We start from the raw sequence: 243,345 nt of genomic DNA on the forward strand, positions 1-243,345 counted from the left end.
TTACTATAGTCATCTTAATAGGCAATTACTAGAGTTCTTTTTTTCTCTTAAGATGGGAAACCAAGTTTTTTATTAAGTTGAACATGTGCTCTTTATGACAGAATGTAACATTTTTGTGAAATAAAAATGTCAACAAGTTACACTCCTCAAAAGGCACCTAATTGGTGGAACGACACAGCTGTGATGTATTCTGTGGACATGCTCTACTGTGTCAGTCTGAGCAGATGAGACGGAGGCTTTTCTACTCTAATTCAATCTCAGTGCTTCAAGTACAATAATCTCACTATATTCCCTGGCTTTCTCTTCCTAAATCTCTAGTTTGGTGCCTGAGTAAATGAGCTTTAAATTGCAAATCATCTTTGTTTTCAACAAAGCTTATTGTTTAATTGTATTGTTATCATGTACAGTGTTGAGGAGAATTTGTTGTTGCTGTCATGGTGAGCCAAAGAGTTTATTTTTGTGTTTTGCTTTTTGTTTTTCTACACAGGCTGTAGGTAACATACTGTACCCCATCCTCACTCTGAAATACTGTATACAGTATAAGGAGATGTTTAATTGGATCGGTCATCTTTTAAATACATCTATTATAAATAAATATATCGTCTCAGTATGAGGTCTCAGTGAATCCGGGCCTACTGGTATCTCTATCATGCAGTATTTTACTTCACGAGGTAATGAAAATATCTAAAAAGTTTGTTGTAGAGTTATGGCAGGACTCCCTATTTTACCATACGTTTTTACTGCTCACTGATTAGGTTTGGTCTGCCTGCTAAACTGGGAATAAATAATGCATGTAAATAGTTTAATTCTCTTCTTGTCTTAGTATTCCAACAGCACCGGGTAGCCTGCAGTCCTAGAGGGATTTGCTGCACGTAGGCGATTACATGTTTGGGTGGAGATGTCCTCGATTCTCTAGAGGCATAGTTTTAGAGGAATTGTGGAGTTGGAGGATGGCCCAGGATCGTTTTTCCGCTTCATTTCCACCATGTCTCTCCTCTCAGGCTGCGCCCTGCTCTGCTCTGCTATGAGGCTGAGTCGCATGGTAGTGCAGGGAGCAGGGACAGTACTGGAGTCGCCCTGCTCGGTAACCACACGGAACCCCCTCTTCTCCCTCTCAAACAAACACAAAAAACCTGGGTATAAATAAAAGATGCAGGCATAGAAACAGACCAGAAACAGATATAAAAGCAGGGTTATGCCCAAAGCCTAGGGACATTGTATCTCACATTCATGCTGTTGTGTTTATTCTCATTTTCAGAATGAGCTGTGACTCAACAACGAAATAATCATGTTTAAATGATATTATACCGGTACTTATTTTGGCCTGCATGGTTAATATTAGCAGAAAGAGGCCAGCATTTTTATTAGTTGCTGGAAGAGCACTTTCCCCATTATACTGTAGAGCAGAATGTAGTATACGTAGAGAACAGGATGTGCTCTAGATATATGCTCATGGTGGATTTGACCTACTGTATAGTGTCAGGGCTTCCATCTTATACAACATCAGCAGCAGTGCTGCTGCCCACTGAGCATCTTTGTGAAGGTAGCTTCCTTTCAACCCTTTGACTCAGCCACAGTATTGTTTTCCCTCTGCATGCTAATGTGCTGGAGAAGATGTTATTGATCACTTTAAAATCTTTAAAAACCTCCTTTTCCTCAGCAAATCGTGTTAGCGGACCATTTGTGCAAGCACTGAGCAGCACAGACTCATTCTTATACTGTAGCTCCAAACCCCTTGCAAGAAATATGCCTTTTTCTTAACATGCCACATACAGTAGAGTAAAGCAGGATCAATGGACCTCCAACAACCCACTGCCTTCACATGACTCCACAATACCTACCCGAATCAGCACTGCCTACCTTAACCTCACAGAGCACTGCAACCCACTACAATTCAATCAACTGCTATTACACTTAAAATATCTATGATGGACCATGACTCTGAGCTGACTTACCATGACCGTTATGCGAACTATGAACTCTTGCCCTACGCTTTATATTCTATCTATATTTATTTTTATGATCTTTATACTTTAAGAGTCTGGGTGGGCACATCGCCCTCATAGCCCTTGAGTTTTATAGTGAATATCATGCTCATGTGTGCATTCCAGGGGGGTGCAGTAAGAGGAGATAGATTTACCCCTTTCACGGCTTGTTCCCTCTAGAAAGGTTTGTTCCCCCTAATGCCCAGCCATCCTCATAATGGCCTCTCTGTTTAATACAATTAATAGCCATTAGTGTTTTTCCAGTTTTGTTTTCAGTTGAGAAACTTTGTACAAATAAAATTGGTCAGGAGTAACTAACAGCCCTGAGTGGATTTTGTTTTATGTTCCTAGCGATGGGAATAGTACCTCAGCAGACAATTATATACCAGGCAATAGCACTGAAATTAAGTACCTGTTTGATGATCTGGCACAGTGTAACTTTGTGAAGAGAAAAAGAAGACATCAGATATGTGGAAGACATCAAGACATGACCACAAAACAAAGCCTATTAGCATATGTATTTGTGGTTGAGATACTGTATGCAGTGTGGATTGCAGATTTGCAGCATGCACAGCTTTTTAGTTTACACTATAACTGGGTGTGTGGTGTATAATGATGTAAAAAATAAAGTATGATATAGCCACAGTTCTATGGCATTATGAAAACAATAGCTATGATACACATTAAAGACACAGCCTTAAGTATGGGTGCCCTAGAGCACCATGGAAACAGACCATGCCCCCAAACATGCAATTTTTGAGAGAGAGATAGATGCGGCAAGAGAAAATTGAAATTGTAAACACAATGTGTCCCCCCAGTATGTACACAATGCCTTTCCCCCTGACAGTGTTTACTACTGTGACACAGATTCATTGTTCTCATCAAACATTGTTGTGTGCCATCTTCTTAGAATCAGTAATGTTTCCTACCCATCACCAGGAAAGCATTCTGTCTCCACTCTGAATGCCATTAATGCAAGGTGCAAGAGGAAGAGGCAAGGGAGGACAATGTGGTGTGGGAAAAGGCTCCAGTTTTCCATCCCATCCAGCTGCCTTTCCATACCCCTGGGGAGAGAGAAGCATGTATTTAAGCAGGATACGACCCTAGCCTGGGGAAAACGCATGGTGTCACAGTGGGAGAGAGAGAGTCAAGTTAATATGACACAGACTGCAGCACATACAATTGAGACAATGACCTCACTCCGAAGCAGGGTAAGACTAGCGCCAGTAGTAGTGTGAATGCTATAAAAAAAAAATCTGTGACATTTTATTATTTTAGCAGACACTCTTATCCAGAGCAACTTACAGTTAGTGCATTAATTTTAAGATAGCTAGGTGAGACAACAACATGTCACAATCGTATCAAGTACATTTTCCCTCAACAAAGTATTTATCAGCTAAGTCATTAATAGTAGGAAATGACAAGTGCCATTTTTTTTTTAATCACTGAGGCAGCGCAAGTCTACAGTGCATTCGGAAAGTATTCAATATTTTGTTATGTTGCAGCCGTATTCTAACATGGATTAAATGAATACAAAATTATCGTTAATCTACAAACAATACTCCATAATGATCAAGCAAAAAAGGTTTTAGAAATACCTTATTTACATAAGTATTCAGACCCTTTGCTATGAGACTTGAAATTGAGCTCAGGTGCATCCTGTTTCCATTCATCATCCTTGAGATGTTTCTACAACTTGATACCTGTGGTCAATTCAATTGATTGGACATGATTTGGAAAGGCACACACCTGTCAATATAAGGTCCCACAGTTGACAGTGCATGTCAGAGAAAAAACCAAGCCATGAGGTTGAAGGAATTGTCCGTAGAGCTCCCAGACAAGATTGTGTCAAGGCACAGATCTGGGGAAGGGTACCCAAACAAAAACACAATGGCCTCTGTCATTCTTAAATGGACGAAGTTTGAAACCACCAAGACTCTTCCTAGAGCTGGCCACCCGGCCAAACTGAGCAATTGGGGAGAAGGGCCGTGGTCAGGGAGGTGACCAAGAACCCGATGGTCAACCTGACAGAGCTCCAGAGTTCCTCTGTGGAGATGGGAGAACCTTCCAGAAGGACAACCATCTCTGCAGCACTCTACCAATCAGGCCTTTATGGTAGAGTGGCCAGACGGAAGCCACTCCTCAGTAAAAGGGAGTGGCTTCCATCTGGAGTATGACAAAGGCACCTAAAGACTCTCAGACCATGAGAAACAAGATGCTCTGATCTGATGAAACAAAGATTGAACTTTTTGGCCTGAATGCCAAGCGTCACGTCTGGAGGAAATCTTGCACCATCCCTACGGTGAAGCATGGTGGTGGCAGCATCATGCTGTGGGGATGTTTTTCAGCGGCAGAGACTGCAAGACCAGTCAGGATCAAGGGAAAGATAAACAGACCAAAGTACAGAAAGATCCTTGATGAAAACCTGCTCCAGAGCGCTCAGGACCTCAGACTGGGGCAAAGGATCACCTTCCAACAGTACAACGACCCTAAGCACACAGCCAAGACAACGCAGGAGTGGCTTCGGGACAAGTCTCTGTATGTCCTTGAGTGGCCCAGCCAGAGCCCAGACCTGAACCCGATCGAACATCTCTGGAGAAACGTGAAAATAGCTGTGCAGCAATGCTCCCCATCCAACCTAACAAAGAGGATCTGCAGAGAAGAATGGGAGAAACTCACCAAATACAGATGTGCCAACCTTGTAGTGTCATACACAAGAAGACTCAAGGCTGTAACCGCTGCCAAAGGTGCTACAACAAGATACTGATTAGAGGGTCTGAATACTTATGTAAATGTAATATTTCAGCTGTTAATTTTTTATAAATTAGCCAACACTTCTAAAAACCTGTATTTGCTTTGTCATTATGGGTTATTGTGTGTAGATTGATAAGGGAAAAAAGCTATTTAACGTAACAAATCTGAATACTTTCCCAATGCCCTGTGTGGGCCTACATTTACATTTACATTTAAGTCATTTAGCAGACGCTCTTATCCAGAGCGACTTACAAATTGGAAAGTTCATACATATTCATCCTGGTCCCCCCGTGGGGAATGAACCCACAACCCTGGCGTTGCAAGCGCCATGCTCTACCAACTGAGCCACACGGGACCTCTAGTGATGCTGTATGAATCATATCACTCTGAGGCACTGTACCACTAATACCACTAGTAATACTATAAATACAGTACTATCACATTTATTTAGTGTGAGGAGGCATGTACAACTTTTGTCTCTTCATGTTCATGCCAACTTGCCAAGTAGTCCTTATCTGCCATTTCTTCATCTAGTTGACAGACAGTCATAGTGCTATACCAGCATATATAATGTAAAAAAAGCCAAGTTAACCAATTGCTTAATCAAATCAAAATCAATTCACACAAAAATGCGCCAAATACAACAGGTGTAGACCTTACAGTGAAATGCTTACTTACAAGCCCTTAACCAACAATGCAGTTTTAAGAAAATACATTTAAAAAAGCAAAGTAAAAGATAAGAATAACAAATGATTAAAGAGCAGCAATAAATAACAATAGCGGGGCTATATTCAGGGGGTGCCGGTACAGAGTCAATTTGCGGGGGCACCGGTGTCGAGGTAATTGAGGTAATATGTACATGTAGGTAGAGTTATTAAAGTGACTATGGGGCAATGCAAATAGTCTGGGTAGCCATTTGATTAGCTGTTAGGAGTCTTATGGCTTGGGGGTAGAAGCTATTTAGGAGCCTCTTGGACCTAGACTTGGCGCTCCGGTACCGCTTGCCGTGCGGTAGTAGAGAGAACAGTCTATGACTAAGGTGACTGGAGTCTTTGACAATTTTTAGGGCCTTGCTCTGACACCGCCTGGTATAGAGGTCCTGGATGTCAGGAAGCTTGGTCCCGGTGATGTACTGGGCCGTACGCACTACCCTCTGTAGTGCCTTGCAGTCGGAGGCAGAGCAATTGCCATACCAGGCAGTGATGCAACCTGTCAGGATGCTCTCGATGGTGCAGCTGTAAAACCTTTTGAGGATCTCAGGACCCATGCCAAATGTTTTCAGTCTCCTAGGGGGGAAAAGGTTTTGTCGTGCCATCTCCACGACTGTCTTGGTGTGCTTGGACCATTCTAGTTTGTTGGTGATATGGACGCCAAGGAACTTGAAGCTCTCAACCTGCTCCACTACAGCCCCGTCAATGAAAATGGGGGCGTGCTCGGTCCTCCTGTAGTCCACAATCATCTCCTTTGTCTTGATCACGTTGAGGGAGAGGTTGTTGTCCTTGCACCACACTGTCAGGTCTCTGACCTCCTCCGTATAGGCTGTCTCATCGTTGTCGGTGATCAGGCCTACCACTGTTGTGTCATCGGCAAACTTAATGATGGTGTTGGAGTCGTGCCTGGCCGTGCAGTTATGAGTAAACAGGGAGTAAAGGAGGGGACTGAGCACGCACCCCTGAGGGGCCCCCATGTTGAGGATCAGCATGGCGGATGTGTTGCTATCTACCCTTACCACCTGTGGGCGGACCGTCAGGAAGTCCAGGATCCAGTTTCAGAAGGAGGTGTTTAGTCACAGGGTCCTTAGCTTAGTGATGAGCTTTGAGGCCACTATGGTGTTGAACGCTGAGCTGTAGTCAATGAATAGCATTCTCATATAGGTGTTCCTTTTGTCCAGGTGTGAAAGGGCGGTGTGGAGTGCAATAGAGATTGCATCATCTGTGGATCTGTTGGTGCGGTATGCAAATTGGAGTGGGTCTAGGGTTTCTGGGATAATGGTGTTGATGTGAGCCATGACCAGCCTTTCAAAGCATTTCATGGCTACAGACGTGAGTGCTACGGGTCTGTAGCCATTTAGACAGGTTACCTTAGTGTTCTTGGGCACAGGGGCTATGGTGGTCTGCTTGAAACATGTTGGTATTTCAGACTCAGACAGGGAAAGGTTGAAAATATCAGTGAAGACGCTTGCCAGTTGGTCAGCGCATGCTCGGAGTACACGTCCTGGTAATCCGTCTGGCCCTGCAGCCTTATGAATGTTGACCTGTTTAAAGGCCTTACTCACATTGGCTGCGGAGAACGTGATCTCTGTCATCAGGAACAGCTGTTGCTCTCATGCATGCTTCAGTGTTACTTGCCCCGAAGCGAGCATAGAAGTTATTTAGCTCGTCTGGTAAGCTCGTGTCACTGGGCAGCTCTTGGCTGTGCTTCCCTTTGTAGTCTGTGATAGTTTGCAGGCCCTGCCACATCCGACAAGAATCGGAACCGGTGTAGTACAATTCGATCTTAGACCTGTATTGACGCTTTGCCTGTTTGATGGTTCGTCGGAGGGCATAGCGGGATTTCTTATAAGCTTCCGGGTTAGAGTCCCGCTCCTTGAAAGCTGCCGCTCTACCTTTAGCTCAGTGCGAATGTTGCCTGTAATCCATGGCTTCTGGTTGGGGTATGTACGTACAGTCACTGTGGGGACGACGTCCTCGATGCACTTATTGATAAAGCCAGTGACTGATATGGTGTACTCCTCAACGCCATCGGAAGAATCCCGGAACATATTTTAGTCTGTGCTAGCAAAACAGTCCTGTAGTTTAGCATCTGCTTCATCTGACCACTTTTTTATAGAGCGAGTCACTGGTGCTTCCTGCTTAAATCTTTGCTTGTAAGCAGGAATCAGGAGGGTAGAATTATGGTCAGATTTGCCAAATGGAGGGCGAGGGAGAGCTTTGTACGCGTCTATGTGTGTGCAATAAAGGTGGTCTAGAATTTGTTTCCCTCTGGTTGCACATTTAACATGCTGATAGAAATGAGGTAAAACTGATTTAAGTTTCCCTACATTAAATCCCCGGGTGCTAGGAGCGCCGCCTCTGGATGAGCGTTTTCCTGTCTGCGTATGGAGGTATACAGCTCATTGAGTGCGGTTTCAGTGCCAGCATCGGTCTGTGGTGGTATTTAGACTGCTACGAAAAATACAGATGAAAACTCTCTAGGTAGATAATGTGGTCTACAGCTTATCATGAGATAATCTACCTCAGGCGAGCAAAACCTTGAGACTTCCTTAGAAATGGTGCACCAGCTGTTGTTTACGTTAATGCATAGGCCCCCGCCCCGTGTCTTATCAGCGGCTGCTGTTCTGTCCTGCCGATAGAGTGTATAACCCACCAGCTGTATGTTCGCAATGTCGTCGTTCAGCCACGACTCGGTGAAACATAAGATATTACAGTTTTCAATGTCCCGTTGGTAGGATATACGTGCTTTCAGTTCGTCCCATTTATTTTCCAGCAATTGAACGTTAGCTAGCAGGACGGAGGGCTAGGGCAGGTTAGCCACTCGTTGCCTGATCCTCACAAGTCACCATGATCTTTTACCTCGAAATCTCTGTTACCTTCTTCAGCGAATCACAGGGATCTGGGCCCGGTTGGGTGTCTGTAGTATATCCCTCCCGTCCGACTCATTGAAGAAGAACTCTATGTCCAGTTTGAAGTCAGCAATCTCAGTTCTGATGTCCAGAAGCTCTTTTCGGTCATAAGAGACGGAAGCAGCAACATTATGTACAAAACAAGTTACGAACAATGCGAAAAAAAGCATGGTTGGTTAAGAGCCGATAAGACGGCAGCCCTCCCCTCCGGCGCCATCACTATTATTATGTGAGTTATGTGAGTGTGTGAGTTCAGTGAACTTCAAAAGGACACACATTTTAGCTAATGTGTTAATGTTTGTTTACTCAACAAGTTCTGCTCGAAGTGATCTGAATTTGCACAAGCTTGTTGAGTAAAATTACAAATTCATGTTTGCTCAGAACCACTCAAAATCAAAATCATAATCAAAATCATCATTATATTTCCCAGCATGCTCTATTGCAGATTGATTTTGTGCAATTGTTTGTTTCAATACCTGTGTTTTTGTATATGCATCGGTTGGATGGATGTTCCTAGTTTATATGCTTTAGGTACTCTAAATAATCAATCTTCCCTACCACAGCAGTCATTCTCAATCCAGGTTGTGGGTTATTAAAAGTTCCAATTGTTGGATATCCTCAATCTGGCTAGATTCCAATAGGAATTACACATCACTTTGCAAGTCACATTTAAGGCTACAGGAATGACAGCTATTAAATACAACAACCATGTCTCTGTCGATAACAAATACAGTTATGGGTGGTAACTACAATTCACTCAAAAGGCAAGGCACAGTGGTAAATATGCAATATTTTAGAATAAATTCTCAACTTGAATTGTACTAGTTGAATTGTAGTATTCACTCAGCCAAAAGTTGAATGAACATATAATTACATTTGAGAATGTATGTTGGTTCAGCTACTGTGTATGTCTGAATGTTGAGTAAACTCACAATCCTATTGCAGCTGGTTGCCTTACAATTGTACATTGAATCAACTTTTTTTTTATATACAGTGTACTGATGTTTAGACTTTGCAGTCAAATAAGACCAATGTCCATAAGAGGCCATTATTAACAGCATTTTATCACTTAAATCCTACATTTGATCTTGATCTTACAGCAGCTGACATGTGACCTATATTTTCAACCAATAAATATAAATACATTAGATGCTGTAAAACGCTTTGGTGCTGTATTCCATATGTATAGCTATGCATAAAGGGATCATTACATTACTGTATGTGCATGCAGACAGGTGAGAGCTTGATGCTATCATGTGGCCTTACGCTCTTAGTTCCCACATGGATCAGAGCATGTCATAAGGATGAGATAGATTCCCTTTGACGCAGTTCATTATAAAAACTTCACTTAGCTTAGAGTTTTTCATCAGATCACCAGGGATGGCACCTATACCTCTTGTAACACAGTTACATATTGCAGCCACACACTGTATATTACCCTGCCGCTTCCAGCCAGTATTGTTGGCTTGATTTACAACGGGTGTAGACTGTTAATTACCGGGTGACATTGAAAAGCACAGAGGATTTATGATATTCAGCGACCCCCCTTGTGGCAGCTACAGGAGATGAGCATCACAATGGTGAACATCAATGTGTGAGAGGAAGAAAAAAGCATTTCCCAGTTTCTCACAGCAAGGCTTTAAAAGCCACAGGCCTAAACATATTAAGCCTTGTTCCAGGAAGCAAAAAGGCAAAAACCATTCCTCCCTCATAGACATAATAGCCCCACAGACCAATAATTATTGTTTGTCCCTCTTAACCATGGTTTTACCCTTGCACACCATACTGAATACCCACAGATAATTTAGACCCAATAAATCACATATTTACATTGATGTGATATTAATGCATTTTCTCATTTGGGGGCTGGCTAGTGGCTCCTCGTCACAATCCTGTCAATGGAATAATACAGGATGCAATCCAAGGACATATTCCCCTCGCTTGCTATTGGGGGTGTATTTCTACATCATGTTTCTGTGGTCATTGCAGCTGAAATACATATGAACATTATGTAGGCTGAAGTTTCTTTTTATCAGGAGTTGCCATAATGAAAATGTTACTTAATAATGTCGTCACTCGATTTGTAGTTTCTCTGTGACTCCTCCGGTATTCACAATGGCTGCCAGTTCCATTGGCATGGTGGGTCTGTATTTTCCTTCCCAAGATGGCAGGCTTTCACAATGATACTAATTTGTCGGAAGCTATTAAGCATGCTTTTAGCTTTATTGCCTCTCATTATAACACATAATAACAAGATGTCCAGACATGACTGCCTAATTGCTTTGGAGCATATTCATTATTCACTTATCCATTCAAATGAGTGCTTCTGTAGGGCACTATGAAATCCTCTTTGACAATACTTAAATGCTACAGCACGGGTGGATGATATAGAACCGAATCACATGATTCAGACATGCTATGACAGGATTAATAATGTAAAGTAAGGGAGCACAACAGTATTTTTTTTTTAACAATGTGTCTATAAGAGGTATTAGCTGTCTCAGAAATAGCTGCTTAAGGGCAACAAAGGGTGAGATCTGCGTGGATACAAAGTCATGTAGCTGAAAGAAGAGCACTGTTGTCAGTTATGATATGTTTATGTTTGCTGTTCACCAAAGCAATTGTTAAGGAAGCATAAAACATCAGTCTAAGTATTTTAAACAAATATCATCATATCTGTTGTATCGGGCCTGTGCCATAACTCAAGGATTTGGTACTATAATGAAAGGGTTAATAATCAGATATCAGATTGTTATTTCTTTCTTTCTATTGGAAGTATTTGAAAGTATATTTGAAAATATAGACCTGGGTTCAAATGCATGGGTGTGTATTTCAGTATTTTCAAATAATGTATATACCAATACTTTCCAAGCATATTTCCAAATACATTCCAAGATTCAAATACTTGTATTTTTCAATTAAAAAATATCAAAATACTTACTTCCAAATGTCTTTAAAAGTAATTAAAATACCCTAAAAATTATTTGAACAGAGGTCTGTAATTCATGTACCACATTCAGTTACCTGACATTGCATGTTCCTGTAGATGGGGAAGGATGGCATCAGAGATGAAACTTCTCAGCCAATGACAGATGGTGTGGTTGGCATTGAGTCCTGATTTAAAATCGGGTACCTTCTGTATTTTCTACCATACTGCTCACTGTTTACAGACCTCCAACAACAATGGACGTATTCCTCCATTCTTTCGAAATTCAATGAAATGTGTTTTCATGAAAGGAGCCAGGGCTGCAAAAGGAGAACAAGACGAGAGAGCAGTGAGAGTAAACAATGATGAGCCATGAAAGGGTCAGAGTTGGGATGCCTACACAGCGTAGATGACATTTAAGACTTTATCTGCAGTTTCTGCATGGGCAAAAAAGGGACAGGGACGTGGAATATAAACCCTTTCATCTGAAGTTTGATCTTTCCCTGAATACAGTCATCTTACAAGTAGAAAGGCTGGCCAAAAGGTTTTCTTGATAGCTGAGAAAGTCACATACTACAAACAAGGAAGTAAATTATACTTCCGAACATAAAGGAGAAGGGGACAGGGGAAAAAACTATTTTATTTTCTACCAAGCTGTTATAGGCTTTGATCAGAGGATGAACCCTCTCTTTGAAGCACAAATACATTCTTACAAAACCGTATCTATCAGTTACACAAGCAACTGCTAGTCCTAATTTTAGTTTTTATCAAAACCAACAAATGTCCAACGTGTCCCAGTAGTTCCCTTTGTAGATCGATACTTATTGTGCCACTGGAAATGCAAAGGCAGACTAAAAACTACAAAAGTACTCAGGCACACCAAGGGATGAGACAAATAAACCAACCCTGCACTATAGATGTAAAAAATAAAGCAGTATAACTGCTATCTTTACATGGGGTTTGAGTTGTTTGGTGGATGTCGTAGTAAAAAGAGTATATGGCCCCACAATGTCTTATAAAAATGAAAAATGTGTAACTGTCCCTATGTCCTTTTGATCTAATCTATGTCTATAAAGCATTACTACATAAATGATAAGGCTCCCTGTGATAAAGATAACAGAAAGATGAGATAATCATATTAAGAAGACAGAGGTCACTTTCCAAGGACACTGGAAAGTGTAGACGCTGGTTGAATGTACGGGGAACTCACTGTCACAGTTAGATTAAAGACAAATACAGATCAGTATCAAGGGACATGTTGGAAAATTACCTTGCCAACTTTCAGAACAGTTGTAATTTGAATATAGCCATTTTATATGCAGGAACAATAAGCAATTCAAAACAAACACCATCTCCAACAATTAACCTACCGTCCTTTGGGACTCATAGCTGGCGGGAATATGTTGATTTTAATGATGAAAAACCTCTCTGTGGCCCTCTGTCATAGTCCCATTGTATAAATTGTGCATTTTATTAGTAAATTGTGCATTAAATTGATGGTCAAAGAATTTTGACTGCTTCTATGTGAGAATATTGTTCTGTACCCGTTTGCTAGTAGGACCTCGATGCTCGTTAAGTAACTCAGACTCTCCTTGTCATAAACTTTCATTTTAATCATAGGCTTCAATGATTTAGAAAATGTCCCCCCCCTCCTTTTACCATAGCAATGGAGCAATGTATAATTTGTGCCTTAACAAAGGAGCTGAGAATTATCTACACTATGCCGGAATTAACTCCATTTCAACACCAATCGCTTTACCTGAAAATACCATGTACTCTAGAGAATGTCACTGTGCCTGCTAGATACCGCATCCAACAAAGAATTAAGCAGATATGGTTAGATATGTACAGTGCCTTCAGAAAGTATTCACACCCCTTGAATTTTTCCACATTTTGATGTGTTATAGCCTGAATTTAAAATGGATTACATTTAGATTTTGTCTCACATTTTTACGAATTAATTAAAAATGAAAAGGTCAAATGTCTTGAGTCAATAAGTATTCAACCCCTTTGTTATGGCAAGCCTAAATAACTTCAGGAGTAAAAATGTGTTTAACAAGTCACATGATAAGTTGCATGGACTCATTATGTGTGCAATAATAGTGTTTAATATGATTTTTGACTGACTACCTCATCTCTGTACCCCACCGATACAATTATCTGTAAGGTCCCTCAGTCGAACAGTGAATTTCAAACACAGATTCAATCGCAAAGACCAGGGTGGTTTTCCAATGTCTCGTTATGGGTGAAAATAAAAACAAGCAGACATTGAATATCCCTTTGAGCATTGTTAATTACACTTTGGATGGTGTATCAATACACCCAGTCAAAACAAAGATACAGGCATCCTTCCTAACTCAGTTGCCGGAGAGAAAGCAAACTGCTCATGGATTTCACCATCAGGCCAATGGTGACTTTAAAACAGTTCCAGGGTTTAATGGCTGTGATAGGAGAAAACTGAGGATGGATTAACAACATTGCAGTTACTCCACAAAACTAACTTAAATGACAGAAGCCTGTACAGAATACAAATATTTCAAAACATTTAGCCCTTTTTAAATATTTGTTAATTTTCTTCATTTTTTCCCCCACACCAGAAGTAAACATATACATACAAACAACAGTTTAGAGACGCACATAAACAACGACTACATCTCATGCCTAGACCAACAGGCTCACACTCCCCATCTCTTGTGCCTACATTATTGTTTAACACATGGCCTTAAATTGTACCAATTTGTTATTCTTGGTCACCCATGCTATTTCAATTTTTTTTAAATAAATCATTCGATTTTTCCATTGTGTTAATGATGGCGGATTAATTGATTTCCAAGTTTTTAGTATACGTTTTTTCAAGATGAGAGATGAGAAGAGAATCGTCCAGCCCATTGGGTATCTCACTACACCCCCATATGCCATGTCTTCAAATATGCAGACAGACGGATTAAAAGTAAGTTTACATTGTAATACCTCTGACCAGTGGCGATTTTAACATTCAAATCTTGGTGGGGCAAACTCCCCATAACATTTTTAGATGCATGCCAGCAGAGCCACTACACAACACTAAACAATACATTAATTGTACTATAACGGTGACAAACAGCGCCGACAAACTGTTAGGGCCTACATAAAGCTGTCCCAACATCAGAGTCCCAACAGCAAAACAGTTCATTCAGCCTCATTTACTGCCTTTAATAAAAACATAACTGATATGGCTGACTTGCTTAAACAAATGTGTTTTCGATTGACAATTGAGATGTACAAACTATGGCATAAGGGGACGACGAGCAGATAAGAGGCAATCCCGTAATTTCGATTAAGACATTGATGAGTGAGTTAGGATGGATGTAGTCAATATAACTATTTGTTCAGCACTTTTGAAAAGTACAGCGACAGAATAATACAGAACACGGGCCGTTCTTACAGTATTCTCCCTGTACACCAAGTCAGAACCGTAGGATAAATAAAGGGGGCATATAAGCGGACAATGAAAGCTTTTACAATATTTGATGATGACATTTCTCTAAAACAGGCTCTAGGCTAAATGTGCGCCACCAAGTCAGAACAGTAGGCTAAGTTATGAGGTAAAAAGGGAGCAAATTATTAGGGTGAGACACATGGGCTAATAACAGCTTACTACACAACATACACTTAGTATTACTGTCTTAGCTACTGTATACATATCTCCCTGACATATTCCATCATTTATGCAGCAGCATACAAGACATTGGACTCACCTTGTTGTGCTGTGCTCACCTGAACAGGAAGGTGGCGCAGCATACCTTCTTGTGGGCTCTAGAAAGAGGCCTGAAATCCCGACTTGGAATTCAGAGTTGGATTTTCTGTATATTCCCAGTCGGGGCTAGTTTTATCCAAGTTCCTAGTTGTCTTGAACTCACTGAAGCCTGAGATTTCCCAAATCCAAATTTGCAGTTGTTTTGAATGCGGCAGAAGTCATGCTGGATTGACAGCATAGCTAATGTATTCAAACTTTTTTGGCCCATGGCGTTACACTATTTTTCGTGATATCCAAATGGTTGTTACGATCTTGTCTCATCGCTGCAATTCGCCTAGGGACTCGGCGAAGCTGCACTGCTTTTTGACACACTGCTCACTTAACCCGGATGCCAGCCGCACCAATGTGTCGGAGGAAACACTGTTGAACTGACGACCGAAGTCGATCGACTGGCCCGCCACAAGGAGTCATCAGAGCACGATGAGACAAGGACATCTCAGCCGGCCAAACCCTCCCCTAACCCGGACGACGCTGGGCCAATTATGCGCCATCTCATGGGTCTCCCGGTCACGGTCGGCTGGGACACAGCCCGGGATCGAATGCGGGGCTGCAGTGGCGCCTTAGCAATCATTGTTGAATTTGCGATTTCCAACTTGTTTTGTAATGTTTATGTCAAATGGCCGATGAGCACCAATATATTTTATCTATAATTTCTCTTCATATGACAAGGATTGAAAAAGATTTGCCAGTAGATTGCTGACTTGGTGCATGATGATGACTGCTTGTCTAGCTTCCTAGCTAAGATTTTGAAAGTATGATGTTGACATGATCAGTCCAATCAAAGCTAAGGTAGATATAACGAGATTTGACGTTGTTTTATCTGTGGCCAATGACTTTGAGCCTTCTTGGATGGGCACTTCTAATGTAACTCTATGGCACCACCCAGGGGGCTTGAATTTTTGAGTGACAGAACACTGAGCCAGTCACAGCACAACTAGAGAACATTACCAACCCCTGCGCTTCGTATTTTTCGCTAGCTGCCCCACCACCACAGAAACCACTTAGCAAGTGCAAGTCCTGTTAATAAATTTTTTATTATTCTTTTTTATCTAAATATCTGAGGAGGTGAGGAGGAGGATTATTTAAGATACTGTTTGAAGAGGTAGGGTTTCAGATGTTTTTGGAAGATGGGTAGGGACTCTGCTGTCCTAGCTTCAGGGGAAGCTGGTTCCACCATTGGGGTGCCAGGACAGAGAAGAGCTTGGACTGGACTGAGCGTGAGCTGCCCTACTGTAGGGGTGGGAGGGCCTAGAGACCTGAAGTGGAAGAACGGAGTGCTCGTGTTGGGGTGTAGTGTTTGAGCATAGCCTGAAGGTAGAGAGGGGCAGTTCCTCTTGCTGTTCCGTAGGTAAGCACCATGGTCTTGTGGTGGATGCGAGCTTCGAATGGAAGCCAGTGGAGTGTGCGGAGGAGCGGGTTTACATGAGAAAACTTGGGAAGGTTGAAAACCAGGCGGGCTGCTGTGTTCTGGATAAATTGCAGGGGTTTGATGGCACAAGCGGGGAGCCCAGCCAACAGCGAGTTGCAGTAGTCTAGACGAGAGAGGACAAGTGCCTGAATTAGGACCTGTGCCGCTTCCTGTGTGAGATAGGGTCGTACTCTATGGATGTTGTAGAGCATGAACCTGCAGGAGCAGGTCACTGCTTTGATGTTTGCAGAGAACGACAGGGTGTTGTCCAGGGTCACGGCAAGTTTCTTTGCACTCTGGGAGGGCGACACTGTGGAGTTGGCAACCGTGATGGAGAGGTCTTTGAGCGGGCAGGCCTTCCCCGGGAGGAAGAGCAGTTCCATCCAGGTTGAGCTTGAGGTGGTGAGTTGACATCCAAGTTGAGATATCTGCCAGGCACGCAGATATGCGTGTCGCCACCTAGGTGTCAGAAGTTGGTAGGAGAAAAGTAGATGAGTATCATCCTCATAGCAATGATAGTAGAGATCATGTGAGGATATGACGGAGCCGAGTGACTTGGTGTATAGCGAGAAGAGTAGAGGGCCTAGAACCAAGCCTTGAGGGACACCAGTAGTTCAAGTACATGGTGCAGACACAGATCCTCTCCACGTCACCTGGTAGGAGCAGCCTGCCAGGTAGGATGCAATCCAAGAGATGCCCAGCCCTGAGGAGGATCTGATGGTTCACGGTGTCAAAGGCAGTGGATAGATCTAGTAGGATGAGAACAGAGGAGAGAGCGTCAGCTTTGGCAGTGCGGAGAGCCTTTGTGTCACAGAGAAGAAAGGGAAAAGGAAAGAGGGATACCTAGTCTGTTGTACAACAGAACGCCTTCAACTGAAATGTGTCTTCCGCATTTAACCCAACCCCTCTGAATAAGAGAGATGTGGGGGGCTTCCTTAATTGACATCCACGTCTTCGGTGCCCGGGGAACAGTGGGTTAACTGCCTTGCTAAGGGGCAGAACGACAGATTTTTACCTTATCAGTTTGGGGATTCGAGCCAGCAACATTTCGGTTAATGGCCCAACACTCTAACCACTAGGCTACCTGCCGCCCCGAAGAGCAGTCTCAGATAAGTGACCCGTCTTGAAGCTTGACTGGTTAGGGTCAAGAAGATCGTTCTGAGAGAGATAATGACAAAGTTGATCAGAGAAAAAGTGTTTTGGAAAGAAAGGAAACAAGGGATACAAGTCTATCATTTTTGACGTCAGATAAGTCGAGTGTTGGTTTCTTGAGGAGGGGGTCGAGCAGGCAGAATGTCGGGTGGCCAGACCTCACTAGTCGCAGGATGTCATCTGGAGAGAGAGTGGAGAAAGAGGTCAAGGCGTAGGGTACTTCTGTGTGAGTGAGACCAGTGGACCCAATAGTCTGAGTGAATGAGTAGCGAATGTCGTTAACATTTTTTTCAAAGTGATTGACAAAGTCATCCGCAGAGACGGAGGAGGGAGGGGGAGGGGTTGCGGGATTAAAGACAGAGGAGAAGGTGGAAAAGAGTTTCCTAGGGTTAGAGGCTTGAAATTTAGAGTGGTAGAAAGTGGCTTTAGCAGCGGATACAGAGGAAGAGAAGGTAGAGAGGAGGCAGTGAAAGGATGATAAGTCCTCCGGAAGTTCAGTTCTCCTCCATTTTCGCTCAGCTGCCCGCAGCCCTGTTCTGCAAGCTCCCAATGAGTCACTCAGCCACGGAGCAGGAGCGGCGAGCCGAGCCGGCTGAGAGGAAAGTGCACATCGCAAGTCATAGGATGCAGAAAGGGAGGAGAGTAGGGTCAAAGAGGCAGAATCAGGAGACAGAAGGGAAAAGGATTCAGCAGAAGGGAGAGATGTTACGATAGAAGTGGAGAGAGTAGTGGGAAAGCGAGAGTGAAGATTGCGACGGCGCATGACCATAGGTAGGGAGTGAGTGGTTAGGGTTGGAGGAAAGGGTTCCTCAATTAAAAGTTTCAAGCATATGCCGTTTGTGGTAGATGGTGGCAGATTGTGATAAATTGTGTAATTCTGTCATTGCACTACACTATCACAAGGGGGAGTTAGAACGCTGATCTATTGGTAGTCTAAACCGTGGCACAAATTGTCTATCTTTTCGTAAATTAATGGAGGTGTGAATGTTTCAGTCCGAGAGTCTCTCTTCTCTGGCACTAGAGTCCTGCATCAGGCAAAACATTTGTATGCTGGCTGGTGATCCTGGAGTTGAGAGAGAACTTAGGTAAATACAATGGCGCAATTACACTTGACAGGTGGACTGACGATTTTCCAAAAATAGGCACGGTGAGCTTTTGGTTTCTCAGTCTAAAAAACAGAAAGAAATAATTGTAATTAACAAACTGTCTTTATTTACCAGTTTCTGAAACAGTTTCTGAGTTTCTGAAACACTGAGTCCTTCTTTGCTGATGTGAAGAATAAAATGAATGAAAGAGAGTCCAGCGAGGATAGGGAGGGGAAAAGGGTTGCCCATATTTTCAAACCTGTGCTACTTCATTTATTTATGGCAATTTAATATATTTGTTTAAGCTTGGCCTATTTAGTAGGCTATTTCGCAGCATAAAGCTATATTTGTCAGCATAAAGCTGCGTGACTTACTCATTCATGGCTTTGGATCAAAAATAAAATAAATAAGCACCAACATGATTTCTGATAGTCTTTCATAAAGAAATGTTTTGACTAAGTTGAGGGGGTGCTGTTTACACTTTGAAGATTTTTCGTTCCCAGATTAAACTGCCTCGTACTCAATTCTTGCTCGTACAATATGCATATTATTATTACTATTGGATAGAAAACACTCTCTAGTTTCTAAAACCGTTTGAATTATTTCTCTGAGTGAAACAGAACTCATTCTACAGCACACTTCCTGTCAAGAAGTGAGATTTCTGAAATTGAGGTCTCTGTTCCAGGGTCGGTTTATAAATTCCCTTATAAGCTATGGGGCTACATGCACTGCATACGCCTTCCCCTAGATGTCAGTAAGCGGTGAGACTTTGAATGGAGCGGATAGCACCATCTGGGGGAGTATAAAACCTCTTGGAACGGAAGTACCGACCTTTTCGAGGAGGCGCCTGACGCATGAGGGAGACCGGCATGGCGTCTTCAAAAGCTTTCGGTTTAGCAGTTCTATATCTCCGGCTCTGATTTAATTTGTTTTTTGTCTTAAAAACTTCATAAGGTAGTTAATTTAAACCGACTTATAGCAGTTTATTGCGATTTTCTGGAGTTTCTTTGTCAGGCGTTATCACGAGTTGGGCACCTCTCCGGTACATCGGCGTTAGCAGCTAATTTCTACAGGAGTAGAGGACATCTTTCAACCAAAAGACGATTGTTCTGGACAAAGGACCACTTGCCCAAGATTCTGATGGAAGATCATCCAAAAGTAAGAGCTATTTATGATGTTAATTCGTATATCTGTGGAAAGATGTAAAATTATTAGTCCGCCATTGATTTAGGCATGGTCTCGCTGTAACGCACGCTGAATGTCGAGTAACGTTAATTTTAAAAATCTAACCCAGCGGTTGCATTAAGAACTAATGTGTCTTTCATTTGCTGTCCAACCTGTATTTTTTAGTCAAGTTTACGATTAGTTATTGATTAGATTAGGTGCCTCTCCAAGATGCCGCCGGCCAGATTGCCTGAAATGTTGCTACTAATCACATTGTATAACCACGATTTGTGCTGCTAAATATGCACATTTTCGAACAAAACCTATATGCATTGTGTAATATGATGTTACAGGACTGTCATCTGATGAAGTATATCAAGGTTAGTCCAATTATATATCTTTTGCTGGATTGTTACGATCGCTAACCTTTGCTGCTGGTAAATGCGGTTGTGTTTCTGGCTATTGTGGTAAGCTAATATAATGCTATATTGTGTTTTCGCTGTAAAACACTTAAAAAATCTGACATATTGGTTGGATTCACAAGATGTTGGGCTTTCATTTGCTGTACGCTGTGTATTTTTCAGAAATGTTTTATGATGAGTATTTCGGTATTTGACGTTGGTCTCTGTAATTATTCTGGCTGCTTCGGCACTATTTCAGATTGCAGCTGCAATGTAGAACTGTGATTTATACCTGAAATATGCAAATTTTTCTAAAAAAACATATGCTATACAATAAATATGTTATCAGACTGTCATCTGATGAAGTTGTTTCTTGGTTAGTGGCTATATATATCTTTATTTGGTCGAAATTGTGATAGCTACCTATGCAGGAAAAAAATGGTGGGAAAAAAAAGTTGTGTCTTTTGCTATCGTGGTTAGCTAATAGATTTACATATTGTGTCTTCCCTGTAAAACATTTTAAAAATCAGAAATGATGGCTGGATTCACAAGATGTGTATCTTTCATCTGGTGTCTTGGACTTGTGATTTAATGATATTTAGATGCTAGTATTTACTTGTGACGCTATGCTAGGCTATGCTAGTCAGCTTTTTTACTGTGGGGGGTGCTCCCGGATCCGGGATTGGGACCAATTAGAAGTTAATCTGTTCATGTTGTGTGTTTTCAATTATTTGTGACATTGTGGTTACAATGAAGAATGTAAATAAATCAAATAAATCCTATTCATAATTAATAATCAAATGCGTGTTGTAAGATTTTATTTTATATATTTAGACAATACAAAACATACACATACAAACGACAACTACGTCACACCTGCCGCGGCACCCACCTGCTCACACCCAGATCTCCAGCGCACGCAACACTATCCAACAAATTGCCTCAAACTGCACCATTTTGTTTCTCTCCGTCGCCCACACAAACTTTCAACATTTGGATAATAAATAATTTAAAGGCTGACCTTGGTTGATTTTCAGTTTTTAAGTATACGTTTTTCAAGATGATTGATGACAAAAAGACCAACCCATAGGGTATCTCACTGCAACCTTATATGCCATGTCTTGAAATATGCAGACAGATGGATTAAAAGTTCATTTCCATTGTAATACTTCTGACAGCAAAATTTCTAACTCCACCCATAACTTTTGGACTTTATAACATTCCCAGAAGGCATGGATTATTCATGAAAAATGTAAATGTAATTTAATTTACTGCGGCCCTAAGACCTGTGGGTCTATTGAAGATAGAAGCCGCCTCTTAATGTGTTCCGAGAGCCAACCCGTTACCCTACAAAATAATATCAATTTATTTAGCCTCATTTTTTTTATGACTACAGACAGTAGACTATTATTACTATTTTCTTGCATTAATTAATTTGTGTGCATGTCTATACAACATTTGGCTAAAAATAAACCATGCCATGAATTAAGAACATATTATTTTTTGCACAATCCTTAGCGGCACATTGACAACTCAAATCGCTTTAAAGAGCCTTCTAATATTAGACAACAAATATATATACTAAAACAACTCCGGGACCACCCGCAAACTGATTTATTTTCCTGGCGCAGGACTCTAGTGCAATAGGAGAGAGCCTGACTGAAACATTCACACCTCCATTAATTTACAAAAGGATAGTATAATAGCTTGGCTAGATGTGAAAAATCCCCCAATTTGTTCCACAGTTTAGACTACCTATAGATGATGCGATCAGTCAGAGTTGAGTCCTATTGTAAAGTGTAGCCTAATGGCCAAAAAAGGGCAAACTTACAATGTATTCAATGCTTAAGTACTCTAGACTGCATGCTAAAGACAATCAGAAAGAATGTGTCTTTAACGCTGCATTATAATATAACTTATCTTGAACGAAAGCCAAGAATGAGTGAGTCACTCAGTTCCTGCTTCCATACCCTATTTGAGTGTTTGTTTAATATCCTAGTGATTCTGTGATCACCAAGCCTCATGCTACCGCAAAATGTCGGATAAAGCAATTTCATAAATCTGTCTGTTTTTAAGCTTTCATATGCTGTATTAAAGGCTTTACAATTTTGTTTTCATTAGAACAGACTCCCTGGTATTACTTATACTTTATTTGGTATTGTTTACACTGTTCCAAACTGGCAGATAAATTATATTGTAACCTAAGAGCACCTGTTTGTCATGCAACAGTATCTCTTGACAATGATTTTACATGAAGCCTAATTCACATGACATTCCTAAAATACTTATGTCCACTTGGCTAATAAATAATCACATTTTTCCTTTGGATTACTTAATTAACCTATATCATGTTATTTCATGTTATCCTTTGGAGCACATGCAAAAGCTATTTGGAGTTGTTGAACGGGAGTGACAAAATGTACTACAATTTAATTTGAATTAACTGGATGATAAGGATGAAGAAGAAGAGTGATTGAATTTAAAACAATAGTGTAAGAATTACTCTTCCTCTGTCCTGCGTGCACACAAAAAAACATTGTTTCTACTTTTCAGAAGAGGCTCTAACTGGACCGTAGCTTATTACTTACTAAAACTGTTGTTACACTGTAAGGTTTTTATTCTAAGAGAAATAAAAATGGTCTGTTATATTCCATTATATTCTTAAAATATATGTATTGACTGAATATATGCAAGTGATGTCTGCTAAATTAACAAGTTGATGGCATAGACATAAAGCCTCCGCTACAAAGCACAGATCCCCCCCCCCCCAAAAAAAAAAAAATATTGACCCCCCACCCCCCAAATATCTCATATTTTCAAGACCTGCGCTATTAATGTAGGTGTTTTATTTATTACATTTACTTGTGGAATGTTCTTTTTTATTTATTTAACTAGGCTAGTCAGTTAAGAACAAATTCTTCTTTTCAATGACAGCCTAGGAACAGTGGGTTAACTGCCTTGTTCAGGGTCAGAACAACAGATTTTTACTTTGTCATCTCAGGAATTTGATCTTGCAACCTATCAATTACTAGTCCAACGCTCAAACCACTAGACTACCTGCTGCCCTGCCGTCACCGAAAAGATAACAATAGAAAGAATAATCTGGTGACATTGGTAGTGAGTCAGGCGGAGAATGGAGTGAAAGTGCACTGTACTGGAAGTACGCAACAATGCTGTGGGCCAGGGGTTCAGCAGCCTTTCCAATAAATTGGAATACAAAAGAAGCCATCCACCCTTGATGGGCTATCAGCAGGACAATAGACTATTGCCGAGTTTAGGGACTTTAAATGTATTAATGGATGTTTGCTAGGCATGTCACTTCACCCATCTCTTTGCATAGCCCACCACATGCACTGTTTTCTAACCACATCTGGATGGATCCATAATGAATAGCTATGGGAATAAATATCACTGAATGACAGAAATATTGGAATAAAGTAGGCTAACGCAATTGAAAGCAACAAATTGTTGCTTACTGAAACACCTAAAGTCATCCAATTGTTATAATAGGATTTGAAGCAATAACCTACCCGCATGTTTTAAACTATTTCAGCACCGTGCTGCTTAGAGACAAGTGCTGCTTTGAGACAAGCATGGGGAATGGTCTTGATGAATCAATTATATTTTTATTTTCACTGAATCTCCGTTTGGGTATTGGTTCGGCTAAAATTAGGATGTGTAAATGTTAAGATTATTTTGTTCTTCACTCGCAGTCGCTTAGTAGCCTAGACCTACAGTACTCCCGACCGGTCACGTTGTACAGCGCCATATTTTCCAGGAAACCCTGAGGCTTACATAGGCTACTGTAAAATGCATTTTTGTTTTTCTTGAAATAACATTTTAGGCTTGAACAAATCTTGTGTTGCAATTCTAACGTATAATAATACCTTTCAGAGTTTTGTCAGTTTCATCTCACCAACAAAACTTACACCAAACGGCCTGTGAGGAGTGCTACACGAACAAGCATAACACAGAATAAAAAACCCAGGAGTTAGGAGAACCGGAAAGAGGTATCCTGCACATTTTAAAGTTAAAAGTCTCCATTCACTGTTACTCCTCAGTTGAGTTTACTTCACATTTAGGTAGCTAATGTAATGGATTTGTTTGCCAGCTTAAGTCTAGATAACATGAGCTTTATTATGCCTACAACAGGGAAGTTTCAATCCCCTAGGTGTATCTCTACAGCATGGGCATATCTCTGGGTGACGTGGACATCCCCATGCATGCACCTTATCAAAATATGACAAATTCAATATTGTACCATCCCATTCTCTGGACTATGTCTGTAATCATAACCAGTAGTATCTACCAGGAATAATGAATCATAGAATTATAATAGATGTTTGGTGAATATATGAATTATATATAACCACTGAAGTATTTTCAAATGTATTTAATCACTGAAAATCTTGCCAAAGCATATTCTGTAGGAGGGGTTAATAAGAATGTACAATAATTTGACATGATTTATATTAACATATGGACTTTGAAATGAACAAGGGAGAAGTTAAACATAGGCTAAATCTGGCATAAGCTTATTCCCACACTTTACAATAACTCTGTTGCGGTGTTCTTAGGTAGTCTCTATATAGGCTATTCCCTCCATCACAACACTGCTGCCCAGTTGAAGAGCTTGGGATCTCCATGCAGCACCACAGCACCATGCGCCTTCGGAAAAGCACCCCTCAGCCTCAGAAGATACCCTGCTGGTAGCATGCAGCCATAGTCATACCCTAATGTATCCCTATTTGCCTACTAGCCAAATAAATTGCAGAGCATGCATGATGCGTGCAACTCATCATTCCAACATATTTGAACATCTATTCTGTCATTTGTCTGAGTTGTAATAGGAACTAAATTGAGAATAGAAGAGTCTAATCCATTTGTTTATTGAAATCCATGTGTGTTTTCAAAATGATCTACTTTCTCCAAAGTTCTTTAGCCTATCTCTTTAATAATTCAATGTTTAATTTGGGGCTTTCCAAATAAAAAAAATAGACCTTCAAATTGTAGGCATTACAATTTAGGCTAACATTTTGGGTACTGGTGTCTTGCAGAAAAAATCTATAACTCTGTTTGTGTTTTATAACTGTTTTGATTATAGGACTCCCCTTAAAGAGATACCCTAGCTTACAGGCCTCTAAATATAGCCTCTAAATCCATTTTAAACAAGTTGAAGAAGCACATGCAGTGGCTGATAGGGAAAACAGATCTGGCAATAAGAATAGGCTATAGATAGTTATAGCCAAGACTTAATCAATATTTAGTTTTGTCACATTTATTGATATGGGTAAAGCCTCTGTGTGATGGGGTTGTGCAACGCAAATGGCAATAACAAGTCTACATACAGAGTGGAATTCACCAAAACAACAGTCAAAATGCTTAATATAAGACCTACAGTCCGTGCTCCCAAATACTGGAAAAAGTGTGATTCATTAGGTTACATGATCACCACAGTAGCCCCACACAGCTATAAAAATAAATTATGCAATTATATGGTCATTAAATAACACAACAGCATGGCATATTTAGATAGTGGAATAGGCCTAACCTAAATCATATTTACTTTCTATTTTGCAGCTCAGGCGGTTATACTTGGCTCTTCTGTGTCTTTATATTATCATTCTCACACAAGTCATTTGCTGAAGGCCCAAGCCTATACTATGCCATCTACTGCTATAACGTCATTATCGAATGCCGTTCTAAAACAAGCTCTAGACTTTTATTTTGGAAATGAAACCAGAAGCTCTAGCCTAGACTCTAATGTCTGGGCTAGAGTTGGGTGATTGACTAGCTACGTTCGGTTCATGTCCATTGAGCACTACAACAATGCTCCTATTTCCACTCAGCGCTACAACAAGCACTGCAGCAGTAATGAATGAGTAGGAAAATGTATCTATAGGCTTGCGTTGTTGTTATTATTAGAGGCTTGGGTATTTTTTGATATTGAGGAATATTTCACTTTCTCTGTTCATAGGAGTAACAACATTAATTTGTGCATGAGTTAGAAATAATGCGATGAGACTCAAGTTTCGCCATCGGCTGGAAGACGGTCTCCCCTTTGGTCAGTGTCAGTGTAGGAAAGGGAGAGCGGAGTGATGTTGAGAGACGGACCCTCAGTCTGCTGCTCTCTCCCTCATCTTACCCTGACCAACAGATGCAGGCACCATCAGCCCAGTAAAATATATATATTTTTTTAATGTATGGTCAATCAGCTGTGCTTCACAAAAAAAAAAAAAGATCTATTACCGGTGTGATCATATAGCCTACCTCAAATGTTTAAATATATATTTTTGAAATGGCTGAAAAACAATGCATTGGCAGGGCAATTCAAGCAAAGCCAATATGCGCTGATAATATATTGGGCCTATAGCTTAAAGCACAAACCTCATTGCTACAGTACTGTTTTTAATTGGTTAATGTTGCATAGGCTTACATTTTTTAAGCGGTAGATCTCGGTTTGCTTTTTGATTCAAAGTGATCGTGACTCAGAAAAGGTTGGTGACCACTGTTCTAGAGTTTTCCCTGTTAACACTATCAACGTTTCCCTTTACTGTGGCAATTGTGATCGAAACAGCACAATATTAGCCACTTTCAATGCAACATACCGAAACAAAACAAAATACTCTATGCAAGAGATTTTGATGTAGGCAGAACGCATCGGAGTAGGATTCTACTGCATTTACACACACTACTCAGCCCGTGAAACAAATATGAAATGTCAGAATAATAGTAGAGAGAATGATTTATTTCAGCTTTTGTTCCTTTCATCACATTCCCAGTGGGTCAGAAGTTTACATACACTCAATTAATATTTGGTAGCATTGCCTTTAAATTGTTTAACTTGGGTCAAACGTTTCGGGTAGCCTTCCACAAGCTTTCCACAATAAGTTGGATGAATTTTGGCCCATTCCTCCTGACAGAGCTGGTGTAACTGAGTCAGGTTTGTAGGCCTACTTACTCGCACATGCTTTTTCAGTTCTGCCCACAAATGTTCTATGGGATTGAGGTCAGGGCTTTGTGATAGCCACTCCAATACCTTGACTTTGTTGTCCTTAAGCCATTTTGCCACAACTTTGGAAGTATGCTTGTGGTCATTGTCCATTTGGAAGACCCATTTGCGACCAAGCTTTAACTTCCTGACTGATGTCTTGAGATGTTGCTTCAATATATCTACATAATTTTCCTTCTTCATGAGGCCATCCATTTTGTGAAGTGCATCTGTCCCTCCTGCAGCAAAGCAAAGCACCCCCACAACATGATGCTGCCACCCCTGTGCTTCACGGTTGGGATGGTGTTCTTCGGCTTGCAAGCCTCCCCCTTTTTCCTCCAAACATAATGATGGTCATTATGGCCAAACAGTTCTATTTTTGTTTCATCAGACCAGAGGACATTTCTCAAAAAGGTACGATCTTTGTCCCCATGTGCAGTTGTAAACCGTAGTCTGGCTTTTTTATGGGGCTTCTTCCTTGCTGAGTGGCCTTTCAGGTTCTGTCGATATAGGACTCGTTTTACTGTGGATATAGATACTTTTGTACCTGTTTCCTCTAGCATCTTCACAAGGTCCTTTGCTGTTGTTCTAGGATTGATTTGCACTTTTCGCACCAAAGTACGTTCATCTCTAGGAGACAGAATGCGTCTCCTTCCTGAGCGGTATGATGGCTGCGTGGTCCCATGGTGTTTATACGTGCATACTATTGTTTGTACAGATGAACGTGGCACCTTCAGGAGTTTGGAAATTACTCCCAAGGATGAACCAGACTTGTGGAGGTCTACAATTTTGGACTGATTTGGCTGATTTCTGTTGATTTTCCCATGATGTCAAGCAAAGAGGCACTGAGTTTGAAGGTAGGCCTTGAAATACAACCACAGGTACACCTCCAATTTACTCAAATTATGTCAATCAGCCTATCAGAAGCTTCTAAAGCCATGCCATCATTTTCTGGAATTTTCCAAGCTGTTTAAAGGCACAGTCAACTTAGTGTATGTAAACTTCTGACATACTGGAATTGTGATACAGGGAATTATAAGTGAAATAATCTGTCTGTAAACAATTGTTGGAAAAATGACTTGTGTCATGCACAAAGTAGATGTCCTAACCGACTTGCCAAAACTATAGTTTGTTCACAAGAAATTTGTGGAGTGGTTGAAAAACGAGTTTTAATGACTCCAACCGACTTCAAATGTAAGTAGCCAATAGGCAGAGAGTAGCATAATTTGTCTGATTCTCTGTTATAATGGTATGGGAATAATACTTTATTTTAGATGGCTAAGTGGATTCTTGCATCAAACAACATTTTCAGTCACCTTTTTGTCTGAATAACAAGTGGATAAACAGGTTAATGTCAAACCTGCATGTTTTTTCCAAAGTCTCTTGGAATGTACATTGAACACCACACATTGGCTGCTACTGTAGACTGAATGATAGAACAGCTAGTTCCATGTTAAAATGTTATGAGATGGGTCTCCCGAGTGGCGCAGAGGTCTAAGGCACTGCATTGCAGTGCTAGACGTGTTACTACAGACCTGGGTTCATTCCCATAGGACTGCACATAATTGGCCCAGTGTCGTCCGGGTTAGGCAGGGGGGCTTTATTTGGCTCAATGCGCTCTAGCAACTCCTTGTGGTGGGCTGGGTGCCTGCAGGCTGACCCCGGTCGCCAGTTGAACAGTGTTTCCTCCGACATATTGGTGCGGCTGGCTTCCGGGTCAAGCTGGCGGGTGTTAAGGAGCACGGTTAGGCGGGTCATGATTTGGAGGACGCATGACTCCACCTTTGCCTTTCCCAAGCCGGTTGGGATCACCCAGAAAAAATGTTGCATTCCTTCACAAAAAAGTCCATAATCAATACCTTAAACTGCCTGAACAGCACCAGAACATCAAGATGAAATGCATGTTGCATTTTGTTGCAGCAATACGGTGCATTAAAACTAAAAGCAGATTTACCTTACTCAGTGGAACCTCGAATTAACCAATCCTGTAAATGGGTTCGGCAACTCAGGTGTCTATACTTCAACATCAAAGTTACAGTAGACGGAAGTTTATGACGTAGGGCCTTGTAAACAAAAAGGGAGTAATGTAGAGATCACGGGTCTTTAGCGAAGTCCAGCCTTTAGATACAGGATGCAGTGATGAGTGTCAAAACTGACACCTGTAACTAAACGAAGGGCACTATGGTAGATGGCATCCAAAGATTTAAGAGTAGTAGCAGCTGCACTTTGATAAATAATATAGTAATAATCAAGAACAGATAAAAAGGTTGACTGAATAATCTACTTCCTACCGCTTAGAGAAAGGCACAATCTATTTCTGTAGAAAAAGCCAACTTAAAGTGTTAGCTTCTTAACCAGCTCATCTACATGTTTTTTTTAAAGTAAAATCCATATACATGTAAATCCAAATCCATATAAATCCAGTATTTATATGCGGGAACATGGTCGATTGGAGAACCATCTAATGAGTGAACATATAATTAATCTCAAACATTCTTACAAGAGAATGTATTTTGTTTTGCCCCTATTTAGCACAAGTTTTAATCACCAAGGGATTCCTGCAAGCTATAAAATCTGACTGTAGTTCTGAGACAACAGTCAGGGCAATAGCATACATAATAGTATCATCTGCATGTAGATGATCTGCATTTTTAACAGACTAACCAATGGTATTTATATACAGTTGAAGTTGGAAGTTTATATACACTTAGGTTGGAGTCATTAAAACTCGTTTTTCAACCACTCCACAAATTTCTTGTTAACAATCTATAATTATGGCAAATGGGTTAGGACATTACTTTGTGCATGACACAAGTCATTTTTCCAACAATTGTTTACAGACAGATTATTTAACTTATAATTCACTGTGTCACAATTCCAGTGGGTCAGAAGTTACATATACTAAGTTGACTGTGCCTTTAAACAGGCTTTAGAAGCTTCTGATAGGCTAATTGACATAATTTGAGTCAATTGGAGGTGTATCTGTTAATGTATTTCAAGGCCTACCTTTAAACTCAGTGGCTATTTGCTTGACATCATGGGAAAATCAAAAGATGGCAGCGTCATGTTGTGGGGGTGCTTTGCTGCAGGAGGGACTGGTGCACTTCACAAAATAGATGGTATCATGAGGGAGGATAATATTGTGGATATATTGAAGCAACATCTCAAGACATCAGTCAGGAAGTTAAGGCTTGGTCGCAAATGGGTCTTCCAAATGGACAATGACCCCAAGCATACTTCCAAAGTTGTGGCAAAATGGCTTAACATGCTGACCAGACTGGACACGTCGCGTGCGCGAGCGTCGCAAAATAAATTTAGAAATCCATGTTATTCAATTATTGCACCCACACTGCTCGCGCGCGCCAACAAGCGTCTGCGATGCCAAGGGCTAAAATAGAAGTCATTCCTATTTATGACGCAGATCGCGGTGCAAGTCCTGCCTCTCCCATCTCCACGTTGGTTTATAGAAGCAGGTACCCACGTGCCTTCTCCTCATTGGTTATACCCACGTGGGTGATTGAAAGATGAAATGATTTGCCGGTTGTTGTGGTAAAAGTGTAGATGCCAATCACCATATAAGTTCAAAGATGAAAAAACCTGGAAGGAGGAGAGATGACTAGAAATGATTCATTGGCTGTTTTATGTGTGGATTTTATGTGTGGATTAATTGTCGGAGTAGAAGACCTTGTGCATTTCAGGTAAAATAACAACTCAATGTTTATATCCCAGGACAAATTAGCTAGCAACAGCAAGCTAGCTAAATAGGACAAACTAGCTAGCAAGTGCAAGCTAACTAGCTAAATTGCCATACATGTTTAATGCTTTTCGACCTGTCTCCAAATTAATGTAATTGGTTCAGAGTTTGTTTTGATATTTTAACCTGCGTGTCGTGATCGCGTTTGGTGTAGGGGGACAAAATACATTTATGCACGATAGCGCACGCGCGCAGCCGGTTTGGGTTCCGTGTAAGGACAAGAAAGTCAAGGTATTGGAGTGGCCATCACAAAGCCCTGACCTCAATCCTATAGAAAATGTGTGGGCAGAACTGAAAAAGCGTGTGCGAGCAGGGAGGCCTACAAACCTGACTCAGTTACACCAGCTCTGTCAGGAGGAATGGGCCAAAATTTACCCAACTTATTGTGGGAAGCTTGTGGAAGGCTACCCGAAACATTTGACCCAAGTTAAACAATTTAAAGGCAATGCTACCAAATACTAATTGAGTGTATGTGAACTTCTGACCCACTGGGAATGTGATGAAAGAAACAAAAGCTGAAATAAATCATTGTCTTTCCTATTATTCTGACATTTCACATTCTTAAAATAAAGTGGTGATCCTAACTGACCTAAGACAGGGAATTTTTACAAGAATTAAATGTCAGGAATTGTGAAAAACTGAGTTTAAATGTATTTGGCTAAGGTGTACGTAAACTTCCAACTTCAACTGTAAATAGTGAAGAGAATACAGTATGTCCCAAAATCAACCCCTGTGGTACACCTTTATGTACTTCAAGAAATTCAGACTTAACCCCATGAATCACGATGGCCTAAATTCTGTCACTAAGATAATCATGAACAGGGGTCAGAGCTCAGGCACATCGAGGACAACTTATTTTTTTTTAAATAGCATGATCAATTGTATCAAAAGCTTTTGACAGGTCCACAAACAAAGCAGCACATTTCACTTTAGTGTCTAAAGTGTTGACAAGAGCATTAACAACTAAAATGGATGCTTTAATAGTGTTATGCCCAGGCCTAAACCCTGATTGGTTTACATTCAAAATTCATTTATCAGATAAAAAAGAGCAAGGTTGTACATTTATCTAAGATTCAAGAATTTTATCTAGATAAGAAAGCCTTTAAATTGGGCGATAATTGTTAAGATCACTACTATCCACACCCTTATTGAGTGGCAGCACAAAAGCTGATTCCCATACTTTTGGAATATTTCCAGATAACAATGTTAAATAAAAATGGGGGTTATTGAGCCAACAATGATGGGCGCTGCATACTTAAGCAGACCGGGATCCAATTGGTCGGCCCCTGTGGATTTCTTGTTGTCTATTGCTAGAAAAGCATCCAGGACTTATTTTTCAGTAAATAGCCTAAAAGAAAAACTTTTTGTGTTTTGTTTTGTAAACATGCATGCTTACAGTAGCCTAGTTTGCCCTTGAGCGAAGCATTGTGTGATCCCCTCAGTACTAGCATGAATGTCCCATACTGACCAGTGCAAGATGTGGGCAGTTGTAATTTGAACTATGAGATATAGGCCCATCATTTGGCCCGTGTTTCTATTTTCTAGATGAGTGAGCTAAAGGCTGTCTGAGCACCCTCTGATTGATCTCACAGTGTCCAGTCTGATCCATTGAAATTGAATTACTTTCTGTAATGTAGTACACCGCCCTTAGATAGCTGTATCTCTTTAACTAAAGAGATCTTTGTGTGTTTCCACATGTAATGCTAGTGTTATGAGATGAACATTATCAATGTACTATTTGATTTGACATCAGTCTTTCATTTTGGCATGGAGACATGGGCTGTAGTTAAAATGCCATCTAGTGCTTTCAGTGTGACCAGTACTGTGTTTGTAGAATGATAGATAGGCTGATCCATTCCTCTGTGAGATAAATGAACAAGCTGCTATGCATTGGGATTAGTAGTCCTTCCACAGACTCCCAGATCAAAGCCTGCGTAAGCTCACTCTCTTGGCTGGAACTGCAACAAAAGTGTTGAAAGCTGTCTGAGAAAGAGAGATGCAGCAAAATATTACATGTCTCCCTTGGCTTAAATAAGTATGTAAAGATTTCAGTCTCAGTGGCTGGCTGCTGGTTTCTCTTTAAGCTACCCAGCCACTATGTGTCGGATGCAATTGTGATATGTCCTCTGACACAAGGACAAATAAAATGTCATCTAAAAGTACTTCTTTGTCTGTGTGTTCCATAGAAAGGCCTTGGCATTTATAACCCCAGACTAAGCCTACTCCCTACTGGGCAATGACGTCAGATCAACATCCAATTTTGATTGGATTGTCAACAAACATGGATTTGGTTTTAAATTGACCAAACCCTTGAAACGCTGTTGTTGATTTTTGTTTGAAGATGTGGTTCAGTTGAGAATGAATAAATTGATGACTTTGTAAATTGATGTTAATTGTTAAAAAAACGACTTTTATACATTGATATGGTATGGTGAAAGTTTAAACAACATTTCACATTTATTTTTGATTGATGGGTTGATAGCTACAATATTTGAATGAGCCTTCGGTCAACCTTCCTGGCCAGACCAACGAAATCCTGCTTATTTTCCTGTTTCCATTAGTCTATTTTTGTGTTGAAGCACTAACTGTGAGTGTCTAGTATTGAAAAGGAGCTGCACAAAATTAGATTTCCCATCAAAACAGTGTTAAAAATGCACTCACCGAGAGATTATTTCTCATGTTCCCTGGGGACGGTCGTATGAAAGCTATAATTTATTTTTCTCACTCTGATCGTCTAGATCTTGCCTGTTATCCTGCAAGATGATAATAAGACAAGATTAAAAATGTAAAAAAAAAAAATGAAAACAAAAGATTATCATTACATGGGACCCTCACAATGTGAAAGCTTTGAACAGCGTTTTATGTTAAGAAAGGTTTAGTTTTCATTTATATTTCACAGATGTTTTAATAGGTTGCACCATTTCCTTACAAAAGTCACGATCCTCACAGAGAGGAAATCCTTGAATGATTCTGAAACCTACTGTGTCATCTGTACACCACTGTGCAGCTCATTAGGCTGCACTAGATTAATCAGAATAGACACTGACTGCAAGTTCAGCCTGCTACATGACATCATCTCACCCCTCTGCCAAAACATAGTGAAAGTAATCTATCATCTATCACTATACTGTGGCTTGACTGGTCAATCACCTCTACTGTACTGGGCCCTCATAGTGGTCTGACTCATGAATAGAGCCCACTCATTTCCAGGGGCTAATGGCAAACTATGGTGTTAAGGAGATGTTCAGTGAATGTACAGCAACTATACATTACATACAATATAATTTGCTTGAACAGCATTCAATTTAAAGGGGCCACATGCCCTCAGTTGTAATGGGTGTACGCCTCTGCTGATGAGCATGTGCTTTGTCTGTACGTTTGCTTTAGCCTATATTTATTGTTTTAATGTCATAACACAGGAACTCTTTCCTACACCATTGAAATTAGTCCTTGATAAAGCCCAATGATTGGGTGAGGTGGTAGGTATTTTAAATCTTCTGTATTGATTAACCTTGTTGCCTTGGTGCACAGCAGAGGCAGAGCTGTGGCCTCCCAGAGTTTATAAGACTCAGTCCTTGGTTCCCTCTGGCAGCAGCCTCGCGCAAACAGATTGCAATTCAAATTAGCCATGATAAGCTAGCAACCTTGAATACTAATGGAAGAAAACAGACAGTTCACAGGCAGGGATTGCACTCAACTCACCTCCCTATTTGGATCTGTCTACATCCATTATTGTCCCTGTTGCATGTTGTCTACCATAACATATCTGTTGAAGAAAATGGCTTGTGAAAAATAAAGCACCACCAACTGAAGTGAAGTGCCGGTTCAGATAAGGGATGGTTGCGCTGGGTACCCGGTTAAAGGTACAATGACGAACAGGACACAAACTCAATTTGAACATTTTATTATGCTTCAGACACACACAGTTTTATGGTGAATTAATTATTTTTTCTTCACAACACACCAGGGAGTTCAGATTTTGTAATCCAGTTCGTGTAGAAATGAGTCCATGGAAAAAGTCAAGCTCTTTGTGATGTAATCCTTTCTCTGGAAAAGTGAGACTGACCTGACCCCGGCTTGGGTCGGCTGACCCCTTATATATCCGTCCCGGCCTAATGTTCTGATATGCCCAGGCCAGGGGTGATGATTGGCGGGTCAAAGGTCCCATGAGAGATCAGAGGTGTGTCATGTAAACAGATACTTCACACCTCTGAGGAGGGGTTGGAGCACTCCCCCCCTGCAGCAGACCTGCATCCAAAACAAGACAGAATCTGGAGGGAGTGAGGTCTTCTACAGCTTGAGCTCAGAGTTGAGAAATACACAAACAGAGGGACACATTATTTTAATTGTAGTATGTTGCCATACAACACAATAATAACATTTAAGTAAACACTCTTATCCAGTGAGTGCATACAACTTCATACTGGTTCTCCATGGGAATCAAACCCACAACCCTAGTGTTGCAAGCACCATGTTCTACCAACTGAGATACACGGGATCAACAATAACAATAGTAATACTACATTATTAAAGCCCATGTTTCACCCCAAAAAATATATTTGAAAAATGCATTACTAAATAAATAATAATAATTAAATAATAAATACAAAAATATTATATATAAAATGAGTAGTACATATATGTATGAATCTGATATGTCACTTTGTTTTTCAATCGGACATTGTAAATTGGAGATACACTCTATATACAAAAGTATGTGGACACCCCTTCAAATTAGTGGATTCGGCTATTCATGCAATCGCCATAGACAAACATTGGCAGTATAATAGCCTTACTGAAGACCTCAGTGACTTTCAATATTTAAAAGGTCTAAAATAAAGTCTCATGTCCAGAGTGAATACATTTTCATTAGTGTATGTCATACAGGTATCTCAACTAAAACATACACTGAGTATATAAAACATTAAGAACACCTGCTCTTTCCACATAGACTAACCAGGTGAATCCAGCTGAAAGCTATGATTCCTTATTGATGTCACTTGTTAAATCCACTTCAATCAGTGTAGATGAAGGGGAGGAGACCGATTAAAGAAGGATTTTTATGCCTTGAGACAATTGAGACATGGATTGTGCCATTCAGAGGGTGAATAAGCAAGACAAAAGATTGAAGTGTCTTTGAACGGGGTATGGTAGTAGGTGCCAGGCTCACCGGTTTGTGCTAAGAACGGACACGCTGCTGGGTTGTTTCCCGTGTGTATCAGTTTCTCGTGTGTATCAAGAATGGTCCACCCCCCAAATGACATCCAGCCAACTTGACAGAACTGTGGGATCCTTTGGAGTCAACATGAGCCAGCATCCCCGTGGAATGCTTTCGACACTTTGTAGAGTCCATACCCCGATGAATTGAGTCTGTTCTTAGGGCAAAATGGGGGGGATGCAACTCAATATTTGGAAGGAGTTGCTAATGTTTGTTATACTCGGTGTGTATCCCAGACAAGATTAAAGAATCGGACAAAGTGAATATAAGTCAGTGCTCACATCCGTAGAGGTTTGCATGAACTTGAGTGGTTACATACAATACATGTTGACAGAATGGCTGTGAGACAGAAAGAGACTGTAGCTGTACTCCAAGGTAAGGGCTTTGCTTCTGGAACCACTGAAGACCCCAGTATTCAATCAGGAAGTTTGAAGAAGATGTGTCACCATCCAGTCCATATCACAGCATGCAGTGGCCTGATAGGGAGATGACAATAAATGCATTATGTCTCTTTCATCACCAAAGCCATGTTCACTGCACATGTTGCGGAACATTTCAACCCTTTTGTTAGTGTCATTGATAATGTGCATTCGGAAAGTATTCAGACCCCTTTACACTTTCCACATTTTGTTACGTTACAGCCTTATTCTAAAACGTATTAAATAAAAAAAATAAAAAATCCATCTACACACAATACCACATAACGACAAAGCGAAAACAGGTTTCTAGACATTTTGCAAATGTATAAAAATGAAAACAGAAATACCTTATTTACATAAGTATTTAGAGCCTTTGCTATGAGACTCGGAATTGAGCTCAGGTGCATCCTGTTTCCATTGATCATCCTTGAGATGTTTCTACAACTTGATTGGAGTCCACCTGTGTTAAATTCAAATGATTGGACATGATTTGGAAAGGCACACACCTGTCTATATAAGGTCCCACAGATGACAGTGCATGACAGAGCAAAAACCAAGCCACGAGGTCGAAAGAATATTACGTAGATCTCCGAGACAGGATTATGTCGAGGCCCAGATCTGTGGATGGGTGCTCAAAACTTTCTGCAGCATTGCAGGTCCCCAAGAACACAGTGGCCTCCATCATTCTTAAATGGAAGAAGTTTGGAAACACCAAGACTCTTCCTAGAGCTGGCCGCCCGGCCAAACTGAGCAATCGGGGGAGAAGGGCCTTGGTCAGGGATGTGACCAAGAACTTGATGGTCACTCTGACGGAGCTCCAGAGTTACTCTGTGGAGATGGGAGAACCTTCCAGAAGGACAAGCATCTCTGCAGCACTCCACCAATCAGGCCTGCAGAGCGGCCAGGGAAGCCACTCCTCAGTAAAAGGCACATAACAGCCCACTTGGAGTTTGCCAAAAGGCACCTAAAGGACTCTCAGACCATGAGAAACAAGATTCTCTGATCTAATGAAACCAAGATTGAACTCTTTGGCCTGAATGCCAAGCGTCATGTCTGGAGGTAACCTGGAACCATCCCTACAGTGAAGCATGGTGGTGGCAGCATCATGCAGTGGGGATGTTTTTCAGCGGCAGGGACTGGGAGACTAGTCAGGATCGAGGGAAAGATGAACAGAGCAAAGTACAGAGAGATCCTTGATGAAAACCTGCTCCAGAGCGCTCAGGACTGAGCACGAAGGTTCACCTTCCAACAGGACAACAACCCTAAGCACACAGCCAAGACAACACAGGAGTGGCTTCGGTACAGGTCTCTGAATGTCCTTGAGTGGCCCAGCCAGAGGCCGGACCTGAACCCGATCGAACATCTCTGGAAAGACCTGAAAATAGCTGTGTAACAACGCTCCCCATCCAACCTGACAGAGCTTGAGAGAATCTGCAGAGAAGAATGGGAGAAACTCCCCAAATATAAGTATGCCAAGCTAGTAGTGTCATACCCAAGAAGAATCAAGGCTGTAATCACTGCCAAAGGTGCTTCAACAAAGTACTGAGTTAAGGGTCTGAATACGTATGTAAATGTGATATTTCTGTTTTTATTTTTAACACATTTGCAAAAATTTCTTCAAATTTGTTTTTGCTTTGTCATTATGGGGTATTGTGTGTAGATTTATGAGGTACAAAAACAATACAATCCATCTTAGAGTAAGGCTTTAACGTAACCAAGTCAAGGTGTCTGAATACTTTCCGAATGACCTGTATATGGAAATTCACATACAAATATTAGGATCATAAGCATTGACTGTAATACCTCTAGTGTCCTGTGGTGAAAGACTGCTGTGCAAGGTATTGGGCAACAGCTTTCTTCCCCGGCCCGTATTCACAAAGCGTCTTCAGAGTAGAAATACTGATCTAGGACTAGCGCCCCCTTGTCAATGTAATCATTAATTGTGATATAAAAGTCAAAACTGATCCTAAATCAGTACTCCTTCTCTGAGATGCTTTGTGAATGGTCTGTCTGGATGCTGCTTTTCTAGTGAGCTAACTCCCTCTTTGTCCGAAATTAAATATCACCAAAAACATGAATAAGAATTAGCCTAGTCAGTCAGTAACTTTGTTAACTAATGAAACACCAATTTAAACTTACACAAGCCTATTGAGCCTAATTATACCAAAACAACACAGCCATTTGCTGTGAAATCAAGAGGGTATTTTTCTTGCCAACTTTTTCAGTCACCAGTGCATCAATAAAAAAGCAGGGTAACGAAAAAGTGTTCACAATAGTCAGTATTATAGCTAGCAAATAAATAGTTCTTAATTTCTACAAATATAGCTACAGGCCACTTAGTGAACTCAGACTGGTGGTGGGAGTTCGGTAACGTTAACTCTTCTCCAGCAGTTTCAGTCTAGCTAGCTAGCTAATGGTATTTTTATCAACTGTATCAATCAGATGGATAGCTTAGCAAATATAGCTATTAATTTTCCCCTCGCATGTAAATTTGCCTGATACAGCCTGCCAGTTGCTATTAAGTAGCATGAATAAATCATAAGCCAGCTAGCAAAGCCAAGCTCATGCCTTTTACCCAGGATTGAAAGTAGATTTAATTTCTTACTGGTATGGGAAACCCAAGTGCTCTCATGCATTTTTTTTAATACTACCAAAATTACAGGGTAGCCTACTCTGCTGACACTGATCCATATAGCCGGCCTACAAATAGGGGAGACACAAATACAATACGACGTCGATCTAACCTGGAGGAGAAAATGATTGTCCAAAAACAAACAAAAGTGTCACTGACCCAATGATCAAGACAATGAATATGCACACTCACCGGGGATATGGCCGATGTTCTTCACTGGTGCCAATAAGATAGGCTACTGTTCACTCAATTAAGGTAAACATTTTGATAACTAACGACAGATTGGAGTCTTTTTATTTTCATCTCTTTACAGCAATAGCCATTTGCTTTCCAAACAGTTTTCCGCGATTCTGACTGTAGGCTATGCAATTTAAAACAATCCACAGCTTAAAAAAAAAAGAAGCTAATGATGCTCTGTGGTCAAATCGTACTTTCTGGGGTAGTAGCCTATTTTGAAGGATTTTATTTATTTGTGTATAGACAGGAGTAAGCTAATTAGGCTATATACTTTTGTAAATGTAATTACATTTACTTTAGGGAAAGCTTCCTCTAGCCTTATGGACAGGCCGCCTATGCCTTTTAATGTGGCATAAACACAACCGGTCATGATGTTTTCATCTGATTGTCAAACAATCACTTAACAAAGTTGCTCATGTAGGCTACCAGCACATATTCGTCCACTCACAAAATAATTTCAGCATCCAAACCCCAACAGTGCACTGTGCACCCGGAATTTGATGAATGGAAAGAGACATCTGTTACTAAACACCTACATGTATTGTAATGACATTCTGCAATTGTCATTAGGCCTACAAATGTAGCCTGAATTGATGCATCCACTGTTGTCCGCACACACCCGGCGGTGGAAAAAGTACCCAATTGTCATACTTGAGTAGAAGAAAAGATACCTTAAAAGAAAATGACTCAAGTAAAAGTCACCCAGTAAAATATTACTTGAGTAAAAGTCTAAAAGTATTTGGTTTTAAATATACTTAAATATCAAAAGTAAAAAGTATAAATATTTTCAAATTCTCTTGATAAGTGCGTGAATTTCTGTCCTGCTACGCATTGAAAATGTAATGAGTACTTTTGGGTGCCAGGGAAGATGTAAGGAGTAAAAAGTACATTATTTTCTTTAGGAATGGAGTAAAGTAAAACTAAAAGTTGTAAAAAATATGAATAGGAAAGTAAAGTACAGATACCCCCCAAAAACTACTGAAGTAGTACTTTTAAGTATTTTTACTTTACACCACCGCATGCCTCGGTCTTGGCCAAATGTAAGTGTTCTGCTCAAACCACAATGCAATTTGGAACATATACCACCTGGTTTCTAGTCAATTCACACATTTTTCATGCGGCTGACATGTAGTAATGTTAAATAATGGTGTAAAAGGCTATAGTCTTTTGCGCATGTTGTATTAATTGTGATTGACTTACGTTTTACAAGTATGGCGTACCCCCGCTATTTATTTTGCCGGGTACCACCTTACTTTCACCCCTGCTTTTACCAACAAAAATCATGTACACTTATAAAAGAGACAATTACTTTCAAGCAGATCATTTTTATTTTATTCAAGGACTTCCGGCCGAGGAGTAATAGCTACTTGTTTGTAGAACTGGCATCTTCACTTGAACAAATGTCACAGGCTAAATTACAGGCTGCGTTCTCCACTCGAGGGGGCGTTGCTTACCAACGCACGTGCTTTACCATTTTTTTTCTTTAGAAGCCCCCAAAAAAGAAACTTGCCAATAAGTGCCAATAAACCAACATTCCATTCAAACAATACAGTCAATCCACAGACATACAGTATACTTACTGAAATCAGTAGACCAGAGGACTAAAACGAGTTGTAAATGCAACAAGTACTGAAATTAGCTTTAAAACAGCAACATTTTCTCTCAGCCTCATGGCAAAATGTGTAGAATTGTAGGATTGTAGGATGCGTAGCATTGTTTCCCCCCAGAAAAGAGGGCTCTTGCTCAGACCTTGCGGACGCCCCGCGGAACTGCGGTACGCCACTGACCTTACCTCGTCAGGCTGGCTGTGTTGGATGGTGAAATTATTGCTCACCGGTGCCACACCCCCTTCTTCTCTGTAGTGTATGGTATATTCCAGTGATGCTGAGTTGGTGATTGTGTCCACCAGGGAAGATTTTTTTTAAAGATGAACAGTTGAATCATAACCATTAGAAAAAAGCAAATCACACGCGTTCCGCTCTACATATCAAACGCTGTCTTGCCATTCTCTTCGACACATTCACCGGAGCATCATAGCCTATTCAGCTGAAGCGAGCGTAGCTCAACCGTCATCATTGCGTTATTTGCCAAGGATACACGAGGATACAGCAGATAATAATGTGAACAGTCTTCTTATTTCTAATGAAGTGAAACTATGGCATGGGAATAAGCCTCCGGTATGGTCACATCACGAAAAGGTGAGCCATTTGTCTACTAGCTACTGCTTTCAGCTTGTGTTTATCGCATAATTGCTACGTGGCGCGCTATATCCTACTGTATCGCTCCTGAATGGTGGTATCCTCAGGTGCAAAAACATTCGAGAAAGGGATTGTAGGCTATAGCGAGTGCAGTGATAGCCCCGTATCAATACACAAGGTGCCGGCTAGGCTATGGGATATTCCCATTCGGCGGGCCCGTGGTGCTAATGGACATTATCTTTATGTTCCTAGCTGGTGATACCAACTCTGAGGAAAGGACATTCTGTGGTAGCCTACCTTAACATGACAATTTTGCTAAAGGCTACAGACTATACCTGTCCCGTAAACTTTACAGACAGCAAGGTAATTGGAGTTGCCATGTTGGTCAGCAATGAACCAGTGCATTACAATATATTTATTAGGCTTACATTGTGTACATTAAGGTTAGGCAATAATGTAGCTTAACGTGTGTATCGAATTGTTAGTAGTATGTAGGCTAGTATTAGTAGTAGTATTATACATTCAGTAATGTCGGCAGTTCTGCGAATATAGCCTATAGACTATCAGGATCAGTCGATCAGCTTTCTCGGGTAAAGATGCAGACAAGTAGCCAATGTAAAATGTTATACTAATGCACTTGGCTTGATGACATGACCAGAAACAAAATATATTTGACAACTTCCAAAGATGAAACAAACATAAAATAAAATCATTTTTATAATAATATCTCAATTGTATCTATGACAGGTTGTAAAATTGATGCTATCTGTTGACAACCTTGTACAATGTGCAAGACAGACCGTCTGAAACTGGCAACTGACATATTTCTTACTCAGGGGTGTCCAGTAATAGCTTTAATAACATGTGTTTAATTGAAAACAACTATTACATATTATTACATATATGTTACCTGCAATTATGATTTTTTTTTATATGATAACGCCACTGAGTATGATGGCATTTATTGGCATTGATTTGCTCTCAGGAGCCACCTGAAACACACAGGCTCTGGGCTATTATAGTCAGAGGCAATGCTGAGCTTCCATTACTGCATTTTTGGAAAATGTTAATTATATTAATCTGCATTGAGTAGGCTAGATGAAACTACTGCAGACTGCAGATGTGCTATGCGAAAGCCATATTCATGTACCGTTATGTAAGCCTACCTCATGTAGTGTAATGGATGATATTCTTGATATTCTTATCAAATGCTATGAACCTCTTGAATAGATCAATTCGAATATCATCCAAATAAAACACAGCACTAAAATCTAAATATCAGAAGGCCTATCAGATTGATAAACAGTGTGACAGCAGTTAATTTTCTCGATAAAACTACACAGTCATTTTTTTTGTTGAGTTATTGAGTTTAAAATCTATACAAGCAAGTCTCAGTGTGTTTTGAGAAGTCATGTACTGTACCCTGAATTCAATGTGGTTTACATTGTACATCATCAAGCAGCCAATCCCCTTGCCATATTTCTCACTCATTTCAATTTAATCACTGGGTTTAGCTGTAGAAAACAATATTGGGGAAAAAATAGATACGGTTACATATCGCAATATTGTTTTGGATGATATTATATCAATACTTGGACTTTTTGTTGTTGTTGATAGGTAGCGTTAGCTAACGCTAGTCGGCTGTACCAGTGCCAAAACGACAGTCTTTTTCATCCTATAGCATGTTATCCATCTTCTTTTGAAATAGTGAGCCAATATGTTTTCAGCACTTTTATTTCCAAGACTGATCAAAGCACATTTTCTCGTGCTATCTCCTGTCTCTCTGCTGCAGACATAAAGTGAGCAATATGTTTGGAACATCAAATCACAATAAAATCGCAGTAACAAATCGCAATACATATAGAATCGTGAGAATTGGGAGAATTGAAATACATATCGTACCGGCACCTGCTTCATTCCGCCAATTAGGTTCCTTTTAAGTAGTGTAACTTGGTGCAAAAAAACATTCTGTCATAAAGGGCACATGTTCAACTTCATCAAAAACATGTTTTCCCATCTCAAGAGGTTAAATTAAAAAAACACTATAGTAAGTGCCTATTAAGTGTCAAATAAAGTAACAGGGTTGATGTCTTCATCTCAAATCAGCCATAAATCCCCTTTTGACAGGGGGAATGGAAGCTTGTTGTGTGAAACAGGGAGGGGCAATTGATTGCAAGCTTGAAAACATTTCTAGACTGTCTATCTATGTGCCATCAAACCCCTGCAGCATGTCTAGAATGCTGCAGCCTACCTGGTGTTTAACCTTCCCAAGTTCTCCCATGTCACCCCGCTCCTCCGCACACTCCACTGGCTTCCAGTCGAAGCTCGCATCCACTACAAGACCATGGTACTTGCCTACGGAACAGCAAGAGGATCTGCCCCTCCCAACCTTCAGGCTCAAACCCTACACCCTAACCCGAGCACTCCGTTCTGTCACCTCTGGTCTTTTGGCCTTCCCACCACTACGGGAGGGCAGCTCCTGCTCAGTCCAGTCCAAACTCTTCTCTGTCCAGGCACCCTAATGGTGAAACCAGCTTCCCACTGAAGCTAGGACAGCAGAGTCCCTGCCTATCTTCCAAAAACATCTGAAACCCTACCTCTTCAAAGAGTATCTTAAATAATCCCCCTTACTAGCTCTGACTTTGCTGACAGCTACTTTATTGAGGAGAAATGTACTTTCTATGCCTGTGATATGTGGTTGTCCCACCTAGCTATCTTAAGATGAATGCACTCACTTTAAGTCACTCTGAATAAGAGTGTATACTAAATGACAAACATTTTAATGTAACAGGGTTGACCTTTTATGCTCAACCCGCTTAGTTTCACACCACAAAACACCAGAAAATGTCCAAAAAGAGTACAACCAGCTCACCTGCTTTTACACTATGATTTGACCGTTCGATGTTCAATGTTTCTTTTGAAAAAAATATTTTGAAAGGAATAGTTTCACCATATTAAAATGAGAGTTTTGTGTCCGTAACAGGGTTGACCTTAAAATGAGGGACAGGGTTTTTGTTAAACTTAAAATTAATCACTAATCACATTAAATAAATAATCATCTTCAGAAATTAATGTCAAACCAACAAAATAACAAGGGCTTTACAATGATCCTGAAAACTGTATTTGGCACTTTAGCAAGTCTTTATTCATATAAAAAATATATAAATTATTGAAAACTCAATGTTTCAAGCTTTTAAAATTCAATATTTGTGCCCAATTTATATTTAATTAAAATATCAAAGGGACGCAAAAAACACTCCTTTCGTGGAATGACCCACCTAAGTATCGTGATAATATCGTATTTTGAGGTCTCTGGCAATTTCCAGCCCTAGAGAAATGCACAAATGCAAGTTTTGAAATGATTAGGACATAAATAGCTTGCTTATGTTATTCTGCATTTATGGCTAAGCACATCAGCTAAGATTCAGTCTTACAGATTGTATAGAAACACAGTTTGATTTGTATGATGCTAAAGCAAGACCTGCCCATCTTACATATCAAAACATGTCATTGCAGTTGGTTAGTCTTCTGCATAATCTTTAATATATATTTAATAACGCCAACATTGCTTTTGTTTCTAGACCTTCCTTTCACAAAAGAAACCTTCAGTTATTATACTGAACAAAAATATAAATGCAACAAAAAACAATTAAAAAGATTTTACTGAGTTACAGTTCAAATAAGGAACTCAGTCAATTGAAATAAATTCATTAGGTCCTAATCTATGGATTTCACATTACTGTGAATTAAAATAAAAGGTACGGGTGTAGATCAGAATACCAGTCAGTATCAGGTGTGACCACCATTTGCTTCATGCAGCGTGACACATCTCCTTCGCATAGAGTTGATCAGGCTGTTGATTGTGGCATAGAGTTAATCAGGCTGTTGATTGTGGCCTGTCGAATGTTGTCCCACTCCTTTTCAATTGCTGTGCAAAGTTGCTGGATATTGTCAGGAACTAGAACATGCTGTTGTACACATTGATCCAGAGCATCCCATACATGCTCAATGTCTGGTGAGTATGCAGGCCATGGAAGAACTGGGACATTTTCAGCTTCCAGGAATTGTGTACAGATAGTTGTGACATGGGGCGGTGCATTATAATGCTTAAACTTGAGGTGATGGCGGCGGATGAATGGCACGACAATGGGCCTCAGGATCTTGTCACGATATCTCTGTGCATTCAAATTGCCATGGATAAAATGCATTTGTGTTCGTTGTCCGTAGCGTATGCCTACCCATACATAACCCTATTGCCACCATGGGGCACTCTGTTCACAACGTTGACATCAACAAACCGCTCGCCCACATGACGCCATACACGTGGTCTGCGGTTGTTAGGACAAATTCTCTAAAATGACATTGGAGGCAGCTTATGGTAGAGAAATGAACATTCAATTATCTAGCAACAGCTATGGAGGACATTCCTGCAGTCAGCTTGTCAATAGCACACTCCTTCAAGACTGTTGGAAAAACATTCCAGGTGAAGCTGGTTGAGAGAATGTCAAGAGTGTGCAAAAGCTCTCATCAAGGCTAAGGGTGGCTACTTTGAAGAATCTCAAATATAAAATATATTTTGATTTGTTAAACAGTTTTTTGGTTACTACATGATTCCATATGTGTTATTTCATATTTTTGATGTCTTCACTATTATTCTGCAATGTAGAACATAGTCAAAATAAAGAAAAACCCTTGAATGAGTAGGTGTGTCCAAACTTTAGACTGGTACTGTATATTCCCATGGGGTCCCGTGTATCTCAGTTGGTAGAGCATGGAGCTTGCAACGCCAGGGTTGTGGGTTAGATTCCCACGCAGAACCAATATGAAAAAGTATGAAAAATGTATGCACTTACTACTAAGTAAGTTTCTCTGGATAAGACCGTCTGCTAAATTAATAAAATGTAAAAAATAATTAACTAATTGGATATGCCATTGGGTTATTCTTTCTTTTAATGTCCAAGGAAATATGGAAACATATTGGTGGGACATTTGATGTCTGAAGGTGGTGAAAACAAGAATATTAGTATGCATATTTGCATTTCCTAAATGAAGGTAATGTGATGTTGACCTCCTCAATGACCACCCCTAGGCATATCTTCTCAATGTATGAGACACAAGACTACTGTATGTGCCATTGTCGAGTATGCCCTGCTTTTTTTGCAGAAAGTACAAGGTGACACTTTATTTAAAGGTCTGGTTATGAATTCCTAATACATTATCACATAGTTTCAGAACCATTAAATTAAGTAAATACATATGGCCTGTTGTTCACTTGACCTGGTAATGTATGGTTTAGTGTCAGTATTGGTGGTGGTTGTGGTGAAGGTTGTACTGCTGGTAGCGCTGGTATTTGTAGTTATATCACTACTTACTAGTTGCATTAAATATGAACTCTGCCTCTATTCCATTGGCATTGAAACAACCAATTGTTTTCATGTCTGCCTAACCTTATTCTGAGTTATTTATGTTCACTTTGCATTCAACTGGTGATAAAAAAACTGAATTTGAATTGAAGTTTTTGAGTAATATTTCCCATAGCTTATAATATTTTGTTTTCTCCCCGTATCATGTGGTTGTATAAGCAGGATTTTATTTTCCCAAACAGCCTTTTCTGCCCAACGTCAACTGCCTATTTCCTATTCAATTATTTGTCTCCACCTCTTCCACCCATGCTCGTCTGTTGATCGCGGTACATTTTTCTTCTCAAATTATGCCATTGGCATACCCTGTAGTCAAAGGGATTGTAGTCTTTACAGCAAAGGTAATAATTTCACCGACCCCCCACCATCCTCTCCATAGCCTCCCACTCCAGCGGTGGCTTTCTCTATCTACAGTACCTTTCCATACAGTAACCATCCCATACAACTACTGTATAATGCCTCTCATCTTTCCTAATTTTATGGTCTGATGGGTGAAAATATATTTGTTTAAATCTATATTATTCATGGTGTTATGTCCCCATATTAACCTATATAATTTGAGTCATGTTAGTCTGGCTTCATGCATCTCTACATTTAGTTTTTATCAGGAAAGTACTGATCATATAGTAGTTGAGACTAAACAATTACTGTTTTTTGAGTCTCTAAATGGTATTGATATAAATGATCCAGTTTAAAAACAAATTACACTGAACACTGAACAGAAATATAAATATTTCATTAGCTGAAATAAAAGATACCAGAAATGTTCCATGCAAACAAAAAGCTTATTTCTCTCAAATGTTGTACACAAATTTGTTTACGTCTCTGTTAGGGAGCATTTCTTCTTTGCCAAGATAATCCATCAACCTGACAGGTATGGCATATCAAAAAGCTGATTAAACAGCATGATCATTACACCGGTGCACCTTGTGCTGCGGACAATAAAAGGCCACTCTAAAATGTGCAGTTTTGTCACAGATGTGTTGACTGCAGGCATGTCAACCAGAGCTGATGCCAGATAATTGAATGTTAATTTCTCTACCATAAGCCGCTTCCAACGTTGTTTAAGAGAATTTGGTAGTATGTCCTACCGGCCTCACAACCGCAGACCACGTGGTACACACCAGCCCTGGACCTGCACATCCGTCAAGTCTATCTTGACTGGAGAGGATATAGTCATAAAGTGAATATCAGTACTGCATCATAACGTGTTTCATGCCGTACAGTAGAGTGACACACTACATCTCTTATGGGTGGCAGGTAGCCTAGGTAGCCTAGTTGGGCCAGGAACTGAAAGGCCACTGGTTCGAATCCCTGAGTCAACTAGGTGAAAAACATATGCCCTTGAGCAAGGCACTTAACCCTAATTGCTCCTGTAAGTCGCTCTGGATAAGAGTGTCAGTTAAATTACTATATGAAAATTATATACAGTACTTGGCTTAGGCAGGAGCTCCTTTCTTCATTCAAGGAACCATTGAACCATGATTTACTGTACTTTGAAAAAGCACCTGTGTTGAATACAGCAACATGTGTAGGCTAGAGGTTAAAAGAGATTTTGAAGAGCTCTTGATACCAGAGATATCTTGTGAGTTCTGTTAATGGAAAACCCAATGTCGTATTTGTTTGCACTTGTATAACCTATCCAAAAAGTGTTTGCTCAAATATATTAATTGGACTCTAGGGAGAAAGTTGATCAGCTTCTGTTGTTCTCTTTAAATGCTAATGAGGAGGAATTAAACTTTTCCTTTAAATTATTTTGCTTACCTTTTGCTTACCTTCGATCTATATTATGTATAAACTGAGACTAATGACTCTAGGTTTGAATAAAGTGGAGCTGGTATCAGACAAAACAAAATAGTGTTTGTTTTGAACAACTGAAGATTTTCAAAGTTTACCTCACCACTAGAGACCAATGAACAAAGGGAGTGCATCTGGTCCACGGGAGTCTTACAACAGAAGAGCTACAGTAACAACATCTACAAATATTGACTCACAAAAGAACTCAGTGATATCTATTAAGATCTCTGGTTCTTATCACAGAGGGATCAGAACAAAGGACCAGACAAGATGCTTTCTGATGATTAGATGATTCAGAAGAACATGCAAGGACAAGGAAGCTCTGCTGTGGAGATTATTCAAGTAAACTACAGTAACGCACCAAAGTGAAATAAACAAATGATGATGATGAAGAGGAAATGACAGTCTTATGTTTTTTCAAATGAGTTTTGACTGGTATGTGATTTAGTGTGTTCAGTACATGGCACATATATTCCATGTCTAGCACGGATGATTGGTTTGAGGGACGGGCTTTGGAAGGGCCGGCCTAGCAGAGTGGATGGAAGACTGGGAGCAGCCAGCTGCGATGCATGGGGGAACGCACAGTGGAGAGAGGGGCTTGACAGACGTGCCGGTAAGGATAGTGAATGTGTTGCATCTAAGGGCTTGTCCATGAGGGAAGGATGGAGCCAAAGTTGAATGTCAAATGGTAGACTGTTGAGAGATGACTAAAGCGTGAGTGTCATACAGACATTGGAAGATTCTGAGTGACACCTTCTTACACTCTAAATGGCCGATTTGCAGCTGCAGCACAATGCAATGAGGACCCTGAAAGTGGAAGCTGTGGGTCATGCAATAAATTGTTAGCTGGTGCCTGGCAAACGCACACGTGTCAGAGTAATGCCTCTGTACATTCCTCCATTTGATACATGGCTTGGGAATAAAGTGGATGTATGCCTTTTATAGGAGTGATCTATTCATCCTTACAATAAGATGCCATTCTCATAAGAGATCCCTCTACTTTACTGATAACCCTGGTGCCCCAAACTAGGCTTGTAATGTGAGCGAGCATCAAGAAAAACATTCATGCTCCTGTTGTAATCCATCTAGAGATCCATGTTGCGTGTGTTGGCCAATTACTCAAAAAGCTTTTATGTGAAAATGCACATGCACACGACTCATTTCACTGGTACCATGCAACCATGTGTTTTTCATCTATGGCATAGCATTTGATTATTTGACATACAGTATTTTCATACAGGTTGTACTCTGTCAATGATTTGTATTTAAACATTGAAACAGTGTTGTCAAGATTGATCATGTCCTCTGATTTAAACAGCAATACCACCCACAGACTCTAGCAAGAACTCTCCAGGTGTTTTCAAATCATAGTTCCAGTGCTTTCAATTCAAGTCCATTATGTTTCAATGTCTACTGGCAGTTTAGAGCATAAGAACAGAGATTGCTTGTGTAATTTGCTCTGAACTTCAGCACCAGAAATGGTGGGGAGCACCCTTAAAACCAAGTTGTACCATTCGTCAAACTGCAAATTAAACCAGCCAATAAAAGGCTTGTACTAGTTCCCATAAACCACCAAGCATTTCTGCATAGGGTGATACATGCCAGGCTTCTAAGCCTAACATACTGAATTTCATGTTGAGCTAGAACTGCCCACATTCTGGGTGGGTTGCCATGGGGCTTGCTGATAAAAAGGTTACTGTCAGGTTGCTTAACGAATCACACAATTAGATGTTTGTATAAGGGAGGAGCTCCCCTGAGTTAGAGGCTGCCTACAATCAGCAGAAGAAATCAATTGCTACTACTCAGATTACAGGAAATATTAGGGTGTCATCTCATTCATAACAGATCATCGTAACAGACATTGTTCCGTAAATAGGTACGGCAGACAGCTGGTGGACAAGACTATTGTATCGCCCATGGTTATCCTCGGTAATATTGAATTATCATTGAATTATGCATACATACCACTTTCATTTGTGTTTTTTGTAGTTATTGTCTAATAATAATATACTTTAATTCCTACCAATACATCTTTGTAGAGTATTTGGATTCCCTAAAATTATAAACCTATCTTCTATGAACAGCAGGCTGATGCATTGGGCCTCTTTTGAGCCCCAGAAACAAACATGTATCTTTAAAGGAGATAAATCAATGCCTTCAGCACTTAATTTGATAGCCTCATGTAGCTAACAGTCCATTAGGCGCTGTGACAACCCAGAGCACCCTGTGAATGTTTACGATCCGTAGGTGTCAAAGCACAACGGGAAAGTCACAGTGAAACATGCTGCCTGTCAGGTCGTAACCTCAAATATTCTGCAAAGCTGCAAAAGTTGAACCTGTGTCAATGGATTACTTTCTCAGGAGATGCAGCTTGTGCTACATTCTGAAAATGGTTATTGCATTAGGAAGAGTCACCTTTCATTTGCGCATAACAGTGTAGGAAGAGAAGATTTCAGTGCCTCCCTTTGCCTCCTCCATTCCTGGGCCTGCTTCATTAGCATTAGCATTGGCGTTCGGGTGGGGAGAGAAAGTGATATCTTCACAGTCCACAGGCCTGCCTGCCCTGTGACAAGGTGAAAGATGATGATAGAGTACGAGACCCCAGAGTTGTAGAAGAGCAAAGGACGAGGCTACAGTCAAGTGCAGTGGGTCCCAGCATCCAAAACAGTGCTGTGGGTGTACGTGTGTCACTTGTTGTAGACGTCCATTAGATGTTGGCTGTGAATGATTACTTGGAGAACAGTGCTACATTTGATGAGAGAGTAACAGTAACTACACATTTTCTATAGTCAAAACAAGAATTGACAGTTGACCAATCAGCAACAGAGCATGTAAAAAGTTATTTACTGATGTCCAGTTCATCGCTCTGAAGGCCGTACTATACAATTCCATTTCACCAATTCACCTACTGTATGCAACAGCAATCAAAGAGGAGAGGAGAAGAACCATATAGTTGTATGCTGTGAATGTACAACAGTGTGATGTAAAGAGGCTACCAAGCAAGAGACATCGAGAGTGAACGAGAGGTCTACTCTACGTGTTATTAAGCTGTAATCCATTATTATAGTCCGCCCAGTCCCCCACTCTGCTCTGCTCTGCAAGCTGTGACAACTCCGTGTGAAGGGACAGGTTTCACTCAGGGTCAAAACAATCCTAGCACTCTCACTTAATTGGACTCCTGTCTTCCCTGGTGGTATGGACAGAGCAGAGCTGGTGTACTGGGTATAACCTAGTATTGGATCATCTCTATACTATAGGTCACGCTTCCTGGGTTTCCATACAAAAAAATGGATGAACAAAAAAAATGGATAGTCCCGTACACCTTCAAACATTCAACCTCCAGCTGCGTACCCCCTCTAGCATCAGGGTCAGCACACTCTCAAATGTTGTTTTTTGCCGTCATTATAAGCCTGCCACACACACACACACACTATACGATACATTTATTAAACATAAGAATGAGTGTGAGTTTTTGTCACAACCCGGCTCGTGGGAAGTGACAAAGAGCTCTTATAGGACCAGGGCACAAATAATAATATAATAATCAATCATTTTGCTCTTTATTTAGCCATCTTACATATAAAACCTTATTTGTTCATCAAAAATTGTGAATAACTCACCAATTTCGATGAGACTCTTGTTCAGATATCGGTAAGTGGACTGGAGGCAGGGCATGAAAGGGATAACAAATCCAGTTTGTGTCGTCCGTTTCGGGAAAGTACCTGCGTAATTGCTCACCCAGCTTAGGTGCTTCGCTATATCACATTTGACATAGTCCGTAAGCTTGAGTTCATTTGCACACAGAAAATCATACAATGATGGAAAGAGCTGTGTGTTGTCGTTGTTAATGCAGACAGAGAAGAGCTCCAACTTCTTAATCATAGCCTCCATTTTGTCCCTCACATTGAATATAGTTGCGGAGTCCCTGTAATCCTAGATTCAGATAATTCAGGCGAGAAAAAACATCACCCAGGTAGGTCAGTCGTGTGAAACTCGTCATTATGCAAGCATTCAGACAAGTGAAAATGATGGTCAGTAAAGAACTTTAAGCTCGTCTCTCAATAAAAATAAATACGTGTCAATACTTTACCCCTTGATAACCAGCGCACTTCTGTATGCTGTAAAAGCGTTACATGGTCGCTGCCCATATCATTGCAAAATGCGAAAATACACAAGAGTTCAGGGGCCTTGCTTTAACAAAGTTAACCATTTTCACTGTAGTGTCCAAAATGTCTTTCAAGCTGTCAGGCATTCCCTTGGCAGCAAGAGCCTCTTGGTGGATGCTGCAGTGTACCCAAGTGGCATCGGGAGCAACTGCTTGCACGCGCATTACCACTCCACTATGTCTCCCTGTCATGGCTTTTGCACCATCAGTAAAGATACCAACATATCTTGACCACCAAAGTCCATTTGATGTTACAAAGCTGTCCAGTTCTTAAAAAAGATCCTCTCCTGTTGTCCTGGTTTCCAGAAGAGGATGTCTTCCTTAATTGACCCTCAATAAACGTAACGAACATATACCAGCAGCTGTGCCAGGCTGCCACGTCTGTTGACTCATCCAGCTGTAATGCATAGAATTCACTGGCTTGTTTGCGAAGAATCACAACTGTCAGTGTCCATGCTAGCTGGGCTAGCAACAAATGTATAATTACTGATGCTATAAGCTTTGGATGTGCTCGTGGGAGCAGAACAACTTGTGTCGTCGACAGGTGCAGGTGTAGTACTGCTGGTAAAAGCAGTACTACCAGTAGAGCTGGTATGTGTCTCTATGGACGTGCGCCATATTTTTTTTTAACCATTTATCAATTTTTGAGCAAACGGAATGAGCACCAGCATTGTTTGACTACATACGGACCGTTAGTGGAATTTACGCGAAAGAGTAACGGTTAATGTGATTGGATGTTCATTATTTGACTAGGCTACCTCTATTTGACATTTTGTTGTTATTTCACTGAACACTAGATGGTTTAATTATATTTTTGGCATTGAAACGAGGCTACTCAGGCGAGAAAAAAACATCGCCCAAATGTATAGCCTCGTTGAACAATCTAAATGGACTGTTTGAAAATGTGAATCACATTTTTATTTGGCGTACCCCCGACGGCATTGCGTGTACCCCCCAGTTTGGGAATAGCCAATCTAGAATATATGACTGTCCGCTGGTAGATGGGTTTCTTACCTTACATATGACCCAGGCAAAAACAATGTCTCTGTCTCTTACTTATTTTTGCATCTGCTACTTGAATGAAGCCACATCCACCTGCAGAGCTGCATTGGTGAGACATTTATGAGATGTGCTGAAGGCATCCATAAATCTATCAGAATGAGCTGGGGGGCCCTTACGGCTCTTCGGACATGTAAGTATGAATTGGCCTTTAGTTAGCGATGGGTCGTGGTGAGGCAGTGTTTGATTAGTGTTGTCACATGGTTGAGCTGCAGTAATGGACCGAGTGGGGCTGCTGCTGCTGCTTGTCTCTGTATCCAGACACTGCTTATGACACACTGTTGTTTTATAGCCCCAGAGGATTGCCACTTAAAATATATATCTTATTTTCACTATTTAAATGTTCTACTTTTTATTCATGAGTGCTGTTTTTTCCAAAGGAGAGAGTATTGGACTTTGAAAAACATGAGTCTGTTCACTTGAAACAAGGAAACCCCTTAAATACAATAGTTATTTCTATAAGCACAGGATAATATAATGCATAAAATTGCAAATATATTCAAGGCTTATTCTTTAAGCTTATCAATTATTTATGGGAATATATCTTCTATTGCACATTTTATGTCCCACAAATATGCCAATTTCTGAATAAGCTTACAGTATATTAATGATTTATGATAATAACTCTTTTATGTTGGAAGAAAAATGCTATTAGACATTTAAATTAGTGGTGGTGATTTTGCCTCTGGAGAGAAATGAAGCATGGCAACCTTGGGTTGGACTTGCCAGAATTGGGTCAACAATTTATTTGGGTGTGTGGGTGTGTATGCATAGTTGTTTGTATCTGGCTGTGCGTGTTTGCGTGTGTGTATGTGTGTTCTTATCTACAGTACCAGTCAAAAGTTTGGACACACCTACTCATTCAAGGGTTTTTCTTTATTTTTACTATTTTCTACATTGTTGAATAATGGTGAAGACATCGAAACTATGAAATAACACATATGGAATCATGTAGTAACCAAAAAAGTGTCAAACAAATTAAAATATATTTTATATTTGAGGTTCTTCAAAGTAGCCACCCTTTGCCTTGATGACAGCTTTGCACACTCTTGGCATTCTCTCAACCAGCTTCATGAGGTAGTCACCTGGAATGCATTTCAATGAACAGGCGTGCCTTGTTAAAAGTTAATTTGTGGAATTTCTTTCCTTCTTAATGCGTTTGAGCCAATCACTTGTGTTGTGACCAGTGGTGGAAAAAGTACCCAATTGTCGTACCTTAATAAAAAATGACTCGAGTAAAAGTGAAAGTCACCAAGTAAAATCCTACTTGAGTAAAAGTCTAAAAGTATTTCGTTTTAAATATAATTAAGTATCAAAAGTAAATGTTATTGATAAAATATACTTAAGTAGTAAAAGTATAAATATTTTAAAATGTCCTTATATTAAGAAAACCAGACGGCACCATTTTCTTGTTTAAAAAAAATGTATGGATATCTAGGGGCACGCTCCAAAACTCGGACATCATTTACAAACGAAGCATGTGTTTAGTTAGTCCGCCAGATCAGAGGCAGTAGGGATGACCAGGGATGTTCTCTTGATAAGTGTGGGAATTAGACCATTTACCTGTCCTGCTAAACAGTCAGGGGAAAAAATATGGAGTAAAAAGTACATCATTTTCTTTGGGAATGTAGTGAAGTAAAAGTTGTCAAAACTATAAATAGTAAAGTAAATTACAGATACCCCCCAAAACTACTCAAGTAGTACTTTCAAGTATTTTTACTTGAAGTATTTTTACTTATCAATACTTTACACCACTGGTTGTGATAAGGTGGGGGTGGTATACAGAATATAGCCCTATTTGGTAAAAGACCAAGTCCATATTATGGCAAGAACAGCTCAAATAAGTAAAGAGAAACGACACTCCATCAAGTACATTCGCAAAATCCATCAGGCGCTATGGTCCAAGCACACCACGACAGTCGTGAAGAGGGCACGACAAAACCTATTCCCCCTCAGGAGACTGAAAAGATTTGGCATAGGTCCTCAGATCCTCAAAAGGTTCCACAGCTGCACCATCGAGAGCATCCTGACTGGTTGCATCACTGCCTGGTATGGCAACTGCTCAGCCTTCGACCGCAAGGCACTACAGAGGGTAGTGCGAACGGCCCAGTACATCACTGGGGCCAAGCTTCCTGCCATCCAGAGTAGAGGTCGACCGATTATGATTTTTCATACGCCGATACCAATACCAATTATTGGAGGGCCAAAAAAAGCCGATACCGATTAATCGGCCGATTTTTAAAAATGTATTTGTAATAATGACAATTACAACAATACTGAATGAACACTTACTGTATTTTAACTTAATATAATACATCAATAAAATCAATTTAGCCTTAAATAAATAATGAAACATGTTCAATTTGGTTTAAATAATGCAAAAACAAAGTGTTGGAGAAGAAAGTAAAAGTGCAATATGTGCCATGTAAGAAAGCTAACGTTTAAGTTCCTTGCTCAGAACATGAGAACATATGAAAGCTGGTGGTTCCTTTAAACATGAGTCTTCAATATTCCCAGGTAAGAAGTGTTTTTAGGTTGTAGTTATTATAGGAATTATAGGACTATTTCTCTCTATACGATTTGTATTTCATATACCTTTAACTATTGGATGTACTTATAGGCACTTTAGTATTGCCAGTGTAACAGTATAGCTTCCGTCCCTCTCCTCGCCCCTACCTGGGCTCGAACCAGGAACACATCGACAACAGCCACCCTCGAAGCAGCGTTACCCATGCAGAGCAAGGGGAACAACTACTCCAAGTCTCAGAGCGAGTGACGTTTGAAACGCTATTAGCGCGCACCCCGCTAACTAGCTAGCCATTTCACATCGGTTACACCAGCCTAATCTCGGGAGTTGATAGGCTTGAAGTCATAAACAGCTCAATGCTTGAAGCATTGCGAAGAGCTGCTGGCAAAACGCACGAAAGTGCTGTTTGAATGAATGCTTACGTTTGAACTTATGCTTACCGTTCCGTATTTTCTAAAGGGTGGCATCCATATGTCTAAATATTCCTGTTACATTGCACAACCTTCAATGTTATGTCATAATTACGTAAAATTCTGGCAAATTAGTTCGCAACGAGCCAGGCAGCCCAAACTGTTGCATATACCCTGACTCTGCGTGCAATGAACGCAAGAGAAGTGACACAATTTCACCTGGTTAATATTGCCTGCTAACCTGGATTTCATTTAGCTAAATATGCAGGTTTAAAAATATATACTTCTGTGTATTGATTTTAAGAAAGGCATTGATGTTTATGGTTAGGTACAGTTGTGCAACGATTGTGCTTTTTTCGCAAATGCGCTTTTGTTAAATCATCCCCTGTTTGGCGAAATTGGCTGTCTTTGTTAGGAAGAAATAGTCTTCACACAGTTCGCAACGAGCCAGGCGGCCCAAACTGCTGCATATACCCTGACTCTGTTGCAAGAGAAGTGACACCATTTCCCTAGTTAAAAGAAATTCATGTTAGCAGGCAATATTAACTAAATATGCAGGTTTAATAATATATACTTGTGTATTGATTTTAAGAAAGGCATTGATGTTTATGGTTAGGTACACGTTGGAGCAATGACATTAAGTGCATTAAAATCAAGTCCTTTTTCGCGAATGAGCACCGCATCGATTATATGCAACACAGGACACGCTAGATAAACTAGTAATATCATCAACCATGTGTAGTTAACTAGTGATTATGATGGATTGATTGATTGATTGTTTTTTATAAGACAAGTTTAATGCTAGCTAGCAACTTACCTTGGCTTCTTACTGCATTCGCGTAACAGGCAGGCTCCTCGTGGAGTGCAATGTAAAGCAGGTGGTTAGAGCGTTGGACTAGTTAACTATAAGGTTGCAAGATTGAATTCCCGAGCTGACAAGGTAAAAATCTGTCGTTCTGCCCCTGAACAAGGCAGTTAACCCATCGTTCCTAGGCCGTCATTGAAAATAAGAATGTGTTCTTAACTGACTTGCCTAATTAAATAAAGGTGTAAAAAAAAAATAATAATAAAAAAAGAAAGTTGGCCAAATCGGTGTCCAAAAATACCGATTTCCGATTGTTATGAAAACTTGAAATCGGCCCTAATTAATCGTCCATTCCGATTAATCGGTCGACCTCTAATCCAGAACCTCTATACCAGGCGGTGTAAGAGGAAGACCCTAGAAATTGTCAAAGACTCCAGCCACCCTAGTCATAGACTGTTCTCTCTTCTACCGCACGGCAAGCAGTACCAGAACGCCAAGTCTAGGTCCAAGAGGCTTCTTAACAGCTTCTACCCCAAGCCATAAGACTCCTGAAAACCTAATCAAATGGCTACCCTGACTATTTGCATTGCCCACCCCCCCCCCCATCTCTATTTTACACTGCTGCTACTCTCTGTTGTTATCATCTATGCAGTCACTTTAATAACTCTAGCTACATGTACATATTACCTCAACTAACCCGTGCCCCCACACATTGTCTCTGTACCGGTACCCCCCGTATATAGTCTCACTATTGTTATTTTACTGTTGCTCTTTAATTACTTGTTACTTTTATTTCTTATTCTTATCTGTTTTTTTAAACTGCATTGTTGGTTAGGGGCTCGTAAGTAAGCATTTCACTGTAAGGTCTACCTACACCTGTTGTATTTGGCGCATGTGACAAATACAATTTGATTTGATTTGATTAAACTGGCTCTCATGAGGACTGCCACAGGAAAGGAAGACCCAGAGTTACCTCTGCTGCAGAGGATAAGTTTATTAGTTAACTTCACCTCAGATTGCAGCCCAAATAAATGCTTCACAGAGTTCAAGTAACAGACACATCTCAAAATCAACTGTTCAGAGGAGACTACGGGAGTCAGGCCTTCATGATCGAATTGCTGCAAAGAAATCAATACTAAAGGACACCAATAATAAGAAGATACTTGCTTGGGCCAAGAAGCACGAGCAATGGAAATCTGTCCTTTGGTCTGATGAGTCCAAATTTGAGATTTTTTTTCTCCAACTGCCGTGTTTTTGTGAGACGCAGAGTAGGTGAACGGATGCTCTCCGCATGTGTTGTTCCCACCGTGTAGCATGGAGGAGGAGGTGTGATGGTGTGGGGGTGCTTTGTTGGTGACACTGTCAGTGATTTATGTAGAATCCAAGCCACACTTAACCAGTACGGCAACCACAGCATTCTTCAGTGATACGCCATCCCATCTGGTTTGCGCTTAGTGGGATTATAATTTGTTTTTCAACAGGACAATGACCCAAAACACACCCCCAGGCTGTGTAAGGGCTATTTGACCAAGAAGCAGAGTGATTGAGTACTGCATCAGATGACCTGGCCTCCACAATCACTTGACCTCAACCCAATTGAGATGGTTTGGGGTGAATTGAGTTAAAGAAAAGCAGCCAACAAGTGCTCAGCATATGTGGGAACTCCTTCAAGTCTGTTGGAAAAGCATTTGTCATGAAGCTGGTTGAGAGAATGCCAAGAGTGTGCTGTCATCAAGGCAAAATCATTTTTAAGCTACTTTATTAACCGGAGTTGATAAAGAGTGAGAGGAGGGAGTGAGAGGTGCCACTAGCCGGCGGGGGAGTGGCTATTCTGTGAGCAAGTGACACAGGGAGCAGGGAGGAGGGAGGGAGAGAAGAGAGACCTCAACCAACCAAACCGTCTTGCGCAATAGTAGACTAATAGCTGCCATAGCTAGGTTATTTATCATCAAATATGATTACGTAGTACCTGTCTTGACTGCATCAAACCGGGATAAGCTAGTTATGCTAGCTAATGTTAAGCTGCAGTGCATGCGCTTTCCCATCCTACAGTTACAAATAAAAGCTATGCCCAAATGTTGAGCAAACTAGAAATCCTACTGTAGCTGTTTGCCTTGATATTTTAAAGGTCGACTTTGGGCACAAAAAACAGTCAAACTCCACCTCTTTCTCAATTTGAAAACAGAAATGGGGTGTGCCTTTAGTAGTTCATCGATGACGACGATAAGTTACACCCACTCGCCAGAAAAAGTAACTGTATTAGTTGACACGGGAGGTTTTCTATCGTAGCTAGTTCATTAGCTAAGATAGCCAGTGTAGCTAGCCACTTAGCTAGCTGAAAGCTAGTAGCTAGACCTACGAAGATGAGGTTACCTTAGCTGATTCCACTGCTCTAGTATCTGGGCGGAGAGGGAGACAGTCAGATTCAGGCACCCTCTTTTCAAGGTCTACTGCGCTCACTCTTCCAGTATTTGTTGATGTCATTTCAGAGGATTTATATTTGGCAGTAAAGATCGCTAAGAAATGGCACTTTTGTTGCCAAATATCTTATTCATTTTTAAGCATTATTTAAGCATGATTTTTTTAAGCAACATTATTTTGTATGCATTATTTTAAGCAAACATGGTATGATGGTTCATTGATCAGCTATACAGTTTACATTATACATTTTTAGCCCAAAGTTTAACTTTAAGTTTGATCTTTTTATTTTTATTTTTACAGTGCATTAAAATCAATAGGATTAGCTCTCACCACACTATCAGAACCAGTTATTTATTTCCAACCTGGTGTCAGTCATGTATCTGCATAATGACATAGACAGGAGGAGGTGGGGCGCACGACCTGCTAAAGTTATTCTATCATGTATACGTTTTCCTAAATCATATTTTAATGAGGTGTGGTGTTGTTTTGCTGTGCTTCATGGAGACCATCGTCGTTAAATTGACATACACTACATTACCAAAAATATGTGGACACCTGCTCATCGAACATCTCATTCCAAAATCATGGGCATTAATATGGAGTTGGTCCCACTCCCTTGCTGCTATAACAGCCTCCACTCTTTTGAGAAAGCTTTCCACTAGATGTTGGAACATTGCTGAGGGTGACTTGCTTCCATTCAGCCACAAGAGCATCAGTGAGGTCAGGCTCTGATGTTGGGCGATTATGCCTGGCTCGCAGTCGGTATTCCAATTCATCCCAAAGGTGTTCGATGGGGTTGAGGTCAGGGCTCTATGCAGGCAACTCAAGTTCTTCCACTCCGATCTCGACAAGCCATTTCTGTATGGACCTCGCTTTGTGCACTGGGGCATTGCCATGCTGAAACAGGAAAGGGCCTTCCCAAACTGTTGCCACAAAGTTGGAAGCACAGAATCGTCTAGAATGTCATTGTATGATGTATGATGTATTTAAGATTTCCCTTCACTGGAACTAAGGGGCCTAACCCGAACCATGAAAAACAATCTTCATCTCATTCAAACTTTACAGTTGGCACTATGCATTGGGGCGGGTAGCGTTCTCCTGGCATCCACCAAACCCAGATTAGTCCGTCGGACTGCCAGATGGTGAAGCGTGATTCGCGACTCCAGAGACCGCGTTTCCACTGCTTCAGAATCTAATGGAGCTTTACACCACTCAAGCCGATACTTGGCATTGAGCATGGTGATCTTAGGCTTGTGTGTGGCTGCTCTGCCATGGAAACCCATTTCATGAAGCTTACGACGAACAGTTCTTGTGCCGATGTTGCTTCCAGGGCAGAAATTTGACGAAGTAGCCGAATCCTTTAATTTCAAGGGGTGTCTACATACTTTTGTATATATATTGTATGAATACAATAAAGTAGATATACAGTATGTTTAAGCACTGACAACATTTTTGGAAACTATGGGCTGGACACTACCTCTACCAGGAAAAATGTTATAACTTGTTGTTAATTCATGTTATTAAAGTGTATAAAATACACTATCCACTAGTTATTGTACAGTGCATTCGTAAAGTATTCAGACCCCTTCACTTTTTCCACATTTTGTACCCAAGTATACCCAAGTGTACCCAAGTCTTCCTGGGTACACCTGTATTTGGGGAGTGTATCCCATTCTTCTCTGCAGATCCTTTCAAGCTCTGTCAGGTTGGATGGGGAGCATCGGTTGCACAGATATTTTTAGGTTCTCTCCAGAGATGTTCGATCGGGTTGAAGGCTCTGGCTTTGCCACTCAAGGACATTGCGTCTTGTCCAGAAGCCACTCCTGCTTTGTCTTGGCTGTGTGCTTAGGGTCATTGTCCTGTTGGAAGGTGAACATTCACCCCAGGTACTGAGCAGGTTTTCGTCAAGGATCTCTCTGTACTTTGCTGTACGTTGCTCCGGTCATCTTTCCCTCGATCCTGACTAGTCTCCCAGTCCCTGCCGCTAAAAAACATCCCCACAGCATGATGCTGCCCCACCATGCTTCACCGTAGGGATGGTGCCAGGTTTCCTCCAGACGTGACGCTTGGCATTCAGGATAAAGAGTTACATTTTGGTTTCATCAGACCAGAGAATCTTCTTTCTCATGGTCCAAGAGTTGTTTAAGTGCCTTTTGGAAAACTCTAAACAGGCTGTAATATGCCTTTTACTGAGTGGCTTCCGTCTGGCCACTCTACCATAAAGGCCTGATGTTGGAATGCTGCAAAGATGGTTGTCCTTCTGGAAGGCTCTCTCATCTCCACAGAGGAACTCTGCAGCTTTTTCAGAGTGACCTTCAGGTTCTTGGTCACCTCCCTGACCAAGGCCCTTCTCCCCCGATTGCTCAGTTTGCCGGGCGACCAGAGTCTTGGTGGTTCCAAACTTCCATTTAAGAATAATGGAGACCACTGTGTTCTTGGGGACCTTCAATGCTGCAGAAATGTTTGGGTACCCTTCCCCCAATCTGTGCCTCTACACAATCCAGTCTCGGAGCTCTACAGACAATTTCTTCGACCTCATGGCTTGGTTTTTGCTCTGACATGCACTGTCAACTGTGGGACCTTATATAAACAGGTGTGTGCCTCTCCAAATCATGCCATTTGAATTTAGCACAGGTGGACTCCAATCAAGTTGTAGAAACATCTCAAGGATGATCAATGGAAACAGGATGCACCTGAGCTCAATTTCAAGTCTCATAGCAAAGGGTCTGAATACTTATGTAAATAAGATAATTTATTTTATTTTATAAATTAGCTAACATTTCAAAAAAACTGTTTTTGCTTCGTATTCATGGGGTATTGTGTGTAGATTGATGAAAATGTTTTATTAAATCAATTTTAGAATAAGGCTGTAATGTAGCGAAATATGGAAAAAGTGAAGGGGTCTGAATATTTTCCGAATCCACTGTATGTATCCATGTAGAATTCATAAGCAATGTTTTTGAAGATGGTGGGGTGATCACAACACAACAGTAGTTGATGCTATGCTATAGACACACAAAGAGGTGCCCACTACAAACCAACACTGTTTGTGGGACTTGTCGATTGCATATCAATTGCGCAACCAGGGCTGGTAAAACCCTGGATCATTGTTATTCTAACTTCCGCGACGCATATAAGGCCCTCCCCCGCTCTCCTTTCGGAAAAGCTGACCACGACTCCATTTTGTTGCTTCCAGCCTACAGACAGAAACTAAAACAAGAAGCTCCCGCGCTCAGGTCTGTTCAACGCTGGTCCGACCAATCTGATTCCACGCTTCAAGACTGCTTCGATCACGTGGATTGGGATATGTTCCGCATTGCGTCCAACAACAACATTGACGAATACGCTGATTCGGTGAGCGAGTTCATTAGAAAGTGCATTGGCGATGTCGTACCCACAGCAACTATTAAAACATTCCCAAACCAGAAACCGTGGATTGATGGCAGCATTCGCGCGAAACTGAAAGCGCAAACCACTGCTTTTAACCAGGGCAAGGTGACCGGAAACATGACCGAATACAAACAGTGTAGCTATTCCCTCCGAAAGGCAATCAAACAAGGTAAGCGTCAGTATAGAGACAAAGTAGAGTTGCAATTCAACGGCTCAGACACAAGAGGTATGTGGCAGGGTCTACAGTCAATCACGGATTACAAAAAGAAAACCAGCCCCGTCGCGGACCAGGATGTCTTGCTCCCAGACAGACTAAATAACTTCTTTGCTCGCTTTGAGGACAATACAGTGCCACTGACACGGCCCGCTACCAAAACCTGCGGACTCTCCTTCACTGCAGCCGACGTGAGTAAAACATTTAAACGTGTTAACCCTCGCAAGGCTGCAGGCCCAGATGGCATCCCCAGCCGTGTCCTCAGAGCATGCGCAGACCAGCTGGTTGGTGTGTTTACGGACATATTCAATCAATCCTTATCCCAGTCTGCTGTTCCCACATGCTTCAAGAGGGCCACCATTGTTCCTGTTCCCAAGAAAGCTAAGGTAACTGAGCTAAATGACTACCGCCCCGTAGCACTCACTTCCGTCATCATGAAGTGCTTTGAGAGACTAGTCAAGGACCATATCACCTCCACCCTACCTGACACCCTAGACCCACTCCAATTTGCTTACCGCCCCAATAGGTCCACAGACAACGCAATCGCAACCACACTGCACACTGCCCTAACCCATCCGGACAAGAGGAATACCTATGTGAGAATGCTGTTCATCGACTACAGCTCAGCATTTAACACCATAGTACCCTCCAAACTTGTCCACAAGCTCGAGACCCTGGGTCTCGACCCCGCCCTGTGCAACTGGGTACTGGACTTCCTGACGGGCCGCCCCCCCCCCCAGGTGGTGAGGGTAGGTAACAATATCTCCACCCCGCTGATCCTCAACACTGGGGCCCCACAAGGGTGCGTTCTGAGCCCTCTCCTGTACTCCCTGTTCACCCACGACTGCGTGGCCATGCACGCCTCCAACTCAATCAGCAAGTTTGCGGACGACACTACAGTGGTAGGCTTGATTACCAACAACGACGAGACGGCCTACAGGGAGGAGGTGAGGGCCCTCGGAGTGTGGTGTAAGGAAAATAACCTCACACTCAGCGTCAACAAAACAAAGGAGATGATTGTGGACTTCAGGAAACAGCAGAGGGAGCACCCCCCTATCCACATCGACGGGACAGTAGTGGAGAGGGTAGTAAGTTTTAAGTTCCTTGGCGTACACATCACGGACAAACTGAATTGGTCCACCCACACAGACAGCGTTGTGAAGAAGGCGCAGCAGCGCCTCTTCAACCTCAGGAGGCTTAAGAAATTCGGCTTGTCACCAAAAGCACTCACAAACTTCTACAGATGCACAATCGAGAGCATCCTGTCAGGCTGTATCACCGCCTGGTACGGCAACTGCTCCGGCCACAACCGTAAGGCTCTCCAGAGGGTAGTGAGGTCTGCACAACGCATCACTGGGGGCAAACTACCTGCCCTCCAGGACACCTACACCACCCGATGTCACAGGAAGGCCATAAATATCATCAAGGACAACAACCACCCGAGCCACTGCCTGTTCACCCCGCTATCATCCAGAAGGCGAGGTCAGTACAGGTGCATCAAAGCAGGGACCGAGAGACTGAAAAACAGCTTCTATCTCAAGGCCATCAAACTGTTAAACAGCCACCACTAACATCGAGTGGCTGCTGCCAACATACTGACTCAACCCCAGCTCACTTTAATAATGCGAATTGATGGAAATTGATAAAAAATGTATCACTAGCCACTTTAAACAATGCCACTTAATATAATGTATATGTATATACTGTACTCTATATCATCTACTGCATCTTGCCATCTTTATGTAATACATGTATCACTAGCCACTTTAAACTATGCACTTTTATGTTTACATACCCTACATTACTCATCTCATATGTATATACTGTACTCGATACCATCTACTGCATCTTGCCTATGCCGTTCTGTACCATCACTCATTCATATATCTTTATGTACATATTCTTTATCCCTTTACACTTATGTGTATAAGGTAGTAGTTGTGGGATTGTTAGGTTAGATTACTCGTTGGTTATTACTGCATTGTCGGAACTAGAAGCACAAGCATTTCGCTACACTCGCATTAACATCTGCTAACCATGTGTATGTGACAAATACAAATTGATTTGATTTGATTTTTGATTTGTAGCATCTCCTAGGTTTATGCTCAGTAATTTCAAAAGCACCAATGTGAATTTGAATGTGTTTTTCAACAGGTGCATACCTCCAGTGCACAGTATGGTGTGTTTTTAGATGTTCCTGGCAGGGTTTATATAATTGTGCTTGGTGCGGTCACCAATGAGGCTGGTAATACTCTTTAATCATAATTGATTATTGTATATGCCCAATTGACAGACCATGTTATTTTGGTTCTGTAGAAAAACATACAAATAAATAGTTAAACAACAGAGACCGTTTGAGAGAATCTGTCATATTGCCCCTGGTCATGGTGGCACTTCACTAGAGGCTGATGCGGAAAACTACTTTGATGTGCACAGTTAAGAGAAGATTAAAGACATGGAATTATGGTAATAATTTGGTAGCCTGTAGGTTCTTTACAGTGTGTCCAAAATCATTGGAAAAAACTTTGATCATCCCGGCTAACAAGGTAAGGATTCCCTCTTTGGAACACAGTCAGTGAGTAGTAATTGTTTTTTTTTAGAAGGCAGAACTCTGCAGTCATGGAGCTGTAGGTTTGCTACTAATATTCTTGGGGAGGCAGTGATATTGCTGGTGCTGTTACCTAAAGCAGGGTTTCCCAAACTCGGTCCCGGGGCCCCCCTGGGTGCACGTTTTGTTTTTTGCCCTAGCATTACACAGCTGATTCAAATAATCAGTTGATTCAAATAAGCTTGATGATGAGTTGATTATTTGAATCAGCTGTGTAGTGCTAGGGAAAAAAAGAAAATGTGCACCCAAGCTCGGCATGTGACCGAGTTTGGTAAACCCTGATCTATGGAAGGGTGTGTATTGTAAGTCAAAAACACTGACAGTAAATGTGAAGGTATTTGACAGTCCTGCTTTTGGAGATATGTGAACAGAACAGATTTGCTTCATAATGAATAATCCAACATGTCTTTCTGTTTTAGATTATTGTCCTGCTGAAAGGTGAATTAATCTCAGTGTCTGGTGGAAAGCAGACTTAACCAGGTTTTCCTCTATGATTTTGCCTGTGCTTAGCTCCATTCCGTTTCTTTTTTATCCTGAATAACTCCCCTGTCCTTAACGATAACAAGCATACCCATAACATGATGCAGTCACCACAATGCTTGAATATATGGAGAGTGGTACTCGGTAATGTGTTGTATTGGATTTGCCCCAAACAATACTTTGTATTCACATTTTTTGCAGTATTACTTTAGTGCCTTATTGCAAACAGAATGCATGTTTTGGAATATGTTTTATTCTGTACAGGCTTCCTTCTATTCACTCTGTCAGTTAGGTTAGTATTGTGGAGTAACTACAATGTTGTTGATCCATCTTCAGTTTTCTCCTATCACAGCCATTCAATTCTGTAATTGTTTGAAAGTCACCATTGGCCTCATGGTGAAATGCCTGAGCAGTTTCCTTCCTCTCCGGCAACTGCGTTAAGAAGGTTGCCTGTATCTTTGTAGTGACTGGGTGTAATGAATAACTTCACCATGGTCAAAGGGATATTCAATGTCTATTTTTTTTTTTTTGCCAATGTACCAATAGGTGCCCTTCTTTGCAAGGCATTAGAAATCCTCCTTTGTCTTTGTGGTTGAATTTGTGTTTTAAATTCACTGCTCGACTGAGGGACCTTACAGGTGTTGTATGTGTACTGTATGTGTACTGTAGAAGATGGGGCCGAAGAACATGGCTGACGTTTTACATTCCAACCAATTGTGCAATTTTGTAATTTTTTTGAGTTTGGTGTAACATATTTTTTAATTTATTGTGTACATAATGTTGCTGCTCCTCATTATTGTTATTCTTATTGTGTTACTTTTTATTATTGCTTTTTATTTTAGCCTACATGGTAAATATTTTCTTCTTGAACTGCACTGTTGGTTAAGAGCTTGTAAGTAAGCATTTCATGGTAAAGTCTACATTTGTTGTATTCGGCGCATGTGGCAAATACAGTTTGATTTGGTTTGATGTGTGGGGTACAGAGATGAGTTAGTCATTCCAAAATCATGTTAAACACTATTATTGCACACAGACAAAAAATAACATGTTTCCACTTTGACATTATGGGGTATTGTGTGTAGGCCAGTGACAAAGAATCTCAATTGAATCCATTTTAAATGTAGGCTGTAACTCAACAATAAAAAATAAGAATGTGCAGTTGAGGAAAACAACATGTGTAATTTCTGCATTGATAATTAAAGGCTTCGAAAAATAATGATTTAACCTCACTACTTTAACATGCAAAATCAAGCATCATATGGTAAAAACAGAAAAAACATGCTGTAAAATGTATTTATTTCAGTGCAGATAAATCACCACAGACTGCATCATAGTGAACTGATCCAACCTGAGGCTGTCTATTAAAAACATTAGCATTTTAATTTTTAGTGAAGGGCAGGTATTCAGGTCTCATGTCAAAGAGAAACATCAAGCCACCAAATGGGCTTGGTGCAGATGGACAAGAATGAGCAGATCTACACAACGTGGCCTGGAAAACCAAAGGGAGAGTATTGTGAAGAACAGTCAGGAAAGAGAGGAATCACAACATTAGTTTGTAAATAACACAGCCTCTGTACACTCTTAGAAAAAAAAGTGCTATCTAGAACCAAAAAGGTAAATCGGCTGTCCCCATAGGAGAAGCCTTTGAAGAACCCTATGTAGAACCCTTTCCACAGAGGGTTCTACATGGAACCCAAAAGAGTTTTACCTGGAACCAAAGACAGCCACAGGACCCTTTTGGAACCCTTTTTTCTATGAGTGTAGAGTGTGTAATGTTCCCAATGTAGTGTGTGGTGTTATGGTTTGCCCTTATAGTTCCAATTAGAGTATTTATTAGAAAACTGAAACCACAGCTGTTTATTTCATCACTTTGATTCTGAAATGCAAAATAGTGAACCAATTGGAGAAATAGATAGCTCCCAGGCAGCATCTTGGTGAAGCATGCTTAGAGTAGTTGGCATTAGACTGGGCCTTAGGAAATACACAATGCCTAAGGAAATACTTGCAACTGTTTTGAAGCAGAGAACAATTGATGAATAAATACGTGAGTATTTGTTTCAGACCTAGACAATGTGGTGCATTATTTAGGGCTCTATAAAATCAGTTTTTATTATTTGCGTGATTCCGATTTGTTTTTTCAAAAAATAGAAAAACAACTAAATTGTATTCCACAACAATGCTTAAACCACATCAGGAGACCACATTTGAGGTCTGGGAAAGATCTAAGATATTTTCATTTTTGGGTGTAGATACTAATTCAAGTGTGCACCAGCCAGAGACGTGTTTGGTTAGTAGTGTTTTTATAGCGCACATGAGATTGCAGAGTTTGCTAAACAAATTGCCACTGGATTAATGCAAATAATCATGATATCATTCTGTCAGGTAGGAATAGACTACTTTTTAGTGAAGATTTAATGGAGAAGGTTTTTGGGAAAGCCTTTCCATCTACCAGAAGACGGTTGTCATTGGTAACGGCTACACAAAGTGGTAAATAAACACGCACAGACAGGGGCATTCCTGTGCCATTGCCACTTAAAACATTTGAAGGAAAATATGAATCACTGATGCATTTTGTACATGTCTTATGATAATCTTGGGCAAATTAATTCATTTTCTAATAAGTTCAATACATTTAGTTGATTTTCTACTAGTTAAAACATTTTTTGAATTGTTGAATTCAATCTCTGTATTCTGTGATTCCGTCCACGTTCTCTGAATTGCGGATTTTCTAAGGCCCTAATTAATTGAAAAGTCCCAAAATGTGACACATTATGCCAGATTTGTTAAAAATTGGAGTACCAGCGAGCATGGAAAGCAATATACAGGTAGTTACATTTCCTCTCCTCATTCCCTGAGGCTGTGTTTTGCTCTCTGGCCCGGCTGTCATATCCTTTGCATGATATCACATACAAATTCTACTGCTTGTTGCAAGTTAAAAAGATAGATTTTGAGGCACTTGCTCTTCAGCACAATGGAAAATTGCCAAGAGCAAAGAGGTATTCTTAGTTGACCCTGAGCTTGGCTTTTATGTTTACTGGTATTTACTGCTTCACTCTCTCTCTCTCTGTGCGTGTGTGTGTGTGTGTGTGTGTGTGTGTGTGTGTGTGTGTGTGTGTGTGTGTGTGTGTGTGTGTGTGTGTGTGTGTGTGTGTGTGTGTGTGTGTGTGTGTGTGTGTGTGTGTGTGTGTGTGTGTGTGTGTGTGTGTGTGTGTGTGTGTGTGTGTGTGTGTGTGTTATTGCCAGGGGATTTTCTCTGCCATCATGTTTTTCCTGTAGTGTGATCCTTTTAATGGATGTTTGGAACTGCCCAAAGCATGCTCAGAATATCTGCTCCTCAGATGGCTGGCTTTCCAGTTTCATCTATGAATTAACACTAGAAGAGCAGAGTAAGTCATTTTGAGTCAAATGTCTGCCATTTTTAAAGTCATGCTCCCTCCGTCCTTAACATACGCATGCTATAAGAACTTTGATATCACAAACAGAATTTGTGTTATAAGCAGTTTTAGGAGGACAGCGTAACATGCAGGTAATAATATTATTTTTCTCCCTGTAAGGCATTGTTGTATATCTGAGTACTAAACCTAGAAGTCTGAGATGAGGGGTTGTGTTTGGCCATCACCCCAACAACAGAGTGATGGTCTGGTCTGAGTTGTTATACATGTTGTTTACCAGTACAGTATGAGTAGGAGAGGAAGCCAATCTTCAGTTGTTTGCAGAGGTTTCAAAATGCGTTTTAGCCTATTCTTACAGTTGAGAACATTTAAGAACCATTATTGTCTATGGCTTGTCTTTCTGAACTGTACCAAGGCTTACGAAAGGGAGCATAAGGATATTCATTGTTGTAGTAGTGGCTTTGTCATCTAAACAATATGCAGTATATGCATTTGTTTTCCCTTGGGGAGGTCAAGAGGTATAGATCCGGGTTATTCAATTGGGGGTATTGCAGGGGGTCCGTGGAAATATATATAGCATTTTCTATTGTATTTTATGAATATTGCTGGAATCAACAGTATAAAAGAAGAGACTATCTTATTTCTAAAGATGTGAACTATATTTCTCAACTCCTAATATTGAACAAATTACACTCACTGGAGTATCTGAAATAGGCTTAAAAAAAACACCCGCAAATAGGCAGTGTGGCAAGTGTCGCTGGCTACTGGTAAGCTTTCTTGACATGGACATACATTTTTGCCAACACATGGCTAACCTTCGTTTAAAGGTCCAATGCAGCCGTTTTTATCTCAATATCAAATAATTTCTGGGTAACAATTAAGTACCTTACTGTGATTGTTTTCAATTAAAATGGTAAAAAGAAGAACAAATAGCTTCTTAGCAAAGAGAAATTTTTCTAAAAATAATTTAGCTTGGCCTGTCTGGGAGTGGTCTGAGTGGGGAGGGGAAACTGGAAAATTAGCTGTTATTGGCAGAGAGGTCTGTAACTTTCTTTCTTATTGGTCTATTCGCTAATTTACCCACCAAAACTCCATCCCACCAAAAGAGGCTGAAATTTCAGGTGGTCTTTTCAAACAACTCTTACACTAAAAGGGCATTATCACCATTTTCACAATTTCACAGTTTTGTTCCAAACTCATAGCGTGGAAACATATATAAAACACATGAAAATCACATTTTTGACTGCACTTGGCCTTTAACCAGCTAAACTGCTGCTCTTAGCAAAAATGTGTTTTGGAGTTTCTAGCTAATAGGCTATGTTAGAGTTTACACTTCCTCTTCCAATTATAACGTGGGAAGGTCAAAATAATGAAAAACTATCTGCCAAATCTATTCATTTTAAAATGTTGATTACTTCACCTTGCCAATATCATTCACCTGATGATAAGACAAGACATGTGAAGCATTATTTTTGATGACTTATGATGGGGTCTCTGGATCACCGGTTTGCCTGGGAGGGGGTCCTTGGGCAAGAAAAGGTTGAAGACCCCTGGTATACTGTAGATGATCACATTAGTCAGGATCCTTCTCTGTGGTCAATGCCAAGCTCTATGAATGTGTTTTAGTCATTAAATCAGTCATTTCTATTTAGAGGCACAGGGGAAGAGAGTTTAGCCTGAACCTCATTGCCATTTCAGTCAGAGCTCTCCTTTTGTTTTCTGTGTGTGATCAGCTAGTCTTACCAAGGCCCACTATTACAGTAAGTGTTTTCAGTTGTCATATGACTCCATGAAAGGTACAGGATATGACATTTCATAAATAAATATCTATGAATAATTTAAATGGTTTACATTTTAGTGGGAATACTGCCAGTAACACAGATACACTGTGGAAGACCATTTTTTGGGTAAATTTGTCAGTCTTCTATGAGTAATCTTTTAAATGGAAAGCATTGCTTTTTAAGTTACTTTTTACAGTCCGCTGTCACTAAGTGTCACTGGCTTGGGGCGGTGGATGGATGGGGTGGACCATGGCAGCTAGTGCTTCCCCAGAAGAGTGTCTATGTGGGCCATGTAAAGTGGAATGGAGGTAGCTAGCCATAAGGTCTGTAGTTAATTCTGGGCCTGTCTGTCACCTGCTGGAGGTACATTTTGAATAATGATATTACTCTGCTGATTTTCCTCTCATCACTGAGCTGGGGGAGAAAATCAATGATCTTGGATCATTACCTTGCAGTATGACAGATAGCAGCAGGCAATGGGAGGATATTTGACCATCCTATAAAGATTAAAAAAATAACAGTTTTTTAATGTATTTTATTGTGCTACACAAACTTGGAAGTAAAATGTTAATATCAAAAACCTTATGTTGCACCCCTTTTGATATGTACATTTTTGTACATATAAACTCAGCAAGTTTTCAGCATCCTGTATTTCAAAGAAAGTTCGTAAAAATCCTTGTATTCATTGTAAAGGGTTTTAACACTGTTTCCCATGCTTGTTCAATGAACCATAAACAATTAATGAACATGCACCTGTGGAACGGTCGTTAAGACACTAACAGCTTACAGACGGTAGGCAATTAAGGTCACAGTTATGAAAACTTAGGACACTAAAGAGACCTTTCTACTGACTCTGAAAAACACCAAAAGAAAGATGCCCAGGGTCCCTGCTCATCTGCGTGAACGTGCCTTAGGCATGCTGCAAGGAGGCATGAGGACTGCAGATGTGGCCAGGGCAATAAATTGCAATGTCCGTACTGTGAGACGCCTAAGACAGCGCTACAGGGAGACAGTGGCAGACCACGTGTAACAACACCTGCACAGGATCGGTACATCCGAACATCACACCTGCGGGACAGGTACAGGGATACACCAGGAATACACAATCCCTCCATCAGTGCTCAGACTGTCCGCAATAGGCTGAGAGAGGCTGGACGGAGGGCTTGTAGGCCTGTTGTAAGGCAGGTCCTCACCAAACATCACCGGCAACAACTTCGCCTATGAGCACAAACCCACCGTTGCTGGACCAGACAGGACAGGCAAAAAGCGCTCTTCACTGACGAGCCTGTCTCACCAGGGGTGATAGTCGGATTCGCGTTTATCGTCAAAGGAATGAGCGTCACACCGAGGCCTGTATTCTAGAGCGGGATCGATTTGGAGGTGGAGGGTCCGTCATGGTCTGGGGCGGTGTGTCACAGCATCATCGGACTGAGCTTGTTGTCATTGCAGGCAATCTCAACGCTGTGCATTACAGGGAAGACATCCTCCTCCCTCATGTGGTACCCTTCCTGCAGGCTCATCCTGACATGACGCTCCAGCATGACAATGCCACCAGCCATACTGCTCGTTCTGTGCTTGATTTCCTGCAAGACAGGAATGTCAGTGTTCTGCCATGGCCAGCGAAGAGCCCGGATCTCAATTCCATTGAGCACGTCTGGGACCTGTTGGATCGGAGGGTGAGGGCTAGGGCCATTCCCCCAAGAAATGTCCGGGAACTTGTAGGTGCCTTGGTGGAAGAGTGGGGTAACATCTCACAGCAAGAACTGGCAAATCTGGTGGTCCATGAGGAGGAGATGCACTGTAGTACTTAATGCAGCTGGTGGCCACACCAGATACTGACTGTTACTTTTGATTTTGACCCCCCCTTTGTTCAGGGACACATTATTCCATTTCTGTTAGTCACATTTCTATGGAACTTGTTCAGTTTATGTCTCAGTTGTTGAATCTTGTTATGTTCATACAAATATTTACACATGTTAAGTTTGCTGAAAATAAACGCAGTTGACAGTGAGAGGACGTTTCTTTTTTTTTCTGAGTTTATATAATAATAGTGACATGAGGAATAAATAGACAGTGAATAACAATAATGAGTAAAAATAACATGGCTATATACAGGGAGTACCAGTACCAAGTCAGTGTGCAGGGATATGAGGTAATAACATGGCTATATACAGGGAGTACCAGTACCTAGTCAATGTACAGGGGTACGAGGTAATAACATGGCTATATACAGGGAGTACCAGTACCAAGTCAGTGTGCAGGGGTACGAGGTAATAACATGGCTATATAGAGGGAGTACCAGTACCGAGTCAATGTGCAGGGGTACGAGGTAATTGAGGTAGCTATGTACATATAGGTAGGGGTAAAGGGATAGGCAACAGGATAGATAATAGACAGTAGCAGCAGCGCATGTGGTGTGAGTGTGTGGCGTCAGTATGCATGTGTGCGTGTGTTATGTGTGTGTGTGGGCGAATGTAGTGTATGTGTGTGTGTGTGTGTTGGGGTGTCAGTGTACGTATGTGTAAGTGTGTGGGTAGTGTGTGTGCATAGAGTTTTTGCAGGTAGTCCAGGTCGCCATTTGTAGGTCTCTATAAAATCAGTTTTATTTTTTGCCTGATTCAATTTAGTTTTCCCTTGTTTTTTGGGGCATTTGCTCTCAAAATCCCACTTTTTTGATAGAACATCCAATTTCTTAGTTTTTCTGAAGTCCACAACAATGATTAAACCACATCAGGAGACCACTCTTGGAAAATAGAAGAAATGTGTAGGTGCCCTCCAGCAAGAGACCGTTGATTGGTCAGTGATGTTTCTGTAGCGCTCATGTGATTGCAGAGTTTGCAAAACAAATGGCCACTGGATTGATGCAAATAATCATGCAATCATTCTGCCAGTACCTAGGATTAGGGCCTTGTCCGGAGTATGCAGAATGTCCAGAGCTGCCGACTCGTTGAAGTAGAAATGCTAATCCATCGCTGTTCTGATGGCCAGCAGCTGTTTTCGGTCATAGGAAATTACATTATGTACAAAACAATTTAGATCAGGGGAAAAAACACAAAATAGCAGAAATGGTCAGGACCCCGTAAAACTGCTGCTATCCACTGCAGCTGAGCTGCCACTGTTGTGGGGTTTACTCTTTACTTCCTACTAACAGTGTTGTGGGTTTACTGTTTACTTCCTACTAACAGTGTTGTGGGTTTACTGTTTACTTCCTACTAACAGTGTTGTGGGGTTTACTGTTTACTTCCTACTAACACTGTTGTGATCAAAGGCGGTAGACAACATTTTTATCTTAATTGGCGCATTTCAAACTACCCTTTTATGAGGCACAGCCGGGAGCTAGTTCTGTACGATGGCTAATGGCAGTGGTGGAAAAGTACTCAATTGTCATAATTGAGTAAAAGTATAAATACTTTAATAGGAAGTTCCTTTAGTAAAAGTAAAAGTCACCCAGTAAATTACTACTTGTGTAAACGTCAAAAAGTATTTGGTTCTAAGTATAAGTATCAAAAGTAAATGTAATTTCTAAAATATACTTTATGTTTCAAAAGTAAAAGTAGATGTATGAATCATTTACAATTACTTATTTTAAGCAAAGCATACGGCACCATGTTCTTGTTTTTTAAATGTACGGACAGCCAGGGGCACACTCCAACACTCAGACATTATTTACAAAAGATGCATTTGTGTTTAGTGAGTCCGCCAGATCAGAGGCAGTAGGGATGACCACGTGTTTAGTGAGTCCGCCAGATCAGAGGCAGTAGGGATGACCACGTGTTTAGTGAGTCCGCCAGATCAGAGGCAGTAGGGATGACCACGTGTTTAGTGAGTCCGCCAGATCAGAGGCAGTAGGGATGACCACGTGTTTAGTGAGTCCGCCAGATCAGAGGCAGTAGGGATGACCATGTGTTTAGTGAGTCCGCCAGATCAGAGGCAGTAAGGATGACCATGTGTTTAGTGAGTCCGCCAGATCAGAGGCAGTAGGGATGACCATGTGTTTAGTGAGTCCGCCAGATCAGAGGCAGTAGGGATGACCATGTGTTTAGTGAGTCCACCAGATCAGAGGCAGTAGGGATGACCATGTGTTTAGTGAGTCCGCCAGATCAGAGGCAGTAGGGATGACCACGTGTTTAGTGAGTCCGCCAGATCAGAGGCAGTAGGGATGACCATGTGTTTAGTGAGTCCGCCAGATCAGAGGCAGTAGGGATGACCACGTGTTTAGTGAGTCCGCCAGATCAGAGGCAGTAGGGATGACCATGTGATTAGTGAGTCCGCCAGATCAGAGGCAGTAGGGATGACCACGTGTTTAGTGAGTCAGCCAGATCAGAGGCAGTAGGGATGACCATGTGTTTAGTGAGTCCGCCAGATCAGAGGCAGTAAGGATGACCATGTGTTTAGTGAGTCCGCCAGATCAGAGGCAGTAGGGATGACCATGTGTTTAGTGAGTCCGCCAGATCAGAGGCAGTAGGGATGACCATGTGTTTAGTGAGTCCGCCAGATCAGAGGCAGTAGGGATGACCATGTGTTTAGTGAGTCCGCCAGATCAGAGGCAGTAGGGATGACCATGTGTTTAGTGAGTCCGCCAGATCAGAGGCAGTAGGGATGACCATGTGTTTAGTGAGTCCGCCAGATCAGAGGCAGTAGGGATGACCACGTGTTTAGTGAGTCCGCCAGATCAGAGGCAGTAGGGATGACCATGTGTTTAGTGAGTCCGCCAGATCAGAGGCAGTAGGGATGACCACGTGTTTAGTGAGTCCGCCAGATCAGAGGCAGTAGGGATGACCACGTGTTTAGAGGGTCCGCCAGATCAGAGGCAGTAGGGATGACCATGTGTTTAGTGAGTCCGCCAGATCAGAGGCAGTAAGGATGACCATGTGTTTAGTGAGTCCGCCAGATCAGAGGCAGTAGGGATGACCATGTGTTTAGTGAGTCCGCCAGATCAGAGGCAGTAGGGATGACCATGTGTTTAGTGAGTCCGCCAGATCAGAGGCAGTAGGGATGACCACGTGTTTAGTGAGTCCGCCAGATCAGAGGCAGTAGGGATGACCACATGTTTAGTGAGTCCGCCAGATCAGAGGCAGTAGGGATGACCACGTGTTTAGTGAGTCCGCCAGATCAGAGGCAGTAGGGATGACCACGTGTTTAGAGGGTCCGCCAGATCAGAGGCAGTAGGGATGACCATGTGTTTAGTGAGTCCGCCAGATCAGAGGCAGTAGGGATGACCACGTGTTTAGTGAGTCCGCCAGATCAGAGGCAGTAGGGATGACCATGTATTTAGTGAGTCCGCCAGATCAGAGGCAGTAGGGATGACCACGTGTTTAGTGAGTCCGCCAGATCAGAGGCAGTAGGGATGACCATGTGTTTAGTGAGTCCGCCAGATCAGAGGCAGTAGGGATGACCACGTGTTTAGTGAGTCCGCCAGATCAGAGGCAGTAGGGATGACCATGTGATTAGTGAGTCCGCCAGATCAGAGGCAGTAGGGATGACCACGTGTTTAGTGAGTCCGCCAGATCAGAGGCAGTAGGGATGACCATGTGTTTAGTGAGTCCGCCAGATCAGAGGCAGTAAGGATGACCATGTGTTTAGTGAGTCCGCCAGATCAGAGGCAGTAGGGATGACCATGTGTTTAGTGAGTCCGCCAGATCAGAGGCAGTAGGGATGACCATGTGTTTAGTGAGTCCGCCAGATCAGAGGCAGTAGGGATGACCATGTGTTTAGTGAGTCCGCCAGATCAGAGGCAGTAGGGATGACCATGTGTTTAGTGAGTCCGCCAGATCAGAGGCAGTAGGGATGACCACGTGTTTAGTGAGTCCGCCAGATCAGAGGCAGTAGGGATGACCACGTGTTTAGTGAGTCCGCCAGATCAGAGGCAGTAGGGATGACCACGTGTTTAGTGAGTCCGCCAGATCAGAGGCAGTAGGGATGACCACGTGTTTAGTGAGTCCGCCAGATCAGAGGCAGTAGGGATGACCATGTGTTTAGTGAGTCCGCCAGATCAGAGGCAGTAGGGATGACCACGTGTTTAGTGAGTCCGCAAGATCAGAGGCAGTAGGGAAGGCCATGTGTTTAGTGAGTCCGCCAGATCAGAGGCAGTAGGGATGACCACGTGTTTAGTGAGTCCGCCAGATCAGAGGCAGTAGGGATGACCATGTGTTTAGTGAGTCCGCCAGATCAGAGGCAGTAGGGATGACCACGTGTTTAGTGAGTCCGCCAGATCAGAGGCAGTAGGGATGACCATGTGATTAGTGAGTCCGCCAGATCAGAGGCAGTAGGGATGACCACGTGTTTAGTGAGTCCGCCAGATCAGAGGCAGTAGGGATGACCATGTGTTTAGTGAGTCCGCCAGATCAGAGGCAGTAAGGATGACCATGTGTTTAGTGAGTCCGCCAGATCAGAGGCAGTAGGGATGACCATGTGTTTAGTGAGTCCGCCAGATCAGAGGCAGTAGGGATGACCATGTGTTTAGTGAGTCCGCCAGATCAGAGGCAGTAGGGATGACCATGTGTTTAGTGAGTCCGCCAGATCAGAGGCAGTAGGGATGACCATGTGTTTAGTGAGTCCGCCAGATCAGAGGCAGTAGGGATGACCATGTGTTTAGTGAGTCCGCCAGATCAGAGGCAGTAGGGATGACCACGTGTTTAGTGAGTCCGCCAGATCAGAGGCAGTAGGGATGACCACGTGTTTAGTGAGTCCGCCAGATCAGAGGCAGTAGGGATGACCACGTGTTTAGTGAGTCCGCCAGATCAGAGGCAGTAGGGATGACCATGTGTTTAGTGAGTCCGCCAGATCAGAGGCAGTAGGGATGACCACGTGTTTAGTGAGTCCGCCAGATCAGAGGCAGTAGGGATGGCCATGTGTTTAGTGAGTCCGCCAGATCAGAGGCAGTAGGGATGACCACGTGTTTAGTGAGTCCGCCAGATCAGAGGCAGTAGGGATGACCATGTGTTTAGTGATCGCCAGATCAGAGGCAGTAAGGATGACCATGTGTTTAGTGAGTCCGCCAGATCAGAGGCAGTAGGGATGACCATGTGTTTAGTGAGTCCGCCAGATCAGAGGCAGTAGGGATGACCATGTGTTTAGTGAGTCCGCCAGATCAGAGGCAGTAGGGATGACCATGTGTTTAGTGAGTCCGCCAGATCAGAGGAAGAAGGGAGGACCATATGTTGTCTTAATAAGTGTGTGAATTGGACCATTTTCCTGTCCTGCTAACCATTCGAAATGTAATGTGTACTTTTGGGTGTAAGGTAAAATGTATGGAGTAAAAAATACATTGTTTTCTTTAGGAATGTAGTGAAGTAAAAGTAAAAGTAGTCAAAAATATAAATAGTAAAGTAAAGTACAGATTAGAGGTCGACCGATTAATCAGCATGGCCGATTAATTAGGGACGATTTGAAGTTTTCATAACAATCGATAGTCGGCATTTTTGGACGCCGATTATGGCCGATTACATTGCACTCCATGAGGAGACTGCATGGCAAGCTTGACCACCTGTTACGCGAGTGCAGCAAGGAGCCAAGGTAAGTTGCTAGCTAGCATTAAACTTATCTTATAAAAAACAATACATCTTAACATAATCACTAGTTAACTAGACATGGTTGATGATATTACTAGTTTAACTACTGCCTGTTAATTTATCATCGAATCACAGCCTACTTCGCCAAATGGGTGATGATTTAACAAGCGCATTCGCAAAAAAAGCACTGTCGTTGCACCAATGTACCTAACTATAAACATCAATGCCTTTCTTAAAATCAATACACAAGTATATATTTTTAAACCTGCATATTTAGTTAAAATAAATTAATGTTAGCAGGCAATATTAACTAGGGAAATATTAACTACGGAACGGTTCCGTATTTCACTGAAAGAATAAACGTTTTGTTTTCGAAATTATAGTTTCTGGATTTTATCATATTAATGACCTAAGGCTCCTATTTCTGTGTGTTTATTATATTATAATTAAGTCTATGATTTGATATTTGATAGAGCAATCTGACTGAGCGGTGGTAGGCAGCAGCAGGCTCGTAAGCATTCATTCAAACAGCACTTTCCTGCGTTTGCCAGCAGCTCTTCGCAATGCTAGAAGCACAGCTCTGTTTATGACTTCAAGCCTATCAACTCCCGAGATTAGGCTGGCAATACTATAGTGCCTATAAGAACATCCAATAGTCAAAGGTATATGAAATACAAATGGTATAGAGAGAAATAGTCCTATAATTCCTATAATAACTACAACCTAAAACTTCTTAACTGGGAATATTGTAGACACATGTTAAAAGGAAACACCAGCTTTCATATGTTCTCATGTTCTGAGCAAGGAACTTAAACGTTAGCTTTTTTACATGGCACATATTGCACTTTTACTTTCTTCTCCAACACTGTGTTTTTGCATTATTTAAACCAAATTGAACGTTTTATTATTTATTTGAGACTAAATAGATTTTTATTATGTATTATATTAAGTTAAAACAAAAGTGTTCAGTCAGTATTATTGTAATTGTCAATTGTCTGTATCTGTATCGGTATCGGTATCGGCGTTGGAAAATCATAATCGGTCGACCTCTAGTACAGATATCCCAAAAAACTACTTAAGTAGTACTTTAAAGTATTTTTACTAAAGGTACTTTACACCACTGGTGAGTGGTGGGGTCAATAAACCAGAATTGGAAGGTCCTCCATCATCGTTTTAATTTCCAGTTTGGGAAAATGTTGGCTTCCCAGTAAATTACAACGGCGTTGGACAGAGAGTTGTTGATAAAACATTAACAGTATGATGCTACGCTCAACGAGAATAACCTATGCAGCTGTCAACACCTCAAATATGTTGACAATTTTACACTGATATCACCTCTGTATACCGGAGCAAGACGGAAACAACACAACATCGTCTCCCCTCTGCAGTCAAGCAGACCTTGGCATCTGATTTAGAAAGAAATTACAAAAGCGATAGGTAGGCTATGTTTATATTTCTTACAGTCTTTGGTTTATACCTGCGGATATGCACCCATTCACGGTGGTTGAGAAATGGGGGTTTCAGTAGTGGTTTTAGCACCTCGTGGAAATGCTCAAGCCACGTTATGAACTTCCCTCTTGCGCCCATTTTAGCAATCAGGTAGTACCCTCTCTATATAAGCCAACCAAAGCCAAAGTTTTCAATTGAATTGGCCAATGCACCCTGTGTTGCCCTTACTTAACAGTGACAGCCCATCACATTACCCCAGAGTAGGAGATGTACCGTGCTACAAACGCACATCTGGCAGTGAAGGAGGCAGTGTCATGGTGCGTTCATAACCAAGTGGGAATTTATCACATACAACTGGGAAAAATCCACTTGAACAGCCCTCAAAACTGATAATTACTAGTGGGAAACTCGTCTATCAGCCTGAACACCCACTTCTCCCACATGATGACCTCTGACGTCACCTACTAAGGAAATGGCCTCTGTAACAACAGCATTTTTGGCAGTTAAATGCAACAGCAAAACATTATTTATAAAATATATCTATTAATGTCGTTTTTGAAATCGGTAATTTGTTTGCAAGCATGATAGCTTTACTTGTAGTTTATGGTTGACACAGCTTGTTGGTCATTATCCAATCGGCTTTTCTCAACGAGTTCAAATCACATGAATGCATCCAACTGGTATTTATGACTTCACAACTGGTAAATTCCCACCTCCCACATGGTTACAAATGCAGCATCAGAGTGGAAACTTGAGAGGCCCAACATAACAATCCGATCACAACAGACAATGCAAGAAACATTATGAATGCTGAACATTGTGAATGGCATTTCATTTTCCCACTGTACCGAAACTGATCCGAACTGTGACCCCAAAAACCGCAATACGTACCGAACCGTGGGTTTGGTGAACCGTGGGTTTGGTGAACCGTGGGTTTGGTGAACCGTGGCTTTGGTGAACCGTGGCTTTGGTGACCCGTTAGCTATTGTTCCTTCAGAAAGTATTTTTTCCCATTATGTTGTGTTATAGCCTGAATTAAACATTTATTAAATTGAGATTTTTGTCACTGGCTTACACACAATACCCCATAACATCAAATTAATACAAAATGAAAAGCTGAAATGTCTTGAGTCAATAAGTATTCAACCCCTTTATTATGGCAAGCCTAAATAAGTTCAGGGGTAATTTTTCTGTACGGTCCCTCAGTTGAGCAGAGAATTTCAAACAAAGATTCAAGAATCAAAGGGCACCTATTGGTAGATGGGTAAAAAAATAACTTAAAAAAACCGACATTGAATATCCCTTTGAGCATGGTGAAGTTATTAATTATACTTTGGATGGTATATCAATAGACCTATCACGTTTTAGGGAAGATCCAGATGCAGACAGTGTCGAAGTAACACAAGTTTATTACTAGAACAGAGGTCAGGCAAAACGACAGGTCAAGGGCAGGCAGAGTTCGGTAATCCAGATCAGAGTCCAAAAGGTACAGAACGGCAGGCAGGCTCAGGGTCAGGGCAGGCTGAATGGTCAAAACCGGGAAAACTAGAAAACAGGAACTAGAAACAGATAGGAGCAAGGGGGAAAACACTGGTAGGCTTGACGAAAAAAAACGAACTGGCAACAGACAAACAGAGAACACAGGTATTAATACACTGGGGATAATGCGGAAGATGGGCGACACCTGGAGGGGGGTGGAGACAAGCACAAAGACAGGTGAAACAGATCAGGGTGTGACAACACCCAGTCACAACAAAGATCCTTCCTAACTCCGTTGCCGGAAAGGAAGGAACCCGCTCAGGGATTTCACCATGAGGCCAGTGGGGACTTTAAAACAGTTACAGAGTTTAATAGCTGTGATAGGAGAAAACTGAGGATGGATCAACAACATTGTAGTTACTCCACAATACTAACTGACAGAGTGAAATTGACAGAGTGAAAAGAAGGAAGCCTGTACAGAATACAAATATTCAAAAACATGCATCCTATTTGCAACAAGACACTAAAGTAATACTGCCCCAAAAAATGGCTAAAATGTTTGAGGCAAATCCAATACAACACATTACTGAGTACCACTTTACATATTTTCAAGCAGAAGTGGTGGCTGCATCAATCGTTAAGGACTGGGAGTTTTTCTCTATAAAAAATTAATGGAATGGAGCTAAGCACAGGTAAAATCCGAGAGGGAAACCTGGTTCAGTCTGCTTTCCACCAGACACGGAGATTAATTCACCTTTCAGCCGGACAATAACCTAAAGCACAAGGCCAAATCTACACTGGAGTTGTTTCCCAAGAAGACAGTGAATGTGGCGGAGTTACAGTTCAGACTTAAATCTACCTGAAAATCAAGACCTGAAAATGGTTGTCTAGCAATGATCAACAACCAATTTAACAAAGCTTGGAAGAATTATGAAAAGATAAATTGGCAAATGTTGCACAATCCAGGTGTGGAAAGCTCTTAGATACTTACCCAGAAAGGCTCACAGCTGTAATTTCTGGCAAAAATGCTTCTTCAAAGTATTGACTTAGGGGTGTGAATACTTATGTACATGAGATATTTATGTATTTCATTTTAAATACATTTGCAAAAATGTCTAAAAACATGTTATCACTTTGCCATTATGGGGTCTTGTGTGTAGGTAGGTGAGGAAAAAATGATTTAATAAATTTTTAATAAGTCAAGGGATATGAACACTTTCGGAAGGCAATATGAAGACATCTTCAGTTCACACAAGAATCAGTTACATCACACAGTCTAAGTGATCTGTTTTTGTGCTCGAGGCACTTAAGCTGATCCCTTTGGGTACATACTAACCCTGACCTAGGAACAGTGCTTATGTGAGGGATTGAATGAGCTGGGGTGAAAATACAGTCGGGTAGAAAACACTAGATGTATACTATAGAGAAATGACAATGACAGATCTCTCAGTAGGAGGAAGAGGAATAGCTCCAGAGAAGTGGAGCTCCATGACAGAGATGGAGGCAGAGAGTGCCTGCGGCATGCCTGTAGCACTGTAATGAAGTTTGTGGCTCGTGTGCCCATGCTGGGCCGATGGGCCAGACTCTCCCAGACTCGACGGGGGACGTTCATCTGAATATTCTTTCCCCACATGTAGCTACCCAATTAACACCAAGCACTTTACCCTGCCGAGTCCCAGGAAGGCTCAGCCAGCATCATGGAGCTTGGCGAACTGGCACCAAACGACCAAACAGCCTTTGATTTATGGACTTAATACTGTAGTGTACTACACCAAGGCAGGGTATTGTATTTCATACAGAAAAAATCAGAAATCTAATATTTCCTCTTTCTTTCTCGTAAAAGTATTCTCCTCTCTCTCTTTTCTACGGTTGTACAGACTCTTTTGTCATGCAGCTTTGGAAGGTTAAGAGTGTTCCGGAATGCTACTGGCTTTTCAAGGTCCAGTGGCGATTTTAGCATGTAAATCTTGGTGGGGCAAAAATAAAAATGTGGGATCCATGTCAGCAAAGCCACTACATGATATAACACTAAACAATACATTAATTGCACTATAACGGGGACAAGCGGTGCCCAAAAACTGTTAGGGCCAACATAACGCTGTGCCAACAGCAGTCCCAACACCTTAGCACTGCTACACCTGGCTTTCAGCGGAGCCTTCTTAGTCAGCGAAACAGTTCATTCAGCCTCATTTACTGCCTTTTAAAAAAACATAGCTGATATGGCAGACTTGCTTAAACTGACAATTGAGATGTAAAAATTATGGCATAAGGGAACGACAAGCAGATAAGAGGCCATCCGTAATTTCGATTAAGACATAAATTAGCAAGCGACGACGGACATAGTCAATATAACTATTTGTTCAGCACTTTTGAAATGTACAGTGACAGAATTCAGAACATGGGCCGTTCTTACAGTGTACTCCCTGCACACGTCAGAACCGTAGGATACATAAAGGGGGCATATAAACAGACAATGAAAGCTTTTACAATATTCGATGATTACATTTCTCTAAAACAGGTTATAGGCTATTTGTGCACCACCAAGTTAGAACAGTGGGTGAAATTAAGAGGTGAAAATAGACCAAATTATTAGGGTGAGGCACATTGAACTCCGTTTGGGTCTTTGCGTGTCAAAAATCAAAAAAGATACACGTCATATAGCACTATTTGACGCATTAAATAAGCTTTCAATTTGACACGTCAAATAACACAATTCTATTATAGAATGTGGTGTGTGCTAAATTTGCACGTGCAAGCCAAGCACCACAACTACTAACGTTATGTGTTTACAATACCGCGTTGGTGAAAATAGACCAAATTATTAGGGTGAGGCACATGGGCTACTAACAGCTTACTACACAACATACACTTAGTATTACGTTCTTAGCTACAGTAAACATTTCTCCCTTGCATATTACATCATTTATGCAGCAGCATACAAGACATTTTTGGACCCACCTTCTGAAGGAGGCGCAGCGGTCCTTTGTGGGAAAAAAACACAGCCACTCCATTGAATAGCAGGTTAACGTTAGTAGTTTCTTTGCAACACTTGCAGTTAGCCACTGATTCCTTCCAAACAACTCATTGTTGAATTATTGTGTAATCTTTATGTACAAGGGCCGATGAGCACCGATACGTTATATCTATAATTTCTCTTCATTATTTCTCTTCATATGACAAGGATTAAAAAGGATTTGCCAGTAGAATGTTACTTGATGACAACTGATGATGTCTGCTAGCTAAGACTTTGAAAGTCCATTCAAAGCTACTGTAGATATAACGTTATTTGATGTCATTCTATCTGTGGCCAATGACCTTGAGCCTTCTTGGATGGGCACTTCTAATATAACTCTATGGCAGAACCCAAGGGGCTAACATTTTCGAGCTCTAACCTTAGAATTGGGGATGACGTACTGTCCCATGAGTGACAGAAAACTGATTCAATCATGACAGAAAAGTTAGCCAGTCTGGCTCAATGCTTTGTATTTTTTGCTGGCTATCCCCACTACCACAGCAAGGACTGAGCTAGGCTGAAACACCTGCATTTTGGAGCTGCCTTACTCAATAAAGCAAAAAAGAGACCATGTTTGTATGCAGCTTTATTAACTAAATTACATTTTTTTTTGTTACATTGTTTACAAACTGATATGTGACACGTATTAATGCCAAAATACCAAGCACAACAAGCAAGCCCCCCCCCCAAAAAACATGTTTTTTATATTTTTTATTATATACGTTTTTTACCTAAAAGTGTGGTGCTCAAAACAGGGGGCTCTGCCCCTCCCTGTCCTGAATGACAGGTCGCCGTTGCTAAGGTCATGGACCACGAAAAGATGTACAGCAACATTCATCCTGTTAAAGCCCATGGATTACGAGCAAATTACCGTGTGTTGTGCTGGCTGGTGTTACTCTGAATGATTTGTGTGTCCACTTGGCAGTTTATTTACAAACACCGTAATCATCTCATTAAAAGCTACTTGGTGCTCATCAGAAGACACTGCCTTATCCCCAATGTGCTCCCATTAAACCTCTGCATTCAAAACATATTTTGCTAAGCACCCGAGTGGTAGAACTAAGCCGTTTTAACCAAGCAGACAAATGGTATACTGTAGTTTGCATTTATGGTGCAACTATAACCCAATATCATTTTGGAGCTTTAGGAGGAAAATGATATTTACTGTAACAGAAATAAGACTGATTGTATCCCAAATGGAACATGATTAACATTCATAAAATGGAAGGGTTGTATAATATTAACACAAGGTTATTTTAGGACTGCGTAGTTAAATTGCAACTTGCTCAGAGGAAAGATAAAATGTTACATTTTCCCAGTGCTACATTATGCATGTGCCCTTTTAGAGATGGGGAAATGTATATATTCTATTTCTTCCTATTTTATTACGTTAATGACATTTACAGAGTAATATTAGTTTTTGAGTGGGGAAAATAAGTTATGAATATCAACCTTATTGATTGGATTTGTTGTGCCTTATGAACTTTTCACTGGCTATTATTGTCCCTGGTTCACTAAGAGTAATTTTAATACATTTAACTCTGAGATGTAAGATGTTTGTGTTATTGATCATACTGAGAACACTGTCAATCTCACTATGAAGATGTTCTTGGGATTTTCTAGCTGCATATTCAACACATGTTGGTTGTAGCTACAGTGTATTACTCTATCCCCTAAATATTTTTTATACGTTTAAACAAATACATATCAACGTTAAGAAGGTACACAAATAAATTATTGCATGCGGTAGCCACTATTCATTAGTTTTTGCATCAGAGGAAGTGGTAATTCAATTAGTTTTTGCAACAGAGGAAGTGGTACATGAGAGTACCTCTTGTAAGACAGTGTGTACACAATAACCTCATGATAGAGAACCTGCCAGCCTAATTCGTTTGTGTGGAGCCGGAGTCAGAGGATCAGGTTAAAATATTGGTGGTACAGTAGGCTTATTAAGTTAGTAGTAGAAGACTGGTGGTAGAACTGGTAGAAGACTGGTGGTAGAACTGGTAGAAGACTGGTGGTAGAACTGGTAGAAGACTGGTGGTAGAACTGGTAGAAGACTGGTGGTAGAACTGGTAGAAGACTGGTGGTAGAACTGGTAGAAGACTGGTGGTAGAACTGGTAGAAGACTGGTGGTAGAACTGGTAGAAGACTGGTGGTAGAACTGGTAGAAGACTGGTGGTAGAACTGGTAGAAGACTGGTAGAAGACTGGATCTAGATATGTATTTCCAAAATATAGAAATGGTGAAAAATAATGAAAATAGTTCATGACAAAAAATACTTAACTATTACCTCAACTGAAGGACAAAGGCAAAAGTGCCTCAAACAGGCTAAACACCCATAACCTCAAGCATCTGAGTATGGTATAGCTAAACTAACAGCATGTTACCAAGACAATGATCTATACCTGAATGAGGAGAAAGTGACTAAATGGTAGGTCTATTACAGCAACGGACAGAAGTTACATTTTGTAGCAGGTTAGGAGAACTTTCTAAAATTCTCACGACGCGACTAAAACATGCAACTTTTTTACAATAGCTTTACACCATCTAGCCACAATGATGCTAAAAGGACATGCCCTAACCTATTATTAGCGTTTCTGATAAACAATGAAAACACCCCCACAGCAGGAGAACTCAAACACAGAGAGGTGGACAACCTGTGTCTGATGTTGCGTTCATAACATTTAGTAAATTCGTTAATACCAGCATACCACTGGGGGAAAACGTGTTGCTCCCAGTTTACAAGTAGTACTACCTGAGTTCCCCACTTGTAATGAACGGAGCATGAAGCCCTGAACTGACCTGGGCGTGCTCCCCTTGGAGCCAGGTCAACACAGCAATGGTGAGTAGAACATGTTGGCGATTGGAACAAAGAAATTAAACAATTTCAACAACAATTAAAGGTTGTGTATGTAACCAGATTCTGCTGTTTATACATACTGTTTAAAGGAACTAGTGATAGCATAGTTAGGGAAATGTCCATGTGACAATAGCTCTCAGGCACAAATCCCATATACCTACCTACATGTCAAATAAAATAAAATATAATTTTATTGGTCACATACACATTTAGCAGATGTTATTGCGCGTGTAGTGAAATGCTTGTGTTTCTAGCTCCAAAAGTGCAGTAATATCTAACAAGTAGTATCTAACAATTTCACAACATTACACACATTTAAAGTATGTTAAAAGGGTACAAAAATCTACAAAAAGGAACTACTACTGTATATTCATGAGCTAGCTACTCCAATGTTTTTGCATCAAAAGGAGTACTGAGAGCACCTCTTGTAGACAGTGTGGACTGTGTATGCTAAAATAGGTGACTTACCTAGGCTCCCTGCCTCAGAGTTTATACAGTAACCTCACCAAAAACAGCCTTGTTTCAACTAGTGGTGTTGACTCCCCACTCATCATTTTCCAGCCACACCTACCCTGAGTAATTACCTTTACACGCACAGAACAGCCTCGTCCAGCCAGGGGGCTGGCTGCGGCACAGAATACAAATGGCCCATAAAAATGCCTTCAACTGCCAATTAGTCAAGCAAGATATGTACTGAGCTTGCTATTAATAACCTATTACCACAAGCCGGACAAAGATGGCACAGCCTAATGAGCATTTGATTGTCATATTTGTCTTGAATGCTGTTAAAGATTACAAATGTCAGAGGGCAAACATTGTCAGTAGTCTCTTCTGATTTCTTGCTGAAGTTTGTATTATGGGGAGTTTTTCCCCCCTCCGTTCCCAAAGTATAGAAGGACAGTGGGGTGTGAAGGCAATCCTCTCTGCTACAGGGTCGAGTGTTTGGGTCAAGGCCATGGCCAAGGTTTAGTGGCTGTCAGGCGGCAATGATAGAAAGGTCAGCCCAAGCAGAGCTCAGGGCAGAACAGACGGGTTCATATCAAGGTTATAGTGTGCTTTATGCTACACAGCAAAACACTACTAGGCTGTGATGAACTGCAGCCTTATACTAGGACACAGATGCAAAATAACAGTATTCATCATTGTGCTACTGTTATATTACTACTGAGTAATGCTAATGGTAAATAAAAAAATAACTGCCTCTGTAGCTCTGGGGATAAAATACATTGTTCGCCACATGATTTCTGTCATTGTGTTTCATAGCAGTCCATCAGATTCTGCTGTAAATTAAAGTTATCTCTCAATCTGTTCCTATAAGGGCTCCTCCTCCCCTGTGTCTATAAAGCAGCTCAATCTTCTAACACCACCACCCAGCAGCAACCCCTTAGAACAAGGACACGCTGATTAAAGACACTAATATCCAAATAATTACTTTTTACTTGATTTATATATTTTTCGCACAGTACTGGGACACAACATTAGCAATGTGTGAGGTAAATTCATTGTTCTAAGTCTTTATTCTGTCTCCACTTCCTCCAGATTGGTCTTGCATTTTGGATCCAATGACTGAATGAGCTTGGTTCAGTGTTGCCAGGCATGGAGCAGATGGATTGTAAGCCTTACCAGTCGTTGTCCAAGGCCCGGAATGAGATGGAGCTCGCCTACACCAGCTCCTCAGACGAAAGCGAGGACGGCAGGAACCTTTGCAAATCCTACACATCCCGAGAGACCCTGCCCGACTACGGCCAGGAGATGAGACTAAACTACAACAGCCACAGAGCCAAGCGGAAAACAGTGGAGGAACACACTGGAGGTGCGCTATAACCACACACCACAAACTAGTTTAGCCAGTCACAATGAGATTGTTAAATAGTAATTCAATTGAAATAGTAATTTGTTTTGATTGGTAACTGTGCTGGGGGCATTTATACGGTAAATACCCGTTCCATTTTGTAGTTATTGATAAACGCACAGGTTCCAGGTTAATCCGTTTTCCCTGCACAGGTTATGGTCAGTTATGATGTCAAAGTGTCAGAGAGGTTGCAGGGGGAGACAGGCAAATGCAGTGTGATTGTATGCATGGTAAGACTTATCATGACATTGCAGCTAGCCAAATGAATTTTATAATCTCATGTCCCCGTATCCACATATCCCCTGGTAAATGTATGAAAACTCTACTCTGCTGGTACCTGCAGTGACTATGGAAGGATTGCATGCTAATGTGGAAGGTAGACTCGGTTGAATGTTGTTGTGAAAAATGTGAATAACAGAGGTAATGCAGTTATTCCATAAATTGTTTCCTAGTCTAGCTAGTCACACATAGGAGCTTTTTAACACCTTAGGGCTGTGTTGGGGTTTGGGGGGTGGGATGGGATAGGGATGGGGGGAGTGTATAATTATGTTTGAATTGACTTTTTCTCTGTACAATATAACACAATCACACCTCTATTCTAACCACTCTAAACAATGATTGTTAGGAAATGAGAATAGGAAATGAGTGTTACAGGGAAAACACAAAACTCACTTATCGAATTATGAGTGGTTTTAGTGGTGATGTTTCTACTCAGTTGTTCATTGCACAGTCTATATTGTTATCTACCTTATTCACTGAACACATAGTGCAGTATGCCATCACTGTCTCTTGAAGGTTCCTCATACAAAAATGTCACACGATCTGGTCTGCTTCAGGAAGACATAAAATACCACTATGGAGGTTATTTCAGGTCCCATCTAAACCACTGGTTGACTATTTACCTTTCACAATATACAGTTGAAGTCATTAAAGCTCGTTTTTCAACCACTCCACACATTTCTTGTTAACAAACTATAGTTTTGGCAAGTCGGTTAGGACATCTACTTTGTGCATGACACAAGTAATTTTTCCAACAATTGTTTACAGACAGATTATTTCACTTATAATTCACTGTATCACAATTCCAGTGGGTCAGAAGTTTACATACACTAAGTTGACTGTGCCTTTAAACAGCTTGGAAAATTCCAGAAAATGATGGCATGGCTTTAGAAGCTTCTGATAGGCTATTTGACAACATTTGAGTCAATTGGAGGGGTACCTGTGGATGTATTTCAAGGCCTACTTTCAAACTCAGTGCCTCTTTGCTTGACATCATGAGAGAATCAACAGAAATCAGCCTAATCAGCCCAAAATTGTAGACCTCCACAAGTTTGGTTCATCCATGGGAGCAATTTCCAAACACCTGAAGGTGTCACGTTCATCTGTACAAACAATAGTGCGCAAGTATAAACACCATGGGACCACGCAGCCGCCATACCGCTCAGGAAGGAGATGCATTCTGTCTCCTAGAGATGAACGTACTTTTGTGCGAAAAGTGCAAATCAATCCCAGAACAACAGTAAAGGACCTTGTGAAGATGGTGGAGGAAACAGGTACAAAAGTATCTATATCCACAGTAAAACGAGTCCTATATCGACTTAACCTGAAAGGCTGCTCAGCAAGGAAGAAGCCCCTGCTCCAAAACCGCCATAAAAAAGCCAGACTACGGTTTGCAACTGCACATGGGGACAAAGATGGTACTTTTTGGAGAAATGTCTTCTGGTCTGATGAAACAAAAACAGAACTGTTTGGCCATAATGACCATCGTTATGTTTGGAGGAAAAAGGGGGAGGCTTGCAAGCTGAAGAACACCATCCCAACCGTGAAGCACGGAGGTGGCAGCATCATGTTGTGGGGGTGCTTTGCTGCAAGAGGAACTGGTGCACTTCACAAAATAGATGGCATCATGAGGGAGGAAAATTGTGTGGCCATATTGAAGCAACATCTCAAGACATCAGTCAGGAAGTTAAAGCTTGGTCGCAAATGGGTCTTCCAAATGGACAATGACCCCAAGCATACTTCCAAAGTTGTGGCAAAATGGCTTAAGGACAACGAAGTCAAGGTATTGGAGTGGCCATCACAAAGCCCTGACCTCAATCCCATAGAACATTTGTGTCCAGAACTGAAACGGTGTGTGCGAGCAAGGAGGGCTACAAACCTGACTCAGTTACACCAGCTCTGTCAGGAGGAATGTGCCAAAAATTCATCCAACTTATTGTGGGAAGCTTGTGGAAGGCTACCAGAAATGTTTGACCCAAGTTAAACAATTTAAAGGCATTGCTACCAAATAGTAATTGACTGTATGTAAACTTCTGACCCACTGGGAATGTGATAAAATAAATAAAAGCTGAAATACATCATTATCTCTACTATTATTCTGACATTTCACATTCTTAAAATAAAGTAACTAACCTAAGACAGGGAATTTTTACTTGGATTGAATGTCAGGAATTGTGAAAAACTAAGTTTAAATGTATTTGGCTAAGGTGTATGTAAACTTCCGACAAGCACTTGTAAGATTGGGGGAACAACACAATCACAAACTGCAGTGTCATTGTAAACAGATGATTTCTAGGAGCTACTGTAAGGTTTCCTCACTACAGTTGTAGTTTATGATGTCAATTCTACATAGGACCTATATGAAAGATATTTGTAAGGTTATTGGGCGTAAGTATGTACAGGCACAGAACATGGACGTAAATAGAAGATTATGACATTATCTTAATAGTGATAGTACATCTGTACCGCAGTAGTTAAACTTTGATCAGTGTTGCTGTTTTCATTGTTTTACATGGAAATTCTTCTAACCATATTCTGTCTCTTTATGCAGTCCTGGAATAATTGCTGTTCTGAAATATTGTTGACATGACATATTCCTTGATCATTGTACGTTAATTTGAGTCATTTGAAGGTAAGAATTGAAGAACAAAGTTATGCTAAAAATGTCTTCAGTGTTATGACTATAATTTCTATAATAATAATTTATATGAGGATAATTTCTTATAATGCCTATCAGTAATTGATCATCTGATGATTAGAGTAGGTATTTCTATGTCAAATGATGATTTACACTTTCTAAAGATATAACACTTAACATTTATTTCACATATAGTATACTGTATTTGAAGGCAAAATGTGCATATGAATAACACCTGATCAGCATCTCCCTCACATTGATATGATTAACAGTGCTATATTTCTAATCACATGATCATTTATATACTGTATTATCTTATTTTCCTTAGATTTACCTTAAAACTTATGCGAGTGATGGAAGATACATATTCTTGTCTTAAGTGCAAATGTGAGCTTAAATCGGCTTTCAGCTCCCATGTATTACGGTATTCAAATGATACACCGAACAAAACATTTTGTTCTGGTTACCTTGGAAACTGCATAAAATGAACAAATGACATTTGCTTGGAGCAGCATCTTTTTCAACCTGAACAGATTGATTGCAAAACAGTATGCACATGATTTCAGCCCCTATCGTGGAGAGGACAACATTATCAGGAGTGATTGGGAAAAAATCGATACAGTTACATATTGCAATATTTAGGATGATATTATATTGATACTTTGACACCAAAGATCGATTTTTAAGAAAATAAAATACATACTGCATACAGTGAGCTCAATGTATTGGGACAGTGACATTTTTTTTTGGGGGGGGGGGGGGGGGGCTCTGTACTCCAGCACTTTGGATTTGAAATTATACAATGAGTATGAGGTTAAAGTGCAGACTGTCAGCTTGAATTTGAGGGTAGCATCCACGTTAATGTAGAAGTGTTTAGAAACATATAAAAAAAAAATGTTGAATTTTAACCCAATTTTTGTATTTTCTTCCCAATTACGATCTTGTCTCATGTCTGCAACTCCCCAACGGGCTCGGAGAGGTGAAGGTCGAGTCATGCATATTCCTCCGAAATATGACCCGCCAAACCGCACACCCACCCGCTTAACCCAGAAGCCAGCCGCACCAACGTGTCAGGAAACACCGCTCAACTGACGACCGAAGTCAGTCTGCAGGTGCCCGTCCCGCCACAAGGAGTCGCTAGAGCGCGATGAGCCCCCGGCCAAACCCTCCCATAACCCGGACAATTGTGCGCCGCCCTATGTCTTACTTCAATTAGCCACGAAATCCCTAATTTGAAAGCGAATGTTTTCTAGAAGCTGTGCGGTGCCATTTCCCCTGAATTTACCCATACGTGTGCTAGCTGCCTAGCAGAGTTTCAGCCAATGAGCTTCAGCCCCTCGCCATTTGAGTGACAGCTAGCAAGACACACACACACACACACACACAGTAGAGCGAGAGAGAGCGCAATGACGTGGTTCACATCTGCACATTTGTGACAGTACGCAATTTTCAGGGACCACTTCTGGCTTGTGGGCGCTACCTTCCGAACTACTGGTGAAAAAGTATACAAAAGTACCAGAGAATATCTTTAAATAGTGAGTCAACATGTTTTCAGCACTTTTATTTCCATGACTGATCAGAACTTGGTTTTATTATGGCTCTCTCTTGTCTCTCTGCAGGAGACATATAGTGAGCAATATGTTTGGAACATAAAATCGCAATACATATAGAATGGTAAGAATCGCAATACATATCGTATCGGCACCTAAGTATCGTGATAATATTGTAACATGAGGTCCTGGCAATTCCCATCCCTAATTTTCAGTGCTCATTTGTGTCCATTTTTCGCTGTTGCCTCCATTTCGCGGCTGTGATTTTAAGGGGCAGGAGGTTGGAGAGAGGTATTCACTGACAAGAAATTGGTCAAGGACATGGGTTCCTGACTGGCGTAATTAGTGTAGAGATTATTACTTGAGAGTGAGGTCAGGCAAGTCACCTTGGTGAGGGATTCTCAAGAGCAGTTTAAAGAAAGACGACCCCTCTCCATATGCAAGCCGCACCGCCGTGTTGAGTACAGACCATGGCCTCAGACTGATATTACGGAGTCTAGTCACACAGGATTTTGATCTACGCCAGATTATTGTGCAACCCAGACAAACCCAATGAAATTGTTGCTAAAACAATTTAACAAAAATGTTTTTTTTTAAATGATCAATAAATGAATTAAATACTTTTTAAAATCACTATACAGTATAACAGGCCTCGGTAATCTGCAATCATTTACTCTCAGTGCTCAGTTTATTAGGTACACCCACCTAGTACCGAGTCAGAACCCCCTTTTCCTCAGGAAACAGAAATGTTTCACAGTTGGTGTCAAAGACACCTAAAGTGTGCCTGGATAGTTCCGCAGACCATTATACCATCACCATCAGCCTGTACCGTTGACACCAGGCAGGATGGGGCCATGGACTCATGCTGCTTACGCCAAATCCTGACTCTGTCATCAGCATGACACAACAGGATCCGGGATTCGTCGGACCAGGAAATGTTTTTTGACTGCTCAATTGTCCAGTGTTGGTGATCGCGTGCCCACAGGAGCCGATTCTTCTTGTTTTTAGCTGATAGGAGTGGAACCCTGTTGGTCGTCTGCTGCAATAGCTCATCCGTGACAAGGACTGACGAGTTGTGCATTCTGAGATACCGTTCTTCACACCACTGTTGTACTGTGCCGTTATTTGCCTGTTTGTGGCACGCCTTTTAGGTTGAACGATTCTTGCCATTCTCCTTCGACCTCTCATCAACGAGCTGTTTTCGCCCATAGGACTGAAGCTGACTGGATGCTTTTTGTTTTTTGCACCAGTCTTTGTAGACCCTACACACTGTCGTGCGTGAAAAGCGCAGGACGCCGGCCATTTCTGATCATACCATGCTCAAAGTCGCTTAGGTCACTCGTTTTTCCCATTCTAACGTTCAATCGAACAGTAACTGAATGCCTTGATGCCTGTCTGCCTGCTTTATATAGCAAGTCATGACCAAGTGACTCACTGTCTGTAGCAACAAACTATTTTCGTTAATGGGGTGGTGTACCTAAAAAACAGTCCACTGAGTGTATATCACACTTTTATCTAGTTTTGATAAGAAAATGTAATTAGATCATGTACAGTTAATGTTTGTGTGTAAGGGTAAAGTGACGGTACTCTGTTATATTTCATTCTTGTTTAGTTATGTGACCCAGTCTTTATCACAAATATCTCTAAGGTGAAGTCAATTCACTCTCAGCAGTGTAAATGTTGATAAAGATTGATCCGCTACTGTTGGAAGTTATGATTTGACCAAACTGTGCAGAACAGATTAGGAATAAAATAGGATGCGTCATCCTCTTTGGAGTAAGTGAATTTATTGTTGAAAAGGATGTACATAGACACTTTTCACAGCTGGTATGTAAGTGCAAAACTGACGTGGAAGAAGTGTATCTAAGTTTCCCAGGTAAGTGCTTTGTTAAATATTTTGCTGCTCTTTCAAGTGAAAACAAAAGTCGCCTAAATGTGTCCCTCCAACAATGACCTAGAAATCTGAAAGTGTTTTTAGTTTCCACGCTTGCGAGTTAAGATTAGTATTCTTAGTTCTAAATTATTTGAAGGATATCGTATTGTTTTCCGTCTTGAAAGGTAACTGGAGGAATCACTGTTCAGCCATCCCTGATCTGGAGGTGGTGAAAACAGATGGTGCTCCCAACGCCTCATTCTGTGAGAATACTCACAGCATCCACACACTTCCCCAACGCCTCATTCTGTGAGAATACTCACAGCATCCACACACTTCCCCAACGCCTCATTCTGTGAGAATACTCACAGCATCCACACACTTCCACAATGCCTCTCCAATTTCTGAACATCCAATGGAGAGAGAGAAAAAGAGATGTTAGTTTTTCTTCTATACTGAGTGGATCTATACTTATGAACTCTTGCTTAGACTTAAACTTTTCCCAAAAATGCTATGTTACCTTTCCCCCTGAGATTACATGGCACACATAGCCCTATGCTAACATGACCAGCATGATTATTTCCTGTAACAAATTCCACAACAGCCAAATAAAAAGGTTCACGTATTTGGATGTGATCAAACACTTTTTCATGAAATTGTTGTTAACAGATGTAAAAAAAAAAACACGTTCTGCTAATCAAAGTTACTAAAATCACATGTTTGAGTGACTGGTCAAATATCTCTCAGTGTAGTGTGCCTAGCACCTGACAATTTTTGCAGTTTGCAGTAAGTGTTCGAATCGCAGATTAGATGGTTTTTTTCTTCTTTGTAATGTAGAATTACATTTATTGTGTTACTTTGTTACTTTGTTAAGAATGCATTAAATAACAATCATGTATTACATATATATGTACATTTAACTGTACAACATTGTTCATGCATTATTCAAATTATCTACTTTGTCACATATGTGTTATTTGAATCGAGGACCAGCAGGAGAAAGTTTTTTCTATAAATAAAAAAAATGTCACGTAGGGGACTTGATCCCCTACAAAAAGTTTCCAAGCACACCGCATTGCCACCTGGCAATGATAACAAATTACAGTACATTACTGCAGTCTAACAATACCATGAGCCTATCTGAATTAGTTTTGATGATGTTCTATAAACATCCTATATATTTTTTCCCATAAAAGCACATGGATGTGTGTGAAATAGATAAGCAAAAACGTGGAGTTTTGTCATATATGAGAAATATTACTATTAGAAATATATTACTTTAGAATTGTGTCTAACGTTAGTAGCCTAGTCAAGGATGCATCATGCAGGCTTGGGCGGTTTCCAGATTTTCATACCTTTGTACCATCCTTGTGCCATCCCGGGGTACACAGTATTACCAGCATTGAACATAAGGGGTGCTATTTTCAAATGCAGAATACCCCACTGTAATCTGAAGGTTAGCAATGCATGTAAATTCCCATAGCGGATGCCAGCTAAATGCTAACAAGTGCATGCAAACATTGTATACGGTCTCTGACAAATTATTTGCAGGACAGACAGCTCATAAAGTTATACAAATAACAAAAAAATATTACTCACAGTTTTCTGCAAACACAAAACATTAGACAGAATGGTCTTAATCCAGGGTGGAATTCTCAGCTGTTACCAAGAGAAGAGAAGAAGAGAAGATTGATTTTGCAAGAAGCTAACCACTTTGATAACTAGCGACTAATACCTTTTACAGAACCCAATTCATACAGTCCCATTTTTACCACATTCTTGCACATTCAGGATAAGCATTTTATATCTCCCGTGTACTTATAGGCAAGTTTAGGAGCAGAGTTAGATGTGGGCTGATGTGGTTGGACGTCTATTTGAATAAATCCATTGAATATAAACCATCACAAAGAAATACATTTTTTATTTATTTTAGGCAGGTCCTAAGAAACATTGTAAGACTCAAGTTATTTTCAAAATAATATGGCATATTTTGAGTTTAATGATGTTACTGGTCTGGACAGCCTAAAGGCTACATGGGTGCGCCATGCACATGAAATCAATAGATATTTTGTTAATTAAACAGACAAAACACTTAGACTACCCTGATCACAGTCAACACACATATTTTATAGTAGGCTAAGAATGTAATGACATATAACAATATAACTTGCGTCACGGCAACGTGTGGAACTGCAAAATAATAGGCATACACTTGATTTAGGCTACATTATTGCATGCAAAATGTTTCTAATCAGTGATAGATGAGCAAACAAATAGATGAGCTATACAATCTCCACTTAGTTGCCCAGCCAGAGAAGTCACAAATAAACAGATGGAGACTCAGTAAAACAAAATGAATTGATTAAGACAAGTCGCAAGCTTTTGGTCGGCCTAGGCTACTAAGCGACTGCGAGTGAACAGCAAAATAATCCACTTGTTTGGCCTAAACTACAGTGTATTCGGCAAGTATTCAGACCCCTTGACTTTTTCCACATTTTGTTACTTTACAGCCTTATTCTAAAATGGATTATATATTTTTAAAAATGACTCATCAATCTACACACAATACCTCATAATGACAAAGGGAAAATAGGTTTTTAGAAATTTTAGCAAATGTATAAAAAAAAATGAAATACCTTATTTACATAAGTATTCAGACCCTTTGCTATGAGACATGAAATTGAGCTCAGGTGCATCCTGTCTCTACAACTTGAGTCCACCTGTGGTAAATTCAATTGATTGGACATGATTTGGAAAGGCACACACCTGTCTATATAAGGTTCCACAGTTGACAGTGTATGTCAGAGAAAAAACCAAGCCATGAGGTCGAAGGAATTGTGCGTAGAGCCCTGAGACAGGACTGTGTCGAGGAAAAGATCTGGGGAAAGGTACCAAAATATGTCTGCAGCATTGAAAGCCCCAAGAACACAGTGGCCTCCATCATTCTTAAATGGAAGAAGTTTGGAACCACCAAGACTCTTCCAAGAGCTGGCCACCCGGCCAAACTGAGAAGGAGAGAAGGGGGAGAAGGGCCTTGGTCAGGGAGGTGACCAAGAACACGATGGTCACTCTGACAGAGCTCCAGAGTTCCTTTGTGGAGATGGGAGAACCTTCCAGAAGGACAACCGTCTCAGCAGCACTCCACCAATCAGGCCTTTGTGGTAGAGTGGCCAGACAGAAGCCACTCCTCAGTAAATGGCACATGACAGCCCTCTTTGAGTTTGCCAAAAGGTACCTAAAGACTCTCAGACCATGAGAAACAAGATTCTCTGGTCTGATGAAACAAAGATTGAACTCTTTGGCCTGAATGTCAAGCATCATGTCTGGAGTAATCCCGGGGAGATGTATTAAAAATGTGCAAAAATGTCAAAAAATATGTTTTTGTTTTGTCAATATAGGGTATTATGTGTAGATTGATGAGGGAAAAAAATCTGTTTAATCTATTTTAGAATAAGTCTAACTTTTAACAAAATGCAAATGCACTGTACATACACTAACATGCTGGCAAAATGTTCTGATTGTCTCTAATAAATGAGCCAACTAGACAAGATGATCATGAGCAGCACTCACCTCAATTTAGCTAACATTTCCACAGCCTAATTGTAGCCTAACCAATACCCAAACGGAGATTTAGTAAGAAAAAAAAATCTGTCATTGATTGATTTATCAAGACGAGTCCTCACGAAACGGTGCTGAAATAGTTGAAAGTTGACCACACACAGGTAGGCTATTGCTTCAATTGTATTATAACAATTTGATCCCTTCAATTTCGTTAGCCTACTTTAGTAAAAATGTTCGTTATTCAGTGATATTTATTCCCACAGTAATTCTCTATGGACCCATCCAGTCGCGGTTAAGAAAACAGTGCATGTGGTGGGCTATGCAAAGAGATCGGTGAAGTGACATGCCTCAGTTTAGAACTGCCAGGAGGATAGTGGTAATGGGCACTGCTTAGCAACTATCAAGAGCTTAAGAGCGTAGTGCGTGCTATTGCCGCCTCAGCATTATGGCTACATTTCATACTAAGGCAGAACTTTACCGCAATCATTACTAGGGTCGGTTGGCGGAAATAAAAGTATCGGCTTTGTCACCAGCAATACCTTTCATGTATAAAAAAGAATTGGCAAAAAGTTGGCTGAATGCTGAAGTTGACAGGAAAATGTATTGGTTTAAAAAGTGTATAAGTTAGCAAACCAAATTCACATGTGCAGAGTATTTAGCACGTTTTAGTCAGTTAACTTAATAGTTATTCTAAGATACAGTATATAGCAGGCAAATATGTAGTTGTGTGTTACTAGACTACCTGGTGCGTGCTGAAAAACACTGAGAGTGACTCACAAGGCTCCGGTCTCTCGTCGTTATGCACTTGTTAACGTTGCATTTTCAGAATTTTTTTAAACGTTTAAGCAAGAGTTCAATAAGTTTAGGAAAAAAGAAATAGTGCCAGCAAAGTTCAGGAGAGGATATGCCAGCAAAGTTCACTGAACTAATGTAAATATTGCTACAGAAAATGGAAGACAGAATGTTCCGGATTTAGCCTGGTCCCAGATCTGTTTGAGCTTTTGCCTACTCCATTGTCAAGCCAAACATAATTGTTATTGGTACGTTTGGCATGACAATTCCATAAGGAGTTGGCAAGAAAGCAGGAAAACAGACTGTCACCCAGGCTATACCAGATTATCCTGAAGTAAGGGATATGAAGACACAGTGTAGGTCAATGTACAGTACAACCCAGTATACTGATAAATGTACAGTACCATTCATAAGTTTGGACACACCTACTCATTCAAGGGTTTTTCTTTATTTTTACTATTTTCTACATTGTAGAATAATAGTGAAGACATCAAAACTATGAAAAAAACACAAATGGAATCATGTAGTAACCAAACAAGTGTTAAACAGATTCTTCAAAGTAGCCACCCTTTGCCTTCATGAGAGCTTTGCACACACACTCTTGGCATTCTCTCAACCAACTTCATTAGGTAGTCACTTGGAATGCGTTTCAATTAACAGTTGTGCCTTGTTAAAAGTTAATTTGTCGAATTTCTTTCTTAATGCGTTTGAGCCAATCACTTGTAGGGTGGTATACAGAAGATAGTACTATTTGGTAAAATACCATATTATAGCAAGAACAGCTCAATTAAGCAAAGAGAAATGACAGTCCATCATTCTTCAAGTGCAGTCACAAAAACCATCAAGCACTATGATAAAACTGGCTCTCATGAGAACCGCCACAGGAAAGGAAGACCCAGAGTTACCTCTGCTGAAGAGGATAAGTTCATTAGAGTTACCAGCCTCAGAAATTGCAGCCCAAATAAATGCTTCACAGAGTTCAAGTAACAGACACATCTCAACATCAACTGTTCAAAGGAGACTGCGTGAATCAGGCCTTCATGTTTGAATTGCTGCAAAGAAAGCACTACTAAAGGACACCAACGAGAAGAAGAGACTTGCTTGGGGCAAGAAACACGAGCAATGGACATTAGACCAGTGGAAATCTGTCCTTTGGTCTGGTGAGTCCAAATTTGAGATTTGTGGTTCTAACCCCCGTGTCTTTGTGAGACGCAGAGTAGGTGAATGGATAACCTTCGCATGTGTACATCCAACCGTGAATCATGGAGGAGGAGGTGTGATGGTGTGGGAGTGCTTTGCTGGTGACACTGTCAGTGATTTATTTAGAATTCAAGGCACACTTAACCACCATGGCTACCACAGCATTCTGTAGCAATACGCCATCCCATCTGGCTTGCGCTTAGTGGGACTATCATTTGTTTTTCAACAGGACAATGACCCAACACACCTCCAGGCTGTGTAAGGGCTTTTTCATCAAGAACGAGAGTGATGGAGTGCTGCATCAGATGACCTGGCCTCCACAATCACCCAACCTCAACCCAATTGAGATGGTTTGGGATGAGTTGGACCTCAGAGTGAAGGAAAAGCAGCCAACAAGTGCTCAGCATATGTGGGAACTCCTTCAAGACTGTTGGAAAAGCATTCCAGGTGAAGCTTGGTAAGAGAATTCCAAGAGTGTACAAAGCTGTCATCAAGGCAAAGGGTGTCTACTTTGAAGAATCTCACATTTAAAATGTATTTTTATGGTTACTACATGATTCCATATGTGTTATTTCATAGTTTTGATAGATTCACTATTATTCTGCAATGTAGAGAATAGTAAAAATACAGAAAAACCCTTGTCCAAACTTTTGACTGGTACTGTAGGTAGCAACGTGCAGTAGTAAAAGATCTCTATTCTAAAATAGCTCTGTTCCCCAAGATCTTTATGTAATCGTTACATTTCTCAGGAAAATGTGGACCTTACATTGTTTCAAAAATGATGCACTGATGTGCACTGACAACAATATGACATGTTGCACTCCAGAACAGCCTTTGCAGATTTTCTTTCAATGCTACCAGCTGCCTTTGAATTGATAGAGTATGACAACATGGGGGATACTGTAATACCTATAGAGTGTATTCTTTGAAAAGAAATCGGACTCTTAGAAACGATTTTTGTGTTGTAAGCACTTCCCCATGGGATATGTAAGTGAGCACCAAAAATATATATTTCCGCTGCCTTATTTGGGAGATCTTAGCACGAGAAAAACTCACTTTACTTCACAGCATCTCCTCCCTGAAACCATATGTCACTATGAATTATCTCATGTTTTTATTAGAATTGAAAGAGTCTTTGTTTCTTATTTAGTTGGAATGTTCTTTAGATGGTTGTTCAAAGATGTATGTTTAAAGTTGAGCCATTTAGAGGTCTTTTGAATTTTAATGAATAGCCAAATGGTTGAAATAAAGACAAAAAGTATTACATTCTAAAGTATTATCTATTCTACTATTTGTATCATTCCACCAGTTATACAAGGTATTGTAGCTTACAAAGTAGTTTTCTCTTGGCTCTTGCTGTGCCTGCTTATTTAAAATGTTATGAGTTTAGTGTAGTGTATAATACTGTAGTGTATAATAGTTTGTTTTGATACATGATATTATGTAACACCATAAAACACTCACAGAGATATGAAAATAAATAAGTAAATATTGCTATTACAGTATGTGACTTGATTTTTTTATTTTTTTTATTTCCTTCATCTCTCCTAGACCTGGAACAGCTAGCACGGCCCAGTTACCAGGCGGAACTGCGCTCTGCCCCCCAGCACGGCTACCCGCTGGGCATAGGCTCTGATGTGGAAACAGAGACGGAGGGTGGGCCCTCGCCCGACCACGCCCTCAGACTGTGGATGCAGGAGATCAAATCAGAGCACAGCTCCTGTCTGTCCAGCAGAGCCAACTCTGTCCTGTCGCTCACCGACACTGAGCAGGAGAGGAAGTCAGATGGAGAGAACGGTAAGACCACCCGGTCTGGGGAATTTAACAACATGGGGTTATACATCACTTATGCCACTGTCTGTGTGTTCTTACCATTTAATCAAAATGTCCTAGACAAGTAGCTTGTTTTTAGTTTATGACCAGTTCTGTGCTGTACTGTACATAGTATTGAGCTTTGCTCAATAGGTACCTATAAATCTGACTAATTTCCATCACTTTGCCATGAAAATAATGAAAATGTGTGCAGCTGAAGTAAAGCTAAACACTTTCAGCCAAATGTATGTTGTCCACCAAATCTGTCCATGATGTCAACCCAAGAACTCCATAGGGACCACTACTGCAGGTGTTAGGTGTAACCTTTTGCAAGGTCCTTACGGCATTGGGATCTACACTACTACAGTACGACAGTGTGTACTGCAGTCTGTGCTTTATTCACATCATCACAGAAAAGGTTGTTATTCTGAGAAGACATTATTGCTCCTGATCATTGCATGCTCCTTGGCAACAAGAGGAATAGAATGATTTTGGGGGTATGTATTTATCTAGGAGACCCAGGGATTCATTCAGCGGGTAATAAAAGCAAGCAAAGAGCAGGCTCAGTCTATTGATCGTCAAGAGAAGTGATATTTGTATCAGGGATGTCACGCTCTTAATTCAGTATGCACACTCTTCAGTGAGAGGCATACAGTTAGTGTGAAATTATCTTGTTGTTTGTGTGAGGCACCTTTTCCAGGGTCAAGTCTAATGAGAGAGAAAGGGGTGAGTCTGTAGCAGCCTCGTTTTTCTTGTTGAGGTCTATTCAGAATACCAAATGAGACAGCAGCGTTAGTTACCCATTTCAGGGCTTCAATATCTGTGAAAACTAAATCTACCTATTTGGATGAGAGCACACATCAATTTAATGATATGATTTCTATCATCTTGTTATGTTGAAGGTTTGTCTAAAATTGCTCTTGAATGAGATTCGTGCAGTATGTACTTTTGTGGGAACATTTGAAGAAATAGAGCATCACCAGAGAACATTATTAAAAAGATGGTGCAGATTTGTATGTTTTTGAGGGTGCGAGCTGTGGACTGGAGGGGACTGTCCCCTGTGATGCAATGCTACTGCCATTCATATTTACTCCTCAGCCTTCATATTAACTATTTATCCTGCTAGAAATGTGCATTTCTGAATATTATATATCTGTTGGGAGGCATGACCACATTAATCTCAGAGGTCGTTTGGAGACAATGTTGTCATTGTTGTTGCCTTATTATCTTTATCTGTGGAAGAATGTCCCTCAGCATTTATTTATTCTCTGTCAGAAGGATTATCTCTCTGGGGAATACAATTGCTGTGAGATGGCTGTGTTTGTAGCGGGAAAATGGTGGGCCTTGTCTCTCTCTTACCGTCCCTGTCTCCTGCTGGTCTGTTAAGACTGACAGTCCAATGGAAAGGAAGAGCAGGCTGGTGTTTTGCACTGGCATGGCGCTGATGAGGGATGTGATCTGCAATTTTAATGAGCGTCAGCACAGAGGGAAGTTCAGAAGCAGTTTACCTCCCTCAGTAAATATCTTGGCTCCTCACTATTAAAGTATCTTATGCTATTCCTCCCCCATGTAGAAAAAAACATTATCACTATTTCTTAATGCAGTATTTATCAGTTTACTCTGAACTGAACTGACCGCAATACTCCCTTGGAAGAAACCAATTGCTCTTGTTATATTTTGACTACTTGCTGTCACAGTACTCTGTTCTCTCCTGGTATTTCACAGTTTATGTAAAAATGACTATTGTTCTCTAAAGGATTACCATGGATGTAAAACCACTGTGGATGAGTGTAGAAATTGATGCTACAGTATGCACCATAGACAAGCATGAAGGCTAAGGAGGAATGTCATTGCAACTGAATGACAAGGCCTCTTGTTTTTCTTTGATTTGGGATGGAGTGAATTAATATAGGGAGGCATTTTCATTGTGTAGAAAGTCCTAAATAATTATGGAACATCTCCACTATACAGTACAGGTCGTAAACGTGTCATTCTATAACTGCATGTTCATATGGCCTCACATCAAGGTCTGTAAATTAGATTATTGTTACATGAAATGTGCCCCTAGTGTTTATTTGATAGTAGTGCTTTGCCCAGTTCCTTCAGGGGTTGGAAGTGAGATTTGAAAATCTGCTATGGTCAGGCTACACAATGTATTTGCATATTCCGGTCATATATCATGCAGCACCTTTGGTTGATTGCCATAAAACATCCCCTTCGTTCTAGGCTTCTGTTCCCCTTCAGAAAAAAAACTAAACAATATCTAACGTCAGCCATTGATGGATGAGGCCACATTGTGGCTGTCACATGCCTGTGTGAGGTTGTCCTCTCCTTATGTTGAGGTTATACCCTGGAGAACTTGGCCAGCAGTGTTAGAAATCAGAACATACCTTAGTAATGGAGAAGTAGTAGTACATTGACACTTTCATGTTATGAACAGTATGTCTCTCTGATGGTGGCTAACTACATGACAGGCAGACCCTATGAAATATTGAGAATGTGAAGCAACTAAAATAGCTGTACAAAAAGTCCATCTTGAGTCATATTACCTATTATTACCTATTATATTACCTTGCATGAACCCAGATTTCCACAGGTGTCAGTCATAGCAGTCACACCAATCTATATGCTCTCCCTGTCCCATGAACTACCATAGTGTTTAGTATTTTTTAAGTTTCTGGAAAATTCAGAGCTGAAGCCAAAACTCTGTGCAAACAGAATTAGTGAAAGAAAAGGTTCCCATCCGATCAATATCTCCTTGTTTGGAAAGTGAGACTTTGTGACAGATTACACATTAATGCATCTCCTGGATTCAGTTCCGAGTAGCAAAACTCACTCAGTCATTCATGGATTGAAAAGGAATGATTTGCCAACAACAATTTTACCCCATGTTTCAAAAGTTCAAGTTTTATACTGTGGCATTATATGTATATTTTTGTACTTATCTATTCATTTATTCCTCTTTTATCAATACAGTTCATGCATTATAAATACTTATGTTTATTCATATTCACTGAATGTTTCGATGTGATTGGTTAAATAGCTGGAGGGTAACAGACAGTATAAATATGGTAAAACCATCACCCGTTAAGGGATGATGCACATGTACAGTTGAAGTCGGAAGTTTACATACACCTTAGCCAAATACATTTCAACTCAGTTTTTCACAATTCCTGACATTTAATCCAAGTAAAAATTCCCTGTCTTAGGTCAGTTAGGATCACCACTTTATTTTAAGAATGTGAAATGTCAGAATAATAGTAGAGAGAATAATTTATTTCAGCTTTTATTTCATCCATCACATTCCCAGTGGGTCAGAAGTTTACATACACTCAATTAGTATTTGGTAGCATTGCCTTTAAATTGTTTAACTTGGGTCAAACGTTTCGGGTAGCCTTCCACAAGCTTCCCACAATAAGTTGGGTGAATTTTGGCCCATTCCTACCTGACAGAGCTAGTATAACTGAGTCAGGTTTGTAGGTCTTCGTTACATATCACATTCATTTAAAAATGTATATGATAACATACAAATTGCAAAATACAAGTTGCAAAACATATCACCTGAAATGGATCACATAGTACAAAATTGGATGAAGTAGTACACAAAAAACAGGGACCAACTTTGGCTCATGAGCACCACTTTCAAAACTACTGGCTGATATTATACAAAAGTTTGAGAATGCATATTTAATTCATTGAAAATTAGCTATTCTTGTTCAAACTTTGTTGGCAGACAAAAAGTCTAATTTGCTGAAAATTTGATGTGCAGAGCTTATAGGTCCTTACGGGAAACACGTTGCTCATGAGCGGCTGCATATACAGTACCAGTCAAAAGTTTGGACACACCTACTCATTCAAGGGTTTGTCTTTATTTTGACTATTTTCTGCATTGTAGAATAATAGTGAAGACATCAAAACTATGAAATAACACACATGGAATCATGTAGTAACCAAAAAAGTGTTAAACAAATCAAAATATATTTTATATTTGAGATTCTTCAAAGTAGCCACCCTTTGCCTTGATGAGAGCTTTGCACACTCTTGGCATTCTCTCGACCAGCTTCACGAAGAATGCTTTTCCAACAGTCTTGAAGAAGCCCACATATGCTGAGCACTTGTTGGCTGCTTTTCCATCACTCTGCGGTCCAACTCATCCCAAACCATCTCATTTGGGTTGAGGTCGGGTGATTGTGGAGACCAGGTCATCTGATGCAGCACTCCATCACTCTCCTTCATCAAATATCCCTTAAACAGCCTGCAGGTGTGTTTTGGGTCATTGTCCTGTTGAAAAGCAAATGATAGTCCCACTAAGCGCAAACCAGATGGGATGGCGTATCGCTGCAGAATGCTATGTTAGCCATGCTGGTTAAGTATGCCTTGAATTCTAAATAAATCACTGACAGTGTCACCAGCAAAGCACCATCACACCATCATCCGTTCACCTACTCTACGTCTCACAAAGACACGGCGGTTGGAACCAGAAGTCTCAAATTTGGACTCATCAGACCAAAAGACAGATTTCCACTGGTCTAATGTCCATTGGTCATGTTTCTTGGCCCAAGCAAGTCTCTTCTTATTATTGGTGTCTTTTAGTAGTGGTTTCTTTGCAGTAATTCGACCATGAAGGCCTGATTCACACAGTCTCCCCTGAACAGTTGATGTTGAGATGTGTCTGTTACTTGAACTCTGTGAAGCATTTATTTGGGCTGTAATCTGAGGTGCAGGTAACTCTAATGAACTTATCCTCGGAAGCAGAGGTAACTCTGCGTCTTCCTTTCCTGTGGCGGTCCTCCTCATAGCGCTTGATGGTTTTTGCGACTGCATTTGAAACTTTCGAAGTTCTTGAAATTTTCCACATTGACTGACCTTCATGTCTTAAAGTAATGATGGAGTGTCGTTTCTCTTTACTTATTTGAGGTGTTTTTTGCCATAATATGGACTTGGTCTTTTACCAAATGTGTCTATATTCTGTATACGACCCAACCTTGTCACAACACAACTGATTGGCTGAAACGCATTAAGAAGGAAAGACATTCCACAAATGAGCTTTTAACAAAGCACACCTGTTAACTGAAATGCATTCCAGGTGACTACCTCATGAAGCTGGTTGAGAGAATGCCAAGAATGTGCAAAGCTGTCATCAAGGCAAAGGGTGGCTACTTTGAAGAATCGTTTAAAGATTTGTTTAACACTTGTTTGGTTAGTACATGATTCCATGTTTATTTTTTGTAGTTTTGTTTTCTTCACTATTATTCTACAGTGTAGAAAATTGTACAATTAAAGTGAGTAGGTGTGTCCAAACTTTTGACTGGTACTGTATGTACAAAATGTAATGGCTGTAGCTCGATTGGGACAGGAGTAATGCTTGTTTGAAGTTTTCAGTTGATTACTTTAGTGCCCCTCTGGCCAATTTGTGTAATTTTTTACATTTTGGATCTACATGGCAAGACAATTCACCCAAGTTTCGTCAAAATCGGGTCTGTGGTGTCTGAGATGTCATGTGTGACTAACGTACGTACGAATGGAGGGAGACCGCTCCATAATGGGGCAGCGCACAATTTTACTATAGTGCTTTAGTGGTATTATCAACTCCACTATGATGTACACAAATAACACAGGGTTACACAATCTCTTGCTCCCCTGTTTTGATACACATTGATGCAAAATCTATTTGTTTAATTCATGTACACGTTGTTCATGCCAATGTGTACAGAGTAAGTACTACACTGCACACGACCAATAAAGTTTGTTTCCTCTCCTAGTGCAATGCCACATAACAAACAGGTGTGGATCCGTTCCAGGAGTGGTCTTGGGGGATTTGGTGTGAGATTAGGCCGTGTACTGCGGTCCCCTGGATGTCTTTGGCTTTTAGCTCCTGAAGTCCAGCCTCTGGTGAATTATCGACCATTTCATTCGTCACCTCAGAGGGTCTTTAGCTGATCTGGTACTACAACATGTCCCTAGGCAATTCAATAGAAATATAAGGCAGCGATCAGGACCACATTTGTCTGTGTGTCTGAAGGGCTCCAGAAACAGACATAAGTAGTCATGGGCTGGTTACTATGTTTTCCCTGTGCAAAACAAAGTAAATACAGGGACTCTTTGCATGTTTCAAATGTGACTTTAACTGCCTTATATAATATTATTATTTACACTTGGATCGGATTTCCGGGAGCCAATGACAGAAGCATACAAATATGGCCATACGTCTTTCTTCTAAAGCATAATAAAGAATCCACACACGTCTGGGTTTCATCCCACTGCACTGTCAAAGATATCTCATTTATATGAATTATGCTCTATAAAATGTGTATTCAAGCTGTGGTGATAAAAAAGTTATCTCCCAAACTTTCCATCATGTAATTTAATATAAGTATAATAGGTGACAAGCCTTAATCTAAAATTCATAGCAAAAAGGTATTATTTGTTCAATTTGTTTTCTCCCCCTTCCATTTCATGCCGGGAAATTGGCAGGAGTGAAAATGAGAAAATTATAACCTGAGCTCTGCAGTGGTTCAATAACATGATTCTATTAATTATTAATATTTTAAGGCACCCCATATGCCAGGACTGATATTGTGTGATGGATTCACATCTTTGAATTAATTTCATCAGTTTAATTTAAAGTGTCGACATCAGAGCCATCCTCCTCTCCTTCTGCCTACTCTGAGACGAGATGATTGGGGGCTGTGAGACACACAAACCCTCGGAGGACGGACATATCAAATACCCTACTAACGATGGACTGAGACTCCTTTATTGAAACGTACGAGCCATATCAGTCTAAATAAAGCAGACGAGCTTGAATAATTTCACCAGGAAAACATCAAAGGGAAGGATTAATCCAAACTATTAAATATGAGAGGAATTAAGAGCGTTACACATATTCCTCTTAGGTTGCTAGCTTGTTGTTGATCATTAGATATTAGCTTGTGTTCTTTTACTTTTCCTTAATGTTTTTTGTCTGTAATAATGATGGTTTTAATGATCAGTGAAGATACCCACTGTCACGGCAGGGCTGGCTGAATATGTAGTCTGATGACAGGGGTCATTATTTAAAGAGACTACGTTGTCTAGCTCTCTGACAGATGTGGGCTTTGATGTTTTGGGGCGTATGTCTGTATTTAGAGTAAACAGTATATCTGATTGGGCTATGCTTAAGTCAACACTGTCTGTCTGTCTGCCTGCATCAAAGTGACATCCTTCTTATGCATTGTGGACCTTATCATCTTGGATTTAGGATATTTCCGGTTGTGATTTGAATTGTATTATTGCAATTTTAATATTTTTTTCAGCGGAACGGTTTCTTTGACTGATTCCCTCTCATTGTTTTCTCTTTGGCATCCGAAACCCTTCTGCCTTCAACCCCCCGTGCAGAAATGAAACAAATTGTTTATTATTCTGCAGAATTACCATGTCATTCTTGTTGAATCAGACCTGACTTTGTTCGCCCCAGATTAGAGACATCAGAGCAGGCAGCTCCAGTGATGGTGAGCCTGATGAATGCTAAAGGTAACAACAAAGCGAGATCCCTCATACGCATCTGCCTCTGCTGTCTGACTGCTGGAACAGCCTGCATGTCAAAGCTGAGGTTTCTACGTCTGCCGCCTGACGCTTTCTCTGTGACCTAGAGCAGCCGGTCTGTCCTGACTATGACTGATACACTGTTGAGTGCAATTGATCTGTAGATCCAATTTATCCTGAATATCCTTCATTGGGGAGAAAAGACAGATGGATAGATAAAAATAGATGATGAATGGATGAAAATGTGTAAATTTTATAGTGCCCTTTTGCTGTTTTATTATTGTAAAACATCATTTGCCTACTCCTTTTTAATGAATTCTTAATACATTCCAGTATTAATATTTCATTTTCAATATCTAAACCCTAATCCAAATAAGCCAGAGAACAGGAAATGAGGGTCTATTTAAGATAAGTGCCATCATTACAACATCTGCCTTAAAATTGGAGGAAATGGTTCAAATGAAAAAATGGACAAAATGTGCTAGCTAGTGCAGTTTCCCAACCGCAAAGGCCCAGCTCTAACAGTAGCTAGTGTGTTTGTTTGCTGAAAATTGACATGTTTGCTGACAGTGGCACTATCAGTGTCCTGCTGAACAGACATGAGGAGGTCATCCTCCTGCCAGTACAGGCCACCAGGCTGGGGAGAGAGGATGAAGTCCTTTACTACAGTGTTCTACGTTGATCCTCCTAGAGACACACTGTGCAGGCTGGATTTATCTCCAACTGAGTATCAATTAGACACTCATTAGTACATCTGATTGGCTAAGGCCAACCAATTAGCTGGAATCGCAGACATTGATATAGTGTAAAATATTCCCGGGTTTTCATTACACCACCCTGGGTTGGTCAATGTTATTCATTTGAGCAAATTACTTGGGATTGAGCCTTGTGAGCCTTGAGGAAATAATGTTTTTTCTCCCATTTATGCAATGGTTGGTTGTCTGAAGAACATGCTAAAGCCATGTGTAGGAGCTGCTATGATTTTAAGAATATACTGGAATATGGTCTTGTATTGCAAGTTTGAACTAAAAGGTAGTCTTCCCACTCAATGCCAAGCTGAGAAATGACAGTCGGCTTTTCCTGCTCACTTATATGGCCCTCTTCCTGCTGAAACTGCTCTTTTTTTAGCATTTCACTCTGAAATCGTCTTCCTCTTCTGAAGAGTCACCCATCACAACTGTGCCCTTTCTACCCCTCCAAATGTCCTTCTCTCCAACACTATGAAAATCCTAACATGACTGAGCCTCTCACATGAAACGACTGTCTTTCCTGTAGTTTTTTGTCTTGCCAAGATAGTGGTGCCACACTAAACCATGTGGCACAGACGGGGGGGGGTCATACCGAAGATTCTTTACTTGGTCGTGAGGATTCTCAATACCACGCTGTCTTGCGAAAGCAATGATGTAATGAGATTGTTAAACAGCTAGAACGAGATGTGGCTCCAAGTAGCCTCATAAACGTTTTCAGTCAGACATTCACGCTTGCCATACAGCAGGGGTCACCAACTGGGCGATCTTCAAGGCATTCCTAGTCGATCACCAAACATTTCTGTGGGAAAGCCAATGATAAAGTCTTGCCAGGTAGGCAAAGTGTTGCTATTTTGAACCATTTCATATGTCTGAAAGGACAAACTTGACCTACTCGGGGGACAACGAGAGCTGTGGCTGGCCAATTGGATAGCTCAACTCACTGTGCCTACAGCTTCCACAACCCCATAGCAAAGTTTAACACTTGCCTAGGTGAACTTTTAAAACCATGACCAAAGAGAGACTGTCAAAGAATACAGCAAAGAGCTGCTGTTTTTATGAGTGAGTTCATGTTGAAGTTTTTATTCAGCACTGTCAACACTGTTTTTATTCACCACTTTATAAAACAAAAAATGCGCTTTTCCCTACTTCCACTGCACTGAATGAGTAGCAAAGTGAATCGATAGCCCTGAATTTTTATCATTTATTTTACCTTTATTTAACTAGGCAAGTCAGTTAAGAACAAATTCTTATTTTCAATGATGGGCTAGGAACAGTGGGTCAACTGCCTTGTTCAGGGGCAGAACGAAAGATCTTTACCTTGTCAGCTCGGGGATTCGATCTTGCAACCTTTTGGTTACTAGTCCGCTCTAACCACTAGAGTACCTGCCTAGTCCAACACTCTAAACACTAGGCTACCTCTTTAGCAGCTCGTCATGTCTATTTTAATAATGAGGATTATTTCACTTTCTCTGGTCATAGGAACAACATGAATTTGTCCATGAGGCAGATGTGGATGTAGTGCGACTTGAGTTTCGCCATCAGGTGGAAGTCTGTGTCCCCTCTCTCTGGTCAGTCTCACCGGAGGAATGTGGACACCGACGCTCGTCTTATGTGGCAGGGCTTGCAAACTATTACAGACTACAAAGGGAAGCACAGCTGCGAGCTGCCCAGTGACACGAGCCCACCAGATGAGCTAAATCACTTCTATGCTCGCTTCGAGGCAAGCAACACTGAGGCATGCATGAGAGCATCAGCTGTTCCGGACGACTGTATGATCACGCTCTACGTAGCCGAGTAAGACCTGTGAGTAAGACCTTTAAACAGGTCAACATACACAAAGCTGCGGGGCCAGACGGATTACCAGGACGTGTGCTCCGGGCATGTGCTGACCAACTGGCAGGTGTCTTCACTGACATTTTCAACATGTCCCTGATTGAGTCTGTAATACCAACATGTTTCAAGCAGACCACCATAGTCCCTGTGCCCAAGAACACAAAGGCAACCTGCCTAAATGACTACAGACCCATAGCACTCACGTCCGTAGCCATGAAGTGCTTTGAAAAGTTGGTAATGGCTCACATCAACACCATTATCCCAGAAACCCTAGACCCACTCCAATTTGCATACCGCCCAAACAGATCCACAGATGATGCCATCTCTATTGCACTCCACACTGCCCTTTCCCACTTGGACAAAGGAACACTTATGTGAGAATGCTATTCATTGACTACAGCTCAGCGTTCAACACCATAGTACCCTCAAAGCTCATCACTAAGCTAAGGATCCTGGGACTAAACACCTCCCTCTGCAACTGGATCCTGGACTTCCTGACAGGCTGCCCCCAGGTAGTGATGGTAGGTAGCAACACATCTGCCACGCTGATCCTCAACACTGGAGCTCCACAGGGGTGCGTGCTCAGTCCCCTCCTGTACTCCCTGTTCACCCACGACTGCATGGCCAGGCACGACTCCAACACCATCATTAAGTTTGCAGACGACACAACAGTGGTAGGCCTGATCACAGACAACGACGAGACAGCCTATAGGGAGGAGGTCAGAGACCTTGCCGTGTGGTGCCAGAATAACAACCTATCCCTCAACGTAGCCAAGATTAAGGAGATAATTGTGGACTACAGGAAAAGGAGGACCGAGCACGCCCCCATTCTCATCGACGGGGCTGTAGTGGAGCAGGTTGAGAGCTTCAAGTTCCTCGGTGTCCACATCAACAACAAACTAGAATGGTCCAAACACACCAAGACAGTCGTGAAGAGTGCACGACAAAGACTATTCCCCCTCAGGAAACTAAAAAGATTTGGCATGGGTCCTGAGATCCTCAAAAGGTTCTACAGCTGCAACATCGAGAGCATCCTGACTGGTTGCATCACTGCCTGGTACGGCAATTGCTCGGCCTCTAACCGCAAGGCACTACAGAGGGTAGTGCGTACGTCCCAGTACATCACTGGGGCAAAGCTGCCTGCCATCCAGGACCTCTACACCAGGTGGTGTCAGAGGATGGCCCTAAAAATTTTCAAAGACCCCAGCCACCCCAGTCATAGACTGTTCTCTCTACTACCGCATGGCAAGCGGTACCGGAGTGCCAAGTCTAGGACAAAAAGTCTTCTCAACAGTTTTTACCCCCAAGCCATAAGACTCCTGAACAGGTAATCAAATGGCTACCCGGACTATTTGCATTGTGTGCCCACCCCCACCACCCGCCAACCCCTCTTTTACGCTACTGCTACTCTCTGTTCATCATATATGCATAGTCACTTTAACCATATCTACATGTACATACTACCTCAATCAGCCTGATTAACCGGTGTCTGTATGTAGCCTCTCTACTTTTATAGCCTCGCTACTGTATATAGCCTGTCTTTTTACTGTTGTTTTATTTCTTTTCTTACCTATTATTCACCTAAGACCTTTTTTGCACTATTGGTTAGAGCCTGTAAGTAAACATTTCACTGTAAGATCTACACCTGTTGTATTCGGCTCACGTGACAAAATAAACTTTGATTTGATTTGATTTGAAGAGACGGACCCTCTGCTGCTCTCTCCCTTCCTCTGCTGAGACAGATGCAGGTACCATCAGTCCAGTAAAATAAAAAAGCAAACTATTTGCAAATTATTTCCATTTATGCATCGTAAGTCATACACCAACTGATCTATTTTCTTATCAAAACTTGTGTTTTGAAATCTAATATGGTCTGAGAAGAACACTATAGGCAGGCCAAGCCCATAGCCAATGTGCTGTGATAATGTATTAGGCCTACTGCACAAACCTTATTCCTACAGAACTGTTTTTATTAGGTTAATGTTAAATGTTTTACGCATTTTTTTTTTTTTTTATCTGAGCGGTAGGTTTTTGGCTTGCTTTTTGACTGCAAAAGTGATCTTGACTCAGAAAAGGTTGGTGACCACTGCCATACAGAGTTGAAATATCTAGCCAATACATTTTGAATTGAATAACATTGCTTGTGAACTTCAGAGATTTAATGATTTGACACTGGCTTTGGTTAAAGGCAAGTACAAACGTATACTAGTAGTAGTCATTGAGAGTCTACATATTCTGGGTGACGTGAAACAACGTCAGCATGTCACTGGCTTCTTCTCTGGTGATCTCTCATTGGCTATTGCTGATCACCGTTCTCAAAACGTGTTGTTGCACATCTTACACTACAAGAGCATTGCAGATTTTGTGCCGATAAAATCAAACACGTTTGGAAATATCGGGACATCTGGGACGGCTCAAATACGGGATTGGGAGCCCTCAGATTGCCTCTCGGACCCGCTCATGTTAAATGAGCATCAGTGACGGCCGGTTGAATAAGCAACAAAATAGGGATTTTGTCTTCGAAATCAAAAACTTGTCTGGGACAGCTAAATCGGGGCCTAAAATGGTGTGGTGTACGCCCGGCTTAAGCAGGAAACAGCTTGCAGACAGACACAATGGAAGAGATCCAGACCAACATATCAAGCTGCATCTTAGAGCTCCCAATCTTGTCCATATCTTTCTCCTCCACAGAAAGCTCCTCCATCTGCAATCTGTCACTGGGTATGCTTGTTAACAATGCCTGCCCTGCCTATGTCTTTTCACTCAGAAATTCCCTCTTGCCACTTCTTTGCCATCATTACTCCTAGATGATGACTCTTGCCAGCCCCCACACTCCCCAAATTCCTGGCAGTCATGGACTTATTCTTATTACTCCTCTTTCATCAGTCATCCACCGCTCCAAACACGCTCACCCTTCCCCAGTAAATCTCATACTGACCCTCCCCTCCTGGACCCCCCTCTCACCATCTCTTCCTCCCTTCTCTTCCCTCTGTTCTTTTCTCAAGAGCTGTTCTTTTTGGCTTAAAGCCACCTCTATCTATATTCCTGCTTCACTCCCTCTCACACTATGAAATATGAAAAGGACTCAAAAGGAACATAAATTAGTGATGATCAGACCAAGTTAACAGACCTCATATGGCTCTTAGAGCAGTTACAAGTCTAAGCAGGGTTTTTCATTCAGGAGTTGGAACTCAAATTGGAAAGTCAGCTTAATGACCATAATAAGCAATAGCCTATTCTCTTTTTCTGGGTCATCCATACAACATGAAAATGGCAGCTCTATTGACCCTCATTAAATAGACATGGTTGGTATTTTCTGACTCCCTAGCTTGCACAGTGCTTTTCAAAATGTAATTATGAAAAGTATAATATTTTTCATCTCAATCCGACACCACCAAGATCTACTTTTATGAGCTGCACCAACTTTATATTCATAGATCTTTCCAGAGGTGACAGCCCCACCAAATCATAATGATCATTGTTTTGATTCTCATCATACAGTACTCAGGAAATACAGTGAGACAAATAAATTAAGTGTGGAGTTTTTAAACTAAGTTTTGGGGTGAAAATGAACCTTTCACAAAAATTCCTACCCTCTTCAGTTGCAATCTTATTGAAGAGGATTTGCTACACTTTTATGTCTCTTCCAGCTTCTCTCTGCTCATTCGTTGGACTGAGGTCGTCTTCTCCTGGGTTCTCTTAGAATAGATAGATTTATAATCATTATTTATAGTCAGTTATAATCAATCATCACAATGACTTTTTGTTCTGTGCATAGCTGCATCTGTGGCAGTAGTTTATCTTCAGCTTGGTTGACAGGCTTTATGCCTTCCTCCCTCCTACTCATAAGGCTAGATGATGATGCTGCTGCCGCACAGAGCCACAGCACAACTCTCCCAGTAAGCGTCTGCAAGAGCGGGCAATAATGTGGCTCGCTTTAGGAAGAAAGCATAAGGCTTTAGACACATCGTAAATGGAGGCATCACTCCGGGGAACGGACATCTTTTCTAAAAGACTGACACATCTGTCTCTCCCGGCTCCACAGGAGACTTTCATTTTGCTGCTTGTTTGTGTAATTAGTGAGGTTAACTTTCAACACTCAAACAGTCTCAGGAGCAGCAAAAATCTCCTCCAGAAACACAGAAAATGGATTCAACATATTTCATGTTTAAATGGTTTATTTAAATTGCGTATTAGATCCATGTCACTCTCCTCTACTGGTTCCATTGCAGTCGGGGGGGGGAAAGCATAATGGATAGATTTTTCTCCAACACTCAAAAATTATCAGCTTTTGTTTGCTGCCACTTAGAACTAGGTCTGTCTAGGAGATTTCTTTGTACTTGAATGAGAACCTTGATAACAGTGATAGATACATTGTACACTGTGTGTGTGTCTGTGTGTGTGTGTGTGTGTCTGTGTCTGTGTCTGTGTGTGTGTGTGTGTGTGCGTGCGTGCGTGCGTGCGTGCGTGCGTGCGTGCGTGCGTGCGTGCGTGCGTGTGTGTGCGTGCGTGTGTGTGCGTGCGAGCACACTCCCACTTGGCCCAAATGCTGAAAATGTTCCCCTCCCCTGCAGATGCTCATTGCTACTGTCTGCCCTGGAAAACACAGAACAACACCTGTTTCATTTGTTTGGTCATCAGCCCTTTGATAACATTTTCTTATGGAACTTTCTGCCTTAATCCGCCAAAGTCAAACATCTATTTGCAATGTCCCCAAATTCCATTATGATTTCAGTAACAGAATGGCAGCGGTGTGCTTTTATCTGTTTGAAAAAGTCAGGAATGATAATGGATTGACCTCCGACAGAATGCGTAATGCTGGGAAACTGGGCCTGGCTCTTACTGTTTTCACACACCACACACATACACGTTATACACATACATATATATATATATATACACATGCACACACACCAGTCTTATGCCTGCATTGTCTCTCCTTCTCTATGGTTGTGCAAAGCATGGGGGGTTTGAGCTTCTATGACTCTCTAAATGCAAATTACATGTGCCATGTGATAGAAAATGATAATAACAGGTTTGGTAGAAACGGCCGTAAACAGTTCATACAATGTTAATTATCAGTCATTTGTAGTCGACTGATTGCGGAATTTAATTGAAAAATGAATCGGTTGAATCACCTCTAGTCCTCTTATGAAATATATGCTCGGTTATTTGTTTGTGCTCGCTCTTGTTATGTGTCCGTGGGTGCACATATTCAGTGTTTTGGTGTAATGATTGCATGAATGGCATGGTGGTGGTATAAAACAGCATCTGATTCAGGCAGGAACATCTGTACTGGTCCCCTGGGATGTAGAGCCAGGCGGATGGAATGCTAATACCACAGAAAGCTAATACATGACACTGGATCCCTTTGGTATTCAACCTGCGTATGTGAATGCAGTGTCCAGGTCCATGTTGATGTTTGTTTTATGGAAACTTAAAACCATTAAAGGGCCTCTGCACTATCCTATAATCGTAGACCAAGACCTTCGATAAAAATAAAACCGAGGCCTCAAATAAAACCGAGGAAGCAAGTGTTTAGTTGCTGTCCATGGATTTGTATGGCTTTATACAGTAGCAGGATTGCAGCTGCTGTGTTATAACTGTGCCATTCAAATTGAATTAAACATTACAGTAACTAAATCTACATGAACATACAGTGGAGCTCCAAAAGTATTGGGACTGTGACAAATGTTTGGGGTCTGTACTCTAGCACTTTGAATTTGAAATGATACAATGACTATGAGGTTTAAATGCTTTAATTTGAGGTTATTTCATCATAGATTTTCATCCATGACAGGTGAACCGTTTAGAAATTACAGCACTTTTTGTACATAGTCCACCCATTTTAGGGGACTAAAAGTAGCAGGATGGCAACTGTAATTCACTAATGTGTATCAAAGTAGTCAAAAGTTTAGTATTTTGTCCCGTATTCCTAGCACACAATGACTCTACAAACTTGTTAGATGCATTTGCTGTTTGTTTTGGTTGTGTTTCATAATAGTTCAGGTTAATGGTGATCGTCGTAACATACAGACGCAACATGGTCATCTCCGGTCCTCCCCCATTAGATTCCAATGTCAGTACTCATAATTATTTGACATGATGAGAATTCCCCTGCTGAACGTTTACATACGCTAATCACACTGATAAGCTGATATCGTCTTTGATACTTCATGAAATGTTTGATATGCGCATATCTGAAAAAGGTAGAGGAGAAACGTGTGGCTCCATATTCATGTTAATTGACATAAACCCTCACCGCAGGCCTACTAATTGTCTTAATTGATTGAACTCATGATTAATTGATCATGTTAACGATTTTCTGACAGAACGAGCCCTCTGGCTATCATGGCTTTCTCCTGTTGATGGCGGTAGGTATTCAGAGCTTCTCTTGAGACCCAGAAAAAGGAATGCATCATTGGTGTTATCATTAGGCTGGTAGAACTCTCAGGTTTGCAGATGAGTAATGCAAATTTGTAATATTTTCCTAATACCTTGTCCAAACACATTTTCGAAAAACACATTTGCAATGTCTGAGATAGCAGTAATCACTGCTGTGGTTACTCAAAAACCCTCGCTGACCTGAAAGAGCATTCCAAGTAGTAGAAGATGCCAAGAGTGTCCTCACTCAGACAATTCAGTCCATTCCTATACTGTATGTGTCTGTCACATTAAATAAAACATTGGAATGGCACAGGAGCAACATCTGAAATATTGACACTAGCAGAGACCTTTCCACCCTTCATGCAGGCCCCCAGAAAGGGATATGTGTCGCTGCTCTGAGCAAACACACAGCCGTGTCACAGGCAGCAGGCAGTTCTGAGGAGTTGAATTGAAAATCCACATAATAGGTGCTTTTCCCTTTGCTGCGAGTAAAGCTTATCGCAGAGTGCACACTAAACACCCTGGGAATTAGCCTTTCTCACCCACTATTGTGTCAGGAATACGAATGATGACCCATCTAAATAAAGATTGTCTCTGTCGCCATGATGTATGCTTATGGCTAAATGTACTTCTCTTGAAGCGATACGATTGTGTACAGGTGTGTCTAAAAAGTCAAACAGTGCCCTCTTTGGGTGGGAGTGTGTGCAGCCATAACCAAATCAGACTGGTTTTTCCTATCTCTATTTATTTGAACCATTTCCACAAGTGTTTTGTAAAAAAAATCTGTATACATACTATTTTATAGACCTTGAGTCATTTTCATGTGTTTTTCTTTTCATTTCCATGTCAAGCACCTCTGAATTGCCAATTATTTTGTATAGAGCATTTTTTTATTTTTTATTGCCTACTTCTACAGTACAGAGATTAAACTTGTTCAAAAACAACAACAGCTCCGATTAGGGCATCCCCTCCGATCAGAGCCAGAGCTGCCTGGTAAACTGTGAAGAGAGATTGCATGATGTGGGTAATCTTGTTATGGAGCCCTTAATGAGAATGGGAGTCAGGGCAGCAGGTGTTATAATAATCAGCGCTCTGAGCTGAGCCCCAAACCTGCTGCGGATTTACACACCATGTTGCACGTCCTCCCATAATCCAGCCAGTGCACACCAATCACAACATATACCAGGATCTGAGTTGACTGTTAGATCCAAGTGTGTTGTTTTATATTGACTTTTTATAATACAGGAGTTGAAGCACAAATACCTTTAGTGGCCTTTTGCAACAGAAGTGTCTAGTGGTAGAAGAAGTATAAATTATAAATTCAATCTTTATGTATGGGCCAGGTCGGACTACAAGCTCCATGATTCTACTGTCCTGATCAATTTAGCTTCCGTATTGTAATTATGTTGGCTGTCATTGCAAACATCTAGCAGTACTGATACAGATTGAGTGGTTGATTGTATTCCTTGACATGGCTCTCTTTATATTATCCTCTCCCTGCCTGTATTCTCCTCCCCCTTCCCACCAGGCAAAGACATAAAGAATGATCAACATCCAGTTTTGTTAGATTTTTTGATTGAGCTGTCAACAAACATGAATTAGATTCAAATCTAACAACCATGAAACCTTGTCTATTTTTGGATTGAATTGAGAGAGAAACTGTAAACATGAAAAGGTATGGAGAAATAACAATGAAACAATGTTGACTCAACCCATTGTACCCCATTTGGTATTTCATGAGATTACTATTTACATAAGCACTACAACCTAAACAAGTATTACTTTCTAATATCCTTGATTAGATATTTTGTAGCAATGTATTTCCAGTGTGAAGTCATAGTAAACAGATTATTATTTTGAATAACTTTTTATGCTGTTATACCTTAATGTACTTTTAGATTTAAGGTGACGGTGCTACAGTAGTTTAATTGGTATACTGACTGCATCTAAAATATTTACATAGCACAAATGGTGTTTGCTGAGAGGGATGCTGTCATAGTTGTTGGTCTAATAGCTGATACCATTCAATTGGAATATCTCCTTCTGCATTCAGATTCTTAAACTGCAGTCACTGAGACAAAGTGCAGTCGCAGAAACCAGTGTGGTTTCACACTATGATGAGAGCAATAGTCTTCATCCTAGATTACCATAACCCATTTCCCCATGTAGAATGGATGTTACCATCAAATGGTGTAAGACTTTAAAATCAAAGTAAACATTTGGGGGACTTGAGCGCGAGCGCGGTCATCTCATGAAAATCCAATCGACTGCTGTGAGGAGTGTGACTGTGAGGCGAGTACACGCTAATGCGTTTTCGCCCCAGCCCAAGGACTCCTAGGAGCTTTGTAAAAGCTTAGCACAGCGGGGCTCGGGGACTGGGGGGCTCCCTCGACTGACGGATGTGAGATTTGCTTATTACCCTGCGCCGTGACGAAGCCATGACTCCCAGTCCATTAATCCTGCCCCAGCACACGGCTCCCTGACCAGGGGTACAGCCTAGCCTTCCTCCCCGCAAAGAGGAATCGCTCCCAGCAATTAGGCCTGATAGGTAGGGGCCTCCGGATGACCTCCTGGGGGGGCATGATAGATCTCTTCTTTTAGACTTAATCTATGAACCTGTTCCTCTCTGTCTTCTGCATCCAAAGGGTTCTCTCCTGTCTCCACTCAAGGTTGGGTCCACCATTCTCTGTGTTCTAACCAGGAACTTAATTTTCACTCTGTTTCTTAAGTCATTCTAAAGGTCAACAACCGCACCTCTAATTTGATGTATTGGATGTTAGAGAGTGGAGGTCACATCAGAATTCACATATGCATACCATGTAGTGTGTCTGAAGGTGGAATGCAGTCCATTGAGTCTTGGTGTTGTGTCCTCATGGTCTGCTGTGTTTCACGCTCTGACTACAAATTATGCTGTTTGGTATTCTGTCACTTCCATCCAGACGTTATTTTATCGAGTGGAATGGCGCTTATATTAAATCTCTTCTTCTATATGTATAACAAGACATCCACATTATATCTTATACATTTTTCTCATATAGTGAAAATGTAGGTAGGCCTTCCTCTAAGTGGTTTATTGAATACTGTGAAGACAACAGTGTCTCCAGCTATTACTACATAGACAAATATTATTTAGTGTGGAAGTAAATATAGCTTTGAAAATGGCATGAGATATGGAGAAATGTTTTCGTCTCTTGTTTCTACTCCGTCTCCCACTGATTTCTGAGACTTTAATACTGGAAAGGTTATCCAAATTGGGATACGTTTGATGCGTTTCTTTAAGACACAGACACACACAAGGGCGTCATGCCCACAGGGGGCACAGGGGCACGTGCCCCCTCAGTTTTATTTATTTTATTTTATTTATACTTAAAAATATAAATGCAACATGCAACAGTTTCAAGATTTTACTGAGTTACAGTTCATAAGGAAATCAGTCAATTGAAATTCATTAGACCTTTATCTATGGATTTCACATGACTGGGTAGGGGCGCAGCCCACTGGGAGCCAGGCCCAGCCAATCAGAAATAGTTTTTCCCCACAAAAGGGCTTTATTACAGACAGAAATACTCCTCCGTTTCATCAGCTGTCCGGGTGGCTGGTCTCAGACGATCCCTCAGGTGAAGAAGCCGGATTGTGGAGGTCCTGGGCTGGCGTGGTTACACGTGGTCTGCAGCTTTTTGTCCGGTTGAACGTACTGCCAAACTCTCTAAAACGGCGTTGGAGGCAGCTTATTGTAGAGAATTGAACATTCAATTTTCTGGCAACAGCTCTGGTGGACATTCCTGCAGTCAACATGCCAATTGCATACTTCCTCAAAACTTGAGACATCTGTGGTATTATTGTGTTGTGTAACATAACTGCACATTTTAGAGTGACCTTTTATTGTCCCCAGCACAAGGTGCACCTGTGTAATGATCATGCTGTTTAATCAACTTCTTCATATGCCACACCTGTCAGGTGGATGTATTATCTTGGAAAAGTAGAAATGCTCACTAACAGAGATGTAAACACATTTGTGAACACATTTTAAGAGAAATAAGCTTTTTGTGCATATGGGAACATTTCTGGGATCTTTTATTTCAGCTCATGAAAAATGGGACCAACACTTTACATGTTGCGTTTACATTTTTGTTCAGTATAAAATGTTTTGTTGTTGTTTCTCTGTAATACTACTAGCCACTTATCTATTTTATGAAGTTGGCTTTAGCTAGCCCAGATAGGTTCCCAATTTACCAACCTCATAACTAGCAACCAAGTTAGAGTATCTATCTTGTCCAACTATCTTAGCTGGCATGCCTACTGGCAAGGTTGGTAGACTTTAGAAAAGCAAGCAATAACTAAATGTGCTGAATAAGACTCAGTTAGGACTGGATCACTACATCAAACTCAGCAAAAAACACCTTTTTGAAATAGTCAGGAAAAAAATACTGTTGGGTTATTCTGAAGCACAATGAACCAAAGCAGTGTCTGGAACACCTGCATAGATTTAATTCAGCAGAGCATACAGCAAACCCTATTTAGATTAAACTGTCATGGACATAATACCACAGATGACCTGTTATTGTTCATTTGATCAGTCCTCCTGTCCAGTACATGGATAATGCTCACACCCACATGCTCTTATGACTGGTGTAAGCTACTGCACAACAATAGTTAGCTGACTTGCATTACTTCCAACTCATTGTCCTCTGGCTACCAGTGTTCTACTCCCATCCACATTCTGCATTCATTATCTCTAGTAAATTGCCACATTTAGAATCACAAAAGGTTTGCATTGTTTACTGCTCAAAATGTGCTCGCGCAGTACGATCTGGAAAAATCTGCTTCCAGAATCCATCTTCTACATGGCATGAAAAGGTGTCGCTGGTCTCCGAAGGTATCAGCAGAACAACTCCCTTGTGTCATGTCAAAAATATGTATTTAGCACATGCTGTGGAATCGCTCAGTGCTTGTCCCGATAACTTTCCTGTCTTATGTGACACATTTGATATTGAAGGGAAAAGAAGTTCTGCACAACTTGATGCCTTCTTCAGTGGGATACCAACACAGTTGCTAAACCGCGGCCCCATGGGGACATCATTTCAGATAAGAGGGATTTGGGTAGACAGGAAATGTAGCTCAGCAACACTAGAAAGCTGCAGGTTAAAAGGAAGTATGGAAACCAGAGATAGGTTTGATATGTTCAAGCATTTTCACTGAATGTTTCAGGGAATTGTTTCTCAAATTGAGATGTTTGTTTATTGTATTTAGTTTATTGTTTGATACTTCATATTCAGATATGGCAGGGCCAATTGTAAATTGAGCAATGAATCTGGAAGGAAAAAAATATTTCCGCTCTTTTAATATTCTCCTACTGATGGCCAACAATTGTTTTCAGAGAGTTTTGTTTCGATTTTAGATTAATGTAAACTGTATTGGTGTTTCATGGAAACACCCCCTATTATTTTACAAAAATCCCACCTTACTGGTGTAACTCTCACAGAGACCTTGGGTTAAGATTTGTGCTCATGAGGGGAGATTAGGATTATAATTAATTGATTGGTGTTCAATATACCAGCCAATCAAAACATAGGAAAATGCACATCTTTACCTGCATCGATCAAATCAAGGAAACGTTGATATGTATTGCAAAGGCCACAATAGAATGAGCAGCATGAGTATTTAAATGTTAATCTCTCTGGCATTACAGATATCTCTGGCTACCTTACCCAAACCAAATCCAACTGATAGAAACAAAGGCACACACTTTGTCATGGAATTACTTGAGGACTCTTGAACTGAAAAACGGACACATTCTCTCAACTCTAAATGGAGCTCTTTAATCATCTGAATAAGTGTGTATTTGGAATAGCACTTCACAGGTGAGGTGAGCAGATATTTCTAGTCTGAAGAGGCCCCTTATTGTCTTCCATATTTCTCTCTAGTGGCCATCCCTGCAGCTACCCTTGCTGGAATTCTAAGGGAAACTGTCCTCAGTAATATCAAAGATATCCCAGATTGGTCCATGGTTGTGTCTCCATTCTCAACAGAGCATCACCAGAAGAAAACACTTAGCACTCTGTGTCAGTAAGGTCCCTGGGTGACAGCCCTGACCGAACGCTCGGTGGCTCTCTGATCCAGAATGTGTTAAAACAGACAACACAGTGCATTGTCTCAATCAATCAAACAACCTGTTACATTTCTGTTGCACTTCTTGCAGTTTGTTTGTCACCAAGCACTTTAATCTAAGACTTAAAAAAATAAATAATCTGAGACATGTTCCCAGTAGGGAACTTATAAGAGGAAAGCTTTCTATTCTAGGCGGAATGCAGTTCAGCCGCAAATTGTTTTGAAATGCACTTTCAGATAATTGCTCACCATGAAAATGACAGGAAGTAAGCCTTGTTTTTGAATTGTGTTTTTCACAATGGTCTTTCATAAGGCTCTTTACATAATTATCATCAGTCTCTTTCATTTGATTGTTGACGTCTGTAGAGATTCAGTTAATGTACATTATTGGGAAACTGTTTATTGAAAAGATTGTGCAACAACCATCTCCTGGCAACACACACTATTTTAAATCAGCAAATCAAAGGTGACGTGGGTAGACTGAGTATATAAATGTACCGGCTGAACTGTGCTGACCCTTTGTTAGCATTGTGATAATGAATGCATGCTGGCACATGCTGATTCTCAATCTTGTAACATCCCCATTGTTATGTCACCTCATTTTGATGAAACTGAATTTGGACCCCACCATAAGGCTTATACAATACCCCAGGTCCAAATATTGGGACCTAGATCATGTGTAGCCAGTCTAACAGCTGTTCCACGATCCCCATGCACCCTTAAACTGTGCTTACACTGGGGATGGCCTCCCTGTCGCATGGTGTCATGCCAGGAAGCATGTGTCCATTGGGAGTCCGACTCATTATCCTCTGCTACATATCTGTCCTGCTGTCTATTCCCCTTCGAAAAGCATGCATGATCCCTACTACTGTATATAGCCTATCTGTTCTGCTGTCCACTCTCCTTTAAGAAGCATGGAGGGCCATAAGCCCTAAGAGAGATGTGGCATAGTTTCAGCTGCTGACAGCTCTGCCCTTCAACAGCAAGGTTGTCATCTCTCGCCATGGATGGCTGTCACTTCTGTAGGGGCCTCGTGGGAAGTCAGTTAAGTTCTCTCTTTTAATGGAGGGTGAATAATGGTTTGATAAAGTAATATATGGTGTCAACTTCTGTCAGGCGTGCCGTGAGGCCTGCCAATCCCATCGGACAGAAAGGAGACCAATTGAGTCTGCCCTGTCAGGGACACTTGGTACACGCACAGTTAGGCAGACCACTACAGAGCAGGCAACACCGATCAATACTGCTTTTAATTGCCTGAATCACAGGCTCTTTTTTTTCTTCTTCTTGTTATCTCTCCTTGTTTTTTGAAGATACATCAAGGATGTGACTAAGAAGACGTTCTATTTTTGTCCTACTGTACACACTACCTCATGGGCAGGCCAAAGCTACTGATGGACAATGGACCATGTATTTGGGTTGCTTTCTCACAATGTTTTCCTATTCCCACAGAGCAAAGGGATAGTAGAGTGTGTTTCCGTCCTCATAGGAGGCTATTCAGAAACCTTCTGAATACATAGAGAAGAAAATGTATGAGCTGATTATATAAAGTCAAATAAACTGAGGAAATAAATAAGTGTTGAGATGACAGACCCTGTGGAAACAACAGCTGTGTACATGTTGGTAACAGCCAGAAACTGTCAGAAGCTGTTGTATTGCTGGGGGTTTTGAAGCTCTCTAGTGCAGTGTTTCTTCTTGAATTAACGACGAGGCTAAGGTATGGAGAAAATTGAATTAATTACCAGGCTGTGGTGTGGTTTGTACAGTTTGTACAGTGCACTTTCTCTCTATTGTACTCCTTCTACAAATAAAGTCACAGCCACCCGTGTGGACACATACTGTAACCTTCAGACTCTTCCTGACTGGCATTTGAGAGATGGGAGCCATGAGTGTCTAATCAAAATCTCAAATGCTAATCTGGGATGCAAGCTTGTGGAGCGTGCACTTCTGTCTCAAAACAGTATCTATCTCAAGTCATTCCTTCCCAAGCGAATCCTTTAATTAGCTGCATGGCTAGCTCGCTAACCTCAAAAGTAACCAAATGTAAGACTGGTAATGTGTTTGTATCTTGAATATCTCATTAGGTGTAAGAACCACAGTGACATTCTCCTGGCAAGCGCTTTGCATTTTTAACTATCTTAGCGATAGAGAGAGAGAGAGAGAGAGAGAGAGAGAGAGAGAGAGAGAGAGAGAGAGAGAGAGAGAGAGAGAGAGAGAGAGAGAGAGAGAGAGAGAGAGAGAGAGAGAGAGAGAGAGAGAGAGAGAGAGAGAGAGAGAGAGAGAGAGAGAGAGAGAGAGAGAGAGAGAGACTGACATTTGTTGATAGTTCAATGAAGTATTTCCTTCCATTTCTTCTCCATCCATTTTGCAAATGCTCATGTTCAGTAATGACATTGGATCCAGTAGTCAAGGTTAACCTGGCTGTTTCACCCAAATGCTCCTCAGAAGAGATGTATGGATCAATCTTATGACGTTTTGAATGATTCCTGTTGATTACTCAGATTGGTCTTTGATAGAGTTTGGTAGGGTTTGATAGAGTTTGATAGGATTTGATAGGGTTTGTTAGGGTTTGATTGTGTTTGTTAGGGTTTGATAGAGTTTGATAGGATTTGATAGGGTTTGACAGGGTTTGATAGGGTTTGTTAGGGTTTGATAGGGTTTGATAGAGTTTGATAGGGTTTGTTAGGGTTTGATAGTGTTTGTTAGGGTTTGATAGGGTTTGTTAGGGTTTGTTAGGATTTGATAGGGTTTGATAGGATTTGATAGGGTTTGATAGGATTTGATAGTGTTTGATATGGTTTGTTAGGATTTGATAGGGTTTGATAGTGTTTGATATGGTTTGATAGGGTTTGATAGGGTTTGTTAGGGTTTGATAGGGTTTGTTAGGATTTGATAGGGTTTGATAGGATTTGATAGGGTTTGATAGGGTTTGTTAGGATTTGATAGGATTTTATAGGGTTTGTTAGGATTTGATAGGGTTTGTTAGGGTTTGATAGGATTTTATAGGGTTTGTTAGGGTTCGATAGAGTTTGATGGGGTTTGTTAGGGTTTGATAGGGTTTGATAGGATTTGATAGGGTTTGTGTATTGCAGTTTACTGATTTTATGATCCCTCCTAGTCGTGCTTTTCATTAACGTGTGAAAAGTGCAGGGTTTGTGCGTGTGCACCGCCAAGATAAGCTGGCTCAGTAAGTAATGCATGTCAGATCAGATAAGTATACAGAAAGGGTTGCCCATAAAACGAGGCTATGAATCTAAGAAAGGAGAATTTACTGGCCACACAACAACATGGTACACCAATTCATGTCAAATGGGCTTCCACACAATGGCCTCTGTGTCTGCCAATCTATCCGTGCTAAGGGTAAATGGATAGACTTCCTCTGACCTTTGTATATCGTTTTATAAAAGAGGATCAATACTCGAGCCGCCAGCGTTGACACTTTATCACCATTGCACCATCTGGTACGAAACACATTTTTCTCACCTGAATTATTACAACCGTGTCTACAATCGGATCCATAGACAATAACCGGGGACTATTTCAACGTTGGCTCTGTTCTGTATTGCCTTTATTGCATTAGGAATAAGTCCCTGATGTAAAGAGATTATGTGAGCCACGATGAAGCTGAATGACGGCCTCCTGGTTGTAAAAGATCTGATGTTAGTTTGCTGTCAGATTTATGGGTATGTGCTGGGTCCTATCATTCACAATCACAGATAATCTGTGAATATCCCTGTCATAGCTCCAAATAGAATCACAGTGTGCGTCTGGTCAGTGAACTAGCCAGATATCGTGGCATACTCATTTGAAAAAGCTACTATATGTGAAACATGATTTAAGTAATTATTGTCCATTTGCCTCCAATAACGGGTTATCTTTTGACATGTTGCACCATAAAGCATTAAACCATGTCATGGTGCCCACAGGCCTTCAGCAAATCACTACTGGTCCTCAGTGGTGTACGCTTAAAACAAACAGTCAGGTTTTAAATACAAATAAATACTTATTTAATGATAATGAAAATATGACATTCCAGATTTTTCCAAGACCTACAACTGCATTTCTTCCTATATGAATTGCATTGGACACAGTGCTTTCAGTGATTCCATGTGATAGCCCCATATTTTTGAGTGAAGTCATGGTTCAGAATGATTCAAATATCACAAAACATCATTTTTGGAGTTCAGCCCCAGAATGTTAAGTTGCCATGTTGTCTCGTTAGATTGAAGTGCCCGAGGTTGATTCAAGAAGATGGGTCATGTGTTTAATCTCATGGAATACCATTACCCTTGTGTAGCGTGTAAAACCATGTAGCACTTTCTACAATGGGACCATATTAAAGCGCTTAAAGATTCCATTCACGCACCAGGCTACAACAAATGCATTTTCAAGCCCAAGCTAGAAGAGACAAGGTCAAATTGCGGGAATAAAATAGTATTTGCCTCTCTTCCTCTTGTGTATTATCCACCATGAATAACTATGCCAGAGAATAAATATATTTATGCCTGAAGTGGATAGTCCTATTTTCTTGGCAGAGGTGCTTGAGAGTGTCGTATAAGGACCCTGTTGGCAAATACGTGCTGTCAACTGAGAGATTACACAAGTATGTGGACCAACATTTCAGTTATTTTATGTATAAAACAGGCCAACTGTGCTCTTGTCAATCTGCTGCTCAGTTTAAACATACTGTACAAACCTGCCCGGTCTGTAAAAAACAGAAGGCCTTTTCCTTTCTCATGTCTTGTGTCTCACCCAGGCTAGGCATGAGTAACATTGATTCACTTGACCTCCAATCCACAGTCAACAATCTGAGTGGTAAGACTCCCCTTTACCATATGGTTCCCATACAATGCATACAAGTGCTCATCCACAGTGTCTATACGGTGGTTCATCATATCTTGGAGTGGAAGTTTAGGTTTTTAGGTTTATGAGCTGTGAAGGACAGCTGCTGTAAATAAACATGTATTAATGAAGAGATTGAATACGTCACAGTGTACCCTTCAGGTGCGTTCCGCTTGTTTTTTGAAGGGAGCCAAGCCATGGGGAAGGACTGTGCAGAAGAAAATGTTCCTCACAAGCATTAATGATGAACGTTGTCATTGTGCAAGGGGTACTGTATGGTACAACTGTTGCCAAAAGCAAAAATAGTTGATGTGTGAGATGAATAGGTTACTCCAAATTCTCCACCTTTGGAAGTAATTGCGGTAGTACTTTATACATGGGGTTTTATTTTCAGAGATTATTGCAGTAGCCTCTGAGGGGTAGGGGAATGGGAGCCGCTCTTCTAGAGTGCCTGAGTGCTGTGTGTGTTTAGCCTCGGCGGTGTTACTCAACACCAGGCATTTTCATTGTGGCTGGCTGATATACCTTTCTATATGCTGAGAGCAATTTCAATAATAGAAGGTCCTGCTGTGAAAGAAATTGTGTTAAAGCCTTTGGCATTAAGAGCTTTCTCATGTGTTTTGCAAAGTCCCAGTCTGATACCGTATATGTGCTAGCTGAACATCCCTTAAGCTCCAGTGTTACGGTTATGTGGCTGGTGCCAGCAGGTTTGTTGTGCACCATTGTTGAATCACTTCAATTCACATTTTTACTTAACGCTCTATTTTTATAAGTGGTTCGGCAGCTAAAAACCCCCGGAAAAGATAACTGTTGTCAATAATGACTGTAGCTATCGTAAAGCCATAACAGAGACTTACAATGTGTAAGGGTGAGGAGACGGGTAAAAGGCCACATTTATGTTGTTTCGCAATAAAACTAAGGTTTTTATATTCAATTGAATTACGTTTGACTTTTCTATCAACTTTTTCTTGATACTGCTATGATCTTTTTAGAATGTTGCCTTTTTGTCTGGTGTCACATAAACATCAACATCAAATGAAATATACAGTATTATCCTCCTAGATTGTGGATGATACTACAGTACTCATCTGTAGCCATGCAAAACCAGGACACACTAAATTGAATCTTCAAATTGCCCAAAGTCGGTGCTTGCTTTATGTAGGGAGATGACATAAACTACACCACGGAAATGTACACTCTCTCTCTAGCTCCAGCTGGCTAGTCCAGCTTTTGCATTTTCATTTAAGGCCTTTCTCTGAATCGAAAAACTTTCTGATAGGCCATGTGTTTAGAGGCATTTCTATGAAATGTCAGGTGCATTGCCAAACCTCACACACCAACCCTCACACGAACACACCCTCAGACAGAGAGGAATGATTTGTCTGCTGAAAATGCCAGCATTACTTGCGCTTATATAGCTCCATTCCCATCTCTCTCCATATCCAAAAGGAATGTGAGTTTCGAAGTAGAAATGTCAATAGTACTGAAGACATGCATAATGCACCATGTCCAGCACTTGAAAGCAGTGGGGTGAGGAGGACTGCAGGGCCAGCCCCTTTGTTCTGTACTCTCCCATGTCTAGTGAGACACTGAGCCATGCTCTCTCCCCTCTCCAGGTGAAGCTAATGTGCTTCCCCTCTCAACTCAGGTTCCCTTTTAGAAATAGAATGGGTATAACACAGTCAGGGCTCTTTGCACGCATTTTCCATTCTTTGAAATCAGAAGCATTTGTGTTGTTAAAAATAAACAGTGATCCATTGACATTGCAAGTCGACGTGATCATGTTTTGTATTGACAAAATGAAAGGGAAAAGAGTTCCCATTGGCTTTTTGTGTGTTTGTGCATCTCATTGCTGTGGGAGGAATCAGGCTGGCAATAACACTTGTAGACACATGCTCTGGAGCCAAGGTCATCAATAAACTGCTCTCTTGCCTGGACCAGGGCCTAAGTGGGTCAGCCTCACACCTCAGTGTCCCTGACACCGCAGACAAGATGCATCTCCACTCAGATCTGTAGCCCAATGTCCCGCTGGCCTGATTTAATCTAACCTGATGTAGTGTTTTAACGCAGCGATCTTGTTCATGCAGCCAGTTCTTTCATCTTCAATCTGGCACTCTTAACTGCACATAGTTGTTATTCAATCTAAACCATCCAAAACTGTTCAACTATATTATTTGACTGACATGAAAGATGTTTATGCTGCTGTGTAAATCCTGCAGTGCGGTTGTGATGGAATGTGGCCTCTTTTCAAGACACTGCAGCGGCTTCTTTATGGTACCATAATGTTTTAAAGTATTACGTTGTCCCACCTCTTCTCTGAATCGACAGCCTGTCATGGGGTTATCATAAACAACTTATAAGGAAGGGCGTCTGTAAAAAGTGAAACAATGTCAACTTACAAGCAGGCTGGCGGAGTCGAAGGAGCGGAAGTGCATTTCTAATGTGCCTCTTTTGTGTTGTATTGTTGTCAGACTCTGAGTGGCTGCAGTCAGGCAGCACTTATAGCAGCTAGCTTATCTAAGAGAGGATCAGTGAATGACCTAGTCTTAATAATGCATGTGTAAGTGTGTACCCAGTATATTTACATTTTTCAAGGATAAAGCATGTCTGCAGGAGGTCAGGTGTACTTTTAAGACACTTTCAATCCCGCCAGGGGTTTTGTCTTGAAAGCACGCGCTCGGAAGGAAATTCCTGGAAATGGAGTTTAAGCCACTTGTGGTAAATTGAGGCCATGTTATGGCCTGGCTTTGGAACATACTGGATGATTAGAGAGCAATCTCAAAATGAAGGCTTTTTCTGAAGAACCTTTCAGAAGTGTACGTACTGTTCCTCTGAGTACTCGAAGGCTCATGTTTACACCTCAAAGGCTTGGTTTTCTGTAACAAGCTGGAAAAGAACAAGTAAGTGGTAGCGCCAAACAAGAGACATTGAACATAATGCTTTGGAAACATGTGCATGGGGTTTTTAGGGTAACGTTGGAGACAAATATTGTATTTCAAACAATTTTCTATTTGTCTGAGTCTGTTTAGATTTTGACATACATTCTGGAAACTATGATGTTCTCCATGTTAGCCGCTTACAGGGTTAGAAGCATAGATGTGGTTCTTAGTCTTCTCATAGCATTCAGACATATTTTTTCTGGTCATGTGTGTGGTCTACAAAGCATTCTTCAGATCATAGATCACAACATATTATGTTTTAAGATTAAGATTGATCAAATGTTATTTGATCTTTTTAATAATTAGCCATTTGAGCCTTGGATTCTTTAGTGGGAAAACTACCCTCCCAAACAATTTTTTATTTATTTATTTTATTTTACCGTTATTTTACCAGGTAAGTTGACTGAGAACACGTTCTCATTTGCAGCAACGACCTGGGGAATAGTTACAGGGGAGAGGAGGGGGATGAATGAGCCAATTTACCCTTCATACATCTACAATAAGCATTTCCCCTTATCTGATGGAGTTCAACCTGCAGAATTATGTTAGATGTTACCTGGTAAATATCAATACTCTGAAAAGGGAAATGATGGAAGAATTGAACAATTAAACTGAATGAATGGCCATTAGATCAATGGAGAGGAGTGCTCTTATCAGATTAATGCAGGTCCAGACTCCAATCTGCATTATTCTATAATGCTTTAGATGTGATCCTTGGCATCTAAACGCTGATGTATAATAAGCAGGAGTAAAACGTATCACACAGACAAACAAAATCAATACAATTCAATTCAACCTCTTAGGCCAAACGCAGGAATCTGTCATTAGTCTCTTCATACACAACTGAGAAGAGTTAATGCAGACTTGTCTCTCTAATTGGGGGGAAACTCAATCATGATAACAAAGTTGGTAACACTTCCTATGAATACACTCTGCAAAGGTACCCTCTACATAGACACTAATAACTACTCACATAACTATAGAGTAAAGCAGGGTTTCCCAAACTCGGTCCTGGAGCCCCCCCCAGGTGCACGTTTTGGTTTTCCCCGTTCACTACACAGCGGCTTCAAATAAACAAAACTTGATGATGAGTTGGTTATTTTAATCAGCTGTGCAGTGCTAGAGCATCGTAAACAGGCTCTATAATGCCGTATGAAGCGAGGTGGTACAGTTCCCTATGTGAAGTGCTTGTGTTACCATGAAGTGTAGTTATACAGGAATAGGTCTGGATGGTTTTGTAACTCACATTAAAACATTAAAAGTATTTTTTATGGCATTAAATATCATTTTTACATTTTGTCATTTAATCCATCTAAATATATTTTACCTCGTTGTTTTATCAAATGATTCAATACATTTTTGATAGTATAGTATGGATCCATTGATTCTAGTTTGACTTTGAAACCACTCCAGACATCATGAGAAGGATAGCCATGCATCTTCTAATCTAGAACAAGCCCTGATGAGACACCTGCATCCTCCAAGATTTGGAAATTCTGTTGCTTTGGAAATTTTTACTAAAACCGTTCCATCACACAAGCAACAAGCAATAGTGGGGAAAGCATTTCATTGGCTTTAGAAATATAGATTGATTTAATGCAATCGTGGCTCTCTTTTAATTCCATTAAGAAAGCTTTGATTTGATTTTGGTACTCCTTGTATATAGCTTTATTCTTGTATTCTTGATTTGATTGTATTTTTGTCTCTCACTTTCATTGGTTGATCTTATTGCAAAATTAGATTTTTTTCCTAAATTGTACTTTGGAATGATAACCTTGTTACATGTGCAAATTAAACTGAAAAAATCCCTCATGCTCTCTCCAAGTTGAGGAAAAGTGAATGTTAAGTGCTTTCGGAATGTCACAAAACTCTCAGACGCTTATCAAGCCACTCAGAAAAGACTCAACTCTCTCTCGCTTTCTCTCTCACTTTCTCTCTCACTTTCTCTCACGCTTTTTCTCATGCTTTCTCTCTCCTTTTCTCCCCACAGAGCTCCCCAGCAGTCCACCAGCTCAGTTCACCTTCAGACCCCTCCCCCCACCTCCACCCCCTCCCCACGCGTGCACATGTGCCCGCCCAGCCCCTCATGCTCACGTTTCTGAGGCACTGCAGAGGAACACCCTGCCGGCTCGGAGCCAGGCGATGGACGGAGATCCCACTCAGCCGGCCGACAGAGACAGAGGCCAGCTCCACAACAGCTGGGCCCTCAACAGCAACATCCCCCTGGAGACCAGGTAGGCCTCGGCACCTCCACTCTCACCTGCCTAGTAATGGGGTCAGTACAGTGTGGCAGACACCATAACAGCTCTGTGGCCATACTTTCCCCAGCATTGAGTCATGCAGGTCTCTTGGTCTCTTTCCCTCCGTGTTCTTAATCACCGTGACACTGCAGTACCAGTAACTTGGATCCACAAAATAGCGCTAGCTTTGAGAAAAGTCGATTGAATGGATATGTTGTTGGCCTGAGTTAAGTGTTGCAGAGAAGACCCCTGTGACTTCAGTCACAGACCTCTCAGACTTCTTTAATGATTCACACTTGATAGAGATGAATCATGGTGTACATTTATAATGAGGGGTTGGTGGTGCATAACTAAATCACATTGCTTTGATGAGATTCAGGGCTAAGGCTTTTGAGAAGTGAAGTGGTGTACAAATCCAAATAACATAAATAGATGCATTGTTAACTGAACATATTCAAGATCAAGGCCTTTCCAAACCTTTTCACAGCAAAAGCCTGTTCACAATTAGCGTTTAAAGAAATGTATCAGATGTTAATATAAAAATTGCTGCTGTAGTTGTAAAAGAAAGGTTGTCTACAACTGACTAGGTGTTTGCATAGCCACACGTGACAATTCATGAAACAACAACTTTTTTGGAAGTGTATCCATTCATCCCAAAGAGGGTTTTTCATTTTTAAACGGACATCCAAAGAGAAAACCACTTCAAGTGGTCACCCTTTATGAACGGGCTTGTCTTCTTGTGATCACTTCCCCAGAATTTTAAACTGTGCCTGTCTCTGCCGGGCTAGATCATTTGTGTGAATTCCAAGCTTCCAAAATGTGACCTTTATCCCTTTTAGCGTAAGAATGATCTTTGTCCTGCATTAAAACTAGTCTGCCAGATGAGATCATTTGTTTATTTTTCTTCTATTTGGTCTGGTAGATTATGGGAGATGAAAGCAGTTGAAACAGAACAGACTGTGACAGATTACATTTACATTTACATTTAAGTCATTTAGCAGACGCTCTTATCCAGAGCGACTTACAAATGGGATTAGTAGCTAGACCAAAGATTGTCTATTATATTGACAAGATAGACATGTGACCGCTCTAACAATGGAAATACATGTCCTTAAAGATGGAAGGCAGGCGGGAAGACCAAGATCAGGTGGGAACATTCTAGCCAATGAGAGGGCAGATACGCATGTGAACAGGCCAGAGAGATAGATCGAGGACTCATCTTTGTGTCTGTGCCATTATAGCATCTGTGATGGCATTGGCAGCACCGTTGGGGCTATCTCCATTTAAAAGTAGCCAATTTTCTTCTTCTTCATTGGCTAATTGCTTCCAACTCATAGGAATCCCCACCCAATTGACTACTTTAAAATGGTGGAAGCCCTCATTGGTAATGTCCAGGGCTAAAACGAGCTATATCCATGATGAGTCCTCTATCTATCTCTATGACCACAGGCACAACGCTGATATAAAGTCGTTGACTAAATTCTACATACGCACTTATATCAGTGGATTCGTAACAACCTAACCATTATGAAACTTCTATTTGATCAAATAAGCCTCACGTAGCAGTTAGCAATTACATTTTTGATGACCAAATTCGACCCTCTCATTGACCTCCATACAGAAATTCCTCACTTCGTGGCCTTGTTTTCTTGAGCTGAGTAAAACCTCTCGCTTCGCCTCTTCCTCTCTGGCTACACTCCTAATTGATAGGAAGAAACGATGGCTGCCAACAGCTGTCAGATCAAAGGTGAAAATACAGAAATACAACATTTCAATCCATTAGATTTACTGTAATGGAGAAAGTCATTGTGGGTAGTTCAGAGGTTGAAAAACTCTATTATTAACTTAAAATGAGTTGAGCTCTCTATATGCTTCTTTCATTTTCATGCTTAGAAAATGGCAAATTCAATTACTGTACACCACAAGCAACCAGGTAAATCTTCCCCTCTTCATTTGATGTGGAACACAAAACCAATCAAAGAATTTCCCGCTTGTTATTAATGACAAGCTTTGTTTGGCTTTGTATGGAGGAAAGGGGTTTAACATGCAAAGAGAGACCACTATGACAGGAAAACTATGGAAAAGTAAATTAATCATATGAAGTTGAGAGCCTTTGTCAAGATTGACAATTATGCTGTCTGCTTTTTGAGATTGTTTTTTATTTAAAGGGTTGTCTGTGAAATGTGAAATGAGTCGCTGGCCTATTTTTCTATTTCCCATTTGTTTGGTATACCCAACAGTGCTTGGTGCTTCATAAATGTCTTGTAAATTGAAAATAAGCAATCCTATCAGAGGTAAACAACTTCTTTCTGTTGACTAAAATAAGTTGACATGTCGTCTTGAGAAAAGAATGAAGCATGGGGTAGCAGCATCAGTAGGGAGAACACTACATCATAGAGCTACCTGAATTCACAAGTTAAAGGATTTGATGTTCGGGGTATGTTTTCCAAAAACAAATGAAATCACCAAAAAGGTGTAACATGTTATTTACATAAAACAATATATTTGGTTGTAAAAAAAGAAAGCTTCTCCTTTAATTGAGTTTCCCAGCCATGGTAGATTCAGTGGACTGAAGCAATCAAATGAATGGATGCAGGAGCTCCATGGTTGATAATACCTCCTCAAGGAAGCCATTACTCAGTTGGCATGAGAGGGTGTTAGTAAGAGACTAGAAAACAAGGGCCTACCTTAGGCATGTTTTCTCCCCCACGCTTTGTGTTCAAAACATCCATAACGTCTCATAGGTGTATGTAATGTACAACAGTGACAATAATGACAAATGAACACAATTAGGTTTGCAGGAGGGGTAGTGGTACTTGAACATCTTAAATTTGATGGAGTAGGTAAATCCTCCCTCCCTTATGGTAGATCTCATTGACTGTGCTCATTTAGGCCCCAAACTTATGTAGAGGTCACCCACTCTGCATAGAAGATGAGAAAGTCACCATGCCTGATGTGGCTATGTGCTGACTTTCTGTTCTCACCTAAATGAACCTTGTTGATTAACCTGTGGTCGATATTCAACCTAATACAATGCCAGCATTCATGTAGATCAGCAGATTGCTATCCAATACCTCCTCTTGGCCTTGTTTATCTCACCATTGTCAATTGTAATGAGATTGAAAGTTTGATGTGATGGCCAGATATCAATAACACCACCACATTTGATATTTTGTCTTTACATTTAGAAAATTGTAACAACTGGTATTACTGCACATTCGCTGTACAGGCTGTGTGATGTGCTGTTGACATAGTTGTAACACTTTGCTCTTGCCTTCGCCCAAATAAACCAAAATACAGAATATTTATCATATTTTTGTTGATTTCAGATTTCTGTGTTGTCAATTCTCACCGGCAGACGTTACCAATTATGCATAGCTGCCTTCCAATTAACACTGTATACTGTAGGATCAAGTGTTTTTCAGACTGCTGAAATTACTAGAAATGAGGTGCTCTGGATCACCCACCTCCACAAACACCTTCAGATTGATATTATGAAGAAACGCTCCCTATGACATCTGGCCAACGCACATAGAGGCATACTGTACCTTCACAAAATGGCGGTTTAACATAAGATACTACCTCATCAATAGAAAATACAGACAACAGAAGAAAAGTAATCAATTGTAAAGATCAGTGATCAAGAGTGATCCTCAGATCATCATTACAGGAGTCTTGGGGGGGGAAACAAGTATTTTAATGATCCAATTTCTTAGTTCCTCCTCCTGAACACCTTCCTCAAAGCATCAAAAAGTATGGGATGAAAGCAGTTAATTTCTTTTGTCTAAATGACATCAGCCGAGTCGATGCACTGTTGAGAACACAAAGACACTGATGATATGGCACTGACACAACATCAATGCAATTCCAGATTTCTGTCACATCAGCATAATGACCATATTCAAGACCACAAGCATATTCCTCCTAATTTCTTTCAATTACACAAAGACAGGAATTGATTGGTCCTCTATTGACTGTTTTTTTGCTCTTAATAATGCATTTTTCAAGTGTCAGCTACAGCACTACAACAGAACAGTGACTCAATATCCCAGACAGTCTTGAGCTCAGTGCTGTCCTGATCCAAACTGGATGTCTGCTGTCCATGACTGAACGATACAATTCAGTCAGTTTTCATGAGTGTTTCTGCAGACCGTGAGGAGGATTACCCAACACCACGGGATGCTGTGTTTGCAGTGGCAAAACAAACATGTCTCAGATAACTTTATCCCTTTGTGAACCATACTTAAACTTAATTACGCTGTCTACGAAAATTGGCCCAGCAATTAAGCCCTGTGATATAATCTTCTATAAAACTGACCTTTGTACTCTCCCATCTTTAATTGGGCACATTAAAGATAGCGGCTAATGGTATTAAAACCTTTTCTAATTAAGGACCTGAGCAATGAGGGTTATTTTTCCCCCCTTGTGTTCTTCTGTTCCGCTGGTCGGTCTATTCCCTCCCTGTACACTGCCGCCTACAGCTTGTTAGATAAAGGCAGTGGTTCCAAGGTCAAGTTCACAGTGAAGAGGAATTGGCCACCCTTCAGCATTAGCATAAATCAATGTAAGCACAGCATTCAGCATCACTGTCAGCTGTAAGAATTTAATAATAAATGTCTTAGACTCTCGCTCTCTCTCCCTCCCTCTCTCTCGCTCTATCTTTCCCTCTCTCTCTCCCTCTCCCTCTCCTTTTACCTCTCCCTCTCCTTTTACCTCTCTCCCTCTCTCTCTCTCTCTCTCTCTCTCTCTCTCTCTCTCTCTCTCTCTCTCTCTCTCTCTCTCTCTCTCTCTCTCTCTCTCTCTCGCTCTATCTTTCCCTCTCTCTCTCCCTCTCCCTCTCTCTCTCTCTCTCTCTCTCCCTCTCTTTCTCTCTCTCTCTCTCTCTCCCTCCCTCTCTCTCGCTCTATCTTTCCCTCTCTCTCTCCCTCTCCCTTTATCTCTCCCTCTCCCCCTCCCTCTCCCTCTCTCTCTCCCTCTCCCTCTCCCTCTCCCTCTCCCTCTCCCTCTCCCTCTCCCTCTCTCTCCCTCTATCCCTCTCCCTCTCCCTCTCCCTCTCTCTCTCCCTCTCCCTCTCTCTCTCTCTCTCTCTCTCTCTCTCTCTCTCTCTCTCTCTCTCTCTCTCTCTCTCTCTCTCTCTCTCTCTCTCTCTCTCTCTCTCTCTCTCTCTCTCTCTCAGGAGTGTACATATTAAGCCAGTTTGCCTGTTGGGAGCATTCATTAATTAGATTTAGGATGTATATCATTTGGCCAGGGAGGGAAATGGGATTGCATTTTGAGATTTGATTTTAATGATGTGCATTTCTAGCAGTTTACCAATAACTTAGAAGTACACAAGTAACTAACAGAAGTATATTCTGTTTTGTATTCTATTTAAGTACTACGCAGATGGAAAGGGTATTAATCTATGCATATTTATTCATGTCATATCTACACCATTTTTTATTGGTGCACAAAGGTGTAAATGTTCACACATAAGTGTTTAACAATGAAATAGTAATGTATGGTAATGTGCTATGTTGTGTATATTCTCATTAATGTCAACCTCTTCTGTTGGTGTGTTGCAGGCATTTCCTGTTTAAACATGGCTCAGGCTCCTCTGCCCTGTTCAGCGCTGCCAGTCAGAACTACCCTCTGACATCTAACACAGTGTACTCCCCACCCCCACGGCCCCTACCCAGGAGCACCTTCTCCAGACCCATGTTCACCTTCAACAAGCCCTACAAGTGCTGCAACTGGAAATGCACTGCCTTAAGCGCCACCGCTATCACCGTAACCCTCGCTCTTTTGCTCACATACGTCATTGGTAAGTTGGGTATTTCTCCCTATCTATATTATCTATATTTATTTAACAATTCAGTATAGTACAAAAGCATAACATTTCCATATGGAGTGATTTCAGTGCCAACAGAAACTATATTTGAATTCAATATTTTTGAATATGTATTTTAGATTTAGAATTTAATATTTTTTTATGTGTAATGCACAAATGTAATATTTGAATTAGTAAATTGAACTTGTATTTCATCATTTGAAACTGAATTAAATATTGCATATTGCATTCAGTTTTTAAATGAAATGTAAATTTAAGTGAATATTCAAATTCAATATATATTTAGTCAGTTTAAATATGGTGCATATTGCATTAATTGTCTGTGTATCAAGTTTACAAACTATAATTTAAAGTTGACCAAAGTTTCATATATTTAACTTCTCAGATGCATTCAGATTCAGTTTTAAAATTTAGATCTCTAAATTCAGATTCAAAACCAGAGACATCCTGGTACTTTTACAGCAAGGAATGGTAGAAGATAGTATTTTTTAAATTTAACTAGGCAAGTCAGTTAAGAACAACTTCTTATTTACAATGACGACCTACCCCGGCCAAACCTGGACGACGCTGGGCCAATTGTGCGATGCCCTACGGGACTTCCAAACACAGCCAGATGTGATGCAGCCTGGATTCAAACCAGGGACGCCTCTTGCACTGAGATGCAGTGCCTTAGACCGCTGCGCCACTCGGGAGCCGAGAGAACAGATAGAATCAAATGCCCTTTGTGTTAATCAGGTTTCTGGAGGTTTCTGAAGCCAATGTGGCATGTTGAATTCATTTTCTTCTCATGAATTTGGCTCTAGCGTTTGAACCGTTTGAGCTATTATGACCCCATTCCCAAAAGCTAAGACCCTCTGGAACATGGTCGTGCTTCTGTTCCCGTCTATGATGCTCACAGGACGCACAGGAGACCTGAAGACGTGTTAGTTTGACATGTGTTGGTTTGTGTTAGACATGTATTAGTTTCAAGCCTCCTGCAAGGGTACTCATTATAAGGGTGACTGACTGGGTTAAGACTTTGTTAGCTTCTGAGCTAAAGCCTAAGGTCTGTTACTTGGATGGGTCTCGAGGAGGAGGTCAAAGTTGGGTGAAGTGTAACACAGGTGGTTCGGGGAACACGCTTACATGATGAGTAACTTGTCAGAGACCTGAAAAGTGACATTGTCTAGTTTACTGGAGGCCTGGGTTAGAACCCGATCAGTCAAACTAACACGTCTTCAGGTCTCAGGCAAGGTCGCATGTATGAGGTCAAAAGGGGGTGAAATAGAACTAAGGTCCACGCTCTTTTGATGAGTAACCTTGCTGGAGACTTGAAGACTTGTGTTAGCTTCCTGAACTCATCCCTATGGGCTTCAGCTAAGTGGGCTCTAATACAGTCTTGTAACATGCAGTAGATCAGGTTTAAACCCAGTCAGTCATAAGAGAAAGATTAAATTGGGAGTGGAAAAGCTATCCTTGGAAGGGCTATGACAGGGCTATTCAACTATATTCTTATGGGGGCCAAATTGTGTTTTTTGTCACACTCCCTTCTAATGTGTCTAATGTTCCAGAGGGTTTTAGCTTTCAGGAACGGGGTCATAATAGCTTAGAGCCCAAACGGTTCAAACGCAAAAATTCATAGGAAGAAAATGAATTCTACATGCCACATTGGTTTCAGAAACTGGCAGAAACCTGATTAACATGGAGAGCGTTTGAATCTATCTGTTCTCTTCTACCATTCCTTGCTGGCTAAGTACCTGGATGTTGTCTCTGGTTTTGAATCTGAATTTAGAGAACCACGTTTGAAAACTGAATCTGAATACTTCTGGGAAGTTGAATATATGAAACTTTGGTAAACTTGAAATTGTAATTTGTAAACAAAGACAATGAATGCAATATCTACCATATTGACAATGAGTATATAAATATAGAATTTTAATATTAAATTAAATTGAAATTGAATTTTAGAACATGTGATTCAATTTGACCATTACAAATGCAAAAATATAGAATTTAAATTCAATATCTTAATACAAATTCAAAAATATTGAATGCATATACAGATACTGTTGGCACTGAAATCGCTCTCTATTTCCACTTGTATTTACTTTCTTTATTGTCTCATTCTCCAACTATTTCCCAGTGTCATTCTTATTTTATTTCATGCACTAGGATGAATGGATAGTTTAGTTGAAAATCCATCCAAAAGTTGTTTGTGAGTCTGTAAGATACAGGAAGCAAACATTCCTTAAGTACTATCTGATGGTAATTATTTCCACGGCTTTTAAACACATTGAACATGTACTGGTCGTTGGATTTGTATCATCGTGTAATTTTGGTATTGTAACTGTCATATTGGTTGTGTTCTTGTCCTTTATAACTGTAAACAACAGTATTTGGACAAGAGACATACAGAAAAGGACAGGTAGACTGTTGCATAACACTTTACATTAGGTAGCTATTGTCCAGCCTTTATTCTACACTATGAAAGGATGTCATGTAGCAGGTAGGCGCTCCAGTAGAGATAGTTATTTATACTTCCCACTGTTTCCTAGAAGAAGAAAATACAAAAATAGGTCCATACCAAAGTGGTAATGTAAGTAGGCCTACTCCATAACTACATGGACTTACTAGTGTACATTAAGTACGATGTAGTTGCTGTACATATGATACTGTACATATGATATTACACTGGTAGTTAATCTATATGGCCTCTATAATGTCAATTATAGATACATATTGATAGTATTTAATTAAGAGAAAGTGTTACTTTGTTGCAACCTTGTTTTCATCAGTATCCATTTTAGATTCAGATATCAATGAGGTCATATTGCCTACTATTTTCACTAAGATTATCAATAAACCTAGTGATCAGAGAGGAACAACAGATTGATTGTTTAAGGTCCGTAGCCATGAGTATGATGTCTAAGGCATTGTCTTTCAGTCTGGCATAGTGTTGTCTCTAGGACTGACTGATATTAATATGAGAGCATTGTAACCTTCATGTGCCATGGCTGTGGATGGCTCTGACCCAGAGACGTCTGTGTGTTTTTCCTAATTGAGATGATGCCCTTAAGCTTCCAACACTAGATCGATAAAGATCTTAGGAAATGCAACACAGAGCAAGATGGAAGACTTTAGACCTCCAATTTTGATCCTCAGACCTGCAATTTACTAAACTGCATGACCGTGCATGAACACCCCTTTAATAAGGCCATTTCAAAGGTAGCCATCATTCCGTTGTGTGCAGGCGAGGGATAGGGATTGTAAATCCTCCGCTGTCTAACAAACGTTGACTGCATCTTAACAGCTCTCTGCTTTATTATTCATTTGTCTACTATAAATGCTACATTACCAATTTTGAATTGACCAAAAAATCTATGTGTCTACGGTAGTAGGCTACATGAATAAAATGCTGATGACATTCCTGAGTTTGAAATACAGTTGCAAACAGCTTTGAAATTAGCAGCTAAATGTTCATTCCCTCTCGTTATTAGGCACTCAGTCCAAATCGTAAATGAACAGATGTACTGTCATCACAAATAATGTTGGTTTTGTAAATAAAAATGTCAAATAAATAACAAAGGTGGAAAATCTATTACCCACAAGTCTCTCCTCGGGGGTGACACATCACAAATCTCAATGAACATGGAAGGTACCAGTCATCACAAATCACAGATTTGTGTCAAGGCTCTCTCTGTGCCTTGACACAGGCCTTTATGGCTTTGCTTGATGTCACCATTGGTGTGATCAACCCTGCTATTTATTTATCTACTGTATTTACTCTATCTGTTTTGGTTCATGCTAGTCTGGACCCCAGAATAGACATTACCATGGCATTTGTTTGCTGTAGTTGCAGCAGGACCGCAGGGGCTGGCTGGAGCAGCCAGTTGTAACATTTGCATTGCAGCGATTTGCTGTGCGTGCATCCATCTCTTCAAACATGTTTTCAATGGACAGTATTTGTCTTCATAAGACTCCATCAAAAGCACATGTATGCACATTTAGCCATATCAGAAGTAGAATGTATCATACTGTGTAACTGATTTGCAAATCGTTGTGATGTGTTCCAATTCTAGCACAACAACAAAGGAAACACACTGGCGCATGGGAAGGGCACGTTCCATTTTATTCTCCACTTGCGGAAGTTCTCTTTCAAATAACTAAACAAACTTTTCTGATGAGAATGCATTGCTGTTTGTGTAGAGCATCCTTGAAACTCCAGGAGGTGGTGGGGCCAGTGAAAGGTTAAGATGTAAGGACAATCTGCGTTTGACACTTTGTAGACCCCCCACCATACAGCTATTTTGACTCCACACAACACAAGAAGAGGAATGCCTCAAAGACAACGGTGACATGTCATTGTGTCATACTTAGAGGAGGCGCACAAGCCCCAGGGCGATGAATGAATGATGAAAATGTTATGGAGAGGCAGAAATAGAAGAACATGCAGTCATACTGCTGATATAGCACGGTAAGCCACACTGTCTGACTCCGACTGGGAGTAAGTACCAACTACTCCATTCTCCTCAGAAACACTCTTCATTCACTAAGGGGACAACCTGGTGCTAATTAAAATGCTCCAAAATGTCACCCACATACCCAGAGGTGATATAAGCTGAACAGGAAGTTACATTTGCCTGTTTTCAAAGTCAGAATGCTGTCAACACAGGAAGGAACAATGTCTCCCCTGCCACCTCCACCACCTCCTTCACCCCTTTCTCTCTCCTCCTCCATCTCTGTGATTGAGTAGTCCCACAGCGGTTCTTTCAACTGCAACACTTCACCTGCAAAATGACTGCCAATTAATTACTTTTCCAATTATGTTTATTAGTGCAATAACTTCTAAGCAATAAAAATCCTCTACCTTTTGAGGAGTTTTTTGGTATTGAGTAAAAGAAAAGCCTTAATGAAGTTTAGATATCTCTCTCCAATGTGTATTGAAAGGCTGTGACTCAGAGAGGAGAACAATATTCCTTGGAGAAAATTAAATGTTTAGATTTTTTCAGTTCATTAGGGCACTGTAAAGGATACCTGTCAGCTGTGGTATTGGTTTAACAGACGGAAAAGTGTTAGGATCAATAAGACTGAGTAATGTCAAAGTGTCCGAGTCAGAGTCTCTGTGAAAGGGAACCGGGCAGCCAAGGAATTTATGATTCCAGGCGACTTGCCTTGAAGGTAGCAGACCTTTCATGCCTCATTGTGATCGTATTGATCGATCCATTTTCTCTTCAGTCTCTCATTAGTATTCTGGTCGTGGCTCTATAAACCAAACAATGCCCTTTTTGAAGAGAGCGGAGGCTGGGGTGCAGGGGGCAGGCAGTGAATTATTTCACCCAGTACAGGGAAGTTTAGATCAAGTGCCAATCTCTACTGGAACTGACACCTCTCCTGAAGCTCAGAATGGACTTTGAGCATAGTAGCTGTGGGAGTAATACCAAAAGCACTGGTATTAGGAAGTATCTTTTCCCCATACTCAACCATGGTTAATGAACCTCTTCCTGTTATTGGCCAACAATAGAGAGCGTAAGGTAGGCAGAGGCTATGTGTCATACTGAAACATGCTCTAGTAATGATCAACATAATAATCAATCTGCCATGATAGTGTGGTAAGAATAACCTTTAGAGTGTGTTTTTGCCACAATGCCCGCCATCTCTCTCTTACTCTCTCTCTGTCTCTCTTTCTCTAGTGCCTCTTCTATTCTTAAAGAGCTGATTGGCTCTGGTTCAGTCCCTTAGAGAACACCTTTTTAACAGTACAAAGTGTCACCCGTCTGCATACTGGCAGCCATTTTGACAAAGCGCCAAGTATGACTTACCTTTCATGTTTTGTCCTCTGGTGCCACTGTGCCAATGTGAGGTCTCACCTGACTAAGCAGGCCTTTACTTTCAGATGACTTGCTGCTAGTGTTACAGTAGGTGACTGTGTCCCATATCTTTAATGCAACTCTATTGCAATATTCCATCGTTTAAATTATGGGGGCAGAACAATTTTCGGTTCTTGTGCCTTCAGAAAGTATTCACACCCCTTGACTTTTTCCACACTTTGTTGTGTTACAAAGTGTTATTAAAATTGAATTAATTGTAATTTTTTGTTAACAATCTACACAAAATACAAAATATAAAAATTACGGAAAATAAAACACTAATAAATATTGATTTAGATAAGTATTCAACTCCCAAAGTCAATACATGTTAGAATCACATTTGGCGGTGATTACAGCTGTGAGTCTTTCTGGGTCAGTCTCCAAGAGCTTTGCACACCAGGATTGTACAATATTTTCCCATTATTCTTTAAAAGATTAGTCACAATCTGTCAGTTGATTGTTGATCATTGCTAGACAGCCATTTTCTAGTCTTGCCATAGCTTTTCAAGCTGATTTAAGTCAAAACTGTCGTTCTGTCCCTGAACAAGGCAGTTAACCCACTGTTCCTAGGCCGTCATTGAAAATAAGAATTTGTTCTTAACTGACTTGCCTAGTTAAATAAAGGTAAAATATATTTTTTTTTACTGTAACTAAGCCACTCAGGAACATTCAGTGTTGTCTTGGTAAGCATATCCAGTGTTTATTTGGCCTTGTGTTTTAGGAAATTGTCCTGCTGAAAGGTGAATTTGTCTCCCAGTGTCTGTTAGAAAGCAGACTGGACCAAGTTTTCCTCTAGGATTTTTCCTGTGCTTAGCTGTATTCCGTTTCTTTTTATCCTAAAAAACTCCCTAGTCCTTGCCGATGACAAGCATACCAATAACATGATGCAGCCACCACCATGCTTGAAAATATGAAGAGTGGTACTTAGTGATGTGTTGTGTTGGATTTGCCCCAAACATAATGCTTTGTATTCAGGACAAGGGTGCCTGTATCTTTGTAGTGACTGGGTGTATTGATACACCATCCAAAGTGTAATTAATAACTTCACCATGCTTAAAGGGATATTTAATGTCTGCTGGGATTTTTTACCAATAGGTGCCCTTCTTTTTTTTGAACCATCGGAAAACCTACCTGCTCTTTGTGGTTGAATCTCTGCTTGAAATGTGATGCTCAACTGATTACAACAATTACAGATAATTGTATGTGTGGGGTACAGAGATGGGGTAGTCATTCAAAAATCATGTTAAACACTATTATTGCACACATAGTGAGTCCATGCAACTTATTATGTGACTTGTTAAACACATTTTTACTCCTGAACTTATTTATGCTTGCCATAACAACGGGGTTGAATACTTATTGACTCAAGACATTTCAGCTTTTCATTAATTTTTTTTTAATTTGTAAAGATTGCTAAGAACATAATTCCACTTTGACATTATGGGGTATTGTGTATAGGTCAGTGACACAACATTTAAATGTAAATCAATTTTAAATTCAGGCTGTAACACAACAAAACATGGAGAAAGTCAAGGGGTGTGAATACTTTCTGAAGACACTGTGCCATCACAACAGTATTTCTGTATCATTAATATTAATTAATTGATTGATAATTTGTAAGATGGTAGTTGTTGTAAAGCTAGTACTAGAAATTACTACTGTAGTACCAAATATGTAATTGTAAGTTACTTTACCCAGCTTGAACTATTACTACTGCAACATCTCAGTAGTACCACGACTAGTAGTACTACTATTAACTTGCGAGCTAATATGATGTGGGAGGCAGCCAGTTCCATGTGGTGCAATGCTTTCAGTCTGTGAACTGAACTGCATTTAGGAAAATCCTCCTTGGATTCCCGATCTGTGGAAACAAGAGTGGTGTTGGATCCTACACATCCAGCCACCTGCTGAGAATCCAATCCAGCGCTTGCTCTTCATTACCCCTCCCCAAAGTCTTCCCACAGAACTCTGCAGGGCACCAATACATAGTAATGCAAACTGATGCCCCCAGTAATCTCACTATCACATGGATAAAGCCCTGATTTGTAGCTACTTTAACTAGGTGGGGGCCTAGTGTTGTAGGTCAACTGTGGAACATAACCTAATTTTGCCCTCCAAACACTCAGTTCATGTGTTGTGATTTAGTTATTTCTGGGCACATTCACTGACTAGTTTACAGCGTTGCCTGGAGGGCCTTTCAGGGAGCAGGTGCTCAAAATGTACAACTGTACAACTGTTTCTTCTTTTTGTGTATGTGTGTGTGTGTGTGTGTGTGTGTGTGTGTGTGTGTGTGTGTGTGTGTGTGTGTGTGTGTGTGTGTGTGTGTGTGTGTGTGTGTGTGTGTGTGTGTGTGTGTGTGTGTGTGTGTGTGTGTGTGTGTGTGTGTGTGTGTGTGTGTGTGTGTGTAGGCCTATTTGTTTCTGCAACAACACGCTCACTCATCATCACAAATTGTAAGCAAGCTAGTTACAGTGCCTCCTAAAGACATGACTGACATCGGGAAAAGAGGGTGGGCTATCAGCCAATCATTGATGTTGAGGTTTGATGTAAATCTCTAGTTAGCTAGCTCGATGTCTTTTACTCTGTCTTTCTGCCTCTCTCTGCTGCGCTTAGCCAACAAGACCGAATATTGATGATGTAGGCTATATCAAGTGTTCTTAAGTATTCATTCAATGGTATGCTGCTGTGGCAGTACTGTTGATATTTAAACGAGGTAGCTAGCAACACACACTCGACCGGTGACCGCATCTCTCAAGCCATGTATGTTTGGATACCGGAGGCACGCAATCTCCGTACAGGACAGATCAGCAGGCGCAACCAACGGACTGGCATGTGCTCTGCACAGATACAGATAGAGCCCTATTGGTTTCCATTTCAAGTTTTAATGTCACGTGCACAAGTACACTAAAATGCCATTCTTGCGAGCTCTAAACCCAACAATGCAGTAATCAGTAACAATGTAGCACTAAAAATAACAAGGTAGAACAAAAACACACGAGAAATAGAAATAAGAAGTAAGAAGAACACGAGAAAGTAAGTAAGCTTAACAAGGTCAGTTCCAATACCATATTTACAATGTGCGAGGGTTACTGGATCAATAAAGGTAGATATGTATAGGGGTATGGTGCCTAGGCATCAGAATATATGATAAACAGAGTAGCAGCAGCGTGTATGATGATTGCACTGTATGTGCATGTTGTGTGTGTGTGTGTGTGTGTGTGTGTGTGTGTGTGTGTGTGTGTGTGTGTGTGTGTGTGTGTGTGTGTGTGTGTGTGTGTGTGTGTGTGTGTGTGTGTGTGTGTGTGTGTGTGTGTGTGTGTGTGTGTGTGTGTGTGTGTGAGCAAATGACGTGTGTGCATGCTTGTGCGTGTGCGTGTATGCTTTTGTGTGTGTGTTGGAGTGTCAGTGTGCGTGAGTGTGTAGAGTCCTGTGAGTGTGCATAGAAAAGGTGCAAAACAAATACAAGGGTCAACCAGCCATTTTTTTTGCTGGTTGCCTGTCAAATGATAACAGCTATGGATGAAACGTAATTTACTTTATGCCTCTAAATTGGAATTAGACTCATTATAAATGTGTGGCGTAAAGGCCTGAAGGTGCAAGTAGCTATTTAGGTTTGTGGTCCATTAAAGGGCACATCTCATACTATCATGTCTTCGTGGGGAATACTGACTTGAGCTCTAAAATGTGCATGTTTTACTCCAGACCTAATCGTTTTGGATCATGTTGTTGAGAATACAGGGTGAACTTGGTTGATTCATAATTCTGATTTCCATTTATTTTCCTGTAGAGCAAAAACAATTGTCTGGGGATTATTATTTATTTTTATTAGCAACAAGATGATCATAATGTGATTATACAGTTTGACCTGAATCAATTAACAAGTTACAAGACAATAGTTCAATGTGGCTTAATAAGGAGGACACTGCAGTTGCCTCCTGAGCCAAACATTCCCACTCTTTCTTATTTAGAGAGAACATCTAATCAAATCTTCTCTTCCTCATTATTGGTAAACCCCAAACAAAACTCTTATCTGTTATTGAGGCGATATGTTTCTCTCTCAATTTCATTACAACTTTACAGCTGTCTGTTTCTCGGGTCTACCCAAGTAGAGGACAAGGGTTTAATCTAATTCTTCCCTCTAAATGGCATAATCAGAATATGCATTATACATTTTAAAAGCAGATAGCATCAATTATTCCTCCACTGACTATGTAAAACAGATGCAAATTCGCGTGAACTACTTTCAGTCTAATTAGGCTTTCCCACTCAGCTGTCTGCAAAAACAAAAAAACATTTCAACAGGCATTCTTTAAGACCTTCCTCCAATATGACTGCCCTAGCTGCGGTTTAAAGACAGATGAAAAAGAGAACACTTTGAAGTGATCAGGGGTGAATTACATTGATCTGAGTATCTAAATGCTGCACTAGTGAGGGGACGGCTGTTATGCAGGGCAGCACCTTTCTCAAATACAATGTCTGTCTCCACCATGTCTAATCAGTGCAGAGGAGTCCTGCTGGGTTTGGGATTGGTTAAGGCTCATGAGTCAGGTGGTATACAAAGTAGTTAACTGCTGCTTATCCTGCTCTCCTCCCTCCTTTTGGTTGTTACGTGTTTGTGTTTTCCTCTGAAATGAGTTAGTGCATATCTCTGTCTGTGTTTCGCCTTTGTTCACCTTTGTTTAACCACTCCTACGTTGTTATGGGGCATTGTGTTGTTGTGGATCGTAATGCAGTGATTAGCCTGTTGCAGATTGAGAAACCATGAGAGGTGTGATGTGTTTGTCAAGTACACAATTTTCTGGATCTTTTTTAAATATTTAAATAGCTTCCAAATTATCTCAGAAAATATTTTCCATAATAGATTTGAATGCTTATCCTGCCAGTGGGTTACTGGCTCTGCCATTCTTAGAAATGCTCTCTGGATTACTGGGAAAGGAACTACATAACGTAAGGAATCTCTGTTTTGACGCATGCCCCCTCTTGGAAACGAGGAGCCAAACATTGTGGCGGTGGAATTCGATTTTCAGAATCTTTCTCAATTAATTCCATTCCGTAGTCTCACGTTAAATAAATATTTAATTTTGACTATATTGGTTTTCTTTAATCCATTACTTAGAAAGTCACATACTTTATCCTCCCTTTCTTTGGAGATTAGACAGCTACTTATCAATATTCCATTAAATAGATTTCATGAACCTCATATTGTAACCTACCACTCTTATATCTAGTAAAAAAAAGTATACTTTTTTTATTTGTTTAATTACATTGGGATGTAGTAGATGAAATGTCAGTGAAGTTGTCATGAATGACAGGAGAAAAATTGCTTTACGGTTTTGTAATAAGCATAGGAGCAGCAGGATGTCTTACAAACAGTATGTTAGTGTGTCTCTCTCCTAGCACTAATGACTAGTCCTCTGTCAAATAACTACAATTGTAATATACAGCCAAAGTGCAGGAACCCTGTAGCACATCCACACTGTAGTTAGTTACTGTTTGCTGCAGACAGGTTTAATCAGATGTCTTACTCTTAGGTTTTGAATGATTAATGCCCTGAGTTTCTCTTTCTAGCACTAATCCTCCCGCCCCATGCTAAAACATGGCTCTCCCCTACAGCAGTGCACTTGTTTGGGCTGACCTGGCACCTGCAGCCAGCAGATGGGCAGCTCTATGAGAATGGACTCAGCAAACTGGACAGAGACTCAGAGAGCATAGACATAACCTTCACGCCCTTCGGTCTGCCCGGCCTCAACAACACCAACAAAGGTAAGTGGTGGTGGGCAAAGATTGATGTTATGAAGCCTCCAGGTTTTGATTCACATTGTCAGACCACACAACAAAAGCTAGAGCAAGGGGTGAATCATGCTCTCTCTCCTCCTATTTGTCTTCCTCTGTGTTTACATAAGAAACCTGTTGTTTCATAACCAGCGTGTTGGATGCAATATGTTTCGGCAGGGAGAATGATTTCCTTCTTGTGCGATGTTTATTGCGGGTCAGATAAAAGAGCCGGTAGGAAGGTGGGTGGGTGACGCACAGGTCATCCTCGAGTTAAAACGCCTCATGTGTTCACAGGTCATCCTCGAGTTAAAACGCCTCATGTGTTCACAGGTCATCCTCGAGTTAAAACGCCTCATGTGTTCACAGGTCATGCTCGAGTTAAAACGCTTCATGTGCTCACAGGGCATTCTCGAGTTAAAACGCCTCATGTGTTCACAGGGCATCCTCGAGTTAAAACGCCTCGTGTTCACAGGGCATCCTCGAGTTAAAACGCCTCATGTGTTCACAGGGCATTGCCTCCACGATAAATATCTGATTATATACATTTCCCACTTCCGAAAAATAAAAAATAAACCCATAGAATCATCGAGATAGAGATATAGTATTATTCCAATAACACCAGACCAACCCTGGGGTCCCAAATACCGCAGACGTACAATTCCATTGCAGCAATGAGTGAAATAATTCAGTTCCATTCCACATAATTCAATTCCATTTCTATAAGCACGTGAACCAGAAAATGTTCTCTGCAACTAGGGCAATGTTGAAGAGTAGATTAAAATCAAATCATTTATGAAAATATTGGATTGCCCCTGCATAAGCACATAATGGATCTCAGTAAAAGCTTGGTGTCTGAGTTTCAATATTCCCATATCATAGCCCTCTGACACATCCATCCTTTCTCCTCAAAGGGGAGGAATAGGAAAATACAGGTCGGACTGCTAGATTGAGACAGTATATAAGGCTGTGTACACTCTGTGGCTAGTACAATGTAGCGCAGCTGTGCTGGGTTACATTAGCATGCATTGACTATGAAGTAATCATGAGGAGCTTCATGTGCAGTTAATTAAAGTAAGAGAGTGTGGATTAATCCCCTAGCAGGCTACAGCCCACAGCGTCATCCTTAACTCTTTCAGACCAGAGGTCCTCCAGCAAGCTCCACTTCTGAACCTCCCTGTTCTACGAAAAAAATTACAACGACGTGGCAATTTATCCACTTTAGGCCTTTACCTTAGTATACAGAATTACAGAATTATTATGTGTATTTTTTATCGTACTTATCTTTCATTGGCATTTCTCACTTGTAGTTCTGGGAATTTTCTTAGAGCTTCAGACTTTTTTTTATTGGACCTTCCCATAGGATGATGTGTTGGCCCAGTCCCTATAACTGAGCCTCTGTATTTGGTCTAAGTATGTACATTTTCTTTAGAATAGCAATCAGATTTGTATTTTTATTTAACTTTTTTTTATTTATATCCCACCCCCCGTCCCCTCAGGAGGCCTTTTGCTTTTTGGTGGGCCGTCATTGTAAATAAGAATTTGTTCTTAACTGGCTTGCCTAGTTAAATAAAGGTTAAATAAAATAAAAAATATTATTATCAGCATAGATCTGATGGATGAAAGGGAATAGAATAGTCTCAATCAACTGACAGACCCAACTATTAAAATCTTTTTCTATTCAGCTGTCCAATTGTGAGGGAAAATTATAACTAATTGAAAAGACGGTTTCATTTCATTGTAAATAGATTACTGGAATAATTGTTTTATCAGGGTAACCCTTAGGCTATGAGAATTAATTTGCTTGTATGCCAGACTATTTTGAAGCGCTTTTCTAATTTACCCCCCCCCACCCCCCACCGTCTGAACCCAGTTTAAGTGACAGGTGAGATGGCCTGCAGGAGAGGCACCAGCTAGATAGGCCTTCATTACCCTGTAATGAGTTCTGTGGTGGCAGTGGCACAGACCAAACACCACCTCTCCTAAACAGCGTAACACAGCAGCTATACACAGTGATTGAGTTAGTAAATGATTTCTGGTAGCACAAAGTAACACTGCCATTACCTTGTCCACCTGCTCCAGTCTGGTGGTGTTTTCTTGAAAAAAAATGGTCTCCGTTTCTATGATAACCAAACCAATCTTTTTCACAAGGTTGTCGAGACTAATGTGTGACCAATCCATGTCATCGATGTCTAGACATGTATGTGTATTTAGATGGTTTTAAAAAACACATTTAGATGAAGTAAAAACACATTTAAAAACATGTGGTTTCCAGAGCTCTGTACATTGAGTAATGTGAAGATAAGAGAAACACCAAACAGATAGAATTACACTCTTAGAACAAAGGGTTCCAAAAGGGTTCTTCAGCTGTCCCCATGGAGAACCCTTTTTGGTTCCAGGTACAACCCTTTTTGATTCCAGGTAGAACCCTTTTTGGTTACATGTAGAACCCTCTGCATGGAACCCAAAAGAGTTCTACCTGAAACCAAAAGGGTTCTTCAAGGGTTCTCCTATGGGGACAGCCGAATAACTCTTTAAGGTTCTAGATAGCACCTTTTTTCTAAGAGCTTAATGTGTACAGTAGAGCTGAACTGATCTCATGTTACCCGCCAGAAGAGAGAGAATCAATAATGTGACACCCTGGTGTGTTGGCGTACCTGCCAGAGAGCAGACACCAGGGGTTACCAGCACAGAGTAATTAGATCACACCTGGATGTGGGAGGTGTTTGCTCAAGCATCCGGTAGCTCGCTGGTCTTCTCCTTCCTCACCATAGTATAACACCATATTAGATATGGTTGTTTTTCCTTTCTGTTCACAGTTGTGTAGCACCAGTTTGAACAGATGCAGGGTTTCATCTGACAATGAGGATAGAACGTTTCCTAAAAGGACCGAGGAGGATTTATTAGTCGAGGCAATGAAATGAAACGGATTAAAGTCTGCCTGTATTTTCTCTCATTATCTGATAGAGGCAGAGGGAGAGCCAATATCTAGGTGCAGCAACGAACGTTGTTCTCATTTGTGTTTATACCCATTTGTGCATTTATTTTCATTTGGTGCAAATTCTCTCTGTGTGTGTGTGCGTGTGTGTGTGTGTGTGTGTGTGTGTGTGTGTGTGTGTGTGTGTGTGTGTGTGTGTGTGTGTGTGTGTGTGTGTGTGTGTGTGTGTGTGTGTGTGTGTGTGTGTGTGTGTGTGTGTGTGTGTGTGTGTGTGTTTACACCATATAGATAAGGAGCTATTCCAGAGGGGGAAAGCGATAGACCGAGGGGAGGTGGACATTGGTACCCAGGTGATGCAGGTCATTCCCCCAGGTCTGTTCTGGCGTTTCCACATCACCATCCACCACCCAGAGTATGTCAAGTTCAACGTCTCCCTGGCACGGGACGCCCTCTTGGGTATCTATGGACGGAGGAACATCCCCCCTACACACACACAGGTACTGTACCCCCTACCTACCTCATACACACAAGAGCACTACACCCACTCCCATGAAAAACAGCCATACTGTAGACTATTATGTATTCCCACTCCTACATACGCAATGACTGAAACCCCCCAATACACACACAAGTAACTAAATTAACACCTGGTTCATCTACACACATGCACAGATACACACCCACACATGCACAGATACACACCAACCTCGATGCTAATGAGTGTACCCCAGTCCCTACGCACAACTACCTTTCCTCCATCCCTCTGTCATCCTTCCGTCTCACTCTTCACCCACATGGAAACCCACAATAAAAAGCTGGACCAGGTAGATGCTGTGCCTCTATGTCAAGTTTGATCACTTCACCAATCAGTGAATTAGCTACAGTACTGTTGGCTACATACAGTACCAGTACTTTTGTCAAATTCATAATGAGCTTCAATGTATGTAGTTTATTGTTATGGAATGAATGCAATTAAGGAAATATCTAGTGGAACTAATGTGATGTCAGTAAAATGCCTAAACTCCCCAATCACTGCGTGTTACCAAAGATATTATCTAAGATTAACAGTTCCAATCATTCAAGAAATTGTGATCTGTCGTAATTCAATTAAATACTCCTTATTTATGGCTCATTTGTATACTCATTTGCATATGTAGGTGCATGGATACAGACAATTAATTAATGCTAATTGAAAGTTTCCTTTCAAACCCAGATGTCCTTTTTGTTCTGTAAGGATGCTCATAATCATTATAGTAATAGTAGTAATCACACACACAGTACCAGTCAAACGTTTGGACACACCTACTCATTCCAGGGTTTTTCTTTATTTTGACTATTTTTACATTATAGAATAATAGTGAAGACATCAAACTATGAAATAACACATGGAGTCATGTAGTACACAAAAAAGTGTTAAACAAATCAAAATATATTTTATATTTGAGATTCTTCAAAGTAGCCACCCTTTGCCTTGGCAACAGCAAATGGGGATCCATAATAAACACAAAGTCCTGTCTCAGTGGGGCTGGCTAATCCCACACCATCATTAGATGTCTCTGTCAGCCAGGTCGGCTGATTCGGCTGATCCCAGTTCAGTTTTTTGCCCCTGCACGCAGTCACACATATGTTGCCTCGGACCATCCCTCATTACATCTGCTGATAGAATACCCAGCAGGTCATGGGGCTGAGCACTCAGGGTCACGGCGAGACCGCCACACAAGCGACTCGTCTGTCACAAGGCTGTTTCAGCGGCCTCAGCAAACCCAGCAGGCTTCCGCATGATGAATCCTAATAAGATGTTTTTAGTCATTAATCTGAGTCAGTCCCCTTGGCGGCACGCACAGTTCAGACTTTTCTTTCAAGGAGATTTTGTCACTATTGGCCATTTCCGCTTCAGTCTGACATCATTTGCCGATCCCCAGCTGAAAGTGAATAATGGAGGGACTGCGATCGCCTCTTCTGCCTCCTCTTCTGCTGCTTTGCGTCACTGATGAGTTGAAATGCAGGGGCCCGATGGCTATGGTGCCCCAGCGGTTCTACTGAATTACAAACATCGTTTTAGTTTTGTTCCGTAGGGGAGCATTTGTCTCTCATAAGAGAACCTGAGTCATAGAGTGATTCTGAGGCCTGGGGGCATGTCATTGGAGTTACGGACCTGGCCTCACCAAGCCCTGGGTTTATTATTTAGGACGGGTGGAGGAGTGAAGACAGACCTCCCTCTGAGCCCAGCAGGCGTAAAGGCTTTGCTGCATGCAGTCACCAGCCGACTGCAGTGTAATACCAGCCCTGGCCCCTGCTTATCTCTAAGAGCACACACAAACATGAGTGACTCTGGCGCAGCTAAGGCACTGTGTCCCGCTCCAGGCTACTGTCATATCCTACTCATCTGGTAATACAGCATGGGGGCCTGTCTCTTTATTACGCTCATTAAGGGCAAAGTCAAAAGGTGGCTCGGGAGCTTTTGCATATGGTTAAGTTCAAGTTATTTTAAGATGGATGACAGGATACGATACAGCACATTATGATTTCTGGTTTTGGCCCGTTCCCAGAGATAGGTATGTGTGCTGTGATGTTGGAGGAACCCTCATACACCCTGTCAGTCAGGGCACGTCAGTATGCCCAACCAGGAACTTGTGATGTCCCAGTTTTTGACTCTCAAACCATGGCTACATATTTAATCTGATGTTTTCTCTTCCTCCTGCAGTTTGACTTTGTCAAGCTCCTGGACGGGAAGCAGCTGATCAAACAGGAGGTTCAGACGGTGGCGGAGGATTCCAACGCGTCTCCCAGGAACTTGATCCTCTCCTCCCTCCAGGAGACGGGCTTCATAGAGTACATGGACGCTGGAACCTGGTACCTGGCTTTCTACAACGACGGAAAGAAAATGGAACAAGTTTTTGTTCTGAGCACTGCCATCGGTAATTGGCTTCTCGTTATGTAAAAAGTAGAATAGGTGCTCCACATTGTCAGACACTAATGAAAATTGCATCGCCATGCAATCATGTTTGGGAGCAGTAATGAAGTCTTATAATTACTGCAGATGGACCGAAAAATACAGTGCATGTGACATTATTTCCAGGAAAAATGTTTGCAAAACAAGCTGCCATTTTAACATCAAAATGGTTGCGTTCTGTTGCTCATTGCAAGGAGCTGCAGTCTGTCATCCTTAATTGATTGACCTTTTGTCAACCGTCTGTAAGCCTCTGCTGAGAGACGAGACAATGCATTCCTCCTAATGCTCTCTCTCACCAGCCTCTCCTGAAAATGCTTTTGCTCTGTCTTTTAAAACGCATTGTTGTCAGAAAGGCAGTTCAAGAATGGTACTGCAGTGTATTTCTGGAAACGTCAGTTTCCATTTTCTTCATAATTATGTAGAATATCTGAAGAGTTTTTTTCCAAACGCTATATCCACCAATATTTCACATTTGTGTTTTTTCATCAGAAATGATTGCTTATGGGTACCTTCATGTGTGTGTACATTTTTTGTGTTCTCAAATGTTTTATTCATCAATTTTAGAGGTCTTTGAAAAGTATTTTCTTTGCAAAACGCAAGATATCTATTGTTTAGCTTCAATGGAATGTTTTTGTATCCTGTATATATGACTGTGATATGTGGTTAATCCCCCCATAGCCTTCTTAAGATGAATGCACTTACTGTAAGTTACTCTGCATAAGAGCATCTGCTAAATGACTAAAATGTAAATACTTTACGTACATATCTCATATTATTTATTGAGTTAATTTTGTCACAAATTTATAATTTGTCAATTTCTTTATAAAAAGCATAGTTATTTGTTACATTTGACTGTGTGAAACCTAGCAGTACTACTTACAGGGTTGTATTTCTATGAGAGTGAGGCGGATATATAGCATTTAAATATAGCATTTATAGGATATACAGTGCATTTGGAAGGTATTCAGACCCCTTGTCTTTTTAAACATTTTGTTACGTTACAGCCTTATTCTAAAATTGATTAAATTATTTATTTTTCTCATCGATCTACACACAATACCCCATAATGACAAAGCGAAACCAGGTTTTTAGCCTTTTTTGCTAATTTTCAAAAATAAAAAACAGAAATACCTTATAAGTATTCAGACCCTTTACTATGAGACTTGAAATTGAGCTCAGGTGTATCCTGTTTCCATTGATCAGCCATGAGATGTTTCTACAACTTGATTGTCCACCTGTGGTAAATTCAATTGATTGGACATGATTTTGAAAGGCACACACCTGTCTATATAGGTCCCAAAGTTGGCAGTGCATGTCAGAGCAAAAACCAAGCCATGAGGTTGAAGGAATTGTCCGTAAAGCTCCGAGACAGGAATGTGTCGAGGCACAGATCTGGAGAAGGGTACCAAAAAATGTCTGCAGCATTGAAGGTCCCCAAGAACACAGTGGCCTCCATCATTCTTAAATGGAAGAAGTTTGGAACCACCAAGACTCTTCCTAGGGCTGGCCGCCCGACCAAACTGAGCAAACGGGGGAGAAGGGCCTTGGTCAGGGAGGTGACCAAGAACCCGATGGTTACTCTGACAGAGATCCAGAGTTCCTCTTTGGACATGAGAGAACCTTCCAGAAGGACAACCATCTCTGCAGCACTATACCAATCAGGCCTTTATGGTAGAGTGGCCAGACGGAAGCCACTCCTCAGTAAAAACCACATGACAGCAGGCTTGGAGTTTGCCAAAAGGCACCTAAAGGACTCTCGGACCATGAGAAACAAGATGCTCTGATCTGATGAAACCAAGATTCAACTCTTTGGCCTGAATGCCAAGCGTCACGTCTGGAGGAAACCTTGCACCATCCCTATGGTGAAGCATGGTGGTGGCAGCATCATGCTGTGGGGATGTTTTTCAGCGGCAGGGACTGGGAGACTAGTCAGGATCGAGGGAAATATGAACGGAGCAAAGTACAGAGAGATCCTTGATAAAAACCTGCTCCAGAACGCTCAGGACCTCAGACTGGGGCGAAGGTTCACCTTCCAACAGGACAAGGACCCTAAGCACACATCCAAGACAATGCAGGAGTGGCTTCGGGACAAGTCTCTGAATGTCCTTGAGTGGCCCAGCCAGAGCCCAGACTTGAATCCGAACGAACATCTCTGGAGAGACCTGAAAATAGCTGTACACCGACGCTCCCCATCCAACCTGACAGAGCTTGAGAGGATCTGCAGAGAAGAATGGGAGAATCCCTAACTACAGGTGTGCCAAGCTTGTAGCATCATACCCAAGAAGACTCAAGGCTGTAATCGCTGCCAAAGGTACGTCAACAAAGTCCTGATTAAAGGGTCTGAATACTTAAGAAAATGTGATATTTCAGTTTTTTTATTTGTGATAAATTGGCAAACATTTCTCAAAACCTGTTTTTGCTTTGTCATTATGGGGTGTTGTGTGTAGATTGATGAGGAGGGAAAAAATTATTTAATTCGTTTTAGAATAAGGCTGTAACGTAACATAATGTGGAAAAAGTCAAGGGGTCTGAATACTTTCCGAATGCACTGTATAGCAAAAAACTTGATTATTTTTCTCTCTGAAATGAAACCATCAAGTGATTTTAAACAAATACATTTCTGTCATTGAACAACCCCATGCCATAATTAGATAGTGAAAAAACACACCAATCTTTTTAATAATTTCTTTAAACAATAAAAGCTCATTTACAAACATTTTTGAAAATTGATATATAGTGTTTTGGAATGAAACTCTTCATCTGTTACCTTATTGTCACTCATTCAACATGTTAGATTATAATATGCCGTCAAGTGTGGTCAAACACAAATCCTTTAGTAGGATCAGGGCCCAAAAAAGTTGATATAAAAGAAATAGAGCTCCTCCACGTACCTTTATTAATAAACACACATTTGGATACCAACCAGGATCTTAGTCAGATCATTCGTGGGATCTAAATGATGTTTGTTTATTAATAATGATTATTATATGTCTCAACGGATGCACAAAGTAAGTAATAGTCTTCATTATACCATGAGTTGGCAGCATTTTTCTCCTTTGTGTTTCTGCCTAGCCCATGTGTTGTGTTGTTTACTACTTTCTCTGTGTCTGTAGAAACCATGGACGGCTGCTCCACCAACTGTAAGGGGAACGGTGAATGTGTAGCAGGCCACTGTCACTGCTTCACCGGCTTTCTGGGACCAGACTGCTCAAAAGGTATATTAAAGAGATTGAACAGGATCTTAAGCACTTACAAATTCGTAACATAACATATGAATTGCACACAAAAAAATTGCAGGACGTAAGATATCATACTGGCTTTGTACACAATTGTGCAACATTTTCAGGGACCAGTTTTGGCTTGTGAGTGCTACTTTTAAAACTACTAGTTGAAATTATAGAAAACCTTTATTACGCATCTAAGTTAGTCATCTTGGATATATGTGTTGTATTCCCATGAATTCATACACATTTCAATTATATTATTCTGCATAATATAAGCACATGGAGTTTTCCACATAATATTGGGTTGAAATTAAGTTTTTGGTCAGATAGACCAGGGTTTCCCAAACTCAGTCCTGGGCCCCCCACTCTGGGTGCACGTTTAGTTTTTTGCACTAGCACTACACACCTGATTCAAATCTTCAAAAATCTTTAATATGAGTTGGTTATTTTAATCAGTTATGTAGTGCTAGGGCAAAAAACTAAATGTGCACGGGGGGCAGGACTGAGTTTGGGAAACCCTGAGATAGACCATCATTCATATTTTCTATTCTGTAAATCTACCAGATCAAATCAAATGTTACTTGTCACATGCGCCGAATACAACAGGTGTGGTAGACCTTACAGTGAGATGCTTACTTACAAGCCCTTAACCAACAATGCTTTATTAAGAAGTTTAAGGGGGGAAAAGTGTTAAGTAAAAAATAGAAAATAAAAGTAACAAATAATTAAACAGCAACAGTAAAATAACAATAGCGAGGCTATATACAGGGGGTGCCGCTACAGAATCAATGTACATGGGCACCGGTTAGTTGAGGTAATTGAGGTAATATGTACATGTAGGTAGAGTTAAAGTGACTATGCATAGATAATAAACTGAGAGTAGCAGCAGCGTAAAGAGGGGTCTGGGTAGCCCTTTGATTAGCTGTTTAGGAATCTTATGGCTTCGGGGTAGAAGCTGTTAAGAAGACTTGGCGCTCCGGTACTGCTTGCCTTGCAGTAGCAGAGAGAACAGTCCATGACTAGGGTGGCTGGAGTCTTTGACAATTTTTAGGGCCTTCCTCTGACACCGCCTGGTATAGAGGTCCTGGATGGCAGGAAGCTTGGTCCCAGTGATGTACTGGGCCGTACACACTACCCTTTGTAGTGTCTTGCGGTCGGAGGCCGAGCAGTTGCCATACCAGGCAGGATTCTCTCGATGGTGCAGCTGTAGAACCTTTTGAGGATCTGAGGACCCATGCCAAATCTTTTCAGTCTCCTGAGGGGGAATAGGCTTTGTCGTGGCCCTCTTCACAACTTTCTTAGTGTGTTTGGACCATGATAGTTTGTTGGTGATGTGGACACCAAGGAACTTGAAGCTCTCAACCTGCTCCACTGCAGCCCCGTCGATGAAAATGGGGGCATGCTCGTTCCTCCTTTTCCTGTAGTCCACAATCATCTCCTTTGTCTTGATCACATTGTGGTAGAGGTTGTTGTCCTGGCACCACACGGCCAGGTCTCTGACCTCCTCACTATAGGCTGTCTCATCGTTATTGGTGATCAGGCCTACCACTGTTGTGTCATCGGCAAACTTAATGATGGTATTGGAGTCGTGCTTGGCCATGCAGTCATGAGTGAACAGGGAGTACAGGAGGGGACTGAACACGCATCCCTGAGGGGCCCCCGTGTTGAGGATCAGCGTGGCGGATGTGTTGTTACCTACCCTTACCACCTGGGGGTGGCCCGTCAGGAAATCCAGGATCCAGTTGCAGAGGGAGGTGTTTAGTCCCATGGTCCTTAGCTTAGTGATGAGCTTTGAGGGCACTATGGTGTTGAACGGTGAGCTGTAGTCAATGAATAGCATTCTCACATAGGTGTTCCTTTTGTCCAGGTGGGAAAGGGCAGTGTTGAGTGCAATAGAGATTGCATCATCTGTGGATCTGTTAGGGCGGTATGCAAATTGGAATGAGTCTAGGGTTTCTGGGATTATGGTGTTGATGTGAGCCATGACCAGCCTTTCAAAGCACTTCATGGCTACAGACGTGAGTGCTACGGGTCGGTAGTCATTTAGGCAGGTTACCTTAGTGTTCTTGGGCACAGGGACTATGGTGGTCTGCTTGAAACATGTTGGTATTATATACTCAGTCAGAGACAGGTTGAAAACGTCAGTGAAGACACTTACCAGTTGGTCAGCGCATGCTCGGAGTACACGTACTGGTAATCCGTCTGGCCCTGTGGCCTTGTGAATGTTTGCCTGTTTAAAGGTCTTACTCACATTAGCTACGGAGAGCGTGATCACACAGTCGTCCGGAACAGCTGATGCTCTCATGCATGCTTCAGTGTTACTTGCCTCGAAGCGAGCATAGAAATAATTTGGTAGGCTGGTAGGCTCGTGTCACTTGGCAGCTCACGGCTGTGCTTCCCTTTGTAGTCTGTAATAGTTTCCAAGCCCTGCCACATCCGAAAAGCGCCGGAGCCGGTGTAGTACGATTCAATCTTAGTCCTGTATTGACGCTTTACCTGTTTGATGCGGAATTTAGTACGGTCACTGTGGGGACGACGTCATCAATGCACTTATTGATGAAGCCAGTGACTGATGTGGTGTACTCCTCGATGCCATCGGAAGAATCCCGGAACATATTCCAGTCTGTGCTAGCAAAACAGTCCTGTAGCTTAGCATCTGCTCCATCTGACCACTTTCTTATGACCGAGTCACTGGTGCTTCCTGCTTTAGTTTTTGCTTGTAAGCAGGAATCAGGAGGATATAATTATGGTCAGTTTTGCCAAATGGAGGGCGAGGGAGAGCTTTCTATGCGTCTCTGTGTGTGGAGTAAAGGTGGTCTAGAGTTTTCTTCCCTCGGGTTGCACATTTAACATGCTGGTTGAAATTAGGTAAAACGGATTTGAGTTTCCCTGCATTAAAATCCCTTGCCACTAGGAGTGCCGCCTCTGGATGAGCGTTTTCATGTTTGCTTATGGCCTTATACAGCTCATTGAGTGCGGTCTTAGTGCCAGCATCGGTTTGTGGTGGTATATAAACAGCTACGAAAAATACAGATGAAAACTCTCTTGGTAAATAGTGTGGTCTACAGCTTATCATGAAATACTCTACCTCAGGCGAGCACCTAGATTTCGTGCACCAGCTGTTGTTTACAAATATACATAGACCCCCACCCCTTGTCTTACCAGAGGCCGCTGTTCTATCCTGCCGAAAAAGCTTAAAACCCACCAGCTGTATGTTATTCATGTCGTCGTTCAGCCACGACTCGGTGAAACATAAAATATGACAGTTTTTCGTGTCCCTTTGGTAGGATATACATGATCGTAGTTTGTCTATTTTATTATCGATTGATTGTACGTTGGCTAATAGGACCGATGGTAAAGGTAGATTACCCTCTCGGCGACAGATCCTTACAAGGCACCCGTGTCAAATTATTCTGCAAAGTAAAGTCCAATCAATCATATAACATTGGCTACCCTTATGGAAATTATTTCATTGTTATTTCACATGTAAAACCATGTGTTTTTGGAACACTTCATGCAATGATATTTCACATGAAGTTTCACATGTGGATTTTCACGTGATGACAATACCTTTCACAGGGGACGCCCTGCAAACAAAAATGTATTGTTAGGATACACACACAAACAGTGCTTTTAACATAGTGTTTTTTCAACTTAAATATTTGATATATATATATTTTTTTTATTTCACCTTTATTTAACCAGGTAGGCTAGTTGAGAACAAGTTCTCATTTGCAACTGCGACCTGGCCAAGATAAAGCATAGCAGTGTGAACAGACAACACAGAGTTACACATAGAGTAAACAATAAACAAGTCAATAACATGGTAGAAAAAAAAGAGAATCTATATACAATGTGTGCAAAAGGCATGAGGTAGGCAATACATCGAATAATTACTATTTAGCAGATTAACACTGGAGTGATAAATCATCAGATGATCATGTGCAAGAAATATACATGATTACATATATTTAAACAGTAATTATTATTCAACATGTACTCACCTGGGATGTGAACTCACAACCGCATTCGATCTAACTGCTACTCCACCATGTATGTGTCAATGACTGATTTCACGTGTATACCTACACTTTTATATTTTATACAAAGTAAATCTCAGCTTTGTTATAAATACACTGAAGAAAAAATATTCTGTTTATCATAGTGATTCACATTTAAATAGAATAATATGCCACACCAACATTAGACAACTATACAGAAAACCCTCAAATTGCTGAAATAAGTAAATTAAATCATTGATGAGACAATAGTCATATTAACTGATAACTAAAATAGCAGTGCAGATGGCAATGATGTATTATATGGGGGAATGGTACACACTTTGTGGTACAGCAGAAAGGTCAGCGTACCGCAAATGTCACTGATTAAAGATTTTTTCTGTATTTCAGCTGTACAGTGTACCACTTACTGTAAAACCCCATGTCATTGCATTTTCAAGTGAAAAACGTTCACATGTTAAAATATGTGCTGAGCAATTACCCAAAATGTCGGTTAGTTTTTGTTATTTAAACAACTAATTGACCAAAGGCTGTTCAATTATTTGAATTCCATTTAGTTCTTATTTTTTCTGTGAGCTCAATGCACACATTGCACAGTTTCTCTAGATATAAATCAGGTCAAGCCTAAACTGTGGGATGTAGTAGGGAGTTGTAGTTTTGAACAGGCCAATATTCTACATAGTTTAGGGCAGGTGGTAACATGGTAATTAACTACAATGACCATAATCCATTGTGCACCTACTTGTCCAGTCTCTATCTTTTTTTAACCTTTATTTTATTTAACTAGGCAAGGCAGTTACGAACACATTCTTATTTACAATGACAGCCTAGGAACAGTGGGTTAACTGCCTTGTTCAGGGGAAGAACTACAGATTTTTACCTTGTCAGCTCAAGGATTCGATCTTGCAACCTTTCGGTTACTATTCCAACGCTCTAACCACTATAGGCTACCTGCCGCCCCCTTCTACACCTGCTACGTTAGGTTAGTGTGGGGCAGATACTGAGAGGGAGAAAAGACACAGAATAATACGCGATCGAGAGGGAGCAGTTTCTTCGCAAGGTATTTCTACCTGAAAATTAGTGATTGATAGTTGGTATTTAGCAGTCATATAAGTTTGCTTTATTTATTTTGAAGAACTCCTAAAATAGTGATTTTGTCAGACAGCATAGGCAGCAGCTCTATAGAGGTGAGATGATGACTTGGAATAAAGTAAAAAATAAATGTAATATAGACAATAACTGAAATATTTTATGAATAAATGATGGTTAATAAGTGATAAGCAGTAATAGGCAGTCACTACCATCATGGGACTTTTATTAATTGTTTTATTCTCTGTTACAGCATTCAACCCACATAATACATAGTACATTTAATGTATTTATTCAACTATGCAAGTCAGTTAAGAACAAATTCTTATTTACAATGACGGCCTACCCCAGCCAAACCCGGACGACACTGGGCCAATTGTGCACCGCCCTATGGGACTACCAATCACGGCTGGTTGTGATTCAGCCTGGAATCAAACCAGGGCCTGACACCTCTAGATGGAGTGCCTTAGACCGCTGTGCCACTCGGGAGCACAAATATATGAACAAAACCGAAAATTAAAACTGTGATAATTTTTTTATAATCTAACCGAAACCGAACAACACTACTTATTATAATCTGTATCTCAAATGTGGAATGACATTTTCACATGTGAAAAATGTTTGCATCCTCATGTTGTCACATTTATTTCATATGAATGCATGTTTTCACATGTGCAGTTGCATGTTATCACATGTTGCTTTTACATGTTGTCACATGTTATCACATTAACTTGACATAAGATCACATGTGATTACTTGAAATGCATGTGTTTTTTTCTGTGTGGGTATTGTTTTATTAAGCCTGGTGCTTCATAATGCATACTGCCAATATTATCAACGCCAAAAGCCATTCTGAATGAGAGTATTTTGATTGTCTCTAAGGATTATTTACAATCTTTGCATTAATTGAGGAAAGCAAGTGGTAATTTCAGATCCACTTTGTGGTCAAAGTGGTCTCTCTTGGCCCAGGCCGACCTGCTCTGGTCGAAAGCCTTAATCTGTCTCTGCCTAAATCTGTGGTCAGGGAGCCACTGTAGCGAGCATAATGTGTCTATTACTGTTCCCGGTGTGGAACTGTGACATATTATGGAGACTAATAGACAGGCCAGGGTCTGTAAGGCATAACTTCCACACTGCAACAGTACATAAACAGACGGACAGACTGGAGGCATGAGAGATCAGAGGAGAGGAGAGGAGAGGAGAGGAGAGGAGAGGAGAGGAGAGGAGAGGAGAGGAGAGGAGAGGAGAGGAGAGGAGAGGAGAGGAGAGGAGAGGAGAGGAGAGGAGAGGAGAGGAGAGGAGGAGAATGGAGTCATGTTCTCTCACATAGGTTTTAAAGACACTGGAAAATGGTTCACTATGAGTGCCTATACAGTACATGTAGCATAGGAATGAAAGACAATGTGCAAATGCAATATGTTAGTGATATGAGTTGTGTTTAGACTACACCTCAAAGGGTTAACGGCATGTGAACAAAGATCTATTTATACAGCACAGTACGTTCTGCTCTGGTGTTTACCATGTGTCTCCATGCTTCAGCCTCTGAGCTCTAAGCTTCTTCCTCGTTTTGTAAATATCAATTTTCATGCTAAGGCACCAAGTGGTGGATGGAGGGGCCTTGGGAAATAGAGGGGGGTGTTGGAGGGAGACACAGCCGCTGCAACGCCACACAGCAGCTACTGGAGTTTGACTCAGGTGCCACTTGAGCAAAATTGAAGTGCTTGAGAGATTAGGTGGATTTCACAGGAAGAGGGTCTGAGTGGGGGTGCGTGGCCTGTGCCCAGCGGAGGGGAGAGTACTTACAGCACTATCATCAGGGGGAGAGGATTAGGTGAATTCAGCTGCATGCTTATTAGTAAGATATTGGTGATGGGTGAAACCTGTATATGGCTCGTGGGGAGATCACCACTGGGGTCTCAGGGTGAGCACTAACTAGTACCTGCCTGTGCTGGAATGACACAAAGCTTTATAATTCACATCTTAGACAGCAACCTGTTTTGAGTGAAGGTTTTGAATGTGAACACGTCAATGCACTAATGCATACAGTACAGTATTAGATGTATTTTCTTTACACCACAGTATTTCTTGAGGGCTACTGTCTTCATGTGCTTCCCTTGCAGACTCCTGTCCTGTCCTGTGCAGTGGGAATGGAGATTATGAGAAAGGTTACTGCCAGTGTCACCCGGGCTGGAAGGGCCCAGAGTGTGACATCCAGGAGGACCAGTGCATCGATCCCACCTGCTCCAACCACGGCACCTGTGTCAACGGCATCTGTATGTGCAGCCCTGCCTACAAGGGCAACAACTGTGAACAAGGCAAGGATCCTGTCCTAATAATAATCATTATCGCTGTTGACACAGGCATAGGGATAGGATACAGTTGCAGTTAGCCTAGCCAAAGAGCTTTGCTTTGGTGCAATAACAGAGACATGCAGAAAAGCCACTAGTTGTTAGTTCAGGGCTCTAACCACTAGCCTAACCAGTGTTCTGTTTGTTATTGGGTTTTGCACAAGGACACACACCAAAGTGTTTTATAGACTGTCTGATTAGGCCTACTATTTAACCACAGCAACAATAAATCCAGTATCCTCCTTTCACATCATTTTAATTATGGAGAGAGTTTTTGTGTGCAAAATCAGATTGACCCAATAGATTATCCTCTACACACACACACACACAAACAGTCGCTCCCCGCTTTTCATGCACGTCATGAAGAATGCTTAGGATGAAACAGCCAAATCAATTGATTGTCCTTAGGTAGTTGTATCCAGTGGGGTAATTATTGGCTTTGTCTGAGATATCCGTGCTAGAGAATAACCTTGAGCCAATGAGCCTGTGACTAGGATCCAGCCTGCAAGCCTTGTGGTAATTACTGTGGTTAACACTGCATAGATTTTTCTTTTTTCTTTTTTGTAGTGTGCATTAGTTGGGTGGGTGGGGTTGTTCTGAAGTGTATCATGACTAAATGTGATCAATTAGCTCCAGACATGGATTGAAGCTGTTTATTGTTAATTCTTTATGAGAATCTTGTGTAAAAGCTGCAGACGTTTCCATGTTCTTGTTGTAGATGGCCATGTTTTCCTCATGGTGCGACGCGTTCTCAGTAATAAACCATTCACTGCTAGGACACGCTGTTCTCGCAAGGTTACAGTGACACTGTTAGAATGAACACCACTGAAGTACACAGACAATGTGATGAATCAGCAAGGTGTGATGGGGGTGTTTTGTGTCAGTCTCTACCCATATAGGACAGATGTGATGGAGGTGTTTTGTGTCAGTCCCTACCCATAGAGGACAGATGTGATGGGAGTGTTTTGTGTCAGTCCCTACCCATAGAGGACAGATGTGATGGATGTGTTTTGTGTCAGTCCCTACCCATATAGGACAGATGTGATGGAGGTGTTTTGTGTCAGTCCCTACCCATATAGGACAGATGTGATGGAGGTGTTTTGTGTCAGTCCCTACCCATATAGGACAGATGTGATGGATGTGTTTTGTGTCAGTCCCTACCCATATAGGACAGATGTGATGGAGGTGTTTTGTGTCAGTCTCTACCCATATAGGACAGATGTGATGGAGGTGTTTTGTGTCAGTCCCTACCCATAGAGGACAGATGTGATGGATGTGTTTTGTGTCAGTCCCTACCCATATAGGACAGATGTGATGGAGGTGTTTTGTGTCAGTCCCTACCCATATAGGACAGATGTGATGGAGGTGTTTTGTGTCAGTCCCTACCCATATAGGACAGATGTGATGGAGGTGTTTTGTGTCAGTCCCTACCCATATAGGACAGATGTGATGGAGGTGTTTTGTGTCAGTCCCTACCCATAGAGGACAGGTGTGATGGGGGTGTTTTGCTTCAGTCCCTACCCAAATAGGACAGATGTGATGGAGGTGTTTTGTGTCAGTCCCTACCCATATAGGACAGATGTGATGGGGGTGTTTTGTGTCAGTCCCTACCCATAGAGGAAAGATGTGATGGAGGTGTTTTGTGTCGGTACCTACCCATAGAGGAAAGATGTGATGGAGGTGTTTTGTGTCAGTACCTACCCATAGAGGAAAGATGTGATGGTGTTTTGTGTCAGTCCCTACCCATAGAGGAAAGATGTGATGGAGGTGTTTTGTGTCAGTACCTACCCATAGAGGAAAGATGTGATGGAGGTGTTTTGTGTCAGTACCTACCCATAGAGGAAAGATGTGATGGAGGTGTTTTGTGTCAGTCCCTACCCATATAGGACAGATGTGATGGGGGTGTTTTGTGTCAGTCCCTACCCATATAGGATAGATGTGATGGAGGTGTTTTGCGTCAGTCCCTACCCATAGAGGAAAGATGTGATGGAGGTGTTTTGTGTCAGTCCCTACCCATATAGGACAGATGTGATGGGGGTGTTTTGTGTCAGTCCCTACCCATATAGGATAGATGTGATGGAGGTGTTTTGTGTCATCCCCTACCCATAGAGGAAAGATGTGATGGAGGTGTTTTGTGTCAGTCCCTACCCATAGAGGACAGATGTGATGGAGGTGTTTTGTGTCAGTACCTACCCATAGAGGAAAGATGTGATGGAGGTATTTTGTGTCAGTCCCTACCCATAGAGGAAAGATGTGATGGAGGTGTTTTGTGTCAGTACCTACCCATAGAGGAAAGATGTGATGGAGGTATTTTGTGTCAGTCCCTACCTATATAGGACAGATGTGATGGAGGTGTTTTGTGTGAGTCCCTACCCATATAGGACAGATGTGATGGAGGTGTTTTGTGTCAGTCCCTACCCATAGAGGAAAGATGTGATGGAGGTGTTTTGTGTCAGTACCTACCCATAGAGGAAAGATGTGATGGAGGTGTTTTGTGTCAGTCCCTACCCATAGAGGAAAGATGTGATGGAGGTATTTTGTGTCAGTACCTACCCATAGAGGAAAGATGTGATGGAGGTGTTTTGTGTCAGTCCCTACCCATAGAGGAAAGAAAATTCAGAAGCTGAGACGATTCAAACAATATACAGATGGTCAGGGAGGGGAATGAAATATTTACTCTGACACTTTCGCTCTCACACTCTCTTTCTCACTGTCTCGCTCGCTCCCCCCCCTCTCTCACCTCCCTGGTTCTGCATGGCCAGTGGACTGCCTGGACCCTCAGTGTTCTGGCCATGGTGTGTGTGTGAAGGGGGAGTGCTTGTGTTCAACGGGGTGGGGAGGCCCAGACTGCGAGAGCCCCCTGCCAGCATGCCAGGAGCAGTGTTCAGGCCATGGGAAATACCTTCCAGACTCTGGCAGCTGTACCTGTGATTCCAGCTGGACTGGCTCTGACTGCTCCACCGGTGAGTACAAGAACCATGACGTACATACAACCTACGTATATGCAGAGCCATATATAGAGAAAAACATGTCTCTATCTCTATATGGTAGGTGTTTTCCTACATACAGACACACACTCGAATAAGGTGCTTTTAGACTGTTACCTCACTTAAACCATTACCTCACATTCGGAGTCGGAATGTCCACTCCCAGACACTTAGAGGGGAGCCTTTGGAGTTCAATCACGTCCTTAACCTCCAATAAAAGGTTTACGTGTAGTCAGGCCCCCACTCCTTTCTGTCTGGCTGTGATTTAAATGACTAGATTGCATCTGCTGTACATGACTCTAACTTTTGGTCTTACCTCTGACTGAGTAACACAGACCCTGGCAATGTGTTTTTCTGCTTGTAATGATCTGCCAGCTCCTAGCAGAAGGAGACCTTCACACACCCAGCAGCCTATCAGACAAATTAGCAATCATTTCTCTGACACGCTGTGTGTAAATTGGACTGCGCTCCATGGCTCCCAATTCAGCCAAATGCACTTCTTGTTTCTTTATCAATATATGCATATGCATTGTTGCATACTAATGATTGTTTTAAAACTATTCATTTTTTAATATGCCTCCTCCAGGGAACAATAATGCCATGGTTAGGATTCATCCCGAGATATGCTCCTTTGTACAATTTAAATCTGTTATTTTTAGCATAGGCGTTATCTGTTCATCTGATTTTTGCATTTGAATTTAGGTCACCTTTCTGTCTGTTTATACAGAACAAATTAAAGTTTTTTTCATTCATTGGATTAACATTCACTTCACTGCTACACTTGAAAAAGTAGAAAAAGTATAATGCATTTATTTTGACTGTCTGCCTCCAGATGAAAAGTCTGCACTTCATTTGACGTGGGAATTTGTTCATATTTATTCATGGTGAACGGCTGTCTCTTACTGAAATGTTTTATTTATTTATTTTAGTCAGAGGACGTTGATAACAAGAGTTGCCACCAATGACTGTATGGTTCCTACTGATAACAGACAGCGTTGACACAGTGGTTGTAGAAACATCTCAGGGAAGCTGTTGTGACTGAGGCTGTAGGAGATGATGCTGGATATTCCTCTGTGTTGTTTGTCATCTTTGTCTAAAAGTTGTTGTTTTGGTTTTGTTCAGCCTGTGATACAAATGTAGATCTCATTATAGGGCTGTGACGGTCAATGTTTTTTTGGTAGCACAGTTTCTCCTTCGCTCCTGACTGCATGTGCTGCCATAGAAATAGAACGAATAGAACGGACATCACCATTCAAGTCAATGATGGCATAATGGATGGACTGGCGGCCTTTGCGAGTGTACCCATAGGAGCAAAGCAGGAAGTAAAATATGTGCTAAAATATGTGCTGTGATTTGTTGATTCAACTCAACTGATATTACAAAAAATGCATTCCATTGCATGAGCCACATCAGTTAACATCATTCGAATGAACATTCTACATTACATGGAAATTATTACATCACAATACCATGCATCCATTGCGAGTGTACCCATGAGTTTACCAGTCAAATTGCCAGGGCAAGCTCGTTTTAGTCATTCTGTATCTATGTGTGCCATAGCTGCGGCAAGATGTTTGGAGTTGGGGGTGCTGACCACGGTGGGCTGGACAGCAACATAATCAACTAAAGCACTGATCCTTGGGAACGAGCTCAGAATGCTAAGGCTTTATCCATCAATTAAATCAGTAAATAGGTAGCCTAGCCTAGCCTACAAAACGAAAACAATCCGTTCAAATCAAAAGGCCTGATTAATAACATGACATCAATAACGCAGCCACATCCCGAGTCCCCGGTGCCGACACATTCAGAAATCAAAGATGGTTTAGTATTTAGTTAAGGCCAAGAGAACATGAAACACTTTTCAGTGAGAAAACAGAAATCCACTTTGTGTAAAAAATAAATGATGTAAAATGCATCATATTGGCTGTATTTTGAAAGTTATATATCTTGAAAACTTGATTGCTGACATGGAAAAGATTTTGGGACTATCAACAATGGACAAATGGAAAATGCCAAAAGATAGTTTTTGAGTAGAGTTTTCCTTTAAGCTCACAAATCAAACACAGGGCAAAAAGAAAACACCTGCAAAATGTGGTTGTCTAAAAAGGGAACAATTTTAGCAATATGAAAAAAAAGCCCAGGCCCTGAAACAAAACGTAGGCAAAAAATTATTTACACATCATTTCATAGGAAAAAACACGTCATTGGCACTAGTTTGCACAAAGCGGGCAGTTCGGTTTTGTCACTTCAACCCCAAATATATCATACTTTGACTTAAACGATTATTTATTACTGGCCATGGTCTTTCAGCTGGAGAAAGTGGATTTCTACTAGTGTGGGCGTTTAAGAGTCCATGTTACGTCCAAAACGGACTCAACTGCACAAATGTCCGACCATCCCGTCTTCAGTCAGCTGTTTGTTCCACACCATTTTTAAAATGATTCTTATTTTTAACGGTTATGACTGTTATTTTATTTTCATGACGGTCTTCATCGATAACCGTCGGTTATACGGTACTTGTGCCAACCCTACTCATGTAGCAGCCAGATCAAGAAGGATATCAGGTTCCCCAGTAGCCCAGGGACAGGTCTACAGATTAGCTGCCTGCTGCTAGCTGCCACACAACAACACACTAATACACCCTACTGCTGATGTCACTGCTTATTATATATATGGAGAAGAATGGAAACACAGTGCCAACAAAATATTATGGAAGCCTCCACCCTTTAGAATAAAGCCTGCCTGTCATATCAATTTCTGCTCATCTTCATATTATTAATGCTTCTGGTCCTAGAGTCCTGTATTTAGGTTGGGTGAAACCCTGAGAGGTGGGCTGCATATTAAGACATTCCTCAAAAGGAAAAGTAGTCCCTCTTTCTTCATTACTTTTCCTATCAATTATGTTTTCAGTGATGGCCAAAAGGGAAAACGGCACGTGTGGAGGTTATTTCGCTTTCCAATGAGTTGAATCTTGGAGCAGTGTGGTGCCTCGGCTTCCATAACCATGAAAGAAATGTGCATTCACTCAACCCACACATTTTTTCTAGCCTTCCAAAGCAAAGTTCAGTATTTCGATCCAAAAGTGGAAATTGATTTTGTGTTCACTCAAATGCATGCAGAATTACTAGTAACGTTGACTGTGTGTGGCTGTACTGCCTATATCATTACCATGGAGTAAACCTACTGTAACCTGATTGTAACACACTAAAGTAGCCTATATGTATCAATGTGTTGTTTGTGATTTTTTAACATAGAAATCCAAGCGCATCGAAGATAATGGCAACATTCAACCGTTACTATAAAATTGTGTTAGACAGCAAACATGTTGAATTCCATTGCAAGCAGATGCAGAGACAAAATGAATAGAAATGTCATATACTTAATGGTAGAAAAATCGAGATTAATAAAATGCAAATGAAGTGGTTATGGCATGATTAAATATGATGGATATTTAAATGTGAATGCCTTTTTCATGTGTGGGGATAAGTGGCCTTTCTGCGCCCGCAGCTCTTCCTTCTCTCTGCTGATTGGCTACTTGCTGATAGGATGTACTCTCCATATTCCACAGAAATTATTCATTGAATATCATTAAACCTCTAAAACTTTAAGCATTGAATGTTTTATAACTGCACCTGCAGCACTCGACATAGTTAGAAAGTATTATAACAAACAAAATTTGAGTTTAATGTCATGAGTAGGTAGGTAGAGATAAGAATAAGAATAAAAATGGGTTTTATAATATTCTTTAAAAAAATATATATATTTTGAGTTCTATTAGATGAACTTGCAAGACTTGCAAGACAAGATTAGTGTCTAGGATCCTGAATTAATTCATCGGAAATGATCACAAGTATTTTGGGAGCAATGATGCAGCTGGCCTTTGACATGTCCATCTGGCCTGTGTAGAGGTGTACTGTCTGTTGCCCAAAGCAGTAAGACCCCTGCCTGTCTCTCTCTGTGTCCGTGTGCAGAGGTGTGTCCGGTGCCCTGCAGTGCCCACAGTGTGTGTGTGGGAGGGAAGTGCCAGTGTGAGGAGGGCTGGGACGGGCCAGGCTGTGACCTGCAGGCCTGCCACCCCCGCTGCCAGGAGCATGGCCAGTGTAAGAACGGACAGTGTGAGTGCCACCCCGGCTGGGAGGGAGAACACTGCAGCATCGGTGAGTCCCCCCCCCACCCCCCCGAGGACCAACACTACCCTACCACAGGAGGTTAACAAACAGACCGTGTAACGTGACTCTAGTACCTATTGCTCTGTTTAGAAACCATGGGGCTGATTTACTTTACTAAGACTTGATGGTGTTTTAGCATGTCTTAAAACTGTGACCACTAATGTACTAATGACAAATGTGTGAACCACAAATTTTTGCAGATACACATCAATGAATATGTAATCCATTTGAGTGCATATTTTCTAGCACCACACATTGTAAATAGTGTAGCAGTTTAGCAGACCATTAGCTATCCCAGTGAATCATCCATCTGCTGTGTCATTTAGACACACAGTTGTCAGATGGAACACAGTCATTCTTGCCCGGTTATTCAATTCATCTGCTAGAAGAAAACAGGTACCAAACCTTGCTAGGCATTTTGAGGGACCGAGGCAGGGTGTTTAAGAGGGTAACATGTTACCATGTGTCTTAGAGACACTGGCTGGGGTTCAGTGATGTCAGTGCCCTGCCTGTCTGTTGTACAATTTATCCACTTCATTGCTGTTATTTGAGAATGAAAAAAAAGAGTAACAATGAAACTGTTGGTTGCCGCCAGGCTAATTCTCCATCAGCCATGGCCTCTTCCCTAGAGTGGAGGCATTTTTAGTTTCTTGCAACTGAATAATTTGCTCCCCAAGTTCGAACGCACTCAATTAATGTGGCTACACCTTGATAGAACACTGCAGTTTGTCATCTGGGACTAACAGAATTGGGAACTGCCAAGTACATTTTATAAAAGAACCAGAAGATATTTTTTTCACTTCAGAAATGCAAGAAAACCATCCTGTGAAATCGTTTCACTTGCCTTTAGAGATGCGGAATTGGAGATGGGCTCTGTGTCTCTGTGGATGTGTGAATCAAATCATAAAGCTTAGCTCCTGGCACATTAATAGGCTGTAATTATCTCTTCATGTGCCTTGGTGCTAGCATATTATCTCTGAGGCTCAGTAATGTAATCTCACACACTTTTTTTCTTCCTTCCTTTTATCTTCCTATGGTATATAGCGCATTACCTGGATCTCGTTGTTAAAGGTAAGATGCCTTCTCATTCTCTAGGATGGAATTGTTTCAAAGCAGCAGGGATTTTTGAATGGTATTCCTACGACCAAAGCACATTCATTGAAATGTTAATTAATTTTGAGGAGAAAGTATGATGCCCAAACCAATGGCAGACCATTCACCATATTCAATTAATGTGAGATGGAATATAACAAAATATGTAACAAATGTTTTCGAATGGCCAGACATCTGGATTTTATGTAAATGAAAAGCGTAGCAGCATCTGTCCCCATCTCCTTAATCATGAGGAATGACTGGCAGTGTTCTGATACACAGACTGTCTGTCTTCTCCTCTCTCTCCATCCAGACGGCTGTCCAGGCCTGTGCAATGGCCACGGTCGCTGCACCCTGGAACAGAGCGGGTGGCACTGTGTGTGCCAGGCGAGCTGGAGCGGCATGGGATGCAATGTCGTCATGGAGACAGAGTGTGATGACAACGCCGACAACGACGGAGGTAAGGTCCCTGTGGACTGTGGTCTGTCTGTGGCTCAATAATGATGAATGACTTGACCTCCATCGCAGGTGAAGGTCAGGAGGAGGAAATATTTAGAACTCCACTTCTCCTTCCCGACATCTGAGCCAACAAGCATTTCCCGCTCTCTTCCTTTTCATTTTCCTTTTGATAAATCTCACTACAGCAGTCGACATGGCTCACTACAGCAGTCGACATGGCTCACTACAGCAGTCGACATGGCTCACTACAGCAGTCGACATGGCTCACTACAGCAGTCGACATGGCTCACTACAGCAGTCGACATGGCTCACTACAGCAGTCGACATGGCTCACTACAGCAGTCGACATGGCTCACTACAGCAGTCGACGTGGCCCACTACAGCAGTCGACATGGCTCACTACAGCAGTCGACATGGCTCTCAGACCAAGGAGACCTCTAGGTAATTAGCTGGTGGTATGCTACCTGCTGCTTGGCTCCTCTAAAATATTAATGCTTGAGTGTAGCCCCTGGTGTTCCAGTGAACAGGAAACCAGACCTGGTGATCCATTGAACAGAGAACCAGACCTGTTGTTCCAGGGAACCAGACCTGATGTTCCAGTGAACAGAGAACCAGACCTGGTGATCCATTGAACAGAGAACCAGACCTGTTGTTCCAGGGAACCAGACCTGGTGTTCCAGTGAACAGAGGACCAGACCTGGTGTTCCAGTGAACAGAGAACCAGACCTGGTGTTCCAGTGAACAGGAAACCAGACCTGGTGTTCCAGTGAACAGGAAACCAGACCTGGTGTTCCAGTGAACAGGAAACCAGACCTGGTGATCCAGTGAACAGGAAACCAGACCTGGTGATCCATTGAACAGAGAACCAGACCTGGTGTTCCAGTGAACAGAGAACCAGACCTGGTGTTCCAGTGAACAGAGAACCAGACCTGGTGTTCCAACAGAGAACCAGACCTGGTGTTCCAGTGAACAGAGAACCAGACCTGGTGTTCCAGTGAACAGAGAACCAGACCTGGTGTTCCAGTGAACAGAGAACCAGACCTGGTGTTCCAGTGAACAGGGAACCAGACCTGGTGTTGAAGTGAACAGAGAACCATACCTGGTGTTCCAGTGAAAAGAGAGCCAGACCTGGTGTTCCAACAGAGAACCAGACCTGGTGTTCCAGTGAACAGAGAACCAGACCTGGTGTTCCAACAGAGAACCAGACCTGGTGTTCCAACAGAGAACCAGACCTGGTGTTCCAACAGAGAACCAGACCTGGTGTTCCAGTGAACAGGGAACCAGACCTGATGTTGAAGTGAACAGAGAACCAGACCTGGTGTTCCAGTGAATAGAGAACCAGACCTGGTGTTCCAACAGAGAACCAGACCTGGTGTTCCAACAGAAAACCAGACCTGGTGTTCCAGTGGACAGAGAACCAGACCTGGTGTTCCAGTGAACAGAGAACCAGACCTGGTGTTCCAACAGAGAACCAGACCTGGTGTTCCAGTGAACAGAGAACCAGACCTGGTGTTCCAGTGAACAGAGAACCAGACCTGGTGTTCCAGTGAACAGAGAACCAGACCTGGTGTTCCAACAGAGAACCAGACCTGGTGTTCCAGTGAACAGAGAACCAGACCTGGTGTTCCAGTGAACAGAGAACCAGACCTGGTGTTCCAGTGAACAGAGAACCAGACCTGGTGTTCCAGTGAACAGGGAACCAGACCTGGTGTTCCAGTGAACAGGGAACCAGACCTGGTGTTGAAGTGAACAGAGAACCAGACATGGTGTTCCAGTGAACAGAGAACCAGACCTGGTGTTCCAGTGAACAGAGAACCAGACCTGGTATTCCAACAGAAAACCAGACCTGGTGTTCCAACAGAGAACCAGACCTGGTGTTCCAACAGAGAACCAGACCTGGTGTTCCAGTGAACAGGGAACCAGACCTGGTGTTCCAGTGAACAGGGAACCAGACCTGGTGTTCCAGTGAACAGAGAACCAGACCTGGTGTTCCAGTGAACAGAGAACCAGACCTGGTGTTCCAGTGAACAGGGAACCAGACCTGGTGTTCCAGTGAACAGGGAACCAGACCTGGTGTTGAAGTGAACAGAGAACCAGACATGGTGTTCCAGTGAACAGAGAACCAGACCTGGTATTCCAACAGAGAACCAGACCTGGTATTCCAACAGAGAACCAGACCTGGTGTTCCAACAGAGAACCAGACCTGGTGTTCCAACAGAGAACCAGACCTGGTGTTCCAGTGAACAGGGAACCAGACCTGATGTTGAAGTCAACAGAGAACCAGACCTGGTGTTCCAGTGAATAGAGAACCAGACCTGGTGTTCCAACAGAGAACCAGATCTGGTGTTCCAGTGGACAGAGAACCAGACCTGGTGTTCCAGTGAACAGAGAACCAGACCTGGTGTTCCAACAGAGAACCAGACCTGGTGTTCCAGTGAACAGAGAACCAGACCTGGTGTTCCAGTGAACAGAGAACCAGACCTGGTGTTCCAGTGAACAGAGAACCAGACCTGGTGTTCCAGTGAACAGAGAACCAGACCTGGTGTTCCAGTGAACAGAGAACCAGACCTGGTGTTCTAGTAAACAGGGAACCAGACCTGGTGTTCCAGTGAAAAGGGAACCAGACCTGGTGTTGAAGTGAACAGAGAACCAGACATGGTGTTCCAGTGAACAGAAAACCAGACCTGGTGTTCCAGTGAACAGAGAACCAGACCTGGTATTCCAACAGAGAACCAGACCTGGTGTTCCAACAGAGAACCAGACCTGGTGTTCCAGTGAACAGGGAACCAGACCTGTTGTTCCAGTGAACAGAGAACCAGACCTGGTGTTCCAGTGAACAGAGAACCAGACCTGGTGTTCCAGTGAACAGAGAACCAGACCTGGTGTTCCAGTGAACAGAGAACCAGACCTGGTGTTCTAGTGAACAGAGAACCAGACCTGGTGTTCCAGTGAACAGAGAACCAGACCTGGTGTTCCAACAGAGAACCAGACCTGGTGTTCCAGTGAACAGAGAACCAGACCTGGTGTTCCAGTGAACAGAGAACCAGACCTGGTGTTCCAACAGAGAACCAGACCTGGTGTTCCAACAGAGAACCAGACCTGGTGTTCCAACAGAGAACCAGACCTGGTGTTCCAGTGAACAGAGAACCAGACCTGGTGTTCCAGTGAACAGGGAACCAGACCTGGTGTTCCAGTGAACAGAGAACCAGACCTGGTGTTCCAGTGAACAGAGAACCAGACCTGGTGTTCCAGTGAACAGAGAACCAGACCTGGTGTTCCAGTGAACAGAGAACCAGACCTGGTGTTCCAGTGAACAGAGAACCAGACCTGGTGTTCCAGTGAACAGAGAACCAGACCTGGTGTTCCAGTGAACAGAGAACCAGACCTGGTGTTCCAGTGAACAGAGAACCAGACCTAGTGTTCCAGTGAACAGAGAACCAGACCTGGTGTTCCAGTGAACAGAGAACCAGACCTGGTGTTCCAGTGAACAGAGAACCAGACCTGGTGTTCCAGTGAACACGGAACCAGACTTGGTGTTCCAGTGAACAGAGAACCAGACTTGGTGTTCCAGTGAACAGAGAACCAGACCTGGTGTTCCAGTGAACAGAGAACCAGACCTGGTGTTCCAGTGAACAGGAAACCAGACTTGAGGCTTTGGAGCTCAGGTTCAATGCCCATGTCATTGAGGGGAAAGATACCCTACAGAAGAAGCCATTTGTGCACTGACTTACATCGCATGTTTTTGATATTTCAAAGTTTAAAAAGTTTACAATTATGTAATGTGAAGTGTAATACATGTAATGTCGTAGTTACTGTAGTTTAGTATGATATATTAACTATGATTGACAGGTTAGAAAACATACTGCTTCTGAATGTGCACCATGTATCTTCTCATCTAGTGCATGAGTTAGCTTCTTAATGTAAATGTATATTTTATATGAGGTGTAAATTTCCTTTGTGTGTGGCAAAGGAGATAAAAACATACTTCTGTGTACTGTATAGTCAAGCTACCATCTGGAAAAAAGGATGTGGTTTGGAACGCTCCTTGTTCTTCTTTACCTAAAGAAATTATGCAATGTGAGGTGTAATATGAAGAAATTAAGAGTAATTATGAATACCGTACATTCATTTAAAGTGACAGGCTACAAAATGTACTGAATCTGTGTGAGTACTATGTCTCATCCAATTCCTCTACATGAGTCAGATGTTTTAAAGGTGCAATATGCAAAAATCTCTCCACCATTCCCTGGTAGCTAAAATTCAAATAGTTCGCCTAATATCAGTTTATGTGACAAAGCAGAGATTCATTTTACTATCTAAACCGCTGTGAGATGTATTTTCATTAGCCAAAAATATTGTATTTTGAGCTGTTTGAAGCTGGTGTACAAAACCAAAAGTAATAGAGCAAAAATAAAACTTAAGAACAGGAAGTATAGAAATAGTGCACATAAAATAGATCTACCGCTTCTTAGACTTTCTTTCAATGAGAATGACAGATCTATAACAACATTTTTTTATGTGAATTCGGTCAGGTAGCCCAAAATGTACATATTGCAGCTTTAAAATAAACTTCTTTGCATAGGGTGCTAATTAGCTACATTAGACAGTGTTTGGTTCCTTTGTATGTGCAGACAGAAGTGGTAGAGAAGGTAAGAGCATAATATTATGTACAGTCTGTTAGAGATGTGTTTGGAGCATGAACTCTTTACCTCACCCACTCCACATGTTTTCTCAGCTCTGGCTGGCAGCACTTAAAAGAAACACCATTATCTCTTACCTTCAGAGTTCTTAATCAGGTTCTTTATCCCAGTAAGCCTCTATATAGAAGCATGCCAGCTGCTTCACTTTTACAAGTCTTCCTTCTTTGATAATTTTCCCAGTTGCTCTAGCCGTGTTTGTGTGATAATGTGTTAATGTATCTTTATTTGTTTGTAGATCATAAATAATTCACTGTATTTTCTTTTCTAACCCAATACAATAGAAAACACATTCACAATTCGGTTCAGTAATGTGCCGGCAGCCTGGGCAGTAAACCTTTCCTCTGTTATTCTACAACCTAATTTAGTTTAGTCACGGCAGCTATGTCTCTCCCTTCAAAGATGTGACCTCCGCATTGTGTGTGACTTCTTATGACTGATGAGAATCTTGGATGATGTACAGTCATTTTGGCCCTCCTTTAATGTAGAGGGAAATTGTAGGAGGCTCAAATTGGCCCGACACTCCAACAAAGGAGAGGAGGAAATGATCACCCCATGTCAGTTAGTTTCCCAAGCCAATATATATACGTCAGAATCGCAGAACATATTCCTATTTTCATCTCATCTCAACTCCATTAGAAATGCCATTTATATTCTAAATGAGGCCTCGTCAAAGGCATTGGTTGGAAAAACCTAATGGCAAATGATCACCTGAAAAAGAAGAGTGATTAAGAGAAAAGATCATGACTTTTCCAACCAGCTGTAAATGAGTCACTATAATCACACACTTGACCATCCAGTGCTTGGTTTTACATTTGCAGCTGTGGAGTATATTAATTGTACAACATTAGTTCACAAACATGGATAGCAATTCTCCCCCAAATAATTGTTTTCTTCATTATTTTATTGCATTGTTTGTTGATTATGTAAATATGGTGGCAATGGCAGGTACAGTACAGCTGTCTTTGTTGTCGGATACATTATTTTAGTGAGATGTTCTATGCAGTATTGTAACCAGCTAAATGAATGCATTGTGGTCATGACCGATGGAGTTAGAGCTGACCCTGCCAACCAGCGTATAGCTGGGCACCGTGCCTCCTTTACTTTGGCAGCCCAGCACTGAATGGGGATGTTATGGCTCTTGGCCCAGTAGTTATTCTGTTGTGTTGGTCAGTCGTTTACTGAATACATTTTCTTTGGCACATACTGTATATAATTACACCTTATTATTTTCTGCTAGCATACTTAAAATTCTATTCTGAATTATATCCACATTGCACATATTTACCATATGTGGTATAAGTAACCATACTTTTAAAACTTTTAAAACGTTTTATGAGAAAGCGTTGCGGAAGGCGTGTACTAAAGACCAAGAGACATTATTCTGCTTTTAATTATCAAGTAAGTACTTTTAAGTACTTTTGCTGTTGTGTGGCATTCAATGCCAGCAATCTTGATGAATGTCAGCATTCACTTCAGCACTATTGAAAGTGTCTGCCTGAGAGGAGGCTATGGATTTAATGGACCCAACGTGCTGCCGTTGCTCAGACCCACACATTTTGGACATTGAAGAGAACATAATTAAGAAGGCACTGTACTGCAATTATAGAGCAGCAAGTAAGTACAGTATTAAGACTGTATAAATCAGATTGGCATTTTGCTTCTTGTCAGGCATGAACTAGATATATTGTTAACCATCAGCTTCTTCACATTGTTCAAGTTTAAATCATCACAGCTAAGCCATGTCTAACTGATCTTCATTACTGTGTGTTAGAGGATTGGGTGGATGTAGTCCCACTTAGGAGAAACATTATCGATTTATTCTATATCATTTGATTTGTAGTTTCAAACCACTTGAGAGATGTCATCTCAATTTCACAAGGTCCTCTGTGCTTTGAATGTTATGTATCTCTCCCACCTGCGTAACATTGGGAGCCTGAGATACTGTACAGTGTAGACTTAGCTGTGATGTTGTTGTGTTATTGTGTTGTTGTAGATGGCCTGATGGACTGTGTGGACCCAGACTGCTGCCAGCAACCTAGCTGTCACAGTGGGCCTCTGTGCCAGGGCTCCCCGGACCCCCTAGACCTGATCCAGCAGAACCAGACCCCCTACGCCTCGCTCCTCTCACGCCTCTTCTACGACCGCGTACGCTTCCTGGTTGGAAAGGGCAGCACCCATGTCTTCCCTGGCGACATCCCGTTCGACAGCAGGTAGAATAGATAATATAGCCGATACAATTTACCTCTGGTACCGCATGAATGAACAGGAATAGCTTGTTATATACTGTAGAATTATAATTGCCACTGAAGTACAGGTCCTTTTATACACAGCTATTTGTAGGCTACCACAGTACTCTGTATGGATATAGCACATTTGCCTTTGTCAACTGAACTGGAAAACAATGTAACTTGTTATAGTATAATTAAAATACCCAGTGAACTAAAACGTTGCTCTCTCCTAGCCGAGCCTCAGTGATCCGGGGGCAGGTGGTGGCACTAGACGGGACCCCACTGGTGGGAGTGAACATCAGCTTCCAGCAGTACCCTGAATTTGGCTTCTCTGTCAGTCGCCAGGATGGCAGGTAGGTAGACAGTGGTCTAGTATTGTATTGTAGATACTATAGTAAATTGGCTTAATATGATGTTTTGCCGCTACTGATTGTGTGTTTGTGTGGATTCTGTTCCTGTAGTTTTGACCTGGTGGCTGCAGGGGGCATCTCAGTCTCCCTGATCTTCCAGAGGGCTCCCTTCCTCATGCAGAAACGCACCATCTGGTTACCGTGGAACCAGTTTGTGGTTGTAGAGAAGGTCACCATGGCGAGGGTTGAGTCTCGCCCCCCTGTGTGTAACCTGAAGAACCTGGTCAGTCCGTACCCCATCGTCCTCCCCTCCCCTCTCATCCGCTTTGCCAGAACCTGTGAGGAGAGAGGCCCAGCCATCCCTGAGCTGCAGGTACAGTAGCTGGTCCACTCACCAGTCAGTAATATACATAATATATACAGTCCCAGGGATGCTCACTCAGCTTTCAATTACCACCTATACTAAACCATTTCCATAATGCATACATCTCTAAGCACAATATCATTTTAGGACATCCAGGTGTATATTATAAATGGCTGGTTTTATTCCAATTCCTGCATTTTTCTTTATTCTGGATCCTGTCTAATTTTCACCTGGCTCATATTGTACCTGTGAAATCATCTTAGAATCTCACACTAATCAGTTGCCGGGGCGCTTTATTCCCAGAGCTGCTCGCTATCTTCTCCCCCGATCCCACTGATATTCCTACCTCAGCTTTGGAACTGTGTTTTGCAGATTGTAGACATCCTAGTTTGTTGTGAGCGATAATGAAACTGATAGTGATTTTAATGAGGACCCAGTTCAGAGTGATTGAAGCTGTGAGCAATGAAGGGTGGGAGTGGGGGTTAGATCGTCAGCAGTAATTAAAATGTCCTCCTGTACGCTGCTAATGATATAGAATATAGATGTAATTTAGTATTCCAGGGGCATCGTGTATGTAGAATAATGTTCCAAAAGTGTAAAAAATAAAGTGTTATTTTGATTGGATTTTAAGAAAGTGACATATAGTACTAGCTAGTATATCTTGGAACGAGTACAAACACCAGGTGATCAAAGATACTTTACTGAAAGACTTGTAAGATGTTTTTATACATAGTTTGTATGCTCTGACTTGTGAAGTTTTTCCAACTCCTGGTAACCAATAGTACATAATAACAGCGGCCAAAATGCTTTCTCCTCCTCAGGCTGTCCAAGAGGAGATCACCATCCCTGGCAGTTTCTTAAAGCTCACCTACCTGAGCACCCGCTCCCCTGGCTACAAGGCTCTGTTCCGCATCATCTTAACCCACTCCATCATCCCCACTGGCCTGGCTAAGGTGCACGTGTCCACCGCCATCGAGGGACGACTCTTTCAGAAGTGGTTCCCTGCCGCCCCCAACCTGGTCTACGTCCTGGCCTGGAACAAGACTGATGTCTATGGGCAGAAAGTGGTGGGCCTGGCCCAAGCTCTGGGTAAGATCATATGCAGCATTTCAATCATGTCCTGTCATGTACATTCAGATTCCCTGTAGAACAAATATAATGTGCTGTATTTCACTCCTTTGACAATTTTCACCCAAGGGATGACAGCAAGCAACATGCTCCATGGGTAACTGGGAGAGACAATCTGTAGCTAATGGCAAATAAAAATCTATAAAGACAGTATTACATTCAGCAGTGCCACAGCAGAACAGCATGTTACTTTTGTTCTACTTTATCGTTAGATAATACAATCACACAGAGCTCTAAAGACATTGTCGGTGTGTTAATGGTCAGTGGTATGAAAGACTGACAGATTTTTCAAGGGCCACATATAAGCTTTGTTTTTATCAGTGGTTGATTTAGTGTGCTGGCTGCCTATTGGGACCTACAGCTCTGATGCATTGTTGCAATTTGTCTTAATGGAGAGAGTGTTACAAATCTAACTGGAACAGAAAGCAGGGGCTACTCTTATCTCTTTCACACACTATGAGGACGTCTCTCTGGATTGCTCTCCATGCCTTGTATTACTGTCAGATAGCAGAGTGTTTCTTGATTGCCTAGCTGGTGTGCATGTGTTGGAATCCTTTCTTACAGAATACAGTTTAATCTGTGCGTATCCAGCTCCTTGATGGTGGATATGAGGCACTGTGGTTAATAGTCTGTGATATAAATAGGAAGTCCTGAAGATGTTATGGCCCGTTTATCTATAAATAACATCGAACACATGGCACAATTAGAAACGACATCCAAACTAAATTGAAATTCAAAACACATTTTGTTATGGTGCAAACATATTTTCCTCCACACTAAATAAACCCGAGGAAGAGATAAGGAGATGAAAAAGGCTCTAATTTATTCATTTATCTTTATGTACCAGTGGGAATTGAGCTCAACCTCAAACCTCATCCACTCTCTCTCCTCCTTACTCACCCTCTCTCTCTTCGTTGCCGATAGTAACAGGCTGATCTATCATGGTGACACAAGCAGGAGCCTGTAGCTACTCTGTGTGTAACTGACTATGTCCTGCTTGGTGTGTGTGTGTGTGTGTGTGTGTGTGTGTGTGTGTGTGTGTGTGTGTGTGTGTGTGTGTGTGTGTGTGTGTGTGTGTGTGTGTGTGTGTGTGTGTGTGTGTGTGTGTGTGTGTGTGTGTGTGTGTGTGTGTGTGTGTGTGTGTGTGTTTCCTTCGCATGTGTTTGTGTGTGTGTGTGCTTCCTTCGCGTGTGTTTGTGTGGGTGAGCGAGCGAGCGAGGGAAAGAGAGACGGTGAGCCGGAGCAAGGAAAGAGGGTGAGCATACTGGGTGGATGCAGCAGAGCATGATGGTATCAGTGATGCATTAAAAAGTCTCGGGAGAATCGCAGACTGTTAGCACACACCCAGGCTGCTCTATAACCACCATAATGCCTCGTTCCAGCCTCTGCCTGGACCACGGCAACTCTAGGTTCACTGCAATTGTACACTGCAAGAGCTAGTCACACCATCACAAAAGCATTAGGGGTTGTTGTTTTCCAGGTGTGTCTCATTGTAATTGCAATAACAACAGGGTAATGAATGCATGACAATTGGCGGTGTCCCATTAACGGCCCAGTGGTCCCTTTTGTTCCAGTCTCTGTAGGCTATGAGTATGAGTCATGTGCTGACTACATTGTGTGGGAGAGAAGGATGGCTCAGCTGCAGGGCTTTGAGATGATTGCCTCCAACCTGGGGGGCTGGTCCCTGGACAAGCACCACATCCTTAACCTACAAAGCGGTGAGGGCTCTGTTCCTCTGTGTCCCAATTCCATTCAGCAGTACTGTACCCTCAGCCCACCTAACCTGACACTATTTCATACCTGGTTATCCAGTAGGAATATTGTGAAGACATTCTTGCCAAACTATTATTGTTTTAACTTCCATTTCAAATGACTTGATACAGACAGACAGACCTACATAGAATTATTACTGTATTATATCAGAGAGTTCTGTTCTATAGTGCTAGATTGCGTCAGTTTGAGAGAGCTAGTTTTATGCATCCCTCTTGGTCTTTGAAGATTCCAGGAAGGACTAGTCATTCCTCTGGATATGATTGTAATTGCTAGTTGTCCTTCAACTCCAGGTGTTCTACACAAAGGGAATGGAGAGAACATCTTCATCTCCCAGCAACCACCAGTCATCTACACAGTGATGGGGACGGGGTACTTGCGCACCATCCCCTGCCCCAACTGTAACGGGCCTGCCCTGGGTAGAAAGCTCTACGCTCCTGTCGCTATCACCTGTGGCTCTGACGGCAGCATCTACGTTGGCGACTTCAACTTCATCAGAAGGATTCTTCCCAATGGATTCGTCATCAGCGTTTTAGAATTGAGGTGACACTCCCGAGCAGTAGTTAAAGATGCTTTTCGGTGTTTTTCTGTGATTATGTATTTGTACATTATCTCAAGGACTGAGGTTGAAGCATTCAAAATATATACTGTAATGAAAGTTGTTGTATTGCTAGTTGCCAAGCTATTTTGCTATTGCTGCTGTTGCTATGATTGTTACATTTTTAATGTGAAATGGAAAAAGATGGGAAAATTAGTCATCTATTGTATACACAGCACATGAACGAATTGAACTGAGAAGTTTCATTGAAATGCTTTCATAAGTATAATCATGGATCGGAGAGAAGATATTTATCCAAGGATAAGAACTAATACTCTTTCTCTCTCTTTAATACAACGCTGCTAGGAATCGAGATCTCAGGCACAGGTACGTTTTCAATACCGTACTCAGTCAGACTCAGAACATAATGTATTTTCCTGAAAAAAAATGTTATGACACTGCAGCATGAAAAGAGCAGTGCTTCTGTTGCAAACCGCCAGCCTATCTTTCATGGATGATGTTCTTATTTGGTTACAGAATACAGGATTTGAAGTGAGGAGACAGTCAGTCAATATGGAAGTGTATTGACCTGGATTTAAAGCAGTTCAATGTCGGTCTTGGAGGGCCAAAATACTTTTCAAGTTTTCATCCTCTCTGTCTAATAAGGGACTAATTCAGACCTGGGACACCAGATTAGTGCTATTAACTACCAGGTAGAGACAAAAAGCAGAAGTGTTTTGGCCCTCCAGGACTGGAATTGAACAGCCCTGATTTAAAGGGAGCAAGGATTAGAAATGGGCTACCTTTGGAGAGAAATACAGACGAGGTCTTTAAAGGGTTCCTCTTATCGTAGACAAGCCCCAGCCTTTCATGTGTGCTTAGATGGGGCAGCGCCCCGCTGGAAAGGCCAGTTTAACACTGTTGTGTTGGGATAGGCTTCTCATACTCTCTCCCCTAAACAAACAGGCTCTCATGTCTCCCAGAGATATGATTCATCTTTTCATGCAGCCGTCATGTTCGCAATTGATTATTTCTCAATCAAAGCCTGTAAAAAAAACTCGCTGCACTAGCTTTGCTTTTTCCCTCACTGCATGTATGACCCAACTAAATCCTGAGATGAGTAATTTTCCTCTGCGAATAGCCTAATGTTTACAGAGAGGGTTTCCTGGTGATGGTAGTAGATGGCATCGTTCACTGGGAGGCACGTCTTCACACATACAGTAGCTCTGACTTAGTCTCTCTGTCAGGGCTCTCATTACACAGGCCCTTAGGTTGCCTCCATCATTTTCAGTGGTGGAAAAAGTATTAAATTGTTATACTTGAGTAAAAGTAAAGGTAACTTAATAGAAAATGACTCAAGTAAAAGTGAAAGTCACTCAGTAAAATACTACTTGTCTAAGAGTCTAAAAGTATCTGATTTTAAATGTACTTGGGTACAGTGGTGGGAAAAGTACTAAATTGTCATACAAAAGTAAAAGTAAATGCTTTACATCAAATTCCTTATATAAAGCAAACCAGATGGCACAAGGTTTAATTTGATTAGATTTTTTACTGATAGCCAGGGGCACACTCCAACACTCTGACATAATTTACAAACGCAGTATTTGTGTTTAGTGAGTCCGCCAGATCAGAGGCAGTAGGAATGTAAATGTGTTATATTGATAGGTGCATGAATTGGACAATAATTCTGTCCTGCCTGAGCATTCTAAATGTCACGAGTACTTTTGGGTGTCAGGGAAAATGTATGTGAGTAAAAAGTACATTATTTTCTTTAGGAATGTAGTGGAGTAAAAGTAAAAATTGTCAAAAATGTAAATAGTAAAATAAAGTACAAATACCCCCAAAAAACGAGTTATTAATTTGTACTTTAAAGTACTTTATACTTAAGTACTTTACACCACTGATCTTTTTGTCATGATTTCAGTCCCCTTTCAGTTGCAGTGCAATTACTGTAAAGATGATACAGCTGTCAGAGTTAGAGCTGTATGGATTTTAATCATATCTTCAGGTGAAAAGATTGAGTTTGTCTGTGGTTGGCAGATGTTTGTTTCACATTAGTGAGATGTTAATGTCGGAACCTACAGTATGACGTGGTTCCTCTTGAGCAACCATTTAAGATGAAAGACTGTGAAGGAAACTGAACTGTTTTTTAATGATAAAAGCCAGCTCTTTTGGGATTGATCAGTAAATGTGTATTTCATATATACAGTACCAGGGATGGGCAACTTTGATAAGGGTGGGGGCCGCAAAAAAACGGAAATCATCATGAGGGCCGCAGTGCCTCGTGGGTCTGCTTACCCAATTCTTAAAATTTTGCCATAGGGTGGAGGCAAATGTTTGCAGTTTTTATTATGATCACTGATGGTCAGTTGGCCCCACGCTGGTCGGTAATTTGACCATGCTTACTACAAGTTCAGATAGCTGGCTGCTAGACTAACTTACCGATCTAATGTAGCTGACATGGGCTAATTGAGCGACTGCTGATGCACAACCACATTTTGAAACCTTGTGTAGTCTATTATTCTAACTCTCAACAGTAATTTGAGACCCCGACTGTGTTCCCCCGAAAAAATATATATATGTATTATTATTTTTTATTGGTCCACGAGCCTACAAAAGGGTCGCCCATCCCTGATATATACAAACAGTACATTGTTAATGTTTTTTGTAGTGTAGACCTAAGTGATAGGGTCTTTTCTTTGCAGCTCCAGCCCAGCCCATAAGTACTACTTGGCCATGGACCCAGTAAGGGAGGCCCTCTACTTGTCTGACACCAGCAGCAGGAGGGTCTATAGACTCAGGACCCTCACAGAGCCCAAGGACCTGGCCAAAAACATGGAGGTGGTGGCAGGGACGGGGGACCAGTGCACCCCCTTCGATCAAGGCCACTGTGGAGACGGGGGCAAAGCCATCGATGCCTCCCTCAACAACCCCAGAGGTACAGCATCATCACTACCTTAATATGGCAATTAGTCTATAACCCTGAAAATAGTAAAGGGCTACCTTATTTTCAAACGGAAATTACAGAATTAACCATCTAGTGTGAAGGGAGACATTTAAAGGCTTTCAAAAGGGTTCTTCGGCTGTCCCCATAGGAGAACCCTTTTTGGTTCCAGGGAAAACCCTTTTGGTTACAGGTAGAACCCTCTGTATAAAAGGGATCTACATGTAACCCAAAAGGGCTCTACATTGAACTAAAAGGGTTCTACCTGGAACCAAAAAGGGTTCTTAAAAGGGTTCTCCTATGCAGACAGCTGAAGAACCCTTTTAGGTTCTAGATAGTTCCTTTTTGTCTAAGTCTGTATGCAGAGACCAGTCCCTTTCCTGAACCTGAGAAGCATTATGATTCAGGGTCTGAATATTGACATGTATTATTAGCAGAGGTTAAATGTGCTTCTGTCTTGTCAATAGCAAATCCTTGAAATTGGTTGAAGGTGAAGCTTTGTCCACCAATGATGATCCCATTCATTTTCTGTTCTCAAACAGCAGCGGCTTTGAAGTTCAAATAGAGTGTCTCTCCTTCTTGCCAGGGTTGAAAATTCCTGTCTCCCCTCTACGGCTAATATGTGTAGGAGCCAAATGAGGGTCAGAGCAATGTGGGCACATCATTTAGACTGGCTGCAGCCCGGGCATGATGTTCCGGATCCAGCGCTGAGACGCTATTAATTCCAGCTATGTGCCCGCCCCTCCTCTCTCCCCCTCCCGGTTTCCCTCAGCCTCCCCTTCAGCCTTATCAAATGGGTTGGGAGCAGCTTAGTTAGACCACACAGCACAGTATGGCAGCAATGGAAATGAATTTCGCTGCTCCTCCAACACACAATACCAGGGATCCCATGGCCCCGTAGGCGCCAGAGTAATGCCTTTATCAGGTGATAACACACAGTCGCTGCATCAGTCCTTCACACACAGTCCCAATAACTGACTCTCCCCTTCACAGGACAGGCCTTTATAGTGCTGCTGCAGGAACATGTGACATGGTCCAATGCAGCCAGTTGATCCACCTAGCCCGGTCAGGAGTAAAGATGGCAGCCAAATCAAAATCAAGATGTTACTGTAAAAGCATGACTAGTGATGAAACTGTTCCTAAATCAGGGAGCCCAGGCCGGGAGGGAGCAGGATACTGTATTGCTAACAGGATTTAAGTGTGGCTGACAGATCTGCAAAGTAGGAGGAGAGGCTGCCGTACTCCACGACATAGCATTAACCTTCAGGAATAATGAGTATTACTGGCTGTCACAGATGCAGATGCAGTTTTTGTGAAGCAACTGCAGTCCATACGCGCACTACTGTTTGGGCCTTCATTGATATTGATGTTGTATTGACACTCTCCTCAGTCCCACGTTTTTTTGAAGTGTCCCCAGCAGCACATAACGCATTACAACTATTAATTATAATAGCTCCCTGAACCAGGAAACCACAACATCAGTTCATCACTGTCACCTCAGCCAGCTTTGGATTTATCCTCATTTTGTGGTTCCTGCTGCATTCTGTTGTGTTGCATAAATAGGACACTAAGAGAAAGGCTTTGGATTATGTGTTTTTCTGCGAACTGTGCTCTTAACTAGGCTTCTATACTATTAAGAGACAGGATTGCACTTAGCAAATTGTGTTGAGTTGTTTTTTTTGGTTTAACAATCCCTAATATGTCATATTCATAGGGGTCTTGTTTTATTGATCCAGCTTTGAGGACAAGATGTAAAGGTTTGATTACATCAGTGAAAACAATTTGTACGGGCATGATCAAATCAGGGAAACTGTGAAGTCAATTACAATGTGCAAAAACAGGGGTAGTAATAGGCTAGCACCAGGTGGTTCTTTGAAAGAGGTGCTTTACAGACTACGCCACTTCATTGCATGATGCCATACAGTAAGGGTTTGTTTTAATATAGTAACGTGAGGCTGATAGATGGCTCAGACATGGTGACACTCCAGACAGGGATGGATTAGATAGTCTTTCACTCATAACAACAGTGAAATTGAGATCAATCCATTTCCCCTGGTGGATTGATTCCCATGTTGTTACGGTAACTGCAAATACTACATTGTTCCACCTGCAAGCGACTGTGTACTGTATCAGCTAATGGTCCACTTGGCCTGAATTTGTTCAGTATAGGTATGAGTTGTATAGAAATACACTGTATTCATATGTGGATTTTGTGATTAGTCATTTGTATGCTTTTGTTGGGGATGGTTGACAGGGTTGTTGTGACTAGGACTAGATGCTGTTAGCATCCTTTCCTCTGTATGACAGATCTATCTGTTCTCATGTTGATCTATTAAACACACTTTACCAGAGCACTTCACACAGTAGGGCTATATTCTTATTATTTGGAACAATGCTTTAAGGTAACCCTGACCTTTAGCCCAGCACTTGTGAAGGGAGAGTTTTTTTTAGCTCCTTAAGGCAGCCTGAGGGAGAAGCTTGATTATGAAAGATGACATCGGCTCACTTTTTGCTAAATCCAGCAGTGAATCAATTAGGTGTGTTGGCGGGTCTTTAGCTGATGCTCTGTCACTGTCACACAGATTGTGAGTCTTCTTTCATCATCTTGTCAGCCTTTCTGATTGACAGGAGAGGATGTGAATAATGTAGGCAGATGCCTTTGAATTTTCTCTCCCTTCAGGCCTCAGTTTGACACACAGAGACTTTTGTTTTCTAATTAGTATATGGGTTTATGTTATTTCTTTATGCATGTATTAGTAACAGACCTGGGTTCAAATACGTACATATTTTCAATGGATTTGAGTATTTTCAAATAATGAGGCCAGAATCAACTACTTCTATTTGAAGTATTTTAAAATAAATTCCTATAAATAGCCTACTATTTGAAATTATTCCGAAATACTTATTTAAAATACTATTTTCAAATACCTGGATTAAATGCATGGCAGTGTATATTCCAATATTCAACTACTTGTCATTTCAAATAAAACATATAAAAATGCATACTTCCAAATGTATTTGAAAGTAATTGAAATACCCTAAATAGTATTTTAACCCAGGTCTGATTAGTAATATGCATGGGCCTTGTGGTCTTGTGTACATCATCTTTTTTATAAGGAGATTGAAATGTTTTTTAAATATGTCCCTATTCCATTACATCTAAAAGCCCAAATCTTCCTTCAGGGTTTTAAAAATGTTGTGACCCTGAAGCAACTTTTATCAGTTGATGTTTCTAATCGAACCAGACTGAGCCCAAGTGTGAAAGGAAGGAAGTGCAAAAAGCTCTTGAAACCAAGAGAGCATCTGATCTGCTGTTTTTAGACAAAATCAAGAGGGCATCTGATCTGCTGTTTTTAGACAAAATCAAGAGGGCATCTGATCTGCTGTTTTTAGACAAAATCAAGAGGGCATCTGATCTGCTGTTTTTAGACAAAATCAAGAGGGCATCTGATCTGCTGTTTTTAGACAAAATCAAGAGGGCATCTGATCTGCTGTTTTTAGACAAAACCAAGAGGGCATCTGATCTGCTGTTTTTAGACAAAATCAAGAGGGCATCTGATCTGCTGTTTTTAGACAAAATCAAGAGGGCATCTGATCTGCTGTTTTTAGACAAAATCAAGAGGGCATGAACAGCAACAGTTAGGAGTCATTTAAACATGGGTTAAAAGTTCTGAGGGTGTTGATTAGTGGTACATATTAAAGTGCAAGCTAACTGAGATTCACAAACAGGAAGCCAACAGACTGAATAAGGAGGAGGTAGCGGCTGACTGTTGTGGTTGGAACTTGAACATAGATACGTAGCACTTTAAGGCTACTTCTTAAACAGTTCAAGTCTATCCATTAGATAATGCATATCCAATGATACCAAGTCTAGGTAAGAAAGCTGTCGCTTGATGCATCTTAGTAAGGAGAAGGCAGAATAAGTGGATTATTCCAACAATTTCACAGCTTGAAATTTCACAGACTAGGGCTCTTAAGGATGAAAATATGCTTTTAAGGAAAGATAAGAGCATTGGCAGACTGATTCAAATGTGTGATAACCTGACACCAGGTCCACATGCTTTCTAATAGTCTACTCAGAACAAAAATGTGCTTTTAGAAAGTCTTGCCCCAACAAAATGTGGCACACAAATATATTTTCAATCAATACACTCCTGACCTAAGAGCAGTCAATAATCCTCACCCCACGGAAATCTGAGGGTTGTTGTTTTTTCACTCTAAATTCTTCCCACAAAATACTGTAGCACACAACAAAGTACCAAATAGCATCATATCCAGACATTTCTATATTATATCATTAAGCAATAAGGCCCAGGGGGTTGGGTATATTGGCCATACACCACAAACCCCCGAGGTGCCTTATTGGCTTGAAGGGTATTCTGGAGTGTGCATTATTTCTCTATAATGCACAGTATAATTGAATGGCTATGAAATTAATTCTTACATGTATTATATTTGACCTGCTTTTAAAAAGCAAAAGTCAAATTGAAAAACATTGGCATTGTTGAATTCAATTTTCATAATAGCAAGCTAGCAAGTCTGTTTGTTTGGCTAACAAGGCCACTACTGTAGCTATGTAGTAAACGTGCTAATTCAGTGGATGTTGAACAGCTGTTCTACAGGCAAATTAACACATTTCTAGTGGCAAATGTGTTAAATTATAGCGTTGGTATAAAAGGGATTATCAACTCGGGGCTCTATGCGTTCTCTGGGAAATAATGCAACTCCGTGGAAGGTTAGATCCGCTCTGCTAGCGCATAGTGGAACACACCTTCCACATCGTTCATTATTTTTCTATAGAACGCAGAGCCCCTCGTTGATTATCCCTTACATGTACATGCGGCTGACTTGCTGTTCCAGACAATCAGCATCCAGGAGACAAACTACCCGGTTTATAATTGCTTTTAACCGATTGTAACAGGAGGATTTCACCATGTTTAAGATCATTGTTGAAATCCCAGGTCTACAGGTTTGTTTACTTACTGTAATATCAGCTAAATGCAGCGTAGAGGATCTGTAATGTCAGCTAGAAATCTATCTGATTTTAACAGTGTATCAAGCAGTAGCTATAATGTGGTTGAACAAACTTTCAGTGGATTCATATTGACTGGAAATATGGCGACGAATCGATTATAAACAAAAAATAAAAGCAACACATTGCACATTGATTAAGTATTTTCACGACTTAGTAGGAGAGTGCTTGGCCTTGAAATGGATGTTGAAGCGTTTGCTTTTTGATTAACCATAAAAAGGTCTCCCAGAAGTAGGTCAACCACTAGGTTCCATCGAGTATCTGCCAACACGTTGCTTCAAATGGGACACAATGTACTGTAAACAAATTAGTATCAATAATGCACCCTCTTTGTTTTCATTGGTACAATAGCAGTGGCGGTAGTAGTAGTGTTTCAGGTGAGATACCAATGTACAGTATCTCCCCTCCCAATCTCAGAACACCCCTCAATTTATCCCCCGGCCTTATGCAGCCCCCCCCAAAAAAAAAAATCCACACCCTCTTTGTACCCACACTTTGAAAGCCACACTGGATTTCAATATTTTTCAGTATAAAGGTGGGCGCTTGCTATACCAGATACACAGGTCCCGTGGTTTAGTTTCAATGTGGCAGTGTTTCAAAGAAAATCTAAACCATTTTCAGCCACGTTTGTGGCAGTTCTCAGCTCAAACATACATGGCCAATTATTGACCTCACGTGTGGTGCAGGAATCAATCTTGCCACACACAAAAGTCCTCTCCAGAGAGAACAAGAGCTGACGGGCAATCATTTCATAGGCCGTGTACACTTGCCGTTATCAGTGTGAGACGGCATAGTGCCTCTTTAATGAGGAGGCGTGCGTGAAAGTGGCAGGAGCAGTCATCTGTAAACACATGTACGATCAGGCAGAACCCACAGATCAGTCTCTCTGATGTGGAGCAACTGGCTGTGGAAGCCAGGGAGTGACACCAGGCACCCAATCATCCCAAGCAGGCGGCTTCCCCCACCCAGCACTGCCCAGACTAGGCTGCCCTGGATATGCATCTCCTCGCCCCAGTGGCAGGGACCAGGGATGGATAAGGGTCAAGAGCTTCTCCTCAAAATTAATGTTTTCCCTTCTTTATTTTATTAAATACATTGGGCAAGGTATTAATGCTGGGTCAGACCTGGTGACTGGTCAATTTATCATCTCATTTCCTACCTTTTCCCCAGGGCATCCACCTAAGCTTGTGCTGTGAAATTTTACATGATACCCAGGGTAATAGCTTTGTACTACTGGCATCTGAAGTAGTATTATTTTGTCTGTGCCATCAATTATTTGGTCTCTCTCGTTCAGCAGTGACTGTACCTCACCAGGCCAATGTTTGGGGGTTGGGGGATTCAATGAGGTAACCTAGACATGATTAATTTACAGAGGGCTTAATCAATCATCTCTGGACAATTCATCTATTTTGTGCTACTTTTAGACCTCTCATATACATAGGTATCATATAACTACCATAGAACATGTATATTTGCATTTCAAATGATGTTTTGAATGTATTTCATTATGACTATATTATAAGCCTAACAACTACAATTACATACATTAGCTCTACTACAGTATAGGAGCGCTTGACATATTGGACACAGTAGAAATCCTCTGACTTGTGTAATCCTCATGTTTCTCTCAATATGTGGAAACTGGAGAAGACCGCAGTCTGAGGTAGTAGTGGTCAATAATTCCATCAACAGTATCCCTCAAATTAAAAGACGTGATTAGATCTGCTTCAACCCAGCGTTCCTGCCTGTAAGACTGGAACTAATCCTCAGATCCAAGAAGTAAACATGTTGCCCAGCGTATTAACAGCTTCACCCCCAAGGTTACAGATATTTACATTGAGCTGTTTTGTATTTTGGAATTTTAATTAGACCAAACGAATAAGTTGAAACATGTTTTTCATCTTATTAATTTAGGAGTGTTGCTTACCATGGGGAGTTTCTGCTCTGCTCTCTATTTCAGTACTATCTCTGTTATTTGGGACACTCTGAAGGGTATGAGGGGAACACTTATCATCCCACATCATGCATAATTAACTAAATGATGAGGGTGATATGTCATGCAACTAAGCTCAATGATGAGGTATGTCTGTAAACAAGCAGTATTGACACCGATGTTGTTCGAACTTGTGAGTATTTTGGTTGAAAAATATATAATTTTTTTTCAAATTATGCATTTGGATTTCTATTATTCATGGGCACATGTCTGGCAATCAGTTAAAAATATATTCCTCAGTATCTCTGTGTCTTAAACGAAATTAGCCTACCAATCATTGCATATTTGAGGATATAATGTTGTCATGTGCAGCGTTTGTTCAGACTGCTCGAATAGATTATTAAGATTTTCCAGGAAAGCTTAACCACACACGGTATCTGTAGGATCTCAGTATCATCTTATGTACACTATGTTGAAATAAATTACTATTAATTGATTGGTTTCATCATTGATTGGTCAGATGAGTGAGTCTACTCTCCTGGTTTCTCTGGCCCTAACCAGTGGCTGAATGAGAGATAACTGGCAGCAGACAGACATACAGCGCCCCTAGACGAGTTGGCTGGCCAGCCCTGATGTAAACACTGTGTGGACATGGACACAAAGCCAATAGGTCCAAGGCTAGTCCCAGAGAAGCAGCCAACGTGATGCCATTCAGCCCACAAGGCTTACTAAGTGACTGACTCGACAGGATATCTCAACCTGACCTTGAGTGGTACAAGCAGGGACGCACCTTTGGTTTTAGAAGTGGGGGGGCATTATTTTAAATGTGATTTGATCCAGTCAGAGAAACACTCAAACAGCCTACCCGACCGCTCGAAAGCGTCCACATGGTCCTAAAGCACACCGTTGCCTCGTTTTGTATCACATTCCAATGATAAAACTGGGGTGGCAAAAATACAATTTCAGAATTTGCGCCCCTGGGTACAAGGATCAATGGCAGAATTGTGTTGTCTGATTGTTCACACGGACAAAGTAAAGAAGTCCATTCTATAGGATTTCCAAGGCCTCTCCATGGCAATCCATTTACTGCACTGTACCTCAGAATTGTTCATTCCTGATTAAACATGAAATGCACAAACATTGTGCTGGTGTGTAATTCCACAGTTGCATGTCACACAGCTGTTCTTTTCAGCTCCCAAGTCTACGTTGGCGGTCTTAGTTGAAAACCTACACCGTACAGTGTATATGTAGAGTGTGCAAAGCTGTCATCAAGGCAAAGGGTGGCTATTTGAAGAATCTCAAATATATTTTGAATTGTTTAACACTTTTTTGGTTACTACATGATTCCATGTGTTATTTCATAGTTTTGATGTCTACACTATTATTCTACAATGCAGTAAATAGTAAAAAATTAAGGTAAACCCTTGAATGAGTAGGTGTTCTAAAACTTTTGACCGGTAGTGTATATCAGGCAGTAGTTATGGCAAAGAATGAAACCATATTGAAATGTATTATTTATTACATACATTTTCTTTTTTTGGCACTGGTCAGTGTGTTAAAAACGCTAGCTTCATTACACCCTTTGAAACCTCAAAAGCATATACTTCTATCTATTAACATTTTACTCAGACCACATCTTTTCATTCGCAGAGAAGGGACTCCGTAGGCTATCATCCACTGTTGCTGTGTTGACTATTTTGTCATCTTTTTCAATGAACACAATAAGAAGATGATGCTCCATGCATACTGCAACTAGCCAAATCGTTGCCTTGAACCTCTTTCAAACTGAAATGTTAGAATTGGTTTTAAGGATGTAAGCTCCTCTAAGACGATTAAAGCTGCTTCATTCATTGGGATCGGAGAACGTTAGAGAAGCCAGCAGCAGCATGTGATCTGAAATCTGCATTGCTTTGTGAACTCTAGAGGCTCCCAACTTGCAGTGCAAATCTCATCTGATAATACCCAGACACTTGATGAAATGAATTGGCTGTATTATCATGCAGCACCCATCTCTGTGGGGAGAAGGGGGCTGATGACGGGGATAAAAGTAGTCGCATGCTCCTCACTCTACCATGAAGGATCACTCTTTGAACAAACATGCTTCAGACTCACTGTTGTCTAATGAAGGGTTTCCCAAACTCAGTCCTGGGCCCCCTCCTGGGTGCACCTTTTGGTTTTTACCCTAGCCTTTTTGCCAGGGCAAAAAGTTTGGGAAACCCTGGTGTAATGTAGGCTACACTATATGTGTATTGTCCAATAAGGAATGAATGAGAGTGTTACGATGACATACAGTATTTCATCATCTTCCTTTAAAGGGAGTTCAGTAATAATATACCTATATGATTATCATAAACAGCCTGTGTCACCTGACTGGTCTCTTGACCGTGAATGTAATATTAAACTTCTAATATTGTCATTATAATCACATCTACTCTATGACAACCCTGTTTAGACATCTAACTGAACATTCAAACAACGTTTTACTGCTGTTTCTTTGATACTGAGCTGTGCAGTAATGAATTGTCTCTCCTTCCCCTCCGACAGGGATTGCAGTGGACAAGCAAGGATTTGTCTACTTTGTTGATGGAACCATGATTCGCAAGATCAATGGGAAAGGAATGATATCAACTGTCATTGGTTCCAACGGCTTGATGTCCACTCAACCGTTAAGCTGTGACGCCCGCATGGATATTTCACAGGTGAGATGGCTAGACGGCTAATACACACACACACACACACACACACACACACACACACACACACACACACACACACACACACACACACACACACACACACACACACACACACACACACACACACACACACACACACACACACAGAGCTAGGAATGTCAGGTTTTCCAAGCCCGACGTTTACTTAGAGCAGTACTGGTAAACTAAACAGACAGAATGGTATTTCAAAAGCTATTCTATACCCCTTATCTAATATGTATATCCTCCTTTAGTTCCAAGGATCTAATCATGCAACAGTTCCATTTGAACCTATATGCAGTCATCTATAAGTAACAGAGTTTAAGTCGTCAATCAGTCATCAAAGCATTAAAACTGATATTAGTGATCAGCAATTAGACTTTAATGTCTAAGAGGTTTATAAAAAAAGAAAGAAAAAAATAGACAGATCTTATATATCTATCTGACCTATAAAAATGGAGAGTCCTGATAGAGGACATTTCCTTTGAGACGTTCCCGCCATGATTAACTGGCCTCAGCCCCTGAATGCTCCCTCTCAATGGTGAATTATATTCTTGCTTCTGTCTCTGCTCTCACGGGCAGCTGAGGCCCAGACCAGCACGGGATGCACCCTGACTCAGAGAGCAATTATTCTCAGCCCCCCGGACCTTGCCATAGGAAACCACCTTATTAAGTTCTCACCAAAAGTTGTAAAAATGCTGAGGCTGGCTAACCTTCAGAGAGGGCTGCAGATACAGTGGGGAGAACAAGTATTTGATACACTGCCGATTTTGCAGGTTTTCCTACTTACAAAGCATGTAGAGGTCTGTAATTTTTATCATAGGTACACTTCAACTGTGAGAGACGGAATCTAAAACAAAAATCCAGAAAATCACATTGTATGATTTTTAAGTAATTCATTTGCATTTTATTGCATGACATAAGTATTTGATCACCTACCAACCAGTAAGAATTCCAGCTCTCACAGACCTGTTAGTTTTTCTTTAAGAAGCCCTCCTGTTCTCCACTCATTACCTGTATTAACTGCACCTGTTTGAACTCGTTACCTGTATAAAAGACACCTGTCCACACACTCAATCAAACAGACTCCAACCTCTCCACAATGGCCAAGACCAGAGAGCTGTGTAAGGACATCAGGGATAAAATTGTAGACCTGCACAAGGCTGGGATGGGCTACAGGACAATAGGCAAGCAGCTTGGTGAGAAGGCAACAACTGTTGGCGCAATTATTAGAAAATAGAAGAAAATAGAAGAAGTTCAAGATGATGGTCAATCACCCTCGGTCTGGGGCTCCATGCAAGATCTCACCTCGTGGGGCATCAATGATCATGAGGAAGGTGAGGGATCAGCCCAGAACTACACGGCAGGACCTGGTCAATGACCTGAAGAGAGCTGGGACCACAGTCTCAAAGAAAACCATTAGTAACACACTACGCCATCATGGATTAAAATCCTGCAGCGCACACAAGGTCCCCCTGCTCAAGCAGGCGCATGTCCAGGCCCGTCTGAAGTTTGCCAATGACCATCTGGATGATCCAGAGGAGGAATGGGAGAAGGTCATGTGGTCTGATGATTCAAAAATAGAGCTTTTTGGTCTAAACTCCACTCGCCGTGTTTGGAGGAAGAAGAAGGATGAGTACAACCCCAAGAACACCATCCCAACCGTGAAGCATGGAGGTGGAAACATCATTCTTTGGGGATGCTTTTCTGCAAAGGGGACAGGACGACTGCACCGTATTGAGGGGAGGATGGATGGGGCCATGTATCGCAAGATCTTGGCCAACAACCTCCTTCCCTCAGTAAGAGCATTGAAGATGGGTCGTGGCTGGGTCTTCCAGCATGACAACGACACAAAGCACACAGCCATGGCAACTAAGGAGTGGCTCCGTAAGAAGCATCTCAAGGTCCTGGAGTGGCCTAGCCAGTCTCCAGACCTGAACCCAATAGAAAATCTTTGGAGGGAGCTGAAACTCCGTATTGCCCAGCGACAGCCCCGAAACCTGAAGGATCTGGAGAAGATCTGTAGGGAGGAGTGGGCCAAAATCCCTGCTGCAGTGTGTGCAAACCTAGTCAAGAACTACAGGAAACGTATGATCTCTGTAATTGCAAACAAAGGTTTCTGTACCAAATATTAAGTTCTGCTTTTCTGATGTATCAAATACTTATGTCATGCAATAAAATGCAAATTAATTACTTAAAAATCATACAATGTGATTTTCTGGATTTTTGTTTTAGATTCCGTCTCTCATAGTTGAAGTGTACCTATGATAAAAATTACAGACCTCTACATGCTTTGTAAGTAGGAAAACCTGCAAAATCGGCAGTGTATCAAATACTTGTTCTCCCCACTGTATATGCCCTACAGTCACACTCTCTCTACAGACTCTCTCTTTATCTCTCTACCCCTCTTCCTCTACACTCTTAGAACAAAGGGTTCCAAAAGGGTTCTTCAGCTGTCCCCATAGGAGAATCCTTTTTGTTTCCAGGTAAATCCCTTTTGGGTTTTACCTGGAACCAAAAAAATGGAAAATGGAAAATGGTTCTACCTGGAACCAAAAGGGTTCTACTTAGAACAAAAACAAGGTCTTCAAAGGGTTCTCGTATGGGGACAGCCAAATAACCCTTTTAGGTTATAGATAGCACCTTTTTTTCTAAGAGTGTACCGCTCTCTCTCTGCCTTTCTCTCTACCCTTTTATCTCTCTCTCTCTTCTTCACAGCAACACAGCACATTGACCCACATCTGAGCGGGTTGCACAGCTCTGAATAGGGAACAGGGAAATTAACTGCTGTGCCCCCATAAGGGCTTATCACATAAGAAGCGCGCAATTCTCCTCTTATGCCCAGATTTACTCCTGTAGAATGCTACTCCTGTAGAATGATTATCCATGCGCATCACTGGGCTGGATCACGTGCTGATGAACCCATCAAAGCGCTCATGAAAAGCGACAAAACTATATTAGATCATAATGGGTGTGGGTTTCCTCCAGAGCATTCGCATGATCTGAGTCTGAGATTGTGATGCTGTAGAGAGAGGCAACAGGGACATTGCATACTGTACCGTCTCAATTAAACCTGTATATAGGAGGATACTGTATGCTTGTGAGAAAGAAAGCCTATTTTGCATCACAATAATCCGGTCATTGACACTCCCTATTATTCCCATAGACATTTGACATTTGAGAAGCAGCATGACGAAGCATTAAATTAAATGCTTGAAATTCAGATGATATCTTGCATACAGCTATTCTTTTTACTGTCCATGTTTCAGGCTTTGCGTTCCTGGCTTTCATTTTCTGACAATTCCTTTTGTTGGTTTTCTGAATGAGCCCTTTTACGTGGATGTATTATGCAGTGGAGTGATTTCAAGCAACTTCATCCTCAAGATGCTAATTTGCGCTCTCCCTCCTCCTCGGGTATCTCACATGCAAAGCTTGATGTTCTACTGTGATACAATCAGATGTCCAAACTATCAGACCACAGCCTCGAATCAAAGTAATGGCCAGTATTGCAGTGAGTTGGCCATTTTTAATATGATGTGTGGTGGTGGTTTATATATAGGTTTGGCAATGGTATTCACTTTTCTCCAGAATTCTCCATGCATATTTGTTGGTGTGTGCAAGGCCTAAGGCCTCTCAGCATGCACAGCCCAACAAATACTTTAAACTGTGACCCCAGATTGGACCAAAGCTGATTTCTGTGCAGGAGGCAAATGAGAGTTATTTAGTTGTTGAATCACACTGGAAGATAAACACTGTCTCATCTCAAGAGCAATGTGTTTCTCCCCCAAGCCATTCTGAAAACAATAGAAGGCTGGAGAGATCTAAGAAACAAAGGGAGTCCAATACTCCATTCAATCCACCACTCCAGGCTTTTACAGTGCAATAAGGCATAACTCTCTGGTTCCCCTCCCCTAGCAAATGAGACCCCTGCAAGTGAATAATAAAGCGCTTTATTTATAAGGGTGAGGAAAGAGTTGTATTGAGTCACTGTAAACAGATTAGCATTGTGTGGGTACAAAGTGAATTGAAATAATGGAAAAGTTCAGTGATAGTGTATTATATGACAGAACCTATCACACTATTCCAGATTTTCAGGCAAACAAAATGCAAGCATATCACAGCTTTTAGGTGGAGCAGGTTGCATGGATTTTCTTTTTTCAAACGCAGGAGAGAAAAATGCATGATGTCAATTAGCGTTGTTTTTGGAGGGGAGCTGCCAGGCTTCTCTCACAACAGATGTGCTTCGAAACGATGGCTGCAGTGGGAAAACTCACCTCCAATTTGAATGCGTGGACACTATGCTGTCAGTATATTTTGTTACCAGTGTAGAGAAGTGTCAAATTATTCCTGAACAGATTCCTTTCATTCACGCACAATTGACTTGCATTAATACAGTCCCTTTCATCACATCATCTCAGAGTGCTTGAAGGTGAGATGGCAACTAATTTTATCCTCCACCAATCTGAATCATTCACCCCTATTGTGCAGGAACACTTTGCACCCATTATTTGTGGTGGAAGAATGGTTTTTCATGATCCGATTAAACACAGGGGTGATTATATGGGCACATTTCTTTATTAGGACTGTCCAGCACCCTTAAGTATCCCACTCACGCTTAGTGAACTGTACCTTGGAGCTTTTTATTTGAAATGTGTGTCCTGAGCTGAGTCTCAGGGGAACACAGTGTGAGCACACGTAAAAAAATGATTTTAGTTACATTACCACTTGTACAATTGTACAATAGTCACATGCTATTATACGGCTTTCACAATATGTCCTCTATTTGACATTGCTGAATGTATGACACTGACAGACTTTGCCAAAGAAGTCTACACAGCGTAGAGTGCCTTCAGAAATAATTCACACCCCTTGACTTTTTCCACATTTAAAATGGATTAAATTGAGAGAAAAAAATGTCACTGGCCTACACACAATACCCCATAATGTCAAAGTGGAATTATGCTTTCGAAATGTTTACAAATTAATAAAAAATGAAAAGCTGAAATGTCTTGAGTCAATAAGTATTCAACCCCTTAGTTATGGCAAGCCGAAATAACTTCAGGAGTAAAAATGTGCTTAACAAGTCACATGCTCACTGTGTGCAATAATAGTGTTTGACATGATTTTTGACTGACTACCTCATCTCTGTACCCCACATATACAATTATCTGTAAGGTCCCTCAGTCGAGCAGGGAATTTCAACCACAGATTCAGTCTGCTTTACACCAGACACTGGGAGATGAATTCACCTTTCAGCAGAACAATAACCTAAAACACAAGGCCAATTCTACACTGGAGTTACCAAGAAGACAGTGAATGTTTCTGAATGGCTGAGTTGCAGTTTTGACTTAAATCTGCTTAAAAAGCTATGGCAAGACCTGAAAATGGTTGTATAGCAATAATCAACAACCAATTTGACAGTTGAAGAATTCTGAAAAGAATAATGGGCAAATATTGCACAATTCAGGTGTGGAAAGCTCTTAGAGACTTACCCAGAAAAACTCACAGCTGTAATCTCTGCCAAAGGGGATTCTAGCATCTATTGATCAGGGGGTTGAATACTTATCTAATCAGTGTTTTTTATAAATATTTTACAAATGTTAGAATTTTTCTTCCACTTCAACATTACAGATTATTTTGTGTAGATCGTTAAAAAAAACAGACAAATCAATTTTAATCCCACTTTGTAACACAACAAAATCTGGAAAAAGTCAAGGGGTGTGAATACTTTCTGAAGGCACTGTCTGTGCTATTCTGACTACTTATTTTACATAACATTGCATAATATTCATTACAATATAATATAATTTAGATCATCAAAGACAGTGGAAAAACTGTAAAGGAAATGTTTCAGGAGAAACTTTGTGGCACCCATCTATGTATACTTGTTAAACTGTTTCCCTGCTCTAGGTTCGTCTAGAATGGCCCACCTACCTGGCTGTCAACCCCATGGACAACTCCCTGTACATCCTGGACAACAACATAGTGATCCAGGTGTCAGAGAGCAGCCAGGTGAGGATCGTGGCGGGCCGGCCCATCCACTGCCAGGTCCCTGGGATCGACCACTACCTGGTCAGCAAGGCAGCTGTCCACTCCACCCTGGAGGCAGCCAAAGCAATCGCAGTTTCCCACCAGGGCACACTCTACATCGCTGAGACGGACGAGAGGAAGATCAACCGCATCCAGCAGGTCACCACCAACGGGGAGATCTCTGTGGTGGCCGGGGCGCCCACTGAGTGTGACTGCAAGATCGACCCCAACTGTGACTGCTTCTCCGGTGGGTCCCCTGCTGAGCACGCCATTATGCCTCAGACTAACTTCAGCAGTCTATCAGAGACCTGTGGAGAGGCTCTCTGGATGGACATGCAATGATTTGGAACTATTGTAACCCGCCCGCATGATGTTTATGGTGGCATCAGTCTAGCTTGACAAAACAAACATACTTTAATGTGTGAAATAGCTCAGTAGAGGGCTGGGATGAACTGCAACTTTATTTTGCTTTTGCTCAACACTTCTCAGTTTGTCTATGATGTTGTATTATTCATATACATTTTATTTGACATCGCAACTTGTCAAACACCACATTATTATTCAATAAAGTATAAATACATAAATCGTTTTTCAATGTATTCTACCTTAGCTGGTTGAGTGCTCAATCTCTGCATTGTCCTTTTTCCACAGGCGATGGTGGATATGCCCGTGATGCCAAGCTGAAGGCTCCCTCCTCCCTGGCTGTTTCCCCTAACGGGACTCTGTACATCTCAGACCTGGGGAACATCCGTATCAGGGCCCTGTCCCCCAACAGGCCCCAGCTCAACCAGAACAGCATGTATGAGATCACCTCTGTGGTGGACCAGGAGCTCTATCTGTTCAGCGTGAACGGCACCCACCTCCACACCCGCAGCCTGGTCACCGGAGACTACGTCTATAACTTCACCTACTCAGGAGAGGGCGACGTGAGCGCCGTGGTCTCCAGCGACGACACCGCTGTCCACGTGCGCCGTGATGCCAATGGCGTGCCCCTCTGGCTGCTGGTGCCCGGGGGTCAGGTCTATTGGCTCACTATCAGCAACGGGGGCGTCCTCAAGAAAGTCTCCGCCCTGGCGCATGACCTAGCGCAGATCAGCTACCATGGCAACTCAGGTCTCCTGGCAACTATGAGCAATGAGATTGCCTGGACAACGGTCTATCAGTGAGTATTCCGCAGCACTTCTTCCCGTCTGTCTATTGACGTCAATGACAATTATGCTTAAGAATATACTCTATTAGCATCCTGCATATCACAGCCAAAGTCTTGTTCCTGTCTGCCTCTATGTGAAGCTGTAAGAGCTTCACCACCTACACTCCCATTATACAGTAACATTTTGCTGCAGTATTGCAGTTTTTCAGAGATAGTTTGGAATGTGTGAAATTTGAAAGGTATATAAATAAGATTGTCAGAAAAAAAGGAAATATAAATGGATTTTCTAATAGAAGATTATTTCCTAAATTATGTTTTTCTCTAATTGGGGCAATTCCACAGGCTGGCCTGTGGAAATTGTCTTCTTTTTGTTGGTGAATCAAAGCTTGAAAGAGAAGTGGGAATAGTGTGATTATATAAAATGTTTGCGTAGGCATTTTGAGGGATTTGTTCACGGACGCATTGGGTTTAAAATCTGTTCGGATGTCAGGGGCAAAGAATCCTTTTCACTGCCTCTTTATTTTCCTCCCTTTAATTTAGTTTGATCGGCAATACAACCTCCCCTTTATTGTGTCCCTGTGAAAAAGCCGAAATCCACTCAAACTCCATTCTAACACTGTCCTCAGTGTCCTGCAGTGACTGCCGTTGGAGGTCAAACCTCATTGGCTCCTTTGTTCCAGCAGCATTGTTATACTGTCACCCAGTGGTGAAACTAAGGAACTACAGGAAGGCGCTCAGCTCCTTCCAAAATTTGAATATTCTGGAATCCACAGTAAATGTTTCCATTTTACTATACAAGGTTGTCACAATATTTTAAGACCCACATTTCAGACCTTGTTAGGATGTTATATGACTGGGTGTGTCCTTGACCAGGTATAATTCTGATGGTCATCTCATCAATGTCACCTTGCCAACGGGAGAGGTCAGCAGTTTCTACGGCAATATGGAGAAATCAGTGCGGGTGGAAGCAGACACTTCAAATCGGGAGAAATTCATCACAGCCACAAACTTCTCTGCTGCCAGCACTATCTATACATTACGCCAAGGTAGTAGTAAGGTTTCGCGTCAGTTTCTCATCTCTCGTTTTTTTTTCATTATCATGCCGCACTGTCACTGGGGAGAGGCCATGTGAAGTCAGGCATGTCACCAGCAATGATGAAGCAAATGCATTCCTTTCTATATCTAAGTTATTCCGGTCTCCTTAACGCATTGTTCACATGCATGCCTTTACAAGGTTAACAGTTTTAATGACGGCCCAACAGCTATTTAATAGAGCATTAAAATAAAAATGAGATGACAAGTCTGACAAAGGTGTGAAGAGTTGGTGAGGAAGTGAACACTGACTTTCCTACAAACAGCAGAGAAGAGAGAAGTGAGAGAGCTGCTGAGAGCTGAGTTTAATCCATGTCTCACAATCTCCTTTCACACGGTCACACCTCTGTTCTCACATAGACACACAAGTGGTTTGTAGAAATATAGTGACTCAAGGAGATACCAATGAAATGTCACATGGCACGTGCAATAATATACCATTCTGTTATCTCTTCAATAAAAGTGGTGAATAATATTATTAATGTATTTTATTGAAGAGATAACACAGTGGTATTACTGAAAGCCATATGCATATTCAACAGTCAGTTTAATTATAATACTTTTCCCCCTGACTGCTGCCATTTAGGGTATGTAGGCTACAGTGTAACCAGTCTTCTGTGGCAGTATGAGTTGGCTGTTCCTGTTGTAGTACTGCATGAGTTAACCTCTCTCTCTCTCTCTCTCTCCCACTTCACTCTCTGTTACTCTGTCCCATGTCCCCACACAGAGCATGCTCAAAACACATACCGTGTGAGTTCGGATGGCTCTCTGTGGGTGACGTTTGCCAGCGGCATGGAGGTGACCCTGAACACGGAACCCCACATCTCGGCGGGCGTGGTCAACCCCACGGTGGGCAAGTGTAACATCACCCTTCCGGGCGAGAATGCTTACAGCGTCATCGAGTGGAGGCAGAGAAGAGACCAGGCGAAAGGGAACTACACAGCCTACGAACGCAGGCTCAGGGTAAGGAAGAGACAGAACAGACTGTGTGAGCACAATACCCCTCACCATATGTTTTGTGTGGGAGGACTGTCTACATGTGGTACAATACAACAGTGTGTTGAAGGTGTTACTTACAGTACAGCAGAACGATTGTCTCCCTACGGGACTTTGATGACTCTTCCATAACACTATAGGTCATGGTAAATGGAAGATATACAGTGCCTTCAAAAAGTATTCATACCCCTTTTTTTCTCACCCATCTACACACAATGACGAAGTGAAAACACATTTTTGTAAATATTTGCACATTATTCTTTTTAAAATTCTTCAAGCTCTATAAAGTTGGTTGTTGGTCATTGTTAGACACCCATTTTCAAGTCTTGCAATAGATCTTCAAGCCAATTTAAGTCAAAACTGTAACTAGGCAACTCAGGAACATTAAATGTCGTCTTGGTAATCAACTTCAGTGTATATTTGGCCTTGTGTTGTAGGTTATTGTCCTGCTGAAAGGTGAATTTGTCTCCAAGTGTCTGTTGAAAAGCAGACTGAACCAGGTTTTCCTCTAGGATTTTGCTTGTGCTTAGCTCCATTCCGTTTCTTTTTATCCTAAAAAACTTCTTAGTCCTTGCTGATGACAGACATTACCCATAACATGATGCAGCCACCACCATGATTGAAAATATGAAGAGTGGTACTCAGTGATGTGTTGTGTTGGATTTGTTCCAAACAGAATGCTTTGTATTCAGGACATAAAGTACATTTATTTGCCATGTTTTTCTGCAGTTTTACTTTAGTGCCTCATTGCAAACAAGATGGAATATTTGTTCTGTACAGACTTCCTTCTTTTCACTGTCATTTAGGTTAGTATTGTGGAGTAACTACAATGTTGATTATCCATCCTCAGTGAAATAGTGAAATCCCTGAGTGGTTTCCTTCCTCTACGGCAACTGAGTTAGGAAGGACGCCTATATCGTTATAGTGACTGGGTGTATTGATACACCATCCAAAGTGTAATTAATAACTTCACCATACTGAAAAGGATTTATTCAATGTTTGATTTATTTTTATTTTACCCATCTACCAAAATGTGACCTTCTTTGCGAGGCATTGGAAAACCTCCCTGGTCTTTGTGGTTGAATCTGTGTTTGAAATTCACTGCTTGACTAAGGGACCTTACAGATAATTGTATGTGTGGCATACAGAGATGAGGTAGTCATTCAAAAATAATGTTAAACACTATTATTGCACACAGAGTGAGTCCATGCTACTTATTCTTCCTGAATTTATTTAGGCTTGCCACAAGACAGCTTTTCATTTGTAATTAATTAGTAAAAAATAAATAAACTTCATTCCACTTTCACGTTCTGGGGTATTGTGTGTAAGCCAGTGACGAAAACTACATTTAATCAATTTTAAATTCAGGCTGTAACAACAAAATGTGGAAAAAGTCAAGGGGTGTGAAAACTTTCTGAAGGCACTGTACGTACAGTTGAAGTTGGAAGTTTACATACACTTAGGTTGGAGTCATTAAAACTTATTTTTCAACCACTCCACAAATATCTTGATACCTATAGTTTTGGCAAGTCGGTTAGGACATCTACTTTGTGCATGACACAAGTAATTTTCCCAACAATTGTTTACAGAGATTATTTCACTTATAATTCACTGTATCACAATTCCAGTGTGTCAGAAGTTTACATACACTAAGTTGACTGTGCCTTTAAACAGCTTAGAAAATTCCAGAAAATGATGTCATGGCTTTAGAAGCTTCTGATAGGCTAATTGACATATTTTGAGTCAATTGGAGGTGTACCTGTGGATGTATTTCAAGGCCTACCTTCAAACTCAGTGCCTCTTTGCTTGACATCATGGGAAAATCAACAGAAATCAGCCAAGACCCCAGAAAAAAAATTATAGACCTCCACAAGTCTGGTTCATCCTTGGGAGCAAGTTCCAAACGCCTGAAGGTAGCACGTTCATCTGTACAAACAATAGTACGCAAGTATAAACACCATGGGATTGCGCAGCTGTCATACCGCTCAGGAAGGAGACTCGTTCTGTCTCCTAGAGATGAATGTATTTTGGTGCGAAAAGTGCAAATCAATCCCAGAACAACAGCAAAGGACCTTGTGAAGATGCTGGAGGAAACCTGTACAAAAGTATCTATATCCACAGTAAAACGAGTCCTATATCGACATAACCTGAAAGGCCGCTCAGCAAGAAAGAAGCCACTGCTCCTAAACCGCCATAAAAAGCCAGACTACGGTATGCAACTGCACATGGCGACAAAGATTGTACTTTTTGGAGAAATTTCCTATTTTTGTTTCATCAGACCAGAAAACTGTTTGGCTATAATGACCATTGTTATGTTTGGAGGAAAAAGGGGGATGCTTGCAAGCCGAAGAACACCATTCCAACCGTGAAGCATGGGGGTGGCAGCATCATGTTGTAGAGGTGCTTTGCTGCAGGAGGGACTGGTGCACTTCACAAAATAGATGGCATCATGAGGGAGGAAAATTATGTGGATATATTGAAGCAACATCTCAAGACATCAGTCAGGAAGTTAAAGCTTGGTCGCAAATGAGTCTTCCAAATGGACAATGACCCCAAGCATACTTCAAAAGTTGTGGCAAAATGGTTTAAGGACAACAAAATCAAAGCCCTGACCTCAATCCTGTAGAAAATGTGTGGGCAGAACTGAAAATGCGTGTGCGAGCAAAGAGCCGTACAAACCTGATTCAGTTACAACAGCCATGTCAGGAGGAATGGGCCAAAATTCACCCAATTTATTGTGGGAAGCTTGTGGAAGGCTACCCAAAACGTTTGACCCAAGTTAAACAAGTTAAAGGCAATGCTACCAAATACTAATTGAGTGTATGTAAACTTCTGACCCACTGGGAATGTGATGAAAGAAATAAAAGCTGAAATAAATCATTCTCTACTTTTATTCTGACATTTCACATTCTTAAAATAAAGTGGTGATCCTAACTGACCTAAGACAGGGAATGTTTACTAAGATTAAATGTCAGGAATTGTGAAAACTGAGTTTAAATGTATTTGGCTAAGGTATATGTAAACTTCTGACTTCAACTGTATAGACATGACTTGCTCAAATATTATGGATCTCTAGAACTTTTTGGTGGAATATTTTTAGATTCAGACAGTGAAATTGGGAAATCAATTGTATCCCAGACTTCATAGAACATGCACAGAGGGAGATATGATGATGACTGTCAGAGAAAGGAGGATAACGAGGGAAAGACTGTGCAGAATGTTTGACTTATTCCTCCTACCAATTAGGATGAAATGAAATAAAAGCATTTATCGCCCATTTCTAGTTGAGCTGAGGCAGATAGGGAACATTCAGCTCCATTTCTGCCTGTCTGAATCGCTATTTCTAGTGATGGTGAAAACACTCATTTACCATCACACTAAATTCTTTTAAAGCTCGGTGTCGAATCAGCATCACAGATCTGTTTTTTAAACATAACATAGATTGTATCACTCTTATCTCCGGGGATAGAACCGTTTTCCAGTCAACAGATCTAGTTTTGTTACTCGGAGTAACGACTGTACCACTCACTCACCTATCATTTTTGTCTCTCACCATCCCCAGGCTCACAACAGAAACGTGCTGTCCATAGACTTTAACCAAGCCACACGAGTAGGCAAGATCTATGACGACCACCGCAAGTTCACCCTGCGGATCCTCTATGACCAGATGGGTCGTCCCATCGTCTGGTCTCCCAGCAGCAAGTACAATGAGGTGAATGTGACCTACTCTCCAGCGGGCCTGGTGACCAGCATCCAGAGGGGCAACTGGTCAGAGAAACTGGAGTATGAGAATGGGAGGGTGGTCTCCAGGACATGGACCAATGGGAAGATATGGAGCTACACTTTTCTGGAGAAGGTATTCAGTTATTTGCTAGACGTGATTTATCCGGAACAAATTGTTTTAGTTTGTTCTCTGTATGGATATGAATGAAGTGGCAGTCTGTAGCTCAGAGCATTAATCTACTTCTGTTTGTGTGTTCTGCAGTCGGTCATGCTGCTGTTGCACAGCCAGCGGCGGTACACCTTTGAGTATGACCACACGGACTACCTGATGTCTGTGACCATGCCCAGTATGGTGCGTCACAGCCTGCAGTCTATGCTGTCAGTGGGCTACTACAGGAACACCTACAGCCCTCCAGACAGCAGCGGAGCCTCTGTGATCCAGGACTACAGCCATGATGGCCGTCTGCTCCAGACTCTGTACCTGGGCACGGGCCGCCGTATCCTCTACCGATACACCCGCCAGTCCCGCCTGGCAGAGATCCTGTACGACACCACCTTAGTCACCTACACCTACGAGGAGACCTCCGGGGGGGTAAAGACCATCCACCTCATGAACCAGGGCTTCATGTGCACCATCCGCTACAGACAGACAGGTACCTCAATACAGACCAACCTTCTAGCTAACTGGATGGGGAATAGCATGTAATGACTATACAAACGAAGACAAGCCGGTTAAACCTCAGTAATAAAGTATGATCCTCACATAACAAAAAGAAGATGATAAGATGGATTCTAAATGATTGGGATGCCATAAAGGAGCTTATTGATTTTAATAATGGAATGTATTATGACAGGTTAATGTAAGAAATAAAACCACAAATGGTTGTGCCTCTGCAGGAGTTTAAGACAATAAGCCATATAAGCTATATTAGATGAGGAGGCCTTTAGGCATAGCTGAAGATGATCCTTCATTGTGAGCTCTAATCACTATAAGCAATTCTGATAATGCTTTATGTCAGACTAGACTTAAAGTTTGACATATAAGTCTGCTTTGAGAGATTGAGTATACCATCATGAAATACACTATTAGCACCTCTTGAAATATATCCTCTGGCATATGGCCCCAATAATTAACCCATGAGAATGATATATCCTATTCAGTCTGCTAAGTTTAAATCTATTTTTGGGAGCAAAATCCATGAATGTCTCCAGAACTCAGTAGGGATTTGAAATCCCTATAAAGCCAATGTGGAATGGCACACTGATTATATAGGGCACCAAATCAGAACCCATTCTGAAGAGATGGAGATTGGGAGTGCTGCTGTGCACTGATGAGCAATTTCCTCAGCTTCACAGACTTCTATTCTGTCCTTTTTTTAGATGTACATGTCTCGCTGTTGGGGGTCACCAGACTCTGCCAGTCTCTCCCAGTCTCCATGCTAGGCCCCCTGCACAAATCCACCTCGATTTCCTTCTAACGAATTGACGTGAACATGTTCTTAATAGCATCCCAGGTCCTCCACTGGCTGGCCACAATAAGTCTGATTTGAAGCTGAAATAAGCAATCAGGGACAGCAGAGAGAGAGGGATGATGGTAGACGAGAGCATGAATGAGAATCCTTGAGAATATATAGCCTGGCTGGTTGATTTGGCTGGCTCAATTATGGACTTTTACATGCTGGTTTTGATATGGTGTACAGTACACTACATTGCCAAAAGTAGGTGGACACCCCTTCAAATTAATTGATTCGGCTATTTCAGCCACACCCGTTGCTGACAGGTGTATAAATCGAGCACACAGCCATGCAATCTCCATAGACGGACATTGGCAGTAGAATGGCCCGTACTGAAGAGCTCAGTGACTTTCAACGTGGCATCTTCGTAGGATGTCACCTTTCCAACAAGTCAGTTCATCAAATTTGTGCCCTGTTAGAGCTGCCCCAGTCAGCTGTAAGCAATGTTATTGTGAAGTGGAAACGTCTAGGAGCAACAATGACTCAGCCGCGAAGTGGTAGGCCACACAAGCTCACAGAACGTGAACGCCGAGTGCTGAAACACTTAGAGCGTAAAAATTGTCTGTCGGTTGCAACACTCACTACCGAGTTCCAAACTGCCTCTGGAAGCAACGTCAGTCAGCAAGCAACGTCAGTGTAAAGCTCGCCGCCATTGGACTCTCGAGCAGTGGAAACGCTTTGAATCACCCTTCACCTTCTGGCAGTACGATGGATGAATCTAGGTTTGGCAGACGCCAGGATAACGCTACCTGCAACAATGCATAGTGCCAACTGTAAAGTTTGGTGGAGGAGGAATAATGGTCTGGGGCTGTTTTTCATGGTTCGGGCTAGGCACCTTAGTTCCAGTGAAGGAAAATCTTAACGCTACAGCATACAATGACATTATAGACGATTCTGTGCTTCCAACTACGTGGCAACAGTTTGGGGAAGGCCCTTTCCTGTTTCAGCATGACAATGCCCCCGTGCACAAAGCGAGGTCCATACAGAAATGGTTCGTCGAGATCAGTGTGGAAGAACTTGACTGGCCTGCACAGAGCCCTGACCTCAACCCCATTGAACACCTTTGGGATGAATTGGAACACTGACTGCGAGCCAGGCCTAATCGCCCAATGTCAGTGCCCGACCTCACTAATGCTCTTGTGGCTGAATGGAAGCAAGTCCCTGCAGCAATTTTCCAACATTTAGTGGAAAGCCTTCTCAGAAGAGTGGAGGCTGTTATAGCAGCAAAGGGGGGACCAACTCCATATTATTGCCCATGATTTTGGAATGAGATGTTTGACGAGCAGGTGTCCACATACTTTTGATAATGTTGTTGTATGTACTGTATACCTTCATTAAAACGAATTGCTTATATTTCACTTACTTTGATGTTATATATATTACACACTTTATCACTTCAGTAGTGTAGATAACAATTAATTAACCTTGTGCACACCTACACTAAGTATCAGACTGTAGGCCTTTTTTTTGTTGCTCTGTGAGTTCCTGAGCAGCTTTGAGATCCAAATGAAGGTATTGAGCATGCTGTTAGAGGCCTTTACAGAGCTGACTGGGAGAATGAATAAGCCCACATTAATTAACTGCCATTCAATTGCTTCGTCATTCAATCTGCAATTTCAAGCATGACAGGTCAACAGCCTCCAACTTAATTTGCAGTCACATAATACTATCACCATGTAATATTCATCTCCTAAGGACAGAAGTAATTAAAATGTCTTTCATTCTGCTTTAGTTAGTTCAGTCTAAGCAATACTTTGTGCAACCCATATAGGTGTGAACAAAGCAGTTTGATAACCTGGATTAGTATTGGTAGTCTTCAGGCATCTCTGCTCTGCTATTGATGATATGTATGGCTTCAAACTTTGAAGAGCTGCTAGAGTCATGAACATACATTTTATAATTACTCAGATATGACGTTTCATTGTTTTTTAACGGATAATGGTGATTATTCTCCCCACAGGTCCTCTGGTTGGGAGACAGATCTACAGGTTTAGTGTGGAGGGCCTGGTGAATGCCAGATTTGACTACAGCTATAATAACTTCCGGGTCACCAGCATGCAGGCCATGATTAATGAAACCCCTCTTCCCATTGACCTTTACCGTTATGTTGATGTGTCAGGAAGAATTGAACAGTTTGGGAAATTCAGTGTCATAAACTATGACCTCAATCAAGTGATCACTACACACATCATGAAGCACACTAAGATATTTAATGCCAACGGACAAGTGATCGAGGTCCAGTACGAGATCCTGAAGTCTATTGCCTACTGGATGACAGTGCAGTATGACAACATGGGCCGCATCACTATCTGTGACATCAGGATTGGTGTGGATAACAATATAACACGCTACTCATACGAGTATGATGCTGATAGTCAGCTCCAGGCTGTGTCTGTGAATGATAGGCCACAGTGGCGCTATAGTTACGACCTCAACGGCAACATTAATTTACTGAGTCATGGCAACAGTGCCAGACTAACGCCGCTGCGCTACGACTTACGAGACCGCATAACACGACTCGGAGAAATTCAGTACAAAATGGATGAAGATGGCTTTCTTCGCCTGCGGGGCAATGTCATGTTTGATTACAACTCCAACGGGCTGCTTGCCAAAGCGTTTGACAAAGTGTCAGAGAGGAGTGTTCACTACCGCTATGACGGTCTGGGCAGGCGGGTGGCCAGCAGGACCAGTGACGGCCAGCAGCTGCAGTACTTCTATGCCGACCTGACCAAACCCACCAGGGTGACCCACATGTACAACCACTCCAGCTCTGAGATCACCTCGCTCTACTACGACCTGCAGGGACACCTCATCGCCATGGAGCTGAGCAGTGGGGAGGAGTACTACGTAGCCTGTGATAACTCTGGCACGCCACTGGCCATCTTCAGCAGCCAAGGACACATAGTCAAGGAGATGCTCTACACCCCTTATGGAGACATCTACCAAGACTCAAACCCTTCCTTTCTGCTGATCATCGGGTTCCAGGGCGGTCTCTATGACGCGCTGACCAAGCTGGTCCACCTGGGGAGGAGGGACTATGATGTGGTGGCTGGGAGGTGGACCACTCCCAACCATAACCTGTGGACGGAGCTCAGCATCAACCCCAAGCCTTTCAACCTCTACTCCTTCAAAAACAACTACCCGGTTGCAGAGTTACAGGATGTCACCAAGTTCACTACAGGTAAGATTAATGTTGATGAGATCCACTATATGTTCCTTAGGAGATATACACTGCGTGCATAATTATTAGGCAAATTATATTCCTCAGGATTACTTTTATTGTTGAACAAACACAATGCTCTCAGTCGATCCAAAATGTTATTGAACCTCAAACCTGAATGTTTAACAAAGGAAAAGTGAGTTTTGTCTTTCTCTGGGGAATATATAAGTGTGCACAATTATTAGGCAACTAAATTTCAAAAATAATTTTCACTTGTTAATTCTCAATTTTTTTGAGTAAGTGTAACAAATAAGTAACACAAAATGACAATTAAATAACATTTTTGGCCTTTCAAAAATATTCAGTGACCAATATAGCCAGCCTTCTTTTAAATAACTGCCATGAGCCTTCCATCCATGGAGTCTGTCAGTTTCTTGATCTGTTTCATGATCAACTTTCGCTGAAGCAGCAACCACAGCCTCCCAAATGCTGTTAAGAGGTGTATTGTCTTCCCTCACTGTAAATCTCACGTTTGAGAAGGGCCCACAAGTTCTCAATAGGATTTAAGTCAGGTGAGGAAGGGGGCCAGGTCATTATTCTGGCATCTTTGAGGCCCTTGCTGGCAGGCCAAGCAGTGGAGTACTTGGATGGATGTGATGGAGCATTGTCCTGCATAAAGATCATGGCCTTCCTGAATGTTGAGGACTTCTTCCTGTACCACTGATTGAAGAAAGAATGTTCCAGAAACTGGCAGTAGGATGGGAGTTGAGTTTCAGTCCCATCTTCAACCCGAAAAGGTCCAACTACCTCATTCTTAATGATAGCAGCCCATACCAGTACCCCTCCTCCACCTTGCCTGACTCAAAGTGGTGCCCTGTGTCCATTACTGATCCAGCCACGGGCCCATCCATCTGGTCCATCAAGAGTCACCCTCATTTCATCTGTCCATAAAACCTTTGAAAAATCTGTCTTCAGGTATTTCTTTGCACAATCTTGACGCTTCAACTTGTGAATCTTATTCAGTGGTGGTCGTGTTTCAGCCTTCTTGACGTTGGCCATATCTCTGAGCACTTGACACCTTGTACTTCTGGACACTCCAGGTAGGTTGCAGTTCTGGAATATGGTGGCACTGGAGGATAATGGGTTCCTGGTAGCTTGACGTTTAAGTCTTTTGCAGTTAATTTTCTTCTCCATGCGTTTTTTGCGCCCCGGGTGACTATTCGCAACAAAACGTTTGATTGTCTTGTGGTCACGCCTCAATAGTTTAGGTATTTGAAGAGTGTTGCGTCCCTCTGAAAGGCATTTTACAATTTTTAACTTTTCAGTCTCAGTTAAATCTCTTTTTTGGCCCATTTTACCTGAGATAATGAAGCTGCCTAATAATTATGCACACCTTGATATAAGCTGTTATTCACTTTCGCTTTCGCATTACACAAATACATATCACCTGAAAATGATTACATCCAATAAGCATTCAAGTTGATATGGTTTGGAGTTGGAAAATGTGCATAGAAATAATGATAAGAACAGAATACTCACTTTTCTAATAATTGTTCACGCAGTGTAGACAGATATTTAGACAGGATGGTTTCAATTGTGTTGCATGACAAAAGCTCAAATCCAATGTCCTGTCATTGACTCCTCGAAACCTTCTGTCTCCAGACATCAGCAGTTGGTTGCAACTGTTTGGGTTCCAGCTCCACAACGTTGTCCCTGGTTACCCCAAGCCGGAGGTGGAGAGCATGGAGCAAACCTATGAAATGATGAAGACTCAAACCAAGACACAAGACTGGGACCCTAGCAAGGTGAGCTAAACCTAGACTAGGCCTAGTCTAACAGAGCCTAATCTCCAGCCATGTATGGTCCTTAGATATTAGATGACCTGAAAATCCTTATTATCATTAGATAACCATCCCATGTGTGTTTGTCTGCCAGGTTCTGTTGGGTATCCAGTGTGAGCTGCAGAAACACCTAAAGAACTTCATCTCTCTGGACCGACTGCCTATGAGTAAGGTGACTGGTCAGCTGGGGGCGTGGCATGGCCAGAGGCCCCGCTTCTCTGCCATCTCCTCCATCTTTGGAAAGGGTGTCAAGTTCGCCATCAGAGATAATGTTGTCACCACCGAAATCATTGGGGTTGCAAGTGAGGACAGCCGGCGTGTGGCAGCAGTCCTAAACCACGCGCTCTACCTATCCGGCCTGCACTTCACGGTGAACGGTCTGGACACTCACTACTTTGTCAAGTCCGGCCTGCTGGAGGGGGACCTGGGAGTGGTTGGCCACAACGGAGCGGGTCGCGTCCTGGAGAACGGCGTCAACGTGACCGTGTCCCAGATGACGACAGTGGTGGATGGGAGGACTAGGCGCTTCGCTGACATCCAGATGCAGCACGGGACTCTGTGCTTCAACATCCGCTACGGGGCCACAGAGGAAGAGGAGAGGGAGCATGTGCTGGAGGTGGCCCGGCAGAGGGCGGTGGAGCAGGCCTGGGTCATCGAGCAGAGGAGGCTGGAGGAAGGAGAGGAGGGCTCCAGGCTCTGGACAGAAGGAGAGAGGCAGCAGTTGCTCACCACTGGACAGGTTCCCGGCTATGACGGCTACTTCGTGCTCCCCGTGGAGCAGTACCTGGAGCTCTCTGACAGTGCCAACAACATTCACTTCATGAGGCAAAGTGAAATAGGGAGGAGGTAACAGCGGCATCGTGCTTCACTACTGCCGTGGGTTCCCCTTCACCAAAGACAGTCTGTTTTTAGACACAATGATTTGTTGTACCGTTTTTTCTAGAATGATGACGATAAATATACAAAAAAAAGACAACTGCCTTTAAGTGACAAATGATGGTATTTTGTTTCACCTGTGTTCTGATTGTTTTGTTTCTTCTGAGAATTAATTGATCATTTGAAACTCTTGACGGTCTTTCATTTTGGAGTTACTTGGCTAGCTTATGTAATTTGACCTACTTTGTAAGCTGTTAGATATGCTGAATCTGAGATGACAGACTCCGTATCAAGTTCATTACCATATAATTAATCTTTATACATACTGTATCTATAACAGTGTAGTGAATTGCTGTCATTTCAGTTTATACAGTGCATATCTGTCTGCGATCTCTTGAGAAATGGCAGTGACAGCTACTGTCTTCGTTTGTGACTATGAGACTCACTGGCATCGGGAATTTTGCTGCTTTCTGCGTATTTAAAGTTCTGGTGGTACAATGGAGTAGATTGTGTGGGTTTAGACACATGACATTGTATATAGCAAGTGCTTTAGCGAGATACAAGTGCTTAACTTAATAATGTGTTGTTACTGATTATTAATCGTTAATCCTATCAATAGAATTGATCACTGGAGTTACACAGAGCAACAGGAAAAAGTATTCATGCTGAAAACCTGTACAGTACAGTTTACTTTTTTACAAATTGCTTATTGTAAAATATCATGTATTATCTGGGTGGAGCTTGTGCCTTTCTGCTCTTAAAAAAACTTTGAAGGATGACAATTTAATCAAAACATCTCCTTCCATACCATGAAAAGTGTTATTATTTATGTACTGGACTAGAATCCTTATGGACTGGAGCTTGCAGGGCAGACTATAGTGCCCTATGCAAAGTGCTAAATCATAGTGTAAATGTTACAGAAAACCTCATATTGTAATTCACAGATATTACATTCATTGTACCTTAATATTCTGATGCCATTACAAGGCACTCCTTCCCAGTCCCTGATCAGTTATATCTGAGCTAGCAAGTCAATTGGCAGACAGTGCAGTAGATAAGTCTCTGCCGCCAATGTGAAATCCAAACGTCACAAATTAGTTGTGTAAGAATTGTACTGAAACGATGATACGTTTGTAAAGAATGTCCATACATCTAGGAGAAGGCCCATTTACAGTTATCAAGTGGGTAGTATAGACTTTACATATCAGAACAGGGTGAAAAGCAGAAAGAGAATAGAACAGATTCACAGTGGGTAGCTTACAAGAGTCTGACTGTGCACTAGTTACGGGTCAAATGTAGTGAATGTGGAGGAGGATTTTTCAAAGAGAAATGCACACATTGAGTAGCTGTTTAAAACAGATAAAACGGTCTGGAAACATAATTTTTTTAAAATATTTACTCAACATGTATTTTGTCTGTGCTTAATTTACTACAACAAAGTCACATTGTGTTTCAGCATGTCATTCTTCTGTAAAAAGATTGCAAGTACTGTATGCCGTATGCCTCGGCGTCTAGTATTCCACCAAAAATGTGAGGAAATTAGATGTGCATAACATTTCACCATCTTCACAACAGCTGAAATATTTTGAATGCAGCCCCAATTAAACAAGCCTTAGTTAATCAATAGTTTACTCAGTCCTTTGAAACATCTAAGAATCCTCATTATTTCCTATTTCCAAAGACAAACTTTCAAGTCTGGGATGATATTGAACTATTTATTATTTATACATTTTTGGCTCAGAGTATGACCTGTTTGGAGATGGAGAAGAAGGATTTAAAAAGTGAAAGGTTGTCCAGTTATCCACCCTCACACATTACCCATATCCACAATTTGGTTGTATTGTTAAGGATTTTTTATAATTGGGATGTGTATGGTTTGTGTACTGACACTTGTTTTCCATGCTTCTCATACAGAAATGAAACATTAACACTGTGGAAAAAGGCTGAACCTAAAGCATGGAGTACAAAGACAAACACCCTATATTCTGATAATCACTTTAATACTGTCCAGTTCATCAAAAATATAATTCTGTGCAACCGTATCTGTTGTTTTTTTACTTTAATTCTCATTGGGTTGTATTGCAAAAATGAATTGTATAAAATATAGGCTATATGGTATACTATATAACATATTTTGGTTAAATTAATTGATAGTACTCCATATAATTAATAATGCTCTGCCCATTGGTGTTCATATTGATGATACTGTCTCAGTTGGGTAACTCCGAGAGCGAAGACTTTGCCAAGATACATTTGTATGGTATGAAAACACTGATATCGCTTGATTGCATTTTCTACTCTGGGCTTTGACCAAGAGGCATGCATTTTCTGCAAGTGCTCCAGGAAGTGGGTGTAAATAATGAGAAGAAGTTAATATATTGGGTGTGGAAAGTTCATATTTAAAACAAGGTACTTTGAAGGTTTGACTTTTAATAAATAAATGTGCAAATTCTTTATCCATATGTTTTGATGTTGTTTCTTTCATTGTATTATGAAATAATATGAGTGTATTCAGTGGTTTAAATTGATAGCTGTACCATGAAAATAATCAAACACAGAAATTGTTTAAATTGAATCGTTTCACCGTTTTATATATATATTGTTGTCAAAGTTTGTATCTTTGAAGAGGAGCCATCATCTCATAGGTACTGCTGGTCAGTGTTAGTGTGTTGGTTTTCCACAGGGTAGAGGAGGGGCATCGTCAGATGGATTTCCAAAGGCAGCTATCAGATTCCTTATCGTCCCGAATAATCGTGTCTGTACTCTACACTCCGTCTGAAACACAGAAACGCCTTATCTGTTCATTCAGTTCAAGTCAGGATAATTTGCTATTTCCAAAATAACTATGAGGTTTTGTCACTAATACCACATTAACGTGTTAGAATTTTGTATATTCTGTAGCGTTTTGAGGCCATACCTCCTAAGGGACGTGCTTTCTATAATTGGAATGTAAGAAAATGTGTATGAATGTACAGTATATTGTTGTAATTCATGTGTTCCCATGTGGTAATCTACTGCTAACCAATGGATATTGATATCATGTTTATTATTTCTCTTTTCTCATCTCAACTTTCCAGGACCCCTCCTTGATTTGGAACACTGTAGGTATAGACATCTTTGCATCTTTCAGTGAAAATAGCTGAAAAATATAATAACAGCAATTCAATGAAAAGTGATTAAGTGTAATCGTACTGTACAGTACATTACAGTCCAATATTTATGGTATTCGGTAGTCTGTGTAAATTGGACTCAAATTAAATGGAACAACCCGTCTGTATGAGCATGAATCAGAAAGATGGAAACACAGGTGCGTATTTGTCATACAAAAAGGCATGTCATATCATCCATCTGTTGTTTTCATTCTGTAAAGTTGTTATCCCCGCCTTGCTGAGAAATGATGCGTTTTCGTCACAACAGCATTGATGCAAATGTGAATTTATAGCTAAAGTCAATCAAAATGGCAATAACTAAACCTACGATGGATCAACAATACTGTTCAAGTACTCACAGAACACATAGGCAGTAGGTATTGGCCTCACTCTCACTGTCTCGGAGTAGATGGCTCCCATCTTTCCCCACTGCACCCAGGATCCTCTCAGTAGTGGCCTTGCTGATAGCTCCATGGTAAACAGACACATGCTCTATCACACTGAATGAAGCATGCCATCACTATGAATGGTTGTTACTGCATTGTCTGAACTAGAAGCACAAGCATTTCGCTACACTCGCATTAACATCTGCTAACCATGTGTATGTGACAAATAAGATTTGATTTGAACAGCACTGACACACAATCGGTATGGTAGTATTTACAGTACGATAGCATCTACAGGAAATCATATATTCTAAGAGGAAAGAAAAGATCACACATAGGCTTACAGATGTAGGATCTTAATTTGAGCCAGTTTGCTACAGCAGGAAAATAATCCTGCAGCAACAGGAAATGTGAATTCTAATTCATGAAAAGAAGATTGCAGGGGTTGACACATTTTTAGAAAGGGAAAATCAATCTGAAATTTCAAAGTGGAAATTACAAACTTCAAAAGCCTTCTTAAACCTCAAATATGTCCAATACACTATACATTCTCATGCAACACGGTGATCCAATTAAGATCCTACATCTGTACTCTCTGGTCATTAGGAAAACACTTCAGGAAACAGTATTGAAGTACAGTACCAGTATTTACATGAACGTCACCTTGATTTGTTTTTCACTATTCTGTTCATTGTAATATTCAGACCATATTAGTTGATAATATGATGGGTCTGGGTGAGTTTTAATAACTAAAACTACAATTTGAAGTAAAAACGACGCAATTATCAATCAGAGAGAATTCCTTTGCACCTGCAGTTATCAAACCCAGCCACAGAGTGGCAGTAGAACTGCCTATATCAATGCTTGTTACTCAGTCTATGTCCTTGTCTCCATTACTGTTGCAAACAGAAATGTCAGGAGAAAAAAAACAGCAAGTTTTGATTGTATGACAAACAATCAAATGCATGTTCAAATTGCTACAATGTGATGAAAACTCAACTCCTGGCTTTCCCATGTTCAACTTGAGCATGGCCGCAACTGAATATATGTTTTGTTTTCACACTAAGAAGACTACCATTACTGTCTGGCTTTCATTATTCTGTTATATCAAATGAAGAGTGACTGGAAAACATATAATTCATAGCATATCTTGATAAGGGTTGTACATTTGACACAATACAATGTTAATTATGGTTCAAGAGACACAAATGATACAGTTGACAGTAGATGTTTGCATGAACCTTTTCTTGCCGTTTAGAAGGCTCTGTGTTCATTGAAATTTTTGTTACTTATATACAATAAAAACAACATACACATATTACATTATTGTAACTAGTACAAAGGCACATACACTGTAGTTGTATATTTCACACACTTATTATCACAGTGACCTGTGTATCTCAGAAAACATGACAGGTTTACCCAGCACATATACTGTAGATTTGGTGATATAATATCCCTTCCCCCTAACATGAGCTTGGTGGCATGGGATGTTAAACTGACATTTAAATCTATGTTTATATTCCCTCTGTCCAGCCTGCAGGTTGTCCCTAATTAGGAGTAGATAGGGGGGTTAACGTCCCCTGGAGACTAGGCCTGGGGGTCAGTCAGGATCCCCGGTGTCAACTGTTACACATCTGACAGACAGGCCTCTCATAGTCCTGCCATGTAACCTCCCTAGACTAGGGGCCCCTACTGTGTTGGTCCAGAGTCTCCAGTGGCCCTGTGTCCTTGAGGTCGCTGAGCTTCCTGGAGAAGGAGCTGAGCCTGGTGCTGATGGAGTCTCTCTTTTGGGACAGCCTGGGAGCCTTCTCCTCGTACAGCCGCCACAGCTGCTCCCGGAAGTGGTTCCCCACAAAGCAGTAGAGGAAAGGGTTGATGGCGCTGTTGGAGAAGCCCAGGCATAGGGTGAAGGGCATCAGGGTAATGATGGCCTGGCGCACCCAACAGCTGTGCATCACCCCCAGGGTGCTCAGGACGTCCAGGAAGGTCAGCACGTGGAAGGGGAACCAGCAGACGAAGAAGGCCAGCACCACAGCCACCACCATCTTCATTACGCGGTCCAGGTTGCTGGAACTCTTGTCCAGGCTGGGCTGTCCCCCCAGGAGGTGCTTCCCGATGCGGCAGTAGCAGCTGGCGATGACTGTGAAAGGCACCAAGAAGGCCAGGATGTTCTTGGTCAGGGCCAGGCCTGGGAACCAGTAGGGCTGGGTAGGTGGGTAGATGAGGACGCAGGCCGTGACCCCCAGCTCCTTCAGGTGGTAGGTGTCTCGGAAGGCCATGGTGGGGATGGTCATGAGGCCGGCGATGGTCCAGATCACACCGCTGACCACTCGCGCCCGACACAGGTTCCTGCTGCACTGAGACTGGAGGGGATAGACAATGGCTCTGTATCGGTCCACACTCATACAGGTGATGAAGTAGATGCTGGCGTAGACGTTCAGGGAGAGGAGGCAGCCACACAGCTTACACATCAGCCCACCAAACATCCAGTTGTAGTCAAAGGAGTAGTAGACTGCCCAGAAAGGCAGGCTGATCAGGAACAACAGATCTGAGAGGGCCAAGTTTACAATGTAAGTGTTGGCCACTGTTTTACGGTTGGACTTTTGACATAACACGAACACCACCAAGATATTGCCCACGAAACCAAGGACAAAGATGACACTGTAGATGGTGGGGATCAGCTTGTTCTGATGCAGCGAGGGGGAGATGGAATCACATGAGGAAGAATTGATCATTAGATCTTCTGACGAGTTGGTGGCCATTGAGAGGTTAGAGTGTGTCGATGCCATGGGTACTCTGTGTCCGTGATTGCTTTTACAGCCAACTCCCACTAAGGCCTGTAAGATTAACATAAAATCAGCAACATTTTAAATTAGAGAAACAAAGTCTCCTAACAAAATCAAATATCTGTAACCTAAAATACATGCACTAGTTGCAATAAGTTTTGTAACTAAAACACAATGAGACAGTTTTGGCAAGCATGGTAAGAAATTGCTCAATGTTAGTAGACACATACAGGGTGGGCCAACTGAAGAATGAGGTGTTCTCAGCCAAGACTGAATATATTACATTCTGATGACAGCCAAATATTTTTGTGATAATAGCCGTATGTAAAATAATCGTATTATAGGGGGTTATTCTGTATTTTTCTAGCCCCTCTAACAGCAGATGTAAGAATCCCCAAGCACTTTTCATTGTCATTTTGTCCTGAACCTAATGGAAAAAGAAATGCATTTGTACAGCCCATTTGGGACTTGCTATTTGGACTGCGTTGTTTTGAGAATATGTATTGGATAGTCCTCCTCTGTGCAGGCTCCAGGCTGGAGTCCATCTGGATAGTGTTAAATAGGAGGAGACAGAAGGAACATGTGGTTGGTTGTTTTAGAGGGCTCTGGGGGTTCTAGGGTTGGACATAATCCCCTCTCCAGTGTCCCTTTGCATGAGAAACTCCCCTACATGCAGTAGTCTATGCCAATGGTTCCCAAACTGTGAGGAACTCAGTCCGGCTTTAAAATCGCTCTTGAAAGTTGTAATAGTAGAATGCACAAGGTCCAATTTCGAAACTAGGTAGTGATTCATCAGTTCCTCTTGTCATGTCAGTCATTGCATACCTTATAGAGCTATTTATAACTTGTCAGAAATGTCCAGAACAACTAGACCATGTCAGCTAACGTTTTTTTATTTTGGTTTTTTAACCCATAGATTTTGTTGTAATTTTTTGGTCACTCTAACACATGAATACACATTGGACATGGCAAAATGTATAGAATTGCACGAAAATGTGCGTTAAAACTACTCAATTTTCTTTGCACCCCATTACAAAATGTGTAGAATTGCAGGAAATAAGCTTTAAACCTGCCAAATTCTGTCCACCAACAAGAGGGGGGTGAACAGTTTGTGTCATAAACAGTGCTTGTGCCCATAGAAATAAACGTGGCGCACACACGCAGAGGGTACGCGGGATGTTCCCCAATGCTGGAAGGGGGTCCCCAAGTGAAAGAGTTTAGGAACCCCTGGTCTAAGCAACCAGCAGCACATGCAGTATAGAAAAGTAATGCACGTTGCATAGCATGGTGACTGGCTGGCTGCTGCGATCCCTCAGGAGATCTTTTAAGATCTTCCTTATTATAAAAAAACATTTTGTATTTGAAAGTGTGATAAAAGTAGAGCAACATTAATAAGGTGATTTGGATGGATTTTCATTACCTTTATTCTATCTGAAAGTATTGTACATGTATGTAATATATTTACATTTATATCTCAATATTTATTACATACGTAATACACTGAGTGTACAAAACATTAGGAACACCTTCCTAATATTGAGTTACACCCACTTTTGCTCTCAGAACAGCCTCAATTCGTCGGGACATGGACTCTACAAGGTGTTGAAAGTGTTCCACACGGATGCTGGCTCATGTTGACTCCAATGCTTCCCACAGTTGTGTCAAGTTGGCTGGATGTCCTTTGGGTGATGGACCGTTCTTGATACAAACGGGAAACTGTTGAGAGTGGAAAAACCCAGCAGCGTTGCAGTTCTTGAGGCACTCAAACCGGTGTGCCTGGCACCTACTACCACACCCCGTTCAAAAGGCACTTAAATCTTTTGTCTTGCCCATTCACCCTCTGAATGGCACACACACACAATCCATGTAAAAAAAAAAACATTCTTTAACCTGTCCTCCCCTTCATCTACACTGATTGAAGTGGATTTAACAGGTGACATCAATAAGGGGTAATAAATAATAGCTTTCACCTGGTCAGTCTATGTCATGGAAAGAGCAGGTGTTCCTAATGTTTTGTACACTGAGTGTCAATTGAAACTAATATAATTGGAGGAGGTACTGTAGATTCAATTTATCACCACATATAAATAATTAGTCACATTGTGTATAGAAAATCGAATACTTTCGGTGTGTTATGTATCATTAGTTTTACATATTGAAAATCATTAATAGATGTTATATAAGTAATATCACAGTTCTACTGTATCAACTTTAGTGTGACAAAACGTTCTAGCAATATGTTAAACTTTTAAACCTGTGAAAGGAGTTCTTAACAGAGTAGTTCAGCTCTTGAAATTGAGAAAAACACTCAAATATTCTCCGTAGGGTTATTTTAAAATACTCTGCACTAATAATGAGGCTAATAACAGAGACTTAAAGTATAATAGAGAGCATCATTTTGAATACTGATTACATACAAGTTTCCTCTGCAATGAAATTAGAATGTACAATTTTAATTAATCCCTTTGATATAATTACACTTTCTTTCAAGATAACATAAAAATGACTATTTAAAAATCTCAAAGCCACTATAATGTTCACAAAGTCGATTTACCTTATATCTTCTCCTGTTCAGTGAAAGTTAGTCCCGTGATGTGTTTGCCTGAACACTGGCTGTATGAAGACTTGGTTCTGTGGTTTTTATGTCCTGGCCCATAGGGAGTCATCCATGTCTATGAAAGAGGAACTTGACCACATGCCAGCATTATGGGCCAGGCCAGGCATTCGTCACTCCTCTATGTCCCGCTCCCCTCATAAAAACAAGCTGACGTCTAGAGACATAGTACAGGGGTACTTAAAGGTACAATCTGCAGTTACTACATACATTTTTGGACTTTTAAATTAATGATATAGACCCATTGATTCTTGAAGAATATAACTTATGAGCTTAGCTCCACTGTCGTACCCCATCAGAACCTAAAATATAAACTTGTTTTACTCCAATGTTTGCAAACAATGTAAATGTTAACAAACACTGTACAGCCTCAAATCATGATTAAAACTATACTTTTGATATCATGGATGGTCAGTCCTTCTATGCATAGCTCTGCCCATGAGTTTGGGAGGGGTTACATTTCTCCAGCCCCATGCCTCAGCTGTTTACCAAATCAGTGGTGGAGTGCCTACTTTGTTATCGTTCGAACTGCAGATTGCCCCTATAAATCACATGACATGGTTTTAGTTTGGATTAGCACCTCATACAGAGGCTCAAAACTCTTCTATCAGAGCTCAAGAGAATCTTATTGGGGGTGCAGAGTGGACGGTGAAAATGTCACACATTATATAAAAGAACAGTTAGAGCTGTTCTCCTCAACCTACAACATACACAACACCTCATGTGCTGCTGATTTGATTTCCCTAAAAGAGGCCAGTCCAGAATTGAACTGCATGATGAAGGATGACGTCAATTGCAAATCATATTGATTGCTGTAAATCATATTGACTGCATCTTGAGTATTATGGTGTCAAAAGCTTAATAGAAATTACAGAAATTACAGCTCTGAAATTACAGAAAATTGAGCATTATGATTATTTGATTTGTAACAATACACAAGAACCCTCTCAAAGGTGAGCGGTGATTGGGTAAGGTGCTGCCAGACTAGATAACGTTGTGCGATCAGTAAGGAGATTAATCATCCAGGTCTACTGTTGAACAGTGTAGTGTGACAGCCTGGTCTCAAAGACTAGATGTAACATAGTATATGTAAATCCTGGACACTGAAATTAGTATGATTTGTTATGTGTGGTATGGTTACATAAAACAGAAGGTTACTTAAGGCAAAAATGAAAGTAGGGTGTTTGGTCAGGGTGGATGGGCTTAAAACACGAACGTCTAGCAACCCCAAGGTCATCAATGACAATTTTATCTAATTAGCAACTTTTCAACTACTTACTTTTATTTAGCTCCTTTGCGACAACATAGCATGTTAACTAACCCTTTAACCCAACTCTTAACCTTACCCTTAACCCGTAGTCTAGCTAACGTTAGCCACCTAGCTAATGTTAGCATTAGCCACCTAGCTAACGTTAGCCATAAATTGTAATTTGTAACATATACATTTAGCAAATTATGATATTGTATGAATTGCAATTCGTAACATCATACAAATTGTAATTCATAACATATACAAAATGGATGATGAACATCCACAAATGAATACATACCATACCATAACATATTACACTAATTGGAGTGTCCCGGTTTACATTTACTATACTACATCTACCCATGAGTCCAGGTTGAGTGCGGTGGTTGAGGTATGGAGGGAGAGTAGTGACCTGGTGTCAGGGTAACAGGGAGGATATCTGTCCTGTAGATCTCATTACAGCCATCTCTCATTAGGATTAGGGAGGATGTAGACATTACTCACCTCCCTCTCAGCCAGCCAAGAGTCAACAAGTTCATGTTGCACTTCAAAGAGGATGGAATTCCAAACCTCCTCGTATGCATGAGAAACAAGCCGAGCCAGATGCAAGTGAGGTGGTGGTATCTTTAAATATCCAAGTAGCCTACTGAAGATTAGGTAGAAATTCTCAGAAAGATCCACATGTGGACCTAAATTATATGATAATCTGGCCTAAGGTTTTGCTACAGTAAACTCAGTGTGCACTACCAAAATATCCATGATGAAAAAGAAATCCTCTATTGCTTATGTAGCCACTACTCACTATGGGCCCAATTCAGACTTAGGAAAGGCGTACATTTCCTACGCAGTCAGACGTATGTGCTGTACACATTGCAGTACAACATCTTCACTGAGTCTTGCCCCGCTACTGAACGACAAGTGTAGTGTTTGTAACGCAAGATAGAAGACAGCCTGTCTCTCATTAGAGATTGCAAAATATTTACTTTTCATTCAAGACAGGATAAATGTATTGTTTCTGGTGATAATAAAACAGGTTTTGTTTAGTTACTTTTTCTTCAACTTGTTTCTCTAACTCTATAGCAAGTCAAACTAGCTTCGGTTGAAGATACCACTGTAGCTAGCAACCTCCACCTAATAATTATCATCAATAACAAACATAACTATCCCTATAACCTTAAAACGGGAGCCAACAGTCATAATATAATTGGCTTAACAGCCAATGTGTATAATTTAACATTACTATTAAAATAGTACTCTTTTTGGGAATGGGTAACTGTTTACAAGTTGCTAGCTATCCCATAAAGCCATCACCGAAAACCACATCTTTTCATATTTTTCGTTGGTTTGGTAACTTCCTGTTCTTTGACGGACTCTGGCTGGACTGAAGACGACACAAAATTTTGAAAATGTCAAAGTACGTAGTGTCCGTGAAGGGGGAATTCCACTCCGTTGTGGATGTCCCCATTGAAATGCACGACAAACAGAGTGCAACGTAACAGAATGCTTATGGGTAATGTGAACGAGGCTTTACCTTATTCAGTTGGGTAACTAATTTACAACTGCTAGGTCGCAGTTGTAAATGAGAACTTGTTCTCAACTGGCCTACCTGGTTAAATAAAGGTGAAATAAATCAAATAAAAATGGGCTTTGCAAGTGTGGTTCCCTTGCGCGTACAGAATACATTTCATTAAACTGGTGAAAACCCTCCCACTTGCTGGCCAACAGATTTTCTCGTGGAGTTTTCATTCAATAAGATTTTCAATATATTTATCTAAAGCCATCCCTTTAAATTTGGTGTACCTTTAATTAGAATTCTCAAAAGACACACTTTTTTACCTTTATTAAAGCAGGGAGTCACCATTGAGACAAGGGTCTCTTTCACAAGGGAACCCTGCATATACAATTTCATAAGAAACTCAAAAATCAACTATAACATAAAAAACAAGAAAAACACAGCACAACAAGAAAAACAATTACATTGCTCAGTAAGGTCCCCAATCAATATTTTGAATTGCCTCAGCGGCACAAGAACATCCAATTCTAATGGATTTTGTAGTTGGTTCCAGCAGAGGTGCTTCAAAAAAAATTGGATTTACATAGTTCGGTGTAGAACCGAGGAACCTCAAGAATTTGCCAACCTTGTGAACGGGTTTGGTATTTTGATTTTAACACCGAAGTTAGGTAAGTCAGAAGCTTGTGTAGTAGAGCTTCACAAACAAAAAGGGAATAATGAAGTGATATACGGGACTTTAATGAGGACCAGACAACTTTTTGATACAGGATGCAGTGGTGAGTATTAAAACTGTCATCTGTGATAAAGTGAAGGGCGCTATGGTAGACGTCTTCTAAAGCTTAAGGATAGTAGCTGCTGCAATCTGGTAAATGGTATCACCATTCTGAAGAACTGTCAGGAAAGAAGACTATACAATCTGCTACCTGCTATTTAGGGAGAGCTTTTAACTAGCTCATCCGTATGTTTTTTAAACATTAAATCTTTGTCAATCCAAATGCCCAGATATTTATAGGCGGGAACTCGATCTATGGAAGTACCATCCAATGAATAAATATGTAGTTCATTAGAATTTTTTTTGCAAGAATTAGAGCACAACATACAGTATATTTAGTTTTGCCTGCATTAAGTACACGTTTTAAACCAACCAGGGCTTTCTGGAAGGCAACAGATTGCAGCTCTAACATAGCCTTGTCAACAGTTGGGGCAATGGCATACATAACAGTGTCGTCTGCATAAAGTTTTAACGGATAGACCAATAATATTTATATAAATAGTCAAAAGAACAGGTCCCAATACCGACCTCTGCGGTACACCTTTTGTAAAACTAGACTTGACACCATCAGAAATCAGGCATTGTGTCCTATCTGGCAGGTCATTCTCAAACCACTTGCAAGAAGCCTGATCCAGAAATATTTAAATCGCCCTTTGAATGAGAATGTAATGTCGAAGGCCTTGGAAAGGTCTATAAATAAAGCTGCACAATGGTTTTTATGATCTAAGCAATTTAACACATCTAGAAACAATTTAACACATCTAGAAACAAGCGTAGCAGCTGAAACGGTGCTATGTCCAGGTCTAAAACCAGACTGGTGCTCATTTAGAATAGAATGAGAAGTAAAACAAGTTCTTAGCTGAGAATTGGCCAGGGATTCTAAAACTTTGGAAAGGTGAGAAAACTACCCTCCAATTTCCAAGTTTTCTAAGTCAAAAGGATCTCCTCCTTTGTGTAGAGGGAGGACGTGCCGCTTTCCAGATCTTAGGGATAACACCAGAAACAATTGCCAAATTAAAATATAGGTTAATGATTCTGCAATAAGTGGGGCAGAAAGCTGCAGTAAGAAGGGATCAAGAGAATCAGCCCCTGAGGATTTTTTTACATGATTTTTAGCAAGGCATTTAGTACATCATAGATGAAATGAAAATAGAGCATGTGTATCTGGGAGTGCATCATTGTCTACAGTCTGTTTCAGGGTTTTTCTCAAAATGCATACTACCGTGCTCCGAGCACGCAACTTGGAGCACGGGAGGGTCGGAGTATAAGTCCAAATCAAAGTAGGCGAAACGTAGCACGGAGAGCACTTCTCGAATGCGTACTCCGTTTGAATGTATTTTGAAGCATGCATCGATGCAAGCTTCAACAGAAATCATGCAAAGAAATATGATGCAACCACATAAAAAATGACGCAACGTTTCTTGAAATCAATGGCGGCCATTTTTTTAACTGAAGCGAGAGAAAATACACTTCAACTTTGGAATAAAGTGTTGCCTATCTCATATGTTGCCTGACTACGTTGATACGTTAATAAATACATTCTGTGTTAATTTTGGCATGTTTACCTATAGATCGCAAAACCATAATAAGTCAATAGGACTAACTGGCTACCTACAAGTACTGTTATCTAGCCAGATAGCCAAAGAATTGTTAGCTAGCTACCCACAAAAATGTACATCTACCCTGCATAACATTAGTTTTAGGTAATTTGTGCCAGTTTAACTAGCTGGCTAGCTAAATTATTACGATTCACATATCTAGCTGATAACTATGAAGTTAAACGTTTGCTTTGTGTATATCTTGTTTCATCTATTGTTGCCATTGTCCTTGCTGGAAGAAGGTTCAGTGAATGGGAAGGTGAAGCGTGAGGTAATACAGTAGGGGGAGTGCGAGTGCTTCTCAAATGTATTGTTTTATGCTTTCTCCACACTCTCGTCCTCACAAGAACGTACGCAAGAGAATGTGGTTGAAGAATGCACTCGGAGCATAAGAGTGTGGAGCACGATAGTACGCATATATATAAAAAAAAATCTGAATCACTCTACTGGAATTAGAGGAATTTCCAAAAACAATGTAAATACACTAATATTCATTGCCTTTTCAGCACCAATTTTGTAGATAAAAAAATACTGTATGATGTATATTATTCAGGGTTAGGAATGTATTTGTGAATAATAAAAAAAACTGTGTTGGAGAGCCTTTACGCACAAAATATATTGGTGAATCAAAAATACAGTGGTTTGATTCATCCTGAAAGTTGTCATATTCAATTGTTCAATCCAGATAATATTGGAAGGTGAGAAAAGTGTACAATAGGGGTTGAACAGTAGTCGTATACAACTACCCTAATAACCCTCACTAATCATGGAACTGATGACAAAGTTCCAGTTGTCGTGAACCGTGCACCAGGCTCCAGGTTTAACCTCTCTGGGATATGTGGGACGCTAGCGTCCCACCTCGCCAACAGCCAGTGAAATTGCAGGGCGCCAAATTCAAACAACAGAAATCTCATAATTAAAATTCCTCAAACATACAAGTATTATACACCATTTTAAAGATAAACCTCTTGTTAATCTAGCCACAGTGTCTGATTTCAAAAAGGCTTTACGGCAAAAGCACACCATGCGATTATGTTAGGTCAGCGCCTAGCCACAGAAAACCATACAGCCATTTTCCAACCAAAGAGAGGTGTTACAAAAGTCAGAAATAGCGTTAAAATTAATCACTTACCTTTGATGATCTTCATCTGATGGCACTCCCAGGTCTCCATGTTAGACAATAAATGTTTGTTTTGTTCGATAAAGTCAATCTTCATGTCCAAATACCTCCTTTTTGTTTGCGCGTTTAGTCCAGTAATCCAAATGCACAAAGCGCGCTCACAAAGTCCAGACGAAAAGTAAAAAAAGTTCCATAATAGTTCGTAGAAACATGTCAAACGATGTATATAATCAATCTTTACGATGTTTTTATCATAAATCTTCAATAATATTCCAACCAGACATTTCCTTTGTCATTAGAAAGGAAAGGGAACGGAGCTCGCGCTCACGGCCGCACGCGATAAACAACTCAAGGCTTTCAGCCAGACCACTGGTTGAAACAGCTCATATTCGCTCCCCTTTCACAGTAGAAGCCTGAAACAACTTTCTAAACTGTTGACATCTAGTGGAAGCCTTAGGAAGTGCAATCTGACCCCATAGACACAGTATATTGGATAGGCAATCACTTTAAAAAACTACAAACCTCAGATTTCCCACTTCCTGGTTGGATTTTTCTCAGGTTTTTGCCTGCCATATGAGTTATGTTATACTCACAGACATTATTTTAACAGTTTTGGAAACTTTAGAGTGTTTTCTATCCAAATATACTAATTATATGCATATTCTAGCTTCTGGGCCTGAGTAGCAGGCAGTTTACTCTGAACACCTTATTCATCCAAGCTATTCAATACTGCCCCCCCCCGTTCCCAAAGAAGTTTTAAACTGCTACGTATGGTCTGCATTCCATAATGATTCAAATGTGCAGTAATTTGAGACATGTAGCCTAACTTGTAATACATTAGCCTAATATGATCCACTGTTGCTAGCAAACCTCAGGAACAACCACACGAACAAGTGAGGAAAGAAAGGTAAACTAATGATGTAATGGAATGATGCAATATGTAAGGAAACTAACACTAAAGTGACAGTTATAAATGTTTATGGGTATAACTGACAGTTGCTAATATTTAACACGATACAAATTGTAAAAAATACAGTGAAAAGTCTGTGCATAAACTGTAATTAAAACATTCTAGAAATCATAAATCAACTCGGTAGGTTTGGCTACAGCTTGGGTCTCCAAATTTCATCCCTGAAAGTTATAAGGCAAGCATTTCATAAAATTCATTGTGGATATGTTGATGTTTCAGTTTGCTGCCATATGACTGGTTTCACATTTGTCGCTAGCGATCATAGGGTAAAAGATCTAAAACAATTGTCATTTTTATTTCCAATCCCCTTATCCAAATGGCTTACTCATTTACCTAGCTCTTATCAATAGCTCTTTTAAATTTGTAAATTACAGTGTGATGTTGGAGAATGGTGTTATTTCTATCAGGAAAAAATAACTAGATGTTCCACTTGGAACCGAAAGGTTGCTCAACCTTATCGTTTCATCCCACGTAAAGATGGTGGCATTAAGTTGAGTTCAGAATACGGCGTATCTGTAGACACACCTCCGCCACACGTTCATTTATTTGATCTCCGCCCCAAACGAATAGCATGCTATTCTCATGATTAAGCTCAAGGTCAAAAAACGTGTAGAGAGAAAAGTGCATGAAAATGGAATTACGTTCCATTTAGGCACGCTTAACTCGGGTCGGAATTCCCCCCTACATGGTTATCAACTAAAACAAACTTCACCCAAATGGGTTATCCAACAAAATATGAATAAAAAAATATTCCCTCGTTGTGATCTCAACATAACTTATTTATCTCATTATCATGACATAACAAAAGTTGTTTTGTCGAGATCACGAGATAAGCTCTATAAATAGGAGTGGAATTATTGATGATATATTGACAGTATGGCTGAGGAGGCAGAGCCTACGGTGGATCAGTTTTTATTGACTGCTATACTAAGGGACGGTACATTTCATGCTCACATCATGCTTTCATTTCTGTTTGAAGCTCATTATCAGTTTATAAGTTAGAACTTTAGCAAGATAAATGTCCCTTACCTTGAGCTAAGAATTCTTGGTGCAGCTAAGTCCTCGTGGGGCATTTAAACCCTGAATGATGCCTGACAGGCAGCCCTGTCTCCCAGACTGTGTGCCACAGCCAATCGCAAGCATGCTAACTTGGCTAGTCTTGTGTGCGAGCTAGCTAGCTAGTTAACTAGGTAGTCTTGTTAGCTAGCTATCTAGCTTGTTATCTATGCTGGTTGTTAGCTTGTATAACTGGTGTGTATAATTGTAAGGGATACTTATATGGATAATATTTTGATAATAGGCTGATATCGAATCCAATCAGCCTGTCAGGAATGGAGATCGCCCGCTGTAAATATTATACACAAAACATGAAGTGTCCCTTATATACTGAACAAATATAAACGCAACATGAAACAATTTCAAAGATTTTGCCGAGAAACAGTTCATATAAGGAAATCAGTCAATTTAAATAAATAAATTAGGCCCAAATCTATGGATTTCACATGACTGGGCAGTGGTGCAGCTATGGGTGGGCCTCGGAGGGCATAGGCCTACCCACTGGGAAGTCAGGTCCAGCTGGAAAAATGTATGTGTTATGGCTTTACACCCCCTGCTATATTGTGGATAAAGAGTTACTTGTCTAACAGAACACAGAGGGTGTTCTTTTTTAATGGAAGTCTCTCCAACATAATCCAGTTAGAGTCAGGAATTCTCCAGGGCAGCTGTCTAGGCCTCTTACCTTTTTCAGTCTTTACGAATGACATGCCACTGGCTTTGAGTAAAACCAGTGTGTCTATGTATGCGGATGACTCAACACTATACACGTCAGCTACTACAGCAACTGATATTACTGCAGCACTTAAAACCTCTTAAGGATCAAACACTTGTTTTAAATTTTCGACTAAAATGACACCCAAATCTAACTGCCTGTAGCTCAGGACCTGAAGCAAGGATATGCATTTACTTGATACCATTTGAAAAGGAAACACTTTCAAGTTTGTGGAAATGTGAAATTAATGTGAGAGATTATAACACATTAGATCTGGTCAAAGATAATATAAAGAAAAAACATGATTTTTTTTTGTTCCATCATCTTTGAAATGCAAAAATGCAAGAAATGCATTATATGACTTAGGACTCTAGGCGTAATTTAGATTTTGGCCACTAGATGGCAGCATTGTATGTGCAACATTTTAGACTGATCAAATCAAATGTTATTTGTCACATACACATGGTTAGCAGATGTCAATGCGAGTGTAGAGAAATGCTTGTGCTTCTAGTTCCGACAGTGCAGTGATATCTAACAAGTAATTTAAAAATTACCCAACAACTACCTAATACACACAAATCTAAAGGGGTGAATGAGAATATGTAAATGTAAGTATATGGATGAGACTGATCCAATTAACCATTGCATTACTGTTCAAAATGTTGTATCAAGTCTGCCCAAATGTGATTAATTGGTTTATTGATACATTTTCAAGTACATAAATGTGCACTCTCCTCAAACAATAGCATTGTATTTTTTCACTGTAATGACTACTGTAAATTGGACAGTGCAGTTAGATTAACAAGAATTTAAGCTTTCTCCCATAAGACATGTCCATGTCCTGGGAAATGTTGTTCTTGTTACTTTCAACGTCATGCTAATCACATTAGTGCACATTAGTTCAACCGTCCCGCGCGGGGGGGGGGGGGGGGGGGGGGCGACATCGATCCCGTTAGTTTCAGAATGGGTGGCAAGGAATAAGTTAGTCCTAAATATTTCAAAAACTGAAAGCATTGTATGTGACAAAAAATTACTTTATCACGGAAACTGGTTTGATACATTCACCTCTGAAATACTTACATTCAGTAATCTTGCTCTGATTTGCCATCCTGAGGGTTCCAGAGATAAAATATTGCATAGTTTTGTTTGATAAAATACATTTTTATAGTCAAATGTAGGAACTGGGTTTACACCTTTCCAACAAGTCAGTTCGTCAAATGTCTGCCTTGCTAGAGCTGCCCCGGTCAACTGTGCTGTTATTGTGAAGTGGAAAGGTCTAGAAGCAACAATGGCTCCGCCGCGAAGTGCTAGGCCACATAAGCTCACAGAACGGGACCAGCCCAGTGCTGAAGCGCATAAAGATCATCTGTCCTCAGTTGCAACTGCCTTTGGAAGCATTGTCAGCACAATTTGTCAGGAGCGTCAACAAACAAATCTAGGTTTAGCGGATGCCAGGAGAGAGCTAAATGCCCGAATGCATAGTGTCAACTGTAAAGTTTGGAGGAGGAAGAATAATGGCCTGCGGCTGTTTTTCATGTTTCGGGCTAGGCCCCTCAGTTCCAGTGAAGGGAAATCTTAACGCTACATCATACAATAACATTGTAGACGATTCTGTGCTTCCAACTTTGTGGCAACAGTTTGGGGAAGGCTCTTCCCTGTCTCAGCATGACAATTCCCCCATGCACAAAGCGAGGTCCATACAGAAATGGTTTGTCAAGATCAGTGTGGAAGAACTTGACTGGGCTGCACAGAGCCCTGACCTCAACCCCTTCGAACACCTTTGGGATTAATTGGAACACCGAATGCAAAGCCAAGCCCAATCGTCCAACATCAGTGCCCAACCTCGCTAATGCTCATGGCTGAATGGAAGCAAGTCCACACAGAAATGTTCCAACTTCTAGTG

The 243,345-nt window shown here is 41.3% G+C and overlaps 2 protein-coding genes and 2 long non-coding RNA genes across 6 annotated transcripts; 1 reads left to right on the top strand and 3 right to left on the bottom strand.

The window, feature by feature from the left end:
• Positions 1-34,926: 34,926 nt before the first annotated feature.
• LOC139537264 (uncharacterized) lies at positions 34,927-41,329 on the bottom strand. The gene is made up of 2 exons (XR_011667496.1): positions 41,125-41,329; positions 34,927-36,732 (listed from the first exon to the last, which is right to left on the bottom strand). It is a non-coding gene; the product is annotated as an uncharacterized lncRNA (long non-coding RNA).
• A 163-nt stretch (positions 41,330-41,492) lies between these two features.
• On the top strand, positions 41,493-225,973 carry LOC139537260 (teneurin-1-like). 3 transcript variants are annotated; one of them, XM_071338378.1, is made up of 32 exons: positions 41,493-41,742; positions 90,066-90,339; positions 103,823-104,068; positions 136,453-136,696; positions 142,267-142,505; positions 153,992-154,141; positions 157,377-157,585; positions 159,793-160,006; positions 163,155-163,256; positions 170,494-170,688; positions 173,484-173,684; positions 177,680-177,865; positions 178,922-178,948; positions 179,283-179,429; positions 186,122-186,338; positions 186,590-186,709; positions 186,818-187,079; positions 187,892-188,159; positions 189,773-189,916; positions 190,262-190,511; positions 190,873-190,893; positions 193,212-193,444; positions 202,960-203,114; positions 209,040-209,406; positions 209,811-210,321; positions 211,183-211,358; positions 212,129-212,364; positions 215,960-216,253; positions 216,383-216,773; positions 219,595-220,815; positions 222,457-222,599; positions 222,730-225,973. In XM_071338378.1, exons 2-32 carry the CDS (start codon positions 90,123-90,125, stop codon positions 223,483-223,485), a joined length of 8,142 nt encoding a protein of 2,713 aa, XP_071194479.1. In that variant the 5' UTR covers positions 41,493-41,742; positions 90,066-90,122; the 3' UTR covers positions 223,486-225,973. The 3 variants fall into 3 exon arrangements, with proteins under 3 accessions (XP_071194479.1, XP_071194480.1, XP_071194481.1); XM_071338379.1 differs by having other exon boundaries at positions 211,183-211,355; XM_071338380.1 differs by having other exon boundaries at positions 153,995-154,141.
• Positions 86,230-100,657, bottom strand: LOC139537262 (uncharacterized). The gene is made up of 3 exons (XR_011667495.1): positions 100,289-100,657; positions 98,318-98,377; positions 86,230-87,878 (listed from the first exon to the last, which is right to left on the bottom strand). It is a non-coding gene; the product is annotated as an uncharacterized lncRNA (long non-coding RNA).
• Positions 225,974-226,536: 563 nt separating the features above from the next.
• On the bottom strand, positions 226,537-232,540 carry agtr2 (angiotensin II receptor, type 2). The gene is made up of 2 exons (XM_071338381.1): positions 232,390-232,540; positions 226,537-229,886 (listed from the first exon to the last, which is right to left on the bottom strand). Exon 2 carries the CDS (start codon positions 229,836-229,838, stop codon positions 228,729-228,731), a length of 1,110 nt encoding a protein of 369 aa, XP_071194482.1. The 5' UTR covers positions 229,839-229,886; positions 232,390-232,540; the 3' UTR covers positions 226,537-228,728.
• Between the last annotated feature and the right edge of the window lie 10,805 nt (positions 232,541-243,345).

Source organism: Salvelinus alpinus, chromosome 13 (genome assembly GCF_045679555.1).
Source record: "Salvelinus alpinus chromosome 13, SLU_Salpinus.1, whole genome shotgun sequence".
Lineage (NCBI taxonomy): Eukaryota > Metazoa > Chordata > Actinopteri > Salmoniformes > Salmonidae > Salvelinus > Salvelinus alpinus.

Excerpts from the sequence above, each read along its gene's own strand:
- LOC139537260 (XM_071338378.1), top strand. The coding sequence starts at position 90,123 with ATGGAGCAGATGGATTGTAAGCCTTACCAGTCGTTGTCCAAGGCCCGG. Across the intron at positions 190,512-190,872 it reads ATCAGCGTTTTAGAATTGAG|GAATCGAGATCTCAGGCACA; the intron begins GTGACACTCCCG and ends CAACGCTGCTAG. Across the intron at positions 210,322-211,182 it reads GCCTGGACAACGGTCTATCA|GTATAATTCTGATGGTCATC; the intron begins GTGAGTATTCCG and ends GTCCTTGACCAG.
- agtr2 (XM_071338381.1), bottom strand. The coding sequence starts at position 229,838 with ATGGCATCGACACACTCTAACCTCTCAATGGCCACCAACTCGTCAGAA.